General features: G+C 38.4%; 3 protein-coding genes across 6 annotated transcripts; 2 read left to right on the forward strand and 1 right to left on the reverse strand.

Moving 5' to 3' along the window:
* The first annotated feature begins 19,605 nt into the window (after positions 1–19,605).
* Positions 19,606–151,403, forward strand: MCPH1 (microcephalin 1). The gene is given in 15 exon segments (XM_032104607.1): positions 19,606–19,703; positions 21,761–21,852; positions 24,181–24,299; positions 31,396–31,480; positions 32,057–32,177; positions 32,479–32,616; positions 33,568–33,663; positions 34,833–35,841; positions 43,096–43,100; positions 43,234–43,337; positions 57,794–57,831; positions 61,317–61,476; positions 67,816–67,893; positions 149,105–149,284; positions 149,287–151,403. Coding segments are annotated over 15 exon segments (2,328 nt in total). The 5' UTR covers positions 19,606–19,684; the 3' UTR covers positions 149,371–151,403.
* ANGPT2 (angiopoietin 2) lies at positions 70,710–116,197 on the reverse strand. 2 transcript variants are annotated; one of them, XM_032104604.1, is made up of 9 exons: positions 115,723–116,197; positions 90,663–90,818; positions 88,488–88,609; positions 86,608–86,840; positions 84,230–84,357; positions 77,971–78,072; positions 77,277–77,443; positions 74,175–74,305; positions 70,710–72,815 (listed from the first exon to the last, which is right to left on the reverse strand). In XM_032104604.1, exons 1-9 carry the CDS (start codon positions 116,005–116,007, stop codon positions 72,655–72,657), a joined length of 1,485 nt encoding a protein of 494 aa, XP_031960495.1. In that variant the 5' UTR covers positions 116,008–116,197; the 3' UTR covers positions 70,710–72,654. The 2 variants fall into 2 exon arrangements, with proteins under 2 accessions (XP_031960495.1, XP_031960497.1); XM_032104606.1 differs by lacking the exon at positions 90,663–90,818 and having other exon boundaries at positions 115,723–116,192.
* Positions 151,404–180,065: 28,662 nt separating the features above from the next.
* On the forward strand, positions 180,066–235,995 carry AGPAT5 (1-acylglycerol-3-phosphate O-acyltransferase 5). 3 transcript variants are annotated; one of them, XM_032104613.1, is made up of 9 exons: positions 180,365–180,529; positions 180,762–180,894; positions 195,328–195,397; positions 195,610–195,725; positions 200,893–200,982; positions 208,383–208,473; positions 217,248–217,409; positions 231,624–231,747; positions 233,461–235,995. In XM_032104613.1, exons 1-9 carry the CDS (start codon positions 180,462–180,464, stop codon positions 233,684–233,686), a joined length of 1,080 nt encoding a protein of 359 aa, XP_031960504.1. In that variant the 5' UTR covers positions 180,365–180,461; the 3' UTR covers positions 233,687–235,995. The 3 variants fall into 3 exon arrangements, with proteins under 3 accessions (XP_031960506.1, XP_031960503.1, XP_031960504.1); XM_032104612.1 differs by lacking the exon at positions 180,762–180,894 and having other exon boundaries at positions 180,068–180,529; XM_032104615.1 differs by lacking the exons at positions 180,762–180,894; positions 200,893–200,982 and having other exon boundaries at positions 180,066–180,529.
* Positions 235,996–265,379: the final 29,384 nt, after the last annotated feature.

Genomic DNA, 265,379 nt, shown 5'->3' on the forward strand with positions numbered 1-265,379 from the left:
CAGTGACAAATAACCAGTATGGCTAGAAAAACTTAATGTACTACTTAATCACATACTACTATAAGCCATTACTCCGGGGTCACTAAGGAAAAGATTATATTAATTTGAGTTTGATTGGTTTATGAACATGATTACTTGACATGGTCATCAGTAAAAACAGAAAACTGCCTCAGTAGCAGCTTGAAAAATTCACCATCTCCTGCTTTTAGTAAAATTATACAGAGCTAACCTTTTCTGTTGGAAAATAACACACTTCTCAAGCACATGTGGCGATACAGTAGCGTTTTGTCATATTCCTTTTTTATATGGGGGATGTATTTATCTTTCAGTATGATAAATAACAAGTTCTACAGAACAGTGCACATTAAATGATGCCAGAGCATAAAAGTGGCAATGATGCTTCATATTACAAGAATATAAATAGATAAAATGTACAATAGTTCAAAGTATTTTCAGGAACTTTAAATTTTATTATAGGTATGTAAATAAGTGATAAAATATGAAGAAGATAAAGCATTTTTCAGTGCTATAAAATTTATACAAACAAAATTATTTTCTTATATATGAGTGAGAGGAGGAGAGGCAATGCCTCACACAACAAACACATTACCATGATTTTTACATGCCCTAAGATACCAACACTGACATAGTAACTTTCATTCACTTGTTCAAAATATTCCAGCTTTTTGAAAAAAACAGCTGAGAACTGCTTCGCAAATTTCTCTTTAACACTTCCGTCCAAAAGACATGATTATCTTCCTACTATGCAAAAAAAAATGGGATGTTGTTCATTACTAAGACAATAACATGAATCTCTGTCCCTTTCTATTGCCTTTCATCAGTCTGTTTTAATATCCTGGCCCCTAGCTTTTCATCTTGACTGTTAATCTTGCCACCAAATATCAGCAAAATCTGAGAAAGTATGCACAACCTCCCAAGTCATAACATGGACTACATATAACACATAATCAGAAGCACATACTAAATGATCAGAAAACAGAAAAAATCTGTTCTCTCATCTTAGGATGTTGTAGCACTTTAGGAGATACACAATTTTAAATAGCACTTGTGATTGTGAAGTTAATGGCATCCTTTTGAATGTCATATTTCACTTAGAGATAGCTTAACTTTTGGGTATCAAATATTCAGATATTGTCACTGTTCTAGGATTTTTTCCTTCTTTGTGGCTGTTACTGCAACTAGGATTGCTTTTAAAAAGTAACATAATTAATTTGCTAAAATCTCTTAAGAATAAATAATTTTAAAATGTTTTATTGTATTTTTTAAAGGAATGCTATTGTATTGTATTTAAAAGAAATGCTATTGCATATATTATATGCATTATAGTTATGTTACAAAACATATATGTGTGCATAATTACCCTTCTAAGTACTCGATTTACCATAAGAAAAGGCTGTAATGTTTTGCAAAGGAATTGTTCCATCTTTGCTAAATTACAACCTTAATTGTAACTCAGCAAATGTTTCTAGGCATCTGTAACAAACATTATGAACAGGATGATTCTGATTACACAATTTTTTCTAGAGATCATATATTCCAGCTCTAAATCACCTGTGCTGCAGCCCTGACAAATTCCAAAGCAGAGGAGCACCATCTAGTTGTTTCTGTATCAAAGCTGCTGTCATTTTTTAAATACTAGTTTTGATAGTATTCTTTTCGCAAACAATAAGATGTTAAATAATCATAATTGGTTTAGGCATATTTAAGCAGGAAATTCCTTTGTATGGTTTAAAATTTATTTCTAGATGAATGCAAGAAGGTATTCTAATAACCAAGAACTTAGCAGATTTGACTTGCTTGGTTCTATTGTGTGTGTTTGCAAGTAGGATTTGTGGCTAGACAGAGGACATCTCAGCATCATGCATCAGCAGGAATGATCTCAGGAACACGTTTGCACTGTTCTCAGAGATGTGAGTGACACCTAGTATAGTCAGGCTCTGTCAAAGTCTTCAGGACATGGGAAAATAGCAGATCTATGAGATACGATCTTGTTTATTTATTCCTAATGTGGGATACACACCCATGGCTCTTCAGTCTTTCCTAAAGCAAACACCTGTCAGTCAGGTGGATTTAACTTTCTCACTTTTAACTGTAGAACTTTTTCACAGTGTTCAGGGAGCACAATCATGATTTTTAGTCCCAATTTCAGCAGCACTCTCCTTGTCGAATACAGCAGAGATATTTTATGCAGACTGCAAGAAAGTGCAGAGTCAGGATCTTTGTTGTAATCAGCTCACCTGCAGACTAATACTGCAGACTACCCACTAAAATTTAAAATGGGTAGTTTTATGTATGAATTCTTTAGTTTGTCAGCATGCTTCCATGCAGTATATATACTAGCACCAGAAGAAAAGAAGTATTTGGCAAAAACTTAATACCTAAAGAGACCTACCTATACAAGCCTGCCTATAAAAAAGCCTGGCAGGAGATCTAAGAAAGTCATTGTATCATTTTTACAGTTTCCCAAATGAAAATTATCTTCATACTTTAAAACTTCCTAAGGCTGCATATTCAAAGGCACCTGGAGACCTACACTATATTCTAGACATTCATTTAATAAATCTGGAAAGACAGACATACACAGAAGAAAAATTATCCTGCAATATACCTATTTCTTTGGTTTTGGCTGTTAAAAAAAATCTCAAAGCTACAAACTAAACAAGCTCAATCATTGGACTGGGATGAATAAAATTACCTATTCTTAGAGACAACAGAATACAAGTAAACCAGAGGTGAAGAACTGTGTACAGGTCTGTAGACTTAATGAGGGAGCTGCTATGGGACAGCAAGCAAAAACACAAAGCACATTTATATATGTCTTCAGTGTTATGGTAGAGTTTGTATATTACCGCAGGCCTGGTTCCTACGGTATATCACCGTGTCCCACAGCCATAGGGAGGAGGAGGAGTAGAAGATCCAGCAGGCAGGAATTGTGCAGCAAGATTGATTTATTTAATTATTTTACAAACTCTTTTATAGACTTTTTTCTTCATAGTCTAATTGGACAAAGAACCAGCCACCCCTTGGGGGTGATTGGCCAAAATCCTAAAACATCCATTGTCAAAATATTTTCTGCTATACCATAAACAAGACTTTTCAAGGTTGCAGGTGGCTTGGTTGTTTACATACTCCACTACCTCTTCTGTGAGAGAGAAAAGTCTCTCACGGACTTAGAAAATAACAAGAAAATCCTCGCTAGCAGCATTTTTGTACCTATACTTGTAAAGCATTATTAACTGGCTGAAGAAAAAAAGGACTAACAAGCTGGACAAACAACATTTTAATTCATTAAAGGTAGAAGTTTGTTTTAACCTGTTATATAATTCACTTTTATAAGCCGGTAGGCTGGGAAACAGATGGCTGCTACAAATTCAATTCTTCAATTGAAAGAGCTGCTAGAAGCAGCTTTCCATGACTTCCCATGAGGTCAGATTTAGTAGGAAATGAGATAAAGCATTCTAATATTGTGAAAGAACATTTAAAGCTAAAATCACCAAAATGTATTTTCATGACCTAGTGCTAATGGTAGTGCTTCTTTGGCTTTGTTTCTCCAGGAACCAGTAAGCTAGAGACATTTCAGAGACTGACAGAAAAAAAAATACTTTAAAACTGCAGATGGTACCTCATTTCCTATTCAGATCCTGGAACTCTATTGAACTTTCATAATCTGGATCCTGAAAATTATCCTGATCTGTCAGATAAATACAAATTAAAATAAATAAACAAATGAAATAAAAATAAAGATGAATATAGAAGAGCTAGAAATTTCACATTTTAAAAATTTAAAATACCCAATACCAATACATTCTGTAGACCAATATTAGGACCATTATGCCAACCAACACCTACTACGCTTCTTAAATCAGTGTGGTAAGCCTGAATTAGTTAAAAAGAGCCAGAAAAATAAACAGAGGAAATACTTCAATATCTATATCGGTCTGCTACCCCCTCTGGAAGTGGAACAGTGTGTCAGAGTATTCAAACAAAGTCACTGGCAAATCTCCAAGATAACAGCTGTAACATACCTAGCAAAGTCATATATCATAACAAGCAATCTCTGCAGGAACAGAGACCATCTAAATAAAAGCAAAAATGGTTATGATTCTCTGCTTCTTGGGAAGATCTAGAATGTCAGCCAATACTTAGCTACAGCCATGGTGCTCCAGAGCACTATGTGCTTTCTACATCCATGAAGCAAGTCCTTTGAACATCCCATCTAACGCTACAGTGTTGGGTGAGCTTGTATAAACAATCTCTTTCACAGATATCTGTAAGATGCCAAAGGCCTTCCTATTCTTTTTTCAACTCCTTTTTGTCTATACCTTACAAATTAGTTGATTCACTTTACTGTACCAGATGCTCCTGCCTTTCACCAACCACACTGACCATATTATATCAGTATGTGAAAAAAAGAGGTAAATTGTGAGACTGGGGAAAGTTGAGAAAGAGTCTGATCCTCAAGAGCGCTCTATCTAGAGAGAAGTAAATTCCAGCATGGTAATGTCCCATTTTATCCCACTCCCAGTCTTTATTCACACTGAAAGGTTTGAATTGTCTCATGCATCTCCAGTGGGGTATTCAGTCCACATCTACTGCCAAGTTAAGGAATTAATACCAACCTTGTTGCAGACAAGAAAACACTACAGTACAGACATCTCAAGCACTCTGAAATGCCACAGATATTAGAAAAATATTCAAGCCCACTCTGTGAGCAGCAGGTTCATACCCTGGCACCAGGGTTGTGTTTGTTTTGAGGCAGAGAGCTGTCACTCCAGATGAACTATGAGAGAACAGAAAGAGCCTAGTGTAGAGCTATGCCTAGGGCTACATTTTTCTACCTGAGATATGGGTACACTCATCACAAGTGTCTCACTTCTTGTTCACATGTTTTCTCTTGGATCCAGAGAAGCAGCCTGGGTAAGAAGAATGAATACTCCAGAACTGACCTCCTCACTCACACACCTTCCTCTTTAAATGCCCCAGTCAGCTGCTGGCCAAGAACCAAGGAGCAGGTATCTGCAGTTACTGGCATTTCTGCAGCTGTTGTTCCTGGTCCCAAATTAAGCTGGTTTGTCTTTTGGGTTTTTTTCCATTTGTTTTTCAAGAGAGAAAAGGCAGGACAATGGCAAGGTCAAAAGAGCAGCAAGGCAGGTGTTATAATAGTGTGTCAAAGGAAAGTACACAGCATTCTGGCAGCAGGGGTTAGTCTTCTCTGTTAGGAAGTAACACTAAAATTTTTGGTTGATTTCTGAGCTTGGATGGGGGTTTTTTAATGGTCTGTACAAACCTCTGTTTACTTATTTATTTATGGCTTACTGCTACAATATGTGTTTAAGGACAGATTCAGTTTAGACTTCAAGTATACATTGCAGTGAGCAGACTGACCTCTTTTCAGGTGGGAGAAAGAGGTGGCAAAGGTGGGAGAGAGAGGTGGCACTGCTGGTGGGCAGGAATCATCAAGCATATCATTGTTGGTGCCAGGCAACATTAGCATATGCAATTAACACTTCATTTCCAGTACTAAGTAAAATCCTATTTTCTCTCCCTTGTGTAATAGGAATTTAGGCCAGGCTGCATGGAACTCTGAGCAATCTGCTCTAGTGAAATGTGTCCCTGCCCACAGCAGGGGGTTTGGAACCGCATGATCTGTAAGTTCCCTTCCAAGCCAAACCATTCTATGATCCTGTAAGAACTCACAGTCAGTAAGCTGTGGTTTTGCTTTGAAAAAGCAGTTGACTAACTCAGTAAGCGAACTGCATGGCTGATGATTCTCATAACATTTTTTTTCCCTAAAGACATTTTTTCTTATGTTTGTGAAGAAGTGTAGTAGCCAACAGTCATTGCCAAAGACCAGCTTCTTTCCTAACAATCTTATCTGGACCTCAGCCATGTTCCTTCCCTGTTACTCTCTCATTTCCCTGAAACTGTTTTGCTCATTCTGCTTCCTTTTGGTTGCAAATACTGTTAATGAGAGAGTGAAGCTCTTAAAGAATATGTAAAACTCCATTATGTTTACTTCATGCTCTGATCAAAACAGCAAAGCTGCACCATTTTATAACAATTAATTACAGCCTTTTGAAACAATGAAATTTGAGTTGAAGTGTTTCTGCTGAGTTTAACAGGACATAAGGGCACCTAGGAAAAATGCAATGAACAATCAGTAACTAATCAATTCTGCTAGCATTCCTTTACTTCAGGGTAGTAGGAAGGATTAAATCAGACTAAGAAAATAGATGCCTCTCCTGACATCTTGAAAATATATCATTGCAGGTTGCTCACATTAAAAAGTAAAAATGTTTACATGAGCTCCCCTATGCTACTTTGTTGGTAATGTTCATTTTTAGAAACGAAACCCTTTGCTCCTTATCTATGAATCACTTTGGTTACCCTTGAATTTTATAAATAATGTCTTGCTCTCTGCTGGTCAGATAGCCTACTTTCAGATCAGGAGAGCAAGAGCAATGTTCCTATGATGTAAAATAAAACTTGCAAAAATTGCTAGCTGCTTTCCTTTTAGTTTCTAGGTGACTTCTGAAACTCAACTGATATCAAAAAGTGATGTAAGAATTGTTTTAAAAAATGAAGGAACTGCTTTCCCCACAGCATTTTAAGTTTAATCATGTCCTGATTTTTCCTTTGTAACCAGAAGCATTGATCAGCTTTGATTCATGCAAAAATCATCTTCTGGCATGCTTCTTTCTTGTGATGTGATGGATATAGCCTACTTTTCTAAAACCCAATATGCTTGTTTACAAGCAGAAGTTTCTTTCTTCATTCTTGCTCCACTCCAGCCCCTACCCCCCAAATGTGTACATTTCCTCTGTTCAGCAATCAAACATAACATTTGCAGCAATATGTGCCATAGCCTAGCTTCATGGTCAGGGTATAGTGATCCTGATGTTATGATCACAGACAGGTCTGGGACTATGACATGATTTTCCTTTTCCTCTCTGAGGCCAGATATGAATAAAGTCCTGAATTCATTTCTCATACATCATAGGGTCACGGTCTGGAAAAAACAAGGATCACCACTGAATAATGCAAAGAAGAGAGGTCATGCGTAACACCACTGTCAAAAATGATGCTGTAAATATGCTGTCTTTAATAATGAAGCACACTTAAGTTTCTCATCCTGAAGTTCCTTCTGTCCCTTCCTCTCTCCTTGCCCCCCCCCCCAACTTTTCTCAATCAGATCACTAAAATAGAGTAAGTTTCAAAAAAATGGGTCTTGGAGGAGAAAATGTTACTTTTAACCTGGACACAGACAACTATACATCATGAACATCTAACAGCTTACTGCTACTAAGAGGGGACAGCAAATAACGGTATTAGCATGTGTGTATGAAAGGGATAATTTATTAAGCCTGTTTCACCTTCAAATATATTTTATCACGGATGTACTCTATGAAAATTGTGTGCCCAACTACTTAAGGTCTCTGCATTTAAAACAAGAAGAGACAAATGTTATCCTTGGTGTTGTTTTAAAATTCAAAATGCCCTTGACATTTATTATACTAGAATTATGATGAGTCTAATTTGTAGTAGACTTGTCAAAGTCTTGAAAAGCATACATCATTCCAGTAATATTTTCTCTAGGCTTTTAATAAGACATCCACATTCTAGATCCAAAGTGCTTTCCTCATAGGAAATAAAAAGGACACAGACGTCGCTCAAAAAGACACAGACCTCACTCATTCTATTGTTTCTCCCAAGCTTTGCTGCTCGTGAAGTTTCTTTCTGTAAGAACACTTTGTCTCTTCCTCAGCCTTAAGATACATTAAAATACTTTTTATAACCCAATATATTGCCAGCAAGAACTCCTTGTTCCAACTGGAAGGCAAAGCAGATGAATTCCACATCACTGAGTATATTCCTAGAGCATGAATACTTTTACAATCCCATTTGAGACTCTAAATAGTACTTTTTATTTGAGCAAGTCTAGTGATGCAACTTTTTTCCTGGTAATATATTCACTTCCTTATTGCCTGACACAATTTTGCTGCTATCTGCAAGTCCTACATGAAAGTGCCATGAGCAATTTCTTTGCCACGATGTTTTGCCATTTTTGAGAATATTGGGTTTAGGCCTCATTTTTTCAAATCAGTTAACAGTTTGAGATGTCCAACCCAAACCTCTCTACATGTCTTATTTCAGAGGAAGGCAGAGGATATTTTCTAAGACTATCAGCAGCTTATCAAGATAAAAGAAGTTAACATAGGCCATGAACAGGCAATGAATTTGTCATTCAACTGTAACAATTCATGTACATACTTTGCCTCTTATAAACATTTTTTTTCAAGAGTCAGTGAGAAAGTATAATCAATCATTCACTGAGGTGGCTGGTGTGGGGTCTGTAGCTCAGACCCAGGAAGCTGTGACTGGTCCGGAGAGATGGTCCCATGAGGAACCGTCTTCCCAAGGCCCGGTGTCTTCCCTCAGCTGTAGCTGGAGTGCCTGTGCAGAGAGGCTGTCAGCTCTTTAGTGATTCTCAGCTCGTGATTTCAGCTCTTGCTCTGCGAGGCAATCTCCAGGCCAGACCAGGAGGAGAGAGACGAGAGACCCATAGAGCAGTTCCGCATGGGGCAGCTTTATTAGTCCGCACCCCACGAAGGGGAGGCCAGGGACGAGCTCTCTCTGCCCTCGCAGGGGCAGAGGGCTAGATCTTATAGGGATACAGGGGGTGGGTGTCAGAGGGTAAAAGCCAATGGGTTACAAAGGATCTGCGTAGGGTCTCCCAGAGGATTCTGGGTCTGTCTTCTTCTCACCATAACTGAAAGTGGTTGCCTTTCCAGGGGAGTTCTGCTGGGAGGTTATGCAATCTCCTTATCTCAGCAGATGTCCCTCCAGGGCAGAGGCTGGGCATACCCCACAATTCACTTGTTTCTAGATAAGAGCAGAGTTTTTGGCAGCTATCGAACAATCTGCTATGCTACAAATTAACAGATGAATTCCATAGTGACTTCTCTATAGGTCCATACCTTCGCAACAAAAATGCTCTGTATTTGCCACCCTGAAAGATAGGAACCCAAAATTATCAGAAAAAGTCTACATATGGGAAGCCTACTACTCATGCTCAAAGTGTTTCAATGGCTAGCCATATCCTCATGAGTCTCAGGCCTTAATTTCCAGACAACAAAAAGTGATGTGAAAACTTCAACTAGATGAACAGAAATTAGTTTTGGAAATGTTACGCAGTGCTGTTGGGCTTCAGGAAAGAACAGATTTTTAGCTTTATCAATAGGCATATGGAAATGTAATATACATGTGAGAAATTGACATAACAGAGCAAGAACAAGGTAATCTCTTAGTGCACATGATGTCTAGCTTTGTGTTATGCTGTATCAAAACAGCATTATGTGAAAGAATGCCGAAATTTAAGTAGTTAGATAACCCCCTCAAAATTATCTCAGACTTTGGAGAAATCAATCTACAATCTAAAACTTTGGGGTACCTTATGAAAGTCAAATAACAGTCTTATTATCTGTCTGTGGGTTACAGTATCTTTCAGCCTGTGGATCTCCTCAGCTTTTCCAGTAGATCTTTGCGTCACTTTAAATTTTCATATTCATTGTGTTATTGCATAACAAATACTGCTTATACTGCAAATCCTTACTAAGTGATCTATATATCTGTAGCTTGCTCTTAACTGCAGAGCACCCTTTTATCTTGTTTTGTTATGTTTTGAACAGTCTGACAAAGTTGCTGACTCTTCTTAGAGGTTTCATTGTATTCTGATGATCCAAATATATTTTATCTCTGTCTTGATGAAAGAGAAATTAGAATCCAACTTCAAACAACTGAAAAGTAAATGGGTTAATCTTTAGTGCTCCCAAGTCTCCCATATGCCATTTACCTTCTTCCTTATAATCCATTCCTGAATTTTTTTCCATTTAATATTAGCTGGCCCATAATAATTACTAGCTTCACTAGAATTGCATAAAAGATTAATTTGGTCTCTCATGACCAAAAATATATGATGAGCAATAGAAACAATCAAAATGGGTTTGCTCTACTTGAACATAAATGGACATTTACCTAACATGTCAGTTGTTCCTTTGCTGCTTTCCTACAACCTACTTGGATATGTACGGAGAGTTAACACTTAGTTCTGCTGCACTTCTTCCACCATTTACTGTGATAACAGGTTAGCTAAGCAGAGCTGGAAGTATGCAAAACCTTTTTGCAGTTCTTAGTCTAGACGCTGTTCAAACATATCTGAAAAAGAGGGGGGAAATGGACAAACAGAATTAAATCAATTTTCAGGATCAATCATTTTATTAGAGTGTACCACACAAAAAGGCATTAAATAATAAGAATTCCAGTCAACTCTATCAGTAACTTTTGTAAATGCTGCACTAAAAAAACTAAGTGTTTTGTAGCATTCTGGAAGACCGCATTCCTAGTAGTAAACTATTCACAGAATTTTAGAATATCCCAAGTTGGAAGGGACCCATAAAGATCATTGCATTCAACTCCCTGCTCCTCACAGAACAATAAAATTAACCATATGACTAAGAGCATCGACCAGGCACTCCTTCAACTTTGTTAGGCTTAGTGCTGTGACCACTTCCCTCAGGAGCCTGTTCCAGTAACCAACCACCCTCTCAGACCCTTTTCCTAAGTCCAGTCTGAACTTCCCTTGACACAGCTTCATTCCATTTCCATGTGTCCTATTGCTGGTCACCAGAGAGAGATAAGCATTTCACTCTCTGCTGCCTGCCTTGAGAAAGGTTTAGATTGCCAAGAGGTCACCTTTCCAGGTTCTTCTCCAGGCCAAACAAGCCAAGTGATCTCAGCTGCTTCTCCTAAGTCTTGCCCTCAAGAACTTCAGTGTCCCTGGTCGCCCTTGCCTGGAGACTCTCTAATACTTTGATGTCCTTCTCATATTGAGATACACAAAGCTGAACACAATAGTGTGGGGGCTGCAGCAGTGAAGTGTTGAGAAGGACAATCACCTCCCTTGAGTGGCTGGCAGTGCTGTTCCTGATGCACCCCAGGACACAGTTCACCCTTTCAGCTTCCAGGGCACTACTGACTCATATGTAACTTGCCATCATCAGTGTTGAAAACAGGCAAAAAAAGGCATTAAACGTCTCTTCTTTGTCTATGTCCCTGCTTAGGAGGTGACTGACCCCAACAGCAACAGACCAATATTACTTCAGATTCTCCTTTTGCTATTAACATATTTTTGAAAGCCCTTTTTGTTGCCCTTCCAAACTCTAATCAAGATTTGGTAACAAGAATTTTATCCCTACAGTGGTGACCATCATCTCTGTACTCCTCCCATGTTGCCTGTCCTTATCTCCAATGGCCATACATTTTCCTCCTCTTCCTAAGATCTAGAAGAAATCCCTGTTCAGCCAAGCCAGCCCTCTGTGCCACTTGACTTCTGACATTTAAAAATTGCCTGCCCTGCCTGTCTGTCCTGAAAAGCCTGTAACTGTCCGTCGCAGCACCCCAGTCATAGGACTCATCCCAACATGTTTATCTTATGCCAGTGATTTCATATATATGGGACAGGGTCAAAGCTTCTATTTCTTCTTTCTTATTCCTCACGCTGTGCACATTTGTATAAGGACATTTCAAATGTACTCCATGTAATGAGCACATCATGGACCTCATCAGCACATGGTCCTTCAAAACTTGGCATGCCACCCCCCCACTTATCTCTAAGGAGACTGGTTTTATCCCCTTCCCATTTTAAATCTAGTTTAAAGCTCATTCAGTGAGCTCTGCAAACTGCTATGCAAAGATCATTTTCCCCTTTGTGACAGGTGTATGCCATCTGTTGCCAGCAGGCTCAGTGTCATGTAGACAAACCCAAAATTCTGCCAGTGACACCAGGCTCAGAGCCAGGTACTGATTTGCTGGTTCTTCCAGTTTCTTCCCTCATCATTTCCTGCAACTGGAATGATTATGAACACTACTTCTGCTCCTGATCCCTTAATTTGTTGTCCCAAGGCCCTGAAGTCTCTCCTGATTGCCCTCAGGCTCCTTGTTGCAAGCTCACCATTGCCTACATGAAAAATCAGTAAATGATCTGAGAGTCATAGCAGGGTATGAAGTTTTCTCATCACATCACAACCCAGGTCCCAGAAATGCAGCAGGCCTGTTCTTCTCTACAAGATCGGGTTGCAGGTGGTTTTGTTCCAGGTGTTTTGTTCCACCTTTAGAACACTGTCCTGGTCTACAGCACAAGGTGAAAGATGGCATGGACCAGTTCCACAACACCTTACACTGGTCCAAGTCAGATGAGCTTCCGCTCCTGCTTTGATAATGTGGCCCTGTCCCCTGCTTTGCACAGGCTCAGAAGTCATGCACTGACTTAATTCAGGGAGGTGATCTAATTCCTAGAATTAAAGGATAAATCCAGTTGGAAGGGATCTCGGGAATTTGTCTAGTCAGGTACAATAATGAGATAATATTTGCTTGGGTCTTTGTGCACTGTGCTCTCGAACACTTCCAAGAACAGATATTCCACAACCCCTCTGGGCAACCTGCTCCATTGCTTGGCCCAGTTACCTCAGTCTCTCCTCAAAGGACAAAGGTTACAGTCATCCTGATGGCCTTTCACTGAACTTACTCCCATTTCCCCATGTCTTCCCTGTACAGAAAGAACCCAAACCACACTTTATTATTGCCAGAAGTCCTTCCTGTCCAGGTGCAGGACTTTGGATCCTTGCTCAATTTAACAAGGTTCCCATCAGCCCATTCAAGTCCCTCTGAATGGCAGTCTTAAACTCAGGAGTACTGACATTACTCCTCAGTTGGAGTCACTCACAAACTTAATGGATTCCTTTCTTACAGCATCAAGGCTCTCACAACCTGAAACTTTGAAAATGCCAAAATATGTATTCCCAGTCAGAGTTTATCTAACCTAGTATCCTGTCTCAGAGTTTCAACCTATTTATGGTTTCAGGATTTCCTGAACTAAGCATTATGTGAAATACTTAGTAACCCACCTGAATTCTGTGACCACTTCTGTCAGCCACAACACCCAGGTGCTAGGAGTTCTACTGTTTAAGTTCCTCTTGTGTGGAAAAAACCCCCACCTTTTTGTTATGAATATGACTTCTACTGACTTCTTTTGATGCCTGTATGTTATTGGGAAAAGAGAGCAAACAGCCTCTCCCCAGTATCCTTATCCAGGTCACTCATCAGTTTGTACACCCCTTTTTACACACCCACCCCCACTTAGCTGTTTTCCAGACAATACTGAGGCCTGCTAAACCATACAGAATCTATCACATACCTCTGCTCACACCAGTCACCCTTCTCTGAACCTGAATTCTACTATATCCTACTTAACTTGGGAGACAAGTTTTGTTGACAGAATGTAGGCAAACTATAGTTACAAGTATAGTAATATTCCTTGTTTTGCTGCCTATTCCCAAAGAGACAGTAACAGAAAGCTCCTTTCCTGTGTATACCACTTCATCCTTAGTACAAGTTAGAAGATCTAGTTGGCAAGTAAAGCCCTTCAGATGCCTTTAAATGAGATTTGGTCATTCATGTCAGGGAGATATAAGTTCACACCATTGTTCTCTTTGCTGTGTCCACTGCTTCTGGATCTGAGTCAGCTGCAGCAAATGTGAGTCCTGCTTCAGTTCACAGCCTGAACTCCAAATTTACCCTACCATCACTTTTCCTGAGACTCAGTAAGCTGTGGAGCTCACAGTAGGAGATGGAAACCTTAAATTGCTCTCACATGTTCAAGCAAGACCTGCCTAAACATATGCAAGAGGACCGTGTTTTTAAACAGTATCTTTTGGGCTGCTTTGCCAAGTGTGAGTAAGATCATGAAGCATTGGGGATACTCGTTGTTAATGCTGTCCTCAGACCTGCATCTCCATCAGAGATGTAAGAAAAGCAAGAAGCCTGTGTTCAGTAGTCCAGTTCTATATTGCTTGGGAAAATCACAAAGCTTCACAGCAGAATTTTAGTACAAAAGTTAGATAAACTGGCTTTTCCACCCCTTCACAGCTGCAGTCTTAGCCTGAACTGCAGGCAGTGAAAACTGCTCAGAGGGGAAATGCATAAGCCTTCCATGCCATCATGAACAACACAGACACCTGCTTATCAGCATGTTGTTGAGTCATACTCTCAATTACATGATGGGCTGTTGTTTTTTCAGCATGTTGCTGTCTTTTTCTTCCACAATAGGCCTTTGGGGTCAGAGTGCGTCAAAGAAATTGTCTTACTGGGTGAGTTAAAACTTAACAAGGATAGGTCTCTATCTTAGTATCACTGTTTCACAAACACAAAATAAAGCTGGTGCTGTGTCAGCACATTAGCTGTGGATATAAAAACAGTGATTTCTTAAATTACAGGGTAGAAAAAGAAAATAAAATTGGTCACTGCCTCAGCTGAAAGAAAAAAGTATTAACTGCTTTTTCATTTCCTGAAAAAGGTCTCATACTTCCTTCACATCATTTTCTTAATCATGAACTTCACATTGGAAAATGAACAAAATCATCTCATCGATGAGAGCATTCAACAATTTCATAAGACTACGCAATCCATAATGTTACACTTTCTTTGTGACAGGAAATAAATGTCCCTCATAATTTTTCCCATGTTCCGTAAAACACAAATAAGGACTGAGAGTAGCAATAAAGGTTTTTTGACAATGACAAATACACATACATCTGACAAGCATATGCAACTTTTTTTTCCAAATATTGCTCACAATGGCTATTAGAAAGCTATTTTTTCTTTGGGTTTTTTTCTTACTAATATGTACTAATAGTCTACATAATATATACTAACATAAACAGGGAAAATATGAGATAGGAATTTCTTCTTGTCTGTTTATAATGAACTTCTGCAAAACAGAAGTGGAAAGTTAAAACATGCCCATCAGCCAGCCAAAGGAGGAAAACAGGAAAACAGGAAGAAAACAAGCCACTGTTGGCAATCTCAGGAGGCATTCTGCTTGTGGAGAGGGAAAGAGACTGGAATGCCTCTGAGGCTACTGAGGTGTGACTCCTCTATCCTGTTGTCCTGGTTTAAAAGACAGGTGTGTGCCAAGGAAGGCAGGAACCTTACTGGAATGGAAAACATGACCCCCTTTCCTCCAAATTATTATAACTTTGAAATTATGGGGCTTTCAGGCAAGGATATAGGCAAAGGAATAATAGTTCTTTACTAGAATACATATAACAAGACAAACAAACAACAATAACACCAGCAACAACAAACAAAACTGGAGACTCAACCACAGCGCTCTCGGCCATCAAGCAACCTCCCCCTGGGTGCAGTTACGGTCACAGCCAGCAGGGGCGCTGGTGGCTCCCGGCCGGGCAGGGCAGGTGCGATGATTCCCCCACACCTGCAGGCGGCACTGTGGCGCGAGCTCAGCCACATCTCCACACGGGTGATGGCAGGCGTAGCTGGGGGGAGAGATGGAAAAGGGCTTCCTTTACTAATTGGAAACTAATAAACAAACAGCTACAATCTTGGAGCTCATGAGCTGGAAAAATTAGTCCATCACAGAATAGGTATGTGGTCCTGAGAAAAGGATCCTGGGGGGAAGTATGTAAAGTATATCTGTCAGTCCAGTATTAATGGCACAGAACACGGCCGCCAAAACACTGCACAGTTTTGTATGCTTCTTTAAAAATCCACACTCAAACTGAAACAGGCATAGACAAGAACTGTTAGGCTTACTGAGAAAATGAGGAGTCTACCTTGTCAGAGGAGACAATGACAGTTGATGTGGACAATCAGAGCTGATTTCTGGAGCTTCCTCCATGAAGGCAGCATGCAAATTTGTACCTGGTCCAAGCACTTCTTCCACCTCCGCATCTGGAATGGTCAAGTGGCATTGTAGAGATGATAACTCCAGTTTTTATACAAGTGTTTAGGTCTTAAATACACAAACTGACTGACAGGGATTTACTACTTTAGAGGAAGCAGCTGTCTATCTGGGAGATAACTCACACTTGGAAATTTAAGATTAAAAAAAATAAATACAAAAGGTTAAAGCTGTTGTTTGCACAAACTGGAAATAGGCTCATAAATCCACCCAACCAAATAAACAAACAAACACTACCCAATAATCAATATACAAAATCAGATTTTACTTAATAATAGCAAACCTCCTCATTTGTTCCAGGAATCTTTCATATGCTTAATGTCAAGTCCCAGGGAGTAATACATAGCCCACCATCTGAACTCTATGCCTGAGAAATTGTTTCTGTGATACAGCTTTACAAAATACCATCCCAAAGTTCACACCCAATTTATGGCAGTAAATTAAGGGCTGGCTGAGAAGGAATCTTTTGAATTACCAAAGAAACACTTGAGAATACAGCCCTTTTTTATATTTTACCTAAATCTGGAAAATGACTGAATTGCTGGATTTTATTTTTTAGTTTTTCAAGACTGTTTGGATGGCTAGGAAACATTTACGTGTTTATACAACTTTTACTTTTTTGGGACTATTACTTCTTTTTGATTAAGAGGTCAACTGAAATGTAACTTACACAGTTCCTTCCTTTCTCAACATAATTAACCTGTAAAACTCTTTCTTCCTAGTGCAGCATTCTATAACCTGTATGTCCTAGTAAGTACTGACTGTAGAGAAATCATGTCAATATAATACTTAATGCTATATTCCTAGCTTTATAGACACCATGAAATTGCATATCATCAAGCCAAATAACAAGGCTATTTAGAGGGCATTTACATTATGTTTACTTAATGTAAATAAGCCCCATTCATTGCCACTTTCAGGAGTTCATTGTGGTATGAAAGCTAAAACACCCTGATGTATTCAAACCGGCAAAATAGCAGCTGTAAAAATATAGTGCTGCTTTCTGTAAGTACTAGAGGATGATAAATGCTGAGGAGTAACTGACAGCAAGACAACACTGGCACAAGAACAGACAACTATGAACTACCAGTGGAATTCTGAAAGTTTAGTCACCATCTGAGAATTAAGTTCTTGCAAACCCTAAAGTAAGTCTGAGGTCAAAACTCCAACCATTTAAGACAAAACTGTACAACTGTGGGACAGTTTCAGTATTCTGTGTATTCATTTCCATGATAAAAAAGGTGGACATCCCAAACCCAGTGTTCTCATGAGTAGTCCTAGTCTGCTCTGATAATGAATTACATCTTCTTGCAGTTACTACTCTTCATTGTCTCTCAGTGTAGAATCATAGCATACAGGTATAATTGCACGTTTCAGCATATTTGCCTTTAGCATCTATAAAACCTGCTACTACCTTTCAGCTAAAGGCTCAAACACAGCCTGTGGGTTTTTTACGAGGGTTGTCATGTACATTTAAATCTTCCCCCACCTCCACTTCTGGAATTGCCTTCAGATCAGTGTTCATAGACACTGCATTAAGACAAGACTCCCTTTTCCTTGAGGCACAGTTGAGAACCTCAGTAAAAATATTTTGTTATCTGCTAGCAAAGAACTGTGTAACATACTGACAGAAGTACAAAGGATACATAAATACAAACAAACATATATATGTAGATTGACTGGTTACTTTATACACAGAGTGAATACATAAATGAAAGAAAGTCTGTCGCACATTCAGCAGAGGAAGCACCCAAGAACTAATGCTCAACACTTGCCACAGGTCTAGTGCCATACCAATACCCTCAAAATTAAACAAATTATCAATGCCAAAATATTGCATACTAGACTAACATATCTTAAAAAGCATTAGTATAGCCATCTGCTTGGTAGATTCCTAGGAGTCAAGATCTGAGTCTCTCCACAAAAGTAAGAATGGGCATAATGGACCACACCAAAACCTCTTTAGGTCAGCACTGTCTCTCCAGTGGAAAATTACTGAAAAAAAAAACGAGAGGAAAGAAAAAACCAAAGTATTCCCTTTACCTTCTCAGAGTCCAGCAATATACAGTTCAGGGCTTTACTGAGGGAAAGGTGGTTTTGTACATTTTTGATAGTCTTAAAATTGTTTTCAAATATTTGCTGGATTTGCTTCAGAAACCATGTAGTTTGCCAGCACTCTGAACACTTCCACAACCTCATGAGGTGCAATGTGGAAATACACGTTCTGAGAAGACCCCATCTGGTAGTCTCTTTTGGTGCTCACTGGCTCTTTTTGAGAATGCTCCATGTTCGCCTTCTGCACATACTCATGATTTTAAGGACCTCAAGTACATCCCCCTTCCACCATTTCTTTTCCAAGCTGACAAGTCCTTGTCTGAATAGCAATTTCTCATACGGAAATCATTTAGTATCCTTGTTTTGCATCTCTGTTGTTCTTCCATGTCAGCTACATTATTTTTCAGATGAGGAAATTAGCATTACACATTAAAGAATTCAGAACAGCACCAATTTGTACAACCATATAGTAACCCCTGAGCTCCGTGAGTTGCATAATAAAGCTGTGCAGCACCATTTTCCTTGATGTGCTCCTTCTTTCTCACGATAAATCTCCTTACACTCACTAATTCCCTTACTTTATTATACATTTTACCATTTTTCCCTGGGGAAGTCATGAGTTTTTCTCTAACTTCCCTCTAGTATCATGTTTGCTACACTCCACCCTTCAAGCACAAAAGCCAGTTAGGGTTCCCTAACCACAGTTAATAGTACAGTTGCTCTCAAGCAGTTTTACATGCTTTGGTAAATACTGCCTCACAGTGCTCTTTGCTAACCCCTATTTTGCTGGCTTTTTCTGTTATTTTCTCACTTCAGACACTGCAGTTTGGGCCACCAGAGAGTTGAGAGACCAGCAGTTCTCTGATCCACTTTCCTACAAACTAAAATTCTTCAGGACTGCCTCTTTGGGACTCCTTATGGTGACCGGTGACACAGAAAATTCATTTGGTATTTGGCTTTGTCAAACCTTCATGGCATCCTGGCCTCTGTCAGCAGTAGTGTGGCCAGCAGGACCAGGACCAGTGATTCTCCCCCTGTACTGAGCACTGGTGAGGCCACACCTTGAGTGCTGCATCCAGGTCTGGGCCCCTCAATTCAGAAACGACATTGAGGTGCTGGAGTGACTCCATAGAAGGAGAGCAGAGCTGGTGAAGTGTCTGGACCACAAGTCCTGTGTGGAGCGCCTGAGGGAGCTGGGGGTGTTTAGTCTGGAGGAGGCTCAGGAGGGACCTTATTGCTCTCTACAACTGCCTGAAAGGAGGTTATAGCCACCCGAGGGTTGGTCTCTTGTCCCAGGAACTAGTGACAGGATGCGAGGACATAGTCTTAAACTGTGCCAGGGGCAGTTTAGGCTTAATATTAGGAAGAATTTTTTAATAGGAAGGGTGATTAGATATTGGAATGGGCTGCCCAGGGAAGTGGTGGAGTTACTGTCCCTGGAGATGTTTACGGAAAGACTCAATGCCATGGTCTAGTTCACCAGGTGGTGTTGGGTCATAGGTTGGACTCGATGATCTCAGAGGTCTTTTCCAACCTAATTAACTCTGTGACACTGTATCCAGCAGCATTCGGCTGTACCAAGCCTCCACCGGCGCCGGGCAGGGCCGGAGCTAGGCCGAGCACGCCCCATTTCCGACCAGGCCCACGGGACGGCACAGCCGCTCCGCGCCCCGCAGCTGTACGGGCACGGCAGGGCCGCCGCCCGCCCCTTCTGCGCAGGCGCAGCGGGGCCGTGCGCGGAGGCGGGTTTGAACCGTGGCGGGCGCTGTAAGCTGCCGGGCTGTGCCGCCAATGGAGCGCGTCCTGAAAGGTACCGGCTTGGCCGCCGTGCGGTGGCTTCTCCCGGCGCGGCTCCGCGCTGCCCCTGCCCCCTGTCTCCTTGCGGCCCTTGTCTTGGCGCTTCCCGGCAGGGCGGGTGACGGGCCGCTGTGGGGGCCCGGCCCGCGGTCGCGGAGTAGTCAGGGCTCCCCCGCGGGCTGCTCTGACTCGCCGCGAACCCGCCCGATCCCGGCGGCGCGGCCTGGTCGGCCCCGGCTGGAAGCGGCTGTGCCCGGGCGCAGGGGCGGGCAGGGCCGGGCTCTTGCCTCCGCTCGGGCTGCCCCTTTAGGGTGGCTCCCAGTGGGGCACTGCCTGGCGACCCCTCTGCTCTTCCCACCCCGGCCGATCGTGGCTTTCTTCTGCATCTCAAAATTTCTGCCTCCCCAAGTTGCCCTCTCATGGCCATTTTCCTCTGCGATCACCGCCTTCTCTGAGACCTTCTAAGGCTGGCGTTTACAAGAACCCATCTCTACTCAGAGCTCTTCTAGTTCAAAAAAGCGCCCAGCACTTCCACATTTTTCTTTCCATCAACTGTACAAAAACTCCTGTCTTTTGCTGGAATATATTTGATTAGCTAAAATAGTCTAATTATTGTAAAATACACCTTTGATCCTACTGCATGTGCATGGAGCTTTGAAGTAGCATCCCTTTAAGTTCCTAGTTAGACCTTTACTGAAATGTTCCGATCTGTTTTCCTAGGAGAATTTTAGCTGTGAAAGTTCTAAAATATTTGATGTAAGAGGAAGATACTATCTTTTCAAATGCAAGTGAAATGTTTTTCACAATTGAACAATCAAGGGAAAAAGCAACTCTGGCAGAATCTGCCCCAGTCTAGTAGTAGAATGAATACAGTTAAAAGCACATTGGAGCAGACTTGTCTTAAATTCCCATTTATATCTGAAGTACTGATAATAAGATTTTTCCCAGTGCTTTGTGTGAAGCAGTGGTTTATGTTTCATATTTCTCTTGTATGACAAAAATGTTTCTAGTAATTGTAAAAATATTTTAATCTTTGTAAAAGATACTTCTATTATTGGAGCATTATTCTGGTTTTCATTTATAAAGAAGACAGATGAGACTGCATAATAATTAATCAGAAGAACATGCTTAATTATCTTAGTAGCTAAGATAATTAAGCAATATTTGCTAAGGATGACCCTTTTAAATTGAAACTCTCAGTTTTATTCATGAGTTCTGAGAGTTGCCTGGCCTGCAGTTTGCATGAAGTTGTTTTTGCTGAACTGCCATTTCTCCAGTTTTTGGAATTTTCCTGATTTGTCATTCAAAATGGGAAAGTGGCATGGCCAGTGGAACTGTAGGTCACTTTAGTGTCTGTCCTATGTAAAATCAATGAAGGGATTGTTATGAGTTTTATTTGCTTATCCCTTCTTGTCACTACTTCTGTCTTTGGTTGGTTGGTTGAAGATATTCTCAACCAAGGCTGATTTGATCCCTTGAAGAGTTTATTAGTCTGCTTAATAAAGCAAGCTAATTAAATCTGAATACCTAAAGTTGCATAAGGCAACAGACATTAAATTTCATTAGCTGCCATTGTATGAACTTAATTTTGGGTGTTTCAATACAAATAAAGTGACAATTGAAGCCAATTGGAAACTGTTACATGATATTTCTGCAAAATTTTCTGGGAGTTTGGGCAAGGAATAATTCTATTGTGGTGATTCTATTTTGTTCTGTAAGTTGTGTTATATCAACTAGTTTTCAAATTTTTAATTAAAGATTAACAGTGATTAAATAATGGTAAGGCTGAGCAGTCAGGTAAAGATAATGTATTGCTTGTTAAGCTGGTAGTGTGTTTTAAACAGATGAAGTGAAAAGTCAGACTTCTAAGTTATTTCCATTACAACTAATTTAGGGGACATAAATACACTAAAAAAATTCTGCTGCTAAAATCTGACACTCAGTTTACTAAAAGCTGTATTTGCAACTGAATGTGATCTGTATAAAAGAAACTTCTATTGAAAAGGCAGTTTGACCAGTTTTACCATGGTATGTGCTTCATAAGTTGTTGTGTTCTCTCTTCTGATCCAGGTATTTCTGCATTTGTGGAAGTTTGGTCATCTAGCAGAACAGAAAATTACTCAAAAACCTTCGAACAGCAACTTCTTGATATGGGAGCAAAAGTAAGGAGACTATTTTGAAATAAATAGAATAGGAAAGATCTTAATTATAAATTAGCGTGCTTGTTCTGCTTGTCACGTATATTTCTATTTAATATGAGTTTTTAAAGGGCAGGAAGGGAGAAAATCAGAGACCTTAGAATAGACCAACATACTGTAAAATTCTTGCTACTGACGGATGGGAAATGCATCTAGAGCCTTTCTACATCTACAGACCTCTTTGCATATTAATGTGATAGCATGCATTTCTTGGGAAGTATTGGGTTTGCCACATACTGTGGGCAAAGCAAATCTAAGTGTTGAAAACCTGTGGTTTACAAGTATGTACCTTATATTGTTCTGTTTTCATCCACTTGTAAGCAGCTGTTCTGTTATTAGTACAATATTTTCTAACTCAAGTACCATGATGTTTTATTCTTCCATTCACTCGCCCACATATTTGGATCAATTCCAGAAAGTGCTAGTAAAAATACATCTAAGAGTTTCAGTATATGTCTCAATGATTTTTTCCATACCAGATATAGTTGACTTGTAGGTGCAAAACATGTTTAATTGCCAGCTGTAACATTTCAACCAGAGACCAAAGTCAAACTGGCATCTTCCCTTCTTGCACATTATCACCGGTTAAGGGAGATTTTTACAACCCACATCATGCTCTAAAAATGTGTGGACTCCCAGAGTTCTTTAAATGGGCATGTTTAGATGTCTCTTACAGTAATTTAGGAAATCATGCTGATCTCCCTCCCCAAATCCTCTTTCTGTATGAAGTTAGCTGAGTGAGTGTGACCAGAACAGTAGGATAACTGGTTTTATTATTAAAGCAAACATGACTCTCAATAAATCACTTGAGTGAAAAGAACAAGAAATATTTCTATGCTGTACTATCAGACCTATGTAATTCTATTCTGATGATGCTAGATTTTTTTCTCACAGAAAATATGGCAGAAGCATAAGGCTTCGAAATTCTTCAAAATGATCAAAATAACCAAATATGGTGCAGGCAGGTGATACAAATGAGCCTGTTTAGCAGATCCCTATGACTGAATAGGGATGGTCATGCCCCTTCCCTATTCCAGACACTTCCCTGTTCTTGGCTGAGCACATGATAGTAAGCTGCCTTGGTTCGCTATGTCAGGAAATTAAATTCTAAATTAGTTTTTCACTAGATTGTTGATTCAGACATCTCAAAGTAAGTTCAGCTGAGCAGCAGAAGATGCGCAGCGTAAGGAGAAGAGGTGGGAAAGGAGAGAAGGAGGTGTAGGGTGGTGCTTCTCCATAATTTGGAGGCAAAGCTGCATCAGTCAGCCTTAGGACATGGACTGTGAGGCAGATACTGGTAAAAGTAAGCAAGCAATTGCAGCTGGAGTCATAATTTATTCTATAAGAGATTAATGGATCATTGTATACCTAGATACTTAAATATCATGGGGTTTTATCTTCTAAGAAGTCATAATCAGCTTGCCACCAGCAATGTTTAGAAAAGACAAATAGTTTTCTTAAAGCTAAGCACAGACCCAGCATGCTGTAAGCCAAGTATAATGATGCAACTGAGGGTGCAACAGAAAGCTGCGGAGCCATTTCCATTTGCTGGGGGAGATGCCGCAGTAAAAAATGAGTTCTTTAGATCTCGCCAGGTCAAAAATCTCAACTGATCAAGCAGTTCTGTGTAGGGTCCTTAGTCTCCACAAAGGAAACCTTGTTTGTGAAGAATGGAGTACTTAGAACTGAAAACATCACTTGCCTATGGAGGCTGATAGCTGAAAGTTTGATCATCTGTGCTACTTTAATTTTCTGTATTTCTCATTTTTCAAAGCATTCCCATTTAATTTTTGTTTGTAGTATCTTCAGCCTTCCCTCAAAACAAAAAGTGATTTTTATTGACAAAAATTAGTTTAAAAAGTGAGGTTATCTGTACTCTTTAAGCCTGAGTTCTTTACTGCCTAAAAGATATTTTGTTATTTCTTTGGATAGTGGCATCTGCTTTCTATACTGGCTGATGCATGAGAAATTATGTTGCACTACATAAATAAACATGTTGCAAAATTAGTAATACACATAGAGTAGGAAGTTGAAAACAGTAACCTCGGGCAGTTTGAAAACAAAAGGCTACTCCATGTCTTTAGCCTGCATCAGCTTGACTAATGAGACTGGAGTGTTTGTTGCTTGAGTCTTTGTGTGAATTTGGGAAAGATCAAAAGAGTCCTTGACATAATGTTTAAAATAAATTTTTACGCTAATGGTTTATACACTAAAAATGGACTACACTAGCTGGTTTCATTAGCATTTTCCAATTATCAGACTTAAATATGAGCTCTCTGTGTATTTCTGCAGGTTTCAAAAACTTTGAACAAGCACGTGACCCATGTAGTCTTCAAAGATGGACGTTTGACTACATGGAAAAAGGCACAGAAGATGGGTGTAAAAATAGTTTCTGTACTCTGGGTGGAAAAGTGAGTACTCGTGGTTATAATGAATATGGCCTATTTCAGAGATAATAGATTCTAGTATTGGTTTATTGAAAAACTTAAATACGGAAACCATTTTATTAATGTACTTGAAATAGTGATAAATATATGAGTAAATTACAACTTTCCTTTGACATTATTCCTATTATAAACCATGTGACTCACATAAAAAGGTAAAGCGTTAACTCTTAAAAAATGAATGTGTTCAACTAATTTCATAGTATATTTGTTAACAGTGTTCTGCTCCTGTACTCTCTGATGGTATGCATAGGCAATGAAGGCCATACTTATGTTGAATAGAATTCTTCCATTTTCATAAGAAAAAGCACATTTCACCAAGGGCATTGTATTGTTTCTATACTTAAATCCTGTAAACAGAATATATCCTAGCAAGACAGAAAAAGATCCTTATATATGCTGGTTTTTAAGGTATTTGGCAAGTTCAGGACAGAACCACATGAAGATTCTCTACTACCATATGGAAAAAGTTAAATTTATTTTTTAAAAAATTAAAGAAAAATTTAATCTGTGCAACCAGTCCTTTAGAATTTGCTACTCCATAGCTGCGTCTCTGAGTTTACAAAGTGCTTGTGAGGCCTAACTAAAATTTCAAATGAAGTGTAAAACACAGTTTATGAATATGCATGTGTTAAACACTCTAATCGATAAATCAATGAGATGATGGAAATTAGAATATAAATCAAATAAAGAGGGCCTTACCTATACCAATTGTAATATGCATGGTGTGGTCTAAGTGCAAACATTTTGGGCTTGTTTTTTTTTAAAAAGTGTGGGCACAAGGAGGGAGGGCAAATCTGGGGTCTACAGGCACTTAAATGTAGGCCAGTACAACTCGAAAACTTGTGATGCAAGTCTGTTAGCCAAAAAAGAAATTCATGCAGATCTGCAGAAGAAGGGTTTTTCTTTTTTTTTTTAAGTATGTCAAATAGAGAAGCTTCAGCCACACAGCCCAGCCAGCTTTAACACCAAGCAAGAAATACCTTTAGTTCCCTAAAATGAGGGCAATGCAAAATTTTATTTATGTGAATGTATCTTTCTGGGACCTGGTGCTGTTTGAATGTGTGACAATGATGAGGATTTCAATACAGTTGTAAAATTAAATATGCTCTTCAGGTGGCGAAGTGTATAAATACAGAATTTGAAATCTTAGTCACATGAACTATAAACTATTTGAGGACTTGGATGTGCTGTAGTAAAAAGGATCTCATGAAAGTCCAGGTGAATAGAATCAGCAATGGAAGAATGAGAGTGCTTTACAGGGGAGAGTCTAGGATATGTCATACAGAAACACTCTTTCTGTAATAGCAATGCCACCACAAGAATCTCCTCTGCATGGCTGTAAGGCATTGAGTGGATGAACACTGTAGAAAGCTGAAGCATAGAAACAACTGAATGTGTGATACTCTAGGGGACAGCATGGAGCTTTGAAATCCAGTTGTAAAAGCCTCAAGAAACTTTAAATTTTGCTGGATAACAGCAACAAAGGAAAAGACAAGAGAAAGCATCTAGAGGGAAAACTTAGGCTGTTTGGTAGGAAACAGAAGGCTAGCATCTTCCTGGTATTTTTCAAGTGTTCCTATCATCACTTTCTGACCAAAGCAAGGTCTTGGTGCGTGGCTTAGAAGATGAAGTTTGTTGGAACTGGGGGAATCATCTGAAATAGATGTATTTTATTGCAGAGGAGGACCCAAGCTGTGAATTATGATTGAACTTCTCTGTAATTTTTTCTTCTGCCCTTCAGTTTAAGGTAAATGCCAAAAGGTACAGATGAACATACAGCTTAGATTGGTGTATACTGTAAGCAGAATTCATGAAAATATCATGTCCTTGGACAAAGTATAGGTTAGGAGCAGTAGATGCTTATATAAGTGATAGTAATGAATATTCTTACTGGTCATGGGGTTATTCAAATGAGGCACAGGCAGTACAAAGTTAAATGAATCTGTGCTAGTATACATGCAAATTTTTGGTTTTTGTAATAAGATGAGAGAACCACAATGCCTGACTAAATTACATGTCTAGTATATCCATGTCTCAAACATGGATATACTAGACTGGTAGGCAGAAGACAGTCTATTGAACCCTGGAACAATATAAATAGGAAGGACTGAATAATATGTACCAGTAAAATTGTGGTCCTGTGTGAATGGAAACTTAGTTTGAACCTGATAACTGTTGCAGTGGGGATCCTGCAACACGCATATACCAAACCAGGAGTCCCGTGGAAAGGAAATATCTTTGGACAGACAGATTCTTGCTAGCTGTTTCAGAGATGTTTATTTCTCCAGCCGCATGGCCGGAGCTCTGCTGAGGAACTGCTCCAGTCACGGGACCAAGGGTCCTTCTGCCCGCGCAGGGAACACAAACCAACCAATGGGAACGAGGCTGAGCAGGGGCAGGGAAACCCCGTGTCTGTGCCCTCAGGGCCCCTCTCCCAGGGCTATACGGCGGGGGAGGAGACCCCAACACCTCACCCGTTTTATTTTAATAAAAGGAGAATGAAAACAACTGGATAAACATAACAAGAACAGTTTCAAGGCAAAACAAGCCACCCTCCTGAGTCTTTAAATGTCCAATCAGATTCTGTGGAACATCTTAGGGCTGACAGAAGGGAGACAGGACTCTCTGAGCATGCTTTGTGGGGAAACTGAGGCAGGAGAGGGTTTAACTTCTTCCCTCCCCCTTTTCATCCCCCACTCGGCATTGGAAAGGGATTTTTGGGGAAACAATTGGCAAAAGCATGGTTTTGTGAGGGAAACCATGGATGAAAAAACGGATTGGGAATACACTGGGGGTAATAGGACATAGGATAAAAGGGAAAGGTGGGATTAGGAAAGGGAAACTGTAGGGGGGGTTTACAATGGAGATATTGTCTAACATGACTACGATTTTTTGCATATATACTGCCTTTTACAGGAACACCATCAGGCCCAGTGACCTGCGATGCTTGTAACCCTTTTCTACCTAGTACAATTTTGAATTCCACGACTTCTCAAGCTTGGGATGCATTTTTCAGGGTTATTCTTTTTAATAGCAGTTCTATGCACGAATATGTCTTGCTGGTTGTCACACCTTGTTATAAAACCATAATTTTGCTTAACATTATACCATTTTACTATCCCTAAGGTCTTAGTTACTATGATCTTTTCCTTTTTCCGAGTGGCTGCTGTTTTCTGTCTCGCTGCGTCTTTGCCCTCTCTTTCGGTTGCTCCCGTGTTGGAATTGTCGGGGCTGCTGGTGCCTGCGCGCTCTTCCCGGGGTCGCGTTCGGGGCTGCGCGGGCCGGGCCGGGCCGCGCCGCTCAGTTCTCCGTGCGTCGCCTCCTCTGGTCGCAGCTTCGCTGCCGCTGCCGGGCGCTGCACACACATCTTGGCCGGGCCCCCGAGCGACGACCCCCCCGCGCCCTGCTCCAGCGCGCGTCTCGGCTGGGCGCGGCTCCGTTCCACCGCCACCGCCGCCAGCCGCCGCCCACGCGCCTCCCCTCTCGGTCGGGCGTTCACGGGGCTCGCTCCACCACGCGCTGCACAGGACCGGGCGGGCACCGCCGGGTCCCGCCGCCCCTCGCTCCGCCGCCGACACTGCGGCTCGCGTGGCTCCGCCCGCGCACGGGAACTGCCTCGCTGCTGCTCGCAGAGCGCTCGGTGCACGTGGCCTGGGCCGCACGGTCCCTGCGCCAGGCTTCCCTTCGCCAGGACACAGCTGACATTGCTCAACAGTCTCGGTAACTAAATAATATTCAAGAAAATATTCTTCCATCGGCATATATTTTGACTCCAGTATTAACTGTGTCCAAACGGTTTTCCAAAAGCCCTTGGTAAGAATTAAATCCCAAGAAACATAGAAAAAGTTCTTAAACAACCATGCCAGGAAGTGTTTCAGTTCTTTTTGAGCTTGAATCAAGCTAAAATTTACAAATCGTTTTTCAAGAATCATTTTAAGTTTAAGATAAATGTCCATATGCGGCTCTGAGAGCCAAGAGTCTTCCCACGGTTCCTCCATAGTTTAGATATGGAATAGCAAAGCAAAACCAAGAAGAGGAATCCAAAGTTTCCAGGGTTTACTCACACAAATCAGTCGCTTAGGGATCGGGGATCGTTCTGCTCTCAATTCTCCACCATTTGTTGCAGTGGGGATACTGCAACACGCATATATCAAACCAGGAGTCCCGTGGAAAGGAAATATATATGGACAGACAGATTCTTGCTAGCTGTTTCAGAGATGTTTATTTCTCCAGCCGCATGGCCGGAGCTCTGCCCAGGAACTGTTCCAGTCACGGGACCAAGGGTCCTTCTGCCCGCGCAGGGAACACAAACCAACCAATGGGAACGAGGCTGAGCAGGGACAGGGAAGCCCCGTGCCTCCCCTCAGGGCCCCTCTCCCAGGGCTACACGGCGGGGGAGGGACCCCAACAGATAACTGTGTAAGCAAATCATGCAGGGTTCCTATGAGTTTTATTATTGCTAAAAAAGATGGCTTGATTAACCAGCTGCTTCATTCAGTAGCAAGCGGAACATTCTCAAAAAGGTCAGAAATGCTGTGAAATGTTATCTCAGCAAATGTAATAGTATGTGTCAACTTTCTGGTGCAGACTGGGGGTTGGTGACTCCTGTAGAGTGCAGTGCAAAACCAAGTATGTTAATTATTGCTTGGTCTTAATTGGTTTGTGGATTGTTGTTCAAAGTATGTCAGAGGACCTTCTTGTAAGTATGTCTACAGTATAAAATAGGTGTTCCTACTGGAACACCAAACCCAAGAAATTCTATGAATGCTTAAATTTTAAAAGGAGTCTACTTAAAATGGAAGAAGTACTGTTAAGAAGCTAAGACTGAAGGGAATAAAATTCTTGCTGATATCAAGGAGACTGTTTAAAGCAGTCCTCTTAAGCATATCAGAAAGATGGTCGTCACACTTTGGGACTTAGAGTAGACATTTTCATAGCATTGTCACCTCATCAGTAGTCAAAAGTCAAATTAAATAGAACATAAAGCTTCGTATAGTGGAACGACGGCATTTTATTGTGGCTATATTGGGAATGTTGCCAGAGGATGGCAATGAGCTTGACTGAAGTTGTAAAATAGTTTTCTTACAAGATGTGATTGAAGAGACAGTCTGGAAAAGAAGTAGAAGTGGAGGAGGCAGTCTACTGTGATGACAAAGGTTTGTGTAGAGAGGCTGAATGGGAAATGAATGTATATTTTCCTTTCCAGCAGAAGAATTGGAAAGTGTTACATCAATACACATGGAGACAGATTCAGAGAAAACAGTAAATGATGGGGTTTTAATAACACAGGGTTAGGCTATAGAACTCCTTGTTGCAGAATCATAGTGAGCAAAGATTTTCATGGGTTTAAAAAATTGCTGAAGCAATTAAACAGTTCATTTTATCAAAACCCAAATATAGTATTGCATCTGACCATCTGACAACCAGAAATCTGTGGAACACAGTAAACTGAGAATGTTTGGCTGTGTTTTTATGTTCTTACATGCTCTTGGGAATCTTGATATTGGAGGATATTGCAGGATGCTGCGGTATATGATATTTAATCTGGATGCTACTTTTTGATGTTTGAAAATACCAGACAAGGAAGGAAATAATATATACAATTATTCCAGCATTTTCTGGTTCTTCCGCTTTGTGGAAAATACTCTCGCATTTAACAGCTAGTGGACCCCTACTTCCAACCTGTTAGACTTAGACCCTAGTGTTGCCTTCCCCTGAGCAGTGCTTGAGCCTCTCAGAGGAATATGCCCTATGAGCTGAAAAGTGCTGTAATACTTAGATTTCTCCATAAAAGCCTGAAACGTTTGAATGGTTTGTGCAGTATTTAGTGATCATTGCCTTGTTGAATTCTTACTGGATTTCTAGTGCTCTCTCCAATGATCTGCCTCAAACTTTTATTGGAAGCTTCTGCTCTATAGTACAAGCATCTATTTGAGCCTAAACTGTGTATGCAGTCCTACAGTTTAGGAAGTAATTTGAGAAGACAACTCTTTAAGATGAAAATTGAAAATCAAAAAAATTCGTAACTGCAGAGTAAAGTTATTTTAATTTTCTTTTTAAATTGTTGATACATATGTCTAACTTTAAAAATAGCAAACAAAAGTCGTGGACTTGCTGTCATGCAAATAAATTTAAAATTTAGTGCAAAATGAGTGACAGCTTTACAATCACTGAGAAAAAGTTTTTTACTGCTTCTTCAACACAAACACTTCAGTGAGCATCCTAAAATAAAAATCAAAACCCAGAACAAAAAGAACCTGATATAAGATGAAATTGCAACAATCTGTCCAAATTATGAACACTTAATACTTCCACATCAAACGCATAATTGTGAAGCTCTACCTGTGTTTTCTTAGTAAGGTAACTCATCCCACAAATAAGTTATATAAATCATTTACATTCAAATTTTTCTGCGAAGTAAAGAATTCTTAGATTTAATGGTAAATTTTTCATCACTTTAGATTCTCTGAATCAATAAAATCTCTGAATTAATGTGACTTTTCATGTAGTCTACATCTGTGCTGATTATTATCCAGAATTTAATAACTGTCACTGAAGTCCAGCTGCTGAATCTCTGTCTTTGATGCTCCTGAGAACTCTAAATTCAGTGAGTTTGACAAATACTTGCAGTGGTTTGTCCTTCTCATCCATTCAAACGCAAGTAAGGATGAGGCTGTAACTACAGTGCAGGCTCACACTGTGTAGCAGTTCCATCGCTAGGTGTCACCAGAGCCACACGAGCGGCTGCTGGGAGCACAGTCCAACAACTTGGAAAGGTGTGGAAAATAACATGAGTGGGAATCTTGCTGTTTCAGAACTGCAATTTGGAGGGCATCATTGGCACAAAAAATTGTATCACATATTTGGCGTGTAATAAACAGAAGCAGAGAGTGAGGGTAATATTATGGTACTTACCTTAAAAGTTACACACTTAAGAAGAGCTGGTGTTTCATTATCGGAGGGCTTAAAGAACTCTTCTTGCAATAAAGGTCTCATTCTTAAAACCAAACAAAACCAAGAGAAAAAACCTCCACCAAACCTTCTTTAATTTGTTGTGCAGGTGTCAAGAAACTGGAGTCCATGTTGATGAATCCCTATTTCCTGCAGTAGACACTAATAAAGGATTTCTACTACCAATCAAAAAAGTAAGTATCTGATTTTTTTTTTTTTTTAATGGGCCTAGAATAATAAACTTTAAAGTTTGAACTTGACTTTTTGACCTCAGGCATTTGAACTGTTTATTTTCAGAACATTCTGTAAACCCTACCTATCCATCTGAGTAAGAGTTTAAAGATAGTCTATTGCTGTACTCATGTGACATCTTATCTGAAGAAAGTATACTAAAAATCACGTTTCTGTATTGGTGATTTAAAAAATGAAGATTTAAATTCAAATTATATAATGATGACTAATCAGAAAAACATGACTACTATGTGGCTTATGTTTCACAGAGTTGCAACAAATACTAGTATTTAAAAAACTACCTTTAAATCTTTAACTTTGCCGCAAGCAAAAAAAAAGATTTGTTAGGTTCTTTCTTATTTAATATTAAAGCTTATTTTGCAAAATGTTAACTTCTATAATTACCTGTGACTCTCAAGGAGGTGATAAGCGGGATAAATATCAATAATAAATACTGTGACAAAGTGATAGGCAAAATAGGAGGTGTAGTTATTTTGACAGTTTTATACATATAATTAATAGTTTTGCCTGTCTTGTAGCACAAATGTATGCAGCCAAAAGACTATGTTGAAAAAACTCCAGAAAATAATAGAAAGCTTCAGAGAAGACTGAGCCAAATAGCTAAAGAATTGGCTCTACAAAAAACAGCAGTTAATGCTGGTAAGAACTATTTTTTACTAAGATTCAAATATGTGAAGTTATTTCTTTAAAGCACTTGATGGGGTTTTGGTGTTTGTTGGCTGGGGGTTTTTTTGAGTCTTGCATCTTGCCATGAGAAATGAAGTTGATGTAATTTTTACAGAGTTCTTTGCAATTCTGTTGTGTTAAGGCATCTGTAATGATCTTAGATCTAAGAAAACTCTTTATTTTTGGCAAGTTTTTTTGAAAAAAGAAAAGAGACTTCATCTGAAGCTGTTACAGTATTTAAATATTAATACATAAATACAATTTCTTTGTGTAGAAACAGATGTACCGGTTTTATTGTTTGAAGACAACGGTTCACTTATATACAGCCCTGTTAATAAGATAAAAGATCAATGCAATGCAATGGAAAGAAGAATAAAGAATATGAGGGAAAAAAGAGAGAATCCTTCTACTGGTAAGAAGTTAAATTTTACTTACTTATGAAGATGCACAAATGGCTGCTGGTTTTATCGCTGACTTTTTTGTGTGCTTGTTGTGCTCTCGCCTTTAGAATTTTTTAATATCTTGATTTCATGTCTGGAGCACAGTGGTTGCAAAATAATTTTTTTATCACTAGTCTGCTCAAGAGGACTAATGTTTAAGCTAGACTTTCTAGCTGTGTAAATTGATATTATCACCTCTTGATTAAACTTTACAGCGAGACACTAAATCTTGTTTCCCGTTAAAGTATAAATTTTATTACTCCCACATCAACAGTTTAAAAAGTAGCCCAAAACTGATGAGGTATCTGTCCAGGTGCTGAAGAATGGGACTTAAAAAAGAAATAAATTTGATTAACCTAATTAAATAAATAGTTGATTTTTAAATGCATATTCTGATAAACTAAATCCAGATTGTAGTTTTCAGATATTTTTTTGGTGTTTGCATTACCTTACTGAGAAAATATTAGGGTCTAAGTTATTAGGTTTTGCCAGTTACTATAAAAAGTGTTGAATGTGGAACATCTTTTGGTGGGGGGAGGAAACTGTAGTACTCGAAGTTTTAAGATGCACATGTCAGCTAGACTGTCAATTTCTAATTTCAAAAACAGTTGTGAAAGTAATGAAACAGTAATACATGGATGAAAAATTAAATCTCAGTTTATTTTAGTGAGGCTTGTATTTATTTTCTGTTTGAATTTTAAGGTAAACCTTTAAAAATTTTAAAAGCATTTTTGCTATATCAAGACTTGGCTGCCAGTTGCAAGTTTTCACAGATTATTTAGTGAAATGCCTCAGCAGGCCTTAAAAATATCAGTAATAATTTCTAAATGGTTTGACATCATTCTTTCCTTTCAGAAAAATGTGCTGCTGAGTTACCTAGAAAAAATGCTTGCAAATATCTCATTGTTTTTTTGTATTCCTAGGTTCACAAATGACTCAAACACTTCCAAGTAGCTTACCAGGAGACTGCCCACTTTCTACTTGTGTCTTAACTAATTCAGAAGATGTGCTGCTACCAGGTAACTAACACAACTTGATATATATTACAGAAATTACAAATAATTCATGGCCTTTATATCTTACTTTGGAAAGTACAGTATACTGAAATGGGAACTGTAGCTATTTTCTCTTTTATATTTAAAGCTGAATTATCTTAGTTTTTCTTAACTAAAGAAAGTATGTTGTACTAAGAACTCGAGAAAAATGGAGCAAGAGGAATACCACTGGATAAATATTCTGCCTTACTGCTGTATTGCCTGCCTCACTGCATCCTCTTTACTCATACCATTCCCTGTTAATAACTTCTTGTCCTGACATGGTCTCAATCTTCTCTGCTCTTAGCAGTGATCATATATATAACACAGAGTGCACATCAAATAGTGTGATGTGAGAAGCTAAAAAGAGATCTGAATGAGGGTAAGACCACAAAGAACTGAAATGTCTTCCAAATTTTCAATTGAAAAACTCAAATTTGAAAGTTAGCCTAATGTGTTTTTCACCTTAAGTAGTCGGGTTTGAAGAAAAACAAGAGTAAAAATAAATTGGCTTTTTAAATGTTTTATGGTTTCAGATGGATTAAAATAATTTGTTAGCAAGGTAAGAACCTCATAAAGTTATTCTTGTAAAGTTAGGGGTTTGTTCCTGTGTTTTGGTGTATTAGCAGGGCATAGGAGAGAATATTATTGTGAAGTCTGTTGAGCTGCATCAGTGAACAGCTCATTAATCTTAATAATATTGATTATGTAGGCGATTGGTGTGTGCTTCAAACCTCGTGTCATCTGTCAGTCACAGGGACAAAAAGCGCAAGTCAGATGCTGGCCTTAATCTCAATAGAAGAATAAGTAGAAGGGAGTCTTTAGAATTTGTAATGAGGGCCACTAGAGCAGTTTCTCTGCAGCTTTTGTAATACAGTTTTAAAAGTCCTTCAAGAAAATGTTTAAGTCATAGACTGTAATATTTCAGTCTCTGACAGGATACAATAGCTAAAACTGTTGCAGGTTCTTATAGAATTTGCTTTGTTTCTCATCCATTTTCTGTTTAGTTTTTGTTGACTTGCCATATAATATCCAGAGAAGTGACTAATTCTTTGTTTCTTCAGTTCAGGAATTCCATATATATTTCACTAAGAAATTGCTACACTTTTTGTTTGGTTTAATACATTTATATTGCCACTTTTTTTGTTTTGCAGAAGAACAAATGGAAGACTGCTTGAACTCAAGTTGTGATTATCTTTGCGGAACTGAGAAATCAAAGAGACAGAGGACAGAGGTAGCAAAACATGCCTGTCATACTTGGACTGATATTCATATATCCATGAGCGCATCAGTGAATTCTCCGTCGCATGGCAATGAGCAGAAGAGCTTAACACCAAAACGACATGCCAGAAGTTTAACAAAGAAACAGATTATACAGCACACTTTGGATGACAGATTGTCTTTAGGAAAGAAACATTTAAAGTTTCCAAAGAAAAATCAGAAGAATGAGACGTGCAAGACTACTTCAATTGCAAATGAAAGTTCTCTTCTTGAGGGCTTTGGTCATATTAGTCCTTCCAAAAAAATAGTCCAGTTAAATACTGCTCCTGCTTTGATTGACAGTTTCTCTAATTCAGCTATGAATAGTGAAGACTTAGATGCATGTTCACTGGATAAAAGCTTCCCTGTTGACAGAAATGATTATATTCTTGAAGACAAGAAGAGGAAGAAACTACAAACATTACCAGGTTTGAAGCTGGCTACCTCAGAACTGGGTACATCATGCTGTAAGGGGTTCTTGCAAGCAGTTACTATGTATAGCAAGTCTTACTGCGCTGAAGAGGCTTCTTATGAAGACTTCTTTTCATCATCTAATTCAAATGAAAATGAAGTACGAATACAAGTACCAAAGGAATCACAGAATCCTTCTGAAGTTTGTTGTAAATACTCTTTTACAAGCATGGACCTACATGATGTGAGTTTCTGTGAGCTACGTAATACTGGCAAGAAAAGTAGGAAGAAGTCTATTTCAGTGAATGATTTTCCACTAAAGAAAAAAATCAAACCAGCTAAACGTCCTGGAAGCATACCATTAAATATATCAGGTGGTGAAAAAGATGACACTGAAGAAGCTGTAGATTCTGATGATGTGAATAGGCTGCCACAGCATGCTCATGAAAAATTCTACAACAATGTGAATTACTGTGCTCATACTACTGGTAAGTTACTACATAGAGCTGGAAAATCAAAAGATATCATACTGCATTAGATATACTAATGCAATGAAATTGCAAAATGAACTGCCATTCCAAAAGGAAAAATATTTCAGAAATACACCAAAAGAAGAAAATACTGTGGTACTGACTTTATTATTGAGTAAAATAAATGAGTCCATAGAATTCAAAAGAACACCTATTTGTTTTCCCATACCTTACAAACACAAAGTCATAAGAGATAAGGAAACTGCTCTCTGTGCACAACAAAAGTAATGTTGAGCCTTCTTTTCTCCTAATCTCCTAACTTTCTGTAGCAGTTCAAAATCTGTTTAAGAAACCAAGGTCTTTCTGTTTTACATGTTACGGTGCTCTTGTAAATTGTTTATTAGTAACTCCTCATCATAGGTTCCCTTGTTCAAACTATTTTCAATTCACAAGTAAAAATTGTTACCAGAATTGCAGTTAGGATCATAAAATCTCTGGTGGAAAAAAACATTTGAGTTAGCAGTTTCTAACTTGTGCAGTGATGAAGATGAAATAAGACCTGCAAGAGTTGCAGTGTAAGTGTCTTGTTGACCCATGACTTTTTTATATGGAACTGACCTTAATTTTTAATAATAATTTTAAGACTATTTTTTATATTTAAGCATTTTCAAGTTGGTTTAGTATAAGATATTTTTATGTAAATGTATACTAAAATACTGAATCTCAGGAACTTCACTGGATGATGCTCCTAACTTGCATTGGGGTAATCATTTTCAGATTTTGATGTTTTGAGCTTTGTCAAGCTTTACATAACTTTTGTAATTATAATTGTATATTTTAGTAATTTATTTTCCCTAGAAAATTCTGTAGAAGTGTGTCAATTGATTGTATAAAACTAATTATTAACTTAAAGGGCTCGACAAACTTGTTATCAGACTTATGAAATCCAGTGGAAATGTTGAACCATGACTGTGCCTATATGTGTGAGTAATAAGTTACTGAACTGTGAGCTGCTATTTTGAGTTCTCTACACCTGTATTTTAATATCTGGAATGCATCATTTCTAACACAGTTAAAAAACCAGTGGATGCAGGCATATGTTATACAGGTAAAAATGTACACCCATAAATGACAACTTTCTGCTCCAAGGGGTAGATGAGCCATAAAGTTGAGGTGTCTATGTTGGATCTTGTTCTCACCAACAAGAAGGTGCTGGTGAGGAATGTGAAGCTCAAGGACAGCCTTGGCTGCAGTGACCATGAAATGTTGGAGTTCAAGATCCTTGGAGCAGGGAGGAGGGCATACAGTAAGCTTACTACCCTGGACTTCAAGAGGGCAGACTTAGGCCTCACCAGTGATTTTCTTGCTAGAGTACCATGGAAATAGGTACCCAAGGTATATTCAAGGATTGTCTCCTCCAGACTGGAGAACAACGCATCTCTACAAAGAGGGAATCATGGAAAAATGCCAGCAGGCCTGCGTGGATGAACATGGAGCTCCTGGACAATCTTAAACAAACAGGTAGCTTTCAGAGAGCAGAAGCAGGGAAAGGTAGCCGGGGAGGAAGACAGAGAAATCGAACAGCCATGGATCTGATTAGGAAGGCTAAAGCACTATCAGAAGGAAATCCACCCAAGGATATGAAGGGTAAACAAAAAAAGCTTTAGGTGCATCAGCAACAAACGAAATACTAGGGAAAATAATGGGTCCTCTCAGGAGTGACAGAACTAGTTACCCAGGTTGTAGAGAAGGCTGACAAACTCAGCATGGTTTTTTCCCCAGGCTTCACCAGCAAGTGCTTCAGCCACACCACCTGTGTTGCAGCAGGTGAAAGCAGGGATTGGGGGAATGAAGAAACTGCCTGCTGTAGGAGAAATCCAGGTTTGAGACCTCCAGCTCTGGAGCCCCCAGAACAAGAAAGAAGTTGACCTCTTGGAACAAGCCCAGAGCAGGCCACAAAGATGATCACAGGACTGGAGCACCTCTCGTATGAAGACGGACTGAGAAAGTTGGGGATGTTCAGGCTGGAGAAGAGAAGGCTCTGAGGAAACCTAAGAGGAGCTTTCCAGTGCCTAAAGGGGGCTTACAAGAAAGCTGTAGAGGGACTTTTCTTGGGGGTATGTAGTGATGGGCCAAGGGGGAACAGTCTTGAAATGAAAAAGAATAGATTTAGGTTAGATATTAGGAAGAAATTCTTTATTCTTCAGTGTGCTGAGGCACTGGAACAGGTAGCCCAGAGAAGTTGTGAATGCTTCATCCTTGGAAGTGTTCAAGGTGAGTTTGGATGGAGCTCTGAGTAACCTGGTCTGGTGGAAGGTGTCCTTGTCTATTGCGCTAGAGTTGGAACTAGATGATCTCTAAGGTTCCTTCTAACCCAAACCATTCTATGATTCTGTGAAATAGACGAACCCACTGTAAGAGGTTTTTTGCCATGTGTCAATGTACTAGAAGATGATCCTTAAATGCTGTAGGTCCTAATGTCAAAGAACAGTCTGGTTTTCATTAAACAGTCATGGAAACAAGGAGAAAAATCACAGAGTATTCTGAGCTGGAAGGCAGGGACCCACAAGTGTCACCGAAGTCCAGCTCCTGGCCGTGTACAGGACAGCCCCAAGAATCACACCATTGCCTGAGAGCATTGTCCAAATGCTTCTTGAACTCCATCAGGCTTATTTGCTATGTTTAAACTTAGGTATTCCAGTTAATTTTAGATTTAATTATAACTTTTAAATTCTAACAACTAAATTATGATCTCTGTTCATGTGTGATGTCATGCTTTTATTTTCATGCTGGACAACTTTTTTAAAATAATAGTTTTTAGAGGACAGAAAAAAAAAGGAATGACATTCAGCAAACATAAGTTATCCAGTGTTTATACTTTTAATCCTTTTTGTTAGTTCCAATTTGTGTTTGTAGTGATTTTAATAGTATTTGTGTTTTATCAGTGATGGCCCTTTTCCCAAATATGGTATATTCAGCTTTGTGCATCTTTTGTGTAGTCAAGTAGGACCTCAGGTCTGACAGCTTGAATAAGCTCACTTAAAAATTGAATGAATCAATAATGTAAGCGAAGTTGTGTTTTCCCTAATAATGCAAGGTTTGTGGAAGAAAATGAAAATCTTGTATTGCACTTACTCCTGTGATTCTCTATGATGGAATAATTGATTTTTATTAATTGTGGATTAAGCATTTCCTTTTTTTAATTAAATGTAATTTGTTTCTTGTCCCTATTAGTAAATAAAGGGTAAATTGGTGGGTTTTTTTCTGTATATTGTACATTATTTGAAAACCGGTAAATCCAGTATATTTTTAAAAACGAATTAATTCTCTTTGTTTGTCATATATATATATATGGTTAGGAGTAATCAAATAGCTATATAAAATATTATATCTGTAAATGTTTTAAATATCAAACATTTTTCTTGCCCATTTTTTTGTTGTGATTTTATGTCAGTGACACTTTCACCCAGTATCTTTAATGACAAGAAGATTTGATAAGGTTTCTTTCCATAGACTACTTGGAACATTTCATTTTAAAGTAGAAGTGTAATATGCAGGCTTGTCTGAAACCAAATTTTCAAGGCCTAACGCTTATGTGGTAGCAAGCGTCAGGTTCCTTTGTAGGGCACATTCAAGACTGCCCAGTTGTTCTGCTGAAATAAGTACTGCTACTTAATTTCCTCTTACTCTAGGTCATGAGACTCTTCATCTGAAAGCTACAACAATAAATAATAATGGACAAGGAATGCAAGAGTATACTCTCTTAAGCTTTTATCATACTAAAATAATTTAGAAATTTGAACTCAGACTTAGCATTAGTTCCAGACTTAAAAATAAACTTAAGGCTTATCTGGGTGAATTTTATATATTTATGGTAATGTGGAAGGCAAATATTATCTTAATTGGCAAAAAGACTTAAATGAAGAACCATTTTACTGTAATTAATGTAGTTCAGTGTTAAGCTGGGAAATCTGGAATATCATTCTGGTGCAAGAAATCATTGTGTTTAATTTAGATTAATGAGTTTTACCTGAGTTTCTAGGTGCTATGGGGCTTAATGCTGCAAAAATACTTTTTATGTCTTTAAAACACACGTGAAAACTTCCTTAGATTGATGTGCCTTTTGTTTTTTTCCAGCTTTGGAAGAAGATAGGCTTACTAAAAATATTGTCTAATGTCCTCTTGATGCCTTAGGTTTTAACTTTTATATTTTTCAAATTCTGTACTGCTTGGTGCATGACTCTGAAGTTTCTTGTAGCCTGTTAATTTCTGCTCTCTCATGCTAGGTAGACATAACAAAGCCTCTCTGGCCCTGCTTTCCAAGGACACCAAGACTGTCCTAGGCCAAAAGTATAAACCAGAGAGCCACTAAGGGGGGGGAAAGGTGAGGGGAAAACTGGAGTTTTAATTGGAGAATTAACCCTGCTATGCAAATGAACCAAACCTATAAAAGGGTGAAGAACTCGTGAGCTGGGGTCCATCTTGGGGTCCATTTTGAGAATAGCTTCAGAGTCCCCAGGGTGTACCTTTGAAAGCCTTTCAAATAAATACCTACTTTTTTTCCCTTACTCCTGTCTAGTCTCTGTTTCTGGGAGGCCTCTTAAAGCATCACTCTTGATATTTTATTATGTCCTTGTAAAAAACAAGTGAGGCATGAAGAGGAAAAATTTTTCCTTTATTCCCTCTTTTGTTTATCTTCACAAAAAGTTGAATTGTAACTATTAAAAGAAAAAAGGAAAAGTATTTTTGAATACAGGAATAGGTTGAGGATTATTTTGATGTAGTCAAATTTGCAAAGCCTGATGATACTTGTCCTAGAGCATATAACAAACTACATAAAACTTTTATAAATGATTAACAGGCTCTCTCTGAGGACCTGGGGGTTTTCAGCAGACTTGAAGAAACTAAGTTCTGTATAATAAAAACTTGGTGTTTGCCCATGCTTCAGTAATATCTATAGTAATAATAACAACACAAGGTATTAAATATGCTGTGCATATGTACCTGAAGGATTATTAATGATGACAAATTTGGACTTAATTTCTTCATAGTTGGGGTAAATACCTCTATGGATAAGTACAAAATAGTAGATACAATATAACTTAATTTAAGTGACACTTCATAACAATATTTTTAAAGTAGAGAACTGATACTATAGAAAAAAATTTTATTAGATAGATGTGGTTTATTTGATCGAGCAGAACTAGCTCATTTTGCCTAATCATTGCTTTTTAAATCAATGGAAATATCAAATGGAATTTTGAAGATAATATTCTGGTTCAAAACTTCTCATTAGTGTTAAAATGATCATGAATGAGTAGAAATTTAAATTGCAAAGTAAAATCACTCTAATTTGTGATAATGCTTCAGAGGGCTCAGTTGTTGATTTTGGTGCCAATCATTGAGCAGTGTTTTGGAAAAACATTTAGGGGATCTCCTGGACCACAGTGTCAGGAGTTACCTGCATGTTTGAACTTAGTTTAGGGATAACTAACGCTGGATGCAATTGCTTCAAAAAGTTCCATCAACTTTAAAGTTCTCTAGGAAAAGCTGCTAAAGATGAAAACTCATTATTTGTGCCTGAGTGACTGCTTCAAAAAGAAGTAATCAGGAAAAGACAGAAAATAGTGAAGCTTGAGACCTATAGGATGGAAAACTTGGAAAGTGCTTGAGAAATCCTGATAGACAGGAATAGCAAAGAATAGTCCTTATTAATGTAGTGCCTAAGATCCGTGAACTGGTAATCAGAGATAAGGGACATTATCTGGTCTTCCTGCTTTCCTGTAAATATGAAGAACCCACAGAAGTGAACCCTAACTGGAAAGAAGTCCAAGAATACAGGTCTTAAGACTTTAAGCCCAAGTGCTGTGGAGCATGAGCATTCAGGCCAAGAATAGTAAAAGGAATATTATAGCACTTTTCACTGCTGGCCCCCAACCCAAGCTACCCCTCAAAAAAAAAAAGAAAAAAACAAACCTGAAATAACCTAATGGAAATTAACAGAGACTACTTTGGGTAAAGCAGTGGAGTACACGATCTCCTTACATCCTATGCAGTCACGTTGTTAGGTTTTTTTTAAGGTTCAAAATACATCTTTAAAAGTTCTGTTTTTCATGGAAAAAGAGGTCATTTTTTTTTTCTTTATTGTGTGTTTTCTCCTCTTCTACTTGCCATCAGTCTTCCTCAGTGATTAAAAACAATGGGTCTCAGTGCAATACTAAATAAAATTAGCGTAGTTATTAGTTGTCTCTTTATTACATGACACTATGTGTCATTCGAATATTGAATTTAAATCAACAATTGTACCTGAAAATCAGGTTTACATTTATTACACTAAGATTGCTGGAATAAATTTTTGACTAGTTTAAAGATTATAATTTTAAGATGAGTTATCAGTAACGGATTGTAATTTGATGTTCTGTTAAATCAAGGATTAAGAGTTTAAGTAGCTGACAGAGAAAAAATTATTCGTAGTTATATATGCATACTAAATAAAGATAGTACTCTTCAGGATGTTCCAAAAGTAATCAAAGCAACTTAGTTAGCAGGAGCTAAATTTAGGCCACTTTAATCACTAATTAAACTTTCTTTAACTGATCTCATCCATTTCTTTGAAATGAAAAATTAACAAATGCTCTAAAGTAGACTTTATTGAACGACATTTGGGAAAAATTCTTTCCTTAAATTTTGAATAATTAAAGCTTAATTGTTTAAAAGATACATCAAATTATTTCATCTTAGGCAAGCTAATTTCTCAAATGATTCTGAAGTTTATTATTTAGTTCTTATAAAAGTCATCCTGACAGTATTGAAGAATTAAATGTGTTAATTCATAAAATACGTAACGAAAAATAGTGCTTTTTGACAGAGTGCGTTCTTATGGATGGTGCCTTTTGATATATAATAGGTCTGATATGCCTGCATGTGCACAGAATCCTTGCCTGCTAACAGTTTGCTAGATTTGCTTGCAAAGCATTTGAGAACAAGTTTCAGACCTTCAGGTCATTTTAGATAAACAAAGTGTGTACCAAAAGCATTGATTTTTAATAAGAAAATCTAGCCACTGATGCTTCATATGCAGATATCTCTATGCAGAGAAATTGCATGTTTTGTAATAAATAGAAAGCAGTTTAGCAGATTCTCCACTTGTAGTTAATACATGGTTTTCAAAATATAGGAAATTGGGAGTTTTGCAACTCATTTATTTCCAAGAAGAGATACTGAAAGATGAAGTCAGATGCTTGAGTGTCATTCCTTTACCCTAACTGAAATACAGTGAAAAAATAACTGGTACAACTTATTAACGAGTATCTTAAGTGTACATAGCACTGTGATATGATAAAATAATTGGTGGCAGTTCCATTTCATAAGATTGCATTTTTCATTTTAAGTTTCTAAATTTGGTTTCTAGGTGATGAAGTTTCAGAGTGTCATGTTACTGATGGCTCTTGCAAAGTTTTTAACAAACGAAAGAGTAAGCACACTGGGGGGCTTAAGAAAAGCTGGAAGACTCCAAAAGGTCAGTTTGACTGGACATTTGCTTTGTTAAACTCTTTTGTGGAGGATCATTGACCGACTTCGTATGTACAAAAATTAAAATAAATTCTCTTTGCAGTATCAATTTTAAAACTTTTCCTGAATCTATTCTTGATATAATATGCTGATGGTCTTGGTGTATAACCATAAAACTCAGCTTCTGGTAACTTGTGGTGACAGAGTCCATGCCAAGCTGACACCATAAGGGAGGTTGGTAAGCCAGCTCAAACTGAAAAAAGCTGAAAAGCCACTGAAGTTACCTGAAAAGATGCTTGTTCCTTTTGGAGGAGTTACTAAATGCAACAGGTTTTTTATTTGTTTTATACTGGATCATCACCGGTGGATGTTTCTGCAGAATAAAGATTTATGCATGATTTTCTTTTAGGTTCTGGTAAAAGTAAATTTCTCAATTTGGTATTTGAGCTCAATTTGGCTGTAAAAAAGGGAGAGAGGATTGAGTCAGCACTGAATCTTTTTTTTAAGTGTTTTTCCTTTGTAAAAGTCTTTTAAGTAAATATAAAACTGATCAGGAAAATAAATATTAGTTCTTTTAATCAGTAAGTAGCAAGTCAATTGAAATGAGTGCTGAGTTCTTTTGAGAATGGAAAGTCCTAAAGCACTAAATGATATCTGCTGTCATTAACTATATGAAATGCGTTAGGTGTTTCATTGGTAGGTACTGGTGGGGTTTCAAAGAGACTGATCACCGATTTTGATACTTTTTTATGTAATAGTTTTGTGCAGATGCAATTACTAAGTTGTTCAACATTTTAAACATCCTGAAGAGAGGATATTAATCTCCATGGGCCAGTGATCTCTGGATTAAAATGATTATTTGACTTGTCTGCATTTTGCTACTTTTACGTTTTTTAAATATTTATTCCCTTTATTTTCCTAAATATATTATGTGTAAAATTAATATCTAGAATGTAGAATGTATAAATCACTCTAGATCCATGTCCTATAGAAGCATTTAAGATAGTGCTATCTCTAGGCTAAAATATCTCTCCAGAACAGTTTCTGGCACAGAAATCTGACTGAAGCTGCTACATATAAATCCACAAACCACACTCAGTGGCTCTTTCTAAGGCTATTTGCAGAAAGTGTGCTTGGAGATTTGTCAGGTTTGTTGGTACTGATTCCTTCTCCAGTGAAATTACTCAACAAGAGCATTATACATCAGTGCTAATTTTGCCTCATTTCTCTTAAGATCCCAACATAATGAATATATAATGAAGAGAAAGAAAAAGCAATATGAAATTCTATTTTACTGTTCCTCTTTGTCAGATCTGGCCTTGCAGTCAGAGGTATCTTTAAATGGTTCTACTTGGTGTCTGCTTGCAAAGCATGCTCTGTGAGGTGTTTAACAGTAGGAAAGTTAAGTGGGTGCTAGAGAAAATTTCTATTGAGTGTTTTGAGATTACTTCTTTTATCCATTCATTTTATCTTGCTGATAATACCATTTCACTCAAATATCAATAAAATAGCAGTGTATAGTTTCATTCATGTCAAGAATGCTTTTTAAAACTAATTTTAAAGGTTTTCATTGTCAGCGTGACTATGCAGATTCATATAGAGACAATTTTGGGGAAGGACAGGTATTTGACTGAAAAATAAAAAAAAAAATTCACAAAAAGGTGCCATGTGATTAACTAGGTGCTATGTCTGGCAATGAGACTGGTGCTCTGAAAAGTTTAAATTTTAAGAGAATATTGTTTTGAACAAAATAAGACTCTGTAAATTTTTGTAACTAATTATGTTGCAAAACCTCTCTAGTACCAATCAGAATATGTTCTTGAAGCTTTATAAAAACAACCAAACATTATGCATCATTTTTATTTAATACATTTTTCCAGTGGCTACAGTTTAAACATTGCAACATTTTGCTAACTTTTGGCAATGTAAAAGTTAAGTTAGAAAATGTTAGTTGGTTTCCTTTGCATAAAGAAAGAAGTGGGAGAGAAATGGCACAAATATCTTTAAAAATATTATTTTATTGAATCATAGTATTATGAAGAATTTCCTAACTTAATTTAAATCTTAAAAGAAACTTTTTGCTAAAAGCAAAACTGCAGAAGAAATGCCATTTCCTAGATATTTTCATGGATGAACATTTCCACAAACGTGACTATGTGAATCTTGAGACAGACCATATTGCTGGGAATCTGTTGTAAGTGTGATCTCTTAAATTCATTACTTTGCTTCCTAAAATAAGAGACAGCTATGTAAATTGCAGCTATCTTTTTTATAGAAAAAGAGTTTGAAATGTAATACCTCCTTAAAAATATTTTAGATGCTTGCTGAATGTAATTCCCAGATAATATCGAAACTGAAACTTCTTAGTGTACTTTAGTTATAACTCATTCACTGTGGTGTATGCTACAGTGAACACTACAATTCTAACTCATTCAGTACAGTGAACGCATGTCAGCAGGCCTTTGGAGTTCACTATGTGATGGTAAATATTAAAAAAGCCATGGAAAAATATCTTTAGGAAATAGGACTAGGTCTAAGTCTTAACATTATTTACTTCTCTGGTTCTTTCAATTTTTCATTTGTAGTTTCTTTAATAGAAACCAAGCCATAGGTTCTGTATTTCTCTGCTGTGCTATTGTGTTATGCTTTTGTTTTCTTCAAAACATCATGCAGGTTGAGTTTCTTGTATTTTGTTTTAGCTGAAGTCAAAACCAAGAATGACTTTGTTTAGATACTTGTGATGCCATGATGATTTTTGCCTTTTCTTTTATACCCATTATACCTTTTTACAGCTTCTGTATTCCTAATGCTTTTTGCCTACATTCTTGGACTTGTTTGTCAAGCTAAGAGACTAAACATTTTAGAAGCTTCGTAGTTAGGGATCAGTGTGCCCCAGACCCCAAGGTCCTCTCCAGAACACATTCTGTAAACCAAGACAGAACCATCCAGGGGAAGGTTCCTTGGGGAGGGGGGTTCACTTGAGCCTCTCATTGGGGAATCTTGGATAGATATGCTAATTAGTGAGACCTATAATGTTATACCCAATGTTGGGGGGGTGCATCTCGATGCACATGACCTGGATGTGTGCACCTAAGGATCCTTACAATAAATCCCAAGGTAAAATCCCTTTTCCCCTTCTAACCGTGTCTGACTCTTGATTTTAAGACCAGGAAAAGGCATCACTTGTATATTACAATTTTAGATTAAAGTACTCATAATTTCTTTATCTATACTCTTTATGTCGGCATGCTTATTGCACTGTTAATGTGGAAGATGTCTAATCAAATACATGTAAAATTGTAATGTCAACAAACAAAAGCCACAAAGACAGAACAGTTTATAATGGCAGCTGCAGGTGTGTTTGGGGAAGATAAGTAAGATTTTCAGGAATCTTTAATGGCTTCAGGAAACAAATTTTGGATTTAAAACAACACCACCACCCCGAAACCAAGACTTTTGGTAAGTTCAAAGGCAGCACATATAGACAAATTTATAAAATTGACTCTTAGTTTTGCGGCAGAGTTGGTAAGGATAAATGCTGTCGATTAATGCTTGTGAATGTCAGCAGGTGGCTTCCCTGGTCTAGAAATCTAAGTTGATGCTACTGGATTGCAGGGATAAAATAAACCCTTTTTGCATTGTGATTTGTTTTTCAATTATTCCATGAAATTGGATTCATAATTCTGTGTTGCTTTGCACAGGGAGGACAAAGTGAAAAAACTAAAATTCATCTTAAAGCCGAAAATGTATTCAAGAAAGTTATTTACAGTAGTGGTGAACTACTGGTATGAGGTTGAGTGCTCATTTTATTGCTTATTGTCACAAAAAAGGTTACGTTTATCACAGCGCCTGTTGCATGCCACAAGTTAAATATCTTGTACTTTAAAAAGATCAGAGACTCATTATTATTAACCAGTTAACTGCCATTTTTATCCAAATAAAAATTTGTTTTATAGTTTTAGAGGGATAGGAGAAGTGATGAATGTCTTTTAAAGCATCTAAGAGTTTCACGTCACTAGAAATACAATTGGAATAAATTTTAAAATGAAAAAAACCCTTAAAATACTGTTTTCTGAGTGAAAAGAAGAAACTCTTTAACCATGTGAAAAAATGTTTTTTTCACGAGAGATAATTAAAAACATATTTTCACAAAGAAGACAGTATGGACTTAACTGAAATTCCTTCAGTTTTGTTTTTAAACAGATTCATCTTGGCTCATATTTCTGTAGCTCTTGGATTTGGGTGAAGGTACATCAGCACTGATCTTAAGAGATTTTTTGAGAGAAGATTTTTACAAGCAATCTAAGCTCATGCTGTGGAACAAATAGGGTGAAGCAGGCCATTGTGAGATCCTGTTATCAGAATCCTTTTTTAAATTACTTTATTCATGACAAAACAAATTTTAATATCCTGAAAAATCTGTTACTATGAAACATGAAGCATCTTGCCAGATATTCAGGAAAGTAACTTTATGACTATATTTTATATGTGCATGCATAGACTTGTCTTAGATTGTGTTGGTTTAGGGGACAACATAATTTTATGTTTTCCTTCCAGTTTTGATTTGTAGTTGCTTTGAATAGGTACATATTTTAAATACTGATACTTGAAATGTTACTGGCTTAGAGGCACAAATGAATAGGACAGTGAATTAGACAAGGTGGAAGCATGCAAGCTCTTTTAGAGTTAACAATGAAGAAACTGGAACTACCTACCTTTATGGTTTGGGGAAAATGCTTGATGTAATGGGGGTGGTCAGAGGATAGCACTGTGAAGGATGCCTATGAATCCCATGGTTTGAGACAGTTTTAAAAATACTTCTGTATGATTAATCCCATGACTATTTTCACTCAACCTTTGCGAAGCAGTTCTGGTTCTGGACTTCCTCCAGCTAGTGAATTTGTCCCCCACACTTCTCCCACATCAAGTTGAGGGCTTCCAGGACAGGAGCCATACTCTTGGCAACTGCTGCTATACCTTACAGTGCATGCTTTGGGCCATATCCTAATGTCAACAGTTTTGTTATCACCCCTTAGGGATGCTACCATGCCTGACAGGATTATCTCCTGTAGATGAACCCAGTGGGTTGATTCATGACCTTGGGTCACTAGAAATCATTCTCTTTATGACAGGTTTCATATTAGCTATTTGGGACTACCTACTGAAGTGCTGTGGTCTATTTCTTAAAAGTGTCTTGTAAAATCAGTACCTTTCTATGGCAAAAGGCACATGCTCCTCTCAGCTCAAGCTGTTTCCTGTTGTTCCAGGGACACTGGCAGCTGGTGTTCACGCTCTTGTATGTGTTGCTGTTTGGAACACTGGAAATGTGCTGTGACAGTGAAACAGGAGGTGGTTGACTGTAGCTTGTCATCTTAGCAGGCAGGATAGTAAAGATCCAGGAACTGAATTTTCCTAAGTTTTTATATTAAATTGTCACTAAATTTCTGTTTCCTCAACAAATCAACATATTGATTATTTTTCAGACCCTTCTTCTAAAAGAAGACATAGAGGATTAAGTAGATGGAGAGTTTTGGGTTTTTTTGTCCACATAGAATTAAGGAAAAAAAAACACCGTTTCTTTTTTTTCCCCAGAAGATTGGTAGGTTTGGTGACTTTTTATGAGGAGACTGTTTATGAGGCTTCATGTAAAGTCAGAACATATTTTTTATTACTACTTTTAGGCAAGTAGGAAATTGCTCAAGATCTATTCACAGTGAATGGTAGATAAGGATAAGCACCAAGAATAACATCCTGGAATATCAAGTTATTTGAAGTACATCTATGTCATCTCCATCCTTTTGAATAAAAGTCTGTGGCATTCTTGGATTTAATGGTGGAAGGAAGGCTTAGGTACAAGAAGCAAATGCAGCTCTTTCTGGCTCAGAGCATGAGGGGAACAGTACATAAACCTTGTGCAAGAAGTCAGATCATAGAGTCCATGCTTGAAGCATACCTCATTGCTGAAGATATGTATGTATGCTGTTCTTTTCCAGTTTTGAGGTACACTGTGTTCACAACCATCATGCCAGAAAACCAAATAATCCACTGGACTGCAGCTGACTTGGCAGAGAATAACTGTAAAATTGAAACTGTTTTCCCTCTTGGCATCAGGAACTATCAGGAGGAAAAGCAACTGCTGCTTAGATCCTCTTTTTTTTTCTTTTTTTTTTCTTTTTTTTTTATTTAGCTCTTGGGAAAATGAACACCCTACTTAAACCTGCTGGTATCTGGAATGACTCTATAGGCTGGAAATCCTTTTGTTAATGGGTCTCCTTTCTAAATTATAGTCTTGCAGCTCATGAAAATTGTTGAAAATCAATCTGAACAAAAGATTTCCTAAACTCCATTGCATCAGCATCAGTGTCTTCATCAAGTTTTTGTGGTAATAATTTGACAAATATTACCATTCTGTTCTTCATTGGAATTAAACATTTGATAGATTATTGGTGTGATCTTTGTAGAATTTAATTATGAGTTTACAAACAAATCTGTATGGAACAGAAATATAAATAGGCAGTCAGTCAAATAGGAAAAAATCTTGCAACACATTACATATGCACTACAAAAATCTTTTGTTTTTCGAAAATTTGTCTGCAAGTATGATTAATTCATAATCCTTCAAGATTCTAAAAAAATATTTGGGGGGGGCATGGTTAAAAAATTTTTATTCTACCCTTCCTAATATTGCTGTTGCTCTTTAAAGCATGACATAAATATTGTTCAGTTGTTTACCATATGGTCTAGAGGGCTGTAAAGCTTTAAGTCAGGTTGTTGGCTATGTGCCAGTTTGGACAAATTTGGAGGAAAATATCCTCTGATAGAAGCCAGGTTACAACCACTCTTCTTCTACCAGGTTCAGGAAAGAAGAAATTTTCCTTGGAGGAAAGTGAAAGAGGTACAAACTATTTATTTAACAAACACGCAGGAAAAGGATAATAATGCTAAATAATAAAACCTCTCGCCATGGAGAGAAACCTGGGAAAATTTCAGATTTCTTCTGTAGATGTAGTCTCTCTCATCCTTGGAGCTGGGTCGGTGTGGGCCCACCTCCGTGGCCTTGGTGGAAAATTCTCCCAATGTGTTCTGATGTTGAAGCAGTCCAGAAGAGAAGAAGGGAAAAACCAAAGTCCCAGGAAAACAAAGTTCAACTCTCCATCTCCCTCTGGAGAAAAGGAGCTGAAAGCTGGCTGAAAAGCAAGAAGGGTGCTTCCTCCACTCTTGCTGCTGCAGAAAAAGAGGAGTGTGTATCTGTGTCCTTGAACAACTGTTTTGAAAAGTTCGCTTGGTTTTTTCTCTCTCCCCCCTCTCAGGCTCTGTTTAAAGGCACAAAAAAGCACAAAATTAATTTCTAGGGATAGAGCAACGATAGGGGATACACATCATAAAGTCACCCCAAGACAATTATCATCAACAAGTGGCTTAAAATCTTGTCAGCAAAGTATTTACTGAAGTTTACAATCTTGTATCTTAACACAAAGTTAACATAAATCCTGGCTTGAGTCTTTTGGGCTGCAAACATATTCAGGATTATCTTCACCTCAAATTCCACTCATTGTTGCATAGTTGGCAGTCTCCAGAAGACTTAAACTATCCAAATTAACTTCACACTGCTAATAATTGTGCAAACCCACCACGTAACAGTTGGGGTAAAGCAAAATGGTTTTTTCCCCTCTTAAAATGGTTCCATACCTACAGCTTGCACAACAGAAATGTGTCTCTGTGTCTCAGTTCTTCTGCCCAGTGACCCATTGTGAGCAGAGTTAATGAGCCACTGATGTCTCCAATGAAGTAGCTGAGGCAAACATTGATTTCTAATGAACCGTCGATGATGGGTGACAACCATCATGACCAAAACTTGAATGCATGGCTTGACAAGGTCTTAAATATCAAGCAATTAATTTCACTGGAGCTACTCTACTGTTGCCCACTACCCTTGTGGCTTCTTTTTTTATCTCACAATAAGGCCATATAAATCTGAAGCTTTATAAAGTGCTTTTAATTGGTCATAAGTCAGCTGTCTGGAGGCATTGTTCACTTCATTAGATCATTATGAGAGTGTAATCAATTTTTTTGTTTGAACAGATGAAACAGATTCATTCTATAGCGTACTCTTTTTTTGTTGGAATTATTTATAGAAGGGTACAAACTAGTTTTCTTAACCTTGGTGAGGCTGGAGTTAAGGGGTGAAGTTCATCTTGCCTAAAATTTCAGCAGAAAAAAATTAACTGTGCATGACTTTCTCACATATCATTTGGGAAGGTGAGTATACATTGGGCATTATTTGGTACTAATGACAGAATTAATTTGCTCCTTAGTGTTGTCTCTAAAATGTTTCTTTTTGCCTATACCAGTTTTCTCTGTAACATAGTGTTGCCCCATGATAGCCCTGGTTCCTCTTCGTCCTGTCTTTTGACTTTTTTGGGGTAAACATGTACCATTCCTTCACCTGAGCTTTCATCCTAGAATCTAATCATGTTAGAATCTAAACTATAACGTTCCTTTCTCCTCCCCTTAGCATTCCACTTCTTGAGATTCGCTTCTGTCACATTGGTAATCCTGCTGGCTCTTTCTGATACTAGAAAAACGTTCTTCACCCAGAGGGTGGTTGGGCGCTGGAACAGGCTCCCCAGAGAAGTGGTCACAGCACCAAGCCTGACAGAGTTCGAGAAGTATTTGAACAAGACACTCGGGCACACAGTGTGACTCTTGAGATGTCCTGTGCAGGGCCAGGAGTTGGACTTTGATGATCCTTCTGGGTGCCTTCCAACCAAGGATATTCTATGGTTCTATGATTTCCTCAGGTTTCACATAATAAGGTAAAGACATGAAACTTTCCTGGTAAAATACAGTTGAGAACTGGACTGCTGCTTTTCCTGAGTGATGCTGACCAGGAAGTCAGTCCCTAATTTGTACCTGTTGGAAAGGCTTGAGCTTGGAATGAGAATCACTACTGCCTGTGCTTGTAGAATTGATAATGTCACGCTGATTGATGTAGGAGTTTTTTGGTTGCAGTCAAATGATTGGGAAGGAGCATCTCCTCTCCCCTTAATCTTTGGCTATCCTAACAGAAAAAGTCCCTCTCCAGTTTTGCTAATGATCACAGATGGGTCAACCTGTCCTTCAAAGTTGCAGAATGCTGGGAAAGCTATCCCTTGCTACAAAGTTATGCATTCCTATGGTTGGGGGTTTTTTATTTTTCTTAAATATAGTTGTTAGCTATGATTGGGTTGCATGTGGAAAACTGAAAATGTCAGAAAGTTGTAAACTCTGACACTGTTGTCTGAAAAGTCTGAAGCTACTCATTCTCTCTTATCTTGCAAACACGAGTTCTAGGGGTTCCTATGTCTTCAATTACAGGATTTCTCATTATTTTCTTGTATTTGGCAGTGAAGGAAAAATGATGCCCAGGCACCTGTCACGTCATCTAATTTCTCGGTCTTCTAATAGACTGCTTTGTTTTTCATCTTTCCACATGGCAATATTTGATTTAGTTAGGATGGGCTCATTTTTTCATATCTTTCTAGGACCAAAGCAGAGGTACTATATTTGGTGAAGAAATTACAGTTGAAATTGACTTTTGCAGCCAGAGGAAACTTGAAAAATATCAGTATCAAAGGACTGGTAAGAGAAAGGTCAGCCAGAAAGTAAATTACAGCTTTGAATAATTGCTGTTTAAAAATACTGAATAGTAATCATTCATTCCAATTACCAATTATTTGCAGCTATGAGCCACAATTACTTGAACAAATTAATGTTATACTACTTATAATATGTTTCTAAAAACAGCTTTAAAGTTTTGGGTCCTCATTACAACGTTCTTAGATAGAGGCAGAGTGAAATTAACCTGATATTTTTAATATTCCTATACTACACACAGCTCTGTCTTTTGGCTCATATACTATTAAGACTGAAGATTATTACTTCTGAAATGGAGTTGTAAAGACAAAATTGATTATAAGTGTACTAAACCAATTTCAGAACCAGCTGATGGACTTCTTTGGAATAGCCAAAGAAAGGGATTTGAAGATTATAAAACAGTATAATATACTCTCCCTTACACTTTCTTTGCTCACACATGCACTGTTTTTTTCCTGCCTGCCTCCCACCCTCCAAAAGTTCTTTATCCCTTGTATATTGGCCAACCCACGTAGGGTATCTTGTTGAGTCTGAAGTTGAAGATCTTTTTTCACTCCACTAAAACACATATCTGAGTTTGAGACTACTCTGAGGCTTATTTCTTTCAGAACTTCAGTCAACTCTAAGGCACAAGAGGAGCACTTGGACTAAGTAATATGCAATCTAAAAGTGCTATTTATTGGTTGAAATAATTTCTTGAAAAATATTTGAGACATGGGTTCTTGACTGAAAGACACAATGAGGCCTAATATACATAGGCTTGAATTTTATCAGTCACAAATCTAAATGTATTCCTATCAAATTAATTCTTTGCATAAATACACTTTATTCTTGAGAACTAGTCTGGAAAAACATTTTATGGTCTCATTTTCATTCATTTGTCACTTACGAAAAAAAAACTCATGACAAGCTTAATGAAGCAAAATTTGAGTTCACCTTCTTGAAAAGCAGGTTTTACAAAACAGGACTTTTTTCTTCTTGTCCTTCATCTCCAGGAAACACCAGCTAAAATTTAGAAGAGAGAAAGAATACATTTTGATATTGGATACCTCTTTTGTGGTGTAGGTCAGTTAACATATAGGAAGTATCACTTTTAAGTACTGGGGAGATTTACTAATACTGTTTCCTTCTAGCTACTGAAATGAATGTTTTCTATTTCAGATGACTTAGAAAAATCTTGTTGTTGGCAGACAGTAAAGAAGTACTTAATGCAACTGTGCTTCTAAGAAATATATAAAGGAAAGCTGAAGCTGTCATTTATAACAAAGTCTGTATTCCAGACCTCAAAAATAACTCAGAAAGGAGTGTGTGCTCTGACTCAGGGTATGGATATGCAACTCTTCAGGATTCAGAGATTAATGGTAAATAAAAGGACCAGTTAACTTAATACCACCTTTTCCAGTGTTTTATTAATAATAATCCTCCTATAAAACATGCATTAGAACTCATAATGATGCTCACCAGATGTCTTTTTGCTGGTCAGAAAAGTAAATGCTAACTCTTTTTTTTTTCAATAAAAGCAACATGTAAAATGAAACAGACACAAAAAGCACAGAAGAAAAATTGCATATTGGGGGGTGGGGGAGAAAGCAATTAACTTGAAAAATGTAGAACTGAAAATTAGAACATAGTTTGGCTAAGTTTTCCACTTGGTAACTGTAATTAAAGAGAACTGCTTGTCTTATTGAAGCAATAAAACAAAATATTGTCTGCTTAGCAAATGACCTTTAACTTGCAAAAATATGCAGTTCTGAATGCAAATGGAATAATAGCTTGGAAGAAATTAAATTTATTTCCAATTTCTACATTTTGTGTGCACCCTCCTGCATTCTTAAGTCTTTGAATCACTTCTAAGTGCACTGACAAGACATTTGTTCAGAATACTCACTGCATCATCTTGTACACGATGTGTTGTAATATAAAATCTGCAATTCAAAAGCTGACCTTGCAAGGTAAGGTCAGGACAGGCTGTAGATTTCCCGATTTGTGTGGATCCAGTATTTTTTGTGACCTATAGACAAGGTATTAAGGAACTGCTAACAACCATTTTTGCTCTGAAACTGAAGAAGCAGCTGTAGGATCTCAGGCTGCTCTGGCCTTGGTTTATAGTATTGCTTCTTTTTTACCCAAGTTTGGCAAAAATAGTGGTATGATTAGTAATACTTTCATAACATTTATAAAAAAAATGCGAGAAAGGATATTTTTCTGCACATTCTGAACTGACACATCAGGATTTAGCTTTAGAGCTAATACTATACAAAGACCCTCAAGAACCTAGTGCAATTTCTTTGTGTGGATTTAACTCCAGACTTTTAGACAAGGAGGTTGATTGTGATGGCAATGAGGCTTGGCTGCAGGTAGTAAAGGAGAATGTCATGACCGTGCTGAAACATACACATTTGACGTAGATGAGTTCTTCCACCCAGAAAGACTGGATAGATCAAAGCAAAAGCTTGCTTTTAAGCCTTGTTTTTGGCCTTCCCAGGCTGTTACATCCCAGAATCCTTTAATGCTCATGAGTTTATGGAGATCCTACCATGTGTATTAAGACAGTATGAGGCATATACTCATAACTGTATAATGTGGCATCACGTCTGATTCTAATCATCTAACCTAACCTGTGCAGTAGTGTACAGTCCTTTGGACACAAGAACCCTTACTCATTGTGTTACTAGATGCCCTTTTTGAGTGTTTATTCTCAAATGTTGTGTATGTAACTTAATACAATAGGTATATTTGATGTATCTTGTTGCGTTGTCATTATTTTTATTCAAATTCTTTATGTGTAAAACTCCAGTGTAGAATTGAGTTGGAACTTCCAAAAGCAATTAAATGTGACTGCTTGTTTGGAGTTGGAAGTAATGCAGTAGAAATTCTTTTGGCTAAGAATAGAACCAAATTTGATCAAGATAAATGCATATTATCTTCTTTTCAACTGTCAGTCTATCACTAGAGTAAGATTTCATCAGTAAGTATTGCTGGTAATAAGTTAGAATTTGGAAACTTTATTTCCAAAAAATACTGCATAGAATTTCTTTCAAATATTTCAGTGCAAAAGTTTCGTCCTTTTTTCTTTTGAAGTTTTATTCCATTTTACTGTTATTTGGGTTTATATTTTCACATTGTATACATATTCAGTGTGAAGTATTCAGTAGAGCTTACATAGTCTGGTCTGAGTGCATGTTTATCATGAATTTAAAAAATTATTGAATATGCTACATTACATTGCTTCTGAAGACTTAAATAGTATCTGGATTTTGTGGTTGAAATTACCGTGTTGTGTTGAAATGACTACTACTTGAGTTATCATTAATACCTGCCTTGTCAATGGAATCTAAATTGTGTTTTATTTATGCAAAGAGTGTTCATATAATGAACAGTCATGATGCACATAATTTGTCTACATTCTGTTAGTCTAATAGTCTACACAGATAATTCCAACTCCGTTCTTAAATATGAAAGTTTACTTGGTCTTTCAATAGAGAACAGTTCTGTACTGATAACAGAGGTCAGATGGAATTGCATCAGAGTTCTCTCATTTGTTCTTTGATTCATTACTGGGTAAAATGAGTTGCCCTGAATTTTTTTTTTCCTGTGCTCACAATTCAAAATATTTTTGTGCTCTCAGCTCAGTATATTACTCAAAGGAAACTGAATTTTAGCAGAGACTTTGGGAGCTTACCACTTGTGGTTGTGTTAATATATTGGGGGGCAGAAGTGGGAATTAGTATTTCATATGGAGCCGTAGCTATCTGGAAAAATAATTTAAATTCATATAATGGTTTTGAAAATTAGGAGTTTTTTGAAATCATTGTATAAAATTCAGTCAGTCTGTTTTTACTACAAAATTAAAATGTTTGTGTATATTTATTTGTGCATGTTCATGTAGCTACAAGTAATTCTTAGCTAAGATGATCAAAACCTCTTACATGTGTTTTTGATTACCATGTTCTGTATAGTTATGTATTTCTCTGATACTGCTAAAAGTCATGTTCTATCCTGCCTCTGTGCATACTGGAGGCTTTCATGGTCAGTGGTGATGAACTTCCTCCTCTTCTGACCTCTGTAATAATAATTCCTCCCAAGCTTATTTAAAGTCCATAGGGGGCAAACATTCCTCCTTCTCACATAAGCTATGGGGGGTATTGCAGGAGAAGAGAAGGGTGCTTTTTAAGGTGTCTAAGAATTGCTGATTTGAGGATTGCTGTATTCTTTGAGTATACCCTGTGTGTTACATTACTTGGACAACTTTTATTTGCTAGAAAATACTGAAGAGTGAAAGAATGTTTACTTAACCTTGACATAAAATAGTGATGTTGTGCCAAAACCCAAAAAAAATACACTATCAAAATAAAAACAAAATAATTAAAATTATATTTTACAATAAATATGCTCTTGTTTCTGAAGCATCCCAGCCAGTTTCTGCCTTTCTTTTGGAATAAACTGGAATTTTAAATTACAGCTTTTCTTTGTTGTAGGTAAGCTACCTTTTCCTTTCCATCTGATGAAAAGGAAAAGTCAGTAGACCAATACTGTTCTTATTTCTATGGCATCTCAGGCTGGAAATCCTTTGCTTTTTGTTTTTACTAAAAAAAGCATTCCTGTCTTCTGCTATATTGTATGCTGTGACATAAAACATGATTGAAGAGTTTTGCTTCCTTACATGTCCTCAAAGTTTAATATTTCTAGAATATTTGTTAATTAGTATAGACTCTTCTCCAGGTGATACTATAATTATGGAGTAGTTTACACCTTTTAATATAACATTTTCTAACTTGAGGTTTTTTCAGATTTTTGATGTTTTCTTGTTTCTTTCATGTCTCTTCCCAACAAGGACACTAGTTGCAACAAATATGTCTTCTGAGTAAGTATTAACCATTTTGACTCTTTATTCAGCCCACCATTTAAATTTGAATGTTGATAATTTTTTTAAGCCTATAGAAAATGAAATTTATCTTTAGGCTCTGCACTTTATTTCTTTCTGTATTCTAGCTAGGAACTTGTACATGCATGCATATGTCATTGTTATTTGGACTGTATATGTATGTCTTTGATGCAGTGGTGCAGACTGAAGCGGTTCCATAGGTGAGTTCAACAGGGCTTCAGAGCAATAAAACTAAAATCTTAAGCAAGTTTTGAATTTTTATGAAGGAAATGTAAATAGTAGTTGTGAAGAGTAAATGGTTCAGTCCAACACAGCCTTTTCACCATACATTTTAATTATTTCTATTTAAAAAGTCATAATCTGAAACATCAGTTTAAAATGTTTTATTTCATATGAATAGTTGCAGAATAAATATCAGTTGTAGGCTTTTTAGCAACTTAGTTTCAAAACATTAGAAGCAACTGCCACTGCATATTTTGGGGGAGAGTTAATAATTTTCTGGCATGCTCTTATCATTCTCTTAAAAGTCTTACAGCATAAGGAACATCCAACAAAAACATGATTCCATATTTTATACTACACTTGCTTACAGTTTTTGAATTCTTTTTCAAAACTCAGGATATTTATACTACCCAAAAATCTGTTTCAGGTTTGATATAACTAAATGCTGACAGTAACACAGATAAAAATACTCAGAAACAGTACTTAGTGGCTATGCTTTCAGAAGTTTTTTGTAAAAGGTCGTCAATAGCTATTAACAAGTATACTTATGTATGTCAGAAACATAAAATGGAATTAATAGTTTTCTTCTGTTTAATGTGCCTGGATGCTAGTAACACCAAGACTATAAAATGAACTTCACAAGTCATGCAATGCAGGATCACAGTAGAGGAGGTAAAGATCATCTCTACAGTGCAGATAGTAGGGGAAAACAGAGGCTGTGGTCTGCCTAAAAGAGGGGAACAAATCCTGGTTCAGCTGGGTATTTTTTTTTTTTTAAGAGGTCATTAATATATTATTTCTTTTATGTTCTTATATGTTGACTTTTCCCACTACCCAATTACTATTTCATTAAATTAAATTGTCTGGGGATAACAATTGCTTTTCGTCAGAACCTTTTCATTAAGACTGCTTTTGGCTGACTACAGTTGTAGGCATTCGTCGACTTGTAAATGGGTGAAGGGAAAGGGAGTGCTTCTGAAAGAACTAAAGAACAGAAAAGAGTCCTCCAAAGTACAACCCAGTGGTCAAAAGCCAATTCTACTCACCAGTAGCTACAGCCTCAAAAGCGGTTCATTAGAATTTACATTTTAAGATGCATGAGTTCAATGGTTTCATGGCATTGGGTTTTGAGATTATATTAAATGCTGCTCACTGATTCACAGCCACCAGCTACCTAATTTTCTGATTTAAAAATTGAGTGAAATTTTGCTGTAAATTTTCCTCCACCAGTTTTTGCAGCTGTCTCAAGTATAAACTGGTGAGTTTTCTCTGCAGTTTGTAAGACATCTTCAATTCAAGAAGATGTACAATTCAATTCTGTACAACAGAAGTTTTTCTTCACATTGTAAGGAATTTTGTGTAGATACAGGAAGAACTAAGAAAAGGTTCAGGTAGGGCATGGGAGCACGCAGGGCCAGCCCCTATGGGTTGCAATGTTGCAAAAACATTCACTTGTAGGCTATGCCAAGCTAAACCTCACAAAATGAAAAGGGAATACTAAATACTCTAGTAACAATCAAAGCTGTATAGCCAAGGCCAGCATTCATACCAGAGAGAGGGTCAGTCATTTGATTTTTTTAAGTATTTCAACATACAATATCACCTTTTGACTTAATTGTGAGATTAATTTGCTGCACTGTTTTCACTACTCATTTTTTTGTTTTAAACTTCTTGAAAAATAGATTGCTCCAATTTTTGTGAAGAATTTTTTTTGCAGTTTTGTTGGGATTCTGCTATGTAGTGTTTGTTTTAGCTGGGATATTTTGGGAGTTTTAACAGACTTCTTTTCTGTGGAGTTAAATGTAGTGAGAATGAAACGACCCCAGAGGTTTCTGGAGAAGCTCTGATTGCACTTGCATTGTGTCCGTGATTAGTTTACATGTTTTGCCTTAAAGGGTCACCACTGTGATAGATGTGACTGTGTTCAAGGTTGTGCCTAATTGCTTTATCTTGTGTTACATGGACATTTCAAAGTCAGTGTGGGGAGCAGAGGGACCACCAGAATTTTGCTTTCATTTACAGATTTTAACAATCATTTATAATTGTAAAAATAATCATTAATAAGAGCAGTAAATTATTGTCATGCAACAGCTTTTCTCTGATGATACCAAGGTCTTTCTGCTTTCATAATTATATATTTATGTGCTCCTGCTTAGCTACATAGAGAGCTCAAATTAGAATTCCAGTTATAGGTGGCCATTCTGGAGTTTATGTTTAATTTTATAGATTTCATTATAATTGTATTTAAGGATAAGTGAATTTTTAATTGAAACATTAGGACTTCTCTCTAAATTTAGACACAGAATTATTCAGATGCTGAAAATCTGGTGCTTCCTAATGAAAAACTGTTAAGTGCGCTGTGTCGAAATGTTTGCATTTCTTGGTAATATTTTTTTTATAGTACTACAAAAGAAACCAAGAATTAGGCTCTGTTGTGTTGGGCATTGTACATAAACAACATAATAGATAATTCTGCACTCAAAAGCTTTTATTTAAACAGACAAGATAGTATGAGGGGCAAAAGGGCTTTGATGAGCAAGTAGATGTTGATGCCTTTTCTTGGTCTTAAAATCAAGAGTTAAACATGGTTAGAAGGGAAAAAGGGATTTTACCTTGGTATTTAATAAAGGATCCTTAAGTGCACACGTCCAGGTCGAATGCACCAAAATGCACACCACAATGCCCACCCACAATAGATCTGGTCTAACATTATAGGTCTCACTAATTAGCATATCTATCAAAAATTCCCCAATGAGAGGCTTGAATGAGGCCCCCCCCCCACCCTCCAAGGAACCTTCCCCTGGATGGTTCTATCGTAGTTTACAGAATGTGTTCTGGAGAGGACCTTGGGGTCTGGGGCACACTGATCCCTAGCTACGAAGCTTCTAAAATGTTTACTCTCCTAGCTGAACAAACAAGTCCAAGAATGTAGGAAAAAAGCACTAAGAATACAGAAGTTGTAAAAAAGGTATAACAGGGGTATAAAAGAAAAGGCAAAAAATCATCATGGCATCATGTGATTGTGTGATAATGGAAGAAGGTCTGTTTGGACTCTGTGGAGAGGCTAATGAATTTAGGGCTAGCAAGTGGGTAGAGGCTTAGTGAGAAAAGGATAAAAAATGATTGGGGGGAAAGACATGAGGTGAATTTGAGTTAATTTGTATTGTGTGTATATGATTTTATAATTCTGCCTTCCTCCATCCAATGTTGTATGGGTTTTTTTTACCTTTTCTTCTTTTTAGGAAGCAAAATACAGTAATTCAGGTAGTGAATAAACTTGGAGACTTTTTGTTCTCAGATGAAGTGTGTGAAACAAGTCACGTAGTTACTGGGAGTCCTTGTCATACCTTGAATGTTATGCTGGGAATTGCTCGTGGATGTTGGATTGTTTCTTATGAATGTGTAAGAAATGCTTTTTAATTCTACTACACAATAAATTAATTTTGTATAGCTGAAATATCAACCATGTTTGTGTCCGTATTACATACAATATTGCCAATGTTAAGATATTCAGGCTTATGTAGAGTTAGTTCAATTAGATGAAATTTGTCTGTGTGAAGATCTGTTAGTTACAGTTTTTCAGTGCTTAATTTAGCCAAAGTATTTCTGTATTGTACCTCATTATGTATTTTAGAAAGGCCCAAGGTCTTATCTCATGGATGAGAAACTCATGTCCCATGCATTATTTTTGGACAGATTAATTTCTGCTCAACATTAGCCAACTCACATTATTCAGATTGACTTTTTTATATCCTGATATAATATACTTCTGTTATGTTCTGAAACATTTATTGTATTCAGCATTGGTAAAAATGAAGGGAAATTCTTAGATATTTTGCTGCAAGTGGGAAAAAATGTAGAATAGAAATAGTAGTGACTGGGTGGGGAACTTATCTGTCAACCCAGCCTTAAGCCATCTCAACTGCTCACAGTAATAATAGAGATTAACCACTCAATCTGACATTGCAGATGACTGTTTCTCAGCTTTCCTCATGTTTCCAGAGCTATAAAACATAGATGTTGAAATTTATATGGAAATAGCTCTTCGTCTTATACAGAAAAAAGTTGTTGAAAAAATAAATTTCTTGGTTTCCTCTTTCTTATAAATACTTCAAAATTTTCTTGTTGGGTAGAAAATAAACTGCCGCCTTTTTGTTTTCAAGATGTCTGGCACTTACCAGTATGAAGCTTGTCCTGTGTGATATATATGTAGTTATCTGAAGTTGTTGTGGCATACTTCAGGTTTTTCAGAAATTCTTGGTGATTAATTTCTCTTGGAATAGAGGGTTTGCATCTTTGGTCACCTTAAGGATCCAGTAATGTGCCTTTGTGGCAAAAGAAGACTAATAGTATCCTTGGCTGCATTCAGAGGAACATATTTAAGCAGGGGGTTTGGAGAAGAAAATCTCCACAGACTCATTCCAGCCTACTGTATGATTCCTTGCATCTACTAAATAAATACACTGAATTATCCATCCCACACTTTGCTTTGTATGGAGCATTCAACAAGTCACAACATAATTGCTGTAAATTACTTTTTCATAACAGGGTACTCAAACATGAAAGCTGCGTTCTTCCTTGAGAAAAAGCTTCATATAACTACTATGATAGCTAGAGATGGAGAAAACTACTACAAAATAGTTTCCTGTCTTTGTACATAAGGCAGTATTTGGATAATCAATTTTCCAACAAGTGCTGTCCTAGAATTTCATTGCCCTTTTTATGCTCTGCACTTCTGTGAACAAATGCATGGTGAAAATATCTATCTATGCTCTTCATAGACCAGTATAGATTGGAAATGTTGTCCTCCTGTCTTATTACCTTGTAGACTCATCACAGGATCATCTGTAGCCCTCAGATAATACCAGTAAGTTGAATGAAATTGTTCCAAGGATTAGTTTTTTTCCTGTAGATGTTGTTGGATCAAATGCTGATGCTGCTTTCACTCATTTTATTGAGCTGCTATTTAAAGTTCTGAAGTTACTGGGAGAGACACATGAGAAAGAACTAGAGAAGAACTCCAGATCTCCAGATCAAAAGTTCATTTAATCCTGTAGTATCTGCTTATCTGGAAGATTACTATTTTTAGTATTTTTAGAACTGTGCTTATATCTTTCACCAAGACTGGGTCCAACTTTGCCCATAAATGTCTATTCCCTCAATTAATTAATTAATTAATTAATTTCACTGAAATAAAACTGTGCTTTGAACTTTTTTAAAAAATTATTTCTTAGCCTGGTTAAATCATTGAATCATATCATGTAAGAGCATTATTGTCTTATTTCTAGTTCTGTCAATGGCATCATTTTGCCATCTTTTTACCCAAATTGGTTAACTAGAAAAGAGAAAACTGAAGCCTTACCTAGCCAGAATGAGGAATTCAGTAGAAAATTTTAGTCAGGAAAATTTTATTTAAGAAAATAATCATCTCCTTTTATTGATGCTGCATAACTCAATCCTTTAAATGTAATGAATCCTACCATTAGTATTCTCACTGATAAAATAGTTCAAATTGGACAAATAAAATAATCAATCAATCTGGAGAAATTAATAATACCTTTATAACATGATATCCCTTTTGAGCAGTGATGATTGTCTTTTGCAAGATGTTTATCAGCATTTTAAGAAGCTGTTTGCCTCTGCCTTTTGACTTGTAATGTGGAGGTAATTTAGGCTGAAGGGTTTTTTTCTTCTGAGAAAAACTTAAAATGTTATTTTTAAAGATGGATGTTGGAGAAATACCAAAATTAACATCAGACATTTAATCTTCATAGAACTCCATTTGCGTATTTCAAGATGAATTATTCAAGTACAAATACCATATGATCATCATTCAGTGTGCTAGCTGGATAGGTAAGAGACTTTGAATAATAACTAATCACATGGTGTGTTTTCAGACCCTAGAGAACCTGATGTTTGCTATACCATTTCCTATATGTTGTGAATAAAAGAACATAGCTGATATGGATATGCAGATGAAAATTCTTCCCCAAAGCTAAACTTGTTGCTGTATAACCTGCAGGACACTTGTTGGAGCTCCATGCCATACAGGTTGCGTGCTGCCAAGTTAGACAAAATAGCCCATACTTGAGCATGAAGTAACAGATTAATCACTTTGATTCTAGAGTCCAAAGCCAAAGGAAAACATTCTTTAACTTTGTAAGAAGTCCACAGAAAAACTGTGCTTTTCCCACTCTTGTCTTCCCCCCTCATATCCTCCTAACTTTGATTCTCCATGACCAGCAGGACTATTCTACTAGAATCTGATACATTCTTAATATCTCAGTGTTATCTTTAATTTTCCTAACTTCCGATACTCCTATATCCAGCATTCATATCTGAGTCTTACTGTACTGCTTTATCATTACATTTTAAGCTAACTCTTTTGTAACTGCACCTTTGAAAACTTCTAAATAGCTCTTTCTTCTCAATAGAAACACTGAAAGAAACACTGAAGAATTTCAGTTGAGAATAATATTGCAAATCTTAACTCCTTTTTGAATTACATGAATCTGAAGCTTTTTTTGGTGTTGCTGTGAAAATATACTGGTAGAAAATTTGCCAGAGTCAGAATCAAACTTTCAGTGACTTGGAATGAAAAGCTCTTGTCTTTGTTTTCATGAAAACTGAATGTTTTAGTGAGTGGTGACCTAATTATTTACTGCAGGACCTGTTCATGAACTCAGCATCTAATTTTCTTTTTATCTAGGAAAGTAGATACGATGCCTTTGTACTCACTTCCAGAACCATGATAGACAAGCATTAATCCATCTTTTGTTAAGACAAACAAATTTCATTTCTAAACAAAATTCTGTAAATACTACAAGGGTTGATAGAGGTCATGGCTGTAGAATTGGCCTGGAAAGTGAAATAGGATTACTTAATCATAACTAATCTTTTGGGTTTACATTTTAATCTATTTGGGTTGTTTGCCAGCTACTTTTGATACAAACATAATTTTCGTACCATAAGGACATGATGTATGTGTAATACAGCATGGTACATCTGTTCCTGCTCAAGTTTATTTATGAAGAATTTATTTTAATGTAGCATGTCTCTATGAATTTTATTAAAAGTTACAATTTTCTTGGTTCAGTTAAAGTTGATTTATATTGTGATTAAAAGAGAAATTACTCACATTAACAAGTTTCTTTTGTGTTCAATAAATATATACAGCTATAAGTATAAAGCTAAGAGGCTTTGATATTCTTACTGTAAATTGTTAAAAGTAATTGTAAAAAATATACACAGGTACCACCCTAAAATTTCTATTTTACAATCCTAAGTTGCAGTCTTAACTGTATGTTTTTAAGAAGTTACCATACTTTTCTTAGCTGAACACTGCAGTGCATTGTTAGGTTTTGAATATTTTTTAAAGGTCATTGATTTATTAATGTGCTTAACTCTTATTTTCATGTTTGGTATGATATAATGACTAGAAATTATTTTCTCTTTTTTTACAGCTGTTGCATTTTCAAATATTTGATTGTTCTTTTTTTAAAAGTAAACATAATATTCTTTGGATGTTTTGTAACCGAGTTTAGCAAAAAGTCTAAAGATATGCTGCTTTTTATTATCAGCAAAAAATCACTGTTCATTTCCAATAGCCTGCAAGATTGGACATCTCTCCTCACAAGTCAAACATCTCTTGTCACATCACACAAGGCACCAGCTTTTGTAGAAGTTCACATTAGAGGTTATTGGTGTCCCTGGAAGTCATCAGGCATAAGACACTTTAGACTGAAAACTACAGAACTTACTTAGAAAATAATTTTTTTATGAAAACTGAGCTTGAAATTTACTTCTTGTAGCAACAGATTTGGGGCAAAAGAGCCCTTTACAGAAACTTATTTTCTTACATACAATTAGGCCATTTTATAAGGTTTACATTGCTAGCTCATGATCAATCTGTTCAGCTTAGAATTTTCCATTAGTGAGCTGTAACATTGTAAAGGATAACTGTACCATGCTTAAAATATATAACGACTGTTTTTATCTATGGGGAATATTTCATAGACGTGCTCATGAATTTTGTGAGGTAACATTTTATAATTTAAATTTAAACTGCATTTGCATGGCAGAGTATTTCAGTTATTGTGAATCAAGCATGGGAAAAAATTTGAGGCACTGATGAAATTCAGCTTGTTCTAAGATGAATAAGACAACTGTTTAATAGTGCATGGCTGTGCTAACAGACTTCATCTATTTGAAATGGCTAGAGAACTATTTAGGAAAAATATGAGAGAGGTAGAATTATCCTAAAACAGGGATTTGCTTTCTGATAAATTCCATATATCCTATTTTGGGGGGTAGATGTATGCTTCTTGTTCAGTTAGCTTAGCTTGCTCTAGGAACAGCAGGGTGTCCCACTGCTGGTTGGTAACATTTCTTTTTTTTGACTCCAACTTAAGGGGTGCCAGATGGCAACTATAGAAGAGATACTGTGAAGCTCAAATACCTGTAAAAGGGAAAAGATGTTGAATTGAGTGACAGTGGACAAACTTGGCAAAGAAGATACAAGTGTTTTACCTCTCTGAGAAGCTTCATGGCTCACCACTGATAAAACCAATAAGGAAAATAATCTCATCTTCCTTTAGAATGGGCTTCAGAATTTAGACTATCTACAAATTAGGAGTCCTTTATATGACTCGAGGGTGGAGCCAATTTAGGACTGTGTCTTTTTCCATTTTCCCATTAAGACAGTGCTTTACCAATTGAGAGATAGTATTTGAATACTCTCCATGGGGCTTTTAATATTATAGTCAACCAACTGCAAGTTATGATAAATTGTTCTGAAGAATGTTTTGAAAATCAATCCGTAAAAAATGCTGGATGGAGTAGTTTGGGGAACGTTTTGCCAAAAAAAATAATAAAAATACTGTATTTCAGAAATTGAAAATACAGCCATTTTAAGTTGTTTTTTTCTGTTAAGCATTTGGTGCTGGCCCTGATGAGAACAGAAGTCTGCAAGTAGTCCACAGTTTTAGGATTACTAGCCTCTAAAGATCATATTGATCCAGTGTTTCAGAGCTCAGTTGAACACAAATGATTATGTATTTTCTAGAGAGTCAGTGTTCTGCAGTCTTTTTTTGCTCTAGAGTATGACACTGATAAAGGAGGATACCAAGGAGAAAGAAATTGGGTTATTCTTGTTTGCAGGATGATTTATATATGTAGTGTGGATTCTATGCAATAGTTGCATAATCCTTGTCAGTAGTAGGGATCCAGTATTGTTTGACATCTTCATTTATGATCTGGATGATGGGGAAGAATGCACCCTCAGCAAGTTTGCAGATGTTAGAAAACTGTGAGGAGTATTTGATACACCAGATGGGTGTTCCTGTTCAGAGGGACTTTGACAAGCTGGAGAAATGAGCCAACAGGAACCTCGTGAAGTTCAGTGATTACTGAGCTGAGAGAACAAAACTGATATATTATGACTTTCCTTTTCAAATTTTTGCTCTATGTATTGTGATTTTAGAATAGTTGACTTTTCTAATATCCTCACACTGTTTTAAAATTTAATATAGCTATCCATAGAAGTATGACTGATATTTCAATGGTTTGTTTTAGTTATAAAATTGGTATCTTTCTGATTTCTTGATTTTTCAGCAAATCATTTGTTTTGGGTAAATGAAATAGCAAACCAACTATTGTAACAGCACTGTCACTTCTAACTGCACATTCAAAAAGTTTATTTTAGAAATTTTAAGCTTCTACTTACCACTTATTTTATTTTAGGTTCTGTGGTCTTTGGAATTAGGCCATTGGATCTCAGAGGAGCCATATGAGCTTTCATCCAGCTTCCCTGCGGCTCCTGTAAGTGTAATGGTCCCTTAAGCTTGTGAACCTTCTTTTGTTTATCTGGGAAATGATTTGTCCTCTAACTAGGTTTTGTGAATAAGAAAGCCTACTAGAAAAATATTTTTTTAAAGCAAGTACTGTGAGGAGTTATTTTCTTCTTCACCCACTACTTTTTGAAATGTGTGCAAAAACTTTGGTACATGTGGAAAATGCAAAATATTGATTCACCAATTAACACCTGAATAAACCAGCATCTTATCGAAGTATTAATGTACTTTAATTTTATTTCTATCTGTACGTGTGTACAAACTGGAGAGGCACGTTATTGCCAAATGGAAAGATTTTCAGGTCATGCAGGTCTCAATTTTTTTGGCCCAGAATTTACTTGGGCAATGGAAAATTACTGTGGTCTTCTAGAACTGCTAAGTAGGAAAAAATGAAGCATTTTTCCTGCCTCTAATAGTCATTCTCAAGTACTGAAATGGGAACCAGTGCAAAAGTGGGTATGTGGGGGCATGATGTACCTGTGTAGACCTCAGTCCACTTCACGTATTGTAATTGATTAAACAGGAATTTTATTTTGGTTTCAAAACAAGTAGAATTCTAGTTGGTTACTAGTCAATCATTCCAATAATTTTCCCTCTACTAAATTCATGTCTGCAATTTATTTCTCAAAGTTTCATACAGGCTTTGAAGAAAGAACAGTTAATGGGGTATGAAATTTATTTTTACTGTAATTTTATTAACTTCTGTTTAAGATTCTTTCTAAATCTATAACTCAGGTAAATTTACATATTCAACATGAAGCTTTATTTCATGATTGTAAGTTGTATGTTCTCAAAGTTTAGGTAAACTTTAGCAGTTATTCTCAAATAAGCCTAAAGAAATTAATTATTCATTATAATTTCATATTTTTTCTAAAAGGAGAAAGTAGATTGTTTTATATATTCAAATAGAGTAAGAATGGTAAAAGTGTGAAAAATAAATAAGAAGCATGTTCTTTTTTTTCCCCTTTTCTGTATTTCTATGAAAAAATCAACACTGAATTTCATGTTAAGTTGCTTTGAGTTTTCTATTTCTTTTCAGACTACCTTGATTAATAATAAAGTATGCTATCAGTAACAATGTACATAGCATTCTTTACAAGTGATTCCTCTTGGGGCTGTTTTTTAGATTCCATTTAGAGGTTTTATTCCTAAAGCAGAAGTAAGCAGAATTTGAGAGATGGTGAGAATGTAAAATTGAGGGAGGTTAGGGTTGTGCTGAATCACTTCTATTTGCAATCTGCTGTTCTTGCAAAGGAACAAAGTTGGTGTCCAAGGTGGTATTTCCATTACTGTTCCAATCATTCCCTTCTTTGGTCACTCTCATTTCTTACTGTAACAGATACCTTATTTTTTTAAAGATGCAATTATTATTTGAACATGAATGGTGGTTTTATTTGCTTTTTTTCCCTTGTTTCTTTCCTAAAAAGTACTTAGGGAAAATGGAAGTGCATTCTAGTTTCACATGCTGTTTATTTGATTACAGGAAGGAATTAAAAGTAGAGGTTACCTTGCTGTTATGTTTTAATTGCTTGTACCAAGTCTAAAGCAGTTGTTGCAGCCTTCTGTTTCCTTTTATTGCCTTCCATCTGACATGTCCTCCTGTTGCTTCACTGTGGCGTTTGGAATTCAAGCCACGCAATTTTCTTTAGATTAAATGTCATTTAAAGACATTCACTCTAAAATTTTACATTTGTGCTGATAAATTGATCCTTTTTCCCCCAAAATGAAGTCTCATTAAACAATTTATTCAATGTCTACATCCGTATTTTTGATCACTTTCCCAGAACAGTCATCGGAAAGCCTCAAATTTTATAAACTTTTTTTCAACAAATTAAAACTAGCCATGCAATATTAAATTATTTTTGTCATACAGTGTTTTCTTACTAAAATAAAGAAATTTAATGTCAACCAGAAGTTAGCACTACTTTTCTTTACCAGGTTGACCATTCAGATTCCATCATGGTTTTTAAGAACGTTTTGGGGGATTTTTTGTTTGTTTTTATCAGCTTTTTGGATATGCTTACTATCTCAAATATTGGGAGTATTTTCTTTAGTTGTCTGATTAAATGTAGCAACACAGGAAATGCAATAATGTAGACTCAGCATTTCTATTCAATTTCATAGAATCATAAAATGTTTTAGATTAGCAGGGACCTCTGAAGGTTGTCTAGTTCAACACTCTGCTCCAAGGGACTTGTCCAATCCACCCTCATGGTAATAAATGAATAAATGAAAAGAAAAATTTACTTTCCCCAATTCCAAATTGTACTTACTGCCTCTTGTCCCTGTCTCTTGTCTCATAGCAGAGCACTTCCAGTAAGGGTCTGGCTTGGTCCTCTCTATGTCCTCAATCAGGCAGTTGTGGGCACCATTAAGGTCTCTCCCCTTCCCCTTTTCTCCTCTAGGCTGAAAAATGACAGCTCTTTGGGTGTCTCTTGGCATGCTGTGTGCTTGTTGGTATGTGTAGCTCCTCTAGTAGTGTGATGACTCTTCTAGACTTGCTCTCTAAGACATTTCTTGGAAATTCATGAAGGCAATTTTTTTAGTTTTTTAGTCCTTACAAGTTTGCTGTGAAAACCAATAAAATACTAAGCAATAATTTCAAATACATTGAGATTATTTTATGCAACTCTTCAGACAGTGACTATTAATTTACATTCTTTAGGTTTATATAAAATCAGATCATGAAGTACTATTAGAAATATTATTTTGTCTCTGCTACACTTTAGTAATGGTGAGTGACACATTTGCAGTGAAGAAGAAGAAGGGTGGTGGTGTGAGTGGTTGAGTACTCTTGACAGCAGCTTTAATGTCAGTATAAAATACAGAGATTTCTTCCATCTTTCTCAAAATCATTTACTTTTTTCAAGATAGAATCATAGAATCATCAAGGCTGGGAGAGACCTACAGGATCATCCAGTCCAACTATCCACCCAGCACTTCCACTGTAACCCCTAAACCACATCTCTCGCCAGATCCAGACGCCTCTAAAACACCTCCAGGGATAGTGACTCCACAACCTCTCTGAGCAACCTATTCCAATGCCTGACCACTGTAACACTGATTTTTTTTTTCTAATATCTGATCTGAATCTCCCCTGTTGGAGATTAATGGCTTAAGGCCATTTCTTCTGGGCTTCTCACTGCAGGCACAGTAGAAGAGAGACCAGACCCCACCTCACTGCAACCTCCTTTCAGGTGATTGTAGGGAGTGACGAGGTCCCCCCTGAAACTCCTCCATCTAAACAACCCCAGATCCCTCACCCCCTCCTCATAAGATATTTTTTCTAGACCCTTCAGAAGCCTTGTTGCCCTTACCGTACCTTTTGTTAAGTCAGCCTCCAGAAATGTGTCTGGGGTTTTTGGTTTGTTTTGGGTTAAGTTCTTGCATTGTAACTAATTCAGTCATCTGCTGAAATCAAAGTTTTACAAAAATATTAAGCAAAGACTAAGCAGGAGAATAAAAAGCTAAACTTAATTTGGAGAGAAACCTCCACTAAATTATTGTGATTTATGGAGAAATTCCTTCTCAATCTGAACTGCAGTGTTTAGTACACAATTTTAAAGCATATAGTAATAAAATTAAGGAAAAAAAAAAGCAAAGATCACCCAGTAGAGTAATTTATTCACATTGTGGTGTACATTGAGGGCCTACCTACAGAGAATTTTTAGGGAGAAGTCCTAACCTTACTGAAAAAAAACATAGTGTGACCTTAGGTAACTTTCAGATTATTTTTCTTCCTGTTTTTAAAATGTAGTAATTTGTATCTTAAGTTATAAGCATAAATTTAATTGTATCAAAGAACATGCATATGTTTTTCAGTTAGGTTATTTTTACAAAACATATAGATATATTACAGCACCAGGTGATAAATGATTGTCATAGACAATCGGACATCTGGTGTTAATGCCGTTGTCTCAGTTTATAAAATACTGCTCAGTTATTTTACAGGTAAATGACAAGGGAAGAAAAAAAGTGCAATCTTCATAAAAATGTGTAGGAATACATGCTCTATTTTAATTTGTAGGGATTTTTGTAATTTAAAGATAGTGACTGAAATAGACTGAAAAAAATGATGATTTTTGTAAATGGTATTTCCCAAGAATAAATGCAAACTACTTAAATGCTATTTGTCCTCTGTTAAAACATTGTCATACAGGCTATTGGAAAAAAATCCTCAAATAAGTGTAAGAAGTTGCTTAGGAGACTATGGGGGAAAAGAATGTATTCCCTTACTACACTATTGAGCTAATTACAGGGAAGTATTTTTTTTATGTACATAAAGGGCACACCTGACACAGAAAGATAAATAGTTCTAGATCTAGCTAAGTGTTTTATATTAATGTTTAAAGTTCAGTGGTGAGGCAAAATGCGTATTTCTAAAACTATTTTAGGGTTTTTTCACAGTTCCAGTTATTTACTATCACATACATAACATAAATGATCAGTAAAACAGAGTCCTTAAGTTGTCTGATGGTTTCTTGGATGTTCTTTTTATTGAGTCATTTGGCCAAATCACTGTTATATCAGGTTGATGCTTTAGACTTTGTGTCTGGTTGAATAATATGAGCTGGAGCTGATCAAGGCGATTGCAATTCAGGAACTGTACTGAACTGACCCCTTCAGAACACTAGTGCATGTTTCTGGGCTTGAAAAAATGAGACAAGTTGCTTGGTAAAATAAGTCTTTGAAGACTGTACAATACATAATTCACATAATGACAAAGCATTTAGAAATCTGCTGGTCGAATCATCATAGTCGTAGCTTTGAGCGAGTATCCCGAGCCCTTCCAGTAGTACCACTTGATCCCGTTAAACTTGTTGTTATTCTGTCGTAATGGATAATACATTCCATTGAGGTTAGAAGGACCACATGCGTCAAACCACCATCCTGCAAGACAGAAGACAAACATCAGCAGAAGTAATTCTCAAAATAGCATATAAGGTCACTTTGTTGTCTGGAAATGGGAAAGAAATCTAAACCCAGTTTTTTGTTCTTATGATTTGGAAGTGTCAGTATAAAATACTTGCCTCAAACTCAGGAAAGAAGTGTATTTATGTATCAACTACATATTCTTGAATCTTATGCAATACATTGTATTTGAAATTTGAGAAGGGAAAGTCTTCAATCCATTTATTATCCACATCAAACACTGTTGACAGTCTGAGGGTGGAACACAACTTGAACTATAATGATATTGAGTTGCCTTTGGTTTTATCTATTCTTTGGTAAACTCCTGTTCTTCACAGACTTAAACTCCTTTCTTAATTCTTTCTAGAGGAATTATTCAGTTCTCTGTGCGGGTCAGTTCAAAACCTCCTGGAACTTGGGAAGAAGGAAAAGGAGAAAAAAGCAGCCCAAACCTATTTTGTATCCCTATAGTCCTGACCTGTTAGTGGGTCAGAAGAAAAAATTGTTTTTATTAATATAATAATATTTTTATATTTCTGTTATGGTGGCAATAGTGTGTGTGTTCTGTTTTGCAGGGCAGCATTCCAATTATCCTTTTGGATAAACCAAAGCTGTCTTTTTTTCTTGCAACTTGTGCTGTAGGAAAATGAACAATTGCTTAAAAGATAACAGGAAGAGAAGCCAAATTTACAATGCAGTTGTTTACATTTCAGAATGTGGAATTTTAGATTAACAAATTATATAGAATTACTTGTGTAGTTGAAGATAAAAATACCACCTAGAACTCAAATATAACTAGTGAAAAATCATTAGAAAAATGTAGATATATCTGTAATGTATCTTTACCACTTGATAACTATATTGAAAAAAGGAATTAAATTCGTGTACCCTTCTGTGGCACGTGCAGTACACAGCAGCTCTTGGGGTTTTTCTTCTTGGGTAGTTAGGGAAAGGGTTTATGCTTAAAGAATCAGGAGCCATTTCACTGACAAGCTGAATCTCTGAAACAGGTTTTTTGCAGGGAGTTGTGTTTTGATCTCTGAATGTTACCTCATTCCTTGAAAGAGGAATCTGCTCTGTCTCTGATTAGTTCCACAATTACAGATTTTCTTGTACCCCAACTTCAGAGACTTATTTTGCCTCCAGTTTTAACTTCTCTTGTTTTATTTTAACTAACTTTTGTCAAATGATAAAATACTTCATTTGGAGTCACCATACTAGTATTTCTATCCATGAGTTTTGAACTTTTTTAATAGTCAAAATTATCACTATTTATCTCGTAGACAATTTCAGTGCCAATAAAAATAGGAAGACTGAGAAACATAAAAACATTCGTACCTCCTGTTAGCATTTGTGAACATTTGCAAATACATTTGTCATTGTCTGCATCCTTTGTGCTAAAATCATTTCCTGGTTGGCTTATACTACTTATTTTGCCTGCTGTCCCAGTAAGTCCTTTAAGGTAAATCCTGTAGAAGTGAGAAATGGAAAAACAATTATTACGTGGAAGTTGATGGTAGTTGTCTGCAAAATAATGATGGAATAATTTGCAATAAATATCCTGTTCAAATAGTTTAATTCTTTTCTGGCCAATGTCCTGCTGTAAGATGTTTTTCAGCACAATGTTTTTATATGAACAGAAATGGTCAGCACAATATTCTAATGAACATGTGTTTGTTCATGTCGTATTAGAAGAAAACGAGAACAAGTAGATAGTAACTGTTACGATTTTTCATGTATTTATTAATACTGAAAGTACATTGTTGTACTTCAATGCAACAGCACATGCAATTTTTTTTATTAAGTTCAAAAGTTTATAACAAAACTGTTTTGATTCCTACTTTTGCTGTTAGGACAACACAGCAATTTAGCATGACAACCCCACATATATGAGGTAACAGCATTACCAAGAGTATTAATTATGAGCTAGTAAATTATATTTTAGAAGTTTCTCAGTATTTCCCTTTCCACTTTCCTAATGACTTATCCTTTTCACATCATTCATAAATTTTAGTGTTAACTCACCACAAGTATTTCAGTTTGCTTCAATTCCCTGGCAGGGTAAGCTTTCAGTGAGGCTGCTGCTGTTGGGATCTGCTTGCACGGGTGCCAATGGAATCTCGATGGGGAGAAACACAGGGCACTGAACCGGGCAGGGCAATTACACAGCTATTCCTGTGTTACCTTGAATTGGAAGGACTTGAACCCTCTACGGTGACTGTATTTCTGTATCAAATAGCTTGTGCTTCTCAGAGGTATTCTATTTGTTTAAAGAGGAGATCTGACTCTCTGAGGAGAATTACCTTGTCCCTCGATCAGTCTTCATCTTGCAGGTAATTCTCTGCTTATGACAGAAGTTTTCTTTGGTAGTTTAACAAATTATTTTAACCCATTTTATATTCCCTATTTTAAAATGTAATAAATTAATTAATTTTTATTCATTTAGGATCAGTTCATTACAGATTTTCTTTAAAATGTCTTTAAAAAAATTACTGGTTTTCCTTAAGATGAGTTCAAAATTATGTAAGCCAATTTCTAACATATATTGTATTAAAGGTTCCAAGTATAATGTATGAGCCTAGGCTGGGTCTTCAAATATCATTTGAAGTCTAATATAAACATAGTATTATTTACTTATTATTAATAATAAATTTTTTTAGGTACAGTCTAGTATAACAGAAGATGAGAGGCCGTGGATAGAAATTGAAATGAGATGTTCTGACTGGATATCAGAAAAACTTTTTACCATGAGGAAAGAAAAGTAAGTTGTTTCCCCACCTTTGGAGGTTATCAAGACCCAAATGAAAAACCCTGAGCAACCTGGTTTGATGTCATAGTTTGAGATCAGGAAGTTTGATTCAAACAAAGTCCATTCTGATCTCAGTTTACTATGAAGAAATTTCAGTTTTATGGCCCAACTCATAATCTTTCCAGCATTCAGAATGTATTAATTTTTTTAATATAATGGATCACAGAATCATAGAATTGTTTAAGTTGGAAAGGACCTTAAAGATCATCTAGATCCAACCCCTTTGCCATGGGCAGGGACACCTTCCACTAGATCAGGCTGCTCAAAGCCCCATCCAACCTGGCCTTGAACACTGCCAGAGATGGGGCATGGAAGATGTTCTTAACTGAATACTTTCTTTGTTTTTTTCTTTTTCATAATGTTAAATATATTCTTTAAACCACTCAGTTTTATGATGAATTCCTTGTTTGGTTGCATATTGTAATAAAATTGCTTTTACTATCTTAGTTTTCAGTAATTATATTTTAATATTGTAAATGGACAAGGGTAATCACCCATTTTGCAAAGGTTGCCTTTCTAAGTATTTTAAAGCATTACTTAAAAAAAAAAATCTCTGCTGTAGATTCTGACTGTTTCCAGATGAAAAAATATTTACTTTGGAGTTGAGACAACTAAATACTACCAAGGCATTAAGATCTAACGTTTTGTGGGGGACAGATGCCGATAGTTTTGAATTGCTTTGTTTGCATATAAGCCCTGAGTTGAAATAACAGCATCAGTTCTCTCAGGTGTCAGGTCGACTTTATTTACAACAAATAGTTGCTAGAGATCTTGGAGAAATTCATCTAAATGGAGACAATTTTTCTGTCCAGTCACCCAAAACTCTATGAATCCATAAGACTCTTACAAAGAAACATTTCATGGACCATGTAGTAGGAAAGCATCTGTTATACTGTGAAGTCTTTAGTTTCTTCTATAATAAATCAAACTATTTATTGCATTTACAGAGAGGCTGGTGAATGAACTATGAACTGCCCATATATTTCAGCTGTGGCTGATACCATTTCAAAATGTATAATGCTATGATACTATTTAAAGTGTATAATACTATGATAATATTTATATAAAGTATTTATCTAAAATTTGTATTATTTCTTATTTAAACCAAGAATTAAGAAGAAATTGTGAACCTTTACATTTTACAGGATTAGAGGATAAATAATAGGTCCATTAAATTGACAAGTTGTTGGTGAGTGAAATACACATTTACTCCATTTTCACAAGTAGGAGAGTTATTGAGAATCTAAGCCAGCAGGTCGTGGAAGGATAAGGCCACATCACCTCGGTGTGCTCTTTATGACAACAGAACAGTTCCTCGAAGTCACTGACAAGGAAAATCCTTGCAGTATAATTCATCTTAGTCATCCACCTTCTGGAAATGTATTTATTGCAGGGAATCAGGATCTGATAGCAGCTGCAGACAGGTTCCTATTGTCCTAATGACTGTGCACTGTCACCCTCTGTATTGGCACATGTATCCTATCTTATTCCATACTATCTCATTATCTTTGCATTTTCTGTGTAATTGGAAAATAATAATGATTTGTATGAAATAAGGCCATGCATCTACACAGTTTAGAAAGATTACTATCAGAACTTTTTTTTATTTAGATCTGATTTTTCCTGCTTACCTGTATTTTTGTTCTTCACTTGCTAGAGAGAAGTGGTCATACAATGAATATGCCTCATTTCCTTCCCAGTCTTTCAGGTGTATTTTAAGAACATAACGCTTCTGATTAGTCAGTTGAGAAACAAACTCATTTCCCAGCCAGTACTCCCCAGCAGGATCACCAAATCCCTGTAATTCAAGTTGTATATTTAAATACCTTTGTTTGGGTGGATTTTTTTCCTTTGAGTTTGAAATTATCACTTTATCAGTTTTTAAGTTTAATAGTTTTCAGCCTGTCAACTAAGAATTTTACTGTGTCCATGAGGGTTATTGATCTGTAATATTTCAAAAAATTGATTTCAGCAAGGACAACCTCAGGAATCTGAAACAGTGAATCAATATTACTTAGTAGATTTGGAGTAGTTTCTACTGTTGCCACTAGAAACACAAATATAAACAACTCAAAAATGTAGACAAATGATGGAACAGTTGATTAAAGAAAACTAAGGTTTCTCTTTAAAAACAAATAACACACTTGCAAGTCTGCTTAGGCAAACAACTTACACTCCTCTGACATTTTCTAAATGAGCATCTGAGGATAAATACAGCTTTTTAAAGTTGCTTACATTCTAAGGATGCTATTAATATAATTTTAGTATATTAGATTTCAAATAACAATAACAACTAATATTAAGGCTTCAGAGAACACTGTTTACCATCTTGTACTCTTTCCATGTCCGGTGGAAGTCCACACTGCCATCTTCTCGTTTCTGAATAACTGTCCAACCTCCTCCACCAGTTTCCATGTCACAGTAGGCCTACCAGAGTAAGCATGTAACAGCCTAAGTGCATGCATTTACAGTAAAACAAAACCAGAAATCATGTACTTTGCATAATTCTATATAGTGGCAAGTTGTGTGCAAAATATGAGTTAACCTAAAAATGCAGGTTTTCATAGCTTTCATATGAATCAGTTGTGGTTGTCCACAAAAAGATGTGATTCCTCAGTAAATATCACACTTAGCAGAATACCTTAACAAATTACACCTTTCACTTCTCTTTTTTGTGAGAGATCCATTCAAAAATCCCATGACTTGTCAGAGTATAGATACTGTTATATTCATGCAATGAGCAAACTGAAATACATTTTTATTACCATACTACATTCTTCAATGCCTTTGCAAATGATCTGACTCCAAAGTTAAATCTAAGTGTATTACCTGAAAGTTGTATCTTAAAGCCATGTTATTATACAGACTGCAATGAACATCTTCTGTGCTCGAACAAAAAAGTAACAACTATGCTTCCAAATATTCATAAATTACCTTTGAACTTACCAAGTTACTGCTAAAAATTTGAAAAGACTGACATGTAATAAGCAGTTCATTGAACTCAGTTTTAGAATACCCAATAAATGCATCCCTGGCACAGTAAAATTCAAGTTTATAGGTGACTTCTTCAATCAATCTCCCAGATTAAATTACTTTAGTGTCAGAGGTGAAAGGTAATACTGAAAGTGCCAATATACTGTGGAGGTGCTGATGGGAAAAAAAGCTTTTGAAAATGAATGGGAATTTTGGAGTGATGTTTGGGAGAAGTAGGGGATAAATTAAGAAGAAAATTTTGTGAATATTAGAATATCTAGTACAATTTTTCCTGAGAAAGGATTTCAAATTGTTGCATCTAATTCTGCTTTTCTGAAACTAACAGAACTTATAACTAGATGTGTGAAGTCAGTGGAGCTGAGCTGGTGTAAGACAGTACAGTGAAAGTCCAACTGAAGTCACTATCTATTTAAATTGCATGTTAGTATCAATACTATCTTTAAGAAAGATACTGAATTTCTTGTCAAAGTATTCCTGTTTGGAGAGTTCTCAGTTAATGTTTTCTCATTTGGAAGTTTAATTTTTTTGACCACTTTCTGCCAAGATACTGAAGTTCAGAGCCTTCTTCAGAATCACTTCACATCTTTGAAAACTTCTGAATTCTAGTTTGGGTATTAAACTACATTAACTTCTAATCTGTATTCTAGATCTTTCATCCATTAAGTCAAGTTGTGTCTTCTCATTTATAGTAGTATAGGCAAGATCTGACTTCTTACACTTTGATAGGATATTTCATCTGTAGAGTAATTAAATAAATAATTTTAAAATAAACTAGGCAAGTATTTCATTATGAATTTTGATGTTTCCTTCTTTGTTTAACAGTTCTCTCAGTAGTCTTACTTCTTGCCTAACTGCTGCTTGTCACAACATGCCTATAAAATTCCCCAAATTATGACTGGGTGACACTGAAGCTGTATGTCTTTTTCATCATCTTCTATGGGTGACTGTCTTATCAGTGTTAGCAGTTAGCAGATTTGAGCTCTTTGAATTGTTAGACATGCTGGAAATTCATTGAAAAAGTATGACTTCAGAGAAGCCAGTTTCCTTTTGTCCTGTGGTAGTGTTATATGTGTCATTTTGGGAAGTGAAGTGTGCTCCTTACTAAGTTTTCAGTATAGCTGGCTCTTTTAGGGTATGTGTATTGCATGTATGTTGTACACACGCATATATATTTATATAAATCAAACAGAGTATTTATAATTCAAGCAGTGTCATATATACACTTGAAAGGCATCAGACCTTTGAAGGGAAAGAAAGTCTTTAGAGCTGCAAATATCAAATATATTGGTGTTTCAATAGGCTGTAGCACACTGGAAATCCAAAGTCCATACTGTACTTTAAGCATGCAGTAGACTTTTTTAACATCAGAGAATCACAAGACATTCAGTTGGAGATTTTTAGGGAAGATAAAATAAATAAGGAAAAGAGTTGGATAAGGGATTACTTTTTAAAGTGTGTCTTGTGAATGGAATTTAATTGAAAGCAGCAACCTCATTTTATACTGATGTATGCAATTCCTTACACCTCAAAGCCTGTTTTTTGTTTGGCTTTACTAACATCTCAATTTAACGACTGGTAAAAATTTGATAATAGCATATAAATTAATTTAGTAAAAAAAAAGAATCCCTTCAAAGGAAAGTCTGAAGATAAGGTATTGTAAGTGAAGATCAATCTGTTTTAGAAGGCTAACTCATGATGTGTAATGTATATGTGAAAACTAATTTCCACAGAGGGCTATAGAGGGATACTAGGAAGGGGCTAAAGCAGATGCAGATACTCTTTTTAAACATCAAAACAAGTTAAAAATCTGATTTTACAATGATCAAATATCATTGGTTGTAGATAAAGTTGTTGACTCCGAAGCTTAACCCCACTTAAAAGAACAGTATAAGCAGCCAGATGGAGACTAGAACTGTTTCACCCTTCTCTGATATATGCAGTTTTTAACTATATACAGTGGAAGGCCATGTATCAATTTATTTGAGCCATGGGTTCAGTCTGATATTGCTATTGTAGATGTTAATTGATGGTTATTGAATGTTACATGCAATTTCCCTTATGCCTCTTGTCTAAATTTCAATTTAGTTGGAATTGATACTTTGAGAAATCAGTGCCTTTAAATAGCACTTTATTTTGTTCTAATGAGATTAAAATAGAAATAATAAATGGTTCTGAATGTCTTTCATAAAATATTCCTGTTACAGGCAGTATCCATTTTTTTAAGTGAATGGTAAGACAACTAGCTTTAAGAGACATTATAGATCCTTGAGATAAATGCTGGGGTACTGCAAATTTGTTCCCAAAGAAAAAAGCAACTCACTAGGAACTGAAAAACGTAATGAGAAATTGAAGAAGAGATGACCATAAAAATCTCATGTAGATTTTTCTTACCAGTAACAATTTTTAAAAGTATATGTAAATTTGGGAGTATAATTTTTCCACACCAAAATAATTTCATGTCAATCAAGTCTAAGTCTTTCACTTAACACTCATTACTAGAACAGAACTTTTCTGACCTTTCAACCTATTCTAGGTTTTATATTCAAAAGAAAGATATGTAACATTTCATAAAACTAGTAAAAATAGATACCAAGATTAGGCAGGCAGCAGGAGTCTTCAAATAGATGCCAAAAAGAATAAAGAGATTAGCCTCTCAAGTTACAACAAATTGGAACGGGCAGTTATTTGATGTGTCTTGTGAACTGCTTCAGTACTTACAGTTCTAGCAGCTGTAGCACTGTAAGAAGATATTTGGGGTGTTTTCAGACCTACTTTGAGAATGTTAAGGCTCAGGCTGAGATATCAGTATAAAGAGCCACTGCAGTTTTTATACCAAAGCAAGTGCAATATCCACATCTTTGCAGTCACCCTGCTGGCTGTTGTCTGAACACTTTGGAGTTATTATGTTCAATGATTTTGTATTCTGCTATCTCTGTCTCCTAGAGATGTGACTAGATAAGAACTACAATGTAATTGGTTCATGAGGTTGCTGTATACATAAAACTATTGACTTTTCATAGTTTTGCCTCTGCCATTTTTCCTTGTGTCAGCAATATTTTGCTGTTTTTATTCAGTGTTTTTAAAAGGGCTTAGCTTTTGTCCTGGTACAGAACAGGAAAGTTTGAAAATATTAATGGAATTAAATAATTGTTTTCCTCTCAGTTGTCATATGCAATTCCTTAGTTTTGGATTATGATGGGAGACAAGTTAGTAATGTGGGATCGGTTACAGATTACACAGAAGTTGTTTATAAGCCTGTTGGGAGGTCAGAAGGTGTTACAAGAGGAAAAGATGAAAACATAAACAGCAGTGCAGCACTTTTGGCAAATAAAAAAGGTCACTCTGTTTCCTGGTCTGAGTAGCCATCCACATCATAAACAGTTGAAAATGCTGTAACATGTTGATTATCCCTAAACCTTCACTTCCCTTGACAACTCCTCTTATGCATTCATATTTGTACAAAAAAATCAGCATCAGGTTAAAACTTTTTAGTCTCTTATTTTCAGTGTCATACGGTAAGTAAAACATTCCCTATCTTTTTCTATCTGAAATGGACAGAATAAGATTTAAATTCTTTCATATTATTAAATGGCTGATTTAATACTAAGTGAAATTATTACATTTTAACTATGTTTTTTAACCTAGCAAGCTACCAAAATGGGTATTTACATAAAGTATTTTGAGCCTTCATATTCAAATGTAGAGCATTTAATATCTTATAGTCTAGGGAATTTGTACTTTTGTGCTTTTGAAAATGCAGTGTTAGTGTTTATGACATAAATTTTTCATTCTGTAATACATCATGCACTTGTGTCTGCTTTTAGAAAATATGCATGTTCTATATACTATATTTGACAGTAAAATTAAAACCAAAGATAAAAGCTTGAGACAAGTAATAGTAAGGGATCCAAGGAATGTAAAACTTCCTGAGATGTCTAACAAAGACTGCTGCATTCTATTACTCTAGAGATTCAGTAGCTTTCCTCTCCTTTAGATTTTAAAATTGTGATTGTACATATCTATGCTATTAGATGCCATTCAGCTTCATGTGTAATAAAACACTTCATTGCATCTTATGTAACTAATTTTCTTTAGAAATGGATGTATTTAGACTAGATTATTCCAAAGGAAAACCAGCTTTTTTTTTTTTCCCAAGAGAAGCAGACTCTTGAATAATTTCTCTAGAGCATATCTACAAAAAAATTGCAAGTTTTATCTGTTGTATTTTATAGATCTTACCCAAACAAATTGCTTATTTCCTTTAGCTGAGCGCTTTGTAAGTGTAAAGATCACAGTCTGGCTTGGGCTAAATGAAGTTCTGGCACTTCAAAGGCTAGTCACCAGTGAACTTCATTTCTAAACCTTTGCTTGAGAAAAAAAATGCTTTCTCTATCTTCACCAATTCCTTTTCCACATTGCACCTCTTTTTTCACTGCTTTTTTACCTTTTTTGTTAATTTTTATGATGGAATAAAGTAGACCCTTAGGAATTCCATAAAATATTTCCTTCTCTTGTGTAAAGGAAATATCTACAGTAGAAATTAGAAAATAAAAACATCAGGAAATTATTTAGTGTTTGTCTAAGAAATATATTATTCATATGTCCCTTAGCCTCCTCAGCCTGCTATGCCTTCATCATCTGAGCCCCACTCCTCCGAATGCTCACTCCAGGTTTTTTGGTTCTTTATCCTCACAATCCACCTGGGACGTTTCTCTCTTTCAGATTCTATTGATTGTTTCAACTGAATTATACTGTCTGAAGCTTTATCATTTTATTTACTTCAGCAGATGGAACATCTCTGTGAGGCATCCAGGTTATCATCCACTGAGTGCCATTTTTAGCTCAAGGTCTCTTCTACAGAGGTATGAGATACTGCTTTAACTTAAATTGACATTGAAGTTCATTTCAGTTAAACACATAGGGGAAAAAATATCCATAGAGAAATTTAAACTGATCTAGTGAAACCACTGCAAACTCATCTGTTATAATAAGCAGTAGTAGTATTTTCCAGAGCAGTATTTTCCAGAAAAGTCCTCTCTGTTAGACAGTATCTAACTGTTAACCTAGTTGTTACACAAATGTCCTTAAAACTCTCTGTTACAAAGAACTGAAACCCATACATGAGTCCAGTACTAGTAGATTGCTTTCATGAGTATAAATCCATGAGTAATCTTCCATGCCCCTGACTTTACCTCCTTTTGCCACCTGAACAGCCTTGGGCATATGAAGGAGCTAAGAACTTAGAGGAGACAGGAGTCTGCTGATCATGCAGAGCAACTCTGTTGGAGTTACAGATTTTATAAAGAAATTACAGTATCTTATTGATTTAATTACATTAATTATGTGGAGGAAAAGAGTGGAATTCTGGCATGATGAAGCAAACAACAAAATGTTATTAATTTAACTGAGCCAAGATTTCACCTGAAGGACTTTTTCTTCCTGTGAGATACTCAGATCTAGGAGTGATGAAATGCTTATAAAAAAACTTGGTAAGTAGTAAACTTCATTGTTAACTAGCCTTTAAAATAGCATATTTGCCAGATCAAATAACTTTTAACATGCAGTATGCAGCTCTTTATAGTCATCCTACCTTCTTCTCTTGTGCAGTGTTTGAAACTGTTAAAGTGTAGATTCCACTTGTTGTCAGTCCAGATTTGAAAGCTTCAGCACAGTCTTTGAAGCTGATCTGCTCCTCTTTGGCTATGAAGTTGTTTTTAGCTGTTAAAAATACAATAGAAATTGAAGGCATTAAGAGGAGATGAATGAAAGTTACTAAGAATCATTTTATGGTCTAATTGGCTTAAAGCAGTTCCAAAAAAAAGTCTGACCCTGGAAGAAACAACAGATCAAGGTACTTATTATGTGTGTTGATACTTTGTATCATTTAGAGACATTATTCTGATAGGACTGTGGTTGTTTGATAGGTTGAAAAGTGCCAACACTTATTAATATGTTGAATGAGAAAACTCAAGGTATTGCATCTCATTCAGTTGAACAGTTTCTGCTTCCACTCATTGCCCTTGCTGGACTCCTACATGCATTACAACCTATGCATGCATTGACTACTATTACATACATAACTAAGTAGCAAATGATTATGTTAATAATGACTTTTGGCCAGTAGTCTAATATTGTGAAATGAGTTATGAAACCTTTTATAATGCAGCAGTCTGGTGGAACTACCCTTTCAAAGTTTTAAGCTATTTTTTTGCCCCTGCGCTGAGCAGAAACAACTTTGTATGTACCAAGCTGAAGCTTGGTAGCTCAGCCCAACTTACTAAAGAGACATACCTTCTGGAATTCATTTGTGTAAAAAATACATTTTCACATGTCTAAGCCTTCTTATTCAACAGAACAATCTAAGGCTCGTCTTTTTGTTCAGTTCTTTATTAACTATGGAGGTTGGAATTTCCTGGCATTTTGCCTGCTGACTGATATTTCATATTTGACCCTTTTGGGGTTGGTTCTGTGTATTTTCCCTTTTAATTTAATCTAACAATCACAGGCAGTTACTACAAAGGTTTAGCTGCCATACAAATACATGCTTATATTACAGTTGCTTATTATGTTCTTTTAAGCTTGCTTATTCATTATTTACCTGTTTAAGTGCTTTGCCTTAAATAGAAAAATAACACATTCAGTGTTTTAATTGCTTTTCCACACTCTATTGTTTGCATACTGTCTTAGAAGCTTTCCCTGCTAATTTTGTCTTTTTGGCAAACACTCATTATTTTTTCCACTCTGGGTTTAATGGTGCTGTAGCCAACATGACTTTGACTTGTTTACTTATTTGTGCACTAGCATAGCAGATAACATCAGCAGGAACATGTACAGCTTTGGTATTTAAGGGAATAGCGTCAGTTATTAAGAAAAAAACTTGGAATTTACTTTGCTTAGAAAAACCTAAAATAACATATAGGACAATACTAAAAGTGAGGACTTCCAAACACCCTTTTCCTTATCTGTGATCCACCTTACAGTAACGTATCATAGACCACCTGTATTTTAAGTTGTAACGCAAACTTTTAAATATTTTTCCCAGTATTTAATTTTGAATCCTTTTTAGGGGTTCTGTATGCTTGTGTATCTTCAGCCCTGAGAACTTTACAGGCAAATGTGACAGATTCTAGGGTCTTTTAGAACAGCTTCTTAGTTTGTCCAGGTTCTATATCAGACATGAAATTCGGGGCAGGGAATGTTTAAATCCTGTATAGCCGTAACTTTCAGTTTATGGCTTGTGTGGGTTTTTTATGGAGCACATGAATCTGCATGAATCTGGAAGCTCTGCTTGGTGGCTATGATTTGTTGCAGGGTTATCAGGCATTTAGGGGTGAGATTATTGCCTATAAAGTTTTCTAGGCTGAGGGATTTTTAGGATGAATGAGGAAACCTTGGTGAAGAACTTTTGGGAGTACCTGCTGCCCTGGCTTGGTGCTTTCTTGTTTTGAGGGCTAAAAACTCTGCCTGTGCTGATTCCTTTGCCTTTAGTAGCCACTATAATTCATCCTTTCTTTGTTAAACTCCATGTGCATAGAGCAATGAGAGGTGGCAGAAACAATCTCTGTGAGCCAGGAAGAAAAGTTGCAGGCCTACAATATGCAGTTTCACCTAGATATATGGTTAAGGGAGTGTATGTTGCCATGTATATGGATGCCATGTGAGATGAATGATACTTGGCAGCTCTGTATTTTGTTGAACCACTGGAGAATTGGTTCAACAAAATAGAGAAGATAAGCAAACTAGAGAAGATAAACAAAATGTTGAAAAGAAATCACATAAACATGGCTGTTTCTCCCACTCCCCTAAAAAGTAGGTTAATTAACTCAGATGCAGAATTCAAGGCAAAGAAATACAGACTTTGTGAGAAGCAGAAGTGTGTCAGAACTAGTTGTAAGACTTTATAGGTACTAATGGACACAAATTAGGAAATAGCACTGAAATAATATAGGCATGTCTGCTTTAACTTACAGTTTGGTGTCGATATCATGGTAAGCAAGCTATGAACCGTCTCCATCAGATCGTGTTGCTGTTTTTGCAGAACTGAGTTGTTTACTGTAGCTGTAACTAACTGTTTTTCTAGTTCTTCTATAATAGAATTCTGTCTGGCTACTAGGACTTGAAGCTGATCTTTTTCATCTTTTATTGACTTCAGCTGAAGCATGTGCTTGTCTTCCATCTCAAGAACTCTTTTTTCTAGAAAGCTAAATAAAAGATTACAGTTAGGCTCTCCAGAAACAATTCTGAGCTGATGTCAAGGGAATCAAGCCTGCTATATAAATTTCTTTCTTCATAAACACTCGACTTCATTCTCTGATGCTATGCATGCAGTAGACAACTAAATGAAAGTTTAGTTTGATACATATGCTGTCATTTATTATATAAGCGCACAAATAACATTATCTATTACAGTGTGTATTGCAGGCTTTAAAAGTATAATAATTGGGTGTTTGATAATTCAACATTCTTAAAGGAAAGATAAGTGACTGAGTTCTCATGGGTTTACCCTATTAAAAGATGAAACTTATTTGAAGATGTAACTATGAACTTTCCAAATATCCTATAATTATAATAAAATATATACTTAACATAAATGCCATAAATGTTATGGCATTAGGACAGGGAAATGTACAAATAGTTACCTGAAGATGTGTTACCTTTCTCCAGTTTTGGAGCTGGTATTATTAGGGAACTGCCTGGGAACATTATTTCTCTGCTAATTGTTCTGATATAGACTCTGAGAAAGCTGATGTTAAAAGATGCATAGCCAGAAGAGAGAAGTTCACCTAAAATCCATCGCTGTTACTGAAAAAAATAATCCTGAACCTTATATATAATTATGTTTCAAGTGGACTAGCTCAATGCAGATTGTATTTTGTTAGGTGAGAAACAATGCTTTTGTGTTTTATATGGATGTTACAAGGGTAGTCTATAGTCTGATGAGTTCAACACCAAAAAACATGACCTTTTAAAAATCAGTATTTCCTTTGCTTTCCATTTGATAAGGATGCTTGTTTTTCTTAAGCTGCTAGATTAAACCTTTAGGGAACGTATATAAATGTAGTAGAGTAGTGAACAAAAATGTCAAAACATGTCTCCTGGGTTTCTTAAGCTAATTCTTTCAAAGAAAAAGCACTTTGCACATATGGTTCTCATTGAAAAACTTGCTTTGAAGGAGAAAACTTACTGTTATTGCTGCTTTTATATTTCTCTAAAAGCAATAATAGTAAACTATTTATTGCCAAAAGTAAAATAAGACTGTGGTGATATGGAAATGAAACTAGCTGAAAAAAGGTATGAGCCTTTGGACCACAGCCAAGTACAGAAAAGGATAGGAGTAATAGTTGTATATTGGTCAATTTCGAAACATTGACTCTTAAGGAACGTTGAATATGATTAGTGTTTTATTTTTCTCACTACATTAGATAAAAATTGTAGCAATTACCTGGTTAATCATTAGGATAGCTGTGTACTACATGGAAATCAAATTTTGGAAATGTGGTTACACTCAATTACTTTGAATCAGGTTACATCAACTTCATCTGGATAAGTCTAAAGAAGAATATAAATTGGGTACAACTGAAGTACTGTTTCAGTTTTAGCTTTAAGTTCCTCACATAAAGGAGAACTTTAGATAGTGAAGAACAATATATAAACAATGCAAGAATAAACCTGTGTGAATCTCCTATGCTTTAAGTAATATATGACCTTTGTAATGAGTGTGGGTAACACTTTGTAATGGGTTTGAGCTTGTGTACCAACCCTTATTTTCCTACTTGAGCACATTTGTTTCTAAAACTGTTAAAAGGGCACTTAATGGAGTAGTGTTTTATTGGGCTATGCAAACTTACCTGTTTTTTTCTTGCAATTTAGTTATCTCATTGGTCTGATCTGAAATCTGTCTTTCTAGTTTGTTTGTTGAAAGAGAGTGTTCCAAAAGCTGAAGTTCAAGTCTGGTTGTCTGGTTTAATACCTAAAAAAAATTTACAAAAAAAAATACTTCTTTTAAAAATACTTCTTTTAAATAAATTGTAATTTTGTTACGTTGTGAAATCATGCAAGTCTCTATGTGCACCTATGATTAAAAAATATTTTTCAACACTTAATTTAGGCACAAATAATCGTACAATCAGAATGAAGAAGAATACACAGAGTTACACTAATTTTTTTATTACACTACCGTATATCATTGGGAATATTTCAGTAGTATGCTACATTTCTGACAGGAGAAAACTGATGAAAGTTACTATGTACTTTAGCTTTGTTGTTATACCTTCCCTTCTGTTATGACAATTTTTATTTCATTACTGGAACTATCATGGTTGTGGCTCAAAGAATGAGTTGTTTTCTCCATCTGGTGTTGAATGTAAGTCTCTCACTGAAATCTTGGCCCAGTCCTGAAATCACTTGGTAGGTCTCTCCTAGCTATTTTACTCAATCCCAAATTATATCTTGAAGTGTTTATCATGTGAACCACACTTTAGTCAATTCATTCTTTGCATTTTAATATTACCTGTTCTCTATGTATTGTTTACACTTTATTTGCATCTTTAAATGAAGAAATGCATATACTAGGAAACATGGAAGATACTTTATGCTTTGTATTGGATTGCATTACTTTGAGGCATGTTTTCTAGAAATATTTTCTCATTGTTTTAGAATTGCTTTTTTTAATTCAACAGAATTTGGCTTTTCTTGACAGGAAGAATAGATTACTCATGTCCTTCATGTTAAACAGTTATTCAGGACATGATTTCACACTTAAGTGTAATTGAAAACTATTGCCAAAAGTAAGTGTCCTTGAGAGAGCAATTGTTTGGTTAATTTCCTTATGTTGCTAATTAAGCCTTAACCCAGTCACCAGTAATTTCAAGCAGAGAAGGAAAGTTACAGTGATGATTTTCTTCCTCTAAGCAGAAAATAACTGAGTAATTTCCATAAAGACATTACTGTGAATGAATAAATACATTCTCTCAACATGTGCAAAATATTAGGCTCCTGAATAATGCAATCAGAAAATTGAATTCAGTATGACTAAGAGCTGTGAATTATCAGTTTATCAAAGAGTTCTCAAAGTCTTGGTTTAGGTTAAAAAATATAATTTAATTCCTTGGATGAATTCTACAGACAGTAAAGTGTCTAACAAGGATTTTAGGCTTTGCATACTTTTTTATATTATACAAAATGTTATGTGCTGCATGATATATCCATTATGTGTTTTGGCAATTATAGATCTCCATCTTTCTACCATGTCTGCAAAACTACAAATACTTACCGCTCTACATTGATTGGACTTGTCCTTCTACTAATATCTGCATTCTGTTTAACAGAATGTCTTATTGTACTTAATGCTATTCAATTAAAACCCCTTTGTTTTTGTTTGAAGTAAGTTAAGAAATGTACAGTATACAGGTTTACTTCTATGTGAATATACATTTCTAGCAGCCTCCTAATTTCATTTTTTTTGATTCATCTCAGATTTGTTTATGTATGCCTTTGTTAACCACAATACAGTGCATTGTGCTGGAAATGAACCATTATCCCACTTAGAGTATCTGTGAAAACATTAATTAAAAAGATATCGTTCTCTTGATAAGTTTAAAAAAATAAAAAAGGAAAGATTCAGTTTAAAAAAGCAATTAAGCTGGTAAATGGAACAAAGACATTTTGAAGAGACTCGTTTAGCTAAGACCTGGTGATGAGAGGGTTGTATAAAAGCACATTAAGACCCAATGGATGCCTGGATATAGTAGTTTTAAATACATTCTCTTTAAAGATTAATTTAACAATTGTCTTTCTCGACTTAAAATACTACTGTAATGAAAATCACTCAAGTGACAACACTGGGCTTGAGATGAAACTATGTATTTCCAAATACTAATGTTTCCTTAAGCTGGCTAGAGCTGTGGGTGATAACGATTGACTTCTAATTGTTGAACAGAAGCGTGTAATACCAAACAGTGTTAAATGTATAGCTGTAGTATTTGGGAAGCAGAAGCATTTTTAGGTTGAAATTCTTTACTTACTTGTGCTTCAACATCTGTTAATTTGCGGGTCTGTTCAGCTGTTTGATTTAGCAAGTTTGTGCCTATTTCAATCATTACTGCAGTCTGGTTCTGCACTGCAGTTTGCTGGATCTCTACCATTTCTTTCTTCATACTGTCTTGGATGTAATTCTCAAGCTACATGGGAAAGGAAAGAGAGAAGATAGTTGCATTCTTTAAATGTTGGAAAGGGGGTAGTACAGTAAGCCTGCTGGCAGCCTTGCTAAACAAATTTGGTCCTTGTCTGTTATGTATTTATGTTAAGTTTCCCAATGTTAAGCTCTGTGAGAGGAAGACCAAGTGTGACAAGGAATGTGTGGCCACTTGTTTTCTAAAGGCAGGAATAGAGATTTGCAGGAGGTAGATAGTAGGTACAGTGGTGAGAGTGCTTGTGGGCACTTGGAAGCCTTTCTGCCCTCGTGCTCCCACCATTGTAACCATCAGAGGAGTTTCACCAGCTTTGGCAGCGATGGGAAATTTTTAGAAGATAAAAGTTTAGGAGTTTAGTCATCTTCCTGTATTTACACTTAACTATTTTAAAAGCATTTTTCATCACATGACTAGAAGTCAGAGAAGAGGTCAAATGTCATTTAACACTGTTATGTGCACATTTTTATCAGGGAGAATTTCAAATAAAGACACAAAACAGTAGAAAAACCTATAAATACTTTAAATGCTTAATATTAAGGAATGCAAAAGTTGTTTAAAAGACTTGACTCTGAAGTAATTTCTGTCTAAACTAATAAGGCTTTTTTAGTAGTCATTTTATAGCAGAGTACCCTGCTTTCAAGGGAAGTGATGAGAAAATAAGTAGCAAGGAGAAAATTAAAGTAGCCTTTTGCATAAATCTTTCTACCTATCTGGATTCTGAAAAAGCAGTCTGATTTTTCATCACACTTCTTTACTTCTTCTCAGTAATTGCAAATATTTCCTATTTCTTTAATGTGTCATTGTTTATGTTTCAATTCATAAAAGTCCAGGCCACAAGACTTCATTTTTTTCCATTGCCTGAGGAAATTTGTAGAATCAAACTGCTACTTCACTCCGAAACTGTTTTAGCAAGGGAACCATAATAAATTTTGAGCTTCTTGCTGTACCTACAAGGAGGATACTAGCTAATAACAAATAGCTAGTGTCATTAAGCACAAATGGTAATACATCACCAATTCCTAAACTAAGTAAAATGGTAAAACAGGTTGATATCTCGATTTTTTTAAAAATACTATTTTGATAGTGCTATCTTGATATGAATGATGTCTTGTGGTAAGGAGACACTTTGAACATTATTTTACAGCTACTTTCCGTATCAGTGAGGAAAAAGCATCTTGTGATTTAATATTCTATAAACCACTATTCAGATAAAACCATTCCACTTCCAACCAGCTAAAGATCAATGGGCAGATCTATCAGCTTTGAATATTTAATAATTCCCCCTTAAATATTACTTGAGCAAGGACTGGGTTAATTTTTTCATACTCCACAGTTGTTTTTTAAAGGTGGCAAAAGAAGAAAACATATTAAAAAATAAAAACCTCTAAAACTGGTAGTATATGCTGACGTTTGAAGTGACCATTATATCTTGATGCCCAGTGTGACCAAACTGTCAGAGCAGTATTTGTTCACTCCAGTCTCCCCATGCAGCTGGTGAACTGCAATGCACAACAGGGAGATTTCTGACTTGGCATAAGCTTTGACCCACATCTACTGTTCTGCTCCATAAGCGTACTTACTTCTCAAGTGTACCACAAAGATTTAAAACTAGCCTTTAGGCAGCCTCTTTGCATAATGATCTTTTTGAATATAAAAAGTAAACATACAATCAACTGGGTTTTGGCATAAAAATTTAACAGGGGTATCTTCAATTGCCATCATACTATGGTAATTAGAATTGTTCACTATTCATAGGGCTGATTCTTAAATGTTACCATTTGCTCCAGGCTATTCCTCATTTTCAAAAGCTTCTCCAGACAGAGACAAATCTAATTTGACCAAACATGTTGGACTGGACATCATTATAGATAACATGAAAAAAAACTTTGCTCAAATGCAACTCTGTTAAAAGAATATGTAGGGAGATCTCCAGAATGCATTTTATTTGCCTCAATGTCACAGTTAAGTACTGAAATCTTTATCAAGATCAAGGATATGGCCTCACCTGACAGATTCAATGCATTGAAAATGTTGCATCATCTTTAATTTAGAAAAAAAGGCCCAAAAATAAAAAGAAAGACAGCAATAATAGATCAACAAAGAAAGATTGTTCGCAAGCTTTGATTCTTTCATTAAGTAATTGTGGATATTTAACCTCATTCTTCAAGGTTCCTTGTTCACCAAAGAGAGAGCAGAATGAAAATCTGAGCAAAGACATCTCTGCATATAGGATTACAGAACTGCATGGCTTCTTTGAAAATGTTATCGCTGAAAACACACTACTAGAAAATTAGTTAATTCTGGGCTTAAAGGTAAGGTAAACATTTTATGGTAGGCTTAGGCAATTGCCCAGTTCAAACACACAGATGTAAGGTTGCTCCGAATACAGTACGCAAAACCCGTGATTACAGTTGAAGGCATCTGGTGGTTCTGGTTGCCAGATTTTTATACCCCTTGTCACTGTGCTTGCAACCTTGGAAAGCAGTTTTGTTTGGACACACAGATCTGCATTTTCATAATTTATCTTATTTGAATATCTTTAAGTGTAAGTGTATCTCCAAGTATCTGATCTCTTTCAAATAATTTCTCATTTATGTGGGGAATTCCCAATCACTGAAATATACTCTTGACTCCAGTTTAAGTTTGTCTTCACATCTGTTTTTCAACTTAAAAATATTAAATATGTAATTTAGGGAATATGGTATCTGTGCTTGATTCAAAGCATGAAATGTGAACACCAAAAGGGATTTATATTAAGATTTAAAGCCAGTTTCATTATCTGACATTTATTCTAATTTAGATCAACATGAAGCATCAAAATTATAATGACCTATTAAGTGGCTTTGGAGCTTCTTGTGGCTTTTTCCCTTAAAATTATACAAAGCATGATTACATAAAACCCTTCTGTTTTTTCCTTCATATTCACTAATCCTCGCCCACTTTTGTACATTCTCTGCATGTACACATCATAAAATCTCTTTTCCTGACCTGAACCAAGATACACATTGATCCCTCTCTGCTTATTTCCCCTCTCTCATCATCACACAATGGAAAACTGTAGAAAGTAGCACTTTGTACAACTACAACTTCCTAATTTTTTTTTTAGTGGCGGATGCTTACTTTCATCTTTCTTCAAAGAGGAATAAAAGAACGACTTTCATCAAAAATGCCGCACCATCTCCCACTGACCTTAGTGACAGCAGAACATGTTCCCACTGCATACCCTGGGCAAGTAAGGCCCTTGGGTTTCCCTGAGAGGGTGGTGGAACACGGGCTCCAGTTCCCACTGCCACAGCTGAGCTACACTGACAACACTGAGGATTAGCAGCCATTTTGCAAGACTGCAGTTCTTTGTGGCACATTTCTTTGTAGAGTACTATTCATCAGCTCCTGCCAAGGAGCCTCCTTCCTTTGTAAGCAGCAGCACACTCAGAGTTTCTGAAGGAGGAAGAGGTCAAAAAAAGGTTTAAAAGAGGGAAGGACACAGGAATGAATGACTCAGTCCCCATCCATCACTTGGGAAGCTTGGCAGTTTGGTTTGAACAGCATGTCTGTCTTCTTCAATATTTTGCTCAAATTTGGAAGGTGAAACGGATTATTTGCCAGATTCCTCCTTTGCCACTTGGCTAGTTATGGTTTAATCTCTTTTTAATTCAAATAGTATTTGGCATATAAGAATTGAGTTAACCATGATTACATTATTGTTATTTTGAACAAAGTAAATGTTAAAACCTAATAGCTGACTATTAGTGATGCATCTTCTTTCAGGAATTTTGCTTTTGAGGGAGCAAGTCAATCAATGAATTCTATCTTAAAGATAATACAAGGGAGAGGGAATATTTGAAAGGAGGAATAGTTAGTTGATAGCATTTCAGTGATTTTTCTTGGGATTTTTCCATTAAACATTCTATCTTTTGTGTAAGAATTTGGCTGGCATGTATTCTTGAACAAAGTAAATATAAAAATGAAAGCACAGATGGGAAAAAACATGTCTTAAAGTATGCTTAAATTGCAAAAACAGCTGGGAAAATTGAAATACTTTCACAGTTAAGATTTGTTATAGAGTTATAGTGATGCATTTTTAGAGAGAAAAAATTCTCTAAGGTCATCACTTTGGGGCTGTGTCCTGCTTTATTACTTCAAATCATATAAAATCATAAAATTTGATGAAAATACTTCAGCTAAGTTGCCAGAAAAACAAGGACAGGTCACTAATATTGGAGCACATTCCAACACATTGCTTTTATAGCCAAGACTTTTTTTTTAAACAAGCTTTAAATTGGCAAGAAAGAAAAGACAACATGTAGACTATGCACTAAAAGAAGTATGTTTTCTAACTATTGGCAGAGATAGTATTATTCCATTATGAAGGATTATCAATACTCAGTTAAATGAAAAGTCTTTCTGATTGTATAGTTTGTATCCATGTTACAGAATTTTTCAAAGCTTCAGCAACTTACTCGTGCACTTTATAGACATTTGACTTACCATTATTTCCCTTTTAAGTTATGAATGATGTCTTGCATTTGTTCTTTGCTGCCAAATGTTTAATTTATACTAATTAAACAGTCACGTTCATGGCAGCATTTATGCTCCATGAATACATACATCCCTCTTTTGCCAAATGCCACCCCATATAAATGGTACACATAGTACTGGATGCTTGTTCTATTTTATAGAATTTTTCAGTTATTGGAGCAGGATTTCCAAGTAAAGTTTGGTGATTTTCTTAATGTTTATAGTCTGATTCTATCAACTCTAACATTTATTTTCAGCAAGAGGTAATGTTAATCGTGAGTTTCTATGTAATGCTGTGTCCTATGTGAACAGGTTGTGTTACAATGCATATTGCATGCTTAGTCATCCAATAAAGACACAGAGAAAACTGCAGGGCTAATGACACATATGTAGTGATTTCCCTCTACCTTTTGTTTTGGATTTACAAAAGTGGAGTAGATCCTGTAGAAAACCTAGCAACAAAAAATACATTTACAGTTAGGTACCTTTTAAATATGCATTGAAGCTACAGTTTGGCATACTGTAAAAGCCTGGGAAGTAAGGAGTTAATGCATTGTTATGCCTCAAACGCTGATGGCTATTCAAGTGGGCAAATAAGAACAGGATGTGGCTGGAAAGAGGGACTGTTGGAAAGTAGAGCAGCACCTTTCTGGAACCCACTTCCCTGTTCTGGTCCATGGTGACATAAAGGACAGCAGATGTGCAGAAATAGGATCAAGAATCAGGCATGAGCTGTCAACTTAGGGTCAATCCAGTAGAGGGGGATCAAGACCATCAAAAGATCTTCAAAGACCCTCAACCCATTTCCAGAAAGGTCCAGAAGAATGGACTGCATGTGCTCACTTATTTACATGAAGAATGAGAAACCTAATCCCAGGGGAGGAAAACTTACCTATAAAATGATCCCCTGACAAAGCCCGGGTGGCACCAGGACCTTGGACACCCTATTGGCTGGATCAGTGCTGGACCCAGAACTGGTGATCCCCTTTCCTCTCCTATTTCTCTTTATAGGAGCAAACATATTTCCGTGCCAAGTGTATCGTCTGTTAATAACATTTTGTGCGCGTTTTTCTTTTGGACCCTTTTGGCTCTTGCCACTCTATTTTGACCAAAGGCATTGAGGAATTTTACATGCTCCCTTCCGCGAAGGAGTGAGATGTGGCACATATATTAAGTTGTCAAAAGCTTTGAGTTATGGTTCTCACATCCCTAATAAAAATGTCCTGTGCTTTATTCAAAACTTACCTTAGCAAATTTAAACCATTGGAGTTTAATTAGCCCTTCCAATACCTGTGATCATCATCCTGGTACTTTATGCACTAAGATGTTCATTATACACACAGAAGTGAGCAAAATGGAAAAGGTACTTAAGCATCCATAATCAGATTTGCTTAGTTTTAGTAACAGGAAAAAGTAAGAAAACTGTTGAGTCTCATTAGTTCCTTTGGGAATACTTTTTCAGAGTGTAGATACTTCTATACTTCTATAGATGCTTCCTGCTTCTTATACTCCAGATGTCTTCAGGTATCTTTAACCTAGTAATGCTTGGTCTTAGTTGTCCTGCCCATTTTTCAGAGTGGCAGTGTTCTTTGGATTATGGCCATATCTGATTTCTTCATAAGTCATCTGAAGTAGAATTTAGCCCATAATTTGGAACATTTTTTTTCAAATGTTGTGCCAATGTGCAGTTTTCTGACTGTAAAAGGTTATCCTTATATGCCACAAAAGACTTAAGTTTCTCATTCACAGATACATTTTTTAATATAAAGACAAAAATATAGTTTTTTCAAAGACTATTTTAACAGACTTAATTTTCAATTAAAATACTAAATATTTAAATTGTTTCTTGTAGTATAATTGAAGCCTGTACATTTAGAAGGGTTTTCTTGGGATGAGCCACCTTGGATCCTACTGGACATGGGTAACAGTGAAATGTAATGTAGTCTTTAAAAAAGAAGAAAACACTGTCTCAATCACAGCAGTTCACATAGGCAGTATGTAGTATTTTACCGACATACATATGCTACCCATGCTCCTTAATGTGCATGTATGTAACCATATTGCCAGGTGCTCCATGTGCACCTGTATTTGTGTTTCCACATCCCTATAATGTATTGGTGTTATGAAGGCAAAATACTGTCAAAATTTCAATTTTGCAGACAGTTTTGTTCTTTTTAAAATAGCTTTTCATACTTATGTTCAGTCTGTCAATGTTGCTACTGCTTAAAGTCAGAATGGAAATAGAAGAATGACTACCCTTTCCAAGAGTCATTTATCTTGACAGACCTAAGGGAACACATTTTTAAGGGCATTGCATCAATCCCCATCAATCAGACCTTAAGCTATTTTAAATCAGCTTTTAATAAAATAATTTATTTCTCCATGTTTTCTGGAAGTAAGGTATCAATTTTAGGAGCTTATCAGTACACTGCAGAAATAAAAAGGAATCATGTCTCAAAAAGAGACATTTAAAATCGCCTTTTTTTTTCCCCTAGAGCAGGAAGTCCCGATGGTCTACAAGTTGTTTCTCAAGGGAGGGAAAAAAATCTTTTGGGAATGTATATGGGAATGCCTGAGATGTCTCTACGCTATTAGATTCCTACATGCCCCATCAAACATGTCTGCCTGTCCAGACCTCCGGCTAAGATTTTTCTCTTATCTCATTTTCCTCTCAGCAAACAAAAGGTGAAAGTAACAGCATAAATGAATGCTATCTGGAAGTGAGCTGTGATTTACTGGAAAATATTCAAGCTAAAATTGTGTAATAAAATACTGAAAATTTAAATGCTAACCCTTAAAATAGTAAATACAGACTTTAAAGTAAATGATATGCAGATGGTTCTGGTAGGGACACTTGTGCACTAACTGGAAGCTTACCAACTTATTCTCCTGTCTGATTACATTACATTTAGAGGAATTTTTATAATTTATACTTGCTAGCAGAAGAAAAAATTCCCCCCCTCCTTTACTGGCAAAACTGTATTTAAATAAAAACTAAATTTTCATTAATATAACATGAAGCAAAATGTATTAAATGTCTTCATTTTCTATGCAAATATTTATGAAGAATGACTTTCATTCTGTGTTCTTGAATGGAAGTACTTTGTACCTAATTCTAAAAGTTATTACACCATGATTGTACTTTCTACTGTATGTTTTGAACTAACTATGAATGTTAAAATCCAAGTGATGATGTAGAAAAAGCAAAGGAGCACATATGAAAAGGGAAGAGACTCTGACAGCTGAAACACTCCCAAAGGCTGTCGTAGAGTTGATCTCCCACCATTCCAGACACTGAGCTTATTTTGTACACCTAATACTACACTACTGCTTTCCTACCTCCACATGTGTTTTGTCATTTGGAGGATGATGTGAGTGGGTTCTTTGTACTATATATGATGCATGTACTTTCTGTGGTGCATTTTTAGGGAGTTGTACATTAAACTGCAAATGAAAAATACTCTTTTCAAAAAAACGCTGTTAATGGAAACTAAATAGTCAACTTGACAAACAGCTTAACAGTGTGAATTTCTATATAGCTAAGTAAATAATTTTAAAAAACCAAAATTTAGCAAGAGTAGCTTCAAAATTAAAATCAATCATTTGGTAATTACCCATACTCATTAAGAGTTAAGGCTGTTCATTAAGGCGGTAATTTAAGATTCTGGATCGCCATTTTTCAGGATCATAGCTAAGTGGTATTTCTCTTCAAAATCAGGGAAGGAATTCATAAAGTTCCCATTAGTCTAAAAATAAAGAATAAATAAATAAATAGTGTGAGTCATGAATGGCGTTTTCCCGAAGTTCAGTAGCGCTGCAGCCAGGAAGACAAGAAGCCGGTGATGCTTCTGCCATTCACTGAAATGCATATAAATATTCTTCATTATACACAACAAGCCACCAATACTCAAAATTAGGATTCCTTATTTATAAACAGTATAGGAAATACTGCTAATCAATATTTAAATTTTAAATACTATGTTATGGCATTGTGCTATTGATGCCTTTTCCTGGTCTTAAAATCAAGAGTCAGACACGGTTAGAAGGGGAAAAGGGATTTTACCTTGGGATTTATTTTAAGGATCCTTAGGTGCACACATCCAGGTCATGTGCATTGAGATGCACCCCCCAGAGTCTATCCCCCCCCAGCATTGGGTATAACATTATAGGTCTTACTAATTAGCATATCTATCAAAGATACCCCAATGAGAGGCTCAAGTGAGCCCCCCTCCCCAAGGAACCTTCCCCTGGATGGTTCTATCTTGGTTTACAGAATGTGTTCTGGAGAGGACCTTGGGGTCTGAGGCACACTGATCCCTAACTACGAAGCTTCTAAAATGTTTAGTCTCTTAGCTTGACAAACAAGTCCAAGAATGTAGGCAAAAAGCACTAGGAATACAGAAGTTGTAAAAAGGTATAACAGGGGTATAAAAGAAAAGGCAAAAATCTTCATGGTATCACTATAATTTCACAAATCGAATATCCAAACTTTCTGGAGATAAGCCTACATGTTTTCAATCAGATTTTGGACTTGCATGCTGCCATTAGGGAATCAGGACTATACAACATCAGTGTAAGGACGAGATTCTGCCCTACAAAGATGACATCTGAATAAACACTTGCTATCCCAGATCTCAATAATACTTTCTCATTTATGTATTTTTTCCATTCCACTGAGTAATAGGCAGCTGAAATAAAATTATTCTCAGATATGCTGGTGACATTTTTCATGAAAAACATTGTCCATGTAGCCTCATAAACTTTACAAAATATTTAGCAAATGTATCTGTCACAGTTAAAGCCATTTATCTTTTTTATCTCAACTTACAATATCACGTGGTTTTTTACTCTTCTTTCAACTGGACAGTCTATTTTAGAGAATAGCTCATGATGTGGTGAAGCAAATCAGATTTCAAGTTTTTGACGAAATATGAAGCAAATTCCACTTCTCAAAACATGTTATTGGGGAAGTGAAAAAGAGCTAGGCATTTACAGTTCATTCTCAGCATTGCTTTCTAGGGAAGCAGTCATCTTGCATTCCATTTCCAACCAGAAGGAAGAATGATTTGGAATTCAAGGATCAAACTAGTTAGGAAGCTATGGTACACAATTAGTCCATTTTGTAAGCTATAAAACTGAGTGTCTCCAGTTTCAAAGCTGTGTTCACAGAGCATCTTTCAGCATGACAAAAATTAGATTTTTTTTTTTAAGTTCATGGGTTAAGGAAACTGAAAGCATTTTAAGTAGTTCTTAAACTTTGCAATATACTGGCATCTAATTATAGTTTATTGAGCTTTTATAAGACCTTTTTCTCGTAGAAGAAGCCTCAATGATGCTACCAAGTGACAACCAGTCATTTCAGCTGAAGGCCTGACAAATTTTGAATGCTTAAGACTTTGGGGAAGCACATGTCAGCTGCTGTATTCAGTCTTGAAGGACTAAATTTCTTTACTGAGAACCCGTTCACTGATTTTGGAGAGGGGGAAAAGAAAGTAATTTCTGCTCAAGTACTATAGCTCTTTTTTTAAGACGTGCTGATCTTTCTCACTACTGTTTCCATTGATAATATGTTATATGGACTGGGGAGGTGGGGTGTCTAGCTGCTACATTTACATCACCAGCTTAAAAATTCCTCACTTGCTGGACCAAACCTTTCAGAGAACTTCCCAAAGGTTTCCAAAACACTGGGCGGGAGAAGCAGGACCCAAAAACCAAACTGGCCTTAACTGTGACTACAGAAATCACGAAAGGCTCCCTGAAATAAGAGAAGCTCATGTGGTCACCTCTGCTTAGTTAAAAAAATGAGCATCCTTGTATGTTCTTGTCAAATGCTGTTTATTTATTTCTCTGAACTGTTCCATTAGCCCAGTTAAGGGTCTTTAATGCAAAAGCTTCTGAGAAATTCCATGCTTGAAAGATAAAACAGAAAGCTACTGTGTTAAAAGTGGGCAAACAAAAATATCTGGAAGCAAGATCAGAACATATAGGCAGCATATTGCAGAAACAAAATGTAGTGTGTGATGCAGAAAAAAAAAAATTATGTAATCCTTATTTAAAATACTTTTTTTTGTCTCAATAGCTGGAATTATCCATCTAAAAGCAGGTAGTTTCATTTTTTGGAACAGAAACAAGATGACAAGTCTTTCCATCCATTGCTTCCAAAATTTCATCTTTGTCTCTGGTACCCCCTGAGCATTCAGGTAGTGATGGAGTCACCTCTTGAGCTGAGCTCCAGTCAGTGCTCCTGAAAGCCTGACACCAGGCAGCTGCCAGTCTTCTATGAAGACCTAAATCCAGATCCTCTCAAAACAAATGATGCTACTGGCATTAACCATAAGAGAAGAGGAGAAACTCTCAGAAAGAATGGCTGAGAACCAAAGCTATACATTATAGGATGGGTATTTTATGAGAGGACACTCTTCCCTGTCTGTCAAGATCTAGCAAGAAGGGCCACTGAAGAGGGAGACTTTTAAATACACTTTCCAGAGACTCTCTTGGATGTAAAACTCTGCTGTCAAGATGACTAAGCACATTAGCAATGGAGAAAGTACAATGACATTGATACTATATGCACCTAGGCAGAAAAGGAAGTTGTCTGTCTTAGATTTGAGAGGTGGGCCCATGCAAACATCATAAATTTCAGTAAGGCCAAGTGCAAGGTCCTGAACCTGGGTCAGGGTAATCCCAAGCATAAGCACAGGCTGGGTGGTGAAGGGATTGAGAGCAGCCCTGACAAGAAGGACTTAGGGGTGCTGGTGGAGGAGAGGCTGAACATGCCCCAGCAATGTGTTCTCACAGGCCAGAAAGCCAAATGTATCCTGGGCTGCATCCAAAGAACGTGGCAAGGGAGGGGATTCTGCCCCTCTACTCTGCTCTGGAGACACCCCACCTGGAGTGCTACATCCAGCCCTGGGTTCCACAGCATTAGAAGGGATTTGATCGGGTCCAGAGGAAGGCCACAAAGATGATCCCATGGCTGAAGCACCTCTCCTGTGAAGACAGGTTGAGACAGTTGGGATTTTTCAGTCTGGAGAAGAGAAGGTTTTGGGACACCTTAGAGCACATTTCCAGTGCCTAAATGGGGCTTATGAGAAAGCTGAAGAGGGACTTTTTCACATGGACAGTGACAGGACAAGAGGGAATGGCCTTAAACTGAAAGAGAGTAGGTTTAGATTAGACATTAGGAAGAAATTCTTTACAGTGAGGGTAGTGAGGCACTGGCACAGGTTGCCCAGAGAAGTTGTGGACACACCATTCCTGGAAGTGTTCAACCCCAGGCTGCATGGAGCTCTGAGTGACCTGGTCTAGTGGAAGTTGTCCCTGCCTACAGCAGGGGAGTTGAAGCTAGATAACTTTATAGGTCCCTTCCAACCAAAACCATTCTACGGTTCTGTGAATACGCAGGAAAGTATGCACAGAAGGTTAAAAACAAATTTAGCTATAAGGACAAAAGAATCCAGCACTGAGAATTCTGAATGAGAACGAATATAGAGGAAAGGGACATCTAGGAAGCCACATAACTTTAACAGAAGGAAAGAAAGGAAATGAATCTCTGTGAGCAGAATTTTAAAAGTGGATGTATCAGGGATAGGAATTCTTAATGACAATAAGCTGTAAAAGGGGACTGGAAGGCTGTTCTTAAAGCTAGCTGAGGGAATGAATTCTCTAGTTTGCTTGAAGTTTAAAAACACTGTGAAGTTGGGAGAAAATTCACTGAGGAAAATGGTAAGTGCAAAGGACTTGACTGGATAAGACTCTTGGGAGATGTTACTCCCACATGGACTAGAGAGGGACAAGAACAGGAAAATGTTTATTTCCTTGTGATGAAAATTATTACTCATTTTTCTATTCCAATAGCATCTTCACATAGTTAGAGGTAGTCCACATGGAATAAGCCTTAAAGCAGACATCTGATTTACTAGTGTACTCCATTATCAACTTCAAATACTTTTTCAATATTTTTTTTTATTAATACTTACTTAGTGAAACTGAGTATTTTTAGTTTCACTAAGAAGTCAGTGGGAATTTTTCTACTTGTTTGGAGCAGAGCTAGGTTTTTGTATGCTGTCCTCAGAGCCTTTTTTAAATAATAAAGTTTACCATAACAAAGAAGCTGAACTCAAGACATGGCTAAGGTTTTTCTAGAGTCAAGTCAAATAAACTTATGTGTCAGGGGAAAAAATTAGGGTATTTTTAACCCTATTTAAACTTTCTTCCCTAGCTGGTAAACTGTAGTTGTCAGAATCCTTGCTTGTATGTGCTAAGATTTCAACAGGGTCAGATTGTTTATATTTGTTGCAGTTTATAGTCTTTGTAAGGGCTAGGTTATTAGTCTATGAGCTTACTTTCTAGTTATTTGAACTTTGTTTCATCATGTCAGAGTAGTTTTCAGAAAACATTCCCAGCTAGGTTCCAGTAGCAGTTACAATAGGGTTTTTTAATTTACTATTACTTTATAGGCAAATTTTATATCAGACAGAAAATGTGGCATCAGGATGACAGTTTAACATAAGTGAAAACACAGGGATAGTTAATATGGTCAAAGTTCAGACCTCATGCAAGGAAGCTTAGGGGTTTTTAAAGTCAATTCCTTAGAAGCAGAAAAACACAAGATTTTTTTTATTTTTTACTTATTCACTTAAGCTGTCTTTTGCCTACTTTATCCATTTTTTAAGTTGTACTAAGAAACTGGAAACTAGTGTTTCATTTGAATAGTTAAATTACCCTGTTTGTAAAACATCGTTCTGAAAAGAAAAGCAAAAATATGGAAGTTTTTTCATTAGGTCTTCACCAGGGTATTTTCTTGAGTAAGAAAACATCTGAATGGACAGGGTACTTGTTAATGCAATTTGAAGTATGGCAAGTGCGTTTTCCATTACTATGTGTATTTCAGTCTTGATCTGCAGCTTTTTGGTGTTTGAATGTTAACACTTTGCACAGCTGAAATTGTCAGTTGACAGCTGATACCCTGGAAAAATGAGGCTATTGCTTCTTGGCTGAATGGCATATTCTCCTTAAGCTGCTGGTTTATATTGCATTCTGAAACTGTGGGTTTGAACTAGTATCTTGCAGGTAGTTACACCTTGTAAATGGAAAATGAGGAAAATTGTTGCATAGAACATAATGTAGTTCATGGGAAACAACCTAAAGCAAGTATATAACGTGTCATAACATGATGCCTACAAGTTCTGTCAAGGAAGACAGAACTAAAATTTTTAGGTGGCTGGGATCAAAATTAAACCTCTCAGCTTACTCAGGTACCTCACATCAGGTCACATGATGAGCAGCAGCCCTGCGGCACACGGATGTCACACCATGTGTGGGGGAGCTGCTATGGGGGCTACAGCTATTGCCCAGGAAATGTCCTTTCCAGTTAGCTGGGTGTCTCCCCATTCCCACACCCTGACAGAATGGAACAAAGAGGCTTTTTCCTTCCAGGATCACGCACATCAGGTGCAGGCCTGAACCAAAAAGCAAGCATAGCGATGAAGCTGATACTGTGAGTGCAGGAGGTGAATGACTCTTAGTGCCTGCAGCGTGAGAATGAACAGGTCTGCAGAGCTGTTGTTTGCACAGGGCTTAAGACACTGCTCAGTCATTTTTATACTAGAGATTTTCACAAGATCCTACTATTTTTAAGTGGATACAATTATTTTCTCCAAAGATGAGAACTTTTAGATTTTCTCCCCATCAAAAAGTTCTTTTAAGTGGAGTGATAAAGATCAAACATTTGCTTAGTGTGCTTTCCTGTGGTTTTGACAAACAGTTTATTCAAAAAAACATACTAAAATATTGCTTCTGAAGTACACAAATTATGGCAGTTGTTTGAGTGATTATGCTGTACCACACTGGAATGCTCTAACACGATAGTTTTGATTTTATACTGAACTACTCTGGTCCTCATCAATGCTTTAGTACAGCTTTTGAAATGCACAGAGCTAGTTTCCATCTCTTGATAATTCTATTACTAAAAGATGCTATACAGTCTAAAAATTGAATGCCTATTAAAAGAATTTCATTTGCTAATATTGAGAGAGGTGTAATAAATCAAGCAAGGCTTTTTTTCCCCCTTTTGGAAAGTTATTATTTAAGTCATTGTAGCTAGCTGTTCGATAAAATAGTTTGTTAAGCTCTCAGTTGTGTTACCATAACACACTGATTTGAATACCTGAGCAAAATCAATGAGAGAAATTTGACATGTTGTTTCCCAGAGGGTAAAGGAACTCTGTATAGTTGGGGTTTTTATTTTAAAACTCTATCATGAGGCTTGAGACCTAAATACAAGTATAAAACTAAAAAGATCATTTTTTTCCCTACAGTATTAAAGGGAGTTTGAGCAAAGCTTGGACACTTGCATGCTGCTTGGGTTTAACAAGAAATCTCTAGAGACAGCTGAATTGGAAAAAAAGTTGCTGCCATCTAAGAATTCTGAAGTATTTGCTCTTCTACAGAGGAAACATTTCCTTACAGCTTCTGTGAATAGTGTAGCTGTGAAGAAAACTAGATTTCCATCCATACTTTTATTAACAGAGAGAGAAGTTAACAGACAGAGGATTGCATATTCTATCAGCCTTCCCTTTTTAGTTGTAAGACTTTTTTATGACCTTAGTAGGCCCCGGGAAGATTGTTAGCTAAACTGATAAAGCTTCATATGGGCAGTATAAAGACAGCAGAAAAGTTCCTGTAGTTTCCTGCTCCCTCTCTTCAGACTAAGCCATAATGTGCTGGAAGTTGGAAAGAAAACAGATAGATATCATTTAATCATACAAATTGTAGGATACATTTGCTGAGCTTTGTAAATAACATCTTAATTTTAGGGTTAACCTGTTCCATAAACAGATAAAAACTAACAGGATTTTCAGTAATTACTTGGATCAAAGTAAGAACTTTTTTTAAAAAAGCTTTTAAGGAGTAGTAATGTCTTTCCCTAGGCAGCTTAAAAACTGACACAGTGAGTGTTTGCAGAACCATCTAGGTGTGGGATTTTTTTTGTACAAAACATAGATCTGGATTTTGTAACCTGAAGAATTCTTTAACGTCTCCTCTGAGCTTTGTTTACTTGGAATAGACATCAGCTTCACCAAAAAGTATTTTTTATTCTCACTAGGGAGTAAGTAAAATTCTTTTTTCCTCTGTCCCATTTCCTAGAAATATATCTGGTCAAGGAAATGAAATGATCACGGTACTTCCAGTTGTAAAGTACTTTTTAACTTACTGTGTGTATTAGGTTATTTGGTTTAACGCTGTATAATGTGCATATCTTTAAAGCATTTTCAGGTATTAAATTACTGAGCTATACTTTTTCTCTCCCCAGATGTTTTGCCTTTTTAAATTACCTGAGGTTCCTATTATTTTCCCACCGCTAGTTTTTATTTTGCTAGTCTGAGAAATTCAAATAATAAAATGGCAGATAAAATTCAGTGCTTATTTCTGAAACTTCTTATTCAGTGCCATAGAAACTCTCCTTTTCTTGAAGGATCTAGTGATACTTATAGTCCACTGACACATTGTTTTCACTGTTATTACCAGTGAGATAGTTCCTAGGGTGCATTTGGACTACCAAAATATTTTCTGTGCATGACATCCTTGTTTCAGGTACTAGTATATGCATGAATTTTTTTTTTTTTTTTTAAGAGCCATCTTCTCCTATTTTCCCTTGTGCAGTCTCTGTACAGGTATCTTCAAGGTTCCTATTAGTATCTTAACTAGTATTTTAACACGTTAACTAGATGCTAGAACCATTTATCTCTGAAGTACAACTTGCATCTCCACTTCCAGGAAGAATTTTTTTTTTTTTTTTTTAACAGTAGGAGTGGTGACATGCTGAAACAGGCTGCCTTGGGAAGTTGTGGACGCCCCATCCCTGGAAGTGTTCAAGGTTTGGCTGGATAGGGCTTTGAGCAACTTGATCTGCAAGATGGCCCTGCCCACAGCAGAGGGGTTGGAACTAGATGATCTCTGAAAATCCCTTCCAAACCAAGCCAGTCTGCAATTCTATGATTCTGTCAGGATGTGGGAATAGGAAGACACCAAAGTCTTATGGAAAAGCCATCAATCCTGATTTGACTCTTGTACTCAAGCTGTTTTTTAACAAGTGGGAAGCATAATGGTTATCTGTATATTCATATAGTATTTGCAGTCTAGTCCACAGTTCTACCTTCTACCTATTGTCTCTGGATTCTGAGACCTACAAACTTCAGTGCTAAAGCAGTATGTCAGGATGAGAGCCATACAGCATGCCAGCTTTTGTAAGTTCTTCAGCAATGCTGATAAATCTGCGTCTTCCAAGAGGGTTTCTGTTAAGTTTTCCATTCCTCTATTTGTCTCTCTCAGGCTGAAAAGGCTGATTGAACTTACTCTAGGAAGCTAATTAATATAGACTGAGGCACCTGATGAAACTCTGGGTTTGCAAAGTTCCAAAGATCCAAGAGTGGCACCTCTCTGTTGTAGACACTAATGTAAGATATAAGACTGTGTTTTCTAAATCAGTTGGCAATATTTTGCATGTCTAGCCCTATAATAATAGTGGGGGAAGACCATCTTACTTTGCCCCCACCCTGGCTTTCAGCCAAAGCTGTGTAGAAGCCCATGAAATGACAGATGCAGCAGGAGGTTCTTGCATTAAAGTATGTAAAAAGTTGTTAAAAAATAATGGTTAACTAAGCTGATTAATATTGTAAATCAAAGAATATGGTACATTTTCAAAAGCAAGTACTGTAGTATGTAAAAGACCGTATTAAACAGTCACTAAAGGTACTAGCTGTCATATTTTGAAGGTTAGAAACAGGTATCTGTGTCTTTTAGGGTAACTTCCATTCTAAGCAATACATACATGATAGCTTAGGAATCAAGCAAGTGATACTATTTTACTTGGTAAATTAAGGTGAGATGCAAATTACTGATTTTTTTTCATAATTAACAAGTGTGTTGGGTTGACCCTGAGTTGATGGACAGTCTTTAAGACTAATTACGCTTCTCACAATTTACATATTTAAACCGCACAGAAAGGCGGGACTTCCCCTTTTGGTCGGAGCTCGCCTGCTGGAAGGTGCGGGGGGCTCCGAGCCTCCCGGCCCCGCTGGGCCGGGCCGGGGCCACTGCCCCTTTCCCCCTTTCTCAGCACCACGGCACGGACCCTGGGTCGCTGGGGGGGACTGTCCCAGAGCCGCAGGCAGCTAAAACCAGCCATGGACTGCTCACAGCTAAACCCATCCAGCGCAGCTTCTGGGGACAGGCGGGTCCCTCTCCTCTCCATGCGGAGCCGGCGGAGCCAGCGGGAGCCGGCAGAGCCTCCTGTCTGCAGCCAGCACACTTCGTGCTGAACTGAAGAGGACACCGTGCAGCCAGCAGCACAGAGGGAGCGAGGCTTTCCCCACCGTAAAGCCCAAACAAGAACACCCTTCAACATGGCGGTTTCAGAGTCAGAGAGAAAGAGAAGTGAGTCACGTGGGACGGAGCTGGAAATGGCGACAGGAGAGAAGAGGGCGGTGCCGCGATTCTGGCGCGCAGCTTAAAAGAAACCTTCTTGCATGCCGTGGTAAGAAACCGTAATACCACAAACTGTTTGTCTCTTTAATCCATTTGAAGAACATGGGGGGATGGAGTATCCTCGTGTGCCTATGAAGTTTGTGAAGAGTGCCTATGCCAGGCTATATAGAAGTAGTGAGAGGCTGTTAGAGACTTGTGGCGAAGAAAAGCCTCTGTGTGCAGGCCAAAATAACTTATCCTTAAAAAGATGAATAACCCCATGTGATGGCCCATGTTTTGTAGTATGAAAGAACTGTGAAATTCTTCATGGAAGAGATGTTCTACACACAGCAGACTGTTTGTTTCCGGGCGGGTGTGCTGTTGGTGGCAGTTTGGGAACCACGTGCAACTGAAGGAAAACCTTTTCTTCCTTAAGCATAAGAGAAAGACTTTTCAAGAACTGCAACACTGACTAACATCCCATGTTCTGTTATCCCTTGTGTGAGCTGGATAAAAGGAGAGAAGTGCTGGAAAGGGGGGGGGGGGGGGAATTTACTTTAATTTTGTTTCGTTGTTTTCTCTTTACTTTTAATTCTGTTAGTAATAAAGCTCTTTCATTGTACTGCAACTGTTTAAGGTTTGTGCCTGCTTTGCTTTTCTCCTAATTCTTATCTCACAGAAGGAAAATAAGTAAATAATGGATATTTTGAATCAAAACCACTACATTTAATTGGTGTTTCCGCCCGGTTTCGAACTCAACGCGCTACATCAATGGTGGAGAATGCGGGCAATTAATGAGCGCTGTGAGATGAAGATTAATTAGGAGAAAATAATAAGCAGAGCAAGTAGAAAGTTATAACATTAAGTAGAATAATAGAAGAAATTTGCTTTGTAGTAGTGGTAAAAATTCTAGGGGTGGAGGTTTATGGAATTTGTTTTCTTTTAGCTCTGGTTTTGCTATTTTAAGTAACTTTTGGATATGTAAATTTTAAGAAGCGAGGGGTGGAATGTGTTGGGTTGACCCTGAGTTGATGGACAGTCTTTAAGACCAATTACGCTTCTCACAATTTACATATTTAAACCGCACAGAAAGGCGGGACTTCCCCTTTTTGGTCGGAGCTCGCCTGCTGGAAGGTGGGGGGGCTCCGAGCCTCCCGGCCCCGCTGGGCCGGGCCGGGGCCACTGCCCCTTTCCCCCTTTCTCAGCACCACGGCACGGACCCTGGGTCGCTGGGGGGGACTGTCCCAGAGCCGCAGGCAGCTAAAACCAGCCATGGACTGCTCACAGCTAAACCCATCCAGCGCAGCTTCTGGGGACAGGCGGGTCCCTCTCCTCTCCATGCGGAGCCGGCGGAGCCAGCGGGAGCCGGCAGAGCCTCCTGTCTGCAGCCAGCACACTTCATGCTGAACTGAAGAGGACACCGTGCAGCCAGCAGCACAGAGGGAGCGAGGCTTTCCCCACCGTAAAGCCCGAACAAGAACACCCTTCAACATGGCGGTTTCAGAGTCAGAGAGAAAGAGAAGTGAGTCACGTGGGACGGAGCTGGAAATGGCGACAGGAGAGAAGAGGGCGGTGCCGCGATTCTGGCGCGCAGCTTAAAAGAAACCTTCTTGCATGCCGTGGTAAGAAACCGTAATACCACAAACTGTTTGTCTCTTTAATCCATTTGAAGAACATGGGGGGATGGAGTATCCTCGTGTGCCTATGAAGTTTGTGAAGAGTGCCTATGCCAGGCTATATAGAAGTAGTGAGAGGCTGTTAGAGACTTGTGGCGAAGAAAAGCCTCTGTGTGCAGGCCAAAATAACTTATCCTTAAAAAGATGAATAACCCCATGTGATGGCCCATGTTTTGTAGTATGAAAGAACTGTGAAATTCTTCATGGAAGAGATGTTCTACACACAGCAGACTGTTTGTTTCCGGGCGGGTGTGCTGTTGGTGGCAGTTTGGGAACCACGTGCAACTGAAGGAAAACCTTTTCTTCCTTAAGCATAAGAGAAAGACTTTTCAAGAACTGCAACACTGACTAACATCCCATGTTCTGTTATCCCTTGTGTGAGCTGGATAAAAGGAGAGAAGTGCTGGAAAGGGGGGGGGGGGGGGAATTTACTTTAATTTTGTTTCGTTGTTTTCTCTTTACTTTTAATTCTGTTAGTAATAAAGCTCTTTCATTGTACTGCAACTGTTTAAGGTTTGTGCCTGCTTTGCTTTTCTCCTAATTCTTATCTCACAGAAGGAAAATAAGTAAATAATGGATATTTTGAATCAAAACCACTACATTTAATTGGTGTTTCCGCCCGGTTTCGAACTCAACCCGCTACAACAAGGAAAAAGGAGCAGTAACAATAATTGTCTGTAAAAGAAACACCATTCTCAACTTCAGTCTCTCTGACAAAGTATCAAAGATATTCCAATGGTTATGCTGTTAAATTCCATGTATTAAGTGGGTATGCAAACAAAAAGGACTGGAAACTGGCAATTCAAGCATCTTCAAGCTAATTTCCTATAGTACACTTGAAGGAAGAAAAGAAAAAGAAAAGAAAGAAATAAAAAAAGGAAATCAAGCACTTAATGTCAATAATTGATGGAGAAAATCTCCCAGTTTGCTGTTTGGACCAGTCAAAGATGACAAGTTTATGATCATGTTAATAACAAACAAAGCACAGGAAAATATATCTTGAATGCTAGCAAGAGACTGGTTCTGTAAAACAAGCCTCTATTTATCACATTTTTTTACTGAAAACATCTTGGAGAAGTTGAATCCTCTATTTCGATTTTGTCTTGTAGATCCGTGCAAGAAAATCTCATCTTCTTTGTTGATTTTGTACAATTTCATACCTGTATCACCAATTTGGTATTTGCAGAATGATGCAGAAATGGTCTCTACAACACAGTTTTTAAACACAGGCAAAAGAATCATTTCAAATCCTTTAACTGAAATTTACCTACAGGAGATACAACAATAAACTGTGTAATTATATCATCCAGAGTAGTGTGGAAACTTTAACTGGTAACATACCAATCTGAAAGTAAGAAAGTATTTTCTTTTGAGTCCTGCCAGTATTCTTTTGCTTAGCAAATACATTGTTGATAGACAGAAACAAGAATTTTCACAATAAGTAAAAATAGATGCATTACTTAAGAAAGGAATGCAGGATTCAGAGTCAGAATCATCTCTTTCGTACTTCAAAATTCAACACTGTTCAATATAGTTGTCCTTATCCATTGTGTGCTGGGGCTTTGGATGGCAGCATGTCAAAGTATCCTTTTGTATTTGGCAAATGACATTCAGTACAACAATAATTATAACTTTTCAGGGTATCAAGACAAGGGAAAATGAATCTCAGTTAAGAGTATCCAAAGATACTGCATTTCTATCAGCAGTGCATCCCCCTCCTAGTCTGCTGTGATGGCTCAGGATGAAGCCCTGGTCTTTGATTTAAATGTTGACTCCTGACACAGACTTTTATTTTCTAGTCTTTTGATCTGCTGATAAACTAGAAATAAATTACCTGTATTCCAGATGCTATCATCAAATTGATCATACATTGTTTTCAGCTGTTTGTAACAGGAAAGACTAAGAAAATAGGACCTGTTTCTTTTACACTATTGCTTTGGACAGTCATATCTCCTGAGTCATAGGATCCAGTCAATATACTAAGAAGCAAATTCAAGTCAACATTAAGTTATTTCAATATCTTAAAAATGCAGTTCCTTGAGTACAAGTGTTGTGATCCAAATGGTAAAGCTGTCATTTTTTCAGATAGAAGTAGTCTAATTGTTGACCCTAAGGGATTGCCTGTCTTTTAGGAATATCTGAAAACCTGGTGTTTTATATAAAAAGTTCCCAAGTATAATAGCCAACATATATGTCTATATTTAAAATTTCCAGTCTTGTATCTCAGCTGCATACCAACTTCCTATCGTCTCAAGTTAATTGAAAATTTTATTATTGAGAGCTTTATTCTCCCTGCTCACACACACGTTAGAAAAAAAATCATACACCAGTATACAAATTGATCCCAAGATAGGAAAAGTCAAAGAGGAAAGTTCATTTCAGGTATATTGCTGCACAGCTGATCTAGGGTTTTGGCCTTTGCTTCACAGTATCACTTACTGACTTACTGCTAAAGAGTGGATTAGGTGGAATTTGTTCTAGTTTGTCATCTGAATGCTTAAACATAATCTGCTTTTCAAAAGACATTCTCCAGTTTTATGTATGGCACACGCAATAGTGGCATAATGCATTATTAAAGTTCAGATTGAAAAGAATGTGTTTTCATAAAGAAGCAATTTGTAATAACTGTAGAAAAAAAGTCTTCTGCTTCCTATGCAGGAGCAGATCAGAAAAGAACCTGGACATATCTAACTCATTCTCTTCCCATTGTGTTTGCCCATTAAGCAGATGAAGCGCACACTTCCCATGCTGTTCCATTCATACAGCCCAGTATTCATTCAGAAACAGAACGTTTCCTTTAGTTGATGGATTAAAGGCAGGAGAGGGGGAGGTGTGTAAAAATGTTTGGGGATTTGCAATATTTCAGGAACAATGTTTAAAGGTTAATTCACACTTGAAGTTTGTAATGTATATTTTACACAACTTTAAAACAAAACAGGTTCTGCCTCTTGAAAGAACAAAAATAAATTTTAAAGATCAAGACCTAATGAAGTTTTTTGGGCAATTGCTGAGAAGCTAAATGTCAGGTTATTTTTAAAAGCAATCTTGTATTACACTTTCCATACACTAAAAAATTAAGCAAATACAATTTTTTCACCCCACATTGACTGACCTTGCATTATATTTTGGGAGGTTGAAATATGAACCTAAGAATGTGTATTAATGACCTTATAAAAACAACAAGTAAACTCTGTAAGCAGCTTTAAAGGTTATTGTTTGCTTTTTATCTTCACTTGCAGACCAGGTGTCTCTAGCAAAGTAAATCTGAGGAAAAGCTACTTTTTGTTGGAGGCTCTTTGTGAACAAAACAGATGGCATAGAGAGCAGGTGTTAAAATAGTGAAAAAGGCAAACAGCAGATATTTTACAGGATGTTTAGCTATGGAAGAGCTAGGGAAAAAAAAAAAACAGGCTGTTCTAAAGCATCTTATTTAGAAGTCTTTGCTCAAATACAAGAAACACTTCTCTGTCTTGTAAATCAGAATCTGTCTTTTGATCCCCCAAAGAATGGGTTAGAGATACTTATTCTATTCCTCTTGGCACTGATTTCCCAGGGACTGACAGGAAAAAGCATAGTTTTTACTAAATAAGGATGCTGGAATTTGTTTACCTGATGTCACTTATGATACTGTGTTTGTCTGCTTAAGTGGCATTTAGGACTGAAGTGTTGTGTGATTTTACTATTTATGTTAGGAAATTGCTTAGCAGCTGGGTAAATTAGGCTGTTCTACATTGTGTGATTTTCATCCTACATTGCACATCTGTTAATTTTCATCTTAACATTACAATGGTGAGCATTGTAAATTAATAAGTAGAAAGGTAAGTAAGTGAAGGAAAGTAAGTTTGCCTGCTTAAGAAAACAAAAACTACTCAACTGACATTATTTGTGTCTCTAAGTTAAGCATCCTAAACATCTAAAGAGAGATTTAGAGTTCCACACTGGAGCCTTCAAGTGTATGCATTTTGGATTTAAGCTTCAAGGCTCATTTCAGGTTGATGAAAACCCTGCACTGTTTGTTCTGGAATGTGACTTTTAACACTGACAAATTCGCCAGCGGGTTTCATTGGTTGTATCACAGGAGTTCTGTAACTTTGTAACTGATGAGAGTAGTGAACCCTAATACAAAATTATTTTATAACTATGTATGAAATGACTATTCATTGTAAAAAACTGAATTGTCTCCATTCACAACACAGATTTCTTTCGCTATGAAGAAACCATTATGACATCACTGGAACACTTATTGGGAAATACAATGCCAAGTCCTCGAAACATTTATTGCTTAGGAAATAGGCATCTTGGTACAAAACATAAATGTTTGTTTATAAATATACTCTGCAGTTAGACTATATTATCACACTTTTCCAAATAGTAGCAAAATAAAGGTTTTTTAAGTCAAAATCTGTTGAACTGCATAGCATTTTGAATCAAATGAATTTCTATAAAAATGTGAAATAGTGATCAGATTAATTCTCCAGTAATACTAAGAATATATGCTGTAAAAATTTTTTTCTGCTCTTTCAGGTACAGATGTTGCCACTTTGGCAATAAACATGTCATTTTCCCTTAGTTCCAATGGAATTGCACTAAAAGAAGTTCTGTGATATCTGCAGCACATTTTCCAGCCATTTTTCCCTTGAATATTGTACATGTCACTGAAAATGTTACAAGATGCAAAGGATATCTGCTAAAGAATTTTCTTGAAATTCTATCACTTCACAAGGCTAATTTCACTGCAAGTCAGACTTGCAGTCTTTGCTGGAACTACAGTTCTTTTTTTAGTGGGGTTTAATAGGTTAATTTCTGCATCCAGGTTTTGAAATCACATTTCAGATAGTATTTTTCAGGCATGACTCAGATAAAGGTACATTCTAGGTTCTTTAAATAGAGCTAAAATAGCCCTTGCCAGTTAGTTATAAATTAGTAGATGCTTCTCGCATGTCAGAAACTTCAGACATGCCCACGGTCCATCTGTGTAATTTGTCCAAGCAACTCAAATGTAATGACAAACTTTAAAGCACATTCTCTGCAGAACTGTGCAGTTCACTCTTCCTTTCTAGTTAAAATTATGTTCCCAGACTTCAAAATAACTTTTGATTGAAAGGTAATTCAGGAATTTAGGTTAGACAATGCACTCTGTGAATTTAGGCACTGTTCAAGGAAAAAAAGAAGTCACACTGAAACAGATAACAGGATGTCAAGTTTCTGGGATAGAAATTATATTAACCTACCTTCATTAGCCACTGAGTGTTGTTTTCCATGATGTTCTCAAGTAGCTGCAGTCTTTGAACTGAATCATCATAGTCCAGAGGCGCATCCCTTTGCACCGCGTTGGACACGTACGGAGTCGAGGAGCGGCAGTTGTCCGCCTCAGGCAGAAGGAAGGTGTAGCTGCACGACCCGTGCTGAACTTGGTACTGCTTCTTGCCTATCGTCTCCATGCTCTTACTGAAGGAGTTGTATCCTGAAGCTAAGAATATGCCGCAGCCCAAAAAGAAGCAGGCGGCCAGCTGCATTTTAATCCCTGCGGTAACTCGGCGGACCTAGAGAGCCTGGGTGCGCTGGCCAGAGCCCGGCCCTAGCTAACCTGCGGCGCAGCCGAGCGCTCCGCTGCCATGTGCCGTCAGGCGAGGGCTGGGCTGGCCTGCGTGCCCCCGGCGGGCCGGAGGTGCGGCCGCTGCCGCGCCGTGCCCGCGGCTGTCAGGCGCGGGAAGCAGCTGCGGCCGGCCCCGCCTGGCCCGCTGCCTTCCTGCGCCGCGCCGCGCCCCCGCCGCGCAGCCACCCGAGTCAATCGCTCCCCTGCCCTTATAGCTGGGTTGGTAGGAGCAGGCACACATGTGGAGCGGAGCCGCTCCTCCCTCCCGGGCTCGCCAGTGCCGGGGGGCACCGCACAGCGGCTAGCGGGAGCGGGGCGGCGAGAGGAAACCCCAGGGAGGAGCCGGCAGCGGCAGGACCCCTGCGAATTCCTGCAGTACGGCTCTCATTAAGGGTTTCCTAGACAGAGCAATCAGTTCCGATAGCCTCCAACTATGCTAGTAAATTATTTGCGTAATCATTTTTAGCTCTTTCCCCTCGAACCCCCTCCCTTCCCCTACCTACATACAGAAGTCTATGGGCTTGTTTGTTCTTAATTTATTTTCTTTAAAATGTGCTGAACCAAGATGTAATTTAGTTAGTGTGTAATACATTGTGGAATTACAAAGAAAGACACTGTCCCAAGCATACAAAAGCAGGCTTGGGTACGTCCTCGCAAAGAGAGCAAGAGGAGCAGTAATTAGGGGTTTTCAGCTGAACACAGACTTTGTATTTTACTGAATCTCTGAAATGAATACTCATGTTTAGGCACGTCTTTCAAGAGTTAAGCATTTACAAGCTTTTTATTTATTATTTTAAAGGCTTTTTTTGTCTTATGACATGGCTAACTTTGGAAGTGCTAATGTTAATAAAAGAGTTAGAAATCACAAATCAGCTGGTACTGGAAGAGGAAAAACGATCCAGAGTCAGTGGCAGTAAGGCATGGCTCAGGAAGTGGCATGGCTGAATAGGAATTACCCTGTTAGTTCTCCCTAGCCTAGTTCTGTGCCCTTGGGAGTGGGAAGTACCCATAAAAGGGGAGGGGAAATTCTAATAAAGTATTTGAAATGTATATGTAAGAGTAAAAAGGAGCTTCCCCTACTTCCCAACTCCCATGGTCTCTGCAATGATCGGTCATCTTGAAAAAGCGGAAAATTGCTAGCCAACTAACCAGACCCTGGGAAAGAGTCCATTCCACTGAAATTTTGGAAAAGTTTACTTCTCTGTAGGAAGAAGTTGTCTTCTTGAAACCAGCATGATAGGATACTGACTGCCTGAGATTTTGGCTAGGTCTGGATCTAGAAACTATAGATTTTTCTTAATTAAAGTAAACAAAGGGAATGCCGTGCTAGTCAAACTAACATGAATTACTGACCAAAGTTTCTCATATTCAAGGAAAATCCCAGCATGTCTCATGATCTCTTAGGACAGACTCCTACACAACTTGCTGTATCTCATATAATGTATTAATGTGGCTTTACATTTTTATATCATGGAAATTGCGTTCAGGGGCTGTCAAAAATAATTGTAGCAGTTAAAATTCATGTTTTAGATTGTTGGAAGCTGCTGATCTTTCTTTACATAGTTACCTTTGGAAAGGAAAATCTCCAGAATTAAATTCTGGAGGATTCCAGAAAGATTCTGATTATATTTGGACTGTGATGAGTGGAACAAATTTGTCAGATTTTTTCCTGTGGAGTATTCATATGCCGTTGTTCATTCTTCTAACCAGAGGAAACAGAAGAATATGTTTGGAAGAGTCAAGATTATTTGCAACAAAATATATGTATGTGAAGGGTTTGGTATATGAAGTATGCATTCTCCATCCCTTCAATTTTGTATTGCAATAGGAAAGCAGATTAATATGACAGCTACTTGCATTGATAACAAAGTTTCCAACTTGTTGTATACTGATTTATAATTTTCAATGAACTGAAGTCTTTGAAAGAATGTTTAATTCCATGTGAATAACAGTCTTTTGCAAGACACTTGACCAACCTACTGTTATCCAATGAAGAATATAGCATTCAATTAATGCACTAGACTGTGTGAAGCATTTCTAGGTATCTAACCAGACATTCCAATTCAGTATCTTCTGTTATTTGGGTACTTTAATTAATTTGCTAAGTTAAATAGGAATTTCCCATTACGGTTTGTCCTTAAATTGGTCTGTTCCCTGTTTTCCTTGCACACCTAGCCCAAAAAATTATCGGGCCATATTTTACTAGTCATCCTGCCTTTCACCACTATGTGCTTATGCTCAACAGAGTAGTGCTGAAAATTAGATTGCTCCAGCCCTGAACATATCTGTCTCTTAATGAGGAAGAACTGGAGGATAATCTTTATTTTTCTGATTATATTGTCATGGATTTTTTTTTAATTCTTTTGTTAGATATTAAATGAAAATATGAAACTGAGCAGTGTAGTCTTTTAGACATTTTCTTTTTAATTATTAGAACTCTATTCAAGGGACTGAACACATATAAAATACAAGATTTAAGAGAGAATCTGCTGAGAATTCATTAGATAGGATCTCCATGAGAGGCTTAATTAAATCAGTAGTTTTTGAATGGCTATAAAGTTTGCCATCTGTGTGCCACCCCAGTGAGTCAGATCACCATTGTAATCTGGCAGCTCAGTTTTGCTGGGTTTTTGAGGAGAGAGGAGTGTCTCTAAAGGTTTGAACTGGAGTCTGTTTTCCTTTATGAAAGGCCAAAGCATGACCCTGGGAGGCCCTTGTGCTGCAATGAGGCCAGGACAAAAACTGAATTTGGAGACTGCCTAGGAAGCCTTGCTGTATCCTGGGCCTCCACTAGGGAGAACTGTGGTTGTAGGAATACTGGAAAGAGAAACAAGTTCACCTTTTACTGTGTTTTAAGCTGGGTTTGGTTTTTGTGTCTTGGTTTTTTTGTTGTTGTTGTGAATGAATGAATGAATGAATGTATGAATGAGTAAATGGCCAGTTGCTGCAGCAGCTGTCTGCAGTTCAGGGAAAAGGTATGGAAAGCACAGGTATCATTCTAAGAAGTGACAACAAACCCCTAATGGAATACTCTTACCAGCACAGCAGGCACCCCCAGTTAGCTACTACTCACTGTGCTTCTCATCTAGCTCTTGGAGTAACACCCTGAGGTTCACCATGGTAATGTTTTCCCCAACCGTTCATTGATAATCCCAGGCTGTAGGGGCAGTGACTGGAATACAACCCCCACACACACACATAACTGAGAGAGGGTTTTGCTGTTTCCCCATCTGGCTCCAAAGGATTCATATTGCTTTAATGAAGTGCTCTTTCCCAATGTCCAGGAAAGTTAGTGAATGTTCACCTTGCCAACGAAATAAATATACATCCCTTTAACCCTTCGCTACAGCATAGTGCCGTATTTGGTGCATCTTTTGGAGCAGTTGATTGTGATCCTTCACCCTTTCTATCCCTTTGGGAGCAGCTTTCCCAGCTGTGGAGGAGGAAGTGGTCTTCTCTGCCTCTCCAGGGAGTCAAAGCCAGTCAGAGTTCAGGGGGAAAGAAAGTAGTAACAGCTAAATTTAGAAAACTGGTGTGAAAAGTAAGGCAAGTTAAATCCATTTTTGTCCTTGAAATTTGAGGAAGAGGAAGGAAGATGCCTGAATACAGCCTTTTCGCTGAGCCTTAGAGGCATTTTAACAAGTCTGCTTGAAGGGGAGGGCTTATTCTGAAAACTGAATGACTGAGAAGATCTGTGCCTGTCAGTTATGAGAAGGACCGTTTCTTTGTTAGACATGTTGAAGTAGGGAGGAATTTAAATAATGTGGCATGGAGTCTTATAAATGTCAGAAACTGAGTAAAAAGTTTTATTTCAGACTAGTCATCCTCTCAGTATTTCTTTCATGTTCATTGTTGTCTTCATCTTTCATTTCTGCTGTCGATATGGAGTGTTGTATTTACATTCGCGATACATTTTTCCTGTAAACTAAAATATAGCTTTAGCCTGTGAGTTCCCGCTTGCTGTAGAGCCAAGTGTATACAATATATGCCATAAAAAAGCGAATAGTGGATTGGCATATTTAAAGTACAAATTAGATCATTCCCTTTTTAGAAAGAAGATACCCATTCTACAGAACTCGCCTTATAAGCAGAGATGAAATGTATATTTTGTCAAAACTAAACATTTAGAACATTTTGCCAGATGTGTGCAGGCAATTTCCTTTCCTGGGAAACAGTAAATTCCCTTACTGAGCCAATCCTGGGTTTCTTCCATACAGCATATGACTAGGCTGCTTTGAGAGAGATGCCTGAATTCTACTAACATTATCTTTCCAATTATCATTTTACTTACAGCTGTGCAGCTTCTGTTTGACAGGCAGATACAGAGCTCTTGTGAGATCGCTGATAGAAAAGGAAGTATATAAACTTCTTAAGTAATATGAGAAAATGTTGACTTGGCTTTAGTCTGCTGTCTGCAAACTTTGCCACCTAAAACTTTCAGGACGTTGATTTAGTAGGTAAGTTCTCATTTCAGCAGTTTTCTCATTTTAGGAAGGGAAAACTACGCAATAAAATATGTGCAAACTAAAGGCAAAACCCTGTAAACAAGTAGGTTTGGTGCTGCATTCTTACAGGGATATTTGATCTACATATATAAATGAAAATGCTGCAATGTGAGAACATGTAACTTCAAAATCAAATCTGAGATGAAAAAGATTCTGAAACGTGGAATAAATTAATAAAGTATTTTATCTATTTCTGGTATTTACATTCCTCACATTTTGTCACTCAGTGTTAAGTCCCCACCTTTGGTTCCTGGTACTTCAATATTAGTTTATGATACTTCCATTTGCTGTCTTCAAAATATTTTCTTTCACTGTGAGTAGTTTAGCATTTTTCTCAGGAACAAATGTCAACAAGAACAAGACTCATGAACTTGTAACTTAAAAAACAGGGGACAGGATCCAGGACTCTACTGGAATTTTAGTCTGCTGAAAATCTTGTCTGTTTTTAGATCTTACACTCTTTTTGAAAGAGAGAAGTGACAGGTTATTATGTTTTTCTATAAACCAAAAAATTTCTTTTCATCAAGACCCATAGTTCAGATTTTTAGCACTTTAATGATAATATCTTTGCACTTATTCTGACTTTCCCCACCATTTGCTCATTATCTTTTTTTATTTAGTCTGAGCTTCTGCACCAGTCTCTCAAGACTTCTTTAACAGTCTCAGGATTCCACTCACTTTCTCAGCTGCAGCTTATTTCTAATCACTCAGAACATCTGGTGTACCACCTTGTGAATTCATAATCATCTCTATGTTCCATCTCTGACGTTCCAGCATGTCTCCTTTGAGTGCCCTTCCTTACAAGGGAGGGCATTTGCCCAATAGTTCTCATATTGTACTTCTGCTGAAGGGACAAGAGGTCAATAATCTGATCTGCTGGAAATTTCAGTTACCACTCTGTCTTGGTGACTCAGTCTGTTTGTTCCCATCTTGCCTTGTAATATCCAATCCATCATTTCAGTACACAGTATTTTTCCTAGATGTCACAGCACTAGTGGAAGCATAATGCAGCCAAAACCAAACTTTGTGTATTCCCTTGGAAATGCTTGCATGCTCCCTTTTTCTCTTTGACAATTGATACTGCCACCATCCTTCAAAACATTTAAATCTATAATCTGCAAGTTATGTTTCCTTTGTTTCTTTGATGTTTTATTGTCTCCCTTTTTTGATGCTATGCTTTCATTAATGTGTCTAAAATTCCTATCTTGGTCCTTATAATCAAGTTACTGAATTTTTTAACATAATCTGTCTGGCTCCTTCATAATATTTGAAATGTGACTTGCTTATGAAGCTTGTTTTATTAGTTCTGCCTCAGTAAATTACATTCAACTTTGCTATCATAAGGATAGTTAGAGAACTATCAGATCTTCACAAAAGTAGATTATGTACTTAATTGCTTCAAATTTGGAAGGTCTAAATTCAGCACCTCTCCTACCAATATGTCAACTTCATTGCTTTCTTTGTAGCCACTGGCTGGATTGGCTTTCCTGGACTATCTTGGGTTAAACTTGGGCTATCTTTTCTCAGATAATTGGATATTTAATGTGATCATATTTTCAAATTATAGGCTTATTTTGGTGTCCCACTTTTTTTAATATAACATTTTCTCAAGTTTTTTTCATTGAGATTGTATTAACATCAAAAGACATTATATATTTTATATATACATAATTATATCTGTATAAATGTGTGTGCTTAGTATGTTGTTGATGCTACTGTACCTAAAATATAATTGGTCATGTTAATTTAGATTGGGACTTTATGATATCACATCTTGAGTAATAACAATAACATGAATTAATGGGGTTTTTAAAATTCCTTTCGTTGTCATTTCCACATTCCAAAACTGTGTTTAATACAAAATGCTTCTTATTTCTGCTGTTTCATTACTTTTATAGTGATTTCTTTCTTCAGTCCAAATTTTCTAGTGATATCTAAAGTAGAATTCACAAGAATCTATGGAACACTAGTCTATACAAATAAGTAGGCACATATCTAAGAAGACTCTCACTGTGCATTAATGAAGTTCCTGTTTGTAGGACGGCTGGTAGTGTCTTTCACTGTGAGCATTTTCTGATAATGAATCTTATTTTAATCTTTGAAAGATGAGTCATCCACATACAGAAGTAGGAAGTGAGTCCCAGGATTATGAAGAATAGTTGCTACATGCCCTTCCTCCTTAACATTTTTATGTAGTTTGGCTATAGTGCCCAAAGGCTGTGCTTATTCTCTTCAAAGTTAGGTGATGACAGCAAACTTTAGCTGGTAACAAGTATAATTACATTTTAAACTCAAATTGCACAAGTTAAAAACTAACATGGAAATTACAGCTAATGTTAAGGATCTTACAACTGCACTGCTGAATATCTGACAGTGTTAAGTGCTGTGCTCTGTGTATCTCCCATACTGGGCAAAGCATAATATAGCACTTGTTTAAACAGGTTATCATTGGTTTGAAACTGAATGAGATAACTTGTGTACTAATGTGTAGCAACTACCTCTATTAAAGCCTTTAAAACCTGTTTTTAAAAATTGTTCCCATAGCACTTGTGGATTTACTCTTAACTGTTGAATTGTAAGTGAAAAAACTTAACAGATGTTATTACTCTGTATGCTTATATACTATTTCTATGCTTTGAAAAATGTCTTTTTAATTATAATTTTGTGCATTTGGACAATTTAAACCTAAAATCTTTATGTAAGGTTTTGACTTTTGTTGTATTATGTGAATGCTGTACTATGTTGATGTGAAAAGGCAGCAGACTCTGAAAGAATCCAGAAGGCTTTTGGAAAATGAGAAATCTGCCTTACTGACATCCTAAAGAAAAATGCATGTGCCGTTTGTTTAAAGGAATGTATTTTTAAAAGGTCTAAGCAGCTGACAGTAAGATAGCCTTACAAATCACCCCAGTCGCTGTGATTTAAATCCTTCCTCTTGTAAGCAGTCATGCAGGTTAGTGGAAGGTCCTCTCATCTGGTAATAGCACACTTACTTGCTAATAACAGCATGTCATACTTCCAAAGAGCATGTTCAAGTTAAGAATCTGAATTCAAAGATAAACTGATGTCAAAGAGGGAATGAAAAGGAAGTGAAAAACTGTGTAAGAGGAATAAACAACGTTTCAGAGAGGGAGAGGACATTTACGGCAACAGTAAGGTACCTAGTTCCTGACATCTGTTTCCCTCAAGAAAAAAACACAGTGCATGCACTAACCTTTTTATGGAGAGTGCAAGAAAAATATTTGCAGCATGTTTTCATACATTTATATTTGTTGAACTGTATTATGGATATATAATTTGAAGAGGACAAAGCAAGTGCAAACTATTTTTGCACTCCATAAAGATAAATATTTTCCTTTTTTCAGTACCAATAAACATAGTTCAGTAATCGTTCTCAAAAACATTGCCCACCCTCTTGCTGATTCTACCACAAAAACTGGGCATTCTTTTCATTGTTGGTCCTACCGCTGTATAACCAAAGGAAGGAATTAAAGTGGGTTATTTTCCCTGGTTAGTGAGGCATCAGAACCCATGATGGGACAGGACAAAGTTACCAAGATTAGGGCTTCTTTGAGTTTGGACTCCTTGCCTCCATACAACTTATTGCTCTGTAAATATCAACATAAGTACCTCACCGGCTGAGTAACAGTCTGTTCTTTATCTCTCCAAATAAATCCTTTGCTGGAAAGATAATCCTCCATCTCCAGTGGAATATGTAGACAAGGTCAAATCTCTTATAGGTATCCTATAATTAAACTGGGATATTGTCTTCCCAACACAAACCAATTAGAAATTCCTTTTACTGGACTTTTATCTAAATCTGAATTATTACTTGAGTAATTTCCCTACACAGGAAATTCAAATCTTTAAAAATCTGTATTCTGTCTCACTAGAAGTATATGTACAGGAAATTTGGAGACAACATTGGTGATCTCTGTATTGTTTGAATGTGATTCCATGTTCAGGCTAGCCACAGCCAAAGTGGCTTTCATTTACAAATCAATTAGTTCAATCTTAGCTTATTAGCTTGAGTTTAAACTTGATTATAGAACACCTTGCTTGTAGTTGTATGTTCTTACTTGAATATTATGTCAATATTTTCAATCAAATCTGTGATCAAATTCTATTATAAATAATTAATAAAGCTTCACCTTTGGTTTTAAATGAAACATTATGATTTGTTACTGTTTCAGCAATGTGGCCTGAGCCTTAATAGCAATGTCCAGCAAATAGCATTTTCTTGAACATAAATAACTTTATTTCTAGTTCATCAAATTAGTTATCAGCTGATGTTCTACTAATTTCTCCCTTCCTTTGCCTGTTCACCCACTTGAGTATCATTTTTAGAAAGCAAAATCCATGCATTAAAATATTTACTAGATGATGTCATGAAATTACAGTATCTCCTAACTCAGCCAGCTTAGAATATTTTCTTTTTTCATTAATGAAAATTGTATCCTTGTGTAGGGTGTTAAGGTGCCCTTCTTTGACTAAATGCAAAAATCAGGTCAACCAAGATTTCTTTGTGGAGTCAGAGAAATTTCTCTCTGTTAGTCAGAAGGAGACTCTTGGGTAACAAGTTCAGATGTCAGCACCAGAAGTTAGGTGAAATGAATGTCATGAGACTTATGGAAAAAAGTGACAGTTATTGGAGATTTCAAATGTGTTTTATTGTCTCATCTTAAAGTGCTGTTGTTAATATATTATCAGTATTTTTCATTTTATTACAGTTTTCAGACTATTGTATCCAAACTATTGTTTTGCCTCTCTTTTGGTAATGGATTCACTTGGACTGTGAATTGATTAAAAAAAAAACCAAGCCAGAAAGAAATTGGGTCTAAATAGATTATTCACCCTGGAAAGATAATTCTTTTACACTGTGGCCACATTTTGCAAGGTTAAGAGCACTTACTTTGGTAAATGTCAATTGAAATGTTTAAGCAGGGACTTTTCTGGAACCCAGTGCAGCCCATGTTGAGGAAGGATGGACTAGCAATGGACCGAGTTTTTGGCCAGCTGTGAAGTATTCCAGGTAGGACTACAGCAGGCAGGGAAACTGTAGGGAGTCATGGCCTAAACTTTGTTTTAATTTTGTACAGAGTATAAGGATATATCTTCTGAAGCTAAGATCTATGAGACTGTAGAAAAGCCTCTCATGAGAAGCGGTGGAATCCCTGTTGTATGAATAATACAGATGGCAAAACACTGAAAAATGGAAAATCCTGCACTGGCAGCAGTATGAATTAAGTGATTTAGTAAGCTTTTTCATCTCTTAATTTCTCTCATCAAACCTCATCACTCTGATGAAAGAAAGAAAAATGTTTATGTTGGACCTCCATGTGAAAAGTGCTTACAGGAAAAAAATATCCCTCTTCAGATGATAAAAATATAATTAATATATTTGAAATAATTCTTGCATTTTCTCACAGACATAAAATTAAACCTATCAGGCACTAGCTAATATTAATGCCTACAAACTGTTAAGCACAATTATTCCAATATAATGCAGCAGCGGGTTTCATATTGGAAATTTTTATAGTTTCAGATTTCTTTGCAATATTGGGACAACTTCATTTTATATTATTAATTCCATCAATTACATGCAAAAGAATACAGCTATTCCAATTGCTAAAAGCATCAGAGTGAGGCTGTGCTTCATAGACTATTATTGCTCACATGAAAACCTTCTTGGCTGACTGAGAAGTTTGCAACCAGACAAATTATTCTCAATTATCAATGGCTTAATTGCTACTTCTGTTTTCAGAATTTTTTTTACAAAGAAAACTTATTTAAACATATTTAAAGTGAATAATAATTTAATTAGTGAATAATTTTTTTTAAGATGCACTTCATGGACATCATGAACTTAACAAGCCACAAATTTCTCTACTTTTAAAACCTCTATTTTGGAACATTTATTTCATGTGAAGTGGGCTCCTTTGTATTCACTTGCTTTTTACCTTGCTGGTTCTGCAATGGGGGCAGAAAATCTGCACTCACTTAACTCTGACCTAACTCTGCTGGCCCACAGTTTTAAACTACAGTACACCCAATAAAGAAAAATAACACTTGCTTTTAAGATAGCTATTTCAATAAACTGATAGCCTCAAGGACTAAGAAAAAAAGTGATGCTTTAAGGGCGAACTGGGGCCTTCTCATTTAGAAGACTTTCCTAGTATCAGTCAGAACCTTTTTGTGATATGTCTGTCATGGAAAATGATCAGAAGCTGCTGAAGTAAACAAAACGTGGGTCTGTTCTGCATTATTGTAATTTGCAGATACCCTGTGCCTGCTTACAGAGGATGGCCAGAGGCTTTTAAAACTGTTAATGACATGAACAGTAGCCAAGAACTGTCTTTATTTGAAATACAAGTGTATTTTTAAAATAAACCAGAATGTGTGAATCCTCAAGCAGTTGACATTTGCATTAGCTTTAAACAGTGAGAATTTTTTTTAAAGATACAGATTTCTCACCAAACATTCTGTAGACCAGTTAAACAACTGGAAGCATTTTCAAGAGGTGTTTCCACTACTTAAAATATTGGCTTTCATGACTGCTGTAAATCAGGCTTTACAATAAGTGACACTTGGCTCCTTTTCATTGATTTCTCAGTGTTCATAAATTCATTAAATGTTCATTCATCAAATTCTATCTCTTTTCTGGCTCTTCCATGTCAGAAGGAGGCACCTGTTTCCAAAAAAAATGAATTGGCAGATGGCTTAGTAAGTATTGCACCATATCACAGCTGGTGGAATGAAGTAATGTTAATAAAGAGAAGACAAACAGAAATTAATATATTCAGGATTAGAAATAAGGGAGAGAGGATTTTTTATCTTGTTCTTTTCTTTTTCTTCTTTTTTTTTAATTAATATTCTTCTATAAAAGTAGAGCTGTGAATCCTAAATACTAATTGTTGAAATACAGGACAGTTTGGGACTGTGCAACATCTCTGCACATGGACATCAAATACACTGTAGTGCATCTGCTGTACATGCTGGTTTTATCCATGTATGCGCTGTGTCATTTTTCCAGTTTACTAGGCATCTGAAAACCAGCCTGGTTTCAATGAAAATACGTGGAAAGCCATGTTCCATATGCTTTTCATATGAGACATGAGATTTGACTGTGTAATACTGGACATCCTCCATTCTGTGGGACATCTGCCAAGCTCAGCAGAAATAAAAGTTACAGGCAGGAGAATAAAACCAGAGGAATAAGTGATTACTAAAACCTTATTCTGTTTTTAATTTTTATATTCTACTCTGGTCTCAGCTGTTATATTTAACTTTTAACAATGTCTCTAGCTGGAATAGCCATGTATTCTGTACTTTAAAATGCTTTGTGGTTAAAACTTTAAAATGTTTAATGTTCATAAATGAATGACAAAAGTTCTCGGCGTAGGTTTAGAGATTTCCAAAAATCCTAGTGTGTCTCCCTTTGCATCTTTAGGTAAGAATGTATCTCTGATCTATGAGTTTGAAAAAGCCTAAGAGTCTTTTAATATGCATGAGTAGTTTAGATTGTATTTGAAATGTAAACTGCAGCTGTTACAAATTCTCTCAAGAAAGATCTTACCTTGTTTTTGAGTGTTGCCAGTGATTATGTTACTCTGTCCTTTTGGTCTGTTATGTCCTAGATTGTGAACTAATGAGATTAAGAAAGAAATGGTAGCTTAAATTTAGGGGAAATAATTCTATTCCTCATGGTTACAGAAGCATGAAAATGTTCCTCTGAAAAATGGCAATAGAAAGTGGCAAATAAATAAAAACCTTTTTTTAGCATGATTTTGAAAGCCAGAATCCTGGTTTCTGTATAGTTCAGTTAGCAGTCCCAGAAATGTAAATTCCAAAGTCCCATTTTAAGGCCTTCCTTTCACATTTCCAGAATGTAAAAGTAAATACTGATGCCGTCTACATATTTGGCATTGCTTTCAAGATGTTGTTTTCTTGTATCTATTTATACATCTAATACTGTTCAACTCCTTTTTATTGCCATGTATGTGTTTGTTATACCTAATGAGAAGCAAGTCCTCTCAACACCTTAGATGCTGTAGAAAACTTCAAATTAAACTGGAATTGGGTGTCCTGTCTACCATACAATCCACAGTCACATCCAGGTTTCACTTGCTAAAACTTACTGTGGCTGTAGGTAGAACTTTTATAATGTTCAGGTCAATGCATGTGGAGGATTTTTTAAGCACTTCAACTCCCAGTCTAATGGAAAGAACCTGAGAATATTTACCTTCATTTAGCATGCTTCCAGTATTAGTAATTAACTATATTACAAGAGGTGGCATAAATCACCTACTTGGCATTGTCTCACTTTAGTGAGACACCCTAAGTTAGAAAAGGTCCTACTAGGCTATCACTTTCTGCAGGCTATATGCTGCTTCCCTAATATTCTAGTACTCCACTGCTGTTGCTTTGTCTGTGTTACATCTGTGAAACTTGGAATAATCCCTGCATGTGATACATTGCTACAGACAAGAAAGAAAGGAAATTTTACATATTCAGGATGCGAATGTAAATTACTATTTTTATTTAATAAAGACAGATTGTTGAGCCTGGCACTAATTTTATCCTTTATTACCAGTGAAGACATGAGAACTTGAAGTACATCCTGCTTCCATACCAGGGAAATTGGCTCAAACTGGAAGGAGGAAGACATAGCATCGTTTTTTGTGGAATATGTCCTTTAAATGTTAGTTTACGAAGACATGCTGAGTAAAAAGCCCAATTTTATCCAAAAGTTGTTCTTAAAGATGTAGTATACTCAGATATACATAGCATACTCAGACAAAATAGCCCAGATAAAACAGTTTTAGAAACCTGTTGGACTTTATGGATGCATCTGATTATTGCTCAGGAGCCCATTTTGGGAAGGAGATCCACCTACTTCTGTGGCTTCTCTGGCTGATGTGCTTAATCTATGCACTTGAGCACACAATTATGTCCTGCAATGACTTAAAAATAACTTCTAACACCCCAATTAGCTTCTAAAAAGACCTCTGTTTTATCTACATTTTTAATTTTTCCAGGATGAAAATCAGTTCTACAATTCCTTTTCACCACTCTGTAGTCCTTGCTTGTAGTACGATGGCCTCATATATCTCCCTAATAGGATCTTGCTGCCTTGGTACACTTTGGTCATATAAACTTTTCACTGGTTACTTTGCTTGTAATTGTGATGTATGCCACCAGTTTCCTCTCTGCATTTGACTAGTTTGGACTAACATGGAAATGAAAAATGAGTGAATGTAAATTTTTTGCTAAAAGAAGGTCTTAAGTGTTGACAGGACAGCTTGTTCCAGCCCAGAATTTTCTCTGCACATAAACATAGAATACATTTCACAAATCAAAAATGCAGTTTTTGTTTGTTTGCTTTTGGGTTGTTTTCAGAGTTTCTTGAAAGGACGTAATTCTTAAATGAAAAGAAACACTAGGATGTGTTTAAAAGGGAAATACTGGGATAACAAAGTACCAGAAGAGCAAGCAAAGCTTGCAGTAAGGAAGCTGAAACTAGTATACAGGTAATAAGAACAGTGCCAGGCCCAGTCATCTTTGCAGCTAATATTAATTGTGAGGAAGAACAGAGGTTTATGTTGTCCTGTTGATGTAGATTTGGTAAATTTCTTCTTTGCTGCAATTGTAACACATTACATGTGCATTACACATGCTTTTACATTATCATCTGAACTGCAATCTTGCACTTCTAGAAAATCAGCACATGGGGAAACTGTGTTATCATTTAAAAACACAATCAAAGTTTTACTTTGATCTTTTTTCCAGAGTAGAAAAAAAAAGGTTAAGTTTATGTGCCTTTTCTTTTCTCTTCTGGGGATGTTGCACTGTGATTGTGTTTGCCTGCATGATTCATTACAAGCTCACTGGCAGATGGTCACGTACACTTTGCAAAAGTGCTTGATGCTAATAATCAGCTTTTAGCTTTAATATTCTTTTCCTAGGGTAAGTAATGTATATTATCCTAATGCCTAGAAATATCATGGTTGTTTTAGTCACTGCCATCTAAATACCTTTATCCTTCAGTAAAAAAGGCTTCTCTGTACATGTTCAGTATTTTATGAGTGAAACCTACTACATGTATGGATGGTAGTGACAGAAAAAGGGGTCTTCTGTCTTCCATATATGAACAAAATGGAAGACTAAGGGTTTCATGAGACCAGAATGTGCTAGAAAACCTCCTGGCTCCTGCATATAATGATTTTTTTTGTTGGTTAAGCCATTGGAGCCCCACAGGGGTTATATAGCTAAAGCTTCAGAAATCCTGCTTTGTCTTACTTGATCCTCATACTTGTTATGGTAGAAGGAAATTGTTTATGTGTATTTTATTTGTTTATGTATATTTTATTGCATAACAGTAAATCAGGCTTATATGCAGTGTTTATCTGTAATAGTTAAAATGCTGTCAGTCCAAAATACATTCCATTTATTTAAAAGGTGAAATTGTAGAGAACTGCTTCTATGTAGCACAGAAGAATGTGTATATCAAGAAATTGTTTTATAAGAGGAAAAATGTGTTGAATTATTGGCTCTTATCATTATATTATCATTTGTTTAACAGTAGTTGTAGATAGAATAGCTGAAGAAGCCAAAATATGGTGGAACTTTATGGGGACCCCTTTATAGCTATGTTAGGAAGGGAAAATTTCTGGTCTCGCAGTTTTAGTTGAGACACTTGTTGAGATGCTCTTGTTGGCTTTTGTTTATTATAGTTGTAGTACACTATATCCAGGCAATAAAATTAGTTACAAATCTGACTCCCTCAAAACACAATGTCATTCAGTGGTTCCAGCAAAAGTGAATCTTATTTATTTAATTTAAGTTCCCTTATTTTTAATAAATTCCTTGCTCTTTCTTCATTTAATCATAAGCAAAAGGTTGTACTGAACTCTGTTCATGTTCTTGGAAGAGAATATGACACTGAAGTCCATGGCAATATCACTGCAGGGTAGGATCATGGCCTACAGATCTGATATTTTTCTGAATATATTTCCCAGTTACATCTCCTGAGAGCATTACATTTTAGTACATTTTAGCTGATACAGCTTGTCTTCTCAGGCACTTTTATAAGTGTGCCTAAGGTACAGTCTTAACTGCCGAATTCTGTCCTCCAAAATTGAGGCTTAAGTAATTCACAGCTAATATGAAGAAAATACTCCATGGATATGTGCCAGATTTTGTCCTATTACTCTTAGTTTCCCTGATATAACCATTTTAATAGGCTCCTTTGGTTCCTAACTCCCATACCTTTGCTCCAACCACACAAACACCAAAAAATTCAATTTTAAAATGTATTCATAAGATACTTGTCAAACTAAATTCCATCTTCAGCTGATTACTTTGCAATTATTTTTACTTATTGTGCTTGTGAGTATATGTTTTTGTATATGAACATACTTCTGTACTTGTTCTTACTGTTTTGTGATTTATTCTGTGTTGATGAGACTCTGTTGTAGACCTTGGAGGTTTTTTCAAAGGCAAGAAGTTCCACTGCCATGATTTTCTTACAATGATTTATGTCTTGTGTATTGAAGTTATTTATCAGAAGTATTTAAAAGATGGTCTAAATTTATAATTTTTAAAAAGTATTATTTAATATTTGCCTGAAGTTGGTCCCAGAGGCTGCAATGAAAAAAGAGCCTCACTTTGCTAGTCAGTATATTACTATTACAAAGGTAGTATTTCTTTATTTTTTTCCACTGAACATAAAACCAAAACAAAGGATGGTGTCTGCACCAGGGACCTTTTGATCTTCAGAAGAATATTTCTGTCCTTTCTTTTTTTTCCCAATCTGACTGAAAGGTCACACTTTACTCATATTTCATTCTACCAGATTTATTTGTGGCCTGGAGGCTTTATCAAACTCATTTCAAGCAGAAAAGTTCACATGAGAGACTTTTACCTGTGGAGATGAGGCAGGTGATTCTGGTCACCTTCAACAGTCTTTGCTGCATGTCATGCCTGCTTTTAAATCTATTCTAGAGAGAGAAGTCTAACAGCAGTATGCTTGCCTGAGAGACAGGAATTTTATGGGTAGTCTGAATGGGATGGGATTTTCTTGGCCATTTTAATAGTAACTATTAATTAGTATCTATCTTTTAGACTAATATGTTTTGGACAATCCAGGCAAAAAGTGTAAAAATTCTGTTTACTACTAACTTTCTAAAATCAAAGGAAATACACATTTAAGAATCAGTTTAAAGGGGTCCTCACTACCATGTTAAAACTGAAAAACTTGTCCCAAAATTTTAGTGATCTACCAAAAGTTTTGCCTGGCCTCAGAGATTCCTGCCTGAATCAAGGTACGTTTATAAGCACCTTGAAACAGCTGCAGTTTCAACACAAAGCAGAGCCAAACTCTACAGTTTTTATTGAGTGCTGTTATTGAAGTTCTGGGTTTAGTCTAACATGAAGGAGGTAGATAACTATGATGTTAATTAAGAAGTTTTGCACAAACCTTTACTATGTGGAACGATATAGTTGAGTCGATTGTGGCTTAGAAGAGAAACTATAAAATAGGAATGGCATAAATAATTGAAAGATCTGTTTGTCCCATCCCATTGGGTTTTTGGTCAGGCTAAGCTCATACTTATGAAACAAAAGATGTGCTTCTTGAAGCAGTACAACAGTGTGGTCCCATTATTATTATTCTCTGTGTGATGTGGATTGGGCTGGTTGCTGCTTACTCATGTAGGAGATGCTGAAGGACACATAGTGGTTCATCTGATATTAAAAATAGACAGTATTTTTTCTTGGGTTTTTTGCTTTGGGTTTGTTTGTTGGTTTTGGTTTTTTGTTTGGGATTTTTTTGGTTGGTTTTTTCCTGGAGGTTCATAGAATCACAAAATGGTTTGGGTTGGAAGAGGCCTTAAAGATCACCACGCTGTAACCCCCTCCACCATGGACAGGGACACCTCCTTCCACTAGACCAGGTTGCTCAAAGCCCCGTCCAATCTGGCCTTGGACACTTCCACGGATGGAGCATCCACAACTTTGGACAAGCTGTTCCTGTGCCTCACCGCCCTCACAGTAAAGAATTTCTTCCTAGTATCTAATCTAAACCTACCCTCCTTCATCTTAAGGCCATTCCACTTGTCCTATCACTACATGCCCTTGTAAAAAGTCTCTCTCCAGCTCTCCTGTAGCCCCCTTTAAAGTACTGGAAGGCTGTTCTAAGGTCTCCCAGGAGCCTTCTCTTCTTCCAGGCTGAGCAATCCCAACTCTCTCAGCCTGGCTTCATAGGAGAGGTGCTCCAGCCTTCTGGTCACCTTTGTGACCTCCTCTGGACTTGCTCCAAGAGTTCCATGCCTTTCTTATGCTGAGGACTCCAGAGCTGGATGCAGCACTCCAGGTGGGGTCTCAAGAGGGCAGAGCAGAGGGGCAGAATCCCCTCCCTTGCCCTGCTGGTTACACTGCTTTTGATGCAGCCCAGGATATTGTTGGCTCTCTGGGCTGTGAGCGCACACTGCCATCCGATCTCCTGTTGTGTGCTTTCCCCTAGAGCATCTCACCACTGCTCTTGGGATGCTGGCTTCTCAACAACACTGCCAAGTCATTCTCCTTTTTGATGAGATAATTTCTCAAACTTACAGTTTTTCCAGGATTAACTGCACTATTTCTATTTTCATGCTGCCTTTGGAGGGTGCTGCAGACATTGTGGTGGTTATTTTTTTACCAGAAGATTTCAGCACCCTCTACTGACTTTAACCATCTACAGTGGATGTTTTTTCTACTGAATTCCAGATTTGTCTAGAACACAACCCTGAGCAGCTGACTGGGCTTTTAACTTCATTTCCTGGAAGCCTTTGATTTAAAAGACAAAGACGCAATGCTCTCCATAAAGATACAATGTGCACATGGTCTTATCCAAAATGACATTTGTTTGATTAATTATAACTCCTGTTATAGTGTCATTTTAAGTTTGAGTTTCTGCCTTGGTGAATCAGCACTTCCAATTCTGTGGTTAAATAAATTTAGGCAAGAAACCACATGTAATGTATAGGCTGTATTGTATTTAAGCAGACAATTACATTGTGCTGTGCTTGCAGGTCTGGTATTTACCTTTTCATGGGAATTTGTCTTTCTCATGGTTAGTTGCAAATGAAGTAGACAGAGGTCTTTCATCTGGAATCTAACATTAACAAAAACTGAAAATTAAGGAAAGAGGACATTGGAAAGGATTCTTATTTCTCTTATCTTATAGATCATGCTGAGGAAAACACAGGAACATTTCCACTTTAAAAAATTTCAAATGATAAGTCAAAGAATACTGTATTTCAAGTATTATGGCATTCTAAAAATATTTTTTAATTACTTTACACAGGTGGTATTACATTTGTATGGCATTAGAGGAATTATTACCTTTAATGGCTTTCACGAGACAATATTAGTGGAAACCCTGTTACCCATGTTTTATCTCAGAGAACTGCATGCCATAATTAAGTGCACTTTAAAAGCCAAATTAAACTGAATGAACAAGTAACCGGTAAGGATGTTCTCTTGAGCATTCATTCTTACCATGATGAATGATGCTTGTTTTTCTCTTCTCTTTAATTAGAATGTTTCTACATTTGCCAAAGAAAATGTTGGAATGTGGACAAAAACTGAAATTATAGGAACAGGGTTTGATGTAATAGCTTATTTGTAAAGGAAACACAACTTGTTTGGTATTTTATTGAAACAGGAAGTTCAGAACCTCAGTACACACAAGCACAACAAATTCTCAGGTGCTAGTTGAGTCATCTGTTGTTGGAAGTAGCCTCATAGAAGGCTTCCCCTTGATTTAGTTTTAATCTTCAATTAACAAAGGGAAGGAAATTACATACAGATTTAGTTTTAGATTATGTGCAAAGCTCTCTGTTGCTTTTTAGCTGTCACCCTGATGTGCATGCTTTGTGACTGTATCATGCTGGCTCTACTGGAGTGCGTCTCAGTGAATATATTCAACATTTAATGAGCATAAGAGACGTGATGTATTCCTTTTATTTATGAAATATTATAAAACTTGCCTAGTCAAAGTATTTTGATTTTTCCTTCTCTAGTCCCCTCATACCTGATTTCAGCTTTACTTCAAACTGGAGAAGTAATAAGGTGGTAAGGTGATAAGGTTGTAATTGATAAAACTACGGTTTTAAGTTCAGTATGGGATTCTTTAATTTTCAATTGTCATATTTGTTTTTAATAAGGGGTCTGTTATATAGCAGAAAAGAGCATGACAATACCATATAGTTTTGTTTAGCTGTGGAATCATTAAAAACCACTTTGGCATTTATGTGTGTATCTTCTCAGGGGAAGATTTAGCTTTCCCTGTCCTTCTGTATGACACTGGCCTTTTCTTAATAAGAAGGATTTATTGAATTCCCTCCAAATCACATCATTACTGTTTCTCTGTTTAACCCCAGGAGTATTCCAGTGTTGTGCAGTGAGTTCTTGCCCCCATTAACAGTCTGAGCAATGATGTCTTTATAGCTCTCCCAGTATCAGTCCACAGCATAAGGATAAATGCATTACACTTTAATCAATAATGTCATTTTGAGAAAATTTCCATGGGTAGCATTAGAACTACCATGTTAGCACCTCAATTTTAAACCTAACAGAATTTTAAAATAAAAATAGAAACATGATCCAGTAAGTGTGCAGGACATTTTTAAACTTTTTCCCTTATGCAGGACTAGCTAGATTAGATTATTTTCCCTCATTCTCTGACTAGTATATATACTTTAGTATAGTATGTGTGCAAACAAACAGTACCTTCTGTTACATCATGAGAGTTTGCATTGATATAAGGACTACAGCTGTATTCCTGATACATCCACCTTATTCCCATGGATTTTAGTGGGAATTCTGGATTGGGACGGAGCCAGATATGAAAAATATTTATTTACATACATTTAGTAGAAAACTAGTTGGCAGGACAGTTGTTGTTGAGCATTTGTATTGTATCTAAGATATCCAGATGTGTGACTAGAAAATTACTAGTAGTTTTGCTTGAAGACTGTGACTATTTCTGTGCTTCAGAGTATTTATCTTGCATGTAAGCTCAAATCCCAGTTGCTCATATTTTATCTACAGTACTTGCTCAATATCCTTTGGTTTTCAAATTGGAACTGCTTGCATATGCAATGACAGTCTCTTGAAAAGGCTTTCTGCTATCACGAAAGCTAAAGCACTACAGTAAAATCCAGATAGACTAGAAAGTAGTAGACACTCGATCCTGTGCCATTCTTAGATGAAGAACAGCAGGAATATAGGAAAGGAACTCAGAAAGGAGGACCGGGTCAGGAGTTTGACCCTACAAACTTTGCCCAGCTAGCACAAGAAGTCACTGAAAGTCCACTACCATAATAAGTCTGCCTAGTTCTCTGCATTTAACTGCATCATAACTGTCACACTCAAATTTAAAACAAACCCAAATTCCATATGGAATTTACAAGAAATTTTTTTTTTTTAAAGAAAGGGTTTTTAGAAGATCACCATTACCTTTTCAGTAAACAGAAGTGGACTTTCTTGTGAATTGATTTTAGATTGCCACTTCAGATTTGCACTTCAATAGCTTCACCTTTAGAATCATAATTTTATTTTATCTTCATTAAGACAGTTCCTGCAAGACCAAATGCAAATATCAAATAAGTCAAATTAATATTGTCCCATTATCTTTGTCATTAAAAAAAAGTTAAATTAGAAATAAGTGATAGAAAAGAAAAAAAGTGGAAATGTTATTACATATTGAAATCCCAAATACATCTGAAATCCTCATCAGGAGTAAGATTATATTCTAAATAAGGCTTATGTTTCAAACTTCTTGCTCTCAGCAATGTTAGACTTCTGTTTTCCTCCAGCATTTGATCAGGTTACTGACACAGTGTCTGCTCTGCCTCCTGTAAACTCTTAAGAAGAAAACAGTAGGGCAATCCTCTGTAAATGTGTTTGGTGTGTTAGCTCACAAGTTGGTAAGCATCAGTTCCTTAAGCAGATACTGGAATCAGTTATTTTTAGAAGAGCATAATTTGTTACCATGCACAACTTGCCACTGTGGTTTGTGAAGTCAGTTTTTCACTTCATTAAAACAAATCCTTTTCAAATGCTCATCCTTAACTTGGGAAATAAGAAGAGCAAAGAGAATAAATTTAGTGTCAGGTGCTCAGCCATTACTCTACCAATTTTCATAGCTTTAAATTTACTCTAGATTCACAACATAAATATTTCTCCCTCAGCTGTATAGAAGACCGTCCCAGCTTGCTGTTGCAATATACTCAGTTTTTATATTATTGTCATGTTAAAAAGTACAATAGTTCATGAAGATAATCTTCAAATATAAATCGTTAATCATGTCTTTTGTTTAGCCCCTATGAAGAAAATGGTCCTCTCCAAAAAACTTTTCTTGAGAAATGGTAATTTTAAAACGTAATTGATAAAAAGCACCTGGTCAAATATTTGAACACCTAGGGGGTTTTTTTGCTCTGTGTGTGCTGGCAACTCCACTTGCTACTTCTAGGGCTGGAGGATTAAATGTCTCTGCTTTCCGTTCTTCCTATGGGATCTTCCAATTTGTGAAATAGATTAAGTGAAGAGGAGATGTTATTACACATAAAGAGGTATTCCTGCCAAGGAGTACTACTCAGGGAAGTTATAGGCCAGAGGTAATCACAATAGCAGTTCTTTTGGGAGTTTCTGAGAGCAACACAAATCAGGTCTATTTTTGCAGTTGGCAGCATTCTACAGCAGTGGCACCATGTGTGGTGCCAGGTAATCTTTTAGAGTGGACTCATTTTTGTGATTCTCAGACAGTTTTAAAGACTTTTCTCTGTTGGACTTCAATGTAATTTCAGCTGACCCTTTAGTTCATATTTTAGAAACCAAGCATTCCCTGCTAATTATCATTGTAGTGCATGTGTTTCCCTTAAGTAGAGAGTTTGCATGGGACTTCTGAATGCAGCTCTCCAGGTTTCTGTTGTGCTTAGTCATTACAAACAATTTAAGAAAAAAATATCTTTTAATTATACATCACATTTTCGTTAATATTTGGTCTGGTATGTTGTAATATATTGTGTGCTAAACAGAAACATTTTGTGGTTTTTTTGATGAGGAAATACTTTAGGCTGCCTGACTTAGTTTTTCCTCTGTTGATACCAAAAAAAAATTAAAATGAGAAAGCAACTTTAAAAAAAAACTAATTTGCCAATGCCTGATTTTTAAAGCCAAGTCCTTTTTATTTGTTTCTCTGCAGCATATCAAAAAAGATTGAGAAAAGTCAGCCCTCAGAAATTTGAAGGAAAACGAATTCACTGCGTTCAAGCTTTGACATATTTCATAAAGCTGTTGAAAACCAAAACATGAAAGCCAGATTTATGAACTTTTTCAAAGTTATTTGTAGATTCCCAAGACGATTGTGTTCCCATCACTTACTGTAGCCTCTAAAACTCAAATGATGCTTAAAAATATTCATGTTTGGCACACACTGAGTTACTTCTGGGCGTTGCAATGGCATTCAGCTAAAACTGAGAAGTAGAGAGAAGAATGTACTCTGCCTTCATGTAAAACATTTCAGCCTGTTGAGACACAGCAAAAGGACTCACATTTTCATATTTTAAAGATAAAACTAGCAATTATTTTTAATGTTAAGATTACTTTTATTATGGGTTAATACAACTGTTTTGGGAATGAGCCTTTTGGGATCGTCTATGTAACCCTTCACATTTGCCAGGCTTTTCCTTTCAACAAGATCACTCACTTTGTTATTACTGGAATAGAAAATTCTTTTATTTATCAAAGTATTATTCATCTGCACATTGCCAGGTATAGCAAATCTGTTGACAGCACTGGATTTAACATTTACTGTTAAAGGCAAATGGAAGGATTCCCCACTTCCCTAAGCCAGCAAAACAAATGTCATTCTTGAAACTCACTGCACAGTATCCTGTGTTGATTAAAAAAGAGTTGGACTGTCCAAAATGATTCAATATCTAAAATACCTAAGGTAGTTGAAACGAGCTTATAATTTTTAAATTTTTTTATTTAATGCAAATACTGGGCTTCCAAGCCTTGTGTCTTCACTATTTGTAGTATTTAACCATGGGGAGTATCAAGTTGTTTTTCATTAAGTGCAGCATGTTATTAGCTCTTGGAATTTCTGTTTCAGTGTGGTCTTTCATCACTGAAATATAGTTATCTGGAAATGTATTCTGTGAAAATGCAGATGTGTTTACTCCCATATGATTAAACATTGCTATTTACTTCATTAATACTTCATTCCTTAAGCTACTCTGCTGAAATTAATAACATACTGGTCTCATGCAATAGGCACTGTTCTGCTTAAAACAAAAATCCAACAAACAATTTGCCTTATGTGGATTGGGAGACTTCAGTAAGCCTAGAGGATACCTTATATAAAATATGGGTAAATGGTTGCAATATGAGGGAATAAATGCCAAACTACAACTAATCTTTCTCCTTCTTGTTGTTGTATGAGAATGAACTATGAGATACCAATATGGGTAAGTTGCAACTGTTAAAAGATAGGCTACAATTAGTTGAGGTCATTATTTTTGTGTAGTTAATAATTCCATTTGAAAGAAGCATCCCATACCTATATCGCTACCCCATTACATCTGCCAGAAGTGACTCCATGCTCTCTGGTGCCTGTGTCTAGGAGTCAGTAATCCAGACAAAGGGAAAGGGATCTGCAGAGTGTGTGAGTGAGTGCTGAGAGCACCATGGGCACCACACACACTTCAGGCCCTGGGCTTGTTCCAGCCTGCTCCCCAGAACCGAGCCCATCTTCTGAGTGTTTTCCATCCAAACAGAGCACAGCCTGTGCCCCAATGGCTGCTCCGCTGTGAGAACTAAAAGTACACTCAATGGGAATGATTTACAGATTAGTTTCAAAATTGCCAGTAAAAATGTAAGCATCATTTTGCCAAAGGTCCTGTGAGGATAGATCCATCAAAAATAGACCTCTGTCAGCTGTGAGGAAAAATAGGTCCATGTATATATTACATATCTTTTAAAGTCATGGCTGGTTGTCTAAATCAAATTATTTGGAGGCTGAGATTTTCTTGCTTTGTATGTGGTCTCAACTGCTTTTGTTCAACTGTCAGCTTAATCAAGGGAAGAAACTTTCTGTTCTTGCTTTGTTTCCTTTGTGTTTTTGAGACATACGAGCTAGCATGCATTTACAAACTGAGTTAGTTGGAGAGTCCTACCAATAATGCTGGATTATAAATGGTAGATTCAACATTGCTCACTTAGATGTCCTGCACAGAAGGTCCATATATGCTCACATAAGCTCTTTGTCATAAACATAATGAGTCCACCACGCCAGCACATGTAGGAACCATTGGCATAAAACATACAACTATTCCATCCTTATACTGTTATTTATTGTCTAGGCTTTTGCTAAGCTACCAGGCTGTAAAATCTGATTAATCATGACCTAAAGTAGTGGAACTGGAGATTCACTCTGTCAGTCCTTTAATTACTAAACTGTCTTCATCTCACCTCTTGAGTTTTCTCACTTTCACCCTTGTGAATTTCCTCCCTCCCAACATCCCACAGAGTGGGGAAGCAAGTGGCTCTGTGGTGCTTAGCTGCCATCAGGGCTAAGCTACAACAGATTGAAATTAAAATAACCTTGAGAGATAGAAGGAATGGTCAGAAATAAGTATGATGGAGTTCAGTAAAGACAAGTGCAAAGGCAGAGAAATAATCACGTGCAGAGTGACAATGCAGTATTTCTGCCCAAAGAGTAGCTCGGTATTTTAGAGGATCTGAACCAATATATGTAACCTCTGTCATACTCAGATAAAAGAAGCAGGCATACAAGGATGTGTTAACAGGAATGCTAAGCATAAGAAACATGAATTGTTTCTCTCTGCAGTGTGCAGAGAGCAGTGGTGGGGCCTGAGCTGGAATACCGTGTCTAGTTTTGGGCACTGCACTTCAGGAAAGATGTGGGATCCATTGGCAAAAATCCAGGGGAGAGTAACAAAATTATCAGAGGTCTACAAAATATAACCCCAGAGCAAAGACTGAAAGAACTGTGTTTGTTTAGTCTAGAGGAGACTGAGTGGAGACATGATAACTGTCTTCAAATATTTAAAGGTTGTTGCAAAGAGGAAAAGAAGAAATTATTCTCCATGTCCCTTGGCATTAGGACAAGAAATAATGGGCTGAAAATGCATCAGAGGCAATTTAGGTTATATCATTAAGGAAAGCTTTCTAACTGTGAGAGAAGATAAGCATTGGACTAGATTGTGTATGGATGTGAAAGATTTCTACCTTCGAATTTTACTGGGATTCTTGGGGACTTGTCACACGTAGTACATGTAACTCTCACAGTATGCCACTGGTGCAGGGCTCAGAGGTGCATGTGCCACACTCATACACTACTGTGGCATGAGGCATGGAACAGAGCTGCTTTATTGATGTTCTGGTGAGGAAAACACTGCCCAATTATAATTGGTAATTATTTGCACAATTTTGACATAAAATTTTGCAATTTCAATTTGCATTCTTATCACTGCATGGTATCAGTTGAGTTGTCTTGAAATAAGACAAAATGGAGGAAGTACAAGTTTTGAGGTATTTCTGAAGAAAGATTTAAATTTCTAGTCCTGAAAAATCCTTCCTTCATTAGCTAATTTGTAAGTAAAGGATTTTTTTAGTTTCAAAAATAATTAGTTTGTGTTGAAACAAAATGCAAATATATTTATTTCAGAATATTTTTGAAGTTGTAAAGAAATAGTTATAGTAAAGTGACCATATCTTACTGATTATTATCTGAGTGTTTTTAAATTATATATATATATTGGAAATATAGCTCCTTGATTTGCAAGTCATAGTTACTCTCAAAAGGGAAAAGACTTATTGCTTTACCCTGGTTTGTTTTTATTAATCTATAGTTGATTACATTGAATTATGTAGTTTTTAAAAATAGTTTTATCTCTGGAAAACAAGGAAATTAAACTAAAAATAAGTGAATTTGGGTTTTTTTTCCCTACAAAAATTTGCTATGCCAGAAAAGAAATGGCTCAGACATCTTCCAGTATAATTTTGAATATCCGCCAAACAGTAGATTTATTTGCCAAACATTTTCATATAGTATTCCCACTGGGACTCAGTCTTCCAGAGAATAAATTGGTGAAATTAACTTTTCTTATCAGTCTGTGGGATTTGAGAGAAGCACTGTTGTCTGCCAAACTCAGTACAAAGAAACAATATCAGCTAAATTGTCTGGATTCAAGTGTTCTTCCTTTCGCCCTTGCCTTGGCCAGGAAACTTTTATATGAGGGAGTATCAGAGGAGGGGAAGAAACTGTTTTGAAGAACTTTCCAGATAATACAGTCTTGACTGTATGCCATTTCTCCTTTTACTTTCCTTTTTATTTTTCAAGATCAGACATTGAAGGTTTCTTTTTTCTGGACCAAATTTTCCACTCCATCCTCTCCCAGTTCTGGCTCTGGCTCGGAGCACCAGCCATCTCCTACTGCAGAAACCTGTGGCCAGTTTTCCTGTGCACAATCTCTGTGTATGTGCATGTGCTGGGGTGGTGATGTTCTCACTTCTGGCTGTCTGAAGGCTTGACAGACAGGGAGCTTCTATTTCAGCCAAAGGATATCGATAACCAATGAGAAAGCATTGTTTCAATAAATAGTCAGAGATAAAGATGCAATATTTGTAATTAACATTGCATGAATGTTGCAAGCTGAGTTTTGCTCTGAGAATGAAAAACATCACTAACAATAACAAATGCATGTCGTACCAAAGAGTGGAAGAAGGTTCTGGGTGCTATTGAGATAATAGTATGGCAGTGTGTCCTGAACCAGTGGGGTCCTGAATCACCACCAGTGGAGTTCCATTAACTTACACAAGATTCTTCAAAGCTGAGGATCTACTTTTTGTGAAACTGCTTGCTGAAGGAAGTTGTTTCCAGCTCTTAACATGCTCTTTTCATGCCGGAGAGCACCAATTTATTTGTCTAGTGCAGCATTTCAGTGTAATTTTTAAAGCTTTTAGTGAATATTATTTCAATTTTAGTATTCTCAACATGTTAAAAAAACTCAGCCAAGTGCTAAAATAAAAAAATCAAACTAAATTATGAGCTTTTGGTTAAAGTTGAAAATGTATGGCACACGTTTTTCCTTCAAAAATAGATTGCTGCTTGATTAGTTGCTTCTATCCTATTAAACCTGATATTTAGAAAGATGAAAAAGAAAGCATTTCTTCTTTGTCTTGCAGCAGTACTGCATTGTTAACACAAACCTCCTTGATCCCTGTAGGGTCCTGCAGATTCTGCAAATTCCTCGCTGCAGGATAACTGTATTTTCAGAAGTCTGCACACTGCAATACCCTCCTTTTTATCAGAAGCAGGCTGATGCTCCACTTGTGTGGAGGTAAGACCTTGATCTCTACGTATACACAGGGCTCCACTTATGTGTTCTTTAAAATTTTTACTAAATGGCAGACTGTCCAAAAGCGCATATCACCGTGCAAGTGTAACGATTCCTAACAGAGGTATCATTTTGATTTCATTCCTCACAAGGGCTTCATAAAGAATTATAGTAACTGAAAATGCAAACATTACTTAGACAGTATATTGATCCATACTGACATATTATGAATATTAAAATCTTGGAGCCTAATACTTCCCCAGCAACACCACTAAACTGTATTAAAATTAATATGCCATTTTATATGTGTTTTATTGTTAAATGTGTACATTATCAAAGCATAAGGCCTGTGGGGTTTGGTGTTCATCAGTTTTATGGTGGTTTTGCCATTTAGTATTTGCAGAGTAGTGAACTAATCCTTCACATTTCAACAGTCAGTTTTCTCTTTACTGAAAATGAGCAATTTCTCATAAATTTCAAATGAAATAATACTCAGTCTTTGGATAGATATAAACCATAAAATATACAATCTTTTCTCTTAAAACTGGTGTCTGCAATTTTATTTTCTGCTGTTTGCATTTAATAGAATATATAAATTATTTTTGCAATTAACAGTAACCAAGACATAACTACAGCTTTCCATGATTTCATACATACTATATTAAGTGCTCAAATATTAATGATAAAATAAATCATAAGGGGTTTTTGTAGATTTATTTATCTCTAGTAAGTAATTGTAATTAAAAATGAAGATAAATAATGCATACATTGATTGTGCAGCGCATTCACAAGTTTTCAGACATGTGTAATCATAAAAGATTATATATATAAATATATACTACATTATATGTATTTTTGAAGCTAGTACTTCACATTATCAATTCTAGGCTACAAATACAATTTCTATTAATTTTAATGAATCATAACCATACTCTCCATTTCATTTTTGTGAAGTATTATTATTCTGATAGCAATTTAGACTGGAAATTTCTTCATGTGCTATTTTCTGGAGCTTGGACACTGAATATTGAGTGCTGTATATAGGAAATTAGCAGTTTCAGTGCTTAAAAATTTCCAAGTACATCCAAAATAATTATTTTATTACATATTGCATGAATTCAGGTATTATCCAGAGATAATACCTTTGTGGCACTTGATAGCTGTCTCCTATGGAGTTTATGGAGTTTTCTGTTTGTTTTGGCACCTCACCCAGCAGGAGCTTTTTTCATACAGTCCTAGACAAAACTACAAAGTTTAGGGGGTTTTACACTATGTGCTCTTTTTGCTCGGGGGATTGAAAATGAGTCACAGGAGGGATAATAGTTGGTGAAATTTTTTTGTGGTTTTTTTTATTTTATAGCAAAGGCTTTATTTATTTGTCAAACATTCTCCTTAAGTTTTACTTCTCTCAACAGTGATTCTTTTTTTCCATTTAAAACTTAGGTTCAAACAAACAACTAAATTAATGGTACATTTATGAGAAATGTATGCACGTAAAAGGTGTCTTACCGCCATTCATCCAGCTGAAAGGATGAGGTTCATGGTTAGAGTCTTACCAAAAAAAATTAAACAGATGTATTTATAACACTTTGTTTTAGTGTCCATCTTCTAAAGAATACCATTGGAAAGGAAAAATCAGTGCTGCCTAATAGGCACTGACACAACTGTAACCATAACTACTGACTTATAGATACACAGTTTGTGGAAATAGTTGCTTTTGGGATCTGATATTTTCCCAGGCTTGGTCTCTGCTAAGGAATTATTTATTTATTTGTAACAGTTTGCATGAAATGTGTATGGTTTCAAAGGGCTGGGAGCACCCCTGGAGTGCCGCAAAGGCTTTGATGTTGCAAAGGCAGCTGAGTCAATTCAGGGGTAAGAGCCTGATTGCGCCCTCTCATCCTCCCACCAAAGCCTGTGTGGTCAGCTGGCTGCCCTTCAGCAGCTGGCTAGCGGTGTAACTTTCAGGCCAGTGGGCCAGAAAGCAAAGTTACCCTTCCAGACTCCTCTCTGAGCTCTGAATGTAAATGCTGTGATTTTTGCCTGTCTCTCTGGCCTGTGAGTAGACCTGGTGTGCTTGAGCAAATCCAGGGACAACTGACTGGGGAAGTGGTAGTGGTGATCCAGACATATGTAGAGATGACATTCCATCTTGAACCTTTCCTCTGGCATTCCCAATGGGATGTGCTGTGTTCTTACCCTGTCCTTCTCTCCAATGCACTGGTAATGCACCCAGATGGAAGTGCATTAAAGGCAGTTTAGGAAAATCTGCTCTGTGGCAAGTCAGCACTTCCCTTCTCTGGGTACTCTAACTATGTACTGAATGAATAAATAAAGCATGCTAATTATGGACATGGGCTGAGGTGAGTGCTTTCAGGTCTTTAAAATTTGGGTTTCCTGATTTTATGATTAGCTATGAACACATTTGCTTTAATTTCATCCAACAGCTGTTTCTATAGGAAGATGTATCATATAAATGAGTTTTCATTACAATGGCAGCAAATAAATCCTTTCAAGGGATTTTTTTTAGGAAGCAGGAATACAATTAGCCCTTTTAAATCATATTCCCTAAAATATGTGAAATAGCAGATCACAACAATTTATATTGTGTCTTCTGTCTAACACAAGTCCTACTGCCTTCTTAAGATAAAATCTTCTCAATTCTAATAAATTTTACCTTTAAAATCTTAGAGTTTCAGGTTGACAAACCCAGTGTGACTTTTGTCATTTTTAGTTAAATCTAATCTATTGTAGATAAACTAGCACTATACTCTCTTTGGAATTGTCTTTTTTCTATCAGATGCATCTGATTTGTGCCAATAAACAATTCCAAAGAGCTCTGTGTCAGATCAACTAAGATGGCATTGCATTTGTGATGAGGCTGTTATGAGGTTGATACAAAGAGATTCTTATTTTTCACTATAATGCATACTTTAATTTGTTGAAAGTGCTTACAACAAGCACTTTCATAGTTTCACAATTGCACAGTTTTTTAATTAATTAAGATTAAAGATTGCAGTCTAGTAATACCAAAATCACACTGCTCTGTACATCGCAGATTGCAAAGTGGTTTATGTTCCTGACCTTGTCCCCTTTTAAGACAGTGATCATGGCCTCTAAGCCTCACAAGACCCATCACAAATGGTACTCTAAGAGAATTCCAAATCTAATACCATGCATTCAAATAGTACAATTATTAATTTTCTGTTTTTCATGACACCAAGATGCCCAGCAGACAGGTACTCCTAGAAGAGCATTCTGCTCAGATGGAGGTAGGCAGTACACTGAGTCCAAAACCAGATCTGCACGTGCAAGGCATGGGATGCAGGAAGGGCCATCGGATACATTCAGTAAGTTTGGGTCCTCCAAGGTCTGCAGTATAACTCTGCAATGATCCTGTGATCAACAAAATTATTTAGCAGCTATTTGACTTCCATGAGACAGGATTAGGTGTGCCATGCCATTTTTAAACCTAAGTTCACAAAGGAATAGGAAATAGAGGGTATTTTTTAGGTTGTGATTGAGTCTTTTTGGTCCGCTTCATCCATAGCAGTCACTGTCTTTATAACTTAGTGAATTCAGAAAGCAAACAATCAACCTAATTTTATTCTCAGGAGATCAACCAAGGAGCTAACAATCAGAGAAAGCTGAATTATTTATTGTTGGAAGAGATCTCAAAATTCAGATTGGGATTGACGTGTCCCAGAATAGCAGAGGCCAGTGACACAGAGCCTCTGAGCTGTGAAGTCTCACGTTAGCACGGGTTTCAGGCTTTGCAGGATCTTCCTCTAGCCAATTGATCAGAAGTGCTACATCAATTTACTTGGACTGTTTTCTGTGAACATGCCATGGAACCATTTGGCTTTATAAACCCCTGTAAATCAGGTGGAGATTCTTACTTTGGCTGCACATCTGCCAAGCACATACATTACCACATTAGTTTCTTAAGTGCCTATAGTTTCACAGCATGTTTGTGTCAGGACTGGAGGAAGACTGGTAATTTCTTCCACTGTTCCAGTTACACCTTCTCACTGGCTACAGTTTCATATTCAGATGTCTCATATAAACCAGATATATGCAAAATGACCTTTCCTCCATGCTCATGTTGTCATCTGCATGAAAAATTCCAAGCATTACATAATATGAAACATTTCTTTTTGTTCTCACCTTACAATTAACTCCAGTCTCGTTATAAATTTTCCAAACTTTGACAAGTGATACAAAATCAGATCTGTTACATACATTGCACTGGCAGGTCAATGGCAACCTCATGCTAAGAATACAACTTTTTTTTAAATTTTGGTATGAAAACTTTATTTTGCATACCATGATGTGTACACTTGCTGTATGCACTGCTTTTATGCATATTGTAGTTAAAGCTTTAATTGCTGGAACACTGTTCTGCCAGAGAAGAAAATTTGCCTTATATAGATTAAGCAGATTTTTATTACAATGATCAAATGTTACAAGGTACACAGCATACACAAAGAACTTATTTTGGTTTTGTGGAGACAAAAGGGTTTACAGTAAATATTTTGCTCTGAGTGCTGGTACATTTGTGTAATTTGTGTATTTCATACATCTGAGTGAAAATACAGTTTGTATCTGTGGAGCACAGGAGGGCAAAAGAGGTCCTAAAGTGGTTTAAACTCCGAGTTACATACGTTTGTAAAACTCCCCAATACAAACCAACAAACACTATATATTATAAAGGCTATCATGGGTTGTGTATGTACTGCAAGACTTTAATTACTTGTAATATCTTTTAAGATTTCTGTGTAATGGACAGTGTTATAAACATAAGAATGTAAGACTATGGTGAAAAATAATATTGTCAAGTGCTTTAAGAAATTTTATAGGTAAAATGTCTGCCCTATAATGAAATAATCTCAAACTCTGGTTTGGGAATTGTACTGATCAAGTAGAGCAAATTCCTTGTATATTTTACCCAAGAATTTCTGATACACTTGAAAAAGTAAAGTTTATACTAATATATTATATATCTTTTTTTTTTTTTCTGAATTATGGAAAACAAGGATTAGTCTTACTTCGAGTGGAAATGTAACACATTGGTTAATTAATTTTCTTGTTTCCTCAAATACAGATCTGCAGGCTTCAGCATCATCTATCAACAGGAAAATACCAGCAGAATCTCTTTTCAAACCAGCCTGTCATGTTTGTATCTCCTACCAGTGAGCCATCCTGCAAAAAGCTAATTGAACCTATACAGCTGGCAGGAGGAAAAATATGTAAAGCCTTATGTCAAGCGAAACTCTGTATAGGAAAAAAAAAACAGGAAAGAAGTACCAGGAAATAATATCTTTGTTGGAACAATGGGTATTAGGTAAGACACTAAACTTCAACTTATAGAAAATATTGCAGAATATGTATTTAAAAAATTATCGTAAGTATTTCACTAAACTGAGGGAAGCAAATGGAACCAACTGCCACAGCTAGATTTTCAGGAAAGTTGTCTCTGTGGTGAGAACTTTCTCTTACAGTTAAGACTGCTTTATGATGGTCCTGGTACCCACCATTTTGATTTTACCTAGAACAAACATCATTCAAATGTTTTTGAATTTATCTTTTGTATGACGGTTTCATTTAGAACACACTAAATTAAGTGGAAATGCCTATATGAGAAATGCTTTCTAAAACAGCACATATTTCCACTTTAGATGTAGCTTTAACTGGTATAAATTGGCATACCACTACTGAAATATGGTGACTGGCACCCTCTGATAAATTGTCCTGAAAGCTGCATTATACATCTGAAAGACAATTTTTTGCAATCTCTATTTCACTTGCAAAAAGTTTCTTTTTAACATCTGCTGTTACATTTCTGGGAGTTCTTAGTCTATCATTTTTCTGACTCATTTGCAACCACAGTCTGACTGACTCTTTTCAGCAAGGGTATTTTCCAAAAAGGGACCTTATTTAGAAAAAGTAAGATTTAATTTTTGTCATATGCTATGTCAAACTCCTCCAGGAAGTGTCTCACTCATACCCTAGCAATAAATGTACTACAGGACTTGATTCTATATGAGAGTAGCCAAGAAAGTCCGAATCTCTTGACCTCTAATGCTGTCAGATCATAATGACTTAAAACCTGGATGAAAATACCATTAAAGAAGAAAGGAAAAGTGATCCATAAGGGAAAAAATACTTATCTAAATGCACATTTTATGTCATACTTAAAGTATAAGATAAAATTGTGAAGATTGACAAGAGAGGTGTAAGAAGGTGCCATTGTTTATTGTACCTTTCTCCAGCTTCAAAGAAGACTTAGAGAGCAAGTGTGCAAAAAAAAGTGAGCAGATGATGAAACTAGAGGTTTGTGCAGGACTAAAAATAAGAGTAAATTAAACACAAAAGTTTCCTATAGTAGTGCTCCAGATGGACAAATGTAATGATCTAAAGTGGTGTGGGATTCATGTGTCTCACTCCTACACTGGTCTTATGAAGGTCTGCCTTATCCCAGGTCAAGGATTTCATGAGCTACCTGCAGCTGGACAGGCCACACTAACAAAAAAAGACTGTGAATTTTTTGTGCCGTTTACAGATTTCTCAGTTCACTTTTGCAGTCTGATTTCTAATCACTACGTCCTGCTCATGAGGCATGGTCATACTCCAGCTAATGTGTTTTAATTCATTTGATGAATCATCAAATCTCAGAAAAAATATTTCTATATGATGCTTTAAAGGAATGATACAGACCTTTGAAGCTCTGCCCCTTTCTCAGCAACTGTGTGCATAATAGTATGAACGGTGTCATGTATAAATTGCTGTCTTAATCAAATAAATCAAGTTTTTTCTAATCTTTGACACTTCACTGTTGCAATCCAGTTGGTTTGTGGCTATCTGCTTTCTGCTACTAATACCAGTTGCCAATAAATTCACTCAAGGTTGACCAGAATAAAAAGCACATAGGTCAATAATACAGCACCTTTTTAAAACTTAAGTAAATGGTAAGTGTTTGCACTATTATCATTTGACTGTTCGCATTTATTTTCTCCCTTTGGGTTCTCAGCTCCACCAAACTGCTTTATACCAGCAACTGCTCTGAAGTACATTGTTGCTTTATCATCTGTTTCTTCTGCATTTTATTTTAAATAATCATGGGGTTTTTTAATTTATTTTAGATTCAATCACTCAGTATACAATATGCCCTATGGAGAACTATATTTTTCAGATGTGAGCTAACTCAAGAGCTTCCATATAGGTTGTAAGGAAGTGAGCCTAGCTTGGATTCAACAAAAAAAATAATCTGTGAAGGAAGTTCCCAAGAAAATGCAAGTTACATACTTATAAATACAGAGGAATGATTTCTATATTTTTAATACTTGTGCAAGTGCTCATCTTGTGAGATCTTTAGTTTTTGAAATAAAGTATTTCCCTAATAAAAGTCATCTTCCTTTTGTTTATTTGTTGAAGACCTTCTGGAACTAAAAAACTAAAATTTGAAGGAATCACTATTCACTGGGAGGAAGTGGAAAGATATTGTCTAGTCTTTAAACAAGGTTGGTCATGTTGTAGTGCAGCTAAAACACGTGCACTCAGTGTGGGTGAGTGTGCCTGCATGTGTGCAGTCAGCAGGAGCTGTGCTCCCAGGGCAGGTGCAGGAATCCTGTTGGCTCCTCTAGTCCGAGTGCCTTTGCACACACCTGAAGGGCCATGTTGCCACATCTTCATGACCATTGCTAAATACATCTCTTTGGTAAAAGGATGAGGTTGCCCATAGTGCTCAACTCACACCTGCTGGTGTAAACTTCGAAACTGAGTTTTCAAAAGTAAGTGAAACTCAGTAATTACACTCAGATGTGTAGTTAAGGTATTGCTTTATTTCAATGCTTTTAAGTGAATCTCAAAATGTGTCTACCTTACACCTAGGCTGAAACCACCATTACTGACTGAGTCAAATGCATTAAGACAGTGCATCATTCAAATGCTGAAATCTGTTGAAAATGGAGCATACTATGAAATCCTTTAGGTAGGCTTGAAAAGTGTATGCAAATTTCTTACATGTTAAATTCCTCTTTAATCTGTAGATGTGTTTTTAGTAAGTACAAAGTGAGGTTTGTATGTAAAGTATGTTGCACTAGCACCTGTTTATCTATAAATGTACAAGCTCCTTTAAAGATTTCCACGTACCATCAAAATAATGTATCATGACAGAGAGCAATGTTATCGAGTAATTTAATGGCAGCTCATAACTCACACTTCCAAACTCAGTGTTCCTTTCAGAGTTCCCTCAGCGTAAGGAAATGCAAACTCTGTACAAAAATTTATTATTATTTTCAGTTAATATTATGGAAAAATCAAAGTACAATGGTTTATTTTTATGTTATTTTTACATTGCCATTATATTGCATTATTCTAACTTCTTGGGCTTTTAAAGAGATTAGAATATAAAAGTTCTGTAAACAAGGATTATACAGTCTTTTTCTTCAAAACAAGTTCAGCAGTATATGTGGGTGTCAGGGTATTTCAGGTACAAATTGCATTTGTATAGTTGCTCTGTAAAACATTAAATACGCTTCTTAATGGAAAAGCTCCAAGTTATGATTCTTTTATGGAAAACTAAACTAATTTTATTTTCTGAAATGCTAAGCACCTGTAACTCAAAAGGTTAAGACCTTATTTTCAAGTGCTATATAGCTGGATTTGGTATATAAACTACAAAATCTAATTTACTGAGGTCTTTTCCTTGCTTATTTTTCTGATTTGCACATTTTTAACAGTGTCTTATCTAGGAAAAGCATGTTTGATATAAAAACTGGTATGTTCAATACAAAAATTGGTGATCATGTCTGTCTACAGATTGTACTGTTTATCATCAAAAATATTTACCTATTCAGTGCAGAGCACTGGTAACATGTTATCACTCTTCACCCTTGACCTTATGAGCCCCCTTATTAAGAAGGTAGTTGCCAAGTACTATATATTAAAATACAAATATTTATGTATTGTTGTGGCATGTGAACATATGGTTGCCCATAAATAACAGAATCATTTGTTTGAATTATACTGCTTAACTTTGAGTATAACAACCTCCTGGTTTTATTTTGTAGTCATTTCCTAAGTGTACTACCCATAAAAATCTGTCACTATTAATTTATAGAATATAGCACTCCAAATCAGCTTTCTCATAAATCTTCTTAAGATTAGTCTCAGCTATTTAAATTGTAAATTCTTGGATCGTCTTGTTGGTCTTTACTAGTCACACATGTAACAGATTTGACAGTGAAAAGTCTAATATCTTTTTTTTCTAAACTAAAATATTTCCAATAAAACAATCTGCCAATTTAGATAATTCACCTTAAATTATATGGTTGATAGAAATCCCTATCTATTGGCTCTTCTTGAAAAATTTGCAGTAGACAGGCAGATACAGCCAGCAGGAAATTGAATTCCTAATTTTGGTCTCACATTCTGGGCAATAGGAGTGCTGTCCACCCTGGCTGTTGCTTTCTAAGAGTACAGCCAGCACCAAGAAGCATCAGTGATTCATGAGTAGTTTTTGAGCTGGTCAGTGCTGAGGTCTTTGCAATGTGCAGTGGTCAGTGAACTTTCTGCCACAGCACAGATGTGTGCTCTCTCCTCTGCAAATCAGTACTGGCCTCTCCTTATTAGGCATCTACTTAATTGTTATTAATTTCCTTTATTTCTCTCCTTTTTTTCTTTTTTCTTTTCTTTTTTTTTTTTTTTCAGGAGAGGTTGTCTTAATTTTGCCATTTGTGAAAATGACTTAGCTTAGCTGCTGTGTCTCCTTCTCAGAGAGCTTCTGTTCCCTGCTAAAGGCTCTTTAGCTCAATCCCATTCGCATGATTAAAGGTCTTTCTAAGATAGCTTAATTTGATTAGAAATCTGTTTAAACTAAAATATATTGAGAAGACAAAATAAGCATTATTCCTCTTTGAGATTCATATTAGCTGAGCTAATTTATAAATGCAGTTTAACTCCCAGCACATTTTAACTCATTTTACTTTCATCAGTGCTATAGGTGGTACCAACTAGGTGCACAGACCACCAATATCCCTCCCATTCTTCCTCTTCCAGAGATAAGAAGAGCTTTTACCACACTTGCATAATTTAGTGGGGACTCACATTGGCAAATACACAAATACTGAGGATAAACACAGGCATGGCCTTGTAGAGTGTGTTGCTTAAGCTGTGTCAGAATGGCAGCAAAATTGGTGTTCTCTTCAAACTGTATATCCATATAAAATAACAGGATCTAAGAAAATTTTTTAGTTTCAGTGACTAATAACATGAGATTGGCTAAGGATGTGTTTGAAAGCAAGATTGCCGGAAATTCATAATGTGAGTGAATCTTATGTCTCTTTTTCCCCTTTCTCTGCTTTTGTAATCAGTTTTAGATTTTAACTGCATTTGTGGTATGTATATCAATTGAGTAAAAAGTCTCTAAATAGTCACAGTGATCCCAGTATATGAACCATCTGGTATGGACTTACTAAACTACAGATTTGTTGAGCTGGTTTTATGTTTCTGGGTATTTTCCTGACTCAACTATAGTCAACTTTTTGGAGATTGTTCCTTTTTAAATAAAAGCTTATAAAAACTATTGCATCACTTGATCATCTGTTTATAGTTCCACGAAAATAAACTTGTGTTATATTAATTGATCTATATAGAACATAATTTAGGCACAACTGCATTATGTGCTGAAGTGTTATCAGCACATTCAGTGCTAAGAAGCTGCCAGCATACACACACATGTTTTTTTGGTGAAACCTTAGGGACTGTGAGGCAAAGGTGCTTTAAATTAGTCTTTCTGAGCAGGAAATGTGGCTGTGTGTTTCTAATACTTATAAAGCTTAAAGCTGGGGTATACCAGGAACAATCTCTAGAAAGCTGATTAAACTAATTTTTTTTTACACCAAAGAAACACACAACAACAAAAAAATTAAATATTTGCTCACACTGAAAACTGAAAAACATTAACAAGTCTGTGTCTGTGCCAGCAATCATCTTTAATGACAGCTATAATGAAACAAAATGGCTGTATTCCTATTGCAATAATCAGTCTTATTTCTGATCTCCTTGTATTGCTTTATTTCAGAATTAGCTCTTTGCATGATAGGATGAAACAGCAGGCTCTGGAAGTGCATCACCTGTACTACAGCATCATGCAGCAGCTGATAACAGGGTGGTTAAAAACTGCCAGTGGTAAAAAAATAACCACTGTTGTGGTTATCAGCACAGGTGTCTGCTGAGAGCTTGTGGTGGGACCTCGCAAAGCAGAGTTTTACTTCTGTTGATACAGACGTCAAACAACCTCTAAGCACCCAGGAGTGGCTCAGACTCCTGTTCAGGACCGAGGTGTTGATACATAGCAGCCAGGTGTGATGCAGGACTGCATGTTTCTCTGAACTGCTGGCGTCAGCATCCTTCAGAGAGTGATTTGTGGCACAGGGCTGGAGGCACAAGCCCTCCCAGCCTGCCAACATGTCCACACCTTCCTCACCCTGGGAATCTCGAGCTCACACTGGCTGAACCTTCCTGCGACCTCTTCAGTGCCAGCTTGTGTTGTTTGCCTTGTAGCTTCTGTTGTCTGGAAGGCACCTGAGCTATCACTAAAGACCCAACTGCCACAGGGTGTTTATTTTCCAAGGGGATTTATCAATGTTGTTTACATTGTTCTTAGAGATATACTAAAAAAAAGAAAAAACCAGATGTGGCTGCATATGAGTGGTGCAAGGACTGGTACTACCAGTCCAGGCAGGTTTAGGGTTTGCTTAGGATTTGTTTTTTCCTTCTTCATTACATTTTATGGAGCTATACACTCCGTGCTTTTAAGAGAGAAAACCAGGTCTTTAGGAAGGAGTGTGCAGAGGGAGGTCACAATATTACTGATGTGACATGTGCATGTGACAGTCATGGCAGCTGAAGCTGAAACTTAGAAACTCTTCTGCAAGTGGTTACTTTTTGCAGTACAAAATAGATCTCCTTAAGGCCCTGCTTTTTCAAAACTTTTAATAATTAAAAAAATATGCTTTAAAAATCACAGGAGGAGATATTTATGATTTACGATTGAGAACTGTTTGGGAGATGATTTCATCTCTAAATTACATTTTTAGTTGTTGACTTGGATACAAGTATGGGGAGAGGTAAAGAAAAAACATTTTCCAGATTTTCTGCTCTAGAGTGAACCATTCCAGCTCATTAACTCAAACTGAAGTTTGTTCAGGGGAAGTTTTGCTAAGTAAGTGGTCCCATGGATCTAGAGATAAGCCTAAATCCAAGATGAATTTTATGCATGCAGTACAGAAAATGTCGTGACTTCAAATGTTCTGTGCAACACATTGTGGATAAAACTAAACCAATGTCCAAAATTCTGCATTATACTTTTTTAATATTAAGTTGAGCAAACCCAGGAGTTTTGATCTTAACAGCTGTGGGGAGAGCAAAGGTTTTAGATCAAGACATGAACAAATATGGACCTGCTCTGATTACTGCCTAACGTGTCAATTCATATGAAAATCAAGACACTTGGGGACTCTGCTATAAGTTTGCAGATACTTGACCTCTGTGAAGAGCCTGACTGGTCCCTCTGCCACTTTTAATGTGCACTTAAAGAAATCTAGTGCTCCTCCTCCCCCCCACTGAATGACTGAATATTTCTGAATAACTTGAAATTCACACCCACTTGAAATGCTGACTTGGGAATACACTTTTTTGGACACATGCTTCATCATATTTCAGCTGTACACAAAGATAAGCATTTTAGAAGTTGGAGGAAGAGCACTTCCTCCTACAGAAGAGAATTTATATTTTCCCTGACATTGCCCAGGCAACACAGGCTTGAATTAAAAATTGACGCTAAAAGCAGAGCTCTCTAGTCTGGGAATCAACACTGTTATTTTATTCCCAGCTATATTCAATATCCTACTTGATGAAGAGAAGAATGTCCTTCTTAAGTGCAGGGATGTTGAACATATTTGATGACCCATACAGAAGCTATTAAAAGGCATAGATGCAAATAAAAGAATTTGAAGCTATAGAACTTGAGATTCACTTTGCCCTGATTTTATCCAGCCTCTTCTCCTCCTGTGCTTTCTTGGTTTTTTTTTTTTCCCTGATATTAGTGGTGATATTTTATATGTATTACATTTAAAGAGTGTTGTATGAGAGACAGAAACCCATCGTTTCCAAACAGTACTCTCTTGCACTGTATTACAGCCCCTCCTTACAGAATCAGATCTCCTCCTCTACCTTCCCATTTGGAATCTTTTGCATACCTAGACCAGCAGCAGTGAGCCACACACAAACTATGAAGCTACAGAAGCTCATGGGAGATCTGAGCCTGGATCTGCCCAGGCTAACAAGGGCTTTGTACCCAGGTCTTCAGTTCTCTGTATACCTTTATGAGGGTTACTCATACCACTAAAATTGCTATCTATGCAATTTAGAGCATGAGTTAAAAGTGTAGGTAGGCACAAAGACAGCAGAAGCACAAAGACTCCTAATAAAGATTGTCTGAATATCCAAATGAAGTTTTCCAGGAGATTATATCATTAATGAAGAGAGGTTTGTATCTTGGGAAGCTTTATCTTATGCCTAAATTAGAGAGCTAAAGGCCTAAGTAATACAGAAGCTGACTGCCCATTGAATTCAAGAAAGGTTCTTCCTGCCAACTAGCAGCATCTTCCTTTGCATTTCCAAGCACACAGGTATTCAGCTCTGTTCCCCTTGTGTCTAAACAGATACATTTGAGAAGGTTCAGAGAGGGACAGCAGAGCCAAACTTACCTAGTGTCCTCTGTATGAGAAATGATTGCATAAACTGGGGAATCTCCTGCCTTCAAAAGAGATGGCTGAGAGGAGAGTGTGTTACTCTTCACACCACATAGGATCAAGCTGAGGAACTTAGTGGATGTTAAAAGTTCATATGGATTTAGAAACAACTGAAGTAGTAATTGGTGGAGGTTGGATAATCTTGCTGAATGGCATGATGACTCCTTCAATCTTGATGGCACCAATTCCAGGTGCTTCCTGGCTTTTTTGCTGCCAGGCAGCAGTACAAGATACTATGCCCCTTCCAACACTAGCTGGAAGTGATGAGTATGGTGATCTACACTGGTTTGCAGTATTGCAGAGAGACAACATCCTGACAATGACCCACTACATCCAGTCAGGGCAGCAGATAAGATGTGTGTTGCATCTGTGGCTGTGACAGTTCAAGGAAACTAATGACACCTAAGTCTGCTACAGCTTCAGTTGTGACTGTCATAGTCACAACCTGAAATAGGACAGGTTGAATCTTAAGCATACGCATCCTAACTAACCATCATCTTTCCAGCCCTGGAGGTGGAAGTCTGCATCCAAATAATCCTAGCAATACAACTTTGTGGTCCCACCCTTACTGCACCAAATAAGGGGTGTCTCCCTATTTTGTTCTCCCCACACTGCTGAAAGACCATGCCTTCCAATATCAATAGCACAAATCTGTCTCTCTTCATGGACCAGACTATGAGATGAGTACATAACCATAGGAAACGAGTAGCAAAGTGGTCAGCTCTGCCTACTTTCCTGGCACAGAAGGTATTTCCTTGTGGCTTGCAGTGCGTAGGAGAGCTTGCTCACTTACAAGGACTCCCTCTCTGTGTCTGTATTCAGAAAGAGATCGGTGCTGCTGTCCCAGGGAAAGCTGAAAGTGGTATATTGCTCTCACGTGCTGAGATGCAAACAGCAGCCTGTCAGTGACATGCCATGGTCCCTCTTGCAATGCCACTCCTTGGTGGCTGATTTGAGAAACAGCTTTGCACAGCCACTACCCAACCTTTCCCGGTGTGAGCCATTCCACAGCACACGGGCTCAGGCAACAGTAGGCTCGGCACTGGACAGTCCTGCAACACAACCAAGAAACATCTGGCTGAGAAATCACTACTGAGTGCCTTTTTCATTTGTTGGTGTTCACTGGAAGTGTGTTCCTTGTAGCTGAGCCTCTCCTGCCAAGTGCTCGGACTCAGTGCTACAGATTGTGGTAACTCACCCTTAATGAATAAGCTTTGGAAAGTTTTCCTGTCTCCTTCTTTGTTAATTATACATTTCTGTAACAGCTAGGTACTTGAAATAATTATAATTTTTTTTTTTTTTTTAAACCCTGGAGCCATTTTCTTAGTAGCTGATGGTAGCTACTGATTAATACTACTGTTTGTATCTAAAATAATACCAGCATTCTTTCCAATTAACCAAAAAATAGTTTTAGAGTGTGAACTTATCAATAAATAACCAAAGCCATACTTGATCTCAACTTGATAACTTTTTGCTTTTCTATTTTTGACAGAACTAACTTCAGTTACTGAGGTAAGAAAATCTTTGCTTTTTTCAAAGTAGGAACAAGAGCTCTGTTTTGTTGTAACTAGTACAATTTACTCTTATCAGTGGTCTTATCTTTTTTTCATTTCTATCTTAGTAGCTGGACCCTGTAAAACCAGCAATTCATTAAGAAAATTGCTACTTTACTCCCTAGTAAGACTAAATATTCTTAAGCTAGACTTCCAGTTTCCACCACAGAGAAAAAAATGGTGTACAAATGTCCAATCCCAAGTTATACAAGGAAAGTACAAACACAGGGGTCTCTCAGGAAAACTGGATGTTGCAAATTGAGTGTGGGAAAATGCTGAGAGCTTCAGGTCATGGCTGACATTTAAACTCAACACCTCTGCTTCTGCATTTCTATTACTGGTAGTCAGTGAGGTAAAACAGTGCTTCGCTGTGAGTTTGATAGTGAGATAATCTGTACAATGAGCCAGCTATATTTACAGACTTAATAAACTCTTTCTGCAGAATATCAGTATGGATACCTAGAAGCAATGTGTGCTTTTAACTTGCAAAGATGTGCTTTTTTGCATGACCTGCACAAGGAAAATAGTATCTGCCTCTTCACAAGTGATTTCCGTCCCATTATTATTGCCCATGATTCAGGTAACTGAATACCTGAAAACTGATAGCTACATTTTGCAAGTTAGAAAATTCCAAGAGAAACTTTATTTCCATACTTTATTTCTGCTGCACCACAGAGGGTCAGAGATTCTTCATCACTGACTTGTGGTCTCCTTAATAAGGGGAAAGGGCTACATTCAAACTGAATCAGCACAGGCCCTGTCTATCCACTGCTCCTACAGAACAGTCTGGTGGTTTATGGACAAATGATGCTATTTATTTTACATCTTGTTTTGGTTTGGGCTTTTTAAAATATTTTGCTGTAAAACATTTTTCTGTCTTTTATGGAAAGAAAATTACCTCAACTCTTGATGAATTTGTGATTTCAAAGAAGGGAGGCATACTGCAATAAGAGAAATTAGTTTGAAAATACCATTTAGAAACACTCAGGATTGTCATAGAGAATTCCTGAGTAATGTACATGTGGCTGCTAATAAGGCTGTAAATGGCTCCATTACTGCCATCTGGTAGGTCTGTCTATTAAAACAGAAGTTTATCTGCAACCTTTAAAGAAGTCTGGAGGTTTGGTTTAGTTTGGTTTGGGATTTTTTTTGCTGTGGGATGTTGCTGAATCATTAAGAGAATCATGGCAGTGCTAATAAAATGATTTATGAAGTTATCAAAATGCCAGTTGTGACAAATTAGATCCTAAATTCAACTCACTCCTAAATTGGAGTTTGACTTTTTCAAACCAACTTTACCTCAGCTTTGGTCATCAGCCCTTCATACCATGAAGGGTAGTAAAGGCATGAGTGCATGAAGTTGAACTCTAGGGCTTTCTTCTTTCAACAGTGAAGGCTGTGGCCTGACCTGGGGGAGTTATTCTGTGTGTACATCAGCATGTAATTGCAGTGTCATCTACAAAACCTGTTCTACCTGAAGAGGGAGGTGGGGAGGGGGAAAAGGATACCTTAACTTCCAAGGGTATTTTCATTCCGAGAAACCTTTTTGTACGATCCATTGTGGGTCACTAGAGAAATAGAGCCAAGCTGGGGAAAGGAGAACAGAAGAACAAGCAGGTAGCTTGTACATGTTTGTTTGTACACCCCATGTTTCTATTCACAGAGACTGCCAGCAGAAGGTGATCTAGACACCCACACATACTTGTCCAAAAGGCTGGAAGGACCAACAAAAGCACTAGCAAACAAAAACTCATTTTAAGTAGGAAGTTACTGCCTACCTGATTAGTGGCGTCACCACACAGCAGCTCTTTGCTGACCCTAAAGTCATGGCAAACTGCAAACGATACAAGATTTAGAGACACTGGCACAAATTTCAGCATTAGGCAGGGCCAAAGAGAAGCATGGCTTGGAGCAAAAATAACAGAACACTCTCCTTTGAAATGAGACTTTTAAATCCACTATTCAAAGAAAAGTGAGTTTCTTCTGAAGATACTAAGATACCTCCTACAATACTTGAAATAATCCATTTATTGGTGATACTAATTGACAGATACTCTAGTCAGGCAGAGCAAAAAGTGTTGGATGATAGGAGAATTTTTTAAAAATATAATAATAACAATAATGCTTTATGATGTTTGGTTTCAGGAGTTTTAAAGAGACAGCATTGGTTTGCACACTTCATCAGAGAAGCACAGCAGTGGGATGCAAACATCACTGGTATTTCATGTTTGACATTATGCAGGTTACAGTGAGAAAAGCTTTCCCTTAAATGTTTAGTTACACTAAGAGTGTTGATACGGTATTTCTGTTCTAATGAGCTGCATTTCAGCATTTTTCTCATGTCATACACAGCATTTTTGGTCAGTTCGCATCTGCTGGTTGTGTCCAACTGTCAGTAAAGAGATATTCCTATGGCGTTCTTTAATCACTTATAGCAAATTCAGACTTGGTCCAGACAATTTTGACAAAAGCAGGAAAAGCTTGAGATGATTTATTTTAGAAATGTAGCCAGTCACCAAGGTGCTGTGAGGATGGGAGGCCCCAGCCAGCCCAAGGAACCATCCCTGCAGCCCAGCCCAGCACCATCTGCATGAAGGCGATCCCAGCTGCTGAGGCAGCATGGCCGGAAGGTACAAAATAATGCCCCTTCCTGGCACCTCCTGATGCCTGGGTAAGCTCGCTGAAGAAAAGGTTCATGCACAGACTCACAAGGATTTAAAGCATAAAGAGATTTGACACACCAAAGCAGGCAGAAACAGCAGCTCTAACATGCTGGCAGCTGGCATGGGATTCCCCTAACAGCCAGGATGGAGAAGCCTGTGGCAGTGGAAAACTCTAACCTGCTGTCAGCAACCACAGCTAAAGAGTGAGCATGTGTGTTCCTATCACCCTTTGGCACTGGGCAAAGTCCACAGGTGCCACAGGGCCCTTCCTGTTTCCACAACATAGGGTGTGCATTTCTCCAAATTGGTGTTTCCACCTCATCTTTGATTCCTCCTAGTTTTCATCAATCTCAGCCAGCTCCATCCCGCGCTCAGAAGTCTCATTTAATCTAACTGATGGATAAGAAGCATATGCAACTTTTTCAATAAGATTTCTGACTTCACCCTTTTAACCCAGAGAATAACTATAAATAGTTTATAATGTCTGGGATTTCCACAGCCTAAGTGCAGCTATAAATAGTTCTAAACATTTTCCCACTTCATGCTTTTGAAAAGAACATTCTCCACTTCCTTTCTTGGAGAACCCCTGGGAATAATGCTAGATCACAGCTCAGAAATATGTATATTAGGCGAGTTTAGCAAGACAGAGCTTCAGCGGCTCTCGGGCTAATTTCGCGTCAGGAAAGGGTCAGGCGTCCTTCGCCAGGAGTTCATGTCCGTGATGCCCCCGGCGGCTCTCGCCAGCCGGCTGCGGTCCGTCCCGGCCCGCTCAGCCCACCGGGCCGCGGGGCTGCTGCTCCTGCCCGCAGCGCTGCTCCCGCTCCGCGCCGCGCACGGCGGGGCTCGGCCGCGCTTACGTGCAGGACGTGTGCGCTCGGCGGGCGCTGTTTTAAACACCAGAGCAGGACACGTCCCTTCGCTCGCATTCAGGCACAGCCTCCAGCGGCCCCGACCCGGAGCCGCCGGCCTGCGCCAAACCGCCCATGGCCCGGGGCCGGCGGGAAGGGGCCGGGAATGGGCCGGGAATGGGCCGGGAAGGGCCCGGGAAGGGCCCGGGCGGGAATGGCGCCCCCTGCCGCCCGCCCGCGGGGCCGCTGCCAGCGCGGCCCGCAAGGCACCGCCAAGCAGGCGGCGGCAGCGAACGGGAGTTCCCGCTTTGGCCAAGAGTAAGGTCGCTCTGAAGCGAGTTCGGTACCGGAAAGCTGATGACAAGAAGGGGAAAAAAGCGTGACCTAATGGCAAATTATGTCCTGCCATTCTATCCTTCATTTCCTCCATCTTCCCTTTTTTTATTTCACCTTAAGCAACCACACTGCTTTCACTTTAAAAAATCTCTGATATCTATTTTACCCATTATGTGAAGATATTTGAAACTGACAATCAGAAAAAACTGGAGTTTATCACTACAGAAGATGATAAATTATTTGCTCAGGGACAGTAGATCATGTACCTACTAATGAACAGGAATTTCCAAAATGCAGCTAACAGGGAATGGCTTCACACAAAAATTTAGGAAGCGCAGGGAGTAGAACAGCTCAGTTGAGAGACCCAAACCATTTATTATACATAGCCCAGAAAAATGTTCATGTGAAAAATATGAAAACAGAAAATCACATTATGCCATTATATTTTTTAAAAGTACAGAGCAGTTTGATGAGATGATTTTATGCATGGCTACATATCTACAGAAAACTAGATGAGCAGTAATGAAAGACAAGTTTCAAAACAAACATTTTTAAATTCGGCCCAGGAACTGGCAGGAATGTTGAGTTCCTAATATTAGATGGCAATGACTTTCTGTAAACAAGGAGCATGAGAAGAGAAAGTCCTAACCCCATAGGACTCCAGTAACTCAGAGAACCTCCATAGTATAAGGTGTAAAGTGTGTGATTCCTAATGCTAAGAGCACAGTATTAGGTTAGTATATGGTTTAGCACACATAAAAACAAGCTGAGATGCTTGTAGGAATTCATATTTGCTTTCTTTTGACACTTTAAATCAAAATAGCTTTAAATTTGTATCTATGCAGTAGCAAATTTGTATACAAAATGAATGCAAATTGTCTGTGATACATGCAATACCAAAATGCTGATTCCTTAAAAAAAAACAACAGTTCCACAAGTATTACTATCACGGCCTGTTCACAGATTTGTTACATGGTATGCAAACTCTGGACCCACTTAAATGCTTGTACACTGAACAAAGTATGGCTCACTTCAAAAATACCTCCTTTTTACATTGACTCAATTTTAGTTGGTCCAGATAAAGAGGCTGTTGAGATAATGGAAAATTCCTCATCATAGAGAAGCTCTGACTGTGCACAGGAAAAGTGAGCTCTCTGCACAACCACCTCTGACAGAATCTTTGAAGACTTTGGTAGTTTCACATTGTGGAGGGGACTGAATATTTCTTTTTCTCAAATCCATTGCAGACAGAATGTGGGAACATAACAAACCTTTATCACAGCTGATCAACCAAAAAAAACCCAAGTCATCCAATCAGTGAGAGCTCTGTAGTCTACTTAGAAATGCTTTACACATCACAGAATACCTCTATATAAAGACAAGCCTGATCTCTCAATGTAGTGGCCAGCACATATTCTCATTCAGGGTATTTTTAAATGAGAATTGAGATGCCTATACCAGCAGACCAGTAAAATGATTCTGCTGTTATGACAGTAAGAACATAATCCCAAATAAAGGTAAAGAAATAACCACAACTTTGATATACAACACTCCTTCCTCCTTGGAAAGAGCACTAAGAATGCACCAAGCAGCATGGTGCACTTGAAGTTACACAGCATAATCCCAGGAATTTCTGTGAAGTCAAAAAAAAAAAAAAAATTACAGCTTCTGTCTTATTGTCACAAAGTACTCTGTAAGCACTCATGCTCCTCGGCCCAGTTTCTTCTCTTTCCAATCTTGTTTTTCAAGTGGAGTTCCTTTACTAGTGAGCATTCATTTGAATAGTCATGATATGAGCCACTGCCTCTGAACTGGCAATTTTATTCATCTCCCTTCTGTGCAGTGTTTTTCTTCTGCATGTCCGTATCTCTGTAGGATATAATGCAATTCGCTCTAACGTATTGAACTCAAAACACTGCTCCCATTTGGCATGGAGCAAGTTCTTACAGAACCCAAAAGCCAAATGCATGTTTTCCAAACAGAAGTAATATGCTACAAGGGCTTGGTTCAAGGTTCAAGCCTTAATACTTTTCTAGGTAAGATCTACTATGTAGATCTGGAAGTAAGCTGAGATAGGAAAGAGTTAAATGATCAAGCTGAAATGTTATTTAAATATCATGAATTAAAAGCTCCAGCCTAGCTGCAAAGAATTAAAAAGGGCACAAGCTTGGCAATGCTCCTAAGGCAGTAAAAGCAATGTTTAGAGAGAAAGAAATCTTTGTTTGAATGCAAAAAGGAAACTAAAATTGGCAAAATGGAGCAAAGAAAATGTATCTGGGTGATCACAAACTGACAGAATACAAATCTTGCTCAATACAAGGAGAATCTCCATTAATTTCAGCAGGGCCACTGTCAAAAATCTCATAATATCCAGGTGAAATCCCAGCAATTTCATGGGCTATTTTTAAAACTTCATTTAATTTGTAGTTGCTTCTGTCACATCTCACTCTCCACTGTCCCACTCCGAGGCACAAAGGTCAGTTGCTTCTTCCATACCCATCTTTGTTATAAGAAATGCTGTCTGAGAACTCAAATCCTCTCCTGTTGGCAGCAACGAGACTCTTGCTGATAATTTCAGTAAAATGGGAACATGGACACCAGTCTCCCTGGGAAATCCACAGCAAGTGGGAAGGAACCTAAACTTCTTGCCTCTTCAAAGGAAACCATTAGCCAGAGGAGTGAGATCACACTAAGTGGCTGTGATGGCTGACTGTTGCCAAAAACGGGTGGGCTCACCACCTCCTCTGCAGGGGACCCAATCCAGTACTGGCACATCGAGATAGATCAGCTTGCTGATTGGGAGAATGATTAGCCTTTGTTTCTTGTTTCAACGGGTTAATCTTCTGTGGAATCATCTGCTTGATCGTCTTGTGGTCACATCTAAATCCCAGCTTGGGGAAGCAGTGTGTGAGCACAGGGCTGTGGGGAGCCGGCCTGCTCCACACCCAACTTATATTGTGAAATTGCCCCATAAGAAAAGTCTGATCAGAATCCTCAGCATTAGACTGTGAAGGACTAAGATGAGAGTTTCTACACAGTGCAATTAATGAGATGAATGAGCATCCTTTTTCCTAAATGGCAAGCCTTCCATTGAAAACTGGTTGGGGAAAATCAATACAATTTCTTGGAGGTTTATATTGCTTCAGAGTGCATTTATCCTCCCACCTCGCCCTGGCAATGAGAAAGTCTCTATGAAAGATTGTGGAGGAGGGATGTGTGCTGCCCTGGATCTGCAAAGTCCTTTAAACCTGCTAGACAGGGTAGACTGGGCAGGGTGGTGAGGTAAGCCCTGAGGGGAGCAGACAGCTGACATGGTGATCTCTCAGACTCCACAAAGCCCCTGGAAGGGTTGCTGTGATCTCAGGTTTTCAGAGGGTTTACTCTGGCCACCATATCATTGTCAGCCAACTAACAGTGTCCCTGGCAGGGCAGCACTAATAATAACCAAACTACAGCAAATGTCATCACTTCCCACAGCCCCTTCCCTGCTGAGCCAGGCACTCAGAGCTTCAACACAACGGGGGGAAAAGGGACATTCCTCACCCAGTGTGAATACAATCAAAACATGTCACGGTACTTCTAATTAAATCCTACTTAAAATTACTGCCTCTGTAGAATTGCCCGAAAGGAAAAAGCCCCAGAATAACTCAGTTACCATGTAGCTCAATTCACCATTGTTGTGCGTGATCAATGCCAAACACATCCGAGAAAAGGCCATCACTGACATAAATTCCTGCAATCGCATGAACAAGTAGAAATGTCTTCCTGACTGTACCTGGGATTAGGCCAACGATACATTAAAAGCCTTTGCAATTTTCTTGTAGGTGGTGTAACCACAGAGGCTCTCTGTATTGAAATAATTAGGACTTTGGAGATTCCCTAAACAAGTTCCCATGAGAAAAGAGTTTTTGGGTAAAGTTTCAGGACTCTGGTAAATTGCTCAGGCCGGAATATGATTACAACATCTCTCACAGTGACAGAAAGTAAAAAATCACAACGTAATGCTGGAAATGACTCCCTTCAGCTGGAAATGGGATATTACATGATCTGCTGATATTTGTTTCTTTATATTTTCAAAGCCAAGTTAGATGAACGTTATCTATCTTCTGTGATGGCACTGACTGATGAAACACTTTGGAAATTATCTGTTCATATACCTATATGCTTATTACAACAGAAGGATGGAAATTTAACTGTGTTCATCACTTCCATTGACTTATTTTTTTTTCTTATGAATCTAACTTTAGTTTTACAGGACTGGATTCTGTGAAACTAAGGAGTACACTTGTGCTGCTGCATGGGAAATGCCTTGTTTTTAATGAGTTGCCAACTTAATGACCTGTGGGATTTCAAAGTTCCTTTTTTGGTTTTAAAGGAAATTATTAATATATATTCTGTCTTTAATTATAGCGATATAATTGTGTGAAAGGAATTCCATTCATTCTTTTCTTCATTTAAATGTTTTACATTTGTGAGTGTTAGGCAACATATGCTCCTAAAAGTTCTGTCTGTTAAATAGATGTATAATATTATTCACTTTCAAATATGAGAGTAATGAGAGTACTGGTATTCATCAGTTTGGGGCAGAGTATTTTGATTCTTACTTTAAAAGGATAGAAAAGTTATTTAAATAATTGCTTGACTAAAATAAAGTGAATTTATATGGAAATAAATGCATGGCTTGAAGTATTTATTAATGTAAGGCTGCTCCTTATTTTTTTACAACAAAAAATGTTAAAAAACAGGAAATGTTATGTGTATATTTTTGTTGATACTGTAAATGGCTACTATAGCCCACTAGCAAATGTCCTAGGATAAATTTGGATAATTGGTAATTATACTTCAGAAAGAAAAATCTTAATCCTACCGCTCTGTCTGTATAATCTAAGGATTTTCTAACTCTGAAAATGATACATGACTTCTTTCTCCTGTTCTTGCCACATGTAATTAGGAGATCAACTTTAGGGTTTTTAAGTGCTTATGTATGTGCTGCATACAAATCCCATCCCTGTGACTCAGGCATTTTGATCCTCTGGTTATCAGCCAGACATTTTTCAACAACCTGTAAATCTCTAGAAATAAACTTTTTTTTTCTGATTTTTCTTTATACATAAGGAGAGTCTGATTTTTCAAAATTGTGATTTAGAAAAACCTTTTAGGGTACACACCACCACCCCACACAGATGCAGAACACCCTTCTCCCACTACCTACTCAGCTTTCCTGCTCCACACCAGACACCACACCAGGTGCTCTTACCAGATATCCCTAATTTGGTTTCCCAGATGGTCTGGCCTAGGGACCAAGATCCTCTCCTTAATTTGGATCACAAGGACAAGACAGACTTATTGTATGAGACCAGAACGTTTTCTTTCACATATGTCTGAAAACTTTATTTCTTCGGGGTTTTGAGTAGTCCCTAGACCTTTAAAAAAACATGTGAAACCTGATTCACAGCTCCTTATATGCACCTCTCCATCCTACCAGAGACAACTTGCTCTTCCTCCAGCAGCACTACCACCAAAAAGGGAACACAGACTAAGAAAGGACTATCTGGGTCATCAAATCCCAGTCATCTGCTATCTCAGGACCATGTCTTAATCCATTTATAAAGTTATCAAGCTCCATCTTAAAACTACTTAGGTTTTGTTGCCTCTCTGCACCTGTTAGGAAGATCTCATTCCCAAGTGATAAGCTTCTGTCATCTAACAGAATTACCTAGTATTAATCTTCTAGGGCATTGACTTGCATTTTGCACAATTACATTTAATCCCACTTCCATTTCTCCAGTTCTCATCTACCCTGTTAACCTTCAGTGTTTTGCCTTTACAGAGCTGCACTGAGAAGGATGTAATTTTAAGACATTTATTTGATACACAAGAACTGCATTATCATTCTGCCCATAAACAGAAAAGGCTCTACTTTCCTAGCAAGGTTAGAGTGACCTTGCTTGTTAGCTCAGAAAGAAAAATACGTACACATTCCATAAAGGAGTGTGCCGGCATCTTCGGCTAGACGTGAAGTGCGAAGTTAAATCACAATAATACATCACCACAGGATTACAAAAGGAGTATTGGGGGTAATTTTCACAAATGTTATTGTGTAGCCAAAAAGAATTCCACTATATTTACAAAAAATTGTAACTTAATATATTAATGTAAGAATCCGTATGGTTATGAAATACTTCGAAAAAGAACTGGCAAAGCAGACAACAAGATAAAAACGTAAGTAAGGCTAATTTTCTGCAGCTTTCCCTCAACTGTGTTTCTGGAAACTCTGCCTCCAGCTTAACTGACAGCCATGTCAAAATGAGCAAGACAAGCAACTGAACAGGAATGATGGCTTTATTTCTCTCTCAGTAAGCGTGGAGCTTTGGTAATAACTTCACCGTGTCTGCACATGAACCAGCACACCCCAGGCACTAGTCTGATGGGCCACTGCCATTACTGTCAGGTGTTTCTACCTCCTCTGTCCTCACCAGCTACCCAGTTTTGTGCCACTGAGAAAGGACAATAGCACACATCTACTTTTTGTGGCAAAGTCATTACGGAAAACATTTAAGAGTATCAGGCTCAAGACCAGTCTTTGGGGAACTGTGATTTCACAGTAGTTCTCTTTCCAGCTAGTTCCTCACCTTGCCTACAGTTCTAATGCTGATCTTCAGGTTCTCTGCTTTAATTACTAATTTTGCATTTGGTACTGTATCAAGTCCTCTTGTGAAGATGATAACTCTTATTACAATTTTTCAGTTACCTTACTAAAGAATATTAAAATGCAATTTGCATTTTATCCTCTTTTACAGCAATTTTAGTCTCTTCAGTAATTTTTTTCCATCAAAAATAGATTCTTAAGTCCTGTTAAGTCATATTGAAAGACTATCCAGAATACTCTTCCTAAATATAGCATGTATTGACCATGTATTGGTATAACTGAAACCTTGCAAGCTGCAGAATCAATGTTATCTGTTTTCTTCATGCACACAGCACATTCTGCCTATCCTCAGTAGACCATGAAAGCACTCCTGGTAGAAAAATAGTAATTTAAAAAGTCAATAAATTCCTCCATTCAGGCATTTCAAGTAGGTTAATGGGAAATGAATACATTTTATATTGCCAAAGGTAGAACTGGATAACTTGCATTTACTCTGGATTATATTAGCAATCTCTGTTGTACCAGTACATCTCCCTGCAGGCCCCTTTGGAGAAAGAACATAATTTCTGTAGCCTGTGATGCTGATTCCCATCTCTGTTTCTAACTTCTGTTCTCCAGAACTCTGAACAGAATGATTATGTCTGTGGGGAGGAGCTAGATGTATCTCACAAAGAGTAAATCTACAGCATATTATGTCCTCACTTTTACAGTCCACAGGGTATATGGGAGATTGTCCTTCCTTAGGATACTGCAGCCACCTTTGAGACAACAATATTGCTTTTTATTTTCTTATTTTTACACATTATTCCTTTTAAAAAGTCTACTCAGGTAGAATACTAGTGGTGCTGGGTTTGTTGCTTTGATCCAGTGGTCTTGGGTGTTCACACCTGGTTTATCATTTTGATTCTCCCTTTATGGCTGCTTGGTTCTTCTATCTCTAAGCAAAAGCATTTGTAAAACATGAAGTAACTATTCTTAGCTTTTCTTAATACAAGGGGCTTGAAGATGTTAATCTCTTGAAATGTGTCATTTTGCATTTCTATGCTTTTGTCTCAAGACAGGAAGTCATTGCCAAAGTCACCAACAGGCATTTTAGGCCTGGCAATTTTACCATCAGTGTCTTTGGGCATTGAGATGGTTGTTCCATTAATATATCAGCATATTTTATTTTTATTTCCCTGATACAGGGATAAAAATGGCCTATGGCCAAGGAGTGGGCAACCCTCTATCCTGTTACATCTATTCATTCACAAATTACAGGTGAACATACATAGAATTGTGACTTTGCATGTGTGAATCTTCTTTAAAGTCATTGACTGCTTTACGTCTCAGATTATTCTTTTGGAGGTGAACAGGGACTAGTTTTGCTGATGCAGGGTATATTATACAAACATTAATACTGTTTTTCCTTGGTGATACAATGTCAGGTAGGGACATTACCATCCCTTTACAGGGTAAGGGTATCACCTACTCTTTACAGGAAGAAGGAGTAGGTAGAGTGAAAATCAGCCAACTGCTTCTAGCTGTGTTCTTACACCGGTGTCTCATGTGTAGTCAAATGGCTTTAGCACTGTCTCCAGTGTTCTGAGACTAGAAACTGTGACAAAATTATTGTGGGAGGCAGCAAAAGGACTAACTAACTGCTGTGCCGCTCTTCTTTCTACATAGTTTATTGCTTTTTAAGCAGAGGGCTGTACTTCTGTTTGTCTTATGCAACTTACCAGCATTAAAGCAAAATGGTCCTGCTCTGAAAAGTTCAATAGAGAAGGATAACTTTGTTTTGCAAAAAATTCTGTTACTACATGTCCTTCTGTTGGGAGCAATACCCTATTTAGAAAAAAAAAGTGTGAAAGTGCAGCTCCAGGGAGCTGGAGGTGGACTGCCCCAGAGCCGTGGGCAATGGGAGTCCCTGCGCTGCAGGCTGTCCCATAGCTGTGGATACGGAGAGCTCCAGCTATCAAGGAAGAACGAGCCTGGAAGCCCTGAGAGCCACAGCTCCCAGCACTTCCCAGATCTCTGCCAAGGATCCAGGTCAGCAAGCTGTCAGGAAGCTGAGTAGGGTTCTCATTGAAACACTAGATTTTGATGAGTCAGCAAATGCTCAATTAAAAACATGTCAGAATTTTTCCAACCAGCTCTACTGACAATCTAAACAAACAAAGGGTGTGGGGAGGAAATATTATCCTTATTTTACACCAAGGGGACAGAAGCACAGAGATATAATGTCAGGTCTGCAGTCCAGAGGCAAACTTAGATTTCACGTCATCCCTTGATCACAAGAGTCTCTTTACTCTAAACTTAATTTGCCATTACAATGACTTTGTGAGATAAGTATTACTTAACTCTATAAATGGGAAACCAAAATAATTTGTACAACAGCAGATGGGAAGCTTGTATCTCGAGCCCAGTGTTCCTAAAGCTGCAGAACCTTAGGAGCAAGCCTACCTGTTTCTTTTGTGGACAAGATACACACATAAGATACAGCCAGACTCAGGCAACCTTGCAACAATGGTGTAAATTCCTACAGCAAAATACTCCTGTGCTACAGTCTTTTTATACTGAAGCCATTCTGTCCATGCAGAAATGCTGGTTTACTACGACTAAAACCCTTGTAGGTGGTTGGGTGTTGCAGTGGGGATCCTGCAACACGCATATATCAAACCAGGAGTCCCGTGGAAAGGAAATATCTATGGACAGACAGATTCTTGCTAGATGTTTCAGAGATGTTTATTTCTCCAGCCGCATGGCCTGAGCTCTGCCGAGGAACTGTTCCAGTCACGGGACCAAGGGTCCTTCTGCCCGCGCAGGGAACACAAACCAACCAATGGGAACGAGGCTGAGCAGGGACAGGGAAGCCCCGTGTCTGTGCCCTCAGGGTCCCTCTCCCAGGGCTACACGGCAGGGGAGGGACCCCAACACCTCACCCGTTTTATTTTAATAAAAGGAGAATGAAAACAACTGGATAAACATAACAAGAACAGTTTCAAAACAAAACAAGCCACCCTCCTGAGTCTTTAAATGTCCAAACAGATTCTCTGGAACATCTTAGGGCTGACAGAAGGGAGACAGGACTCTCTGAGCATGCTTTGTGGGGAAACTGAGGCAGGAGAGGGTTTAACTTCTTCCCTCCCCCTTTTCATCCCCCACTCGGCATTGGAAAGGGATTTTTGGGGAAACAATTGGCAAAAGCATGGTTTTGTGAGGGAAACCATGGATGAAAAAACGGATTGGGAATACACTGGGGGTAATAGGACATAGGGTAAAAGGGAAAGGTGGGATTAGGAAAGGGAAACTGTAGGGGGGGCTTACAATGGAGATATTGTCTAACATGACTACGATTTTTTGCATATATACTGCCTTTTACAGGAACACCATCAGGCCCAGTGACCTGCGATGCTTGTAACCCTTTTCTCCCTAGTACAATATTAAATTCCACCACCTCTCCATCTCCCAAGCTTGGGATGCATTTTTCAGGGTTATTCTTTTTAATAGCAGTTCTATGCACGAATATGTCTTGCTGGTTGTCACACCTTGTTATAAAACCATAATTTCGCTTAACATTATACCATTTTACTATCCCTAAGGTCTTAGTTACTATGATCTTTTTCCGAGTGGCTGCTGTTTTTTGTCTCGCTGCGTCTTTGCTCTCTCCTTCGGTCGCTCCCGTGTTGGAATTGTCAGGGCTGCTGGTGCCTGCGCGCTCTTCCCGGGGTCGCGTTCGGGGCTGCGCGGGCCGGGCCAGGCCGCGCCGCTCAGTTCTCCGTGCGTCGCCTCCTCTGGTCGCAGCTTCGCTGCCGATGCCGGGCGCTGCACCCACGTCTCGGCCGGGCCCCCGGGCGACGACCCCCCCGCGCCCTGCTCCAGCGCGTGTTTCGGTTCGGCGCGGCTCCGTTCCACCGCCATCGCCGCCCGCCGCCGCCTGCGCGCCGCCCCTCTCGGTCGGGCGTTCCCGGGGCTCGCTCCACCACGCGCTGCGCAGGGCCGGGCAGACACTGCCGGGTCCCGCCGCTCCCGCCGCGCCTCGCTCCACCACCGACATTGCAGCTCGCGTGGCTCCGCCCGCACGCGGGAACTGCCTCGCTGCTGCTCGCAGAGCGCTCGGTGCACGTGGCCTGGGCCGCACGGTCCCTGCGCCAGGACACAGCTGACATCGCTCAACAGTCTCGGTAACTAAATAATATTCACGAAAATATTCTTCCATCGGCATATATTTTGACTCCAGTATTAACTGTGTCCAAACGGTTTTCCAAAAGCCCTTGGTAAGAATTAAATCCCAAGAAACATAGAAAAAGTTCTTAAACAACCATGCCAGGAAGTGTTTCAGTTCTTTTTGAGCTTGAATCAAGCTAAAATTTACAAATCGTTGTTCAAGAATCGTTTTAAGTTTAAGATAAATGTCCATATGCGGCTCGGAGAGCCAAGAGTCTTCCCACTGTTCCTCCATAGTTTAGATACGGAATAGCAAAGCAAAACCAAGAAGAGGAATCCAAAGTTTCCAGGGTTTACTCACACAAATCAGTCGCTTAGGGATCGGGGATCGTTCTGCTCACAAATCTCCACCATTTGTTGCAGTGGGGATCCTGCAACACGCATATATCAAACCAGGAGTCCCGTGGAAAGGAAATATATATGGACAGACAGATTCTTGCTAGATGTTTCAGAGATGTTTATTTCTCCAGCCGCATGGCCGGGGCTCTGCCGAGGAACTGTTCCAGTCACGGGACCAAGGGTCCTTCTGCCCGCGCAGGGAACACAAACCAACCAATGGGAACGAGGCTGAGCAGGGACAGGGAAGCCCCGTGTCTGTGCCCTCAGGGTCCCTCTCCCAGGGCTACACGGCAGGGGAGGGACCCCAACAGTTGGGGGTAGTATAGAACAAAAAATTTAGATGGAAGGAGATAAATAACTCTTCCCTAAACAGTCATATATACAGTTCAACTGGTTTTCCTAGTTCTGCTAAACACAAGCAGCTATATCTGTATCTAGGCACATCACATTCATTCTCTTCCCAGGTCTTTAATGATCCCAGGTTTTTCAGGCTTCTCTATGGAAATATTAACTCATCCTTCAGCTGTGTTTCCACTGTGAACACAGCCCTAATTGTCGGGAAGAACTGTAGCATCACCTGGTATCAAAGTCAGTTTTTATTAACAGATTTTGATTTCAAATTTCGAAGAGCTTTTCTTTGTTGTCTTGTCTTTGCTTATTTTAAAATTTAGGGTTGAAATTTCCTAAACTGCATTCTTTTAGGGAATATAGCTATGACAAATCTGCTATTCTGCTATGCTGCTCATAACCCTTTTAATTTTTACTACTTTTGGCTTTAGAGCAGGGATTTGTTTGATAAGGTCATAAGTAGCATTTGAGCTATGGACACGACTTCTGCTCCTACTGTGAAAATTGGCTCAAATTTGTCAAAGTCACAAACCTTTGATAAATCTGTTTGTAACTGCATAATACAAAACCCAAGTTTATCCACTAAAATGCACAAATCCTTGCTCACTGAACAGGCTGTATGGATGCTGTCCTTCCTGAGAGACAGCACGCTTTGACCCCTTCAGGCCATCCAAGGACCAGCTGGAGGGCCACAGTACCTTATTTCTGCCATTCTCTCAGCGTTGTCCCTGCCTGCACCCAAGTGCCACAGAGGCAGAGGCCACCCAAGTTACATACAAAGGGACTGAGAGCTTGACCAAATGAGGGGGAAAAGGCCAAGCCAAAACTGCTGGTCTAGGGTGAAGCCATGGCTGAGAATTGTTGAGGAAAGACTGGACTGTGACCAAGTAGGCAGGAAGTAAAAATTAGAATTGCTCTGGCAAAGAGAATTTGACATAAAGAAGAGTGGATAACAGGATTAGGACCTCTCAGGGGAAATTAAGAGCAAACCAGGATTCACTAGGAAAAAAAAGAGATGGACATTGTGTGAGAAATGTGAATGGGATGCACAGAGTCATGGGAGTTGAATTAGCTAGGTTTGCCTGGGAAGGAGATTGGAAAAAAATATGTAGAGACAGAGCTGAGAACCAAAGGATGTATTTTGGAAGGGAGACTGAGAGTTTGATGGGTGAAGACTGGAAACAGAGGAAAGAGAAAACTTTGAGGCAGATGAAAGATGATAGTGATCCAGCTTGATGCAAAAGAGTCTATGTTCCTTAAAACTCTGTTTCCTTCACAATCTGCAGAGTCTTGAAAATCACCATATCTCTGGTGTCAGCAGATATGTTTAAGAACCATTGGAAAAAATGTGCTTCTCCTCATTTACTAGTTTGGTTTATTAAATGATGACATATTATACTAGACCTGTATCAGAGATTCTGCAAGTTATTTTTATGGATAAGTCTTATGAGTGCACATAATATCTCACATGAAGATTTGGGATTTATTTCTATAAAAGAAGAATGACTTGCAAAAAGAAACTCTAACAATTAGCAAATGCGATGAGTAATCCTGTCTATGCTTGCAAGACAGAAGCTTGCAAAAATGGCTTTAATATGGGGCAAAACTGAGTAAAATACAGTATGAAAACAGATTGCGTAAAGGGGATGTTATGGAGATCTTTAAAAGTCATGAGTGGCACAAATAAGGGAGTGGAAAGGGGGTTTCTGTCTCTTTCAATACAAGCTCAAAGGCACATAAAATGAAATTACAATGAGGCAGGTTCAAAACAAAAGGAGATTCTACTGCTTGTCACAGACTGCTGTGGGGCTAAAAACCAATATGAGTAAAGGGAAGAATGGGTAGACACATGTAGGATAAATCTGTTGGTGAATTAGACCTGGCTCCAGACCCTGAACCACAAAGGGGGGGTTGGAGAAGGCTGGGAGAGCTTGGGAGAAGTTTGCCCCATCCTTACTTCTTCTGTCTGCCATTCTTACTGACTTGTAGGGGCAAAAAGTATAATCAAATCCTTAAGAAGGAATTTCCTGGGAGGCAGGAATGCCTCAGTTAGTGTACAGCTGAACTTGAGTTTGCCTATCACTGCAAGGGCATGAGGCAGAAGACTGTGTAAATCATACCACAAATACAACCCTGGCCACGGCCACCCAGGAAAAATCCTCAAGAACTAGCTCAGAACACAAGCTGGCCCACTGTGATTCCTTCTTGTCTGGTGATAAGAGACATCCTTTCTGGGCAAGACCTGAAGGTAAGGAATGGAACAAGCAGAGCACAGGCATGTAGACACGTTACTGAGCTGGACCAGTCAGATGTGCAGCCTTATGCTCTGCGAGAGGGCAGACAAGGAGTCCAATGGGACAGAGTAACAAGAAAGAGCCCTGCAAGGACAGAGGGATAGACAGGAACTACCACATTTCTCACCTGAGGTTGGAGAGGATTGCAGGATTCAACGAAGCCTTCATTTCGCTGAGCAAATGCAGAGAGATGCAGAAGGTCATGGCCATTGTTAGAAAAAAGGCATACATCTAGAGGACCTGTAATCTAAACAAGTCTACTTGTCTAAGCTAGTCTAACTGTAATCTAATTATTTTTTTATGTTACATTAAACAATTTTTACAAAAATGCACCTTCAACACGAGAGATGTTCATTACTCTTACCCTACAGGTCACCTACCTCACTGTTGGGAGGTATGAGTTTGATACCCTCAACAAACTGAATCCATGTCTGATCCAGTCCTCTGAAGTCTGTTGGAATCTTCTCTAGCCATGTTTTACAAAGCATGTTACCAAACTTTGAGAGAGATCTGTGGGTTGTGGATCTCAAGTGGACACATGTGCTTCTGAAATACAGAATGAGAACTTGTAAGAACATACTTAGGCCACAGCGCTGTCCCCAGTGTTTCAGTTTACCTGGCCCTACACAAATACATACTGAGTCTGCTAACTATAACCAACTTCCTGCACAGACTAATGATGGCCATGGATCCTATCATGTGCTGCTTAGCTCCCCACATGACATGCACTGCATAGCAAGCCTAAGCTCCCAATTGAAGTCCTTGAGTCCGGGAATTTAGGTGCTTCAATCCTTATTTGGATCTAGATCATTGGCCTTAATATCTGTGTCTTGTTTCTCAACATTTACCAACAGAACTGATACCAGTAAATCATTTTCCAGGATATTGTTGAAGCTAAGACCATCTGTAAAGGTTTAAATTTTAAAGCTCAAGGGAGTTTGATTTGTATCTAATGTCATCTGGCTTTGCTCAGTCTATTGACAATTGCAGTGAGTGGGTGACGAAATTGCGAAACACGGTTCTGTGAGTAGCAGAATGGGAAACTCCCTTAACGTTCAGAGTTGGTGCTTAGCAATACAGTTTGTGGTTTCTTCTAGAGGCAGTTACTGGTATTTTTCACTATTAGATTAACATCTGATATTTTTTCCAGAGCTTGGTGAGCTTGGCCACTTTAGGTGTGGCAACCAACAGCAGCATAACCCAACACTAGAATACTCAGGTTCCTACCAAATAACTATGTTCACCCAAAACAGACTGAGCACCTTACACATGGCTCACCAATGCTTTTCCCCCAAAATTTCAGGCTTGTTTATTCTTTTAAATGTCAAGAAGAAAATAAAACCTTAACAGGTTTGAAGTCTTAATATCTGAAATGGAGTACTAATTACCCTAAATTGGGTGATTTTTCTTCTTCCAGATGAAAGTAAAATGCCCAGGAAGCAATTCGGTTAAAGGAGGTGTAATTGGGGCTTATGCTTTCATAAGACTAGAAATGACAAATTATAGGGAATATCAGAACATTTTTCTTATTTTGCCTCTGTCATCTACAATGTGAAAGACCAGTATTCAAACTCCTGTGGCACAATTCAGAGGGATCTACGATAAAAAGCATCTATGAATCAAGAAAAGCAAGGACTTGGCAGCAGCGTCCCAGATCTCATCACTGTGGTATATTCATTTCTTGAATGGAAAAGTTTGAGTTTCATTCAGTTGCAGACATTACAACCCCATATTACGATATCATACTGATATAATTATACTAGTAAATTAAGCCCTAAGCCAGAGTACATGGACTTTCTACTTCTTATGTAACTAAAATGGTATCTATACATTTGATAACACATACTTCACAAAGAGAAGAAAGATATTAAAAGAATTTGTAGAAAATAGCCTATTATGAAAAGCAGAAACAAAGTGTGTGAACATGGGCATGTGTGGGATGGTAAAATATTAAGAATGCTGGAAAAGCATAAACTGGAAGGAAAAAGTAAAATTCAAAGAGTGTAACAAAAAAGGAAAACATGTAAAATACAGCAAAGAAAATACAGGCAGTCTTTGTAATACGGGGGGAAAGCATTCAAAGGAATAAAAAGGAAACATTCTAAAACTGGTGAAGACATGTCTTTTTATGCCTAAGACTAATGAACTGAAGGATGCCATTTTCAACACACACTAAAAACCAGCTAGCATGAGGTCAGCAACAGCAAAGGACAAAGCTTGCCCCAGTTAAAACCTGGCAAAGGACACAGATCTTAGCAGAAGGTATTGCGCATCCACTTCTTTCAAAACAATGAGATCTCCACAAGCTTCAGGATAGAACTTATTTTTTAAAGACAAGGAATAAATACTTCGTTCACTATGGCCTAAAGCTTAATAAGAAATTTCTTCTGAGAAGGTTAATAGACTGTTTCTGCAAGACCTCTTGCATTTTCTTCAAAAGCAGTTGGTGCCTCTGGCATCTGCTGCCACCAGGTTATTGGGGGGCAGAGATTGGGGGTCGGAGAAGAGAGGACGCGAGGCAGGCGGCTGCTTGCTTGTGCGAGAACGCGTCCAAGCGCAAGCTTGGCACGTGAAGTGCCTCCAAAACCCAGAGCATCGCTGTGCCTGGAGCTGGCAAAGGGAGAACTGCAATTTTTTTAGTGCTCCACTTTGGACTCATAGGCCGAAAGTGCGGGACAGGGGAGGGGGCTGCGGACGGCCAGGAAAAGGAATAAATTTTCTTCTAACCTATGCTAGGTTACAATACCAACTAAGCTCATCACTTATAAACGCGTGTGCCTTGTTTTGCACGGAGCCGAGCAGCCCGACCCTCGCTGCAGGCGCTTCTAACTGGGGAGTGACGGGGACGGGGACGCGGACGGGGACGGGGACGCGGACGGGGACGCGGACACGGCCGGTGCCGCATCGCGGGCCGCCGCCGGGGCCGGTCCAGCCAGGCCCGGAGCCAGCGGTCCCTCCCTCTCTCCCTCCCGGAAGCGCGGCGGCCGTGGGGCCGCCTTCCTGCGGCGCGGCTCCGCCTCCGCCGGGCAAGATGGTGGCGGCGGTGGCGCTGGCCGAGCCGTGAGCCGCTGTCCGCTCCTGCCGCTCTCTTTCTCCCCGTCCCTCCCGGCCGCGCTCGCCGCCGCCGCTGTTGCTTCGCGGCCGCCTGGCGGGGGTGCCCGGCGCGGCGGGCGATGCGGGCTGCGGGGCTGCGGGGCTGTGTGTGAGCGCGCCGCCCATGTGGGTGTCCCGGTGAGGCCGGGGGCAGCGGGAAGATGCTTCTGTCGCTGGTGCTGCACACCTACTCCATGCGCTACGTGCTGCCCGCCGCCGTTATGATGGGCACGGCGCCCACCTACATGCTGGCCTGGGGCGCCTGGCGCCTGCTCTCCGCCGTGCTGCCCGCCCGCTTCTACCGCGAGGTGGATGACCGGCTGTACACCATCTACCAGAGCATGGTGCTCTTCTTCTTCGAGAACTACACGGGTGTGCAGGTGAGCCGGCCGGGCAGGGCAGGGAGCCTCCGGCGGCCCGGGGAGCGGCCGGCGGTGGTGCCGGCTCTGGGCTCGCCGCCCCGGCCCCCTCGGGCCGCTCACCGTGGGGCCCGCGGGCAGGTGCGGCCGTGGCCTGTGCCCGGGGCCGCAGAGGATCCGCCTCGTTCCGCAGCCGCCGCTGCTCCTCTGGTGATGCTTTTCACGGAGTGTTGGTGTTGTGTTCGTTTTGCAGGTCGGGGAAACGGAAGAGATGCGACACCGGTCGTGCTCTGTCAGCACTTGAATGGCAGCCGCCTTTGCACACTTTGAACCCCTGTGGCCTGTGCTGCACATCTGTAGCATTAAATTGGCAGCAGATGAGAAAGGTGTCATCAGCTATGATTGTACATAATACACGTACAAGTTTTTAATAAATAGATTACTTAATATCTAAATTATTACATATTTTCAGTTTTCGGCAGTCTGCCTATGTCACTCTTTGGCCCTTAAATTTTGGATCAGCCATGGATTGTGATTATTCAGGATCTCGGTTTCAGGTTAATAAGTTGGAATTGGAGGTCTCTCTTGTGTGATCAGAAGGGTATTTGCATTCAGGTGATAATACCTCACAAAGTGCTCAGTGTTTGAGCAGTTATATATTTGTCTGTAATTTGCAAAGTAGGCAAGGAGACTTTTAATTCTGCATGTAAAAAATAATAAATGGCAGGTGCTTTCTGTGCCTAAACATGACCTTCAAAGTGTTTTGAATATACAGATGTCTGTTTGAAGCTAGTGTCAGCTTCAGGTGCTTGAGAACAAGGAATATCAGTACATGTTGAGAGGTGACAGAGCTCATACAAATAAGGTCTTCTCATAGTTACAGCTAAGGCCTTTTTCCACTCTCTGATGAAGCTTATTTTGGAATCAGGCTAGATCTCCCCTAATTTCCACTTCTAAGTGCAGTTGTAGGCCTTGCTTCATACTGACTCTTGGGAAACCCACAAAGCCAGCTAAAGGTACAACAGTTGCACAGTTTGACATCAGAGTAAATAGAGCAGATACAAAACTGAAGCAAGATCTTCTTTTAGTGGTAGTTTTTGATTGAGCTTGTAACTTAAGTAACTTCACTCTTACTTCTTGTCCGAATAAGCTAACTTGTGTGGTGCTTTATATATTAAAAAAAAAAAAAAAAGGGAAGAGAAGTGGGAGCAGTAGCTCACAGGTTAAGTACTTACAGTACCTCTTACTTACTGCCTTCTGTTTTGTGTAGTGTCTCTAGTGCAGATACCTTGATGTGTAGTGACACACCTTGGTCATTAACTGCTGAAAATAGCAGTGTAGTACTTTAACTTAACCTGTTCTAAGAATGAGAGCCAAAAATCAAGATATATAAATTGTAATGGAAAAACTACTTAAGTTGCCTGCAATTGGTGTGCAGACTGTAGCAAACACTTAGAATTTTTAAAAAAAACTTTTATCCAAAAAATGCCTGTGACATTAAAGAAAGGAAAATGCTAACCAAAAGAAACAAAAAGGCAGCCATTATCTGTTGACCTCTGTTTCATTGCATTGATAAACTTCATACAAACACAAAAATGGTTGTGATCGATTACAGTCCACTAGCAGGAGATCGATTAGGACAATATTAAAATAGACGTGCTTTGTCACAGTAAGCAACAAATAATGATAAGAAATGGTGGAAGAGGAGACATATGTTGTAGGATAAATAAATTAGTAACTGCCACTGAAAGGTAAATAAAAACTTGGAAAATACATCTGTAGAGAGGTAAGAGTTGTAACCCTTAAAATCCATGTATCATTTAACTGGAAGATAGTCCCCGTTTGTTTAAGGGAGAGAAACAGGGTGTCCTTTTAGACCTACTCTTGTGAATGCTTTACATGTTTGAACTTGAAACTCAGAGTGGAAAGTTAACCATGTGCCTGAGTGTGTGAGACTGGGATGGTAACCTGAGAGCTACTGTGGATGGGCTGTCTTAAGGCACGTAATTGGATGCAGAAGTGTAGCATCATTAAACTTAATTCCAATAAACTAGCAAAAATAGTAGCTTCATAAAGGCAGCTGTAGGGCTCTACCAGCATTAAGGCACCATAATAACCGTGGGAGGGAGGAATTCTGCATCTCTTTCAGATCTATTAATTTATTCAATCGATTGAAATGTGTTGGGATATTTATTTTTGTAACTGGATAAATAGGAGACGACAGCCTCATCCATCAGAATACTGGAGCTTGTTGCATAGTCTCACTCATGAGGATTCTACGGATGCTTAAGTGACTTTTTGTTAGCACTGTTGCTGTCTTACTGTATTTAAAATGTCTATAACATTATGTGCTGTTTAGCATTCTTTGGTTTTACACTTAAGGTATTTGTGGTTTTTCAGTACAAGAACACTGAACCAGTTATGGATATTTGAGCTGTCTGATCTTAAAATAATTTGCCAAAATTCCCAGTAATGTGAGTTGAGCATTAATAGGGTAAAGTTGGTTAGGGCCATAAACATGGATGACTATTTTTTTGACTGAAATATTAGTGTACTGTGATATTTATTTTCTATTTATTATCTGTCAAGAAGTGATGTTTCTGTCTATCATCTGCTGTTAATCCATTAAGTATCTAAACCTGTCTCCCCCTCATGACTGTATGCACAAGTGTATTTTTCTTCTTTTTTTTGTTCTTCTTGACTTGGATGTTTTTAGCCAATTCTTTTAAAACAAAAACTTAGTTCATGATAGGAAGGCTTTTTATCTTTGTAGCAAACTCTTCTGTTTTGAAATGTAACTGTGTAAGGTGATAACCTGATCTGCATGATAGAAAATCTTGAAATACTAGTCTTTCCCTTTCTCTTAAGTCTTTGACTTGAGACCTAAAATAAATGCAGAGCTATAATTGCTGTGAGCTCTGGATATTTTATGTCCTAGAGAGTGGCTCATGAAGTAACTGTAAAAGTTTTTTGATTGATAAGCAAAAAGTATTTACTTGTAAATACTTTCTCTTTTTAAATTTTGGGTCCAACTCAGTTTTTTTCCACAGGAACAATTTGTTTTACAAAGCCTAAGAGAACTCAAGCTAACTTGGCATCAGTTTAGGTTTTCCAATAATATTAGAATTCATTAATGAATTGCCAAAAATAGTCCCTTTTGCTGACTGTCATGCAAGAGTTGGCTATAGAAGACTGAAGAACCAGTATTGAGAGTACAAAAAGCAACAACAACATCCCAGTGCTGTGAGGTAAACTGGGCAAAGCCAGTATGACTATAAAGTGGAATCCTGTGATGCTGTGTATGTTTGTCTGTGAAATTACAGTTTAGCGGGTGTCCATGAATTCCATTAAGGAGCTATAAATATACGAAATTAGTTCATCTGTGGCATTGTGACTGCTGCTCAATAATCTCTATGAACTCAGAGTAATGAAAATGTGTAAGTGTGGTGTGTTGGAAAGTGGCATAGAGAGAATGTCCCCGCTTTGGCCCTGTGTTGCTTCTCACCTGTTCTGCCGTAAGGCGCAGGCGCCCTACAGTACTGTTTCTAGGAAGAATGTATACGAGGTGCTTGAACACTGTATAAAGTGAGGAGAATTCTGTGTAAAGAGAGCCTCAGAGAGCAAAGGATGTTAATTTCAGCAGTGATGAGCCAAAGCAGTCACTGGTAAAAACAGGTGCAATTCATGCACTTCAGAGGACTTGCGTCTGCTGTTGCTAATAGTTGGTTTGGACCAGGTTTCTGAATCATTAAGTAGCTGATGAGCTGTGGTTGTGTTACTGCTTTTGTCTTTACTGTGTTAGGGAAGTCTGGTCTCTTCTATTTCGAACAGACAATGAACAGTTGAATCTTACCATAGAATGTGAAAAACAGATTGGCTGCAAATATGCATGTGATTAGGATGTTTGAAGGGCTGAAAGGAATAGTAATTCAATATGATGAATGCTCTCATCTCTCTCTGACCCTGAACATCTTATCCCAGTTGCTGTCAGGGTGATGAAATGATGCCTGTTGTGTTTGTGCACGTGTTTCAGATCAGTTGAGGACTAAATGTTCTTCAACTCTTTTTGTTGTAATTGCATTTAATATTTTGTACTGAATGCTGGTGAAGAAATAATGAAGAAATCATCATTCAGACTGCTTCCTAAAGGATTATTTTCATCTGAAAGGTTTTGACAATTGAATGAAATCCGTAATTGAATTAATGCACGTGGATTTTGTTCAGTGCTTGTGTCAGCTGTCTTCCCTACCCCCGCTTCCTGATGAATAGGATTTTTTGGAAGCGGTGTTTTTATTAAAGACATTATGAAATTCTGGTTTTCATTGTCTTTACAGGACTCTGGAAAGGCTGTAAGAATCAAATAATACCTCGCTGTTGCTTAGCAGAGCTGAACAATTATTTTATAAAATACAAGAGATGCCTGTTAAACAGTGCAGTGTGCTTCCTGGATTGATACTGAAGCTTGGACTTGCTGGGTCTCATCAGGGTTGAAAACTGCGTAGGTTTAGAGCAAACTAAAACTTGTGGAGCTAATGTGCTGCTGAACTCTTGACGATGCTTTCCAGTGGAGTAGAGCCTGGGACTTTTCATATCTTGGCTTTCTAGGAAATATGTGAGGAGAGCTTGGTGTCTGAGATTGGGATGGATGCTCAATCGGAGCTGTTGGCCAAATTGCAGTGAAATTGAATGTCTGTGCCCATCTCTATTCCCAGGACAGCAGGCTTCCCAGACAAGATTATCTTTACTTGCTTCCTGCTTTTCATTTCCAGCTGTCAAACAGGTAATTCTTGAGGGCCCAAGGTGGAGGGAGGTGGGAAGCCAAGAGGCAGTGCAAGTCTGACAGCCGAGTTGCAGCATACAAGGAGGGGAGTTGCTTCTGGTTGCTGTTGGTGAGGTGTTTTGTCATCTCTTAGGAACCTGGTTCTTCCCTCTCTGCACTGGGGGAGGCATCATAACCAGGCTTCATAATGGCAGGGTGAAGGTTTGGCTTCTAATTGCTTCCTGTCAGTAGACGTGAGTGACAGAGTTTGACTCCTCTTGAGATGAGGACCCTTTTCCCAGGCAAAGGCCATAACCAGAAAGTCCAAAGGAAACATAACTTTTCATTCTTGTTCAGTTGTGTTTGGAAAGAAAGTGCTGGCAATTGCATTTTGGCATGAGCCTGGGTGTGTGAACCAGCGCTTGAGTTTCCTGAGCTCTCCTCCCTGTGTGGCAGCTCAGGAGTGGAGAATACTGGGATGGTGTGGGAGCTGAGCAAGCTCAAGGATGGGAGCTGAGCTGCCATCAAGGCAAACCTCTAAGCTCATGTGGGAGGTGAGCAGCCTCCAAGGGCTTGAGCATTCCTAGTTCATGTAGCTTGCATCAGTAACCCCAGTTAGCACCTGCTTACATTGCTGCTTGTTGTGAGGCATGTTGAGAGGTTAAAATAATCATAACTTGTCATTTAATTGTGTTGGTAGCAATAATGAAGTCAAGGTCTTGGGGAAGTGATAGAAATTTGGGAACTGGTGCAGTGCAAAGATTGAAAAGAAACTAGGAGAAGGTAGTGAAGTTTATTACGTTTGTGTGGTAAACTTTTGAAAGAAGCCCAGTGAAATTTTTCTGCTGTGATGAAATTTTTCTGGATCCATTAAGAGGGTTTACCCTGATTCATTTCATTAGAGATTTCAGTGTACAGCTGTCTCCAGGCATATATGTCTTTTGTAGTATGCAGCAAAGTTCTTTGTGTTATTAGAACAGAAATTAAGTGATACCTGCTAAGCCCGAGGGATGCAGCTTTCAAATTGAGATGTATGCCTAATTTTAGACTCTTACGTTCAACCGTGGTATGAGGCAGCAAAAATAGATAGATTAGGTGTGTCAACTTTGTGCTCTGTTTTAGATGTTGCAAACCAGATATTTGCATATATCTTAATCTTTATTCTGTGCCTTTGACTGTAGATTTGAAGGTGACAGTGATGTCCTTCAGGACTCCTGTTCAACAATATACCATCTAGAGTTCCAGTGTACTACAGATTTGGCTTTGGGGCAATCTGGAAAGAATTTAGTGTAGAGAGGTTCCACATTCAGTGCTGGTCCTGATCATCCTCCACTTACTGTATGATGTATGAAAAATAAAATAAATAAATTAAAACTGAGGTCTTGTTAGCATTTTTAGAAATCAAGTATCAGCTACCTGAACCAAAACTGCTGTTTGGGTTTATAAATTAGCAGCTTTGTGCGGAGGTTTTCCTAGCATATGTTTCCTAATTGGCAAGTCACAATTGAATCTGAATTTTATATCAGCCGTATCTGTTGCAGTCCGCAATTTAAAAAATGTGTGATTACATTTTTAAGTTAGCTGCATGCACTTATGAAAATATTAGAAAGTATGTGTCACGTAGGAATCAAAGGGCAAGTTTGAATGCTCTTACAAATTCTGATTCCAAGTATTTGGCCAGTAAGTTTTGCAATCTCATGGTTTGATTTTAAAAATTTCTATTTAAATATACTTTGTTTTAATATCTTAAGATTTTTGATATATGCATTTTTCAATACAATTTATCCTGACTTTGCATAAATTAGTTATATTTGAAAATAAAAGTTGTGTTTACCACTTTTTTTTTAATCTGCATGAGTTTTATACACTTTACTCTTTTTGTGTTTAACTGTGTTTTGGTAGGTGCTGGGCTGTGGAGTTTTACAGTGCTCTTCCATGCCCTTTTGTTCTGCTTACATAATATGTCTAGATACTTTATGTAAGGATGATTGTTAATTTAGATGTTTTTTCTCCCGGTACTCTACCATCAGACACTGTTCTTGCTAAGAGAAGATTCTGTTCAGTGTTAAAACATTTGAGTGCAGTTATTTCAAACTTTTTGCCTTAGGCTTGCAGGCAGGATATCCTTTTTTTCTCAGTTTTAGTTGTGTTAGATAAAGTAGGCTCAGATGTCAGGGATTTTGACATTACAATTATGAGGAAGCATATCTTCTCAGGGGAAGAATACTCTTTAATCTATCTTCTGTCAGTTTGAATTTGTCCTGTGAAGAGATTTGGTATAAAAAGCCAGAGAAATTATTTTCTTTTGTTCTTTTCATTTCTGTCACATACTGCTTGTCATCTTCTCTGTTACAACTAGATCATCTGTGGGAGTAGGAAACAGCATTTATGCTAGTTTGATTTTTAAATGTTAAATAAGCTACACGTGATTCAGTCAAATTTGTATTTTAGCACTAGATATGAAAAAATACTAGTTTTGATTGCTTTGAACTGTATTGTGGCAGTGAAGTAATTTTTCCTGGTGAACTTAGGGATTGACTTGAAGACTTATTTTGTTCCATTTCTTAAGGCTACTTGGGAATCTGAGGGCATGCATGTTTCTTTTTGAGTAAGCAGGCAAACATAGTGCATAGTCCAAAGCAAGCTGCAGGTGAGCTGGCTGTGGTGGTGAGCACATGAGGGTGATTTTAATGTGGCGATTTTTGAGGCTGATCAGTTTACTGTGTTCAGTTCTGGAGCCAGAATTGTTGTGGATACCTCCCTACATGTTCCTGTGCTGTGTAGTGATACCTTTGCTTCGCTGTGAAAGTCCAGAGTGCTTAAATTCTAAATACTACTGACAATGATGTGTGGAGAAGCTTTCAAAAATCCTATTCCACAATCACAAGCAGAGACTAGAGATGTTTCTTAATCATCCTCATTCATGGTAACTCACTGATAGCTTCACAGAAGTTTTCGGTCTGTACTTGATACAAACCACTTGTAACAGTATTACAAATAAAGACGCAAGCAACTCCTCCACGGAGTCCTAGGCATTTAGAAGCAAAGTTCCTATTACAAAGAGCTCTGGATGGAGGAAATAACTGCAAACTGCCACAAGGTTTCCTGCTTCTGGCTCATGTCTGGTGGGCAAAGGGTACTTCCAGAGTGAACTTGAATGGACATTATGTATTTTCCACTATGGAAGGGCAATAAACAATGGCTACATTAAGTGTGGGTTGCTTTTGCCTTTCTTCTAAAGAAATTACAAAAATCTGCATGAAAAAATCTCCAGAGATGCAAAAGGCTTATAAAGGAGACTTTCTCCTATTGAAACAGGTGGAATACTTATGCCTTCTACTACAAGAGTGGAAGTGTTCAGGTTTTATGTAATACCAAGATGACAAATGTTCAGAAAAACACTCACATTGAAATCTCATTGTATAAATAATCTCCTTTCACATATGTCTGAAGTACATGCAGTTATTGTTAAAAAAATTCCATTACTTGTGATTTATGATGAATGTTAGATGGTCTAATTTTGATTTTTCCCAGGTGGTCACTGGTTGTAATGGTGGGTTCATGCTATTGAACTGCACTGTAATCAAAAGCAAGTAATTTGGAGAGAGATCTGTAAATTATTTGGGCTTTAAATAGGATTTATTCAGACCTTAGATGCCAGAATGTTAAAATTAAAATCATGATAAATCTTGCCCTTTTTTTCTGTAGTCAAAACAGGAACATTTGCCCTTCTAAAAATTTTTTTAAGGATTCATCAGATAGCTAAGGAGTACAGGGGACAATTATCTTTAATTCAGCTCAGAAACTTCACAGTCAGCATCAAAACTAAATGATTTCTATACATGTATCTAGTACACTGAATGAAGTATAACCATTCATAACACTTTGTCAATTTAGACCATAAGGCTGGAAGCTAGTATGAAAGTAAGAATGTACGGACTTCATATTTAACATCAGATGGTATGATTCTGCTTAATCTCTATAAGATGGTATGATCCTGGTTAATCTCTATAAGTTGCTACTATAGCTTTCTTACACAAAGGAAATAAAATGGCAGTAAGTGTATTTTCTAAAGTTCTGTGCCGTCTGGTTGAATCAAATGAAAAATGTATTTAAAAAAAAAAAATTGAATTACATTACATATAGGAATCTGTTCAACATTCCCCAGAGCTTAATCTCTTAGCAATGGTTCTCTTCACTGAACCCCAGTAAAACACATAGCTGCAGAACATTTGAATGAACTCTGCTTCAATAAAATGGATTGCTTTGTGATTTTATGCTGCTGAGCTTGTTAGAGCTGTCTGAGCACCAGACTTCAGACCTGTGCAATTCTGTACTGGGCAGATAGTCCCTGAAGAGGTTATGATGTGTAGCAGTAGTATGATCATTACCTAAAATCTGGGTGTCCTAAAGGCATTTTTAGAAAATTTATAAACTTTTCTTTCAGATCTAGAGAAAATGCAACTAAAAACATAAAAGTCCTTCCTCTTCTGCTGTATTCATATTCCTTATGCTGTAGGCAAGTGAGACCTGTATCTGTTAAATGTGAATAAAATTGTGTCTTCATCTTCTGTGAAGAAAAATAAACATTTAAAGTTCTTATAGTAGGACATCTGAAAACCTGAGAAATTTGTCAGCCCCAAGTACAGGTTCCTTATCTGTATCCTGTCTTGAGCCTGCTTCTAGTCAAACAGGGTAAATAGATTCTGTGGTCTGAGGTACTTTCTCTGGAAGCTGAAAGGACTTGTGACATCAGGCACGTTTTTAGTCTAAGAGAATTTAAAGAACTTTGCTGAAGATGCCTGCAGCAATGCTGCAGAGGTCAGCTTGCACAGGGTGTATGTTGACTTCAGGAGCTGCTACATGGTAGTTGTTTCGGTGGTTTGTTCATGCAAGCTCCACCCTTTCGCCAGAAAATTGTATCCAGAGTTTTTAACAAACAGTTGAGAAATATGTCCTAGAATACTATTTATTTTAGTAGACATGTTGTTGTAGTGCCTAGCTAAGAGAGTTGCTCTTGATCCAAAGAGCACACAGTCCCAATTATTGATCATGAAGAAATAGTGAAGTGGAGAGAGGTGCATTTTGTGAGGATAGTACAGCTGAGTAGGAAGTCCGTATGGTCCTTTTTAAGTGTTGATGTCTTGACTCGTTCTCTAGAAGAGGGAAGGAATGTTCTCCCCCTGTTATCCTGTTTTTATCCTTTCCAGTTGCTATTGCCTGTGCTTGAAGCTGACGTTTTTCCTGAACACAGTGCACTGCTTTCACAAAGTACTGAACATAAGTTTTGTTGAAGTAACAGCAAAGATGTTCATTCTTAATTTACACCTGCTTTGTTGAATAGAGAAGGGAGGAGGGTTAAGAAGCCTGAGGAACCAAGACGGAGTGTGCTGGTAGACTGATAGACATCAGATGAGATGGCCTCAGTTTTTACCAGCAATACCAGTTGCGTTGCCTTAATACTGCTGAAGCAGAAGTCACACTATCAGAAGATCTGCTTGCAGATCAGCTTCTAACTCCTCCCATTATCAGCCACATCCAATTACAACATTAAGATAATCTCTTTGCTAGGAGTTTGATGTCATCACCAGTTGACCTGCAAGCAGATCTTCTGAGAGTATGATTACTTTTACCTCTGGTTATTTTTGCTGTGGCAGTGTTTACTGAGCTGACATAGCTAGGATGTGATTAAATGATCTATTTAATTTTCTTTGGTATGTAAAGATTTCATAAGCAAGAAATAAAATTCTTAACTCTAAGTTAGGAGCGTCCACCTTGTTTCAGTGAAAACCTGTGCAAATTGTGAGTTATTCAGGTGTGGCTACCATGCAGGACTGTTCCACATTGCTACATGACCTACCTATTAGCACAGCCAGAGTTTAATTTGTTGCGCTGGAAAAAGCAGAGTCTGGTAGGGAAGCTGAAACTGGTGTCACCAGATCACCCAGGAGCTCCTATTTGCATGCCTAGATCAGCCTATCACTGAATTAGTGCATTCTCCCAGCAGAACTACTTGTAACCTGCTAATGCATCAGAGCTTCGCCTGGACAGGACACCCTGAGGTGTGTCTTGTGGCCGCTGAGCCTGTAAACAGCTTGGTATATGGCATCCATGGAAGCTGGGTACCAGCCTTCCCACAGAAGGGATCTAACAGCATCCAGTTTCCTTTATTTGAGACCTCACTGTATTGAGTTTGACAGTGCTGCTGTGTAAACAGATGTGAAAGGCCCACATTAACACTAACTGTATTACCCATTACTGTGAACTGGGCTGTGAAGCAACCAAAACATGGCTAAAAGTACACATTTCAGTGTTGTGTGCACAAGTAATGTTTGCAGTGTAAGACTGTAAATCTGCATTTTAAACGTGTTCCCTCAAATCTCTGCTTACTTTGGCTTGCTGTGTTGCTCTTCCTTTTGACTTGTTTTCTTTGCTTGACTTCATTGTGCCTTTTTTTTTTTAACATAGCAGATTCTATTCTAAGTGAATTGGTTCCTCACTTGCTTCATTGTGGCAGACAGGGCACTTATCAGTTCATTAAGCTGATAGATAGGTAGAGTATATGTATACTGTAGTATCTGGAGGGCCATGCATTAAATACGTGAAACACTAGGTACCTTGTGCTGAAATTGAAATTGCCTCCCAAGCATGTCCTGCACTGCTTCCCTGGCATTGGCTGCAGGGAGCAAGACCACCCCTGCCTATCCTCTGCACAGCCCAGGAGCAGCACTGCTCTTCTGACGACGGCTAGGAATCTTGAAGCCACTCTGATGTCTTCAGGTTGCTTCAAAAGGGGCTTGAATACAGGTGGGTGCTGTGGACTCTTGTTTCTGCATTGCTGTTGCTGCTGAGTCACTCCAGTGTTGCCTTAGAGCGCAGTGCTAAGACTGCCAAGGTCATTCGATCCCCATACCGGCATTCATTTAAAAGGTGGACTTGAGGATCCTTGTGGGTCCCTTCCAACTCAGAATATTCTGTGAGTCAGTAATTCACTGTGGCCCCCAAACATCTTCTGCACGAGCAGAATGAGGAGTCAGAGGCCGCACAGCCTCTGCAGCGAGGAATTCTGCAAAGTTAGCCATGAAAAACAGCAGGGAGGCCATGAAGAAGAGTACTGTATTATTTCCTTCTGCAGCTGTAATATACATTAGGTGCTCTGGTTTACCTAAACACATCAGATGGCCAGAAATTGGAGTCTTGTCCTGAGGAAACTCTTCTCTTGCTTATCCACAAGCAGGTTAATTCGTCAGACACCATCTCAAAGGAAAAGGACATTTCTGTAGGATTCAAAGCTCTTAACTGTTATCTCTCTGTTGTGTATGGTGAATGTTTTCAGAAGCCCAATAAAGCAAAAATGCTTTGGTCTCAGAAGGAGAGCTGTGTGGGTGCCCGTAGAGTAGGTGTCTCCTGGGACTGCAGGCTGGAAGTTGCCATTCTTAGCTAGCTGTAGTAACAGTTGTAAGTTTGTAGCTCAGCTCTTTAACTGGGAGTGTCTAAGGTGAATAGCTGTTTGCTGGCCTTTGATGAACTCTGTAAGCCTTTTCTCGAGATTAGTGAAATGGGCAGTGCTGAAATGGATGATGCTGCAGATAAAGCTGGTGCATCCTCCTTAGGCTGAGCCATCTGAGCAAACAAAATAGAGCTTTCAGATTTTCTCGTTCTTATCTTCGCTTTGAAATAAAACATCCCGGTTTTGTGTGTTTAATGAAAATTAATTATAAATAAGACTTTTTTCTTCCTTTTTCAGTTCTGTACAACAGTATGGCTGTATGTTTTATCATGAGTAAAAGATTTTGGTCCATTACACATAAACACATCTAACCCTTAGGGTAAGCCATAATGTTGCATAGAAGTTGTTTACAGGAACAGTGAGTGGGTGTTCCTCTGGGGTTAAAAACTAGAACTAGATCCAATCTTACTGAAATAAAAAATTACACCGATTAACTGTTGTATTTGGAAGACAATGGCATACATTTTTTTTAAGGGAATGATCCTTTATATTTTTTTTACTCGTGCAATAGAGGTGAGTGCTTTAAATTGTGGGTCTGGTTGCACTGAGATTTTGACTTTGTACATTAAAGTGGAAATATTTACAAGTTGAAGTTATAAATTGTATATTTCAAACCCTCTTTCTTGTGTGGGACAGCTCTTGGGGTCAAGGGCAGGGTTTGTTTTCCTCTTGTTCTTATTTTTTTTTCTTACATTTTAGAAAAGCTCAAATAACATTCAGGACCTTCTGGTTTAGTGATTTGTTGTATTGGGCCTTCTCTCTTACTCTAAAACTGTCTTTGCCAGAAACTGTATAGTGGAGTCTCAACTTAAAATTAAAACAGTATTTATGGACTTTGTGCGTAAGAGTGCTGGGAAAGCATACACTTGGAAAATGAAGTTTTAACTCTATAAGTGAGAGTAGGAGGATTTATTTCAGAGGACTTTGTGCACCTGAACTGTAAGGTTCAACCCTCAGACTGCTATCTTTCTCTAATCTGTGTGTGGTACCTAGTGTCAGCAGTAAGGTTATAAATTCTGGTACTTTGATGAGAAGACTACTCCTATAGCAGAATCTTGTTCAAATGTCTTCAAATTCTTTCAAATTTTTTCAAATTCTGTTCAGAATATACTTGTGAACTGACTTCTTACAAATGTTTTTCAGTTAGAATTTATTGTACGGGCCTTTTCTTTTTTGCTTTTGGAAAAAATTAACTCAAGTTATATCCTCTTTTACTATATGCTGAATGATCTCTTGTTCACATATTGACTGAATTTCTCAGTTTGCCAATATCTGGTTTCGAACTTGAAAATACAACTTGATCAACAGTGTGATTGTATTTTCAAAGAAATAACAGCATGAATGTAAAACACACAGTGTTCTTGTTGGGGTTTTGCCTAGAGTTAGCAACATGAGGCGTTAGCCATCCAGTATCACAGGTTACCTGAGAGATGGACAGATTTTCCAGAGATGCTGGTAAAGACCTTCTGTAAGGATCAATATAAGACTTGGCGTACTAAATGATACCAGTTCAGATCTGAATGTTAGTTAGTTCTTCCTGATAAAATTCCAGTATTGCCCAGATGAGGGAACTGATGATAATAAGTGGGAAAACCTTCCATATAGTACTTTGCTTTTTTGGTAAATGGAATAATTTCAAAGCTGTGTGTATGTCTGATACAGCCAACTTCGGGAAACAAGGAGTATGTCCATTGGCAGAGCAAGGATGTAAGCCTACCTAGAATGTACTGGCTAGGCTTCATTAAGTAATGAAAATGTTTATTAAAGGTAGTTGAACAGTTGCATTGGTTCTTCAGTTCAGAATTAAAATTAATTAATTTCTCATTTTATATTTGAAAATAATTGACTTAATCCATTTTAAAAGGGTGACTAGGATTCCAGCATCAGCATCTCATTTTGTAGTCACGCTCTCAGAAGTTATTTCACTAGTAGACCAGTACCTTTCAGGGGTGAGAAACTACAAGGTTGAAGTGTGTCTTTAATGTAAAAGAGAAAAAAATATAAAAAAACCTGCTGTCTGGAAGCCACAGGCTAATTTAAAGGCACCCCTCAACTTCATGCTTTTTTGTTCACTCTTTGTTGTTAAAATCATGGCAAATGGTTGAGATTTTGTTCTTGAGCTAATCCAGGAAAAATTACCCTTTTAGTTTGTATGATAGCAAATGTCTGGCTGAAGCATGTCTTATTCGTTAGATGTATAAATTAAATGGTGATTTTGTACATGTCTGTGATTCCTCATTAGCTTCAGTTATATTAATGTGGGGAGCTTGTGGATGAAGGTCACCTTCCATGGATCCAGTTCTAGGGCTAAGGCACAAGAACAGAATAAGTTTCTTAAGCACTCATTCATTAATATTTACAGCTTTATTGATAAGTCAGTTGTCTGTGTGGTGGGTACTGAAGCAGTGATAGGGTGTTTGTCTGTTAATGATGCTAGCTTGCTGACAGTTTTCCTAGTAAATAGCCATTTACTGCATTGGATCGCATCACTGCCTAATGCAAGGAAAATAAATTATAAAGTAATACCACATATTTTTTAATTTTTTTTAGGTAATTATCTACGGGGATTTGCCAAAAAATAAAGAAAATGTAATATATTTATCAAATCATCAGTGTACAGGTTTGTATTTTTTTGCTTGTCTTAACACTTTCATAGATTTAAAAAATCTGCTTGTCTGTTTACTGTGTCTCTTTCCAGCCTTGCCCTAACAAGCAAGAGCTTGTGGTTCAAAAACCTTTGATGACATTTATACATACAACATGTACTTTTTGTTTCATCAGTGGCAACTAAGAGCTAATTTAACTGATTATTTTGGGCTTTTGTCGTTGCAGTTGATTGGATTATTGCGGACATGCTGGCGATCAGGCAGAACGCGCTCGGGCACGTCCGCTATGTCTTGAAGGATGGCTTAAAATGGCTTCCGCTGTACGGGTGGTACTTTTCACAGGTGAGCCCATTCATGCTTTCCTTGCTGTTTGTGAGTCAAAGATGTAAGATGTACTTTCCCCCTGTTTTCCATGCATGCTGTGAAGATGTAGTTCTGAGCTAGCACTCAATTACTTGAACATGAAAGCATCTGGTTTCACTCTAACTAGATATGTATCTTAGTTGAGAGACAGTTGCTAAAGACTCAATTTACTTTTCTAAATGAATACTTATTATGGATAGAATTAAAACTGTAGAGTCTGTTAGGAGTATTTCAGAATATTCTAGAACTTTGTTCTTTTTACAGTCCAAAACTGCAGTTAGCAGAAGGCATAAAACAGACTTTTTTTGCTGTGTATCATGCTACAAATTGGGAGTAAATTTGCATTACTGTTTGAGGTACTTCCTTGTTTTTCAGTTGTTTTGGTTTTAGCACAATATAAAAGAGAGAAGTTGGATCTTAGTACAGCATGGAGGAAAGGCAGATCCCACCTCCATGAAAGTGTTGATGGTTATTTTGGAGTTCAAGTAAGCAAAAACCTGAGTTTAACAGTATTCACACCTTTTTCTTTCTCCTCTTTCTGCACAATACTCCTTTTGTTCCTTCTAGTCTGAGAGCTCAACCTGATGTGCCTCAAACACATACGATTACTGAGAAACAGTGGGCCATGGTCACTGAACAGCCAACATTTTGAGTGGATATGATCTTCAGTCTAAAATGGTGGAGAGTAGTGTAGATGGCTTACTTCTCTAAAATCCTATGTGAATTTATCATGTCTGTTCTTTGCTTTTTCTGAAAGCAGAACTATTCCTATGTAAAACAAAATAAAATATAGAGGTGGATGTTCTTGGAAGTACTGGCCTTTTTCTAGGTGAGCAGAAATGGCTTCATGGTACTTACTTCAGGGTTTAATGGGTGCTTAGTTGTTAGAACAGAAATGGGTAGAGTTTTGGGTAGTGGTTCCAAAGTGCTTATTCAGTAAGACTTCTCTCCTTTGTCTTCTCTGTTTGATCTTAATGCGTTCTCTGAACTTTAATCTGATTTCCGTTCCTCACCCCACTGCCCAGGCAAAGAAAAGAAAAAAAAAAGGAACAAAAAAACCCCAACCAAAACGTACCAAAAAAAAAAAAAAAAACCCCAAACCAAAAAAACCCACCAAAACAGAAACAACCACCAAACACGCACACACTTAGGAAAATATTCTAATAGAATTAGACAGTTTGATTGAATTGACTGTGAGCCCTGTCCAAGAGGGCAAGAAGGTGGAGAACATCGAGAGAAAGAGCAATATTATGCTGGGTATGATTGGAACTATATATTAGTTTGTAAAAGAGTATATGAAGAGTAGGCAACTACAGGTATATGTCCAAATAGGAGGATTTACTCTTTCCCTCATATTTGGAGCACATCCAGTGTCTTCAGCTTGGTGGTTGAAAATCTTTGTTGTCTTCTGGATGAGTACCTTAGTGAGTAGGCTATAGATCTAGGCTGGAGCATGGGTGGTTGGCGTTGTTTCTGCTAAAATTGGTATGTTTAGAGAAGTATATGCTGCAGAGAAAATGAGAAAACGGTTCACAATTTCTTTAATTGGTGGGTTTGCTGTCCCAGTCTCCTAAATAACTACAAACTGTCAGACCCTGTCATACCTCACTAAGGTATGCATTAGGAGAAAACAGAATTCTCAGTTGTCTAATACTTGTCCCTAATGCTTCTCTGCATTTTTTGTCCACTAAAGTGACTGATTTGCTGCATGGAAATATTTTGCTCTTTGTCCTTGCCTTTAGTCATTACAATGGTGGTGATTTAAGTCTGCTTTAATTAAAATACAAACAGGATATATATTCCATCCACTATCACTAGGTGTCCAGAAATTATTTTTATCAAGATTTTGGAAAATTACTTTTGCTGTGTGGAATATCCGGTGCTCAGTTTCCTGACCGGTATATTGACCATTAAAAGGAGGTTCCTGTGGAAATTAATCTGAATGTCACCTACATTTTTAATCAAAACATGTATGTATTAAATAAAACCTATTCAGCTTTTGATTCCTCAAAAAATAAAACTTCTGCAAGATTTAGTGAGGGGTGATTATATATATTTATATATATATATATTTAAATCAGTGACACAATTGACAGGCAGTGGTGATGCATATATGCTTAAATGACTGAGACGGGATGCAGAAGGCCTGCAGTGCAAGCTAATAGGTATTTTTATTGTTTTTATCACACCAAACAGTGCAAAAACATGAAACACTTCCTGCCCTTCCTGTTGATGTTCTGTCAGTGATGTCACTTACACTCCACTAAAAGTTTCCAGAGCCACATAATTACGCTATGCTTACGGAATTCATATTCCCTTCCTCAGGTAAACATCCTGTTTGGAAATAAACGTGGTCTGGATGTCCAGGAGAGTGAAATTCAGGCACAAAGGAAGTATATTTGTAAACACAATCCATTGTTGACTGAGAGAGGGGCTTTTAAAGTACACCGGAAAAAAATTACAACCTTAAAAACAGTACTTCCAGAAATCTGTTTGGAAGAATGTTCATATATTTGATCTCTTACTGAAAAGGAAATGCAATACAAATTGGGGAATTCGAGCTATATACAATCACATAACTAGCATTCTTCTTTGAGGCAGCTATCTAATAGCAAGGAAATAAAAGAAACACTTAAATTAACCTATTATGTTCCAGGTCTGATGTATTAGGTAGAACCGATTTCTTTTCATAGAACTGTCTTTATTATTTTTAGGCGGATCTGAAATTTTTTTTTGCCTCTGTTATTTGCTACCAATTAATCCCATCACTCCTATTCACTTATATATCCAATTCATTCCTATTTATCTTATACCCCTGATGAGACTGGGATGTAATTTTGAAAAGTATTTTTGTTAAGTTTGCTTGACTTTTTAACATAGGAAGTATGTCTTTATCTTTTCTGTTATCCAGCATCAGCTTGTGCACCCTTTTGGTTGTTCCTGAGTTTTAGCCACATATCCTGCCTCTCTTCAGCTTTGTACTCAAGCCACAGGGACCTGACTGAGTGATGGGGTGAATGCAGCGAACGCTGATCTTGCGATACTTTGTCTGTTCTTACATTACGTGACTCTGTGCTCATTTACTTGAGAAGTGCAAATCTATTTCTGAGCATTAAAATATCTGACGTGCGACACCAGATCTGTCTTTGGTGTGTGTCATGGTATCCCCAGCCAAACAGTCCAATAGTAACTTCATTTGTCCAAGTTGACAAATCAAACAAGGAAAAGTTGGTTTAGTATTTTTCCAGTTTACTGCAGCTGATTAGTAATTTGATGATACAAGAAGACCTTGATTCGAGGTTTCTCTCATTGATCAAAGCTTGAGCTAGCTGAGCTCACAGAGAATGATGACTTATCAATTACATGGAAATCTTATATAATAGATTAATTTCTTCTGATACTAAACTGAGTTTCCCTTCCTGGAAGGGGTGGTTGTGGTGAGTGTCAGAATACAACTGTATTTCAGTCTGCTTAAGACTTCTGTTTCCCTTTAATAGTGTCAGATCTTAGAAATGGTCTTGTATGTGGAGTGTGGAGATAACATGAGGCTCTCTGTTTACTACACAGTTGAAGAAACGTTTTTCTGTTCTGCTGCTTTCTGTCTGGAGCTGTTAAACTGCTTGTGGGATGGTCCTGATACCATGCCACAGCCAAACTCAGTGAACTGGGGAATTCTGTTCATGGTTTTGGTCCCATGCCAGTCAAAGCAGCAGAGCTGAGTGTTAGAGCTGGCTACTTTACCTTGGGAGGGAACCACAGATGATAAAGTTAAGACAGAATATTTAGTATGCAGTTAATGCATCATTGGCTTTCTGTTCCCTTTCACTGCAGCTTTTGAAGAACTCAAAAGTCACATCAAACACCACTAGCTAAACAGCCATCTCTCCACACCATGAAAAGCAAAGGCTGAAAGCACTTTGCATGACCACCTCTTCTGCCTGCCTCCTCCTAACCCCTCAAATTTTATTCTTATCCATGCCATGGACACAGCTCTGCACACAGCCACCACCCCTGTTTCTACAATGTACTGTATCTTTTCATGAGATCAGGTATTTGAATGAGGCTCAGCTCTTAGTGGTTTTAATCTTACTATCACCTTTCTGTTAAGAGCCTGTAAAACCATAAATGGACAGAAGTTGTCTGACAAATCCTGATACCAATAGTCATGGTGAACAGAAAAGAGTATTACCAAGTTATGGAGTCAGTTAGAAAACCCATGAAAACAATGTACCTTAAACTCGAAATTATGTTGTTTGGAAGCTAGTTTTGTTTTTTCCAGACTTCATTGTATCAGTAGTTCATAGGTGGTGCATGTTTGTTTACATCCTCTTTCTCTGTAGATAAAACAACGTGGTAGAAGAGAGAAATGTTAGGGCAAATTTCTCTTTGTGTGTACTTTGACATAGTCCTTTTACTGAAGTTTTGTAATAACTTGTGTGCAACAAGTTATAAAATTAATCACTTCCAGGACCTAGTTTAACTTTTAATAATAGTTTTCAGTAAAAATCCGTCTATAAAATTCTTTGTCTTCTGAGGATTTCGGTTTACTCATTCAATTATTATCTTGATATAACTTCTTTATTAAAAGTTTGATTCTCTAGTGAAGTGCATGGAGGTTTTCAAGATCTACTCTAGTTACTTTTGTGCTATTCATAAATTTTGTATGTAGAAGTATACCTGCATTCCCAGTATTTGCATTAGTTACTATGTAAGAGTGGGCACATAAAATTGAAAGCATTGACCTCTAAGTGCTTGAAAGTGAGTAACTTCAGTCCTGTGATTTTCCCTTGATACACAAATGAAGCTGCATGTCAGCATTGTCGGGAGTAAACACCCTGGGGGTCACTTCTAATGCCATCTTCTAGTTAAGTATTTAACACCTTTAAACAAGACACTTCAAAAGTCTTATGCATTGGGCGTTTTTTATATCTGATTTTTATTTAAACAGATTTTGTGAGCTAAATTATATGCAAATGTAAAATTAGTTTCACATGTTTTCGTGATAGGAGAAAATGTCTTGTGGGCAATTTGCAGTGTGAGTCATAAAGGTGACTTGTAATTGTCTCTTGTTTGTTCTTCTATCAACTATTCTACATTAAACTACTTAAATATTTAATGTTTTTCTTTTTTTTTTTCTCTCTGATAGCATGGAGGAGTGTATGTAAAAAGAAGTGCCAATTTCAATGAGAAAGAAATGAGAGCGAAGTTGCGGGCCCAGATGAAAGCTGAGACTCCAGTAAGCTTATACCTTCCTTCTCATTTCTTTGACTTTTTTAATGGCAAAGGCTTATTGGAGAAAAGAGCCATGCCCGATATCCACAAACTACTAAGATGGTAATCATGGATTTGTTTTCTTTCTGTGTTTTTACAGTTACTTTCTGTGACTAGAGTGACACCTCTAATTAAACTGAGGAAAATTTGACTGGTTCTTTATGATTGATGGGAACTTTGTGATCCTCTCTGTAGAGGACAAGGGGGATCTGGACTTAGAACATGAACTGTAGTACTTTCCTTGAGAAACCACTATTTCAAAAGAGAAACCCTCTGTTTCTAAAGACAACATTTTGACTACTGTGTGCTTGTCAGAGACTGATAACTCTCAAATTTTAGAAGTCAAGAACCTTTCCTACCAAATGCTAATTAGTCATCACAACAATCAGTCATTTTTAATGGCAGTGACATCTTAGAATTGAATAACTTTGTCTGCTATGCCTGGAGGAGGAAAAAAACCCAAAACAAACTCTTGATAATTTTCTATTTGAAGAACGACTGTTACTGCCAAGTGACTTTTCTCATGACTCCCTGTATGGTTTGTGGCTCAGTGGTTAGAATCACTGTGCTTTGCTTCCATTACTTGCAGTGCATTAAATTTTTTTCTGCCTTTTTGGCCAAGCTGCAAAAAAACAACTAAGCAAGCCTTGATCTAAAACAGTTAAACTTCCCTTTTATTTAAAATTGTGTTATTAGGACTTAGACTCCACATATTGTCAAAACTTTTATAAAGAGTGCATGGGTTGTTTTGACATTCATAGTAGTCCTTTCTTTTTTCTTATTTGGAGATGGTGGGTTTGTGTTTGTGCATGTGTCTGTGTTGAAAAAGTAAATTGACCTTGTGCTTACTGAGAGACTTAAATGAGTAAAGTGTCCCTATTTCAGACAGTGCTCAAACTCTTTTTGTCTTGAACTAAGAATTAGTGTGATTTTTTTGTTTTAATTAAGTAAGGACAGTTCTAGGTGTTAGCATATAAGTTAGGCCAGAAATATATTATAACAACTAAGCTTTTGCTGTCCAGTGTCTAATCAATGATGTCCATAGAGAAGAAGGTCATGTTCAGTGGTGGCAACCTGCGCCCCCATTACCAGAGAGGGTCCTGGGATGTAAAGAGGTTGTGTTTCCTTATTATTTGCCCTATGTCAGTGGTAAAGATTCTACTTGCTGTAAAACTTGCGGTGTAATGGAATAAGCAAAGGCCACTTGCAGGCTGTGTGAAACATAGTTGTAGTCATCCCCCTAAGCAATTCTTCTGCCTGCAGGTTAAGTTCATTTTTGTTAGTCTGGATGAAATAAACCAGCAAGGTGTTTTCCTGCATAGGCCTATGGATTTCTTGCTAGCTAAAGAGACAGCTTGTGCTTGAGTCTGGCTTTCATGAGTCTTCCCTTTGCACCCCCTAAAAAGCAGGGGTTTATTGTTATTATAAGGTTTTCATTGCGGTAAGAGTCTTAATTGAAAGTCTGTGTTAAATTAATCTCCTTTGTAAAAATGTGTATTTTTCTTTTAATACAATCTTGGGAAGATGTGCCTAGAAACCCATCAAACTATGTCCTTGGAAACCTGCAGATGTTTTTCAGTCTTGCTGCAGTGTGTCATTTTAGCACAGGTAGAATGTAAGGAGAGGTTTAAGCATAAAGCTTTTCTTCAAAGATACAACTGATGTGGATTCTGCTTTCCATGTTGTTAGTAAGGGAAATGAATCCAAAAGTCTTTGTTTATGGAATCATCTTTCTTCTCCCTCCTGAGTAGTGTGTAGATTGAAAGCCCATACCTAACCTATCAGTGGTCCCTAATAAATGTGGGACCACTTGGATACACTTGTTTTTTGCTGCAGTTTAGCTCTCTGGGAGTTTGGTGGTATTGGAAATAAGCGCAGAACCTGGACATGCATACCAGGCAGTTGTTGCCATTTGCTTCATATTATAGGTGTTGCAGTATAGAAGAGAAATAAGTGTAACTGCTGCAGGAATTAATTGTTTAAAATCTCTCAGTCAAACCATATAGGGAGTGACAGTTAAATTTACAAAACCAAAGTTGTCAAAAGCCTCTTTACTGAGGCAAATATTTGCATCTGCAGGAGTAAAAGACACAGACCATTGAGCTGTCATTGAGGGAAGACTAAACTTCCTACAGGCCACTTTATCTGAGAATTTAAATGTAGTTGCTACTAAATGGTCTTTAACCAACAGTTACTACTGTGAGAAGAACGTGATAACCTGTGTCCTTGCTGCATTATTCATTCAGTTCTGCAACTTATCATGACATTCACAAGCAACCATATTGCTTTTAAAATGAAGACATTTTGATCAGTCAAGCAAGTATGTCCTGAACTCATCAGCTTCATGCAAAAAAAGCTAATCTGTGACTGGAATTTTTATGCACTATATGCTACAGCTCAGGGTGGCCTTTTCCTCAGTTTAGTGGGCAGTTGGTGTAGCTTAGTCATTCTGTGTGTAAGTGGTAGAGTTCTTTCTTTAATATAATGCTAGAGATGAGCTGGCCTTTCAGCTGCTCAGGAAAGATTTATATACCAATAAAGAAGAGATGGACAGGAATCTGTGTTAAAGGTCACGTTGTTATTTACAGTTTCTCTCCACGTACAATTTAAAAAAAAGAATCCAGATGATTAATGTTCAGTCTGTCTGGAGCCATCCCTTTTACCATTAAGAAACTGAAGATGTGTAGGAAGACAGAACCAGTCTTCTGTTCTTCTCAGAATAGCAAGCTCTTTCCTGCTTCACTGCGGACTTTTTTTTTATTATTGTTAATGACAGGTAAATTGGAGTTAAAACTGACAGGCAAAGTAAGGCTGCCTCTTGGCCTCTTACATGCACAGTAGAACTGGATTAGTGCTCTGGCATGTCTCCTTTTGTGTAGCAACGGTGGACTGACTGATTCTCCTTGCTCACCTTGTCTTACAACTTCCACCCACCTGTCTGCTATAAACAGCCCCTTTTCCTGCCCTCTGGTTTGCAGCCAGTCCACACCTCTTCCCAGATGCAGCGCAGCAGTGTCAGGCACAAAACTGATGCCAGACTGAAACACTGTTGCACCTGTGTTTTCTTAGTGGGGATCTTGAACTAATATATTTTCTTACTTCTTTCTGGAAATCACATTGCTTCTCAAACTGTCATTGAATTATACACTTAAATGGTGCATTATTGGGCCTTTTGTTGGTAAAACTCACTCAAGATGATGTGATTTGGTTTAAAATTCCATACAATTTGACTGATTGCTAACAGATTGCAATCTTACGTCTTGTTGTGAGAGCAGAGACTGTCACCATGTTTAAAGAACACTTTTGTGTTAATGTTGTGTTAATGTAAGCCATAGATGAATGTAAGCCCAAAATGAAGGGGTATCCAGCTGACACTTGATATGCTCAGTCTACTTCATTTATAAAGAAAGTTAACTCTTCTGAACAGCAAACTATTCAATTTGGTAATTGAAAATGTAACTTCTATTTTTTTTATCATGCATCAAGAGTAGGAAATCTGCGTTCTGAGATGTGGAATTTAACCCTGTACAACCAATATTTAGCTGATTACTATGTGTTTTGGTTTTGTCATTCATTCAGTCATAGAATAAATCATTGTCATGTGAAGAAATGCCAATCAAACAATAAAAATATGGAGGGGACAAATGCATCAATACAACTGCTATAAGGCTTAATGTAATAATTTAGTGATATAGGTACTAATTTGCAAATCCCTGACAATTGTAAATCACAGATGTCCTTGCCTGCTATTCCCATATCACCTTTTGTATTTTGTTCCACTTACACCAGATAGGCTTTCTTCTACCATATCCTTTTCAGTTATTGATCTGAGTGGCAATGTTTCTTATCCAGTTCACTAGAAGCATACTTTCTAGGCAGTGGTCTAAACGGATGCAGATATGAATCTGTCTAGCTGTCAGGATACAGTAATAGTAATAATAATATTAAAATTAAGCAAGTGCATTGTTTAAGACAATTTTGAATTTTGTAAATTAAAATATTTGTTTTCCCCTTGTCACCTGGGAAGAGCACAGTAAATGCAAGATACCTTTAGTCAGTACTTACCACTTCTTGATGCCCTGTGCTCTTCTGCAGAGTAGCAGCTACTCACTGCAGGACATTTTCCAAAGCCCTTGGCCACCTTTTCTAGCTGTATGTCTATGGTTGTTCTGTATTCCAGGGACTCGATTGTTGCTTCCCTGCTTTCCCCTGCTTTGCCCATACCATCTCAATTTGTGGCACTCTGATCTATCTCAGGGACTTCCTCAGCTGCCCTGTCCTCTCTCTGGAAGCAGAGGGCCCCCTTAGTGCCGTTGCTGTTTCTTTTTGCCTGTGAGACCTTGACAGTGCCAGGGAAATGAAGTGTTGCTATTTGGAACAATGCAGTTACCATCTTCCATTCAGTTCATATGTGGGTTGTGGCAAGTGCACTGACATTGCACTGGGGACTCTTCAGGTAGCCCCTGCATCTTTTTTTATTTTCTGGCTCCAACAAGAATCAGTAGGGTTCTACTAAATTAATCCTGATCCACTCCTTGAAGCTTTCAAATTGAGGAGAGGCACCAAGTTTACTGGCACCCACCCATTCCACAGAAGGAATGAAGGTACCACATACCTGAGCATAGGGATCTATTGCTTGGGTTAAAATTGGTGTCTCAATGGATCAGGGACTGCAGTAATCCAGAACTATCTCTGCTATTTTGAACGTGAGCACTGTATTTTGCAGTGATACAGTGTGTAACCTTTATGTAGCTAATTGCCCTAATTGAAAAATCTGTATTAAAAACGGCCTAAGATGCAGCTAGTGTTTCTAGGCAATTAAAGTGCTTCTACAAGTTCTTATTCCAAGTTCAGGGGAGCTTATTTAGTTATTAAAATCTTAAAAGAGATTTGTAGTTCTTACAGTCTTTGGAAATAGTGCTTAAGGATTTAACTTCTGCTGGCCATGGTGGGAGAAAAGCCAGTCTACAAGTGGTTCTGGTAGGCTGAACTGTACTGGCAGGATATCTTTGTCTTGTGCAGGACTGTATGTGAGTATAAGTAGGTCATCTATTTACATTCATGAATTTTACTGTTAAAATAGTCCTGATGAGCTGCACAACAGGTTAATATGTGCTGAATTTAAAGCAAAGGCCGCTTCTCTGTCTTGTTGGTATGCTTTCAATTCAGAGATACTCAGATTCTGGTCAACAAACCTGTTTAGCTGCTTGTGTTTTAGAGGTTTACAAGAATAAGTAAAATATAATTTCAGTCCCTGGTTTGTATTACACACATAGGACTGGAGTGAGTAGATACTGTTCCCTGTTGTGTAATCAGCTTTTGGGGGTGATTATCTGCTTTGAAGACCAGTAACATTGTTTCCTGCTTGTAAGTGCTGACCTAGGCACCAAGGGCAGTGTTCCTGTCCTGTGCGCTTCACTTCCTTTGCTCTATTACCTGTTACAGTCACTGTATTACCCTTTAGAGCTGAGCAATGCAGTCTTTAATGGGAATGAAGGGTTGGACCACCTCATCTTGAAGGACCATTTTAAGCATCCAGATTACAAGATTTGAACATAAGCACATTTATGAAAAGAAAAAAAAAATGCATCTGGATTTGAATATTATGTCCTTTCCAGCTGCATCTGAAAAGTTTTATTTAGTCACTTAAATATCTCAACATTATACTTCATAGATGAAATGTATAGGTGACTGGGGGAAGTGTGGACTACAGCTGGCTCTAAGGATTCCTGTACTTGTCCCTGTACTTATGCTACTGTTACAAAAAGTAAGCACCTTGTCTCTTAAAGCCATTTTCTTTTTTCCCTCACTACCAAATCTGTATGCATCTTGGATGTCTGTTGGTCCTTGAACATTCTTGGACTTCACGTGCATCTGCAGTCTGTCAGTTTCCCCCAAACATACTGTGACAAGTACAGCCTTTCCTCTAGGTCTCCTTACTCTACTGACACTGGTTTTGTTTTTTTTTTTTTCCTTTTTCTCTGTCAGGTTCTAGACTATGTACTTAGTTCTCCTTTGTCTTGATCTCCAGCTGGCTTCTCTGGTTGGCACATTTCCTAGGTTTCTTCTCACCTCTGCATTTTAGTGCATTTTTCAACCTTCCTCACTGTGGGGTGATTCTGGAGAGGTCATTTGCTGGGGGCTGTCTTTTGGCATTCAGCCCTTTCTGTAGCTGTTCTGCAATCATTAAGTGTAAATGCCAGCACACACCGATGTTTTGTGGGCCAGAAGCACAAAGTTGCATTCCTGTGTGTCTCTTTTTGAGTTTTTATTTAACTTTGCATCTTTACATGATGTGTACTCCAATTATCAAAGTCTCCATCTAATCACTGGTAATATTCCTTGGACTGTTTTGTAAATCTATTGTCTCCTTTTCTTTCAAATGTTTCTTGAGACTCCTTTCTGCAAAGTTAATATATTAAGTATTTACGGCAGGCATTTTACTATGAATGTGTCATGTTCAACTCCATACCAGTTTTCATTTATGGCCATAGTCTCTCCTGCACATGAGTCCCCAATATGAAATTTTCACTGTTTAAGTGATGTTTTGCAACAGCTTTGTTTGTAGGAAATTATACAAGGCACAAACACACACAAAAACCCCAAAACCCCTCTGTTCTGTTTCAAAAGAAAATGGAAAATTCATCAAATTTGACTGCTCCTGTTTGGGTACATAATTTTACAGACAGATATGCAGATGCTTAGGCAACCTTTACCTGTGTAGGGATTTGAGAACCCATAGATAGTTTGGTGCTGAACAGGCAAGGAAAGGAATTTACTTGGGAAATATAACCTTGCAGATATGCCTGCTTAAAAGAATGTGACTTTAAAGTTCAAATTTCGCTGAACTATGAGTTTGGGTTCCAAATGTATTTAATATCCAAGGCAGTGAGAGACGTAGGGGCACATAAGATCTATCATAATTTCAATTAATACTATTTCTGATTATGAATGAATTATCGTATATTTCAGTATAAAGAAATACTAGAGGCAAGATCACTATTAAAGAAAAAAAAATTGGTCACTTTTTGATGTATTTGTCTATCTTTTCAAAATCTTTTAAAACTGATACTCTTGTTGATGTCAGCTGCTCCTGACTTGCTGACTTTTGTTGATACATGCTATCTCCCTTTCTAAATCACATGGAGTATTTTCTATGGTGGATTTTCAAAGGAAATTATTTTGAACCTCAAACAGTAAGTTTCTTAAAGCTAAGTATTCTGATTTTCTTTTAATCTTTACAATAGTCAATGGTGTGAGCTAAATACAATATGGACCTATCAAGTGTTGATAATTTTTGTAAAAGCAGTCAGTTTACGTTCATTATAAGAACTTGTCTGTTTTGTTTCTTTTTTAATTCCACAGATGTATTTAGTGATTTTTCCAGAGGGTACTCGTTACAATCCGGAAATACCAAAAGTCATTGCAGATAGTCAATCATTTGCTGAAAAGGAAGGTAAGCATAAAGAATTTTTGAAATAATTCTTTTGTTATGGTGCTAACACTTATTATATAAAATTGTTACATAATGTGAAGATCATCTCACCTTAACTGGACTTTTAAACCTGCATGATTGGTATTTAAAGGTTTAGAATAGTATAAACTACTGTTTCTCTTACAGAGCAGGATTATAGTAGTTTATATACAGACATTTCATGCATTTCACAATGTACAATAGTAACAGTACTCCAGAAGGCTCGCTGTAGTTTCCACCTGTAGGTGTGTATTTACTTATTTTCTTGCTCCTTCAGATTGTGAGAATTTCCTACACTGAATCAGGGCACTGGTCCATCTAAGTTAATATTGTAGCTCCAATTACAGTTGTTAGTCAATATAAAGAATATTTTGCATAGAGCTTGTTGTGCCTTAAAAGAAAGAGTCTTCCATCATTTCACTTTTAATTAGTATTAGTACTCCTATGGCATTTTAGTTTTGTTCCTCTCTCACCTTCCAATCTCACTGTTCCTTGGTTGAACTTTATTGAGGAGTCGCTTTGATTGTTGGCATTGTCTCTATAACCACAGATGGAATTACTTCATCTTTGGAAAGGCTTGCAAAAAATCCAAGTGTCCCAAGATTTTTCATATTTTCTCACATTGTTTGCACGTAAACTTCAAATCCAACAGTTCAGTGAACATGTTTCCTGATTTTGTTTTTTCCTGTTGACCAAAAGTGAATTAATTCACTCTAAAAGTAAACAAATAGGTCTGGTAAATTCATCTCTGTGACACACTGAAATGAATTCACAAGTCTGTGAATCAGCCTGTTGATATAATCAAGCTATTAAGTATTGTTAACTCTTGTCCAAAAGGATATATGCTTTTCTTCTCCATGGGAAGAATGGAATTTGTTTGCGTGTATGAGCAGGAGAGCTGAAGTCATAATGTATTTGTTCATCGCTTCAGTTTCCTGTCGGAAATGAAAGTCAAATGTTTCATTTAGGTTGGTGATTCTTTGAGAGTTCAGAGGGAGGGGGGTGTTTGATAGGATTTTTTTTCCTCTCCTTCTTTTTCAGGGAAAAGGCTCTCGTTGTTTCACTATTATTTTATTTCACCTTTTAATTATATCTCTGCACTCTGCGAAACAGTAAAACACTGCTTTTGTGCTTTCAGAGCACCTGTTTGTTTCTTCAACTGCTTTCCTCTCCAGTACTGGTCTGTTTTTATTTTGCAAGGATTCCTCCTTTTAAAAATTCTCATGACAAATAATTATTAAACAAGAAGCATCTCCAATTCTGTTGCAGAATCCTCTTGATTTGCTTCTCCCCACTGCTAAATTCTTTCGTTGTTGGCCTCTGTCCCACTTTTTATGTGGGGAGAAGGGGAAGCAGTCTATGTTCCCCTAGCCCCTGCTCCACTGCATGTCCACGCAGAGATAGATACTCCCTGGAACTGGAGCATCCCTCATGCAAGTGTGTTGAGAAGGAGAACTGAAAGCAGAACCACACTGTTCTGAAGGCTGAGCCTCGAGCACGAACCAGCCCAGGGCACATCCCAGTACGCTGGGAACTGTGGGGACAGGGAGCTCCACGGGGCTGCTGGCAGGATGTGATTACAGCTCCCCAGGGTCCTGCTGCTGTGCAGTGCTGCTGGCCTGGCTCATGGCTTGTCCTCAGCAACCCTGGTGTCCCTGTGGTGGTGGCTGGGTTCTGGGGCTGCAGCGTGGGAGCCATGGCCACAGGCCTCGCCGTGGGCATGCTAAGCGATGGCCATGCTCCCTGGGAGTGCTCTTACAGGATACTGCTGAGCGGGGTCAAAAACACACCTTTCCATGCTTGTCCAAAAGATCCCAGACACTACTTACTTCCTACAGTTTTAGGAAGGGTAGTAGCACCGAGTAGTTTTGCCAGCCATAGGAATGAGGAGGACATACTGTAACCTATGGTTTAAATAGAATTGCACTTTATTCTTTGTGGGGATATAATGAAGTCTAATAATTTAGTCTTGTCATCTTAGTATATTTGTTACAGAGCACAGTGCTTCAGTGGGGGTCTTACTGACAGGGGAATTTGTTTGTTTGTTTTGTTCCTTGAAATTATTTTTTTCCCTATATTTTTGTTCAATTTTATGTTGAGAAAATACTGCAAGTGTAATACTGGAAAAACTGGTTTAATTAAGAAGAATTAAACTAGAAACCCCTGTTAGAACCAGAGCTATTACCCCCAAAGATAACAAAGCTATTCCTAGAGCACAAGCATAACTCTGTGTTTATGATACTGTCTGAAATACTGGTTTTGACATTAATGTGTGTATATGTTTTAGTAGTTTTGCAGAGAGGAAGTATAAAAAGGTTTTTGTGGGACTGTACTTTTTCTCTTCATGAGCTGCATTCTCTTTGAGAGAAGATTCATTGGTTTGGGCAGAATTCTACCTGCTCTTAGTGGGACCAGTTGAAGAGCTGCATCTCATATCTTGATGTTCTTTTTAAGTTCTGGATACAGTTACTGTCTCTTTACAGTTGGTTATAGGACCAGTTCAACAAAAAGAAATTTTAAATTAATTTTTTTGAAAGCTGAGATTGACATACAATGAAGTATCGTGACATTGCTGATTTCAACTATTATGTATTCACTCATTGATATGAATATATATATAAATCTTAACTCTATATGAATAGGATGGAAGGATATCAGGCAGCAAAAAAATTTAACCTTGAGGTAGCCCTTGAAAGAGAGGCGACATTTAAAAATACCAATAATCATTCACGTTACAGTGCGTTTTGCCATAGGCTGGGGTTCTACACAAATTCTTGATTTCTAGCAAGAGCAGATGGTTTTCTTCTTTAAGAAACAAGCAAATCAAACACAAGGTGGGTCCATGTTGGGGTCTCCCCCCCTGCCATGTAGCCCTGGGAGAGGGGCCCTGGGGGGGAGACACGGAGTTTCCCTGCCCCTGCTCAGCCTTGTTCCCCATTGGTTGGTTTGTGTTCCCCTGTGTGGCCAAGGACCCTCGGGTCCCGTGACTGGAGGAGTTCCTGAGCAGAGCCCCGGCCATGCGGCTGGAGAAATAAACATCTCTGAAACAGCTATCAAGAATCTGTCTGTATATACTTCCTTTCCACGGGACTCCTGGTTTGATATATGCTTGTTGCAGTAATCCCCGCTGCAACAGGTCCACTGTAAGTTCTGTCTACAATTGTATTCAGTGAGAATAAGCAACAGAAAGTTGCTTACTTCCAAGAGTACTGATTTTATGGTGATGAACTGAGAATGTTGTCATCTAAGGGCAATGCTAGTAACTCCAAAAACTGAAGGACTACTCAAACCTTTACAAGTGGCAGAAGATTCTCCTCAGATCAGAATCTTACCTGGGATAGAAGGTAAATTCAGAATATGTTTGATTGCATTGGGAAAGGAACTTGTTGACGTTTAAAAATGAAAACAAAAATGATGTCTCTAAAATGAAGCTGTTTGGTTATTTGTGGTAGGGTTAATGCAGGAAAATCATAGAACAAGTTAAATTTTGGGACTTAAGAAAATTAATCCAGTATTTATATTTTTTGGCTAAAATAACAATATTTGCTGGGATTTTACAGCTACAGCAAGCCACATAAACCATGTGTTGCCAGAATATCAGATGTAGGTATGTGTTAGGTTTTCTCATTTCTGATGGAGGCTTCCAAGCTACGGGGCATATCTGCCACGTAGCTGGATTTGAGCATGATACACTTCATCATCCTCTCCTGGCACAAAGTAGGTGCCTCAGTGAGATGGTTCCAGCAATTGCTACCAGGATGGGCTCTCCTTCCATGTTTCAGTATGGTTGGTGTTTCTGATGATACATCTTGCAGCATTCCCATAACCAAATATTTCTTCCTCTGCTCTCTTGAAGAACTGAGAATGTGATGGCATGTGTTTTGCCCCTTGTCTCCTGAGCTTTTGCCTTCCAATTTCCAATATTTAAGTATATAGTCAGTAATCGAGTTTGCTTTTGTTTTCCATTGCATGGGAGTAGTCAGCCAACATGGTTCCCATCTTCAAAGTCTGATGCAGTCATTCTTTCAGCTTGCATATTGGTGATACCTTCCAGGCTCTGGTCTATGGGTTTAGGCATCTTAAAAGTACAGGACTTCCTCCACACTAGTCAGTGAGCTTGAGTTGCTGAGTCTGGGGAGTCTTAGTATGTAGGTGGCACTCATATTTTCATATGGATTTAACTAAGCTTGTCATAATAATGGAAATGGTAATTTTTATTGGATCTATTTAATTCAAACTGTAAATCTTTTAATCCTGGGTCTTTTTAACAAGGACTATAGAGAAAAATGTCTATAAACCCTGCAAAATACACTATTATTATTTTTTGTACCAGCTTCTGGTATAAAATTTATTTCATTTTTATGTACCCAAAACATATATTTCTTATCATTTTGTAGTAGTCAGTCATAGAATCATAGAATATGCTGAGTTGGAAGGGACCCATCAGGATCATTGAGTCTGAATCGTGGCCCTGTGCAGGACACCCCAAACACCACAAATTTTTTAGGTTTAGTAGAATATGAATTTTATCAAAATGTTAACAAATGGCATTTTTAAAATTTGAAAATAAATAGAAATAATCCAAAGCCAAAGGAGTCAGAAGCTTCTTAAATGTAACTTGGCTTGTTTTTGCTAAATAAAGACAAAACAATCATCCCTGGTGAAAGGCATTTTTGGAATTTTGTATTGATGTTTGATTTCTAACAAAGGTCATTTCATCAAGCAAACATTTAAGGTATTCATTTATTATCTTCTTTGGTTTTACGCAGAAAAGTTGCTAATGTAAATATTTTTTAATGCTAAGTTTATCTTGACAAATATCATGCTTTCTGCTAATATGTTTGTGTATGCAGGATATGCTTATCTCAAAATTGTTTTACAGGTCATGTAAAAAAGAGGTGTTTCAGCATAGCTAATTGAAAATGCTTCCCTTCTAGATCTTGGCATTAGTTTTTGATTGTATTCTAATGCAATTCAAAGCATTCAATATCCATAAAAGTTATTTAGAATTGTCTCTGAAGAAAATAGCTTTTGGTGGTATTTATTCTATCCTTTCATGAAAGCAGGCTTAGTCTAAAAGTGCTCAGTAAGATGTGGACAAAGAATATAGTTTTTAAAAAGAATGGGTTATGGACCTTGAGTAGCATTTGAGACCAATCATTAGAATGAAGTAAGGGTCTGAGTTATTAAAAGTTATCCTTGGGAAATTAAGTTAGGAAAACAAGAAGCCACATTGTATTTCTGTAGATACCCATGATGGAAGAAAGTGTACCAATGTGTGGTGTCTCCATGCCTTGCTGTGGGCTGGTCATACTCTTCCTGAGGGGATTCATTGTATTTCCTGTATACTTCAGTTCATGGTAACAGAAAAACACTTTTTACAAGTGCATGCAGTTTTTTAATACTGCCATCAGCTGAGTCCTGTTTCTGTAAGTCGATGGAATACTAGCATACAAATGGATGAGCTCTCCCATCATTTGTTATTTTATAAGTCTTACTATGGACTCTGGTTTCAATATGTAAAGCTTTGAATCACTGGAGGCATTCCAGAAAGCTGGCGGGAACTCAAGAGCTGGGTGAGTACTTGGGACACTGCATGTAACTGCAGAGCTTTCAGTCTAACATCATCACTGCACACACATTCACATGAAAAAGGAAAGATCTAATTGGTCTTGAAATCAATTCATTGGTTTTCACCCTGGTTTCCATTTTTGTGTACTTGAAAGTTGAGTTTCGAGTACATGATTTCATGGGGAGGGGAGAGAGGTGTGGAGACTTCAGACTAATTCTGACATCCACTTTCAGTGAGCACTTAACTTTTGTTGGTGAAATGTGGTAATGCTAATATAATGCACATGAGTATTCTTCATTTAGAGCTGAGGATTTTTATTGTTTTCATTTTAAAATGTGGTGCGTGCACATCAGGGGTGGAAAACAACTAACAAAGCCCAACTGAAAATGTGGATGGCCTTCCTGTACTGAGCAGCTCTTTGAGTTTTTTGGCCTGGATGAATGGAAGAGGATGGCAATCTTTTACATAGAATTGTACTTAGCTACTGTTACATGTTACTTCACCCTGGTGAAGTTAGATAAGTGATGTTTTGTTTAGTGTCTTTTTGTTAGTTTGTGTTTAGATTAAAAATTCAATTCTATAGATGTTCATGATTTGGGCCTTTGTACTTGCCAAAGTAATTGCATTTCATTCCATTTTCTTGCAGACTTTCTGAAGTAATTCTGCATCTTACAATAATGTAGTAAATGGATGATATTTGAAGTATCATTGCTTACGATATTTCATCAGATTTTCTTTTTTTTTTATGTCTATCATTCAAAAGTTACAAGAGCAAAGCTATGGCTTTTTAAGGTAGAGCATTACAATATTAATAGTATCTAGTTCATTTTCTTTGGCATTTAAAATAAAATCTCATGACCTTAAGTGCTTTGACAGAGGGTCCTAACTGTATTGCACAACATTAAAAACAGTTTAAGCATAGTGTGTTTTGTGAATTGGATGCAGGCAGCTTGCCAAGGTAACTATACTGTAACTACTTGGATTTAAATTCTTTTATGTTGATTTTAGCAAAGATCATAAGTAATTGCAAGAATATGTGGTAATGCTTTTATAAAATTGATTCTTTAAAAGGATGTGCTGAACTGGTGTTGCTGCATGTTTATCATGCACTGTAGTGTTTCTGAATAATGGATTATGGACTTTTTTAATTGATTTTATTTAGATACATAACCATGTTGTTCTTAAACTCTGAAGAGCTCACTGACAGCATGTGGAATAAGAATGGCTTATTCTACAGTTGCACTTCACAGATTGTCACTGACCATCTTCATCACCAGAACTGGCCATGGATTAAAAAAAATCAGCAGTTAATAGTCACAGATACCTAACTTAATTATTTGTCTAGAGGATTCGATTCTCACTGAATTTTCCCTTTTTCTTCCTCACCGTAATAGTTTGGTGAAGGGGAAGATGAGTTGGGCAGGAAAGGAATGACAGTGTTTTTAGAATATGTTTGGGAATTTGGCTCAGCAAGAGTTGTGTTGAGTGTCATGTCCACACTAATATCATTGCTGACACAGCACGAGAATATTCAGTGCTTCATTTACAGAGTAAACATTTTGAAACATAACATAATTAGCTGTTTGATGTAACAGTTCACAAGCTAAGAAAACACTACCACCATGTTATGCTTCAAAATATTTACATGATCCGTATAACATTTTGCATAGACAGTTATCACTACTGCCAGTAAAGCATGGAACAATGGCTTCAGAAGGAGTGCTGGTAAACAGCCTTTTATCTTTGCATTCAGACAAGGAGGTTCTTACCAAATAGTAAGAAATCAAGATAGTGATTCATACTGAAATTTTCAACTCCTAAGAATGTTAGAGTGATGTAGAAACTAGCATTATCTTACAGTGTTCACTAGATGTTTCCATAATTTTAGATCAAAGTATGTTTTACCCAGCAAGGGAATTCAGCACAAAACCAGGACATAATATATAGTCTTTTGAATTGATTTTGCAAGCAGAAAGATATCAAAAGCAATACCACAATACTTTGGTTTAGAAAAATTTCCTGTTCACCTACCAGGAACCAGTGGATTCATGAATGGATGGTTCTTTAAAAAAGGACTGAAGAGTAAGCCAATGAAAAATAGGCTAGAAATGAAAAACCACAGTTTTATTCTGATACTTCTCAGTGAGAAAGATACACATAGAAAAACAGTGAAAATTTTTACATAGTATGCTTTCTTTTTCTAGAAGCCCTTTCAAGTAAATGTGGAAGAGCTGTGTTCAGGTCAAGAAAAGGTTTTGGGTTTGGGTTTATTTGTTTGCTTGTTTTCATTTTGAAAGTTATTGTATATTAAAATTCTGGAAAGGGAACCAGGTTTATGCTTTTGAGCCCAGTGTGTTATGTTCTTAAGTATGTTCTAAGTGGAAGTGGTTAACTGAGGTAAACACGGATATGAAATGCTGTTGTTAAGACATGTGGAGTGATGTTAAACCTGACGTTCTTGTGTCCTTGACATACCAATCTTTGTGGCTTGGCCTGGAAAAGTTAAAGATAAAAGTTGATTTCTGTCACTACGAGTTTGTCAGTAGCCAAGTCAATTGTAACAGATTGTTTGCAGGGAAGCACAGAATATTTTCTCCTCAGTTTTGGTTCTCGGTGCTGTATTTTCCCCCATTGCTACTAAATTTTCTGCTGGGATAGTGAGTAGGTTAGGATTCAGTATGTTCACTAAATTGGTTTTTCCTTGGGAAGTAAAATGCTGGATGAGCATTAGGTGTGCTTAAAATTCTCTGTGATTATCTGTGAAATCTGTTTCTGATACAGAATTTCAGAAGGTGATGCTATGTGTGTTTAGTATTTCTCAGATAATTTGCTCTTTTTTTAACCTCAGTTGGACACACATAAACAGTAAAGAGAAGTGCTGTTTCATCAGTCATGAGCCACATTAAAACCATCACTGCTTCTAGTGAGGAGTTGTAAAAAGGGCCCTCTTATTGAGCACCCTTCCTATTGTTAATTTAGGATTTCTGTTTCATCTTCTACATGTGTTCAGTAGAGCATAAGCACTGAGTACACATGCACATTCAACTGAGAATTGAAATTGAAAATAAACCTCTTGTGATTTTGAAGGGAGATGCTGATGTTCCTTGGCATGATGTTCCTTTTGTGAATGTAGTCCAGTTTACTTTCAAACGCTGTAATTATTTTTGGTTTTTTTCCCCTCTAGGACTTGCTATATTAAAGCATGTGCTGACTCCACGCGTGAAGGCAACTCATGTAGCCATTGACACAATGAAAGACTATCTGGATGCAGTGTATGATGTGACTGTGGCTTATGAAGGTACTGTGGACCACAAAGGGCAAAGAAAACTGGCACCATCTATGACAGGTGAGTTGAGGCCTATTAGACATGCTATAGCCATATGCTTGCTCATATACAGAACCAACTTCAGGTGCTTTGAAATGCTCTGAAGATAATCTTCACAGAGCTTCAGCCATCCTATGGCCCCTTGGTAGGGCATCGTTCTAGTGACTGGGCTTTACAGGAGTTACCTGTGACATTCCTGCCCTCTGCCTCTCTATTCCAATTCCAAATACAAGTGCTCTTGCAGTCAAAGGGAACTTGGAGCCATAGGCAGCAGATTCCATTTACCTTCATGTTTCTTCCAGCACTGGGATTTGGCATCATCCTAAATTCTCTCTCTCTCCCTCTGCTGTGCTACATATGTACACATGTACATGTAATTGCTGAAATGCACATTTTAAAGGGAAAATGTGTAGCAGTAGTATTTTACTGACAATTTTTCAAAGTGCTGCACATAGCCACTAATCTTACAAACACTCAACGGCATTTTATGTAAGTGGGCTTCACTTGCTTTAGTATTTTAAACCACCTACAGGACCTTAAGAAAATCAAATAGATGGGGTTTACATTCCTTGAGTTATCTAACCAGAAAACATGTTCTGGGGTTTCTGCTGGGGAAAACTCAGGGACAGAGAGCTTCAGGGTTTGCTGTTTATTATGCTTGGTGGTGAACTGATAATTTATTCTTAAGTAAATAATTTGCCTGCACTGCTACTGGAGTGCCAGATCATCTTTCTTTCCATTTGTAGTTGCTGTGTTACTCAGCCATATCTGTGCCTGACTGTCTGTTGCTGGCTGGCTCAAAGTGGCACTTTTGAGTCTCTTGCACTACCAATACCAAGTGGGAAAAAACAGCCACAGTAGTTCCAAAGAACCGTCCAGATTTTTGGGCAAGGGATCAGTGTCGACTGAGGGACTTGCAGGGAACTTCTTATCTAACTCTCTGCTCCTCAGCTCACCCAATGACACTGGGACTTGTTCCTTCTGCTGCTAAAAATAGTTTGTAGTGCAGCTGTTTCCATGTCATTTCATTAGGAGGTGTAACTCCTTGAGTCACATGAACTGCTTCCCAGGTGCTAGTTGATTAGAAGTTCTGGAATTGTCTATTTTTACATTTTCACCTTGTTTAAAATTCTTTTGGATAGGTGAGAAACAAAACTGTCAACGCTGTATATTAATTCAACACTTGTTCTGTACTGTAATGTCTTAGGATGGTTTTATTTTACGTATATTTTGTTCCTAATGGGCATTTTTTATGTCAAAAGTTCTTTTTATGATTTAAAGTTCTTTATTTTTTTTAAATGCCTTCTGACCTTTTTACAGTACCTTTTGAAGACTGAGCAGCCTCCCTTTTGTCCCATCACCCAACCCTTTCTAAGACTCCCTTCAAAACAAATAGGATTGTTTCTCCTTCCCTGCAGCATATCTTGTTTCATGACTTAATTACTAGGCAGTTTCAACCATTCTCATGCTGAACTTCTCACTGCCTAATGGTTAATTAAACTATTAAAATGTCATTACCTAATAATAAGATGGCAAATGTTCAAATTCCTTACAAGACCTCTTCACCTATTGAACCTTACAGTTTGCATGAAGCATGATATAATTAAGGAAGGGGAACCAACAAGGTGAATTTCCCTGTTGGCTGTTTTTTGTGTTTGTGTCAAGCAGGAATCAGATGCTTTGGGGTGGCCACTCCACATCCAGCCTTTTGGAGCCTCCATGGCAGCAGTCCAGGCATATCTTTCAGCCAGGCTAGGGGTAATTACTGGCTGAGCCTTGGGTAAAAATAAGGCAGTAATACAGAATGAAGTGCAGCCAACCAGCTGTTACCCCTTACAGAGCAGATAAATGATATATCCATGATAGATCAACGTAGCGTTCCACGCTATTGTGGCAGTCACATGTATTCCATATAATACAAATTATGTAGATTAAGAATACTTTATGAATTACCATGTGGAACATAGTTGTCATTCTTTTAGGCTCTCCAGACACAAAGTGGCAGACAAACAATTTCTGTTTTAAGAGATCAAGATCATTTCACCATTTGTTATGCAGAAGTCGAGCAACTGGTCTGTCAGGAATATAACAAGAATTGAATTAGGCATACTTACGCATTTGACATTTTTTAGCATTATTTCCCTTTTACAGTGCTAAAATGAGTTATGCACACGTGAAAGGACATCTTATTTCATATGAATATTTCATATTTGTGTCAGTGCTGGTTGAGAATTTTGTTTTTCATTCTCATCGGAATAAAATGGCAGTGCAATCCTGGTAACTTTTAAAAGATAAGGTTGACATGTCTTTTTCAATCTAGCAACACTGATTGAAATTTATTGCATGGAAAACAAACTTCTGATAAACACAACTTTAGTTGAGGACTTTATTTCCCATACTGTGACATTTCCCACGTGAATGAAATCTAAATTCCACACAGATATAGTGTTTCTTGAAATGCATTTTGCTTTCGGTTCTATAAATCTCGATTCCTCAGAAGAGCCTGTGCCATTTCAGGAAAAACCCATGCTTACCTGGGACATCATCGGCTCTTGGCTGCTGTCTTCAGTAGTAAACAAAGCAGGTTAAAAAGAAAATTTTAGTGACTGTGAGGAGCACTAGCACACTTTGTCTGAGAAATTGTGTTAGCAAACTGTGAATGGGAAAAAAATTCTGAAGAAAAAGTGAATTGCTTTTTAAGTTTTGTAGTATGCAACTCTAAGTCTAAATAGTCTTTCTTAACAAAATTCAATTTTAAATTTTTTTTTTTAAGTCCAGCAAGCTGAAATATCATAATGTTGACTTGCTCAATAGGATTAAAACAAAGCATAGTATACTAGCAGCTGGCAAACAGACATTTCACCATGAGAACAACAGTGAATGCCAGACATACCTGATGTAATGGTGCCATTTTAGAGCAGGCAAATTATTATAGTATATACTTTCAAATGTGTTGAACTTTTTGTCACTGCTTATGCATGTAAATATTTTTTTGGCTCTTTCCAGTGGCAAGTTTGTTTTAGAAGACATCAAATTTGATTAGTCTTCAACAGTGACTAAGATTAGATTAGCTTTACACAGCGATGTTGCTTTCTGCTGTTGTTTCACATCCAGTTGTAACCAATGGATGGATTTTTTTCCTACCATTTATTCATTCCCTTTCATTACAAGTTTGGAACCTGGTACGTTTCCAGTGGAAGTTTATTCAGCACATGGCAGCCTTTCTAAAGAATAGCGATTTCCCACAGGCTTGTCCCCTCTCTCTCACTCCTGAAGATGGCTTGTCCACATCATTAATGATAGAACATCATGGTCCTGCCTGGGGAGGACCACGCTGCTAGGGAGTATATATTTATGATCATTAGAATAAGATGCAAATAATCATATGGGCGCTGTGGCACAGCTGAAGGACATCTCAGGTACTGAAATCTGGAAGAACTATTTGGAACAGAAAAGGATGAGGAGAAACTCTTGTGCTGAATTTGTTGATACTGTTTTACTACGCTGTCATCAAGTGAAAAGCAGAAATAAGTTTGGGAAGAAAGGATGAGAACCTAGTTTTCCCCCTTCTGAATAAATGTGCTAGGCGTTCACATCCAGCTTTGTCTGGTGTTAAGGGGCAGGTCTCGTGGGACGTGGGAACTGTTATCATTCTTGCACCTGAAAGAGCATTATGTACACATCTACATCTTTATTATTCTGCCTGAAGGCTTTAGCATAACCAGATGGTATTTATCTGGCCATTGTAGATGAAAGAGTGTGTGAAATACCAGCATGTGACAATGATAAACACTGAATAAAAATAGCAAAGTACATATAGACTCTGTCTTAGAGAAGTCAGAGGAATTCTTGAGAATTATTGACTCTGCTGTGTATCAGTTCCAGAACAAACAGTTTGAAAGCCTGTGTGTGTGTATTTCTGAAGATCTGTACATCACTTTGATCAGTGTGATTTGAGGAGGTCAGACTGGCCTAACTTCCCTCAGGGAAAATACACTTTTCCAAAAGCTTACACTTTTGTTAGGACCCAGTTAGGGAAGTACAAGACTATAGAAAAGGAACTGGAGCAATGTAAAACAGTCTTTGTCTGGACTGTGGCCCAGATTTGTTCACATCAATTGTCTTTCAAGGTCCAAAGAATGATAAGAAGCACATGGTTACAGATGTGTTGAAAGAATTAAAAAGCTAAATTATTAAGCTGATAAACAGTAAAAGAAGTATAAAACAGTCCAAAGTAAGTTTTATAGTGATGAAATGACTCATAATCTCTTCAGATCTCTGCTAGCTGTCATGTTCTATTGCATGAAAGAATATTGAAGAGCAAATGTCATTTATTTTAGAGTAACCAAAGAAAGGATGTAGATTAGACCCCAGGCTGGACATTAGCACTGGTAAAATTTGTATCAAGTGTAGGATGGCTTTTTAGCATGTACAGTAAGCCTCACATCAAGAACTTGTCATTCTGCATCTGTTCAAGAAGAATTTAAGTAATAATTACCTTTCATATTTCAATATGTAAAATTTACATTGAGATGTTTGGAGGAATTTTGATAACAACAGTAGTTGGCAACATAGTTCTGTGGGGGTTGGATTAGGTGATCTCCAGAGGTTCCTTCAAACCCTAAAAATTCTGTGATATTCTATACAACATTTTTCTTTTAAAGGAAAACCCTAGTTTTATTTTGTGCAAAATGTTAAAATAAAACTTTATTAATAACATGATTTCACCAGATACCACAGAGTAAGTAAACTGTCATTCAGTTTTAACTGAATGCATTTTCACTTGTCCTCCATAAGACTAGATCTGTCATTTTAGACCCCCTGTAATTCCCTATTAGAAGTAGTCTGAGTAACATGAAAACCTGTCTGTTAATTTGGGGATGACTTATTTGTAGTGGCACTTTCAACACAGATGAGGGCATATGTATCAATATTCTGCAGATAAGGACAGTCTGGGTAAATGCAAAGTATTTTCATACTGTAAGAATTAAACATTGTACTTCTGGTCAAAAACAACACATCACCAAAGAGCAGCATCAGTTTATGGGAACATATGAAAGCCTTGATGTAGTTCATCAGAAAAAATGAAGGTCAGTCTGAGCATGAGTAGCACCTCTGCTTCTTTATCCATCTGAAAACAAGGACACAAAGATGTCAACTGTATTTGGAATTCCTGTAGCTCAGTTTGTCTCCACCATCACCCAAACTCGGATGCCTAGGGAGGAATGCAAGATTCAGGTGACCCTAAATGATTCTAACTTTTGCCAAATCACAGACACCTGTGGGTGCTGCAGCTGTGTGTGCTGCATCTGTGTGTGCTGCATCACACCCCCTGGGTGGTGGTAATGACCCCCTGCAGCTCCCTCTGAGCCCCAGGCATGTGTTCTCTGATTGTAAACCAGATTATTGTGTATCTCAGTTATTCCCAAGCAGCTCTTATTGAAGGTAGGCACCTGTAGTGCATCTGTAGCTTCCCTTTGGGATTTTGTGCACTGAAAACACACAGTCCTCAGGAAACCTCTGCTGCACAAGAGGCTCTTGAAAGTATTTACACTGGAGATTCATAAAATTACCCTGCACCCTGGACCTCATGCACATGTGAGAGGAAGCATTCCACTCCCCAAGCAGCATTTATTTACAAAGGCTCAAGGAACTCCTGATCTTTATGCATAAGTGTATCTAAACCCTAAGGATAACAAAAACAACTTTAACTTCTTCACACTGTCAGGTTTGGCCAAAAATATGTTGCTGCTTTGAGAGTCTGTGTTTATTTTTGGGGGTTTTTATGCATCACAGTCCTTTTCTTCTACTCTGGTGCTATTCTCTGTTTATCAAAACAGACTGTCTGAAAGAAAGGCAAAAACATCAATCCTAGCAGTACTGGCATAGTTTCTAACAGATCCTGGTTTTTTGCTAGAGAGAAGATAGTTCTGAGCTGGTCCACTCCTTGTGTCTTTTGTTGCCTTTTTTTCTTACTTGCATAGTTTGAATTTTTTTTTCACTTCTGAAACTGTAAAGATGTTCCAGGGAAGACACAGGTATCTCCTAAATTTGCTCATTTTCAGCTAGCAGTGGTGGGATACCTTTTAGATGTAATCCACAGACCTAACCTGATCTAGGTTCTGTTCCTGGCAGCCTCTTGATCAAAACTGTTACAGTTTTGTAGGAAACCTCCTGCTCATTTGGCCAACATGCAGTATTTACATATTGATACAGAGTAGTACAAAGGCCAGAGTGCATCTGTTAGAATAACAGCTTAAAGCCACTTAAAGATTGTTTCAGTGAGCTATAATGAGCAAGTATGGTAGGTCTTCATCAGAGACCATCTTGGATCAGCAAGACAACTGACAATGACATGCTGCTGCTCTCCAGTGCTAATATCAGTATAGCTAACTATAGATACCATTTTCTAATAATAATTTTAAAATATTCTTTAGATCTCAGCATCTTCAGGAAGATACAGACAAGTGATTATTTACCCTTGAATTTGTAGGATTTGTGGAGCTATAGTTTTTACCTGCCATCTTCAGGATTTATTTATATCTATATCTATTTTTTTTTTTAAAGCTGTCATATCCTTCCTTCTGCTTCCCTTCTCCAAACTGAAAATTTGGCCTTTTTAATGTCTCCTTGTTTGTAATGGAGGTACTTCTCCTCCTTAAATGTTTTAGTTGGTCTTTTCTGTGGCCTTCTCTGAGTCCACTACATCCTCCTTCAGATACAGAGACTGGAAGTGCATGCTGTATTTAAAATGTGGATTCATAATCTTTATCTGTAGAGTGACTCTCTTTGCCTTGTTCTCGATGTCCTTCCTCAAGCTGCCCAGTATTTGGGGGATTTGGGGCTGCTGCTGAGAGGATGGTTTCACAGAAGGGTCAGCAACTCCCAGATTGTAACCACCAATTCCAAGTTAAGCGTCATGTAATCAGGGTATTGGTTATTTTTTTTCCCTATGTTTGTTTACACTGAAGCTTGGCTGCCACATTTTCACCCTGTTTGTTCAGCTTTGAGATCGTTTTGAAGTTCAGCCAACATTTGACTACCCAAAAGAGCTCAGGGTCTTCTGAAAGAGATGTGAAAGACTGGAGCATTCACAGTTTGCTTCCTTCTTCATCTCATCAGTCATGAGACAGAGTAAAACCAGTCCTGGCACTGATCCTCAGAGAACCCCAGTCGCCGAGTCTTTTCCATCCCTAAGTCCTTCCATTTGCTTCCGCTCCTTTAAGCAGCTTTTGGTCTATAAAACATCATTTCCTCTAATCCCATGGCAGCTTAATTTCTTTAATAGCCTTCAGTATGGAACCCTGTCAGGGGCTTTATGAAAATTCAAATATATCATGTCCAGTGAATCCCCTTTATCCGCCTGGTCCTTGACACTGTTGTAGAAATCCAGCAAGTTGGTGGGACAGGATTTCCCTTTACAGAATCCACACCAAATCTTTTTCAACAGACTGTGATTATCCATGTGCTCAGTGATTTTGTTACAGACCTGTTATCTTACCCAGTGATGTAAGACTCTGGTCTGTATTTCCCAGCATCATCTCTAAAGTCCTTGTTTGTAGATGGGAAACTCCCTATTTTTCTGGCACAATGGCTGTTTGTGCTGATAGGTTACGCATCTTTGTTTTTAAATTCCACATTTGAGAGCTTCTAGATGAATGCTGTCTGGTCTTGGTGACTTCCTGACATCTGACTTGTTTGTTTATATTTAGTCTAATACTTTCTGTATGTTTACTTATTGATCTAGTTCCTTTGAATGATCTGCTACAAAGAATGCAATGGGTGTAGGAATCAAACATTTTCGACAAGAAAGAATGATGCAAGCAAATATATGAAATATATGAAATATGATGAAAAATATATGAGCTTCTGTTGCAAGGGCTTATACTTGACCATGAGTGCTGCTCTTCACACTTTAGTCATCCAGCAACCCCACCAGTGTCTTATCAAGTTTACTGCTTTTAATATACTGAAAAAAAGTTAAAATAGAGCACCCTTTCCATTTTTCAAGTTCATTTTTAGTCCTCTTAAGTTTACATTTACATTTGGCATGAGCAGTTTTGTGGCTTTTCCTTACTCGGACAAGCTTTCCATTCCTCAAAGCAGAGAAGGTAGGAGTATAATGGTAGCCTCCTTGATTTTCTCTTTAAAGCCATACAGATGTTTTTCAGACCCACACAGGCTTTTCCTTTTGCAGAGTTACACATGTTTTATGTGAGTTTCTATTACAAGTTTTTCTGGGATTTGGTGTTTGGTGGGTTTTTTAGTAGCCTCCAGGTTGCCTTCTTTTGGACTGTGTATTTTAGGGTGTTTTGACACTTTGCCTTCCCTCCCATTGTGTACTTCCTTTAATTCACAAAATCATTAAAGTTCGAAAAGACTTCCAAGATCATGAAGTCCAATCTTCAACCAAACACCACCCATGCCCACTAAACCTTATCACAAAGTGCCACATCTGCTTTTTTTTTGAACACTTCCAGGGATTGCAACTTCACCACTTCCCTGGGCCAGCCTGTTTCAATGCATGACCACTCTTTCAGTGAAGACATTTTTCCTAATATCCATACAGCCTGAACTTCCCATAGTGCAATTTGAGGCCATTTTCCCTTGTCCTATCACTAGTTGCCTGGGAGAAGAGGCAACCCCCAAGAATTCTGCATTTCTGTGCTGGATTCTTTTTCTACAACACTAAAATTAATTGTATTGTGGTTGCAGAGCAAGACCACACCAGGAACAGCATCTTTTTCTTGTGGGTTTTCTTACTTACTAGTTCTTTCAGGAAACAATTTTTTTTTTCCCCTCTGGTGTTTTTGCCCAATTGGTTGATTCATTTTGGTTTGTGTTTATTTGGGATTTTTTCCCCTCCTCATCCTGCTGAAGTATCAATGCAGTTCAGTGAAGGTAGCTGGAATCTCACTCTCCTGCTGTCAGTCCTGAACTTGCAGATCTCAGTCCAGCTTCACAGTTTCTGCTCACTATTATTAAACTTACTTGGAAGTAATTTAATTATTTATCTAATATATATTCTAGTAGAGTCTGGATTTTCCATCCACAAGGACTTTATTGTGCTTTTGTCTCCTTATTATATAAAGCTATTAGACTTCTATATAATCGTTCATGCACACTACCCTACCCTCATTTGAACATCCTCTTCCGTCATTCCTAGAAGTCTGGTAGTCTGGTAACAGTGCCCACTCCTGCAAGCCCACCAGGATGCCTGCCTTACAGGAAGGAGTCATCTCTTAGTCCCAGTAATTCTTGTTCTGTCTTTGTATTTAGGCTTCTCATGTTGGTACAGAGGCACTTCTGAACTTTGCCCTCACAATGAATTTTAGCCACATCCACCTTATGTTGCATCCATCTGAACAAGTTGCTTTTTCTGACTTTCAGTCTTGCCCAACTACCAGTTGAAACAGTCTCCAGTTTTTCAGTTTTCACGGCCAGCACCCTGGCTTAATAATGATTCAGGTGCATCCCATTTCTCATTTCAAAACATCCCCCATCTCCTGAGCTGTATGCTCCTTACACTGTGCCCCTTGTGCATGCATGGGGGCACTGATCTCTGTGTGCCTGTCAGGCCTTGCACAGGGGATTGGCAGTGTTCCTGAGAGCGCTATTCCTCAGGTCCAGGCTTGTTTCCTGGCTGCCAGCTTCAGTCTAGGCTGCACAACATCTCCTCCACGCATCCCTACATCCGCAGTACCTGCAGGTGCTGGCGCTGCTCCTCTGCTGCTGCCTGGGGCAGTTCCTGCGATCACCCTCGGCTGGCCCGGGATGTTTGCTTTCCTGTCTAGTGTCACTTGGCTCTACTGCTGCTTTATTTTGTTAGAGCAAGTAGTGAAATAGTTTTCTGTCAGCTCGACTTGGGATGATGGAAAGCATGAAGCTGAGAAGCAATGCAGCACTTAAATTCATGTTTGTTTTGCTGTTTAATTGTCAATTTGGGGTACAAAGTAAATGGAAGTGGAGAGATGGGTTTTCTTTTTTTAAGAGGAGATAGTTTACAAATTGCTTTGGTAGCTGAACACTGAAGTCCAGACTAATGCAAGTTTAAGAAGTGGAGAAAGCATCTACAGTTCAGAGGAATGTCTCTGCTGTCGTGGTTTTGCCTGTAAAACTATACAAACCACAACACACAACGTTCTCTTACTGAAGAGATGTATTTTTACACATTTGAAATGCTAGTTACTTAGAATAAATACACCTTATTCAGATTTTATTTTCCAATGATATCACTATCAGTAGATCACAAACATTACTGAAATCTGTTAAAACAGGAAAGATCTGGGGACTCTTTAAGTGGACAAAATTAAGTCAGGCCTCAGTTTGTCTGTTCCTAATTTTGAAGGACTTTGGCAACAATTACATTTCAGTAGAAGAGCCAATGTAGGAGGTTGAAACCTGAGCTACTTTATTGCTGTCATATTTAAAGTGCATATAAAAATAGACTTCATTAGTAACTGAAAACTGGAATATCTGTTTAACACCACTGTCACTTTCTTAAGGGACAAGGCAAATAATTTGGAGTGGTGAAATGAACTTCCATGGTTCAGAAGGGGAAGGTGGTCTGAGGCCACTTTTTTGTCCCTTCTCAGTTACAGATATGTCTATGTTTCGGAACTTCTCTCCTCCCTCAGTTTTCCTGGTAATGCTGGTAATTCCAAAGATAGTTAATTGGCTTTTTAAGGTGAGGAGTTGAGAACTGAGAGAATTTTGTGGGAGCCCCAAATATTGGTTTGCAATTAAAAATGCTGTGGATTCAGTTCCTTTCCTGGAGGCTGTTGCACCTCATTTGTTAATCCCAGTGCTGCAGTGAATCCCCCACTGCAGCCCTGTGTTAGTGTGAATTCAGTCCCACTGAAGGAGGAATGCAGTGTCACAGCTCAAGAACAAAAAATACTCAATCCACTTTATTATTTTCAATTCTTTCCTTCTGCTGTGCTTGGTCACTAAAAGCATTACAAACATTCTCTGCTTGTATCTGTTATTTAGCCAGATAGAAAGTTTTATTAGGAAATTATCTCCCACACAAAAGTCCATTTGGCTCCCATACAAGTTGTTAGTGTTCATTTAACCCAAATTGTACAGGGTTCTTGACTAATGCTGTCCCCAACATAATGTTTGCTTGTAATGCATTATTTGCATTTCTCTTTTGTCTCTTGTTCAGGCTTGCTTGTTCCTGCTGTTAATTATAACAAATTCTGGCAAGTTTAGGAATCTGAAAAGCCCATCAGATGTTGGCCTTAAGGGCTAGTGTCCCTGAAGTTGGATGTAATTTGCGCATAATAAATTGCTTCAATAAGATTTTGTTTCTTAGCTTAATTACATAAGTCTTTTGGGAGTTAAGCTAATGTGAAATTAAGGGTCATGGGACCACCACAGACCTTTAGTGGTTATGGTGATAAAATCCAGCTGTTTCTTCTAAAAATCAACCTTCAGTATGTCATCCTTATCCACTGGTGCTCTTATGTGATTGCTGTGACACTGGAGATTAGGGGCAAAAAAGTTGGGTTAGTTGCATTTGACCCTCACATGAATTGGGTAATTAAATACTAGTCAGATTACCTGACTTGCTTGACTGCATGCATTACAATGTCATCTGCAGATGTCCTGAATACCCAGGCTTTGGATAAAAGGACTTTGAATCGATGTGTGGGAATCATGACCTTCCCCAGGGTAGCGCCTGAAGTAGCAGATCACACAGCCCTCAGTGAGGCTGAACTAAGTCAAACTCAAAAGGGAGGGTGAGGTTGTGGGGGAAAGCACTGGGATTCACAAAGGTGGGAAATAATGACAAACCTTTAGGATCTTCACATACAGGGATTCAATTTAGACTGGCTGAAGAACACCAGAGTGGGAAGTGGTAAGAATCAACTTGCATTGGAACTTGGGCATAAGGTAGAAAGCTAGAAGCAACACTCAAGTATTTGAGGAGGGGATTTTGTTGTCCAAGCAGATTTGTAGAATTGCTACACTTCAGCTTTGGTGGGGGAAGGTGTTTCTTTTGAAATACTTATGTCTTGAGTTTTGATTGGTTTCTAATTTTCCTTAATAATTTATAACTGAGTTATAAGTAACATCAGTAAAGACTTGATTGTTCCTATGCAGAACAACCCATGTGCTATGAAGCAAACGAAACATACACTATACAATGCACAGAATGTTTTAAGTATCTTTTAAAGCTGGATCTTCAGCTCTAACTGAATATGCATACCTTAGATGTTTTTTATAGGAGTCTAGTACAGAAAAAGACCATATATCTGGCTTCCGGGCTTTTGATTTCTAGATACAGTTTTGCATATTGTTAGAATGTTCCACTTCATAGGTGATGCCACTCAAAAGAGGATTTGTACATCAATGAACATCATAAGCATTGAAGGCATGGATAATACATCTGTCATTTTAAGATATTAATAGTATGCTTTTAGATGCTCATACAGTCAATGACCTTCATGTAGTGGCCTTGATAGCATCCTTAGAGAAACAGCCCTGCAAAATCCTTTCTTCACATTAAAGCAAGAGAACAGTCTGCTTTTAGATAAATGACCGGTGATTTTTTTGTGGTTAGTAAAAGCATTGCATATAAACCTGAAGAAAATCTCTGTGTGTGCCATCATTCTGGACTCCAAATCCTTAGCTTGCCTGCCATCTAATAGCTGTAGGTAGGAGAAGGTTCTACCAGAAACCTCTTGGCAACAGCTGTGTTTGCAGCTCCAGGGCCAAGAGATGGACTCATGCCTGGATGGAGCCCTCATCCAGCTCTCCAGCTGATGGTGTGAGGCCATATTGCTCCCTTTATGCTGTGCTTCGGTGAAGGGCTCTCCTAATCATTACATATTAATAAATACTTTAGATGTTCATAAATCTGCATGATGTCCAGACAGAACCACACACAGCACCCTACAGATTTCTGCATCCAAGCACCTCAAGACTTTAGGGATCTCTTTATCTCTTCTCCTTCCCTCCCCCCTGCAAGCACACACACACACATTTGCATGAAAACAGGCTTTTAAAATTCCTTAAGGCAATTTCTAGTATGTGATAAGGACTGTTTTTACAGCGAAGTCCTTACTAATCAATAATCCTGTAAAGATGAAAAACAAATAGGGGGATATCTGCTTTGGCAGACAACAATAAAGATGTTCATGCTGTAACAATTTATTTGCACATTCATTCCTCCAGATACCCCTCACAGTTACGGGTCAAAGTCTTCTGTGCATCTGCACTGCTGTCCGAAAAATGTCAACAACCTAAAGGGACCACCCAGTCTGTGTTACATTTGTTGCCTGTATGTATTGTAGGAAGGCACTTCTGGTCCCTTTTCAAAACAGGATGACTGTCCAAATTTCTGAGGACTTCCATCCTCACATCATGCAAATCTCTCCAGGGATGCTGTGGTTACTGCAGCACCCCTTGTTACTGATAGATGCAAGTGGTTACCAATACGCACTGCGCAGGATTTCACATTTACAATATGCAGTATAGTACTGTAGTCATGCCCACTATTTTTACCACTTGTTAGTTGTAAGAAATCCCACAAGGCCATTTGAGTAATGGAGTTTTGTTTGTCCTTAATGCTTGCTTGGTAAGTTTGTCTAGGGTCAAATTGAGGAAATAGGGGGGGAGAGGGGTGCAATTTGCAATAGGGCTGTCTCAAGCTCTGTGAGACAGAAGAAAAATGAAGGGATACAAAATGGAAAGCAGCATTTGGTTCTGAGTCTTTTGCCCTATTACACTTTTTAATTATAGGTTATGGCTTAAATTGAAGCATACTTTCTCCTGGAAATGCTTTGGGATATCACTGTAATTCCAATTTTGTCATCCAGCAGCAAACAAAATTTAGATTTTAAAAAGGACAAGCAAAGAGGATTACTAGCTTTAAAAAAATTTCAGGATGGATAACTTTATGACATCAAAATCACTGCATTCCACACTGCTGAATGAGTAGCTTGCAACTGAGGTAGAGTGTAATGTTTTCAAGCACAGCCTTTTACAGTTAGCAAGGTGCATTTTAGGACAGTTCTTCCATGTTGTACCTGATAATGGTCCACCATTTCAAGTGTGTAGGCCGGATGGTTTATAAGTTCAGTGAAGTGCTCAGGATCCCAACATAAGGAGGGAAGGCTTTTTGAGCAGTGAAGTTAGGCTTCCAAGGCACTTACAGTCCGATTTTTTGGGTGTATTTGTAACTCAGTGTTTTTGTGACTCAGTTGTGTTGTTTTGCTCTCTTTTTAGAGTTTCTGTGTAAGGAATGCCCGAGAGTTCATATTTTCATTGACCGAATTGAACTGAAGGACATTCCAGAAGAGCAGATGTATATGAGAAGGTGGCTTCATGAACGTTTTGAAATAAAGGATAAGTGAGTAGAAATATGCAGAACTTTCTGTTTCAAGAATCTGTCTTATTTATTTTATATTAACAGATATAGCCATGGTTTCTGTGTTATCAGCAGTGCCAGCTGTAGGGCTCTCTGAAGAGAGGTGATGTTGGTACTCCTATGCATATAATATAATATAATATAACCTTGTGGTTAAGCCTTTTGCTCAGGAGGTTGGCATTCCTGGGATTTTGACCTTCTTTAGATTGAAGAGGTGTGAGTCCATGTTCCAGGCAAGACTTGTATTCATCTGAATACTCTCCATTCATCTTCTCCTAGTTAAGTCCTGTGCAGGAATGTAAGATGCCTGTGGTAGGCAAACAAGAACAAGCAGTGTCATTCTGCCCTTGTAATCAGTGTTAAATTGGAGTGAGAGAGGGGTGGGTCTTGATCTAATCTCTTCTGCCATAATTGTTTACGAATCTTTCATCCAGACAGCAACTGGATAAAAACACAGTTAACCCCAAAAATCCTGCCTTCACTGGGGAAATGAGGTGATGTAGAAGTTTCATTTGTCCATTTTTGAATTGTGGCAGAAGTAAAGTGCCTGACTTCCTCCAATATCTCCAGATAAGGTCTCTACTGAGTATATGCAGCAGATCCTGGGGGACCTTGTTCTCCTGAGGGACTTTGTGCCTAAATGTAGGATTTAAGTATTGGTTGAGAAATGATGGTTTAATTTGCCAGATCTGAAGTCCAGCTTAAGGGAGCTGAATCTGTTTAATTTCTAAATCCTTGAATACTTTGAGTGAGACAGAAATGTCCCAGTTCTTCAGTTCTGTTCTGCTTTAGTATTCTGCCTGTCTCACACTCCATGGAAGTGAGAAATGTATTCACTTCTCCTGCCTGTGAACTTTGAATTCATCTAAAAGTTAACGACTATCTATAAACATGGCACTGTTACTAAAGTGTCTTAGACATTTAGGATCACAAAAGCTTTTCTTTCCTTTACTTTTGAAAGATAGAAAGTCTGAATTTAATTTAAATAGATAAGGAGCTGATACATGAAATAAAAGGCTGTGCAGTGTCTGTCCCTTTAGTTATCTAGTAAGATGAACAAAACTGAACCCTCATCATCCATGTGTCATTGTAAGCTCCTGTTCACTGGAGCATCTTTCCTGGGACCAGATCAGTCTGTCAGGCAAATTTAGAGATAGTTAAAACAAAACCCCAGAATTTCCAGATCCATTTATTACTGTTTTTTAAAACTAGGAGGAAAGAAATTACTACTAAGCCAGTGGCATAGCATCTTACTCTTGGCATGTTTAGCTTCCAATATACTCAGTGTCTTGTGAGCCCTTGTTACTTATTAGTTTATTTTATGAAGATACTTCTTCCTCCTCCTTTGGTGCTCAGTGCATTGTTTTGTCCTACAATATTGCCCACTGCTCTGGGCTTTTCTGCTAAATGCTGAATGAAAACAATTGTTGTCCACTTTTATATTCACAGTTGCAATTGGTCCACAAGGAAAATATGGCTTTAATGCTTGCAAGAGTTCAGGTTGAGTATTTTGATGTGCATCATATGCGTAAGGTGTACTCATTATTTGAACTTGTTACAGAGGAGCTGCTGCATATGATGAGATCATTTGTTAAAAATGTGTGATTAGAAGCAGTTACTGGATGAAAGTAAGGTTGCTTAAAATGTCTTAAGCTACTGTCTGACTTTGACCATCTCCTTTTTCTCTGCTTATAGGTTACTAATAGAATTTTACGATGCAAAGGATTCTAAAAGAAGAAACAAGTTCCCTGGGAAAAGTGTTCATTCCAAACTAAGCCTCAAGAAAACTTTGCCGTCTTTGCTGTTTTTAGGTGGCCTGACTGCTAGTATGCTTCTGACAGAATCTGGAAGGAAACTCTATGTAAAAACATGGATATATGGAACTTTAATTGGCTGCCTGTGGGTTAGCATTAAACCATAATGATGTTAGTCTCTGATCAGTGAAATGTGCAGTCTTTTCTTGCACATTGCACTAAATTTTTTCCTGACTTTATAGAAAAAAAAGTGTAAATAAAGCCTTATTGATTGAATATTGGAAATAATAGATTTTGTGACTTAAGCCTCTGTGTGGTTGGTCTGGGGAAAATAAATGTAGATTTTCAAATTTGCTACTGATTTTTGCTGGAATAATGACAGATAAACCGAGTCTCATGATAAATTGCTTTCCCCATGAACTAACATCCATCTCTCTCTGCAGATCTGAAGAAGTGTGAGTTATGCATAAGGGTGTCTTAAGTGGACCTGTGAATGTATTTACAGAGATTAATTTAGGGTATATATTTATTCTTCTGATATTCATGTTGAATTTTTGTTACTCTTTGGTGCATTACAGCAGCTCTGTTGCATCTATCCCAGCTGTATCGCAACTAAAATCAAAACTTTTCTTTTTTTTTTTTTTAATTTTGCTTTTCAGTTGTCGCTAAATACTGTGTTCTGTAAAAGGGACTGTGAAAGCTGGCAAATCATGAGATGTTACCAGAAGCAGAATAAAATGTTCCTGAGAACTGCTGTTCATGGGGAAGAAGCTCTGTTTATCTAGTGCATGATTTTTGATTCTATTGCAGTATTAGGTGATTATTTCACATAAGCGAAACATTAAATTGTACCAAGCAAACAGCTTATTTTGCGCACCTTGTATTTGTGCATAAAAGGAATGTGTGCGGTGTAAGGAAATGTGAAGTCTTTGTTTCTGGCCAGAACCCTCATAGCCTCCCTTGTGTCTGCATTACCCCTTGCACCATGAGTGTTCAGCTGAGCTCACACTCTTCCATGTGTATGTGCCATAAGCAGAAGTTTCCTATTACCTCACGATTTTCTGGAAGCAAACCTTGTCATTTGGGAAGTGCACAGAATCACAGTAACTTCAGGAACAGTAATGAGGAACCTTCAGGTGGTCCTGCTAAATCTGAAGCATGTGCCTTTCCCACTAACCTGATTTAGCCTGGTGTTTCATAGGCTGGCAGTCATCTCTGCTGTAGTATCCCACTAGATTCTGAGTCATTCTAGGCCATGCAGACTGTACTTAGGTTGAAGTTACGAGGTTGATGTATATGATTTGCACAGTAGTTAATAGTGAACGAAATGCATATCCTATCAGTATTTCACCTGCTCGAAAATATACTTTAAAAAGCAAAATCAACAAACCCTGTGAAAGTCTGTGATTCCCAAGGCTGGTATTTTTGTTGGGGAAAGCCATTTCCTGATTCAAGGGAGCAGTCTGTATGTACAGCGATGGGGAAGAAAAGAAGATGTATTTTATCTTCTTCCATTAGGGAATTGGACTCCCTGTATCAAAATTAAAGAACTAGAGAATATTTTTATATCACACTTGCAAGCTTTAAATGTGCATCTCTTTCTAGCTTCAGTGTATGATTTGTCTTGCTTTAGAGTCCGTTGTGAGTTAAACATCTCTCAAAATTATATCTCAGTTTTCCAGATTCCACCATTGCCAGTTATTTAAAGATTTTACTATGTGGGGTTGTTTTTTTGTTTTTTCTTAAACAGAGTCTTACAGAGGAATTACAGTTCCACCTTAAAATCATCCAGGACAACTTTCAGTTTGCAGTTCTGTGTCCTTCCATAATGGATTTTGTCACTGGAGTTATTTATATCGGTGATTGATTCAGGATATGTTGATGAACCGTTTCAAAAACAATGACTGGGAACAGTGTTGAAAAACAGTATTGTTATGAGGCTGTGAAACAAAAAAAAAAGCCATTTTATGTAACAGCCAAATGTGCTTTCATGTAGTTCTTCCTATTCTCAGCTGACTGTTACTAGTGGGTATAACCAGAAGGCAACGTTCCTATGTTAGTGTGAGTTTTTTCAGTCGTGGAATGAAATTTTACTCTGACATGACTAAATTTCTTTGTAACAGCTAAGAATAACATTTAATTATACATCAAAAATAAATGCAAACCGCTCAATTCATTTGTAGGAAAATAACTGCTATTTTGGAGAGCCTAATTACCGTGAAATATTGGATCTCTTGCTGTTTAAGTACCAGGAATATAATTGACACAGTGCAGCAAACAGGATGTTTATTTTGAACGTTATTCTCTATGTTAATCTTTTTTTTTTCCTTGCCATTAATTTATAAAGTTTTGAAACTGTAATTTGCTGATGTATTTGGCATTGGGAGTATCACATGCTATTTCTAAATATGCACTGATATTAACTTGAAATATTTCTTCATTAAAATAAGAAGAGCCAATGCTCATTCAACTTTTCTGTCCTGTCTACTTGTTCAATTGTTTCTGCACTTTCATGTTTGTAACTTGGAACTGTTCAAACAAAGGCTACAAGTGTGGTTTTAAGTCCCCAAGAGAAGGACTTGTGTGAGAAGTAGTCAATTGAAAGAAAACAAGTTTGTCTTTTTTTCCCATGCAGCCAGAAATGTGTTAGAATTGATTTGTGCGTGTTCCAATGCAACACACCACCAGGTCAGTCGAATTGCAATAGCTTTTCACCCTTGAGCACCTGCACCATTTGCTGCTCCTTAATGATGTTCATTTGTGTGCAGGACCATGCTTCTGTCCAGGAATTGGCCTCAGTGGAGATAGGCCTTGGCCTGACAGCAGTGGCAGAGTGTGGACGAATGCAGGGACAGGGAAGAGATACTGGAAACAAATACATGAAGTGTATCTCGGTAGCAACGCCACCAAAGCTGTAGTGATGTGTTAAATCTCAGGAGGACCTTTATGTTCAAAAACTGCCAGCTGTATCAGTGCCTCTGATTAGAGCTGTTTCCCTCCCACAAGTACTGCTCTGTTCGTGTGCATAAGCTGTGTGTAAAACTTGCAAGACCACCACTAAATGCTAGTTCTACAATGACATCCTTGTGTTTACTTTTGGGGAAGGAATTGGGCTAAGGAAGCATTAACTTACTCAATGGAGAACACGAAAAGCGAAGTGACAAAACATTGTGTGATACCAGAGTGAAGAAATGACTGAGGAGGACACATGAGGGGCTCCACCCAGATGCAGTCCTTTGCTAACTCTTCTGAGGCATTTTACTGTAATACTTTTTTTTTCTCCTTTCAGTCAACATGTAGCATACCTGTAAAACTTCTTTTAGTATTTAAAAGCTGACCCCTGATTGTTTTGGTATTTTAGCATGCAGAGAATGTATATAGTTACTTCAAGGGAGAGAGAGGTAACTATTGTGTTTGGATAATGAAGGGGACCATGAGCAGGTTTGGGATTTTTGGCTTAAAGTGAAAAAAGATACTTTTCCCTTCACCACCTCCAAATAAAAAACACTTAATGACAGAAATTTCAACTGTATAATAGAAAACCAGCTAACAGGTTTGAGATCTTGACACCTGCTTTATAAATGCTTTTCCGTTCTAAATATGGAAATCAGAGTTTGGTCCTAACCTGCAATTCTAGGTCACTTTTTAGCAGAGCAGCTCTGGTGGAAGGGCTTGAAGCGAACGCAGTGGGGTTTCTCTTGTCCTTGTTTGCCTGATCCTGCCTGTCTCATCAGTTTGGAGCTCTGTGGTTCCAGTAAAATATGTTGTGCAATTTACTGAGCACAAGACCAAAGAAGAAATTAATTTAGTTTGTATAATGGCAAAAGTTACACAAGTAAAACACAGAGCATATCCAGAGAAGGAAGAGCAACAATAATCTGAAACAAAGTTTAGAAACATCAGCTCCAGTCAGGCACGACCACATCTGACTGATTCCAGGGAAAATTTGTTTTCTGTGTGAGGACCAGTTTCCCTGTCAGCATGGTGAGTATTTCTCCCACCTGGCCAGTTTCAGTCCCAGATCTGCAGCCTTACCCCAAGCTGACTGCAGTCTCTTTTTCCTAGTAAGGAGTCCTTCAGCACTTTTCAGACCGATGCAAATCTTGGGTTCCCTTCATTCTCCTGGACCCAAAGAATTTCCCTATTTGTTTTCAGCCTGATAAACTGCTGACAGACCACTGCCACCCACCTCCTCCTAATATGTTCTCCTTTGGAGGACTGGCATTTGGTGGCAGATGCCAGTGGAAAGGCAGGGGTCTGTTGCTGGTGGGCTGGAAGGAGGTGTTGCTGTTGAGGGAGGGGGTGTTGAGCTCTGAGCAACTTGGTCTAGTGGAAGGTGTCCCTGGCCGTGGCAGGTGGGTTGGAACTAGATGGTATTTAAGGTGTCTTCCAACCAAACTATTCTGTGATGTCTATATTGGACGTTCGAGATGGATCTCCCTCCCTCCCGCCTGTGCCAGAGCCTGCTCCTTCACCAACTGGCAGTTTGCATGGCCGTGAGTAAAGGCAAAGGCCAGACACTCCCCTGAAACCAGTGACTTGTTCCTGGGTCATATTTGTGATGTGAAAGCTCCATTAGCTAGGCTTGTACAAACTATTCCACAGCCTTTTATCTTCCGTGGGAACTCAGTTTTTGAAGGACATTTTGATGCCTTTGTTTGTGTTCCCTGTGTGACTAATTCGAACCAGAGCCATTTCAACCTGTTTGCCCGACGGTCCCAGAGAACCTACAGAGGATGCAGATGTTCAGGGGCAGAAGTTGCTGCCAGTTTTCTGGCCATGCAGTGACAGAGCTGCTGGTGGGAGCTGCCAGGCTCCTCACAAAAGCTGTGCAGAAAACAGGCCCCTCAGATCCCAGTCCCACCATCACAGCCTGTGACAGGCATCACCATGGGCTGCCAGTACAAATGGTTTCAGAGTGGTAGGTCCTAAAACCCGCTTGGCTTGTTTGCAAAGTATCCAGGATGTGGTGTTTTCTCCATAGGGTGGGCTGGGGTTCATTGGTTCTTTGAAGCATGGATGAGCAATGAGTTGGAGAGATGCCTGCTTTTGGGTATCAAAGTCCAGTCACTGGAATGAGAAGTAGGAGATAACAGTCTTAACAACTCCTGGCCGGAGAAAGACCAGAGATACTTTACTTTTCCCACCATTCCATGCCCTCAGGGAGTCCCCAGTGCTGGTTTTCACCTGGCTAGGTTGGAAAAGATTTGAAGATTTGTAGGGCCAGCATGACTAATTGGTGTCAAAGACATTGGCTGGGTACATGGATGTCTGCATTCAGCTTTGGTTCTGGGGCATTTCTGAACTGCCCTAGGAACAAGGTGGAACCAGAAATGGCCCACAACTCATACCAGTCTGCAAGCAGAGGTTACAGAGAGAGGAACAGCGGAAGGATTCCACCCTAAAGTGCTGTATTTTTGAAGTGCTTTTCCATGTTAGGATTGAGTCCACCACACCATGGGCACCAGCAGATCTTGTCACCACTACAGCTGTTGTGTCCCACACTCCACACCAAGACCCTCCTTCCCTGTCTTCTTCAGGGACACTCACAAAGGCTGAAATTGCCAAAGTAGTTTTGAATTTCTGGATATAACCAGCCCCTGGCCTTATTCAGCTCTGCAACTATTTCATGCAGTTGGGACCACAAGGGAAACAGAGAATTTAATTTGCAGTTGGCCAAGATGGGAGAGTTGACACTGTAATGATCCCAAGAAGTATCAAATGCTGTACATCATTAAGCACAAATAGAAGAATATGCAGAGTTCTCAAGGCTGAAACTTGAACTGGAGGTATTAAGTTAAATTACTTTTCATGCTGTATGCATTACAGTCACTGGTTAAAGCTGTCACGGTTTAGCAGGCATTTGCATCTCCTATAGTGTCCTATTGCACTTTTAGCAGAAACACTATAGGTGCAGAAAAGGGCATTGCCTTTATGCTAATTTGCACCCAAGTCTTTTAAAGTCTTGTGTGATAAACAGACTATAAAATTCTGCCTCTTATCTGTATAAGCTATGAGCATTTTTTGGCTTCTATAAACTGCTAAGTCTTCACTTTTTGTCACACAAGGTATAAAAAAAGTTGGTTTGACATCAAGATGCTTTAATAAATTCCTGTTTATCACAAAGGATCGCATTAGTATGGTCACATACTGAGAAATGTTGACAAGACTTAAAAAACACACAGTGTTTTATACAGCCAGGGAAGATAAATCAAAATGCAGGAATACTTTCTGGAATCCTGCACTTGTAGCTAGGACTTGGTTGTAGTCATAGGTGAATAACCTGGTTCACATAGCTGTTTAAAGACAGAGAAATAGAGGTTGCTGGAGAAATGGTGTTTTTATTGTCCAGAAAAGGAAAGGTATTCCAAAGAGCTGACAAATAATTCTGCATAACCCATAGTAGTCCTGTTGGCACAGGATATGGTATTGTTTTCTAAGTTTAAACAGTAATAAGAGATTGTGCGTACGTATCCTGATACTGTCAATTGTGTTCCTGACAAAATCACAAGAGATTCAAGAAGTCTCAATGCTTAGAACACATCCCCTTTTGCAGCACAGGGTTGGAAATGCCAAGTGGCTGCTGTCGCTAGCTCATCCTGTGTATCCTTTGGAATGCTGGCTGCTGCTTTCAGAGCCAGTTTAGAACTAACAATTATTCTTGGCAGTGCAAGCACGTATGAGAGCAGAGGTGTGAACAGGGACACGCACCATCACCAGGGATGCTGGGCACTGCGATAAAGCCTGGACAGCCATCAATTAGCCCTGCAGAAGCCAGGAACGGGAACTCAAGCCAACATGGAGCTGCAGTCACGGTGACAACCGTGTGCCTGTTTGAAGGGGGAATCTCAGCACAAGGGTGGGCACTGGCAGCACCATGGGGTTTATGCCACATGCATGGCAGAGGCAGTGCCTCCAGGGGCCACACCACGCTCAGCTGAAGTAAACAGAGACTTCATATTCCCTTTTTAATTGTAGGACAAATTTGAAGTTTTTTAAAAAAGCCCTCTCCAAATTATATGACATCCTGGAAAGGAAGGAGTGCTCCTGAACCTTCCAAGTCTGGAGTAATTTTGGGATCAAGTGATGCTGGAGAATAATTGAATAAGGGTTTGCTAGCCTGCAGGTTCTCATCCCTCCCTTCTTTCTCAGCTCAAATCTTTCCACATGCAGTTATGAGCTTCCCTTATTCCTTAGATGCCTGACCTAAATTAAGCCTAGTTTGCAGAAAAATTTAGGACTTGCTTCTACTTGCCGTAGAAGGCAACACATGAACATGCACACATCACTATACCTGGTAGAACCAATGTATTTCTTGGACTGAATAATCAGGAAATACTTCCAGGCTCTGGTTTTCTGTTTGTAATATGATGGCAATGCTCCTCCTTAAGTTTTAGGGGTGTTCAACAAACACTTTATTTTGTGACGTTTTGGTGGGTTTTTTATAATATTCATCATGACAGTATCAGAAAGAAATGTGTGATTCTGTCTTCATAGCCAGGTTTATTTACCAAAATGGAAGACCATCTGAGTGAGCTCAAGTGTTCTTAAGTGAGCTCAGGATAATGCGAAAAGAGAGGCCAAAATGAGATCCTTCACATCCTTTTCCCACACACCACTTCCCAGTTGTCTCCATGCTTTGTTGTGCTTCAGTCTCCTTTCCATCCCCTGATTTCCACCTCAGTGTTCACACACTTCAGGTTCCCCCAGCTCTCTGCCAGGATTCCTTTTGTCTATTCCAAGTGTACTTTTCCGAATTATCTCCTTCTCTTGCATGTTTCACCATCTCTGAATGCAGTTCAACTGATGTTCTTCATGTAGACTGGAAACAAACAGTTTTTTTAAAAAAAACTAAAAATCTATACTTTCAAGTATCTGGATTTAAAGCTGCTTTGGCCTGAAGCAGTTAGGAATTGCAAGTTCTAGGGAAGTCCCACTCTAGGCCCTGGAGCATGTCCCATGCTCATGAACTCACCAGAGAACAAAGCCTGCAATCTCTAGCTGGCCTCTGGCAAGCACATGTGAACCGCAGCTGGCTTGGTTTTTATCCAAAGCTCTATGAATTGGCCAAATTTTCACTGAGAGTATAAAAAGTCCATCTCAGCAGTAAGGTTACATTTTTTCCAGTTCCAAGTCCCTCTTCCAGTAAGAAAAAAACCACCACAGCTTTTCAAGGAATGCCAGAGTACTGGGAGGGGGATGTGGGTTTCTGTTTGTCTTCAACCTGGCCATGATTATGGTTGAGAAAAAAGGTGTTCTCAGGAACATGAACTGTTTTAGCTGAAACTTTGACGAAAATCCAGCCTTCAACACACACCTTGCAAGCAAAGTGTGGCTTAAATATTTGCTAATTGGGCAAAAGTAGTAAATAATAAATATATATGAATGATAAATAAACCCAGGATCGAGAAGGCAAGATGCATTGGGCAGTCCAAAACTTAGGTTGCATTATCAGCCATGTATGCAGCTTGCAACTTTCCCTCCCTCAGCCTCAAACTCCGAAAATTTGGACTCAAGGATCGATGTGGGATTGGTTGTGGTTTGGATCAGTCTTTGTTTTTAACTGGATGTCTTCAGTGAAACCATTTTATGGCTGCACATATCTCAGATTTGCTTTCTGTGTAATGAAGTTTGGTTACTTGAGCCAAACCCAGTAATATGCCTAGACAGCTTGGCTATACAAATGAGGTTACAAAGGTTTAACTAAACCAAAGGGCTGAAGCAGAGAGTAGCTAAGGCATGTGCAGAATAGCTGTTTTGTTTCCTCGTGTAAGCAAATACTGTGTTTTGCTCACTGAGTATCAGTTTCTAACACTGTTCCTGAGAGTACTATTATTGTCCAGCACTGATGTGTCTCAAGCACTCAGAATCGCTCCTGCCACCCAGGTGGGGTCAGTGTTGCTATAACCAAACTGGCTGGCTGATATTACTAACTTGTGCCTGAAAGAATTTTGACCATTTGATTATAAAATACATTAGAAACATGAGATTAAGGCTGAAAGAAAGAATGCAGGCTTTAATTGAAAAGGGAAGCGATTCCTGTCATGAAAAGGACCCTACAGCACACAGTTCCTCAGTCATATAGTATGCCAGTACTACATGTTAGCAACAGCCACATACCTTGGATGTTCAGGCTCATGGGGTTCATTTTTGGGAGTTTCAGCATCCTCTTTAGCCCCTCAGACAAGCTGGCCTGCCAGGGCAGCTGGAGTTTGCATCTTCATGCTGTGCGAGTTGGTTGTGAGAGGCAGGGCTGTAAGACCCTAGCACTGTGCCAAGCCTCATATCCTTCTCTGTTCTGGATCCAAGAGTTCCTCTTACACCACCTGCCACCTCAGTGACTCTGTTGAGTTTGCACAGGAGCAGAGCCAAGGAGCAGCTTCAGACAAACAGCAGATATCTCAGTCAAGAGGCAAGTATGAGCCAAGAGGCTTGTCCAGTGTTTGTTAAGATGTAATTTGTTCACAACAGCAGCAGCTCAGCCAGCATCTTGGATTAAACCCCAGAATCTGGGCCCAGCTGACACATGCAGTGTGGATGCTCTTACAATTGTCTGACATGAATCTCCCCTTGCTCATATCCTCTCCCAAGGCACTCGGCTACCACAGTCCTGTGGGGCTCCCTCCTCTGTGTATTTTGTCTTTTTTACCTCTGCTGTCATCACTGACCAAACTGCAGCCTTGAGCACTGGGGTACCAGCTCCTTTTTTTCCCTGAAAATGAACTCAAATGAACTCAAACTCACCTGTCCTCTCAGCAAGCCACAGTCATCAGCAGGTAACACCCCATCCCTGCAAACTCAGTCTCCGTTGGAGGCAGGAGCCTGGGGCTGAATGCCCTCTCTTATCCTACATTCCATCCCCAGTACCCCTGCAGTGACATGGGCTGACTCAGCTTTTTGAAACATTTCACACCAAATTCCTGTCCTAGGAGAAACTCTCACACTGAGCTACACAGAAGGACCAGAGAGCTATGACAGTTTGTAAGCCAAAGGGCTAGAGCTGTAAGGGATAGTTTTTATCCACCAGCAAGCACATGCTGATGCCAAGCACGCTCCGGGACTGCGGCCATGCCCCTCCTGGCATCTGCTCTGGCACTCTGGCTGTGCCTCATGTGCCCACAGCAAGGACACCAGCACACAGGGAATGCACAGGTGTTTGGGAATAAGGACAGGTAGCTTTTTCTTTCCATTATCTAGTGTTTTCCCCCATTAAACCACAAATACGGAAGGGACACACTGGTTTTCATCGCAGTGAAGAAGTCAATCACAGATCTTTCTGTGTGGTTTATAACGAAGCTTCAAACCTGAGCTGCTCTGCATGCACAACCTTTGTGACGCGGATGTTCCCTAAGGAGTCCTGTGCCAGAGCGCTGGTAGCCCGGGCTGTGAGACGGACTCTTTCCACCTGCCCTTTGCAGATAATCCTGCTTTGCCCAAACAAGCCCCAGGTGCAGCCACTGTTCAGAGCTGCCATCTCTTCTTCCCTGCGCGGCGTGAGACAGCGCCTGTGGGAAACTCGGCTGGAAGGGGCCCCTGGAGCGAGCCCCTTGGCTCTCGCATCAGGGAGAGTTGGCAGCACTGGGAATAGTGGTCAATAGGGAGGGCAAGTCCGAAAATCCAGGGCAGGCACTGTAATCCAAAAGGTACAGAAGGCAGGAAGGGAGACAATTAAGCACTAATGAGAACAGAGTGCGCTTGCCGGCATTTGCTGGTGCCCGTAGAGATGGGGTACGGCTTGGGCACGGCAGGCTCGGGAGGGAAGTGAAAGGATGGGGCACGGCCGGCTCGGGAGGGAAGGGAAAGGATGGGGCACGGCAGGCTCGGGAGGGAAGGGAAGGGATGGAGCACGGCGTGGGCACCGCAGGCTCGGGAGGGAAGGGAAGGGATGGAGCACGGCTTGGGCACCGCAGGCTCGGGAGGGAAGGGCAGCGGGCGCTCGAAGGCAGCTCCAGCCCAGCGCTTGCATCTACCACCATCTCGTGGCGAACCAGATCCCTGCGCCGGGCTGTTCTCACCACCGACAGCAAAGGAGAGGGGCAGAGAGCTGATCCTCGCGTTTTGCAGTCAGTGCTGCCCCTGTGACCCCCGGCGCAGAGGAGAGGCCAGGAGCTCACTGAACGGGATTGACTAAGGATGAAGGAAGGCGGCAGCAGGTTCATTCCCAGGCGATGTGCCCAGCCCAGGACAGTTCATTCCCAGGTGATGTGCAATATGTGCCCAGCCCAGGACAGGCCCAAGAAGGTCTGACAGACCTGAGCTCTTCTGCACTCACCAGGCCCACAGAACCTGAGTTAGAGACCTGCCTTCCAAGGAGCCCTCGGTCCTGAAGGGTGCTGCAAGAGGACATGATGCTTCTCCTCCAATCCTAGCATAAATACTCTGTTTGTAGGGAGGAAGAAAAGATCCTGCCTGCTCCTTTCTCTGTGGGATGGTAAAATAGATGAAACTAGTGACAGTAGAAAGACAGGTTCACAGTAGAAATTAAGAAAATCAGCTTAGAAAACAGAATTTCATGTGAGGGTAGAGAAGGAAGAGAGCTGCCGAAATGATGGAGAAGATTTATGATTCCCTACTGAAAATACAGGAAGCAGTTTTGAGCTTCAGTTTAGTTGCTTTTAGAAACCAGTGACAGAATAACAAGCCTTAACGCACCATGCTTTATGTAGGAAACTCACTTAATGCACCGTGGACTAATTTCTACATTTGAGATTCTCTCTGACCTGATGATGAATCAGAAGTCGTCTCGGGGGGTGTGGTGGGGGGATCACTGAGCTGCAATCTGAGCCAGATCGAAGAGGGCTGAGGACTAAGGCCAGGCAAAGCCAGTGATGCTTACTGAGCGCCCGCAGAAAACAAAGTATCCAAACAAACACTGGGTGTTTCACATGCGGTGTACCCATGCAGAGCCTAGTTAGCTGGGCCTCAGGTTCCATGTGTTGGCTAACCAAAACATTCTGAGTTGGAAGGGACCCACAAAAATCATTGAGTCCAGCTCTTAAGAGAACGGCCCACACAGGAACTGAGCCCACAACCTTGGCATTATTAGCACCATACTCTGACCAAATGAGCCAATCTTACAGAACAAACTACTTTCTTTCCCCACCTCCATCTCCTATTCTGCTGCAAAAAACAGAGAGAAGAGAGATCCCTGTGCTTTGACTTCCATCTCCTCCAGAAAAAAAGAATTTCTCCTCTCATTTTTGAGGCGTCCCTAGTGTGGACTGTTTTGCCTGTGGATCCAGTGCCAAGCCCTCTGCATTCTTTTGCTCAATTCTTGGCTGTCCCAGCTAGAAAAAGGGTGTCTGATTTAAATCCGTGGGTGGTGATTAGCAGGTCCCTAAGCTATAGCTGTGCAGACAAAACATTTGGCATCACACTTGTCTCAGATAACTTGAGACATCCATGATATACACAGCTACAGCAGATCTGGACTCCCTTATAGCAGACACAGGAGTCCAGACCCCTTTTACTTCTCTGTACTGTCACTTGGGAATTGCATGTCCAGTGTTCCCTTCATCTGAAAAATTTTAGACATTGATTCCAGGAGAAGATGAAATGGAGCCTAGCCTGATTCATTAAATTGACTGCATTTGTGCAGGCTGTAAGCAGAGCCCGATTCTTTACATTGACTGTGTGTCTGTACAAAAAGCCCAGCCTGAGCAGTTCAGGTGCAGACACCCCTGCTGGAGGTTGACTACCTTGAGCCAGCTGGATGCTGGCCCCTGTCCCTCTGCCTCCACTGGGGCATCAGAGATGCCTCAACAGCTGCAGCCCAGGGGGAAGGGCTGCAGGTAGTGTAGCCACTCCTGGGTAGAGGGCTCACCTCCTACCATCCTCTGCCCCCAGCCCTGGGCACAGAGGTTGACATGGGGATGCCACCCTCCCAGGGGTTGTTAAAAACTGAGCTGCCAAAGCAATGTGTGTGTGGTTTGGCTTGTGTGTCTTGAGATCCCCTCACAGGGTATCCCAACCCCCTCCCTTTTGGGGATGGGTCTGGGGAGAGATCTGCCCTCTTGTCAGGTCTGCTTTCTCTGCCTCCTTGTTTTCTTGATATCCAGCTGATATGGAGCTACTTGTTTTGTCCTGTGGAGACCAACAGAAGCCGAGTTATATTTAGCAACGTTCCCATACAAAGGATCAGTCTTGTTAGGCAATGTTGGATTTACTGCATCTAGTGAACTACATGGCTAAGTGCCATGCTCTGATCCAGAAATTTCTATTGCTCAAGCAAACAGGAAGTCCAGAAAATGCTATTATGTGCCTACTTTTAGAAGGAAAAATCTAAACCATGGTTAGATCTATTCCTGCCTTACTTCAGAAACTTCTAAAATGCATTTCAAGGCAGTCGGTGGTGCACTTAGAGGATGATCAAGAAACAAACCTTGAAGCTTAACCCCATTATTCACACTGAAAGCTCAGCACAGTGAGACGGCTGGGGTTGCGGGCTCTGCGCATGGATCAGCTGTGACACACCCCATCAGGTTCAGAGTAAATTACTCCTATCTGGTTTTCAACAAACTTGTATTAGTGTCACTGGACTGTTACAAGTTTTATTTCTCCTCTCAGGCAAGATCACTTTCTCTGTGGTGCTAATGATCTCCAAAGCATTCCTGTTGTTTAACTCTCCATGCAGAGTGATGCGTGATGAAAGCAGGGCTGTATTTTATTACATTATAATAGTGTTTCTTAAACTCCTGTAATGAAATACCTGCAGCAGAGCCAGAATGTCCAAGGCATCCTGGTGTGTATTCAACAACACACCATATGCAGCTGTGCTTCTATCTGCGCAGCCCACAGTCAAAGAGAACCAAAGAGCAGAAAATGGAGGAATTGGTCTAGTCTCACATCAGAGGACTGGGCTCTACAAGAGCAGAGCTTTGCAGAGCTCCTCAGGGCCTGTCTTCTTGAGTGAACTGTGGAAGGACAGACAAACCAGCATCGCCTCTCTCAAAGCAGGCCATCATTCTAACTTCTGTCCTTGCTAATACACTCAGTGCAACTTACAACTTTGCTCACCTCTGCAATGTTCCCCTTACCGTCACGATCAAGCACATGCTTTTACTGCTCACAGAGAACATAACTCATATTGGCAACAGCTTGGTTTATATTTAGTTATTATTGAAAGCTGGGGAACCAAATAAAAGACACTATTGGCTCGGAGAAGCTCTCTGCTCTGCAGGCAGTCGGATGAGATGACCTTGAGAGCTCCCCCATTGCTGGTTGCTGCAGTAATCACTGCTGCTGAGAAAATGAGCCTGAACAGGATGAATTCAGCCCACAATTTCATTACATTTTTCTGTACTTATGGGGTTTTTTTATGGAAAAGCACCCCACATTCTCAGCTTTCAACTTTATTTCTCTGTTCAGTTGTCCTAAAGGTTTCTATCATCCTTACTTCGTGTTGCCTTCCCTCTTTTTGTTCCCTTCCTTGTGGCTTCTGGAACACTGCTCTCTTAGCTGGACACACCGTGTATCTCTTTGAGTGTTGTTTTCTTGCATGCTTGCTACTTCTGTTACTTTTATCTTGGCCCTTCCCTCTCTCTTTTACTTCTCTTGAGATACTCTTTTCCTCATCATTTTTTCCCTTGTGTTTTTTTGTATCCTGGACTACATGCTGTTACTTGGACTGGATGTTTACTTTTGCACGTAAAACCCGTTGCATTTCTTTAATATCTGGTACAATCTCACCACCACTTATACTACATTGACTTCATTGATTTCAGGGGAACTGGAACGTATAAGAGGATAATCCAATTTGGAAGAGATCAGAAGCCAGATAGTACAAAGTGGTAAAATGAGGAAAAGAAAGCTTATAATAATCTTTAAGTTAGATGTTCCTGGGTTGCAAAGGGAAAACTCTGCCTGGAGCTGCTAGATGCAGGAGCAGACCTGCTGGCATGACTGCAGTGAGCAGGCTGGGCATGCCATAAACTCATTTGAGCTTTCCAGAGCCAAGTAAATGCAAGGTCAGGTCACATGCACTACTTCCCAGCATTCTTATAGAAGAGCAATGTATTTGTCCACTAGACGCAGTCCCACATTCCAAGTGGATTTTGGCCTACAGATATCTGGGGAAATTCACATTATACAACCTACATTTGATCACCGTTTTCCCTTGTCATTTGATTTCCCTTTTTCTCTGTCAATGATGGAGAGCTCTTCTTTTTCCCACTATATTTGTCTCTGGGCTACGAAACACAAAGAACATCTCTCCCTTTGTTCAAAGAATCTGATATAATTTGTTAAGGACAGAGAAGTAATGGGATTAGGGCGACTATTTTTATTTATGAAAACAGTGCTACCAGCCCAGTCTCTAGTGTGAGGCAGTTATACAGCTCAGCAGCACTTTCCATTGCCATAGTTTATTCCTTGGCTTTTACTTGGGTCAGCAGGACAGTGGCTTAATTGCTAGACTGTGCAAGAAAAAACGTGAGACCAAAATTAAAGGCCCGGACCTAACAGCAGTGAGTCTCTGAGCCAGGCTGCCAGTTGTTTCAGTCACCTTCCTGATGACAGAGCTTGCAGGGCTGGTAACGCTGCCAGCAGTGTGACAGCAAGTGGGGTGAGGCTTCTATTCCAGTTTATTAGTATGCATCCATACAAGGTTGTGCTTAATCCAGGCTAATACAGCCACGGTGTTTTACTATCTCAAACATGCCCATCCTATATAATTCCCATTAGATGTGTTCATAGTCCCCTGAATGACATAGAAGTCATTCCAAGCCCTTTCAAAGTCCCCAGGACATCCGGATAAGCATATCCCCTCACTGTTCTGATGGCTCCAGTCAAAGAACAATTTTCAAGTGTTCAAAGAACAATTTTCAAGTGTTCAATTGCTCTCTCCAACACAATGGTTTAGAAATCAAAATAAAACCAAAAGCAAAAGAACAACATAAACTAGGAGGCAGGCCCAGTAGGACTAACTTTGCAAAGCCAACCTGCTGAATAGCCTGTGGTGGCCCAACCCAGCCCAGTGGATGCTGGCCATGCCATGGGTCTCCATCAGCCTCTGATTACTGCAAGTACAGAGCAGAGCCCTTCCCAGTGGTGACAGAAACTACCAGGACTCTGTATTTCACATTGCTGCTAACACAAAATCAGAACAGCTGTCAACACCAAAATGGCTGCAAAGCTGAAAAGTGGATAAAGCTGTGGAACTGGATACAGTGTAGAAGTATATTAAATCATGTCTTTTTTTAATTGCATGGTATTACAAATTTCTCAAAATAGCTGCACTAAAAGTTGCCTTGACTACATTCTCGGTGAAAATGCAGTAATTTTGCCTCTTTTACCTAGAGAAGATTATAATGGGGATATGAATATACCGTCCCTTAAATAGAATTGCCAGCTTTTTTTTCTAAAATAAATTGCTCCTTTTCACTTTACAATGGATATACTGTTCATAGCAGGCATGTTTGAGTTAATTTTCCTAACGAACACAGACAGCAGCCTGACTTTCCCATGCTGCCCTGGAGATGCAGTATTGTTTTATATTTTGTTGTTTAAAGCTGTCAGGATTGTATGCGCTGACTAAACTGGAATTTTGCTTCCAGCTTTTCACCTGTCGCTATGCATGTCCCCATCATTTCCCATCTTTCCATCAGTTTATATAACTCCTCATGCCACAGCCCATAGATCCCTGCATCTTGCTCCTGCTGCCCAGGAGCAAGAAGGTCACTGTGTGCCGTCCTTGGCTAAGTGCATCAGGGAAGGTAATGTTTTCTCCTGTCTGCCTTTTCTCAACAGAAAAAGAGACCAAGGTTTTCAGAGAGGCTTCATTTAGGCACCAAATGTACTCAAGTAGTTAAAAACCAGGCTTGGCACTTGGTGATACATTTCAAATTCTATCTCAATGACTCTCAACAGGGCAGTTAAGTTTCATAATTCCTCTTGCCTCTCTTGGAGCTCAGGGCCCACATAATCACAGTAAGGCTGAGGTGGGAAGGGGCCTCAGAAAATCATCCAGCCCAAGTCCAGGATCACCTAGCAGGGTCACCTACAGCAGGTTTCCCAGGACCCTGTCCAGTCAGGATTTAAAATCTCCAGGGCTGGTTCATGGGGTGCTAAGGTTTAGTGTACCACTTTGGTGTGCTTGCTGAGCCCCTGCAGGCAGGCCAGCAGCTGACAGACCTCTGTTCTTTACTCTGCTACTGTGGAGAGAGATAAGATACGGAATTCCAGCTGCTGAAGCAAGGGAGGCAGGTTGGGGTATGTTAGGAATTCCAGAGTAGCAGGTAGGAAACTATGATCCTGGACTGAGAGGGGGTTGCTAGTAAGAGAGGGGTACATGGGGTTTATGTACTAGTGCAGTGGGATAAGATTATATTAAAGAAAATATAAGATTATATTAAAGAAAAGGTGGGGTTGGAAGTATGTCTTCTTTAGCGTTTTTGTGCAGCCCATCCAAGGCATATTTGAAGAAAACACATTTTCTCTCCTCCCCTTCTTCTTCCTCTGAAGTCCACGCATGCCAGAATGACAGGGTCCTGGGTTAGGACCCTTTTTGTGTTGCCTCACTTTTCCTTCCTGGGATCTGTTTTTTTCTCAGCTTCGTGCTTTCAGGTGTTTCAGCTGCAATTTTTTTTATCAGGTTTGTATCACACAGGAAGCCTGATGGTACATCAGCCTTTCAACCGCTGCCTGTTTGATCAGGTGCACAGAGGTAGCAGGGAGAATTCAAATAACTCTCTATACAGTAGCTACTGTTTCCTATATCTCCCAACTCCAGAGAGAAAAGAAAGGTGTTGTTTCCCATTTTTTGCTTCTAAAAGCCATGGTTTTCAAACAGCCTTTTGATCTGACTTGCACTGACTGTCAAGGCAACCAGTTCCTGGCTAGCATACAAAGGGCACTCGCTCTCCCTTGCCTACTCGGGTCATTTAACTTCAGGGCCTCATTCACTGCTCTTGTTCATTTCAAGCTGGGAAACTACTGCTGCCAGGTAGGTTTGTAATGCTACTGTGCCATCTTTGCAAAGCTTCATGTCTGCTTTCCAAAGCAACATGTAAGTCCATAGAGAGCTGTGCCACTAACATCCATTTCTTAGTCAATGAATTGCACTAAGAAAACCATCTCTCAATCATTTCAATGTGACATAAAGTATGTCTCAAGAAAACTAAAGCATTGACTGTGAGAGCAAAGGACAATACGGAAGAGTGGACAGATAAACAGTGTGGCCTTGATTATTTTAAAACGGCATGAATGTGAGAAGTCTGCATCTGATTAAAGAAATCCATTCCTCACATCTTCTCTCTCCTTTGCTTGGCTTATGGCAAGGGAGAAAATTCATCCCTGCTGTAAGCCAACTGAAGTCATTCTGATCTCTCTGTTTTTAATGCTTACTGCTGTGCTTTTTGTATTTCTATGAAGAAATAGCATAAAGAAAGAAAAGAGAGAAAAATTAGGCAAAGTTACAATAACAAGTGACATACCAAGAAAAAATTAAAGCATGAAACAAAATGTTAGAACTCAGCGTGGAGTCAAACACACAGCAATTCAGCATTTTATCTTTGTATCTCCTTTCCCCTCTCTGTCTGTACATTGTCTTGCTAGACTGTCATCAGCTTGCCATCTCACACGCCTGCTATGTCTTAAAAATTGAAAATGGCAGGAGGACAAAACTTTACTTTAAAATAAGGATGTATTTCACATAGGATACACAAATTCCAACTAACCTTAATGTGTTTGTGTCAAATACAGGAGTTTCTCAGGGTAACTTCTCTTTGGTGCTTGGTGCAAGCTGCCCACTCCATGCCAAGGAAGGCTATGAGAATCCACACTGGAGGTGAAGGAAAAGGGACCCTCACTTTCTGTTCTCACTCTTTGAGATCAATGTGATGCTGTCAAGTTTGTAAAGTCTGTACATGTATCTCTTTACATAGATGTATGTGTGTTTCTAGGCACATATATCTGTATATAGGTATACATCTGTATATAGGTAATGCCTTGAAATTAATAGAGCTACAATCCTGTTGAATCTTCCAAATTTGGGGGCAGAAAAAGAGTAATTTTCAGAATTACAGATCCATCTAAATCACATAGACCCATCTAAATCTTGTCTATGTCTTCTTTTTGCCTGGACCCAAGTCTCTATGCCTTAGTATACGAGGTATTTATTTTATTTGGCAACACTGCCTTGGGGCAAAGCCCAAGATAAAAGTGAATTGTCCCATCATTGTCCTGACCCTTTCTCTTTAGGGAAGAATAAAATTAAAAGGTTAACTGGCAATGGAAAATCTTACACAAGGGACAATGGAAAACTGCAGTGTTTTGGGGCTCATTCTGTTAATGAGCAGCAATAAATAATATTGTTTGTCTTCCTATCTAGCTATTTTGGATAAGTCAGCAGTGTCTCAATACTCTTTCAATTGCAAAGCAGACTCACTGCAGAACGCCGACCCTGGCCAGCAGCAAGGGCATGCTGCATGCACACCTGGGGAAATCTCCTGTACGGATTGCAGGGTAATAAAGAGGTATCCATGTAAACCTGGGATTTAGATGCAACCAGGTGGGATAGCTCCATGTACTGAGGTCACAAAGCTCGTGTAAAAAGAAAGACAAATTAGCAACACTGCACTGATGGCTTGAGTACCACGGCAATGGTTCATCGAGGTGTTTGCAGTGCAGCAGTCAGGGAGAGGTGTAAACTGAGGAGTCCACAGCTGTTACTGTGAAAACTGCCAGAAAACACTTGTTTTCTCCTTGGGGTAAAATTCATGTTGTCTGGATACAGCTGTGTTTGTGAGCTCAGCTAAGGGTATCTGCCAAGATAAATGCATCAAAGCTGAATGAGAAGATACAGTTGTATAAGCAAGGCAATTGTCGTTGAACATGAGGTAGGTGCCTAGTCACCTAAGACACTTGCTAAGTATTCTGCCATGCTGAGACATTTTCAAAAAAACGTTGGTGAACGGCAGCTATGATTTCACCCATCTGTACCTCCAGAAGAGTCCAATTCCAGTGCAAGACAATCCTCATAAAAGAGCAGTTTACATAAAGTGCTGCAGTCTTGGTCATGTCAAAAAACATGGCTGACAACTCCCTTTGAACAGAGAGCAGCCCTCCTTCTTTCTCAGAAACGTGGTTGAACTTCCTGGCAGGTTCAGTAGTTTAACATGAATAGTCTTATAATTTTAATGGTATTTTGTATTTACTAATATTGCTATTTCACAGAATCACAGAAGTTTCGATGTTCAAAGGGACCTCTGAAGATGGTATGGTTCAACCTGCTTGCTCAAGCAGGGTGACCTAGAACTGGCTGCCCAGGAGCAGGTCCAGCTGGCTTTTGAATATCTCCAAGGATGAAGACTCCCCAGCCTCTCTGGGCAATCTGTGCCAGTGCTTAGTCACCCTCACAGAAGAAAAATGTTTCCTTGTACTCTGATGGCACCTCCTGTGTTTCATATTTAGTAATGTTTTAATGCTAATGACCCCCACAGAAGGCTCAAAAAGACAAATCGTATTGATGGGGATCATGTGGCACAAAAAGAAAAAAGGTATTTGCTAGTCTGGAGCTATCCAGCAGCCCCAGCACAATAACATGACTGGTAGGGGTCTCCTAAATCCTAGCCTTGCTCTCACATTGCTTTCTTTTCCTTCAGAACTTGTGGTGCCTTTTCCTTTACTTGCCCATTTCACCCATCCTCATCAGGGAGCAGGAGCAGCTTATAGTCACTGCTGGTGAAGTAGCAATGAGAGCTGTCAGACTGGCCAGTGTCAATCCAGCCAAGGACTCTTCTCTGTGGTGAACAGCTGCAGATGGGGCACGACTAAAGTCATGCACAGGCTGAACTTTCTCCTGACATTTTCTCTTGGCCTCCAGCAAACAGCCATTTAGGAATTTCCTGAGGTGACAGTTTCATCAAAATCCCTGTGTACCAATGGATATTCCATTAATTCATCTAACCACTTCTTGAATCTACTTGTACTTTTGGCGTCCTCAAAATCTTTCACAATACTGTTATATATTCATGAAAAAATCTTGTCTGTTTTTAAACTTGCTGCCTGATCACTTTGTGGAATGCTCTCTACTTCTTGTTTTCCAAGAAACAATGACTAATCATTCTCTTTTTAGCATCCTTCAATAATCATCACTTCCTAGGTCTGTAGGGCATCCAGACCTAGCACCTCTCTTCAAGTTGTCTATTTGGTCTTTTAGCCTATTCAGTCTTTCATCAGTCTCTTTCTGTATCTTTCCTGGTTCTCCTACCTCTATTCTGTAGTTTGGTGAGTGGAACTAAGCAGAGCATTCAGTAATCCAAAGACAATATAGATTAGGAATGTGATGTAATGGGGTTGTTTTGTTCTCAGCTCCACATAACACCTGACATAACACGGAAGTCAGTGCACGGTTGTGCCAGAGCCACAAGCTTGCTGAGGTTAGAAGGGACCCCAGGAGGTCTCTAGCCTAACCTTGCTTTCAAAGCCGGGCGAGCTACAGAGTCACACCAGTTGCTTGAAAGTCTCCAAGATGGAGAATGCACAGCCTCCCTGGCCAATCCATTCCACAGCTGGGCTGCTCCTGTGGGGGAATGATTTCTCCTTATACTGAGTATGAACCTCTCTCATTTCTACTTGAGACATTGTCCTTCATCCTGCACACCAGGCACCAGTGTGAAGAGCCTGGCTCCATCTCATAGACACCCTCCCTGCTAGGCACAGGAGCCACCCCTTCTGCAGACTGAAACCAGCCCAGCTCCCTCAGTCTCTCCTCACAAGACATATACTCCAGCCCTGACCATCCTGGCAGCCTCTACTGAAATTCTTCCAGTTGCAGTGGGAGGACTGGGGGCAAAACCTTTCGCTTTTGGCTTCCCTTATAGTCAGTGTAGAGACAGAGCAAGAGCCTTACCACAGGATCACCCATTCTATCCATTCTAATATAGATTTTTAAGAGAGATGGCAAAAATCACTGAGGGCTATCTGTCTCCACTGGGGAAGGAGCTCAAGCAGCTAGTTCAGTATTAAACATCTAACTTGCATGCAGCTCAGGTCAGTAAGATGAGCCATACATTTGCCATCTTTTAATTTTAATTCTCTATCTGTAAAATGAGGATTCTACGGCTTTCTTGTTTCTCCCATCTATTTGAACTGTATGTAGCTACTATGTTAGGCTGAATGGTGTTTTGCCTGGTGTCTAGAAAAATGACAGCTGACATCTTTTTAGCCCTATGGCTTCAGGCTACCACTATTAACAATGAGGGGATAGAATGCAGAGCTTCTAGAGCAACTAAGTTCTGAGCATCCATACACAACCTAAAAAACTGACATAGAAGACGCATGAAGGGAAAAATAAGGCAGTGAATTTCCACAATTTCTCATTGTCTCAAGCTTCTGAACTGCTGCCAATTTCAAATCTAAACTGGCATATTTCTTATTTTGCTGTTTTAACAGGAGATAATTATAGCTCATTGTTCCACAGCTTACTGTATAAAATGCTGAGCAGTACTTCTGTCTATTCTTCTTAGGTCTGAAGAACTTTAACTGCTTTTGATTCTTGTGTCCCAGATAATCACTATTAAGCAGTTAAAAGTTCATTAAAAATGAGGCCAAACATAGATGAAAATGCCAACAAAAACATGCCTGGAAAGATGGATGAATAAAAAGGCAGTGCCATTAGAAAGATATTTTCTCAGACTATATTTTTAAACATATCTAAAGAACATTTTATACACTTTAATTATATTTGATGAAATTAACTTTCTTCGGTATAATTGTCCTAAGGATGTGTAATTTTAAAATGGAAATGATACTCTGAAGCAGCACCCAATGAAGATATTTTCTGCAAATATCCATGTGTATTTCTTTCATGACCTAGAGTTCAAATTTATCCACTGCTTTCCACACTATGGAAATAAGTTTAAGCTGTGATGCACAATTAAAATGAAGACGGGAAAAGCATGTTTGAGTTGCACTCCTGCACTTTTCCACAATTACGAAGGCAACAGTTCCCTTGGGTTTTCTTTCTTTGGCTGTGAAGGAAAATGGCTGAGTAGTATTTCCAAAACTTTTCTGTGCTATTCCCCAACATCAATAAAAACATCTAAAAAGAGGTTCCTTCTCCCATTCTTTTAATCCAAGCTCCAACTGAAAAACACATAATTAGAAAACATTATTTTAGACATTCCTCTTTTTTTTTTTTTTAATTTCCATCTCCAGATTGAAATGGTGCTCAGATCATCCCTTCTCTCAGCCTGAACTCTGCTAATGAGAAGGCCCTTGGCATTTTTTCTTCTTTGTGGACGGGTAGGGAACAGCCAATGCTTTTCTTGCTAGTAGATAAGCAGGGTGGATGAATAGGGCACCACAATCCTAGATTAGACCAGAGATTCACAGTTGTATCCATTTGACTCTGCCTAGCAGGCTGCTGCTCCCTGAGAGCTCAGCGAGGGTTTCCTAGGGCCATGTGACCAGTCACATCCTGGAGCCCATTTCAGACAGCCCTGCGACCTGGCTTTGGCAGCCAGCAGTGTTACAACGCAGTGGTGATAAAAGAGGAAGAGAAGGGTCTCCCATGAGGGTGGTGAGATGGCTTTATTCACATCTTGTCCCAGTGCCCTCAGAGGCAGAGAGAGAGACCTCGTGGTCTGGGTGCAGGGTGGTTTTGTCAGGGGCATAGGGGTGGTCCCTGGGCGGGGTTGGGGTACAGGAGCAAAAAGGGAGAAACCTAGGGAGTGGCCAAGGCTAGGGCAGGGAACAGGGGGAACATGGCATCACAGAATCAGGGGGTTAACAGGCTACCACAATTCATCACTGACAGTACAAAAGTCAAATAATTTCTTACTAGAAGATACCTAAAACAGTGAAGCCCACTTGGAAGCACAAGTTGCAACCACAATTCCTGGCCAGGTCACAGCAATCAAATCTGTTTTCCTACATTTAACTCTAAACCACTAGTAAGCTGTGTGTTTTGCAGCACTCGTTGAAGCATAAGGAGCTGGCAGAGCCAGAGCTGGCAAACAGGCAGCAGGGCAGGATGCTGACCTGAACAAGGCAATAAAAGCATGCTGGTGTCAGCTAGCACACTGCACAGGCCAGCTGTTTGTGCAAGTACACGTTTGCTGCAGCCTGCAATAATTGTTCAGAGAGCAAAGTAGGGCAGTTCTAGTAGAGATACAGGCTCAGTAGCCACCCCCTCTGCTAGGGCAGTGGCTGGCAGGAAAGGGATACAGATAACCAGCAAAATGATTATCTGTTATGAGGGGAAGAATTTTTTATTCGCCAGACGCAGCAAATATCAAAACTGGTTTTTGCCACATTCCTAACAGTTGCATTACTTGCAATGTAGTTCCATGAGAACCTGATAGTCATTCAGAGATACAAAATGAGCTTCTTTGTTGGTTCATCTTATGCTGTGGACTGATAAACATGAGAAAAATTTAAAGATTTTATCAAAGAATAAAACAGTGTTTCTGCATTTGCTTCTTAACTGCTGCAGAACTTGAGGAATAATGATCCAACTCCAAACTGCTGTGCTCACATGAACCAAACCAGAAAACCAGAAAACCAAAATCTAGTGAATGTGAAATGTCAAAGAGAAGACAAACAAATTCATAAAAGTACATAAGATATAAAAAAAAATTAGGCCAGATGTGGTCACCTTGATAACTTCAACAAAGAACCTTTCCAGATTGGCTTTGAGCCAACCAAGTGCCTTTCTCTTCAATGATTTGTAGTCCTGTTTGTATGCAGTTTCCTCCTATTTTAATTTTCACAGGATCAGTAAAATGTTAGCTCAGGCATACTTTCTCTCTGAAGCACAAGAGGCTTAGTCAACCTGTTTTGCATAAACATCTGAAAATGCACAGATCAGTTGATTTACAAAAGACATTACAGTATCTACCTTGCCCATTCCTTCCTGTCCTGAGACAGCAAAGATTAGAGACATAGGATGTATTTATGTTTTCCCTATGCTTGAACAATCATCATGAAAATGCAGCTCTGCTAAGTCTGTAGACTAAGAACCAAGGATACTTCAACTCCTTGTGTTTTGCCATCAAAACAGGTATTTAAGGTAGGAAAGCAGATCAGGTAAGCAGTAAAATCTCTCCCAGTTTTCTTCTTCACATTTCTGAAGGACAGTGAGAACGCAATGTGTAATGTGACACTGCAATAAAATGAATGGTTCCAAACCTGCTAAAGTGAGCCAGTCCTTTTCCTTTTTTAGGACCTGAAATATTTAGACATACAATAGCTAGCTTTCCTTGATATTTCTGTATGGCACCTTCTATTCAAAAGGATCTTGGAGACAGGTGGATGCTTTCGCACACTGCTGAGAGCCTGCAGCTTCCCAGGTGGAGTCCTGGGGCCATGATCCAAAACAACCATAAGGACTAACACACAGAGCTGAAGGAAGCAGCAGAAGAAACAGGCTGCTCTTAACTGGAGCAGTGTTAGTCAAGTACCAAAGATCTGCCTTTGATTTAAAACAAGGCCTGTGACATCTGAAACAACCACAGTTTGTTGGGATGATGGCCAAGCTGGCATTTCCAGTGCCACTTGGAAATCATGTACCAATTAAAGAACAACCTTTGGGTGTCAGTGTGCCCAAACTATGTGGTCCAGGCAGTCTCCTAGCTCTTTCTGGTTGGACAAACTGCACCAGGAATGTACCTGATTGGAACCAACCATTCAAAATGTGCATCTTCATCCTCCTTGTGCCTGGTCTCCTTGGCACCTGATCACCACCGTGACCAGCAAATTTGATCACTCACAGGTGAATCAGACTGAGCAAATGACTGACTTCCATCTCACAGCTTTTAAAAGCTCTTGTTTGAGGAAAAACGTATGTCAAACTTGATTTGAGCTTCTCTGGAGCAGCTGAAAGGAGATCTGTCTTCCCATCATGTCTATTCCACAGGAGGAAAAAACTGCAGACCTTGAGTGCAGCTGAAACAGGCACATGTGTATCTCTGCTTGAACACTACACTGAGCCCCTATTTTTACCCACTGTTACAGCTAAGATGACTGAATTACAAGGTCATGTATTTTGCTGAAGGCCATATCATGAGTCATTTGGTTAAAACTCTGCCCTTCCTGGCTCTCAGTCCTTTTCTCTACTCATTAGTACACACAATGTAATAAAATGTTGGAATATCCCCAAAACGGAGTCTTGCTTAGACCACTTCCTCTGCAGTTCACTACCACAGACCTCAATTCATGGCTTAGGCAAGTTTCCAGCTCAACTATATGATACAAAATAACATTTTAAGTTAAATTTCAAGTCGGGTAATGAGCAGCTACAGAACCTCAACATGGTTAACTTCTAAATTTAAACAAAATCACAAGAGGAATTTTAGAGAGTATTCAAGAGAGTAAACAGAATAGAGGCTAAGCAAATCCATAGTGGACACTATTCACCCCTTCTATTATCCATCTTGACAAGGGTTCTTTGATGCCTTTAGTAACTTATGACCTTCCCCCCTTCTTTGCTTTTTCTCTTTTTTTCACAATTTTTAGCAAAAACTCTTTACCCAACACTAATCTAGGCTAACTGAAAACTGAAAAGTTGGTAAAATTACCCAGCTGTTCTGACTGACGAGAAATCACTGATAACATTAGATATTTTATTAAAGTTGCATTAACACTCTTCTATTTTATAACACAGTTTAAGGAAGGGTTCGTTTTATAAACTCATAGGGTGTTGGAATGAAAGATGTGATCGTTCCCATGTAACCTCATAAATTCTCTTGCTAGTCAGTTTTGAGTCTATGAGCTCCAATAAAATTCTCATGAGAACACAGTATCCATCCATAAAAACTCCTGAACCCCTCATGGGAATCAGCTAGTTTAGAAGGGTTCAGAGGTTCAAGCCTGTGGTTTATTTATTAAAATTTTCTCAGTAAATATATCATGGTATAATAGATAACAAGCACACTGTTTTGTGCTAGTAACATCCATCTTCCATAATATACATGCACAGTAAGTTTCAAAAATAGGAAGGAAAAACCCTAAGTTATGTGCACTGAACCTTTTCTCAAAAAGAGGCTGAAATCGTAAACAAGAGTCAGAATTTGCTTCCTTATTTTTCAAAACCACTGTCATCAAAGGCAGCTAAGATGTTGCTCTACACAAAGGCATAAAAAGAGAATTCAAATCACCAGAGGTTTTAACAGGCTGGGCTGAGGTCGGACACTTCTAGTCCCAGAAGATGATGGTGACTTAGAGATAACAGTGGTAAAGCATTAGAAGCTGCAGAAGTACACTCCTTCACTGTAGTATTAGAAGTGTGAATCTGACCAGGAGCACTATGTTCATGCTGGAAATACAAGCATTTTGTAGAGTCTGTGGTTGAAGGCTGTGAACCAATTTTACCTCCTCCCTCTATAAAGCCTCCAAACCAACCCTAAAAAAAGTGCAAATTCCTTCCTTTCCTTGGAGACAGTAAACAGCAGTAGGAATGCAACAGACAGTGGTAGCTTCTGTGAGGCAATATGGTACCCAAGAATAGCTCAGATACTCACTCCAGTGATGAATTTGATAGCTAGTTTGTGTCAGACTAATTATTCTAACACAGGATTCACAGAGTCATTTCTACCTCAAAAGGCTTCTGAGGGAAGAAAAATACCAACAAATCCAAATAGATTTTTTTTTCCTGTTGGAAAGCAAAGCCAGTTGGTTTATATTCTCTGGTGGTGGGGAAGAACACTTCCACCCTAAGAAAGAGTCAGTCTTTCAGAGAGACTTTTTGGCAATTCATTTCAGGCCTTTAGAGGCAGGCTCTGGAGGTGGCAAGAACAGGGAGGTGACAAAGTCACCTTCCTCCCAGCTCTACAACCAGCTGCCAGCTTCCAACTCTGAAAATGAACAGGCAGATGGTCACAGCTCTCCTGGTCCAAATCACACTGCTCCATGCAGGTGTGCAGAGCACTGCAGCCCCAGAACGCTGCAGGGGCCAGGACGGCCAACATCACCATTACTCTAAGGTGTCAGGGATGAGCATGCCATAGGCAGTCTCCACATTCTCTACTCTGCAACTCCTATATCCTCCACTCTTCTCCTGGCAATGCAGTATTAAGATCAAATGGGAGAGGAGGATGCTACGGGGAAAGGGTGGGACACCCTCACATGTTCCCTGCCTGCCCTCCCTGGGACACGAGAACATAGCTTCAAGCTCAGCTGCTCTGTGCTCCATATTGCATCCCATACTCAGGGCCCCAATGCCTAACACTGATGGAATGTTTGCCTAGAAAGAGCACAAGGCTGTGCAGAAAATGAGCCTTTAGTCTCCCCTCTCTGTAGTCTGTGTGCATGCAGATCTTGCTCAGAAAAATGAGCTCCATTCTGATTTCTGCCAACCATCTGCTGAAATGTAAATGTGTTTTACTTTTAATTCTCAAACAACTCCAAGCAACTTCACAGGATTCCTTCACTTACCATAACAGCACCTTGAATACGTTCAGAAAATTTGCTTAACTTTGATAATAAAGTTCTGGCTTTTTATTTTGAAGTAGTGTACTTCAAATCCTGCTGGGAGTGCATTTTTATTAAAAATTCTCTGTATCTTCCCCTTCTCTTCATGTGAGCCCAGCACATGTACAGTATTTGAATGCCTGGATTAGAAGGATAATTAACAAAAATATTCCAACAACCTTATTTTTGGAAGAAAGAAAACTCACTCTGTGTGTGTGTGTGTGTGTATCTGATACAGCTGGTTTCGTTCACACTGACACACCCAACAAATGTTTAAATAAAATTCAACTGTTCAACATGTAAAATAAGAATTCCAAATCTTTCTTAATTTCTCAATTGAAATCAAGAGTTTGATCCTACAGGCAGTGTACATTATTATTTACTGTTAACAGCTATAGCTGTGCACATATGGGAAGTCTGCAGGCACCTTTATACATTTATGCATCTTTTCTTTGGAATAGAGCTGGTATTTGCATTTGCTAAATCATTTACACCATATGGATAAGAGAAAGCAATGTAATATAGTATTGATTGACTTTTGCAAAGTAGAAACCAGATCTGAATTCCATTTTAGCCTAGTGAAATCCTAAGGCTTTATGGGAAGGTTCTTCCTTGGCCCAGCAGTAACAGTGACCTGTAATTTACATGGCACATTTTTTGAAAAATTCTCAAACTTACAAAGATTTACAGGGGTCACTTCAGTCACGAGTGAACTGCAGAGAGGGGCAAAATATAAGTTTGTGACGTAAAGACATAGGCCACAGAAATGAAAGACAACAGACCAAGAATAATGTATTCCCTTGAAGAATGTAGAGGCTAATAGGTAGACACACTATCAATTATAACACTGGATTATCCTTCAGCTCGTAAAAAATGTCAGGAGACTTTAAATACCTACAGATGGTCAGTGCCTCCATTTTCAATTACCTCTGACAGATGGCCCTTCCCTATGGCCCAGTGCTGATATGCCAAGAACAGTGATTAGAGATTGACTCAGAGGCAAGAATGGTGCCATACTTTGCAGCTGTATTTATAGTCAGACCCAGAGTTTTCTTTGCCTCTATATCTGCAATTCAAAAACACCGTCTGAAGACATATTGAAAAAATAGCAGTCACTTGGTTCTATCCCCTGCCCTGATTTACCACCATAAATCATACTGTGGTGACACAAGGCTATTCATCAGTTGCATGAAGACCCCAGAACGTATCAGTATCCATTCTAGCAGCTAACAGCTCTGCATATAGTTAATGCATTCCACTACCACTGCAACTCTCTTTCATTCCCAAAAGTTGAGGATTCTGTTACAGATCAAATCATCAGTTAAATTATGGGCCAGTAATCACAAAACCCAAGCCAACTGCTGACAAACCAAATCCACAACTGGCATTTATACTAAATTAATCATGTAGCACGTGGGCATTTGTTAGCACTTTACCACATTGTACACAATCTGGTTATTTCCTGACTCCAGTTCCAGTTTTAATCATGGCTCTTCATTTTATGTAAAACATCCAAAAATAAAATGATCCAAATGTCTTCATCACCTCAGAAAATGTAAACTGTGGGAGTGTGAAATGTAAATTCTTCACCATCCATTAAAGCTCCAGGCCCAGATGGTCTCTCTGCAGTTTTTCCAATGATCCAATTTGCTGTTTCCATCCCATTTATGATGCCTTTACTGAGAATCATAATAGATGTTCAAAAGACATTTAGTAAAGCAACTGTTAATTTTATTTTTGGATTTTGGAGCATGAAGGGAGTCTGGAAATAGGCTGTCATGCCCACTTAGCATTACCTTCAACTGCGTGGGACGCATCCAGAACACAAGTCACTCTGGTTTGAACAGTGTCAGCCACATGGTTGCAGGCAGCTGCTTGGCCATGCCCCTTACTCTCCCTGCTCCTAGGCCCACGTGCCTCTCAAGGAGGGCTCTCCCTCACTACGGATCTGGCAGGGATGCACAGCAGCCCTCTCAACAAACTGCATAGATAGTGTCACTCCTGAAGATAAAGATGTGTGTGAAGTGAGTATCTGTGCCCACAGATGAAACACACCCAAGTACCTGCTCAGCATTTGCCCAAACTGATCATGTTGCAGAAGATGATCATCAGCCAGATTAAACAGTTACTGGGGAATTACCAAAAGACTTGACACAAAGCAGGAGCCAGACTGAAGAGAAATATAGAAGAAGTGCGAAAACTTGTAATACAAAGGACACACCTTGGAGAAGAAACAACTGTCTCAGGGGTGTGTGGTTCAGCCCATGACTTGTACGGAATTGCAGGGATCTGTAAAAAGGTAGAGGATCCACATCTCCCACAGGAGACATGTAAACAGGAAAATCTGCCATCTTTGGGAAGGGGGGGTGTTTTTGTAACCCATATTGCCCATGACTGAGGGGGTGCATACAACTCTGCATACATGTGCCTGAGTGTTTCTGTGTGTGCATATGCGTACACTAAGAAGGCTTTGGGATTAGTTATAGAAGACTGTTTAGAAATTTATAGCATGGTTTGCCTATTTGTATTACTGATCTCGTTTTCATAGTTCACTAATTGCTGGATAATTACACTCTGCCAATAAAGCAATAAACTGCTTTGATTCATATTTATTTTAAACTATGTGAACTCAGCAGTTTTTCCCTGCAACATGTAGCAAGTTGCTGAAGCAACCAGAGATCTCTGTAGCAAAAGGATTTCATGTTTTCTTCCAAAGCATTGATTGACACTGAATAAATTCATGCTTAGTGAACCATATCTAACTACAGGTGAGATCCCTTAAGTGCATGTAATATTTGTCTCAAAATAATTATTTTTAAGTAAGACATTACACATACGGTTATTTCAGATCTCCTATTTCCCAGGAGTTCATACACAGGTGTTACATGGTTAGCATTTGTAACTAAACATGCTTCCATCTGGGGAATCAGCATTCATTGTTGGCACTGTATTTTCCCTTTGAGTTATCTGTGAAAAAACCAAACTGGGATGGATTTGGATCTCTATTACCACAATCTCACAGAGAAGACCCTTAGCTAAGCCAAAGAATGAATCAAAACCAGAACTGTAGAAGTGGTTTTTGCATGTTGCAGGGATTCACTAATCCTACAGGTTTTGGGAGGTTTTTTTTGAAATATCAATTCAGAATTTCCTTTTACTTTAAGACAGACAAATCTTTACAGTTTTACCCATTTAACTGGCCTGGCCAATTCTCCTTCCTTCCACAGCTGGAATAATATAGTCTAGTATTCCCTAAAGCATGTTTTGCTGTGCATGCCCGGGTATGCTAGTCAGTGCTAATTTGCTATAATCCTGCTGCCCTGACTTTCCCAAACCACATCGCTACAAATGTAGGCAATTTGGTCCAAAGTGTGGACTCTGCAACAGCCTGGCAGCCCTAAATATTGTGAAGCACTGATGCATTACCAGTGACAGCAAACTCTCCACACA

The sequence above is a fragment of the Corvus moneduloides genome, chromosome 3, assembly GCF_009650955.1.
Source record: "Corvus moneduloides isolate bCorMon1 chromosome 3, bCorMon1.pri, whole genome shotgun sequence".
NCBI classification, from domain to species: domain Eukaryota; kingdom Metazoa; phylum Chordata; class Aves; order Passeriformes; family Corvidae; genus Corvus; species Corvus moneduloides.

What these genes read in the sequence shown, in the direction of transcription:
- ANGPT2 (XM_032104604.1), bottom strand. Translation starts at nt 116,007, where the DNA reads ATGCAGCTGGCCGCCTGCTTCTTTTTGGGCTGCGGCATATTCTTAGCT. An exon ending in AAATTGCAAGAAAAAAACAG is followed by an intron (nt 86,841 to 88,487) that starts GTAAGTTTGCAT and finishes TCTTTTATTTAG; the next exon opens with CTTTCTAGAAAAAAGAGTTC. An exon ending in AGTGAAGAACAAAAATACAG is followed by an intron (nt 74,306 to 77,276) that starts GTAAGCAGGAAA and finishes TCACTTCTACAG; the next exon opens with GATTTACCTTAAAGGACTTA.
- AGPAT5 (XM_032104612.1), top strand. Translation starts at nt 180,311, where the DNA reads ATGCTTCTGTCGCTGGTGCTGCACACCTACTCCATGCGCTACGTGCTG. An exon ending in ATCAAATCATCAGTGTACAG is followed by an intron (nt 195,398 to 195,609) that starts GTTTGTATTTTT and finishes TTGTCGTTGCAG; the next exon opens with TTGATTGGATTATTGCGGAC. An exon ending in ACTGGCACCATCTATGACAG is followed by an intron (nt 217,410 to 231,623) that starts GTGAGTTGAGGC and finishes CTCTCTTTTTAG; the next exon opens with AGTTTCTGTGTAAGGAATGC.